This window comes from Necator americanus, chromosome II, assembly GCF_031761385.1.
Source record: "Necator americanus strain Aroian chromosome II, whole genome shotgun sequence".
In the NCBI taxonomy this organism is placed as follows: Eukaryota; Metazoa; Nematoda; class Chromadorea; order Rhabditida; family Ancylostomatidae; genus Necator; species Necator americanus.
Genome location: NC_087372.1, coordinates 11850087 through 12105601, shown reverse-complemented (window position 1 = coordinate 12105601; position 255515 = coordinate 11850087). Strand labels below are relative to the sequence as shown.

At 40.5% G+C, this 255515-nt stretch overlaps 28 protein-coding genes across 42 annotated transcripts; 18 read left to right on the top strand and 10 right to left on the bottom strand.

Moving 5' to 3' along the window:
• Nucleotides 1-1434: 1434 nt before the first annotated feature.
• RB195_017604 (uncharacterized protein) lies at nt 1435-2043 on the top strand (the record flags this gene model as incomplete). The annotated part of the gene is made up of 1 exon (XM_013440553.2): nt 1435-2043. One exon carries the CDS (start codon nt 1435-1437, stop codon nt 2041-2043), a length of 609 nt encoding a protein of 202 aa, XP_013296007.2.
• An 11944-nt stretch (nt 2044-13987) lies between these two features.
• On the bottom strand, nt 13988-14320 carry RB195_017603 (uncharacterized protein; the record flags this gene model as incomplete). The annotated part of the gene is made up of 1 exon (XM_064184669.1): nt 13988-14320. One exon carries the CDS (start codon nt 14318-14320, stop codon nt 13988-13990), a length of 333 nt encoding a protein of 110 aa, XP_064040550.1.
• A 2896-nt stretch (nt 14321-17216) lies between these two features.
• On the top strand, nt 17217-38106 carry RB195_017602 (uncharacterized protein; the record flags this gene model as incomplete). 2 transcript variants are annotated; one of them, XM_064184668.1, is made up of 21 exons in its annotated part: nt 17217-17305; nt 17700-17819; nt 24593-24727; nt 25944-26112; nt 30771-30851; nt 30907-31029; nt 31083-31191; nt 31260-31432; nt 32865-33008; nt 33188-33324; nt 33396-33519; nt 33884-33952; nt 34113-34333; nt 34391-34589; nt 34646-34738; nt 34817-34928; nt 34997-35145; nt 37035-37181; nt 37236-37462; nt 37523-37668; nt 37940-38106. In XM_064184668.1, the coding sequence occupies 21 exons, from the start codon at nt 17217-17219 to the stop codon at nt 38104-38106; spliced, it is 2934 nt and encodes a 977-aa protein (XP_064040548.1). The 2 variants fall into 2 exon arrangements, with proteins under 2 accessions (XP_064040548.1, XP_064040549.1); XM_064184667.1 differs by lacking the exon at nt 17217-17305 and having other exon boundaries at nt 17740-17819.
• Nucleotides 38107-40405: 2299 nt separating this feature from the next.
• Nucleotides 40406-49701, bottom strand: RB195_017600 (uncharacterized protein; the record flags this gene model as incomplete). The annotated part of the gene is made up of 4 exons (XM_064184665.1): nt 40406-40526; nt 41245-41302; nt 45064-45158; nt 49694-49701. The coding sequence occupies 4 exons, from the start codon at nt 49699-49701 to the stop codon at nt 40406-40408; spliced, it is 282 nt and encodes a 93-aa protein (XP_064040546.1).
• RB195_017601 (uncharacterized protein) lies at nt 40998-45315 on the bottom strand (the record flags this gene model as incomplete). Its single annotated transcript, XM_064184666.1, has 4 exons — nt 40998-41078; nt 41245-41302; nt 45064-45158; nt 45241-45315. The coding sequence occupies 4 exons, from the start codon at nt 45313-45315 to the stop codon at nt 40998-41000; spliced, it is 309 nt and encodes a 102-aa protein (XP_064040547.1).
• Nucleotides 46479-50852, top strand: RB195_017599 (uncharacterized protein; the record flags this gene model as incomplete). The annotated part of the gene is made up of 9 exons (XM_013440556.2): nt 46479-46522; nt 46579-46689; nt 49543-49647; nt 49714-49793; nt 49853-50004; nt 50078-50278; nt 50331-50450; nt 50504-50648; nt 50707-50852. The coding sequence occupies 9 exons, from the start codon at nt 46479-46481 to the stop codon at nt 50850-50852; spliced, it is 1104 nt and encodes a 367-aa protein (XP_013296010.2).
• A 5931-nt stretch (nt 50853-56783) lies between these two features.
• On the bottom strand, nt 56784-57167 carry RB195_017598 (uncharacterized protein; the record flags this gene model as incomplete). The annotated part of the gene is made up of 1 exon (XM_064184664.1): nt 56784-57167. One exon carries the CDS (start codon nt 57165-57167, stop codon nt 56784-56786), a length of 384 nt encoding a protein of 127 aa, XP_064040545.1.
• A 5471-nt stretch (nt 57168-62638) lies between these two features.
• On the top strand, nt 62639-71078 carry RB195_017596 (uncharacterized protein; the record flags this gene model as incomplete). 3 transcript variants are annotated; one of them, XM_064184661.1, is made up of 6 exons in its annotated part: nt 62639-62666; nt 62873-63024; nt 63094-63294; nt 63344-63463; nt 63514-63658; nt 63707-63852. In XM_064184661.1, the coding sequence occupies 6 exons, from the start codon at nt 62639-62641 to the stop codon at nt 63850-63852; spliced, it is 792 nt and encodes a 263-aa protein (XP_064040544.1). The 3 variants fall into 3 exon arrangements, with proteins under 3 accessions (XP_064040544.1, XP_064040543.1, XP_064040541.1); XM_064184662.1 differs by lacking the exons at nt 62639-62666; nt 62873-63024 and adding exons at nt 67337-67509; nt 67579-68242 and having other exon boundaries at nt 63148-63294; nt 63707-63819; XM_064184660.1 differs by lacking the exons at nt 62639-62666; nt 62873-63024; nt 63094-63294; ... (1 more) ...; nt 63514-63658; nt 63707-63852 and adding exons at nt 63914-64020; nt 64072-64147; nt 67337-67487; ... (1 more) ...; nt 68910-68974; nt 70951-71078.
• On the top strand, nt 69552-70112 carry RB195_017597 (uncharacterized protein; the record flags this gene model as incomplete). The annotated part of the gene is made up of 2 exons (XM_064184663.1): nt 69552-69665; nt 69777-70112. The coding sequence occupies 2 exons, from the start codon at nt 69552-69554 to the stop codon at nt 70110-70112; spliced, it is 450 nt and encodes a 149-aa protein (XP_064040542.1).
• A 7580-nt stretch (nt 71079-78658) lies between the features above and the next one.
• On the top strand, nt 78659-79957 carry RB195_017595 (uncharacterized protein; the record flags this gene model as incomplete). 2 transcript variants are annotated; one of them, XM_064184659.1, is made up of 6 exons in its annotated part: nt 78659-78759; nt 79059-79128; nt 79193-79393; nt 79443-79562; nt 79618-79762; nt 79812-79957. In XM_064184659.1, the coding sequence occupies 6 exons, from the start codon at nt 78659-78661 to the stop codon at nt 79955-79957; spliced, it is 783 nt and encodes a 260-aa protein (XP_064040540.1). The 2 variants fall into 2 exon arrangements, with proteins under 2 accessions (XP_064040540.1, XP_013304704.2); XM_013449250.2 differs by lacking the exon at nt 78659-78759 and having other exon boundaries at nt 79048-79128.
• A 20895-nt stretch (nt 79958-100852) lies between these two features.
• On the top strand, nt 100853-102986 carry RB195_017594 (uncharacterized protein; the record flags this gene model as incomplete). The annotated part of the gene is made up of 6 exons (XM_064184658.1): nt 100853-100944; nt 101062-101135; nt 102182-102333; nt 102406-102606; nt 102667-102786; nt 102864-102986. The coding sequence occupies 6 exons, from the start codon at nt 100853-100855 to the stop codon at nt 102984-102986; spliced, it is 762 nt and encodes a 253-aa protein (XP_064040539.1).
• A 9389-nt stretch (nt 102987-112375) lies between these two features.
• RB195_017593 (uncharacterized protein) lies at nt 112376-112732 on the top strand (the record flags this gene model as incomplete). The annotated part of the gene is made up of 1 exon (XM_064184657.1): nt 112376-112732. One exon carries the CDS (start codon nt 112376-112378, stop codon nt 112730-112732), a length of 357 nt encoding a protein of 118 aa, XP_064040538.1.
• An 18-nt stretch (nt 112733-112750) lies between these two features.
• RB195_017592 (uncharacterized protein) lies at nt 112751-113134 on the top strand (the record flags this gene model as incomplete). Its single annotated transcript, XM_064184656.1, has 1 exon — nt 112751-113134. One exon carries the CDS (start codon nt 112751-112753, stop codon nt 113132-113134), a length of 384 nt encoding a protein of 127 aa, XP_064040537.1.
• A 23-nt stretch (nt 113135-113157) lies between these two features.
• Nucleotides 113158-114206, top strand: RB195_017591 (uncharacterized protein; the record flags this gene model as incomplete). Its single annotated transcript, XM_064184655.1, has 2 exons — nt 113158-113227; nt 113293-114206. 2 exons carry the CDS (start codon nt 113158-113160, stop codon nt 114204-114206), a joined length of 984 nt encoding a protein of 327 aa, XP_064040535.1.
• RB195_017590 (uncharacterized protein) lies at nt 113463-114206 on the top strand (the record flags this gene model as incomplete). Its single annotated transcript, XM_064184654.1, has 1 exon — nt 113463-114206. One exon carries the CDS (start codon nt 113463-113465, stop codon nt 114204-114206), a length of 744 nt encoding a protein of 247 aa, XP_064040536.1.
• Nucleotides 114207-114249: 43 nt separating this feature from the next.
• RB195_017589 (uncharacterized protein) lies at nt 114250-114609 on the top strand (the record flags this gene model as incomplete). The annotated part of the gene is made up of 1 exon (XM_064184653.1): nt 114250-114609. The coding sequence occupies one exon, from the start codon at nt 114250-114252 to the stop codon at nt 114607-114609; it is 360 nt and encodes a 119-aa protein (XP_064040534.1).
• Nucleotides 114610-114755: 146 nt separating this feature from the next.
• Nucleotides 114756-119747, top strand: RB195_017588 (uncharacterized protein; the record flags this gene model as incomplete). Of its 2 annotated transcripts, none has more annotated exons than XM_064184652.1 (7): nt 114756-115132; nt 117268-117289; nt 117497-117575; nt 118053-118178; nt 119167-119355; nt 119404-119525; nt 119610-119747. In XM_064184652.1, the coding sequence occupies 7 exons, from the start codon at nt 114756-114758 to the stop codon at nt 119745-119747; spliced, it is 1053 nt and encodes a 350-aa protein (XP_064040532.1). The 2 variants fall into 2 exon arrangements, with proteins under 2 accessions (XP_064040532.1, XP_064040533.1); XM_064184651.1 differs by lacking the exon at nt 117268-117289 and adding an exon at nt 116431-116657 and having other exon boundaries at nt 115012-115150.
• A 2213-nt stretch (nt 119748-121960) lies between these two features.
• RB195_017587 (uncharacterized protein) lies at nt 121961-132701 on the bottom strand (the record flags this gene model as incomplete). The annotated part of the gene is made up of 17 exons (XM_064184650.1): nt 121961-122042; nt 122145-122278; nt 122326-122495; nt 122548-122741; nt 122995-123091; nt 125293-125364; nt 125470-125605; nt 125715-125831; nt 126556-126711; nt 126765-126866; nt 127071-127157; nt 127218-127311; nt 127389-127510; nt 129323-129405; nt 130662-130739; nt 131237-131368; nt 132587-132701. The coding sequence occupies 17 exons, from the start codon at nt 132699-132701 to the stop codon at nt 121961-121963; spliced, it is 1971 nt and encodes a 656-aa protein (XP_064040531.1).
• Nucleotides 132702-137819: 5118 nt separating this feature from the next.
• On the bottom strand, nt 137820-160560 carry RB195_017586 (uncharacterized protein; the record flags this gene model as incomplete). 3 transcript variants are annotated; one of them, XM_064184649.1, is made up of 25 exons in its annotated part: nt 137820-137920; nt 138075-138169; nt 138236-138324; nt 138408-138494; nt 138619-138678; nt 138731-138904; nt 138960-139085; nt 139854-139976; nt 141079-141217; nt 141869-141982; nt 142087-142187; nt 142270-142356; nt 142424-142498; nt 142774-142819; nt 143012-143091; nt 143146-143275; nt 143329-143481; nt 144442-144527; nt 145063-145263; nt 153402-153572; nt 154570-154612; nt 155852-155925; nt 156920-157092; nt 157162-157263; nt 160524-160560. In XM_064184649.1, the coding sequence occupies 25 exons, from the start codon at nt 160558-160560 to the stop codon at nt 137820-137822; spliced, it is 2667 nt and encodes an 888-aa protein (XP_064040528.1). The 3 variants fall into 3 exon arrangements, with proteins under 3 accessions (XP_064040528.1, XP_064040530.1, XP_064040529.1); XM_064184648.1 differs by lacking the exons at nt 142774-142819; nt 153402-153572; nt 154570-154612; ... (2 more) ...; nt 157162-157263; nt 160524-160560 and having other exon boundaries at nt 142987-143091; XM_064184647.1 differs by lacking the exons at nt 137820-137920; nt 138075-138169; nt 138236-138324; ... (15 more) ...; nt 145063-145263; nt 153402-153572 and having other exon boundaries at nt 154432-154612.
• A 1931-nt stretch (nt 160561-162491) lies between these two features.
• On the top strand, nt 162492-167034 carry RB195_017585 (uncharacterized protein; the record flags this gene model as incomplete). Its single annotated transcript, XM_064184646.1, has 16 exons — nt 162492-162510; nt 162594-162692; nt 162763-162884; nt 163721-163807; nt 163892-164026; nt 164804-164899; nt 164960-165067; nt 165166-165298; nt 165454-165541; nt 165636-165729; nt 165802-165891; nt 165949-166071; nt 166127-166292; nt 166597-166692; nt 166749-166913; nt 166985-167034. The coding sequence occupies 16 exons, from the start codon at nt 162492-162494 to the stop codon at nt 167032-167034; spliced, it is 1671 nt and encodes a 556-aa protein (XP_064040527.1).
• A 2452-nt stretch (nt 167035-169486) lies between these two features.
• Nucleotides 169487-174681, top strand: RB195_017584 (uncharacterized protein; the record flags this gene model as incomplete). 2 transcript variants are annotated; one of them, XM_064184644.1, is made up of 14 exons in its annotated part: nt 169487-169558; nt 169673-169747; nt 169800-169880; nt 170147-170282; nt 170366-170461; nt 170520-170587; nt 171777-171896; nt 171960-172091; nt 173022-173091; nt 173150-173281; nt 174022-174173; nt 174227-174325; nt 174381-174499; nt 174564-174681. In XM_064184644.1, 14 exons carry the CDS (start codon nt 169487-169489, stop codon nt 174679-174681), a joined length of 1470 nt encoding a protein of 489 aa, XP_064040526.1. The 2 variants fall into 2 exon arrangements, with proteins under 2 accessions (XP_064040526.1, XP_064040525.1); XM_064184645.1 differs by lacking the exons at nt 171777-171896; nt 171960-172091.
• A 361-nt stretch (nt 174682-175042) lies between these two features.
• On the bottom strand, nt 175043-177528 carry RB195_017583 (uncharacterized protein; the record flags this gene model as incomplete). 2 transcript variants are annotated; one of them, XM_013443060.2, is made up of 5 exons in its annotated part: nt 175043-175477; nt 175548-175614; nt 175679-175815; nt 177233-177347; nt 177446-177528. In XM_013443060.2, 5 exons carry the CDS (start codon nt 177526-177528, stop codon nt 175043-175045), a joined length of 837 nt encoding a protein of 278 aa, XP_013298514.2. The 2 variants fall into 2 exon arrangements, with proteins under 2 accessions (XP_013298514.2, XP_064040524.1); XM_064184643.1 differs by having other exon boundaries at nt 177446-177519.
• A 4952-nt stretch (nt 177529-182480) lies between these two features.
• RB195_017582 (uncharacterized protein) lies at nt 182481-183966 on the top strand (the record flags this gene model as incomplete). The annotated part of the gene is made up of 3 exons (XM_064184642.1): nt 182481-182634; nt 183647-183730; nt 183812-183966. 3 exons carry the CDS (start codon nt 182481-182483, stop codon nt 183964-183966), a joined length of 393 nt encoding a protein of 130 aa, XP_064040523.1.
• On the bottom strand, nt 183559-190198 carry RB195_017581 (uncharacterized protein; the record flags this gene model as incomplete). Of its 3 annotated transcripts, XM_064184641.1 has the most annotated exons (15): nt 183559-183720; nt 183796-183907; nt 184568-184671; nt 184727-184792; nt 184876-184977; nt 185423-185560; nt 185625-185745; nt 185840-186006; nt 187896-187958; nt 188065-188154; nt 188900-189037; nt 189096-189130; nt 189189-189194; nt 189998-190017; nt 190077-190198. In XM_064184641.1, 15 exons carry the CDS (start codon nt 190196-190198, stop codon nt 183559-183561), a joined length of 1446 nt encoding a protein of 481 aa, XP_064040520.1. The 3 variants fall into 3 exon arrangements, with proteins under 3 accessions (XP_064040520.1, XP_064040521.1, XP_064040522.1); XM_064184640.1 differs by lacking the exons at nt 183559-183720; nt 183796-183907 and having other exon boundaries at nt 184528-184671; XM_064184639.1 differs by lacking the exons at nt 183559-183720; nt 183796-183907; nt 189998-190017; nt 190077-190198 and having other exon boundaries at nt 184528-184671; nt 189096-189191.
• A 2200-nt stretch (nt 190199-192398) lies between these two features.
• Nucleotides 192399-204156, top strand: RB195_017580 (uncharacterized protein; the record flags this gene model as incomplete). Of its 2 annotated transcripts, none has more annotated exons than XM_064184637.1 (12): nt 192399-192473; nt 195337-195461; nt 195686-195779; nt 195846-195914; nt 196002-196101; nt 197051-197178; nt 197476-197571; nt 197621-197766; nt 198353-198446; nt 201396-201509; nt 203626-203705; nt 204063-204156. In XM_064184637.1, 12 exons carry the CDS (start codon nt 192399-192401, stop codon nt 204154-204156), a joined length of 1215 nt encoding a protein of 404 aa, XP_064040518.1. The 2 variants fall into 2 exon arrangements, with proteins under 2 accessions (XP_064040518.1, XP_064040519.1); XM_064184638.1 differs by lacking the exons at nt 192399-192473; nt 198353-198446 and adding exons at nt 194909-194950; nt 200133-200220.
• Nucleotides 204157-205725: 1569 nt separating this feature from the next.
• Nucleotides 205726-221923, bottom strand: RB195_017579 (uncharacterized protein; the record flags this gene model as incomplete). Of its 2 annotated transcripts, XM_064184635.1 has the most annotated exons (21): nt 205726-205763; nt 205833-205884; nt 205977-206087; nt 206562-206715; nt 206799-206881; nt 206935-207088; nt 207683-207772; nt 207927-208062; nt 208127-208281; nt 208340-208434; nt 209329-209480; nt 209564-209634; nt 212075-212131; nt 214697-214776; nt 216749-216877; nt 216934-216985; nt 217602-217732; nt 217801-217972; nt 219809-219920; nt 220259-220556; nt 221837-221923. In XM_064184635.1, 21 exons carry the CDS (start codon nt 221921-221923, stop codon nt 205726-205728), a joined length of 2409 nt encoding a protein of 802 aa, XP_064040516.1. The 2 variants fall into 2 exon arrangements, with proteins under 2 accessions (XP_064040516.1, XP_064040517.1); XM_064184636.1 differs by lacking the exons at nt 216934-216985; nt 217602-217732 and adding an exon at nt 214114-214383.
• An 8904-nt stretch (nt 221924-230827) lies between these two features.
• On the top strand, nt 230828-231520 carry RB195_017578 (uncharacterized protein; the record flags this gene model as incomplete). 2 transcript variants are annotated; one of them, XM_064184633.1, is made up of 4 exons in its annotated part: nt 230828-230839; nt 230908-231017; nt 231187-231268; nt 231371-231520. In XM_064184633.1, the coding sequence occupies 4 exons, from the start codon at nt 230828-230830 to the stop codon at nt 231518-231520; spliced, it is 354 nt and encodes a 117-aa protein (XP_064040514.1). The 2 variants fall into 2 exon arrangements, with proteins under 2 accessions (XP_064040514.1, XP_064040515.1); XM_064184634.1 differs by lacking the exons at nt 230828-230839; nt 230908-231017 and having other exon boundaries at nt 231233-231301.
• A 3837-nt stretch (nt 231521-235357) lies between these two features.
• Nucleotides 235358-252615, bottom strand: RB195_017577 (uncharacterized protein; the record flags this gene model as incomplete). Its single annotated transcript, XM_064184632.1, has 10 exons — nt 235358-235513; nt 235575-235735; nt 236895-237009; nt 237078-237203; nt 237296-237339; nt 245411-245527; nt 248271-248418; nt 248477-248573; nt 252398-252457; nt 252515-252615. The coding sequence occupies 10 exons, from the start codon at nt 252613-252615 to the stop codon at nt 235358-235360; spliced, it is 1125 nt and encodes a 374-aa protein (XP_064040513.1).
• Between the last annotated feature and the right edge of the window lie 2900 nt (nt 252616-255515).

Sequence of the window (255515 nt, the reverse complement as noted above, 5' to 3'; positions counted from 1 at the left end):
CCGAAATGCCTGTTCACAAAAAATTAGGACGTGCATGGTGGCAGAACAACAGCATCTCCGGTTGACCTGTAATTGAGTTGCTCGGAAACAGCGAACTTGCACAAAAAGACCACAGAAAAAGGATCGCCAAATAAAATCGCGATCCCCTTTTTGTAGTCTTTTTATGCAAGTTATCTTGTGGAAATGATTTCCCTGACGTCGTGTGGATTTATGGCTGTGAGTAGTGTTCCAGCATTTCAAATTCCAGGATTTGCTGAGGAAATTGCGCACTTTTACAGCTGCAGCGATACTTGTAATCTATGTAGTTTTCCCTTCACTTGAGGATTGAGAGATCACAACCTCTAAAATTTCACCGATCATAGTCTTCTACCAGAATTGGAAATATTTCATCGGTTAGTATTTGCCACTGATGTTCATCTTGCATGTGTGCGCTCACCCACAATGCGTTTAGCAAATCTCAAGTACCTACCATCCACACAAGAGCAGACATAATGTCAACAACCACTCGACCCGTAGAACGTAACCCATTTGTATTTAACTTTGTATTGGGTTGAACATCTTTAAACAATTCCATGTAAAATTGAAGTTCGAGCTACCGTTCACTAAAGAAAACAAAACTGTTGGCAACACTTTCGTGTGACTTTGCCGGTTTGGTAGCCATATGTTGGGCATTCTTGGATTCGCGAAGTGTTCTGTTTGGCGAGCAGCTGGACGGTAGTCAGACAATTAACGTCAATCTCTACATGAACCGGCTTCAGAAGCTGGGCCGACGCAGGGCGCCCACAGCGCCTCGAGGCGGCAGTGCTGCATGAAAACGCGAGACCTCACACGGCAAAGGTGACGCGGCAATTTCTGGAGGGCCAGCTCCCCACCCTCCAAAGAACCTCAACTTTGCCCCATCCGATAATCACGCATTCCCGGCTCTGAAGCCTGTGCGAAGAAGCTTACAAAGGCCGTGATAACCTCAAAAACGTACTGAACGACTCCTTCATCGCGGCCCTTCATCTTCTAGGTGACGATTGAGATTTCCTCTTACGTGACTAGATGTTGTTGATAATGATAGTGATTGTACTGTTTATCTTTGAATTGTTCTAATAAGATTTAAAAAAAAATATTTCCTCTTCAAAGGTGGTATAAATGCAAAGGTCCATTATGTTTGCAAAAGAAAAGAGGCACGAAAGGAGTAATTCAATATCCGCTTCTCTTGTTGACGAAAGTTCAGCTCTGATATTTTTCTCTTTTTGTTCTCCACTGTTCTCGTACTGATAACTTCCGATGTCGAAAGAGAATATCGGAGCAACTCTATACCTCTGCTTTTTCCATGTAGCATGCATTTGTTCCTGTTCCAACGATTACACTCAATCCTCTACTAACTAGACACCGGCTGGTCATCATCTTTGTTGTACTGCTAATATCACCATCCGTACAACGACAATGGCGTCAACGATGAAAGACTGCCAAATGCTCATTGATGTCTACAGAGGGATTATTAATTATCTGCTCAGTTTTTGCATTGACGAAACAACTTACGCAATATCGGGTTTTGAAAGTGTCAGAATCGCAAGAAATGTGGATGACGCCCGTAAATGCTTGATGCTTACGGATGACCAGCTCAGAGGTGTAATGTTGGCGCTACATGATGGCATGGAGAAAGGTCTCAGAAAAGGAACTCCTCCTGGTATTGGCCTTAAAATGCTTCCATCGTACGTACGTGCTATCCCGAATGGCACAGAATACGGAGATTTCTTAGTGTTAGATCTTGGAGGAACAAATTTCCGTGTGCTTCTTATCCGGCTCAGAGGAACTGAGGCCGAATTGTGTGGTAAAATCTGCAACATTCCAAGTGCTATCCAAAGAGGAACAGGTGAAGCGCTCTTCGATCACATAGCTCATTGTATTCTTTTGTTCACCGAGGAACAGTTTGGCGACAAAAAGAAGAAGCTTCCATTGGGATTCACTTTTTCATTTTCAACTCAAATTAAAGGTCTTACAAAAGGAAAATTAATACATCTATACCTCCGCCCTCAATCTTTTGGCATTTGACTGTTTCACCTAAAAATCACCATTCGCGATTGTGACGCTCTTTTTACATAGGGTAATGCTGAGGACAAAAAAAAGACTTTAAAAAAAGAAAAAAAGAAGAAAAAGAAAAAAGAAAAAAAGAAGAAGAAAAATCTAAGGCAGTGATTTGTTCGGGGAGTTATTCGAGTTTTTGACATTCAGTTACGTAAGACTGATTAATCTTGACAGTACATACTACAATAAATAGAGATTGTCTCTAATTTTAGTCTCGGACATTTATTTTGTTGTTGTAATAGAATGTCGCAGTAATTTTCCACAATATTCTAAACGACTTAAACGTAAACGTGATTTTATCGAAAATAAAAGCTAAATACAATAATAAAGCGAGAACTACTAGTCCGTTAGCACTGTTCATGATTTTCGGAACACATAGATATCCGAAGAATGGAAGCGATGGAAACTGATTTTTGTGCTAGTTGCTCCTGCATAGTATTTATATATACATTTTCATATTTTTATATACATATATTTTCAAAATATCTTTTTTACACATTTATGATTATATATTCTTATTTCATTTATAGCAGTCATGCTCTTGCTGAGGTCTTCCAAAAAGAGAAAGCACCCAGATGAACGCTCTTCTTTCTTTTTCGAGAATCCGTATCTTTCATAATCCCATTAATTTCTTCTTCCAGTTTCAGAAATAGAACAGTGGAGTTTTTACCGCGCCAACCATTAACAGGTGTTCCTGTGGGAGACACTGGGTGCTAGCCTGAAAAGGTTGATATTCAAAAACATTTCCTAGAGGCTACACAGAATTCAAGTTAAATGTTGAATGACGATTTCAACATCGAAGCGGAGGGAGTTAGCGGAAGAGAACCTGTGAAATCAGTTTTCAAACACCGGAAGCGAAGGGTTTTTATATTTTTATTTTCATGAAATATAATTGAATATATGACGTGGTACTCTCAACAAGGCGCCATAGAGAGCCGATGCAGGTATTCGAAGCTCGTAGTTCCGTTTAAGTACAACATCTTATAAGTTTTTTTTTCTGAAATTTGAAAAAGCTGAAATCTTTGCTAAGAAACATCCGAAGCACGGTAAAATATCCAAAAAAAAAATCTTGACAAAAAACTGATCCCTGAACAACATCGATTGAAGCACTGATGCAATCAAGCTCAGAATTTTGGTGAAACTCATCTTCACTTAGCAACCTAAAATATTTTTTCACATGTGTTATTTGAGCTAGAATAGGCTAAGTAGAAATGCTGTGTTTTAAAGTTGTTTACTGAGATATCTCTAAAAGTCCCATCAATTTCCGCATTCTTCAAGAGCAATACATTTTGCCGCTGTATTTGTTGTTGTGTTCTCAAACTGTCAAAAACTGCTTGAGATTTTCCAGATTAAAGTGAATAAAGTGTCTGACGTTGATCAAACCTCTTGGGGAGCGCCAACATGTTCATTTCGATTCAGAATCGTTTGAGATCTAGCCTCTACAACGACTTGCGGGGGTTAGCCGATGTATCAAGCCAGTTTTTATCATCCCAGTCTGTTACTAATTTGTCGACCTCGAAGAAATAAAAAGCCTGGTTGGTTCTAGGTCTGTTCCGAACCATCGATTGATCGTACGGCCACAGCGGAACCTCTTACCGACTCCGCTACATCAGTTTGTCGGTCAGAATTGCCAGATTCCTGACATTAAATGAGTTGATTATAGTTGCTTCACCATTATTTACGTTTTTGAACCACTGCATGATAGAATGACCAGAAAATTTTTGCTTTTATGTTCGAGTGGGTTTTATGTTTTAATAAGAAGACGAAATTTTATCGATCAGTGTATTTCCAAAGGCATTTCATCATTTTTTAGGTTTAACTTTGGTGAATACGATGAAAATTCGCAGAAACTTTTTCACGAACGGAGAACTGACATCTTTGGAAAGCGGAATTTCGAGCATAGCAGAAAGATGACAAAAATGTAGTCGAACAAAATAAGCAACATGTTGTTGGTTTTTCTTTCCTTTTTTTTCGAAAATTGCACTTTTTATGTGTCATTTTTTTATATGTGCAAAAATTAATGCAGTGAAGATTTTTTAATCTATTTACCTATAAATGTAGTGGGACTTTTTGGGAAGCTCTGTAAAATGAGGTAGCAAGACATTTCCTCCGCCATACTTGCATAAATCGGCTTCCTCATCGTGCGAGTGTGAGTTTGACGTAGGTTCAGCGGGACATCACCACCACAACAGGCCGAACACAATGCGGTTTCGCTTGTTTGGCCTCACTTGTATTGTCTCTCCTCGCTCGATGGTTAATTGCTCTAGCTCAGCGCTCCCACCACTAATCGTAGCCTGCAATTTCCATTCGCACCTTCTTACGCCAAAATTGTTATAACGATCCTTCAATGCTCTTCCAACACTTTACCAACATTTGAGTCCTAAAATCTTTCCTGAAGGAAATTTCATCGTAATAAATGAAATCCTCAGTCGGCCACGATGTTCAGTCTTTCTTTAATGCGGCGTTAGAATTACCGTAACAATGTAGGTGTGGCTGAGTGCTGTGAAATCGTCGGCATGCCAGGGAATAAATGTGTGTAAACAGTATGAATGCGTAACTACTGTATACCTGCGTATAGTGCTGCGTAATGACTCTGACATGGTGTTACGTACCTTATGAATACCAAAGGTTATTATGTCGTCGTAACGTTACGTGTACGTTGTTCTGCGTTGTCATCTGCGAATTCTTTCTGTCATTGGTTGTACGCGTGTGGTTTTTTGTGATCCGGTACCAATTTCTATGTTAACTTGGCTATGAATTCTACGTTATAAATTTACACTTTTATTATAATTAATTTCATCTATTTCATGAATATTATACGTTGTATGGGACAGCCGCTGAGTGGTTCCACTGTGTCTGCACGATCGATCGATGGTTCGGATCCGCCCTGGTGCCAACCAAGACTTTTATCCCTCCAGGTGCGTTAAATTGGTACCAACTTGTCTATGAGGATAAAAACACTGACTTGATACATCGGCTAACCCCGTCCACCTACCACGTTCGTGGACCTCAAGCGATTCTGAATTGAAGTGAACGTGCTGGTGCGCATCCCAAACGCAGTGATTAGCATCAGACACTTTGTCCTTTATCTTTATACGTCATAAATGTATAAATATATTTCTAGTTGTAGATTATACGCGCGCCCGAAGGCTTGGTTTAAACAGAACAATCCCATGTAGTGTAAAGGGCTCAAAAATAGAGAGATATCCCGAAGAACTAGAAAAATTTCATTCGTTCTTTTGCGCTGTCGAAAGGAAAAGCAAAGGAATACGTATCTGTGATGGCATTATCAGCATGTGAACTACTTAGAGGTATCACCCTACGAATCTGAGGTGGTGCAGATTTCAGGTGGAGTATTCTTATAAGGGATAGTAGGTTATGGATAGGAGGGTGATTACGTCCATTTCTTCCTAATTGCCGTAAAAAACGGCTCGGAAGATGCCAAGGCTGGCGCGCTCCAGACGAACTCCCCGTAGAAAATAGTGCGCCAAAACGCCTGAAGCCGTGCCCTCCGGGCCGTTTTTTAAGGCAATTAGGAAGAAATGGACGGAATCACCCTCCTCTCTATAACCTACTATCCTTTATAAGAATACTCCACCTGAAATCTGCACCACCTCAGATTCGTGGGGTGATGCCTTTAAAGTACCACTGAACTGATGATGTCTCGATTACTTCAAAAAAAAAAGAGAGAAAAAGATAGGGATGGGGGTGTAGATCGCGACTATGTGTGCTATCACGTTCAATTCCCTCTAATTGTCCCGAGATGCAGAAACCTGAACATCGTCAGATTTTCGTAGTGAACTGCTTTTAACTATCTCAACTTTGCTAAAATACCGTACAGTTCTTCTTTTTATCTGAAGACAAAAATAATGTACAGGTATGTACAGTTGCTTTCCTTAATTGAATGCATGCTACCTGTTTCTCTTCTGTTACTGCAACCAGTTGTAAACCTACACGTTTCAACATTCCAGTCAAGTAAAAGTGAATCCTAATGATTTACTTCTACAGAAACATTTTTAGTTTTTCACTTCATACATTAACTTTGTTTTCCTTTCTTTCTTTGAAACCTAGGAGTGTCACTTTAAAAATTGATGACTTTGTTCAACGAGCGATATAACAATTTGAAGTTTAAACAAAATCTTTTTTGGCGACACCGAAGGAAACAAATCCCATGTCTCTATTTGGATATTATTTTCTTAGTGAAGTAGGGTCCCAGTCGTTAGTGTAGCCAAAGGGAAATGAGACGTTCAGTTCAACGCACAACTAGAATAGCACAATTTTGATTCTCTGAAAAAAAAAATGGAAAAGCGGACGAGAAACATCAGCTTCGAAACGAAATCTGCATAATTTGCTACCAAAACTCTTTTCTAATCATCCATCGTCTGTTGCTTATCACTCACTTCCTTGTTTATAGGAAGAATATCTCCTATTTCCTTTTTTCTTCTGCTTTTCTTCATTTGAGTGTATCTTTTTTTTTTTACAAAAATGGAGGTGATTACGGTGAGATGTGAGTGAAAATTCTGCCCTCTAGTTGAGCTTTTTTTTGCGAGAAAATACCCGCATGACATACAGAGAGGCACCTGATTCCTCCAGCTTTCTTTGCATACCTTAAGACTATGGACATAGACAGGTGGTGTGTCGTTTAAATGTTGTAAAACCATCAGCTATCTGATATTTTTGATTCAAATTTAAATTTGGATCACATCTAATCCAAATTTGTTATCTTGGGAATACATATATTTTTAAAATCCACTGCTAAAAAAAATCATCGTAAATTTGCAGGAAAAATGAAAAATCCGATGAATTTAAAAGATATCAGAAGCGTCTAGAGTGTTCTCTGCACGTATGGTCGTTTTTTTATTGATTTTTACGTGGGAATGATCATATTTGAGTTGAGTGCTTTTCCCAGAATTTGTTTCCTTGTTTGTATTTTGCTACCAGCATAGATTAATTTTTAGACTAATTTTCTAATATTCAACCATATAATAATCTATTTTTTCTGTTATTCTACTGTATTAGACTACTACTGTTCTACGAAACAAATTTCTCTTCAGTTAGAATCATTCGCTTTATGATAGGAATTTTGCACACATGAGAGGAGGCGGTCAAAATCGATGTGAAAGAGTTAAGTGTCAATCAGCTGCATTTTACACATGTACGTATCAAGTAACGGAATGGCGGTTGTCATATCCCCAGTGGATCGGCGTCATCTTCAGTTCAACATTCGCGACATCAACGACGATTTGAAGTTCCCCTTATTTTGAAAAGTCCAAATTTCAAATTGCATTGATCTGAGTTCTACTGGTAACTGGTTCCATTTCCAACATTTTATCTCCTCTTTTTTTTGAGCAAACTAGTCTTTTTGGTCTTAGTTAGGAATTTTGCTTTCTGATTACTGTAGGTAACAATCTAACAAATGGCAAAGAATTTCTGTGCATGGACCCACCACGAACTCGTCTAGCTACCATTTCTTTCCTTTCAGCAGTGATGGGGAGTTACTGCGCAATTGCTGTTTTTTTTATTGTTGTTGCAGAAACAATGCTTTATACAGCACTTAGCACTTCGAATTGTCTCTGTAAGCAACTTCGAGAAGATTTTCGCCTGAAAACCCCTGTGAGTGTGTGCGGACTCGGCATTATGTGTGTTCAAAGAAGAGTCGTGGAGTTTCTCGAATTACATTCCGGAGGAAATCCGAGATAAGCGGTCGGTTTTAAAGCTAGCACTTGCGTCGAGACAGCGTCGTTGTGTCGGAGACATTGGTGACTGAGACTTCAGAAAGTTTGTGTCTGCGCTTTCGACGGCCTGCTACCACACAGGCACGATTCTCATCCAATTCAATTACTTTCGTTCTCTTTTATAGTTGCTGGTGCTATCCATAGAGCGTAACAGCCAGGTGAACTGGAACGCGACTGCCCGCTACGCCTCTGTCTAACTCTTCCATGTTTGCCCTATTTCAATTCCGTTATGCACTTCAGAGTCACATTTTAGTACTTAGCAATAGCGAGACGTTGAGCGAACGTGGTAATTATTCCCAGAAGACATGTTCTTTTTTTCAGTAACTTTTCTATGTTTTCATGGGCACAAGGCAACAAATCTTCTGATTTTTTGAGTATTTTGATTCATTCGCACAAGCTCTTTTGATCGTGCCCTACATTTACAGAAATATGTGAGTGTCAAAAATGCTGTACTCTAGGAAAGTAGTTCCTAGTTGGGTTAACTTGAGCTAAAAGTCATCATTTCAAAAAAGTTTAATTTCATATCAAATCGCTTCAAAACTTAATATTTCTCGCGTTTCATATTATTTCTACTTCATACCGTTAAAGAAAACAAACGAAATTATTATACTATTTAAACGGGCATTCTAGAACACATCTTCCTCATTCCAGTCCTCTCTGCGAATGAGGAGTCAAAAATTGAAAAAAGATAATTGCTAAGATGTAACTCTATCCTTACTCTGTTACTTGAAACGAATCTGGGACTTTCAGATTCAGTTGTGGATTTGAAGGAAAGCATTTGACTCATTCTAAGAAGTAAATATTTAACAGGCTTAGTTTGTTCTCACCTTGCCGGAAGTTGGCTTAATTTACTTCCTGGAGCTCTTCACTTGAAACATTATGTGATGATGCACTACTAATTTAATAAGAATAAAAATAAAAAGCATCATATGCCATTTACTTTTATTCTTATCATATTATCCTTTTTATTTCATTCTTATTTTCTATCATTTCAGAGTTTCGCTCATATCTGGTTATTTATACTATTATTTACATTATACTATTATTTACGTTACAATCTTTACAGCCAAACACTCGTGGTCAAATTTTATGTACATTTCCTTTTTCGTAGAGTCCTAAATAGAAATCTCCGCCTAGTATATTATATTCTCAAACGAACATGTCTAAATATAGTAATTGTTGCTGTTGCGTTCTCCGAAGGTCCACTGTAGTAATTATATGGGAGTAAGTGGTTTTAGACTTCTTAGAATCTCTCGATTTTCACTCTGATCGAGTGGAGAGAATTGCTGAGAATGTTCAGCGAGCACTCTGTCCTCGCGTGCATCAGTATTTCGTCCCGTCACCTGCGTCGCAGTTCCATGATGTGGCGGTTCGAAATCACTGCTGTCACACCGCATTTCATCCTCGATGAACACGCGTGCATCTTCTCCTTCCATTCCATTTTTTTTTATTACTCACATCCATCTCGTTACGATCAATTCTTTACACGCATCATTTCTTAAAATATTAGGGAAATACTGGGAACGAATGCTACTCTTACCTTAAATTAAAACAGATTAATTTTTTAAATATTCGTGTTATCAAATAATTGATGAAATCAATGTTTATTTAATCATCCTCCTCATCATTGACCCTTTGATAGGTCAACTTCTATCTCTTCTAGATCGATGTCAAGCTAAGATTATTTTTAATTTTGAGGAAAAAAATGAAATTATTCGAATGCCAATACTATAAGGCCCCTAGAGCCCTAACCACCAATGTCTTGGACAATCGAAGGTTCCAGAAGTAATCTCACCTTTGCATTAACACGGTCTGTTCCACTATAGGACTTCTAGAATGAAGGGCCTGTTTCTGATGTACTTTAATTTTACAATATATACAGTATTCATTACAATATTTAGTTTATATAACTTTCAATAACTGAATGCAGTTCTGAACAGCACCTTCTTTCTGGAGAAACAGAACAATCGTTTCCTGCTTAGCTAAACTCGGATATGTAGCAGTGCAGTACCAATACAACCTATTAGATTTCGTATAATATCGTTTTTCTTTAATTTTAAACTCGCGCACCGATACAAAAAGAAAGCAGTGTCTTATGCTTTGTTATTTGAAAAGGTATTTTCCCCGACAAAATAGTGTTTTTATGCAGATTTAATTTTTGTTACTTTTTAGCACAACCTCATATATTATTCATCTTTCTTCTCCTCTTTAGCAGCAATAAATTTTGATAGAATGTCCAGATGAGATGTGTGGTGGATGCAATGCAAACATAACCCTCTTGAAAGCAATTATTTTCCATCGCAGTTTTTTTCATTCATCCGCCTGCTTGTGATATGAACGATGATATTGTCAGGAAGTTTTTTTTTTCATTTCTCGATGATTGATTAATGCTTAATGTAATTTGTAATGCGAAAAATTTTGTTTTCCAGATTAGTCTTTGTCATAAAACAATCATTAGATGTAGCCATCGAAACTCACTGTTAGAATTTTCCGTTTGATTCAATTATTTTTCCTGCACTAAACTAATTCTTTATTTGCTTGTCGGCTCCTAAATTACTGAATAATGTTATAACTTTTCTGGAATTATATAAAAAAATAAAAAATGTCTGTATTCTCCCCTTTTTTCCTTTTCTTTTAAAGCCTAACCATACCAGAATAATTATAAGAATAATAGATATCACACAATTATTCTTTTTAACAGTGGCTCAATAGGAGAGTATTCTGGAAGGATTTCCTATTAGGGAAGGAAGAGCGAAAGGAATGGGAACAAGAAAAGTAGGATTATTTGCCTCAACAGAGACTCGATAAAAATATTCTCTATATAGAAGGGGAACTAACCAATTCTTTGTCTCTGTCGTTCATCACGTCTCTCTCTCATCCATCTATTCACTCACTCTACGTCAAAACTTTTTGCCTCGCCCCAAAAACCAGTCCATTCTGGGGGTTTTACTTTCATTTTTGGGTAACACGAGCCGAAGAGCAACAAATCCTTCCATTATGTTTCAACAAGAACAGTCCAACTGTAATCCAAGAACTGATGCATTTAATGATGCACGGATTTCAAGGGTTTAATTTGGAGCAATGGCTGATTGCGATCACTGCAACAGCGCGTTATATGGTGTGTAGAACTGTTCCAATTAATTGGTCCTACTGAGAATCTGATTGATCATGATCGATTACATCTACAAAAATGCGACATTTGAAAAAAGATTGAAAATTTTTGGAAATGCAAGTGAAGAAAGTGTTCGCAATATTTTTTTTTGCAAGTTGCTTTTCTTTTCCCTCTTTTTTGCCAGAGATTACGTACTTCACATAAAATTACTTGGTTAACGTTTCATCAAAGTGTACGGCAGATCGTAAAATAGTGGACAAGATGAACAAAAGCAAAAAGTAAACATCGCATTCTTCACCGATTTTTTAATTCAAGGAAAAAACTGAAGTAAAGTTAATTGGAGCGACATTGAAACTACCTTCGCAGCTTCGAAACTATCGAAAGTCCTTGAAGAAAAATTAGAAAAATGAAATTAAACTTAACATTAATATATACGCCATAAGTGGCACTGTGTCTCCTCTTACTTTCCGTTCAGGACTCAAAATGTGCAGGTTTCATTTTCAACGTGAGATTTCCTACCGAAATTTCACAGAAAGGTTAAAAATTCCGAGTTTTAAGTGTGAATTTGAAAACGCTGAATGCGAAGGATGCGAGATAACGGTCAGTATTTTCTATATTCGCGTGTAAAATCGATATATCCATGAATTTCCCTAAGAGTCAAGGTTTTGATAGTTTTCTTTCAGTTTCCTGATCTTCCCCTGGTTGGATGGGTTCACCTTTACGCATAAGTTATTATTATTCGGCTTGTGCCGAAAAAATGTAATGTTACTGCACACATAGTCAGAAAGAGTTTTTTCGCTCTAAAATCAACGAAATAAATGCTAAAGCTAACTGCCTCCAGCTTGTTAAATATTTAGGATATTAAAAAACTAATTGTTAGTCTGCGAAATCGTCGCGGAAATGAGATCGTTCTTTTGCGTTCTTGCTGCCCAAATCACGATGTTTGATGTTTCTGTGCATCCGTATCACATTCATACTAGCAAGGAAATTCATGTAGAAAACTGAACTCTGAAAAACTCTTGCATGATTATATAGCCGCCGCTGAAAATTTAAGAGGTCTCATATGCGTCCGTAATCCTAACCAACCAATAAGTTACGAATTCCAATGTATTTGTCTACTTATTTATTTATTTATTTATTTATTGCGCTCAATATGGACCAAACAGGATGTGGCAAGCACAAATACAAAATACAAAGTGATATATATATATATATCTACAAATGTAAACATAATTTAGTAAACAATGTAAATAAAGAACGATGATAAAATACAATACAAAATACATAGTGAAAAGACAGGATAAAGAATGCAACGAGCAGGGATCAGTTCCGTGTACGACCTTCTGGCCTAAGCATTTTAGCATTCCACACACCTATACTTAGAAAAGTAAGTTAGTAATTGTGGATCATTGTACTCTAGAAAAACACTACTTCTATGATTCTGAATTGAATTCGTCGAAGAAGAAAGAATGACTATCCATCGCCAAATATTTTGTTTTTTTAGATAAATAATAAAGTAATAAACAATGTAAATAAAGAATGATGGATTTTGTTCCGATGATGCAGCGATTCTTTAGATCTATAGAACTTATAGTTCAAAAATAACCGATAATGTAGAGCTGATGATTTCTGATGTGTTAAAGGCAGGCAGGCGACTCGACCTTGTTCACTGGAGCGATCCTCACTTTTCAACACACTTCACTGCACTAATCCGTCCGTGCTTCTAATTGACGATGTACACTTCTTAAGAGAGCACGTCGTGTGCACATCGATCGGTAAACACATCATCACCGCCGAATTCACGTTGCTTTGGTAATTGCTTCGGAGCCGGAAGCAGCACTGGAGCAACACTGGCGCATGCATCGACGCTCCTTCATCTACCAAATTCGTGTATTTCTCTCCTTCCGTACGTAAGAATCGATACGCTTCTGTTGTCACTGCTCCACTTTTCATTGTCTCCTCCGCAGCCTTGTACCTAATCAAATCTCGTCCGTGAACGGTGTTCCTCAAGCTCCGACCCTCATACGATGAAGTGTTCCAAATGAGGAGCGCCACTTGTCACGAGAATCTGGCGTTTGCCATGCGATATACAGATGTCTGGAATTTTTCCAGATCGCTGCTAACGGATCAAGATCGGCTTTCCGTATTTTTTTTTTAGAATTAAGGACTATTGATCGAGAGAATAACATTATATGCATGCATTTATATATTTATATGCACCTTTTAACTATTCTTACTCTTCCAACAGTTTCTTTTCCTGCCACAAAGAAAGTCTCTTTCTCTCCCTCTTTTTTTATCAATGTCGAGGAGGACCTCACAAGTGCAATTACATAATGTTTTGATGTGGTCCAGGAAAAATCAACCGAGTAGGTGAATACAGCTGAATTATTATAAATACACGATCTACAGCAATATACTATTGCTATTATTACCACTACGATTTATAGCATTATACTATAGTACTGTGAGACCTACTAAGTATAGGAATTGGTATACTATAGTATATACCCGATAACGCTGGACTGATTTCTTTCTGTTTTTCTGGGAGTCGTGGAAGAATCTGTCCGATGAACTTAAAACTCCTTATCGAAGACAATTTTTGTTCGCAAAGTTCGATTCACTAAGCAGACTTTGGTTTTGCCTCAAAAAAAACTAGTAAAACAGAGAAAAGTTCTCGTTGGAAATATAAAAATTTTGGAGGCTGCTTTTTCCTTCATTTCCAGCAAGAGTTTAGCTCTGTGCTCGCCCACTTTTTTTCTTTTTTACTACGGTAGGCAGGCTCATCGCACAGCTTTTCCGTTTAAACATTTCTAGTGTTTAGCTATTAATTACTAAACATAAGTGCTTCTACCGTGTCTTCGCATCGAAAAAATGTTCCATTTGCTTATGTAGCGAAGCTGCTGCCCGTAGTTTCAGTTTATGCCTACCAGAGGCGAGGGCTTTAAAAGGAAGTTCTTTCGTTTAGGATTAGCCACACTAGTCCTCTTCTGCTTACAAGTTAGCTTAGCCATTTTCATTTTCCTCGTGCTCGCTGTGAAATTTGCACTGCATTTAGAATTTATTACTAATTCGCAAGAACGATTGTTAGTGGATGTGGGATTCCGGGACAATCGCCTGATGATTTCCCCTCGGCGCTTTGTCTCAGTGCCAAGACGCCGCCAGAGCAGAGTGATGGCCAGTGGACAATGGTGGTGGAGAGTTCGCACCGCTCCACACTCAACTCTACAACGGCATTAAGTGCATGTGCTGCTCGAAATCCGTGAGCACGAGCATGATGTGCTGGTGTCTGCGTTCTCTCATCGATCTTGTGCTGCTCGTCAACTCGCGCTCGTTCAGCTCTCGTCACCTCGTCCATTTCTGCCCTCTTTTCAACGCTGCTTCGTCGTGCGCGAATCATAATCACTTACTTGCCTCCTCATGCGCCGTTAGTCATTCTTTCTTCCTCCGCTCTGTCTTCGCTGAATAGAATTTTTTCTGTCGATTTCCTGCAGCACGGGAACTGCAACATTAGGGGAGGCGGAAATGGCAGCTTGGAGAGCTGCAGTGAGTGGTGTTCGTATACACAACGGCAATTTTTTTCGTGAGAGTTTTTTTTTTGAAAATTTCTAGGATGTTCCGTTAACATCGAGCTGTTATCCAACGGAGAATGGAAGTTGCATTTAGTCTCTTCCGAGTTCTTTATTCAATCCTCTCCAAGTTCTTTTCGCTTGAACTCAATAAGTTCCCCAATAATCTGTTGTTGTTCTTCCCTCCTTTTCTTTTTTTTTTTACGAGACAACGTCTCTGTCTAAAATATTTGCACGGAGAGAAATATTGAAAATTTATGTCTAAAAGCGGAGGAATGTTGGAAGGTTTCTGTGTCGATAAAGTGCACCTACGTTGGATTGCCTAATATTTGAGCACCACGAGTGCGAGAGGGAACACGGGAAACAATAACATGTACTCAGTGGCTGGCGTCAAGGCGGTAGGGAAGGGTAGCTCTAAGTTTCGGATTCGTTCGCTTAATTCGCTAATGTAAGGTGTACTGTATTAATATTTCTGCATTGTTCAATAATTTTCTACACACAGAAGACGGAAAATCACTGACATACACGGAAAATCTTGTGAAAAGCACTTCCGGACAATCCCTCTGCTTATTTTTTTCATAGCGACTTCTCTTTTTTCTCCATCACATCCAAGCATTTGCTGATTTACTGATCTATTCATTTATTTATTTATTCATCTTCAATTTTTCCTTTACAATTTGACTGTACAATACTTGCCTAAAAAAAGAAAAAAAACAACAACAATTCACAAAATTACCGTATGCTTTGATATCATTTTAATTCATAGCATTGATATCCATTCTTTTTTTCTCGAATTAGCATCACTTTGTATTCTGTCACATTCGTATTATTTCTCTAATTCCTTGGTATTCTTTCATTTCTTCTTGTCAAAAACTTTTTGTTTGAAAAAAAAGAATTATAAATAGAAATATAAAGGAGCGAGAGAGAATCACGTACTTGTTTTATCCTCACGTAAACAATTATCAGGCTCCCCATGGCTTTCACGTTATTTCTAGCTCGCTCAAAAAAATTAGATTCGTCTGTTTTGATTCCATTAATGCAGTTCTTGCGCACTTTGTAGACACTCACAGAACATCTGAATCTACTTACGAATCAACGTTATCAACGTTGGTGGGATTTCTGAGGAGTTTTTCCTGCTGAGAATAGAATAGGTGAATAGCAGTAGAAAAAGAAAAAAAGCGAATAGTTGAATAATTTTAATGGTGGCCATCTGCAAAAAATATTGAATATTCAATTGATTTCTTTAGAAAAATATCTTTTTTTTAACCGAAACAATTCAGAAGAATGAAATTTTAGAAGCGAATACTTGAGCACCACTAGGTATGTACATATATGTATGTGAATTTATTTGCTGCTAATAGCGTTTTCCAGATCAAATGCAGCATTCGGGGGAATTTTCTATGCAGAGTCATCTTCAATCACTTTTTTTTCTAATGCTTGCCTTTATCTTTGTTTTTATGAAGTACTCTAATATTAATAAAAATTCACAAGTCTCAAAGCAAGAAATGAACACAAATAGTCACAGCCTAGGAACTGAAGCCGAGGAGTACAGCCTAGATGATGAAGATTCCATTACTCTTACAGAGTTAAGAGCTATCTTGTCATTTTTCTTTTTTTCCTCGTTGTCTTCATTGTTCCTTGCTCGTCTGTCTTTCTGCCTTCACCTTTTTTTTTAAATCTCATCGCTACGCAGTCGCAGTCCACCACGCAGTACTAGTTCCATTCCGTCAAACATAGTGGTGTAAAAGTTGAATCCTTGCGGAAACTGAGTCTACTGATGTTACTGAGCATTCTGATCTCAAATTCCACGCAGAGGATCATTTCCTATTTTTGCTGGCCTCCTCGAAACCTTCATGTTGAAAATTTCTGGTGAAGAGAACCCAACATCCAAAATTTCACTGAATTTTGAAGTGAAACGATTCTGAAAGTTCATGTAGGAATGAGACATGAACAAGGTTTTCATTATCGCAAAAAATTTGTACGAAAACGATTTCTTCATTAGTGCAAATTTAATTGTAACGTTGAAGTACAAAGGATTTTTTGAGTGTCATGCATGTATTTTGTATGAGAGCCGAGCTGAGCGCATTTATTATGAATGTAGATTTATTTCAGATACTTTTTTCTGAAGATTTTACCGCTAGCTTTTTCGTGTAGTGCAGAAAAAGTCGATTCAACTCAGAATTTTGAAGTCTATCTCGAATAGCATATGTTTCCACGACTTGACACTAACGTATTTAAATAGGTCTGAGAACACCAAAGAATCTTCTCCGAGCACATCGAGCATTTGTCATCCCCATCCGTATTATTCGTAGTTTTTTACATCCACAAATTCATCAGAGTTTTTTTTTTCTCTGGGGAAGAAAAGTGAATTTTCATTCACAAAGACGTATGCACGTCTATAAAAAATCCATTTGGATGTGGGGTTTTGTTTTGCTACCAAAACTAATTTCGCCCGTATCGATCTCATTTGCTAGTGCACCTATTTCATTATGAATTCAGCGGTTTACGAAGAGTCATCATTTCTCTCTTCCCATTTCCTTCAAGCATCACTCTTCTTTAAACCAATTTTATCCAAGAAAATTTCGAAATAGCTGTACCTATGCAAAGCACTTATACTTTGAAATGCTTGCCTTTGTTAAATAAATTTCTGGGCTGATTTCCATTAACGCATAAAACTAATCTCTAAATTTCCTAGCACTACACATATCCGTCTGGTCGCAGTGCTTAATGTGTTTAAAGGCAGCATACCGCGAATCTGAGGTGGTGTGGATTTCAGATGGAGTATCCGTATACGGTGTCGCAGGTTACGGAGACGGGTGTGGTTCCGCTCATCTCCCCCTGCATCACTGCAAACAGCTGCCTCCAGAATGCTGTTTTGTACGACGCCATCTATTGCAACGCTCCACCCCTTGCGCCGCCTCCGCCCTGCGATTCGTCAAAAATCAATTCGGACTGCCCCGATAGGCAGAAAGGGACGCTACGCGTGCAAGGATGGCGCGCTGCAATGGAAGGCATCGCGCAAAACAGCATTCAGGGACCGGCTGCTTGCAGTGATTCAGGAAGAGATGAGCGGAACCACCCCGGCCTCCATAATCTACGACCCCATATACGGATACTCCACCTGAAATCCGTACCGCCCCAGATTCGTGCTGTGCTGCCTTTGAGTGGAGGCAATGACCTGGAAGAATTTTTGACTTATTTTTTTTTCAGTATCTTGCATAATGGCAACGTAAAACCGGGTAGTGGTGCGATGGCTCCGATGCCGGACGATGACCTCCTCATCGAGCCTGCCAGTGACGAGGATGTCGTCTACGGTGACTACAATTCCACGTACGTTCAGTTGTTTGCGATTCAGAAATCTCATAATCGCTTGAAACGAGACTATGGTTTAATAACGAGGTGTGCCATTATTTATTTATTGTCAGATGAAAGGTACTGCATTGGACCGTTGCTATAGTTATGGGAATATTTTGAAGATTATTTAAATGAGCAACGTTTCATTCTGCATCAGACTAACCAGAGGGATACAACCATGTGCGTATTTTAGGTAAATAAAACGAATAGTTAACCTCTCAGCAGCTACCGCACCCTTCTTCTGCTACTTATTTCACTTTTTCAAGCGCTAGCCGAGAAACACACATTTTCCGACATTTTCATTTTTCTTCAAATCTAAATTGTTTCGAAAATGGAGGCAGTTAAATTTTTTCCTCCCTCTCTCGGTTGAGAGTTAAATGTGTGTCTAGCAAGCCTTACTACTGGGCTTCGAGAAATATGGATCTTTCGCAGTTTTCATACCGAAGAATCGTGAATCTAAATCCAACGATTCTTCACAGAGGAATTCGTACTGTTTTTCTGCAATTCAGATGACTTCTTATTGCCTACATTGCTAACATTTTAAGGATATTTGCACACATGTCCACATGTACAGTACGTGTGTACAGTAGCCACGGTAATTCTTCGTCAGAATCCGCGTTTTTGTTCCCGTTTTCTGGCAAAGAATTACCGTGGCTACGGTACATACGCTAATAAATAGAGGTCTGAGCATTTCTCTGCTTTAACAATAGAATCAAAGCCAAATATGTGCAACTGAATGCCGAACCGCACCTTCTTTCACCGCTTGTTTCCGCCACCCTCTGTCCGGGTCCCAAATAAGTCACATTTAATTACCTCCGTCATTCCTACGTTCTAACATGCTGCTGCTAACTCGAAGAAAAGGAACTTTAGGAGCATTCTAGCATATTTCTGACTGAAAGTGAAATCATACAACTAAACTCAGAACCAGAAGCACTTTTATACAAACGAAGAACGAGAAAGAATGTAAACGCAGGTATCCTATAAATCCACAAAGGTTAAAAAAATATCCAGCTATTTTTATTCACGTTTGGAACGATGGTGGCCTTAGGGGATAATGGTGTTTGTTCAAAAGGTGGATCATTTCGTCACTTCCTACACGATCCATATCAAAATTAGCTTCCATTGAGGCTTCTCAGTAGGGAAGAGAGGCCAATCCACAAACAAGATTTGTAGTAGTATGTAACTGGAAGAGAAGACAGGAATCCGTGAACAAACAATAAACAAGATGGTGGGTAAGGTGGATAACTTTTGTAGGATCTACAATGTGATCACCTAATTAACTTATCGTTCCCGACGTTCCTATCCAGGATAACTTCCTTGGGATACGATCGATGACCTTCGGGCTCACTCTTGTCATGTAATATCTGCGTATCTGAAGTAGACCTATCGTATTTCTTCTGTACGTGTCAGCTACGCAAGCAACGGAGGTGACGGCGCAGCCACTTTTCCACGGAATTCTCCCAGGATCCGTTAGCAATTCTCGGAGAGTAGACATCAACGGATTGGATCAGCGTTCGGATGTCCCTCAGCCCGGCAAAAGTGGTACTAGTACATGTTCGGTTCCAGCTCTCCGTTGACTGCGCGCTATTTCGCTGACCTCGTCCTCTGACCTTTGTGTCCGGTCGTCGCTTATGACTGTCGATCAGCAGACACTTTGCCACGTTATTATTTTACGATCTCGTATTTGTCATCCGAATCATCCGAGATTCATGTACTTTCAAATGTTTTTGATGCAAAGTGCTAGCAGCTATTTGCATAACTGTTCCTCTATCGAATTGTTTACATTAGAGCCCTGTGTGCAATCGATTATGCTGCACAACTTAAACCTACTCGCATTCTTTCACGGATTTTCATTCGTCCATTTATGCCTCATTAGCATTTTAGTACTTTAGGAGCAGTAGGCCTTCATAGAGAAAGCATCGAAATGAAAAACGAAATGTTCGGCGTTTTCTTTTTTGATTTGGGGATACCCTATCTTATCTACCAGACCTGAAATAATTCTCCAATGACACATTTTATTACTACTGACCTTGTTTTTTAAGGACCCTTAGAATCGTTTATGGTTGAAAGGACACGACTATTGATGCCTTATAACTTCCGTTAGACCTGTAACTTCATCCTTATTACTTGTTGTTTCTAACAGATGCAAAATTCTTCAAAAGCGAAAGGACTGAAGCCGTCTTATTTTAGCAGAGAACACTACATCTCTTAAATATATTGATTTATTTATGCACATTATATTTGTATTTATACCTTTATATATTCCCCTAAGAATAGATGCAGGTCGGTAAAACCGCGGTAAAAAGTGTGAAATTTGGCGAAGAACAAGGAATTTCGCCTATTATTCCAAGTATTTTTTCTATTCTTATTACCTCTATTACTTATTTTTCCTGAATGTTGTAAGCCACAAACGTTTCAAGCCCAATATTATTTATAAAAATATCAAATAGGGCTCAATTATGAACTGTTATATTATAAAATGTCATATTATATTTATACTCCAAAAATTTGTTAGTTGCTAAAATTTGACCTTATCAATCCCAGCCTCATTTCCTTTGGGGCTTGTCTACGTTGTTTTGTGAGGAGAGAATTTGCTGGACGCATAAGTTGCTAAATGTTTTCTCATATGAGTATTAGGTTCTATTTTTTTCTACTGTTATATTTTTTTTTGTTAATAATTGATTGCAGTCAAGCTTTTATCCATTTTCCGTGAGATTTCCGGTGGCTCTTCATCACTTTCACAGCGGTTTTGCAAAAAAAAATGAAATAAAAGAAAGAAAGTGGGCACTGCTGTACGTGTTGGCCGGTATTCATAAAAATGCTTCAGGCATGAGGGGAAATATGAATGAAAGATCGTGCACCCGAGCCTTGAAGCGGTTATGCGAAGATTTTGAAGTCTTCAGTTTTTCTTTCTAAAAGATAAATATAGGTGTACCTAGGAAGTTTCAGTGATTCCCAGAGGTTCCTTGGTAACGAATGAACACCATTTACTAGGATCAAGATAGTGAAAATGTCTTAGCATAACATGAAATTGAAAAAGTTATCCGATTTATTGTTATTTCTAGCCACTTGGCAGTTTGGAAAAACTTATTAAGTCAGCTTTGCGAGAGATGTTCCATAAAAAGAACTTAAAAGTTATTGGTACAGATTTTCACGGCTTAGACATTGACGAATCAATGTTCAATCGTTCGAAAGCAACTCGTTTGCCGCGGCGCAGGAAACCTTCCCTTTTTGACGCTCATCCACATCTTTCCTCTTCTATCCCTCTTTTCCTACAATCATACCCCAATCGAGCTAAACAAAAAATAAAATGTAGAACTAAAAACAAAGTAATGACTTCTTTTCTGAAGTTTTTTTTCCTTCATTCTGTAGTAACTTGCATTCAGAATTGTTTGAACTTTACAAACGCGGGCCTAACCCACACCAGTGATTAGTGGAGGTTAGCTGATGAATCAAGAAAGTGCTGCTATCCTACTGGACAATTCTGGTACCAATTTTTCGATCCCGGAGGGAGTGGAACGTTTGGCTGGCACTGGGGAAGTTTCGAACCATCTATCGATCGTGTAGTCGCAGTGGAATCTCTAACTGGCTGCGCTACACCCACCCTCATATGCTTATTTGTTTCATTTTTTATTAGAGCTCATTTTCTGGTTAGCACCTATCCTCGGTTAGCTACTAGTGGAGGATTATGACCAAGTCAAGATACAGTCTCTTCCTAATCCTTCGGTAACCACTTGTACCTTGGAGACCACAACAAGTAGCTGTAATCAGCCGCAGCCTCCACATCAGAATTAGTTGTCCACAACTCTACAATTATGGGTTTCCATTATATTTGCTCCACTGAAGCCGAGATCCCGAGGCATAGTCATTTTCCCTCTATTTTGACTCCGTGCACAGTACTCTTAATATCAGCTACAAGTTCTCATATCATCCTTAATAAATTATGTATTGTATTGTTCATTTATTCATTTTTTTAAGTTTATTGCGCTGAATGATTGGCGGAAAAGGTGTGGCAAGGACGGATAGAAAACAAATACAGTAAACAGATAATGTAAAGCCAGAAAAAAGACTACAGCGAGCAGGGATCATTTCCGTGTACGAAATTTATTTTGAAGACAGAAATAAATAAATGAGATGAAGTATGTTATATTGTGTATTAGTCAATAATTGATCGGATTACCGTAGATTTATTCGATGAAGTGGTTCCTCGTTAAACACGAGCCAAATCCGACGACGTGGCTGATTGTGTGGCTGAGCTCAGTGGCGCGGAGCCCATCCACTCGCGTGTTTGTCCACCACCGTGTTATCTTCAATAACAATCATCCGCGCTGTCCGACTACCGCATTCATTTAAAATGAGAACTCCAACTCCTGCCCAGCCCCCATAATTTTCCCCGAATACAATTTCAATACGATTACTTTTTATCTTAATTGGATCGCTGTTTCATTGCGTGGATAACATCGCACTCTCTTCTTTTTCTCCCCGATCAGAATCACGCAGAGAATTGGAGTACAACTCCGTCTGCTCAGTTCTTTTCTATTTTCCTTCATTTTCAATTTCTTCTATCGGATTCCAACTAAAAAATCCGACTTCTAATGCTCCAAAAAAGTTAGAAATGTGTGTGTTGTTTCGTTAGCCGGTTCTAATCATTTGTCACGCCATATTCTATGAAAGTTTCTGTACGGGATTTCACAGAATCAGGAAAGTTTCATTCGAAATCTCTCTTAACATTATTAACTAGTAATTTGTAACCGTGTTTTGAACAATAACGATAATCCAAGATATCTCTTAATGTAGAAAAACGAGAACTTATCTGATGGCACTTGTTTTTGTCAGAACTTCTAGTCCTATGAGTCGACTTTTCTGCGCGAGAAAAAAAAAACGTCACGTCTCACGACGGGCGAGAAAAAAGAGCAGAACTGTGGTGGAGTTTCCTAATAACTCTTTTACAAGGAATTTAATGAAAATATTGAAGGATCGTCCGGGATTTCTTCGCACTTCTTTCAAGGATTTTCATCGTTATGATTAGTGTCTTATGGCTGCAGGATCCGTTCTTCATCTTACCTTTTTTCTATCTGCTTCCCACATCTGTCATTTTCCTGTCGCTTTTTTTCATTCTCCTTCAGAAGTTTGGACTGCAAGTTTTCTTTCCTTTGCTCAGAGTGAAAGCCTAATCCTTGTCAATCTTGGTTCTTTGCTGCTCGTTCGTCCTCTCCACCACCACCACCACCACCCATGTGCGCACACCTGCTGGAAGTCAGTTGCTTTGGACGGCCATCAATCCTGGCAGCATTTCGCTACAATTTATTGACTGCCCCTAATTTCCCGTGGCCTTCTATGACCAATTTTTAGCATGTACATCAACTAATTTGAGGAGCTGGTTACACTTTATTGAATTACTGACTCTGACCCATAATTTGGTGTTTTCTTTTGGCCATCTGCTGGGATAGAGCGCTCAGCCCGTATCTCGTAATCTGCGGGTCAAGAGCGCATCAAATGCAGCCAGTCGAGAGGAGATTTACCCAGTTGTTCGCTTTCGTTCTGATTAATATTCGGTTATTCTTCTTATTTTGTTCCGTATTCTGACGGAAATATAATTTTTGACGCTTCAGTATATAGCAGTCGAGGCGCACCATTCTCTACGAAATGCAAATTACGTTTCCGTCGTGGGAGACGGAGTCCTCTAGCCTTAATCAAGCGGTTGAGGATGATGTGGTAGCGGCAAGAGATGCCCATCCATCCTCCGCTTGTCACATTTACTCCTGCGTGCCAATTGTTCTGACATATGCACTCCAATATCGAATCTCCGCCCAATCGCCATTTCTCACTCATTAATGTTTTTCACACCGACCGAATCCAGTTCCCGAAGACATTGATCATAGAGCAACAAGCTTTCGTTTGCGCCTTTGGTCATTCTTTCGGTGCCTGCGTACTCCTCTCGAATCCGAGTCTCACCACCTCTGGCACTGACCCCGTGTGCGCTGTCAATTTGTAGTGAGTACTTCGACGAAGCATTAGCGTGACCGATGTGCTCGTACTGGTGGTTCTAGCACACTAGAACTCATTAGACGATTGGTTAGTCTACTATTTACTATAAATTACAAGTTATTATATAATGTATAACATTACTTTGTAGTATATATTTACTATATTATTATTCTATCGGCTTTACCATTTTTGGTTACTCGCTTTGACATTGAAATGATTCGTTTTCTTTCAGTATTAAAAAATAAATTGAATTAGAACTATTATTAAAAACTATTATTATTTGCTACATTCCCTCACGTTCCATTTTACTACAAACTCATTCTAATTTTTAAGATATTTTATTTTCTTCTTTCCAACCCATTTCGCTTTTCATTTTCCAGATTTTATAATTTCTAAATGTACTGCTTTCCTCTTCAAATCCATTCATAGGTACGAGTCGTATTTGGGATTATCCGACTGCGTTTCTCTTCGAGTCTTGGTTTTTCCTATCAAAACTTGAACTTGAAAACCTTTTTCTAAGTTTTATCCAAAACTTTCCCATTGGCGAGTCCCTTCCCTTTCCCTTTCCCTCTTTCGAGTTTCTTAGCTTTTGAGATGGTTTGTTGAAGGTGGAATACCCTTCTGATAGATCTCCTACTGTACATTCTTACTTTATATTCGACGAAATGGAGAAATCCATCCTTCTTAAGTAACTCCAAGTTATTCTTTAACCTTTATGTGAACTAGGGCATAAAATATGTCGAAATTCCTTCTTCTTTCAGGATGGATGGGGCATCATCCTCCGGTCCACGGCCCTATATTCGCCTCACTTCGCAGCTGAAAAATGCTACACGACCTTCTGGAGGAGAGGTGCGATTCAGATGTGAAGCTATTGGAACGCCACCGCTTTCTTTCACGTAAGTTCTCCACGGCTTCACTTTCTTCTTTAACGTCGTTTATTCATAGTTAAATCAGTGCGGAAAATGCAAGCTGTGCATAATTTCTGACCGTAAATTTGTTTCAAATCTGACAGCAAGTAATCTCCAAAGTAGAACTAGAAATATTACGATGCATTAATAATTTATATTTGTCGTACAGAAAGGGCGGATCCAATTGTGCAGTCGAATCCTATGATTATCATATCAGGATGGGTACTAGCGGTATCCGAATCAGTATGGCTACGTTCCCGATGAACCCTGTAAGAGTTCGATTTTTGAGGGTTTTGAAGTTGTCAGCAAAACAGCACACAAATCCATCGATCCACATCATAAGAAAAACTTAGATGAGTTGTAGCAGTGTTCTTTTTCATGACAATTTCATGATGGTGTGAAGGAAAAAAGCAAAGTCCATGAGGATAAATTTCTGAAGATTACGTAGCGGTGCCAGTGGTGGGTACGCAGGAATTTTCCTGTGGACTCCGTGATAGGTTGGTTCCACCAAAGCTTCGTGAGGGTCGAATAAGATTTCTACTATCTCTCACTGACGGTAACAAATTACATGAAAAATAAATAATAAATAAAAACAGTAACAGTAACATTCATCCCGAATATGCGTAGTTATTGTCCGAGGACCTGAAGACGCTGCAGAGAGGACCACAGAGCTCAATGGAACTAGTTCCGTATCGCTTCCTGGATCGGAACTTTCGAGCTACTGCTTCAGCTTCCTTTAGCGCATTTATCCACCTAGACGGTTACTGTGCCGAAATGACGGCGAATATTTGTTATTCCTAGTGAGTACCGTTTCCATGATCTAGAAGAGAAGCCATACACGACCACTTCTCCATAAAGTTCCATTTCCATAAAACCATGGTAGATGTCCTCGAATTCAACAAAGCTTTTCGGTACAGCGGCGCACGGTGCAGGCCCAGAACGGTCTCTATTAACGTCTCCATTCACAGCCATAACATCCAATACCTCTCTATTCTTCTGCATTCAAATTCGTATGCAAAGTAAGCGATAAAATGCCCCGTTCACCATATTGGGAATGAGGTCATTTCGGCTTTATTCACCACACCAAAGGCGTCCTTGATGCGATAAAAGACAAAAAAATTAGCACTTATTCGTTCACAAATTCTTTTCATCATCCTTTTTACTTTATTAGTGACAATTCTAATATATCTCTGATATTCTTTAGGTGGTTAAAAAACCATGCACCTATAGAGAAATCACGGCGAGTAAAAGTACGGAATCGTGAGAATTCGTCTCGACTGGTGATCACCGAGTTGGACGTGCTGGATTCCGGCTACTATCAATGCATTGCGTCAAATTCCGCAGCTTCAGTCAACACTACCAGCGTTCTTCGAGTGAGTTCAGTTCTTGGCTTTCGCCTTCGTCGCCTCCTATTGTACATCAACTCTAAGTATTCGCTTCTCGCTACCTGCAGTCAATTCTAACTGGCTAGGTCGAAATTTCGCTTTTTTTTTCCTATTTAGTATATTTTCTACTCTAACCATGGCTCGGTAGTCGTAGTCGTTTGTCCAGAATTGCGTAATGTGCCATCGTGTCCTCTCATCGTGTCGTTCTATGCATGACTCATCCGCTGCCTCATTATCCATTTCCTCTGGCAGCGTCCGGACACGCTTTTCATTCACTTTGCGGTCGTCGGTCCGATTCTGGCACTCGGTCCATGTAGTGTCTCCACCCTCCGAAGCGAGAACAGAGATACGCCCATCTCCGAAATTTACACTCCACTGTATCTGCCGCACCGCTTTGCTCTTCTTATCTTGGTGCAAAAGACCATACGAAAAGAGCCATAGGTTTTTTTTCCGCATAGGAACTGACACGAGAAGATTGCTCAGCGCCTAAATGACCGCCAGGCAAGCGACAAAGGTGATTTATCATAGTTGGCGCGCTCCGACCCGCCCTCAGTCTCAGATCAGCAGATAGCAGTCTCCCCTCAACAAACGTGCCCCGCATTCGCTATGCTGTTTCAATTTCAGTCACGAAACTACTCGTTTCTACTCTCTTATCAGAAATTTGGTTTTCGTTGAATTTGAAGTATTTGAAAAGTTTTTGGAATTTGATGTTACATCCTAGCCGTCCTTTCCCCATCGTATTCTTCTCTGGATCGTATAGTTGGAGCTTGAGACTGCAGCATTCAATGCTAAAAGTCTGCAAGTCTGCCAATGTGTGTGTGTGTGGAATATTCATGAATCCTTTCGAGTAGAATCATCGAGACCCAGATCTGTTCTTCGAATGCTAATCTGAAACCTTCGCGTCTCTTAGTATCACTGTAGTTTTTTTTTTCTAGGATCTAAACTCGCTAAAACTTTTCCATAGCTTGGCACTCATCAGGTGACAAGAGTGCAGTTTAGTGAAAAAAGGAATTATGAGAAAAAAGAGGACAGGATCATTTTTTTTTTGTCGGTAGTGTTCTTGCTATTTCTTCCAGAGGAACCATATTTGAGTCTGAGTGATGAAAAAAGTAAAATGAGAAAAATCTAAACCTTCTTTCCAATCCTTAATTGTCCTTCTGCCTATTTTCAACCGTACAACATTCAACGAACATCACGATTAAGCGTCTTTATGGTTTTATCTCCGCGTCGGGTCCTGGAAACCTTTCGTTCGCTGCTTGATATATTCGCATATAACCCTTATCACAGCTGCTACTGTTCGTCCAATTTTATTTTATTTATGTACTTATCCACAACGTGTTCACTCTCATAGTACTGTATCCTTTCGATGAATCCAGACATGGTTCGATTCGGTTTGCTTTTATTGGGTTGCTTGATGCGTTTTACAAGGGGTCATCTTCGTCCTAGGCCACCCCATCTGGGACTGCTGGCTATTGCTCGTCGTACACTCCTGGATCCGTCGTCATTTGACTAATTGTTTCTCGAAGCGCTCTCGATTCGCACCTATTTCTTTCTACTCTGCTCTTTCTGCTCTCTCTTCATAACGAAATTTTGGTTAATTTTCTGGAAGCAACTATTTAGAAGTTAGTTTTCCAGGAAGGAAAAAAAAACATTCTAAGCATTCTCTGAGTCCGATTCTTTGCCTTCAGTTTTCTCTCAGGTTTTCTCTCCTTTTTGTTGCAGCTATGCGAAATTGGTAATATTTCCACTCTCTTCATCTGCCTAATCCTTTTCCAAGTTTTCGTCCTCTCTTAACCTTCAGAAAAAAAAACTCGTAGGGGGATCGTTAGCGTCATCGAAGTGATGTCGTAGCGTACGTCCATAGCTTACGTACTACATGTTAGACTGTAGTTCATAGAACCACTACCAGCTAAAAACCACTACCTAAATATCGTATCCCACAAAATTTAAATATCACTGGGGACATCGCGAAGAGTTTTTCTTAGCGCTGGACCACCATCAGCGACGTAAAGAAGATGCGACATTCATCGATCAATGAACGGACGGACGGACGGACGGACGGACGGACACTCACGTGGACTGCGCGAGTGGTACTGCGTCGCTACAGTGTTTCTACCATCTGTGTGGAGTTTTTCGTTCGAATCCGTGGAGCATCGATGTTCTTTCGAACCAGTTAAAAAAATCGGCTCATTGTTTTTTCATACCAAAAGTATGTCCGCTCTACTCCCGGAAGAATCTAGTTCGAAGATAGGTTGACCATAACCATAACTGTATTCCTGACCTAGTCGTGGAAAGTTCCTGTTAGTGATCTTTTGAACGTGACAAATTCCCTCTTTGTGATTCTCACCCCTTCGATATTCTGTAGCCGTCGAGTCGCTTCTTCTTCTCTCGCTTGCGCCCATACGGTTCGTAGGTGCGGATGGGGTCATCAGCAGATGGTTGCCTGCTGTTCGCGTCTCTCATCCATCCACTCGTCCCTCTCGATCTCATTCATCTTCCAACCTACTCCTTGGCTCACCCAATCCTCATTTGTATGCTATCATGTGCTCGGATTTATGAATTGCGTCGTCTTTCAAATTCAAATTTATTGCACCCGCTTTTCTCTTTTGTGCTGATGTTCTGCGCCACCGACTCTGTTTTTTGACTACTTTGTTTATTTCAGCTTGGGTTAAGCTCACTTACCTAACTAATCACAATCTTATATTAGTAATAGGACGTACTACTAGTATCATCACGTAAAATTTTAATACATATTGCTTGTGTACTGCTAATAAAAGCCAAATTTTCGATCTCGACTTGAAAAATGGAAATTGATTTTCATCCAGTATTTGCATTAAACACCACCTTTATTTCGTAAAGCTGGTATCGGAAATTTTTAACTCGAGATGACAGTTGGAAATGAGAGTGATCACATCACTTACTGAGAGTGGAAAATGTTAAAGTTATTTTGTTTTAATTTAAAGATGAAGCGACATCACATTCCACTATACCGACACACTTTTTTTGCTACGAATTCATTGAAAATTCAATTCTTCAAATTCATTCTTTCTAAAAGGCGCCACAATACCCTCTCGTTTAAATCTTTTGCGTAGTTTACTCTTGTTTATTAATACTTCACTCTTCGATATATATGCATATATAAAGCTAATTATATGTTGTTTGAAAGTATCTACTTATGTGGGGTACGAAATAATCGAATTCTGGAGTTTTTTATCCTGTGTTTTCCAGAAAAAGAAAATCTGTGATTAGTAGAATTTTAATAGTAGCAAGACTTAATAGTAATGCGGTTTTTTGTTAGTGTTGTAGGCAAAATTATTTACTTCTCTGTGAAGCTATAGCGATGATTCATCCGTTTCTCATCGTTGCCGATGGATGCTACTTCTTTCCTGGGAATGGCCGTATGCAAATCAATCATAGAGGAGGGTCTTTGGTGCACGCCACTGAATCGCAACGTCACATTTGGTCCCTTTGTGCGTACCCCCTACAAACTGTATTCGTAATATTTCAGCGGTTTTTTCACGGTTCTACTTCTTTCCAGGATAACTTGAACGGATCTGAATTTTTCTGATCGCATTTTCTGATCGCAATTTTCTTCTTCTTCAAGGATACTGCTGAAAATCACGTAGAAGTAGAAGGAACAGCTGTTATCATGAAACAATTCTTCGATAGCGCTTGTAGTAATTTTCGTGGACCTATTTTTGCTATCTGAATCCATTGACGACAGCGCTTTTTTGCGTATCTGGAGCCAATCGACTTTTACGAACAATATTTGAATAAGGAAGTAGCGATAAAAAGTAATGATGAGTCCATTAAGTACAAAAAACTTCAAGAAATTAGGAAAACACGAAAAACAGCCGTTGAAAGTTGTGCGACACGGTGGTCGGAGCCACGTTGTCGTCCAAGGATTATTGTCCCCAGCTGAGTAAGCATCATGATAACCCACATTTTTTTTTCATATGGAGCAATATTTACCAAATATTTCTAATGTAGGTTTTCATATCTCGGGAAAGCATAACTAGATCTACTTTTTCCTCTAGGAAAAAAAAACAGAATAGAATAACGATTAAAAAATCCTGCAGCCACCCAACGATTCACAAACTACACCGTTTGATAAGAAAACATTTGCGGCCAATATTAGTCAATAATACCAATTTATTATAGTTATTATTGATTGTTATTATTGATCTACTATTATTACTATAAATAGACACAAATCCAAGTTATTGGATGTATTTATTTATACTGAACATACTGAACTCGTCGAATTCTAGGATATTGTGTTTTCAAGAAAAAAAGACGTTGTCTTCGTGCTGAACTTTGTCTCATTTCTTGCCGTTGTTAGTGTAATTATTACCCGATTTCTGGAAAAGTCGGTAGACTGCTTTTCCTCTTTTTTTTTTCTTACAACCCAATGAGTGGAAAATACCTAGGATTTTTTTCTTAAATTTCATGGGAAATTGGAGAAAGTGTTGCTAATTGTGTACGCTGCTTTTCTGTTGACATTTTCCTTCTCGTCATGACCACAACGATTTCCTAAGAAGTTGACTCAAGTTCTTCATACTCACGGTTACCTCCTTTTTGTTTTGTGACACATGACTGCTTTTCAAATTTAGGGATTTTTTTCCTACTCATCGAGAGTATTTCAGGTGAACAATGTGCCTGACTCTGCCGTAAAGGCGCGAAAGGGAGGTAAACCACATTCGTTGGACGAGTACGAAGATTACGAAGTATGTAGCTAACTTATTCCGATCTTTCGTGCGGATCCCCACTTACGTATTCCAGCTGATGGATAGAGGACGTTTGCCGGACGAGGAAGATGCGGATCTATTCCGCGTACCAGACAATGCAGCAGGTCCTGGATACATGCCATCTGGATCGACAGATAGATGGTTAGATGGCACGAAGGTAACCAAACTGACCATGTTTACAGTAACACATGATATTCTTATTCGTTGCAGTATCGTGTTGGAGACTGTATACCGTATCGTGGGGAGGCATGTAGACAGTTCCTTAGCGGTCGAAGTGTGATGATGACCAGTGAGAGTCGTGAGGACATGTATGATATAGGTTGGTGTTTAAGATGTGAATTGTACGAGGTTTATTAATTGGGACATTTTTTAATTTTCTCTTTTTAGATCGTAACCTTCGAGCAGCCATGATGTTCATCAACGGCGCACCGACGATCTCACAACAGTGCAGACAGATCTCGACAAATGTCGCCTGCTTTCATATGTACAAAGTGTGCGATCCAAGATCCGATGGGAAAAGAACGCTTTCCATTTGCAAGAAAGATTGTGAACAGATAGAGGTGAACATAAGTTTGCTCATATCGATGTAAAATAATTTAAATGAAGAGAAACCAAGGATTCTTTCCACGACATCACAAAACTTCGATAACAAACCTCGAGATCAAAATGTGAATTGTATAAAATTTATTAATTGAACATTGGAAATTGCTCTCAGTTTTGGAGCACATCAAATTTTCCGGGTGTCTTCAAATTTTTCAACAGAAACGGAAAGGGGGAGCGACTGGAGTTTAACGCTCGTAAAAGTAAATTGGAGATAAGATAATCGTGTGAAAAAACGTTGTGGAAAACGGTAACAAATGAGTTGGAACATTTGGAGATTCTTCTAGGTACAATGAAACTCGTTTATTCGGATGTATAAAAAATTTAGAAAAAAAAAACTAAAGATTTATGATCTTGAAATTATTTGCATTTGGTTTTTTTTTGGTTTGGCTAGAGATAAGTATGGCCACTTGTTATCCGGTCATAAAGTCCGAGAGAGTATCGAAATTGAAAAAAAAACCGCGAATTACTAATATTTGATGTTAAAAAAGTGTTTCAATCTGCTCTGATTCACTTTGAGTGCACTACATTCGAATCTGTGAAAAATTCACCGATGTCGGCGCTTCTTTTTGTCATTTAATTGATGGGCCATAACACTTTTTTTTTCGGCGACCAATTGTTACGAGAGAAAATTAATGACATATTCATCTCTTCTTTGTACTACTCAGATCCCCTTGAGATCTGTTGATCTGCTCTGTATGATCTATATTTGATTTTTGCTTCGTTGGTTGATCTTCAAACCATTTCTGATCCTTCTCGATCGCATTCCTTCGCAAGTTTAGGAGAAAATTCAGTTTTCGTAACAAACTATGCTTTTATCAAATTTTGTTAATCTTTCTGAATACAGAAATTCGCTGTGAAATTCGGTGAATTCGTTCAAATGATCGACATGAGGATTCTTTTGACAAAAATTAAATTTTAGAAATATCCTTAGCTACTTCTTATATTGGGTAACTCTGCAATTTTCTATTTGTTTTCTGCTTTTCGTTTACAAGTAACGTTTTGACAGCTATTCTTCTCCAATGTAAAAGAAGAACGCTGATCAGTAACCATTGAGTAAATCGACTCATAGCAGATCAAAAATAGATCAAAGTTTGTCGTTAACACCAGAATTTCCTTCAATATTGATAACAGTTGAGAATATAATTAAATCTTGGAAGAAATTCGTGCGGAATTTTGATGAACGGCCTGATTTATCCTATAAATGAATACCCTTTGTTTTTTGTTTCCTTTCTGTGAAGATTCCAAGAGGAATGTGCGTTTCAAGACGGTGTACATTCTTTTTTCACGTGGCACGTGACTGTATCCTCGACACGTGCTGTCCTCTTGGCACTAACTCTTTTCTCTTCTTCATCTTTATTTTTTATTTTCTATCATTCTGATCTCTTTCAGAATCGTCTCTGTCCTTCCGAATTAGCGTTGGCTGCTCAACACGAACTTGTTGGTGACGGTCCAAAAGCTTTGTTCCCGAAGTGTTCAGCGCTTTCCTCGCCATCGAACAATTGCATCGCCGTGCTGGATTCACCAGCTGTTCTTGTACGTTTTTCTGCATCGCTCAATACATTTGAAACTGTTCAATTAAATTGTGAAAAATTGAATCGTGAATTGGAATTGTGGAATCATTGTTTGATGCTTTTAGTATTAACTATTAATTTATTCTACTATTTAGTTTTTTCCCCACCCGCTTATCACATATACCATCGTAACCTCTTCAGATGCCAGTTGAAACGGACATTCCTCGCAATCATCTTACTCACTTCTGCTATGTTGACAGCGGAAAACACTACGAAGGTAGCGCTTCTACCACGGTAACCGGGAAGACCTGCATGAACTGGAATGATGCACCATCGAGGTACATACCTTTCAACCGTTCCGTTATAGCACCATTCTATACTTTTTTTATTTATTATAACTTTCTTTTAGGGATTACAACGTCAACAGATATCCAGAATTGCGCTATGGAAAGAATTATTGCCGAAATCCTGGAGGCAAAAAGACGAAACCATGGTGTTTCTCACAGCCGATGGGACAGGAGGAATACTGTGATGTGAGAATTTGGTTTCATATTATCGTTACATGAAGGATCTGTAGGAATAATTATGCTCATTTATGATTTTTTGTTCAATTGCTGAAGTCTGAAACTCACATCACTTAAGAAGCAAACCTAAAGGTTGCAATAATTTTTGATGATTTACCTATTTTCCCTTCTTATCAAAGATGCCTACACGAAGTTTTTTTTTCTCGAAGAATTGTTAGAATTTTTTTTTGGCTGAAAAAGCCACTCATATGCACAGATTATGTCTCCTTTTTTTGTTGTTGAAAAAATGGCTAATTTTCCATGTTTAATTAAATAGCCAAAAGAGAAAATATTTCTTTTTTTCTCGTTTGTTCTTACTCTATTCTAATTGCAGATTCCACAATGTTCAAGAGATTTATTTCCACACCTTGGGGAAGGAGTTGGTAACACAGAGAATAATAATGTGAGTTGTTCTGAAATTTTCGATTGAATTACCTAATAAACAAATAATAAAAAAAGGATAAAATGATGAACAAAAATAGTAAAATAAATAATAAATAATAGTAGAATACAAAACCTTTTTTTTTCTATTTTTTACAATTTCCTATTACTGCATATCCTAGGCTGGATTAGGCGAGTCGATGACGTCGATGTGGGAGAATCTGGCTCCTCATTGGCAGCTGGCCGTTGTCGGAGGCGGTGTTCTCACGCTGCTGCTGCTTCTGCTGTTGTTCTGCTGTGTTTGCTGTTGTAGAACCCGAAAAAAGTCCTCGAAAAGTCGAGCTGGAGCAACTGCGACTCATTCTCTTTTGCCCACAACGAACCCTCCATCCGTTGTGAACAGGTAGGTAACTGAGGGAACTATCAGAGCGAGTCACAGCATCTTAATCGTACTATTCAGTGCGGCAAACTCTGCGTATTATCAACGGAAGTTGAACGGCACCTCAACTCCTATTGTGAATCGCGCCGGAATAGGTAACGGACCCATGGAAATGGCATCGCTTCTTCCCGCTCATGCTATGCCACCAACATACGGTGATACTTTTCCCGTACCAGCAGAAGAAGAACCATACCATATCCTTGAGATCCCCTCGAATCAGGTACGCTCAACGCTGCGGTGTGGAACCATCAAAAATAATAGCTGAATGACTTTCAGATCAAATTTGGAGATCTTTTGGGTGAGGGTCAGTTTGGCGTTGTGTACAAAGGGTTCTGGTCGGCGGGACTGATCAGCGGCGACCCATTACAGGTAAGCTTGTAAAAATCAATATGTCTCTTGATTTCTGATTCTGAGAAGTTGTTCACTTCTGTAACCTTCTAGTTGCAGGTGGCCATAAAATCAGTGAGACCCGATGCAACGAATGCTGACCGTGCGAGTCTTGAGGAAGAAATCAGAACAGTAGCATCGTTTGATCATCCTCACGTGGTCAGACTGCTAGGTAAATTTCAGTTAAGAAGGTTACTTTCCAAAAAAAAAACAATTGTCAGAGGCTATACTTCCGTTAAGGTGTCTCCTACCTCAGCGGACGTCTGTCAGCTGTATTCGAGTACATGGTGAATGGTGATCTGCATGAGTTCCTTCGAATACGTGCACCTTCGCATCCGGATCACAATCCTGCCGATGACAGCACCGACTTCATGAGTATAGCAACTCAGGTAGGTGTTAATGTGATGGATGAGTTCATAAATCCTTTCCATCATAATATGGAGATTCTTTACTGCATGATCGTTGTCCTCAAAAGAAGTTTCTGGAAAATAATAGGGTGGCAACTAATTTCTGTTACACCTTAGAGAAGTAATCTAGTCTATTACTCTAGGAATTCTATTTCTCTAGGAATTTATTTAGTTGACCTCTTGGCCCAATACTATAGATTATTGGTCTTTCCTATGTACTCCATGTTCCATCACTAACTTTCCGCTTTGATGGATACTTCTGGCGTGTTCTTCCATTTTCTCGCGAAAAGAGTCCCCTTGACCGGAGTCCAGGAAGATCATGTTGTGTTGCTGGTGGAATTTCAAGGAAGTCATTCATTGGGAGCTTTTGCTTTTGCCACCTGCTTCTACCATCAATGCTGAAAAGTACTACGAGCAGCTGGACCAGGTGCCTGCAAAGCTCAGAGGGAAGACGGAGGAAAGTTTTTTTTTCACAGGTTTTCGGATGAAACTGCGCAGTCTTGACTGGACCATCTTTTTCCATCCGCCAAACAATCCGCATATTACATCGTCCGGCTACCACTTGTTTCTATCCCTGGCTCCATCACCTGGAAGAAAGCCATTTCGTTGATAAGGTGCTCAAAGCAGACCTTTAGTCATACTTTGTTCATAAGACCCGGGACCTCTACGAAGATGAAATCTACACACTTTTTGGCAGTTGGCAACATGTTCTCGATACCGAAGGATGAGAAGTTAGTGATTAAAAATTTAATGTGTGAGAATAAACAGTTTGCAAAGGAAATGTTGCAAATGTAACAGAAATAAGTTGCCACCCTACATTGGTTTATGGACCTGCTTGCGCCCACGAACATATCAACGTCCACGAGTGTCTTATACGCCAATATTCGGTCTCTTTCTCCTCTTTCGGAATTCACTGATTTTTCTTTGTTCTTCCCTCCTTAATTGAACGAAGAGCAGTTGGACAGAATCTAATTTGCTGCAACACTGCAGGAATATCTTGTGACAACAGTTTAGGAATTATAAGATAAGCTCTTCGAAAAATGTTGCTGGATTACGGTTCTTCTTTTCCGGCATCTATTAATGCGTTCGCTTTGCACCGTGTCTGTCTAAACTGTTGGAGATGAATGTTGGAAATAATGAAGGTCAGAAAAAGTAAAAGTAAGACCCATTGGCTAACCTCTTAAAGGCATCACCCCACGAATCTGAGGTTGTACGGATTTCAGGTGGAATATTCGTATACGGCATAATAGATTATGGAGAGGGGGCGGGGGTGATTCCGTCCATTTTTCCTAATTGCCGCAAAAAACGGGCTGGAAGATGCGGTGCGTGTTGGTGCGCTCCGATCGAGGTGCGTGCACAAGGCTGGCGCGCCGGAACGCTCGAACCCATATTTTCCGGACTATTTTTTACGGCAATTAGGAAGAAATGGACGGAATCACACATTCTCCTTAATCTACGATCCCGTACACGAATACTCCACCCGAAATTCGTACCACCTCAGATTCGTGGGGTGATGCCTTTAAGTGGCGTACTCCATGATATATATATATATACTATGTGCTTATGGTATATATATATATATATATATATATATATATATATATATATATATATATATATATATATATATATATAAGCGACATAAGACGCTAGGCGTTAGACGGGTTAATAAGCGCTTAAAATTCTCATGTCCTTTTGTTGAATCTCCTACAAATTAAGCTGGACAGTCGCGAAATTTTAGCGACAAGGGTTTAATAGTCCAGGGTTGTTTTGGAGAAAATTTCGCAGTTCCTTTATCATTTTTTGATTATTTCACACTTTTTTATCCCTTATTTTCACTCATTCGTTTAGCTCTGAAGCTCATGTTACAGATTGCTTATGGTATGGAGTATCTTGCTTCCATGTCGTTCGTTCATCGCGATCTGGCTTCGAGGAATTGCCTTGTCGGAGATCAAAGAATAATTAAGATCGCTGACTTTGGACTTATGCGAACTTGCTACGACGGCGACTATTACAAGGTAGAAGGGGCTTTTGTGAGAGTTTATGGAGTTCTCGAAGCGGAGACTTTACAGATGGTGCATCGTACATGGATGCCAGTGCGATGGATGGCAAAAGAGGCGCTCGAACAAGGTCGATTCAGCGAAGCATCGGATGTATGGTCGTTTGGCGTGACACTTTGGGAGATCTGGAGCTACGGTCGTCAGCCGTACGGCTCTGCATCGAATCAGACCGTTATCGAACTCATCGCTAACCGACATCTACTAGAGTGCCCAGCGAACTGTCCCACCAACATTTATGGGTACGTCAGAAGAGTTAGTTGTCCCAGCGTCGAAAGCTCAACGTAAAAATTCTGTTCTAGGTTGATGATCGAGTGTTGGAATGCGAATCCGGAGCGTCGTCCATCTTTCTCGGAGATTCACAGCCGTTTGCAGTCTTGGTCCGTTGTCAGTCCAGCTCACTCCATCTTACAGCACAACCAACGGACGAGTGCTAGCTCCCAAAGTGGTATGTGATCGTGTTTTCCTTAAAAAATCCTTCACTGCCAGAAATTTGTTGGTGCGATGGCTTTTCCTTTATACTAAAACAATATCTGTGTTCTGCTTCTCGGATAACGATTCCATGAAGAAGGAATAGAAATAAATAGGGAAATAAAATAAGAGTTATCTGCAAACACATACTTGAATTTATATGATTAATGTTTTGTATATTTTACACACCTCTATGGCGTATGTTCATCGTTTCTTCCAGCAGGTAATTTTTAGCCTAGTATTTCCAGGGTCTTCTGGAGCAGGAGGACGAGGGCAATCAAACAGGGTGTCGTCGCTTACTCGCACTGCTCCGTACCAACAGCAAGCGGTACGACAACGAAGAACGGAGGATGCGAGTCCGTTGATGAGGAGGGACGCGAACTACGCGTACTCCGATGATGGCGACTCCGACTAGTCGGCGTTTAGTTCAAAAATTGTGCGTGTGTGTGCATAATTGATGTATGAGAGGAGGGAATTGTCGGCTAAATACATGAGTATCCAGGAAATCTCAAAATTTTCGTTCGCCATTACCTTCTCTCTCTCTCCTCGTGCGGGCAATCTCATCTATTGAATTCGATACCACAGGGTTTCCTTTGCATTGACCTCTTTCAACACTTGTACATTGTTACCTTGTTAATTATTCTTTCGATTGTTTTAGTCCTTAAAAGAGCTTCCTCCCCTATGTACTTTGTCATAGACGGTTGTATTTTGATTGGCGACTACTCCTTTTTCGATGAGGAGCGTTGAGCGTAATGTTGTTTCTAATAATGTATGATGAGATATCCATTAAGTTCTATGTTGACCCAATTCTCCATATTTCTTTCATTAGGAGTTCATTTTGAATCGAATACTGCTATATCCGTAATGCAGGGTTAACTTGATGAGCTATGTTCATATTTGGCAATTGCTGTATTTCACTGTGATCTGTCGCTTTTCAAGTGGATTTCTAAGTTAAAACTAATGAAATGGTCATTTATGTATTCGTACTCGTTGTTCGCGCTGCAATTTCAGTAGCACGTGCACAAATGGAAATTTCCATCTTCGTGATGGATCAATGCAATCTCAAAACTTATGCGTTCAGTAGGAAAAATTTTGGGGGTGAAATCCGGGATTGTGCCCTAATTTTCCGTCCAGACCACCACCAAGAGAAAAACGCGACAATTGGGATTCGTGGACAAGATTACTAGCTATTAACGCTCAAAACCATTGGTAATCGCTATCAGTCGTACCTCTAACTAGGACAGAAAAATAGAACATTATAAATTTTAAAATTCAAAAAGTATATTGTAAAAAAACAATGGAACAACTGCAGGAGAAATTCAACTGTGAATGATATTTTTTGAAGAAATCAGAAAGAAGAGCGGAAGAATAGCGAAATTTCGAACATAAGCTCCATAGGTGGCTAACTTGAGAGTTCTTCTAAGAATTTCCACAAGAATTCCAACCGAGAAAATTCCTTTAAAACATTTTCTTCAAGAAATAACTTCAATTTTTCTTCAAGAAATAAGAAATAATTTCAAGAAATGAAGTATCATTCGTTATGTTAACAAGACGTTGATCACTATACTTAAATATACAATAAGCTATGCCCATTAGCCCAATGTTTCTTCTTCGTGTTTCCTCTCTTTCCGTATGTACGGAGAACATAAGAATTGAACTCGTAAGGGATGAGGAGGCGATATTGATACCGTATAGGACGAACAAGCAAAATAATTCAAAATTACGGACCTTCAAAGACACTTCCTATTTAAGCAAGCCATCGCAATACAGTAATCTCCCATACATGTAGTCAGCATTCTTGTAACAACCACTTTAGCAAAGTAGCATTTTACTTGGGTCTAATGAACGAATAACACCAAGATATGGATTTTATGGTATTTTATAGTTCTATTTTATGGTTTTTTTGTTTTACAACATCAATCAGAATTTGGGGCAAAATAATAGGCCATAGCGCGTTGAAACTACGCCATCCAGTCCTACTTGGCAAACAAAACAACGTTGCACCCAGTTAGTGCTTGTATTTAATGTTTTTTGCTCCTTTTAGGCTTTCGCCTTTCAAGTTAAGGGCTTTATTGATGTGCTATGCGGCAGCACTTCGTCAGCATACATCTAGGAATATTTTCCTACATAATTGTCCAGGTTATATAGATGGTACGTTCCGAAAGCAAACACTCTGCTCGGTTCAATTTAGTACAAAGGGTGCCACCGCGAGCTGGGAGCAATCTGAGTAAGCGGTCCAAATTAAACATTTACCTCAACGCGGATCTAGTTGAGCTAGACACAAGCGCATTCTCTTCATCTTTCCCTAAGCTCCAGCCATCAAAGGAGCATCATACAAAATCAGTTGAATACATTCGGCGATGACCATAAATAGATTAAAGGCAGTATACCACTAATCTGAGGTGGTACGGATTTTAGGTGGAGTATCCGTATACGGGGTCGTATATTATGGAAACCGGGGTGGTTTCGCTCATCTCTCCCTGGATCACTGCAAGCAGCCGGCCCCTGAATGCTGTTTTGTACGATGCTTTCTATTGCAGCGCGCCACCCTTGCACGCGTAGCGTCCCATACTGCCTATCGGGTTAGTCCGAATTGATTTTCGACGAATCGCAAGGCGGAGGCGGGGCAAGGGGTGGAGCGTTGCACTAGATGGCGTCGTACAAAGAGCATTCTGGGGGCGGCTGTTTACAGTGATGCAGGGAGAGATGAGTCTTTAAGGGTAGCGCAGTCGGTTACCGGTTCGAATGGGACTGCATGGTTGATGGTTCGAAAAAGTTCTGGTTCCAACCAATGCCTTTTTATTCTCGGTATCGAAAGGTTGGTACCAGACCTGTCTGGAAGAATAAAAACACTGACAGTCTGAAATCTGAAATTATTCTAAGTTAAAGTCGAACGCGTGGCCGCATTCAAATGGGATTGATGGATTCCGTGCACCTCATCCTTTATAGACATATATCAGGTGCCTAGATGGGATTTATCTAGTCGACGATTCTTCCCTGAGACTTACATCTGCAGAGATAAAAACAAATTGCGGAACGACTTTTCTGAACTTAGAGATGTCAGATTCCATTATCTCTGTTCTGATAGGCATCGGATGTCAGAAGATCAAACCATTATTATCTGCTATGTGCTATTTCAACTTCTCGTTCAGCCAATTACTCATAAGAAAGTTGATCACATTATTTACCAATTAACTAGAAGAGAATAGCATGACTTGCACATGAAATAGGATTGTGGAGATTAATAAGAACAAAACCTAATAGATATGATACGCTATTAGTCTCCTGTGGCTCTTCCCTGTTTCGTTAAAATACTTTCGTCGAAGAGAATATCGCATGACAAATGAATTGCAAATTGTAGAGGCCGCGACTTGCTCGATTACATACCTGGCTATGACAATGTTAGCGAAAACAACTTTCACACTCAAATTAACATGTGAATATTTACTGGGATTGCAGCATGAAAAACAAAAAAAAAATTCAAAAAACAGCGGAAATATATTGGTGTACAAAACCTAAGGACAAAAATAACTTTCGCATGATAGTGATATACCTGCATGAAGCTTGGATCACACATAGAAAGAACAGCACCAGTATGGAACAGAAGGTAACTGAAAAAAAAACACCTAATGGAACAACATAAGAGATATTTTTATTCAAAGACATCACGAATCTGAGGTGGTACGGATTTCAGGCGGCGTATTCGCATACGGCATAGAAGATTACGGAGAGGGGGTGATTCCGTCCAGAAGGCGGGCGCGCTCCAATCGAACTCGTTGTGGAAAATAGCGCGCCGGAACACTCGAAGCAGTATCTTCCAGGCCGTTTTTTACGGCAATTAGGAAGAAATGGACGGAACCACCCTTCTCTCCATAATCTACGCTCCCGTATACGAATACTCTACCTGAAATCCGTGTCACCTCAGATTCGTGGGGTGATGCCTTGAAACTGAAGTCACTGCGATTAGATATGATGGCCGCTTTCCTATTAGGTTCCTATTAGGGTGTGTGATTATAAAGGACGACAAAAAAGGCCCTGCAACTTGAACCTTCACTGTTCGTTGATTGACACAATGTCTTTTCCCGTTCGAATTTGTTTCGAAGAAAACTTCGATATGAATTTTTCTGAAAAACAAAACAAAACAAAACATCTTCGTAAAAATTTCTTTCGAAACATCTCGATATTATAGGAGCCGTAGAAGGTATTCAGTAAATGAAGGGTTTTCCAAAGTTTTTCATCTGCAAAAAGTAACCTCGGAACTGCAGAAACCTCATTTTACACCATTTCTTGACCTTTTTCTGATTTTTGCTTCAGAAAATATGCAATAAACACAGCCAAAGCTCTTCTGAGCATATTCATGAGCTTGAATATGTACTCCGATACTCGATGTTTCTGTTTATTTTGCAAACTATGTTATCAGATAGTTATCTGATTTCCGCTCATTTCAGTACATAATTATTCACGTGATTCTGCAGTCCAGGGGTATTTTCGTTGTACATTCCCCACTCCCTTTTATTCCGGAGATCAGGATTATGTCATGTCACGCCCACCATCAATTTTATGTGAAGAATTGCTTCCGATTAGTTCGTGCTGGCGACTGAGACATGTAGATGTGACGTTAAGTTAGAACTCTTCATTCTTTCGTTTCCTCTCTCTAGTTGCAGGACTTAAATAAGTTTCGTAAAATGTTGTAATTGTGGGGTTCAGTTAAAGCTGTGGTCAACTAGGACTTCAAGTTTTTATAAATTATTCGAATTGAATTTAACCTTCATTAAATCCAGTTTTTCCCATGAGCAAAGGAGATCATGCTTCACAATCACATAAAAAAATTTTATTAACTAAGATTTGGCCTTTCTATTTCCTTTCTGTTTCCTTGCCGGTTTTTTTACTTCCTTGCTAAAAGTGCTGGAAAAGCACCCTCTATTCATTCCAGAAAGTTCACTAATTGATCAACTCTCAATTTCTTTCCTGTTTTTCCGTTGCTCGACTGACTCTCAGATTCGATGACAACTAGGGAGTAATTCCACCTTAGAAAAGAGAGAAAGGGAGAGTGTTCTCCGAGTTTCTGGAAGAATAAGTCAACATAATCTCCTAACGGAGCTCACGTACAGACTCAGTTTTTGAGAAGACTCTTTACGTAGGCGGAAAGGAAAGAAGGAAGTTAATAAGGAAGTTATGAGACCATGAGATTAATGCCGTCAGTGCGTTGTCCTGATCAAGTTACTGCCCAATAAAACTAATTGCGAATGAGAACATTTTAACAAGCCTGCAGTATTCGCTCGCCGCATGTCCATTGCGGTCAGACACTTTACAAAAACACCTTAAAGGCAGTGCACCACGAAACTGACGTATTACGGAAACCCCAGGAGACCCACATAGTTCCAGTTGTAGATTACTGAATCCAGCGTGGGCCACTTCGGTTTTCCCTAGTCGTCCTAAAAACGGCGCGTGAGTGCAATTACTTCCTAGTAGGTACGGTAAAACACTTCTCCTTGTGTACGCCGCTTTAGTGCCCTCGAGGGCCTATCCATTGGTTTTACTTGAACAGGCTGGTGAGGACGTACAAATGATCTTCAACCCCTTGCTTGTAGATGCGGCGCGTGTGCAGGGATGGTGCGTTTCACCGTACCTTGTAGGAAAAACACCGTCTTCCACGCCGTTTTTAACGATTGTTAGGAGAACTTGAGCGGTGCCACGCTGAGTTCCGTAATCTACCCTACAAACTCTACAGGATCCCTGGTTTTTCCTTACTTCGCCAATTTCTGATAGGCTACCTTTAACACCGCTTTTTTTAACTTTAGAAGAGGTTTCATAGGGTAAAGCCGGGGCTCCCGCGTCGGAGATCCTCTTTGCGAGAGAAGAAAGGCAAAGCGAGTAGCAGTACTTGCGTGGTTCTGTTGTTTTTGGCTCTTAGGTTTGTAGGCGGATTTTGTAGCTCCACATGCGCCAACGTTTTCTTGCATTCCGTTTTTTGGCATATATTATTCTAAACTTTGATGATTTTGTTATTCAATGAAAAGCATTAGTCTAGGACCTCGACGTTTGAAATTGGAGATTTCCTAAGAGAACAGATTTCAGCTTTTGAATTGAATCTTAAACCAATGAACAATCGTGTCAATACGAACTGGGGCTGTGCTCGAAGCGGCAAGCTGGAGAGTAGCAATTACGATTGGGGAGGGAACCCCTATTAAGATCGTAAATAGCTATAGTTCGAGTAAAGCTGCTCTCACCTCGATCTCAGCCGTTCGTCCCACCGTACACTCCACCTATCACTCCAAATACACATTGTCCGGCTGAATTTGTCGTGGAACATGCAAAAATCAAACTTCTCTTTGGCAAACTTAAAGGCTTAGCGTCTCTGGTAACCTCTAGAGCAATGGACTTTGTTTAGAACTCATTTTAACTCTGTTAAATGCTGAAAGTACTGTCTGTACTGCTATTTATCACTTTTGTTCGAAGTTCTCGCATGCGAAGCGGTTTAATATTTGTCATTTGTTAATATGTGTCACTGTATTTTGCATCCTTGTTCGGTACCTCCACGCCATGCCACTGCTAGAGCATCCTCTTCTAAGTTCATTTTCATTTTTCCACTTTATTTTATAATCGTGTACCATCAACAAAATTTTAAACTCTGCGATTTGTTCCGAAGTTTTAAATGTGAAAGCGCAAAAAAACTTCACTAACGATACAGTTGTCCGATCCGCATTTCCCGCGGAAAACAAAGATATAGAGCTTGGTTTTTAACTGTTCCTGGGGTCAACGCACTTCACTTGAAATCAGAATCGTATATTCGTATATGAACGCGTATGACGTATGAGACTTATGCAATAACCATTACGAGAGGGAGGGAGGGAGGGAGGGAGAGAGAGAGGGGAGTCGGGGAGATGGATGAAGTGTTAAGCGGGTCCAGGTCGGTGTCTTTACCTTCACAGAGAAGCCCCGTACCAATTACCTTATCTTGTCGATTCCAAACTGATTATAGGCCTGTTTTCCCCAGAAAGGTTTCGAACCACCGATTTTGCCGCAGCGGAACTTCTTGCCACTGTGTTGCACAGGTTGTATTTTTTGAATAACTGAATAAAAGTAAGAACGTAGATAGAATATTCTAATATAGTAGTGCAATATTTTATACGCGCATCGATGACTTTGAAGGCTACGGTCTTCTCATAGAATTAAAAAAAACTGTTGACACGGAAAAATGCAGTCACATTATATTCTTTGTAGGTATATTAAAAGCTTATCTTTTGTTCTTCGCCTTTCTGAAAAATATTTACTTGCAGCTGGTATTCCTAAAGTGATCGGAAGCAGACCAGCAGCCGCCTGGTAATTATAGCGAGAAATGTAGAAAAAGTAAGTCATAAATGTAACGTACCTATCACAAGCACATAAGATTTTTTCTTCGTAGCTGACAACATTGTCTTGAATTGCAGCTGCTGTCTTGGGAAACGAAATAACTTTATTTGTCTGCTAAAACAAATAGTTTCTACAACCACATCTGGAAAGAAAAATTGGTGGTCGATTATATTATTGTACTACATAATTCGCTAACTATTAGATGGTCCACGAAAAACAATGGAATCGCATCGATGTTCTCACCTCTCGCCTCACCTCTCCTCACACTCATAATTCCTTGGCAATTTCTAATTCAGCGCTTCTTAGATCTTTTAAAACTACACTTCAAGCGTTCTCATCCTCAATTAATTTTGTTTGACACTAATCTGATCCAGGCAACTACTACGTACTCATGTCATTAGTCTCATGGTCTCATCACTTCCTCGTCTGTCCGCCTGCGTGAGGAGTCATTTCAAAACCTGAGTCTCCACTGAGCTCCTTCAGGAGAATATGTTATTATTTTATTTTTCTGGATATGTTATTATTGTATTTTTCTGGAATTTGTAATCCACAACATCTTGCTTTCTTTACTAGCTGAACGTAGTCCATGTTGTTGTCAAATCCAAGACCCAGTAGCCCAGGTGAAAAATGGAAAGCAAATCGAAAAATGGTTAATCAATCAATTGCTCACATCGTGTTGTGAATTTTACTCAACATTTCTTAGTCCGATCAAAATGACCTGAAGCCTGGTGGAAATCCGTAAGCGGCTGCACTGTGAGTGGCGCGCTCGAACCAGCGGTCCCAATCGTCTCAGCTAATCTCTACAGTTCAACTACAGCAATTGAAGGTCCCATCTCGACCACAACTGAACGCATGCAACTCATGCGCAACTTCACCATAGATTCAGTTTCTATTGTCTCAATGTGGTTGCTCAGAACAGTTAGGAAAGAAACTGGCTGTTTAGTCAATCAAGAAAAGAATCAGTACTTGATTTAGTATCTTTGTTAGCTTTCCATTTACTCCTTAGTATCCAATTCTAATATGTTTTATGTCTGATGAATCTGCAATCTTTTTCTCCTTGTTAAACTGCAGAGATAATTGGGAGAGTACACGTTTCTCCTTCCTTCCTTCAAACAGTCATTCGATAGAGCATATATCTTAGGATCTTAGGATCCTTAGGATCTCTAATTTAAAGGATAAGAGACGGCTTGGAGGTCCAGACTTCCATTTAATGTGGAATTCCAGAGAAATGATACTAAAACTACAAAATAATGTATCATGCAACTTCCGATAAAGTCATTGTAAACATCTGCTATGCCAGTTGAAGCAAGGACTGTTTCTGAATTGTGGATTATGCGTAAATAACATGCGGAGAAGCTTATCAAGTGAACGAAATGCCTCCATCATTTTTGGTTACGCTTATTTGTACTCGTACGTAGCTAGCGGCTTCCTTTTATGACAAATCAGTGCAGTCTGTCTTTGGTCGGCCTCTCGCAGTGGTAACATTGTTTTTCAGGAATAGATACTAACGTGAAAAAGCAAGTGTTCTTTATAGGTACTTGGACTATACCAACTTTCAAAAGTGTCTCTGTATATACTGTGTCAGAAATTCACAGATTAACACAGAATGCACCAGTTCTTTGGTATTTATAAAAATTATGGTTAGGTATGTGGAAAATATTGAGCACTCTGTTGTGAACAGTCAATAACCACCAAAACCGCAGAGCCGCCAAACCGCGCACGCGCGGCTCTGAACTCTGCGGGCAACCTAACTGTAACGTTTTCACTGACCCTGTAGTGGAAATAAACCAATGTCATTAATGTCGATAATTGCCTGGATACACTTTCTTGGACGCGGATATCAGCAATTGAATATTGCCGCAGTTTTCGTCGCATTCTGCAAGCCTTAAGTGATAGAAGCAGAGTGAAAGCGCAAAGATTGATGAAATGGATTGTTGTGGAAAAATATCGCCTATGCGTGACCATGATCAGCGTCGTCGATCACCCTTAAAGGCATCACCCCACGAATCTGAGGTGGTGCGGATTTCAGGTGGAGTATTCGTATACGGGATAGTAGATTATGGAGAGTGGTTGTCGGTTTTCTAAGCGGGGCAAGCTGAGGAAGTTGATGGCAGCCTTCATGTTATAGAAGTGGAAAAAACACGTAACTTCACAGCGTTTTTCCGTACCCCTACAAAACTTCTCCTTACTTGAAAGAAGCAGTTTTGTTAGCGAAAAAAAACTGGAATTTCTCTTCCAGACACCACCACGCATCAGGCAGGCTGTTCTCGCTGTCCCGAAACCGTCTCTCATCACATTTAGGCAATTCTTCCAATGTTTTCCTGCCATACTTATGTGCAACGTTACATTTGAAAACAAATAGAGAGCAGTGCGCATCCGCACAATACTAAATTTAACTTTCTTTTTGAGTCTTCGTGGCGGTTGGTATCAGCTTTTTTTAAAGAATAAAGCAACCATTTTAACATGTCGATTTTTATATTGGTGCTTGCTGCTCATGTTTGGTGATCTACAAATGTTTCATTATACTTGTGACGAAATATAGCAGATTTTTCATCAAAGGATAGTCTAGAAAGGATTGAGTTTTTCATCATTCTTGGTACAAAAGCTTATCCTGGGGCCACAATTGCCACGCGCTACATCCATTAAATCTTTATTGGATGCCATAGAAGAACGATAGAAGTCACTTATCCACAGAACACTTTATTATACATTTATCATTACTTATTTATTAGTTATGTATTATCCATTTGGATAAATCGTATTGTTCATGAACTCTCCGCTGTAAACTTGCTTTTTTGGTACGTTGCCGGGTGAGATGGTGTATAGATAGCAGGGTTACAAACGCAATATGAGGAAATAGCTCTTAGAAGGCTCCTTCAGTGGCAGCTGGCACTCTTTCATTCTTAAAAGCATCACCCAACGAATCTGGAGTGGTACGGATTTCCGGTGGAGTATTTGTATACGGGGTCGTAGATTACGGGAGGGGGGTGATTCCGTTCATTTCTTCCTGATTGCCGTAGAAAACGGGCTTTCGAGCGTTCCGGCGCACTATTTTCTAAAAGGAGTTCGATTGGAGCGCGCCAGCCTTGTGCGGCGCCGCATCTTCCGGGCCGTTTTTAACGACCACTAGGAAGAAATGGACGGAGTCACCCCTCTCTCTCCATAATCTACTATCCCGTATACGAATACTCCACCTAAAATCCGCACCACCTCAGATTCCTGATATGCTGCCTTTAAGGCATAAGTTCTGACCAATTCTTTACTACACAAAAGGAGATCGCGCTGCGCCTGGGATGTCTGTGCGAACGACGATGATACCAATGATACCCACCTCCGTGCATGCATAGTAAAGGAGTGAGTGGAGTGTAGAGAATAGATATTACCGTGTATATGTGTGTTTGATTGGTTCACTTCTTTATTTACATACCTGATCCATTTATCTGTACACTAGTCTTCGAAGCTAACTTAAGGCAGTTTCGTCGGATTGTTATGGCAGCATATTGGTGGTAAAGAGTGTTGAAAGAATGCATGGATACTGAGCTATCTAAGAGCTATTCCATGCTTTTATTTTTTTATGTGAAACTTGTTCAAAAGGATCTCATTTGTTGCGCGATGCGCAAAACAACGTTTTCAATCGCTAGTAGATGACTCCGGGAGTACTAATAGTCCATCGCGCAAAAATCGATACTAGATCCGTCAACGGCGCGGTAGAAGACAGTATGGAACGTTTTTGACCGGCCTACACACTCGGCAGTGAATGTGTGTTCAACCGCGTGAGCGCTACGCGTTTCTGACTAGCAAATGGCAGAGGAGAGAGCAAATATAAATATGTGCCGCATTCACACATTTGAGCAAATTCGACACTGACTATATGCAGTCGGTTCCAAACGACATGAAACAGTACAGTTGCGTAAGCGTCCTCAAAGCGGTGCGAAGAGGCATAGCGGTTAGGATCGAGTGAGAACCTCTGCTAGTGCAGCCGCTTACGCAACTGCGCCGTGCTTCATGTCGCTTTGACTATACTATGTCTCTTTTTCCGGGACTCTAAATCGTCTCAAATTATTTTCCAAAAACAGTTTGAGTGTGAGTTTCCACTGAATGCTATTTCCTGTTTCCTCTATATCATAGAGGTTTTCATGATATGATATGCAATGCTTACTGGATCGCTTCATTCACTCATTTCATCCTATACAAAATTTCTATCCAAGAGCGTACGCCAGCACAGTTTTTCTTGTACTAAATCACGAAATACGAATTTATGGCAACATTGCTCTCAAAAGTTAGTGAATAAACTGTTTCTTCTTCCGGATTTAATTTTACAAACAAGTGATGACCCTGCATAGTTGGCACTGTAGCAGAAAGAACACTTACCTGCTCAGAACGACAACACTGTTGGTCGGTTTGATCTCATTTCTCTCATTTAACCTTCACTTCTTTTTCTAATGTGTAATTTTTACTTACACTTCTTACGTGCTAATTTACCTTAATCTCTTTACAGACGTATGGAAAGCAATCTGTCATTTCTCATCACAAATATCGTAATTTTGGTACTTCAGTTTAGTGGCATCATCCTCAATGGTTTTATTCTTTTCATGTTCATCAGGTGAGTTTTTGAAAGCATAAGTAAACTTGACGCGGATTCAACGCACCTATTCATCCTTTCGTTCAGGTCGAAAAGTTTGCGTCGAAATAATGCGGTCCAGTTGCTCTTCTTTCTGACAATCACCGATTTCTTGCATGCTTTGACGAGTTCGTAATTCTTTACCTACGAAGGAAAAATGTGCTACAACTGAATAAATGTTTTTCAGCTCTTCCGTATATAAGTTACATGACAGCACTTTGGCATCCTTTTCGAATAAATCTCAACGCATACTTCGTTATGATTTCTAGTACACCATTAGTGATTCAACTAAAAGTTAACCTAACACTGACTATAGCGATTGCAACGGAGAGAACATTAGTTGGTTGCATTCACTTTCTCTGTTATCTGTGTCCTAGCTTATTTACTCGTTTCAGCTAGAACTTTTATTTAGGCCTTATTTCATCCACTACTGTATCGCAAAGTTTCGTCTGCTACGTATTCGTTAACGTCGCTACTAATTGGAATTGCTTTTGCTTGTAACGATTTATTTCTGGAATTTCTTCTTTCACCGATTGTGGCACATCGTAACTGCGCAGCAATTGGTTGTTTTGTCAGCGATGATTTTCGGTTCTACTGGGGTACAAGCAATATGGTGAGCATGTAGGCGGAATTTTTGTTGCGGTGGAGTAACGACTTCAGTTCAGATTATGGGTTTATTCGTCATTGTACTGACAATGATGGTGTTGTTCAAGCTGCGCTCCATTCAGAATAACTCAAAAGACACAGGTTCCACCGTAGGTAAGGGAACCAGCAAACTCAGTCAGGTATGCATTTCCTAAACTCTCGCAGTACCATCGAAAAAAATAATTTTCTACAGGCCAACCGCACCTCCCTCGGGATCCTCCTCACGTCACTTCTCTTCGTTACACTACCGAGTGTAGGCGTTGGATTCGTTGAAATGATCGGTTTCTCCATTTTCAAAACTGTTGGTCCTTTCTATATAGTTGGACTTTTATGTGCAGGTGTGTCTCAGTGATATAGAGCGAAACTGGGTAAGCAATATTACAATGTTCTACTCAGGAGCCTGCAACAGCATAGTCTATGTTGTTCTTAATCGCGATATGCGAAGACTGGCCAAGAATTGCCTCACCGGGAGAGGAGCTTCCTTGGTTTCACCATCGACAAGGGTCGAAGTAACCAATTTCCGTTCTACTGCGATTATATGATCAGGCCTTTTATGTTTTTAACTCTGCTTTCGAAAATTACTAAATAAACTGTTTCTTCTTACTAAGTTTTGCTATAATAGGTTGCCACTAATTGCTTTCATCTTAAAGGATAAAGTTTCTGGCGTTAATCAATCCGCTTGGGATGCGCCGCCACGTTCACTTCAATTCAGAATCGTTTGAGGTTTACGAAAGTGTAATTGGCCTATGCAATGACTTGCGATACCAATTTATCGACCCCGGAGGGATGAAAGGCTTGGTAAGCACTAGGGTGGATTCGAACCTCCGATCGATTGTGCAGGAAGTGGAACCTCTAACCGCTACACTACAGCCACCTCGCTTTCATCTTATGTGAATAAAGAACCATGAGTAACAGTAATAAATGTCTTTCACAAGACTGATTTTCTTCATTAGATTACGTAACAAAAACGGAATTGAGTTGTGTGGACGAAGATAGGTTAGCTAACACCTAATGGAATAGAATTTGATTTGGATCACAGGAATACTTAGTAGAATTTGAAATTTCCTTTTTCCAGCTGGAGAATTTCAGACTTTATCAAAATTTCATTGTTCTCATAAACTTATGCTGTTCATTCAGATGAGTTCATTCCATCTTTTCAGACGGCGAGACAATCAAGTTTGATCTATAAATTTGTGTTGGTGAAGTTGTGTGGTCGTTTGCATGGTGGTTCAGTGTCGGTAAAGGGTTTACTTTGCAGTAATCGCCTTCATTCTGCAGAAGTGTTTGTACGTTGTTATGTTGTACATAGTTGTTTAAAGGCATCATCCCACGAATCTGAGGTGGTGCAGATTTCAGGTGGAGTATTCGTATACGTGATGGGAGACTATGGAGAGGGGGGTGATTCCGTCCATTTCTTCTTAATTGCCGTAAAAAACAGAAGACGCGGCGCCGCACAAGGCTGGCGCGCTCCAGTCGAACTCCCTGTAGGAAATAGTGCGCCAGAACGCCTGAAGCCGTATTTGCCGTAGCCGTCCGGACCGTTTTTTACGAAGGAAGAAATGGACGGAATCACCGTCCATTAAATTTTATTATATTATATTATTATATATTATATATATTATATTATTTATTATTATATATTATTATATATTATATATATTATATTATATATATATTATATAACAAGGCAGTGATTGTTACCTAAACCTAATGCAAGAGGCATTTAAAACACCCGCACAGCCATGTATCTATGCGTTAAGAGAACAAGAAAAGAGTTATAGAGAAAAAAACGCATAATTACACAGTATATACCTAAGCGTTAAGAGAGTAAGAAAAGCTTACAAAGAATAAAAACGCACCAACATAACATAACATTCACAACCGTATATCTAAGAGTTAAGAGAGCAAATGGAAGAATTGCATTGGCTTCCGAAGCTGCGCACCCTCTCCTGCTCCTACAGAAGGGCCTTTCTTCATGCAGAGTACACGTTTTCTTTGACGGAAGAGTAGACAGCACTAAATGTCGTGAGGATTCGGACAAATTCAGCAATACAAAATGTCGTGAAGAGATCGTTAGGTAATGCCGAATGTTGCGACGCTACTCCAGCGATACCAAATGTTATGAAGAGATCGTTAGATAATACTGAATGTTATGAAGAATTGAAGAATGTACTGCAGCGATAATTCAATTTCTGAATTACTGAATCCTGAGTCTATTGCTACAATATATTTACATTTATTTTAGCTATTATTGTTTTTATTTTTACACTTATTTTAACGGCTTGTTTTTTTCATTTTCCGTCTCATTTCCCGACCAAAAAAAAAATCAACAGCATGAGTGAATTAACGCCATGAAATGGTGTACCTCCGCAACGGCATGGTCGTGACCTTGGACTTCGAATTCAATGGACAATGTGCGCCCAAGCCAATAGTTTAGACACTCTGTCTGACGAAAGCATGACTCGTCAGTTTTCTTTCTTTTTCAATCATCGCCGATTTAAAGATAACAAAAAAAAAACAAAAAAAAACCACAAAAACTTAACTGAGCTACAATCGAAGATTCTGATGTTTGCAAAAAGGCAATGCTTATCTGTAGTTCTTAAGATAGGTGACTATTTGCAGAACATTCGATTCTTGTGGATTTTCAAAAAGAGTGCGTTGTTATGCAAAGTTTCTGTGAAATTTTCTTGAACGTCATTGTATTGGCCATATACGGGGTGCAGAAGTATGAGCACGCATCTTTTTTGTAGATTTCCAAGCCAAGATTTAGCTTCGGATGTACCTGATTTAGATAGTGCTTACTATACTCGGTTATTATGTTTGTTTTGTCTTATTTGTTCAGAAAGCTCCCGTTTTAGGGTCAACCAATAAATGAAGGTTTGTCCTGATCGAGAAGCGATCGCTTCCTTGGGGGCAAGTGAACCGAAGTCAACAGCAATTGCAACTCGGTTCAATACTCCGTTTTAGAGTTTTAGAGTGTTCTGAAGATTATTAAAGGCCCACGAATTTGGGGTGGTGCAGATTTCAGGTGGAGAGTTCCTATACGGGGTTCTAAGTTATGGAGAGGAGGGCGATTCCGTCCATATCTTCCTAATTGCCGTAAAAAAACACCCAGAAAGGTGCGGCGCATGTGCAAGGCTGGCGCGCTAAAATGGAACTCCTTGTAGAAAATAGCGCGCTGGAACCCTCGAAGTCGTATCTTCCGGGCCGTTTTTTACAATTAGAAAGAAATGGACGGAATCACCCTTCTCTCCTTAATCTAGGACTCCGTATAGGCTTAACCCATCTGAAACGTGCACCACCCCAGATTTGCGGGGTGATGCCTTTAAACAATGAAAGGAATATAGGAACGTTGCTTTCAAACCAAAATCAGGCCAAACAAGAACTGAGAGCACTAGAAGAGTGCGCAGATGGTTAAAAAAGGAAAGATGATATCAGCAAAGTGGCTCAGGAGCTGTGCAGGTTTCGAAAATCTTCTTGAATGATGGTCGCTAACGAACTGAGATTCATACGCCGTCGATTGCTCAATGAACAAAATCTCAGCGATAGCCCAACGAAGAATCCGAAGGATGAATGCAAAGAACTCCTTGATTTTTCCAAGGTACGCCACAACAAAGATGTTGGGATGAAAATGAAAAGGTTTTCACCATTACATTGGCTAATAATAATGCAACGTTGCTACAAGGAGACCTTTTCCAATAAGATTTTCCAGAAAGAATTCCAAGATTGCTGATATGCCGTAATTGATTACGACCGACAAAAATTTCACAATGAAGGCTCAAGCCTACTAAGATGAGATTCTCGACAAGAACGTTTAGCCTTGGGTGCGAAGCCATCAGAATTTGACATTCGAATAGGTCTCCTGCACAGTCAAAACGGCGGTTCGATATTTGGAGACGGAAATCGGGTAATACCTCACCAAAGATCAATGCGTCGCAAACATCTCAACCCACTAGACTCTTCCAATCGAAGACGGATGGAAAAACAGTTAAGAAGCAAGAACATGACTAATTTGAATCAAATGACGAAGGAATTCGAGAAAATTTAGCACAATCTCGACTCGGCATACCTTCGGCGCACTGCTGAATCTGGATGGAGCGTATTCACAAATGTATCAAAGTAATGGAGGTCATTTTGAGAAGTTTCTTTAAAAGTTGTTTGCTATTATATATTATGGATTAAATAAGCTTTTATTCGAATTCCTGCTTCTACGAAGAAAATTTAGTCTCAATTCTTGCGGCTGTTCTTCTTCACCAACCTGTAGATAATTCGTCGGTGTGAGTAATGCAGTAGAAGCTGGGTTACGATTGCATATTTTTGGTGAGCAGGAAATTTAGATGTTCTTTAATTATTCTTCTTTACCTTTACCTTTGCATACTATAGATTCAGTTCGTTGAATTGCTCTCTAGCTAGGTTCTTCTGGCTAGAGAGCTGTGGCGTACAATCAAAGAATAAAAATGAGATAATCACAAAACATACGAATAAATATATTTAAATACCTATTCTCTGCACTCCACTGACTCATCTGCTCAACATACAATGAGGACAAGCATAAGTGCACTAATTCATGCGCCTGATGAACACCGGACTGAATCGAATTCAAGACAACGGAGAACCGTACAGAAGTGCAAAGGCACAAAATGGACACAGAAAAGTTCTCACACGGACCAAGTCACTGGAATGCGATGTAACCGACACTGGATATATTCAACCGGGTGGGTATGATATACAAATTCAATGAGGTAAGGAGAAAAGAGTCGTGCGCTGCAGCGTGCCACTCTGGCCTGACTGGAGATGTGCACCGCTCGCTAAGTGTGGACACCGACTCTCACTGTCGGCAGCAGATCTTTCCAGCACATTGCTGGTGTGCTTAAACAATTGGGATGCCCGGTAAGACAAAAAAGCGAATAGGAAAGTGCGTTTTCAAATTTTTGACTACAAAACTGACTGCAATATGAAAAATGCTTCCAATTACCATTGAAGGCTACTTGATGCAGCCAGAGTTCGACTAGCGCGCAGCATCCGCAATCAGATCTTCTTATTTGCTCAGTTTTATGAGACTTTCTGAACTGCTTCAAAAAAAATATTTGTCGACCTAGCAAAGTTGAATCAAATCGAGAGCATAATAACTGTCAAAACGTCGAAATGTAGCCTTCAAAGAAACTGGATTGAACGACGGTGAGACTGGAAAAAAGTTGGACGAAAATTCTTTCCTAGTCAACAGCTTTGTTAGTCATGAGACAATATGGATTTTATTTCAATATGAGGTCACTAAGTCCTCTGCTTCACACCATTTCCTTAAAGAACAATAATAACTAGAAGAATAGGTAAGAGGGGAGCGCGAGAGCTAAGAAAAGAGGGAAATTGTTAATGACTAAGACATAAAATTAGAAGCTGCGTTATCTTTTTATTTACCCCTCGAGAACGGTAATTTCAAAAAAAAAAAATCTCGCTGCAGATTCGAAATCGATGAAGACGCTTCTTTCTTATGTGTATAGAACCAATCGTTATCAAAAGTTGGATAAAGTACAAAAGTTTTTCTCCAGACTGTCTTTTGAAGATGCGTTGCCGCTCCGGGTTCCCCTCAAACAGTTCCTTCTCATGAAAGTCGAGAAAACGCTTTGAATAAAAGGAGTTCAAAATATAGACGAGCGGTCAAGTATCTAATGTATAATTAGTATAATGGATTTTCGTATCCTGTGAATGGAAATGAAGCAAAAGGCAAATAAGTATAGAATTTTTCGGTCATTCAATCTGCATCATTCCTATCCCTGACGAACTCTTTTGAAAAATCTATAAAGCCTTCTTTTGCGAACTTTATCAATTTAGTTCCTGCTGAAGTTATGTTCAGCCCAAACTCAAATATATTATTGAAAAACAAACTATTCAAACTTGAGTATTCAAATTTGAATGTTCATAGTGTTATAGATATCAGCGAAAAATAACTTTTCACTGCTTCAGAGATCGAATTCTACCATTCCTCTATTTCAACTGTTTTTTTTTCTTCTTCTTCTTCTCTATAAACGTTCTTTACTCTCTCCTAGCGGTGGTTTTGTAGGCACTCAACGATAGCAGAAGTTGGTGAGACATCCCGCTTAGTGCTACCGTCATGCTCGTGCAGGGTCCCTGAAAAACTGGCTATCTTCATACTGGATTAAGCCTAGTACCACTGTACTACTATAACGTTCTGGAAGAAAAGAAAGGAGGAAAAGAAGCAATGGGAAAAGATTTCTCGAGATTGGTGGTTATCTGCACCAGGAGAACCTATTTACTCATTGTTCGAATGTGCTAGAAGGTCAAGTTTGTTTTCTAAAGCTTAGGCGAAACTATTAGGTTGAGTCGAAAGTTCTCGGACAAATTGACAATGTTTTCATTTACTTTGCAATTTTCAAACGATAACTGTAAATCATTTGAAGCATGCCCCATTGGCATCGATGGTCTTCTTCCAACCTCTAGGCAGATCGTAGATGCCTTTACTCCAGAACGCCGGGGACTGTTCCTTGAAGAACTGCTCGAGTGCCTTTTGATGTCGTCGCGGGTTTGGAAGTCTTGACCATCCAGATGATGTTGGAGATAGAAAAAAGGTGGTAATCCGAGGAAGCGAGATCTGGGGAATACGGTGGGTGTGGTGAAATGGTCCAGAAGAACTTATTCAGTTCAGCCTTGGTCATTTTTCCAATGTGTGACTGAGTGTTATCGTGCTGGAAGTAGACTTCGCGTTGCTGCGGGCGTGCATTTTCGAGATTTGTCTTCAAATTCCTCAGTTGCTCAACGTAGACGTCGGCGGTCACTGTACATCCCTGAGCGAGCAGCTCCCAGTATTCGACGCCGTGTACGCTCCACCAGATGCAGAGCATAACCTTTTTGGCGTGTACATCGAGTTTAGGGACGTCTTCCGCATCCGTATCTTAGTCAACCCACTGGGCACACCGGTGAATCTTAGAATAGGAAATCCACTTCTCATCCCCGGTGGCTAAGTACTCAAGCCAGGTGTGGGTGCGCTTGAGCGTGAGGAGAGAAAGTGCCGTATCAGCGCGGCAGTCCATTTCATACTGCGTCAGAGCATGTGGTACCCATCGACCTAGTTTTCACACCTTGCCGATTGACTTCAATCCGCGAACAACTGTGGTTTGACTCACCCCAAGAGCGACTGCCAGTTTGCGAGTGGTTTGATACGGGTCGGCGTCCTCCTGTCTCCGCAGCAAGTCCAAATACAATTTCATCGGGCGTCCCGGTCTTCATCTTCGATGGAATAGTCGCCCGACGCGAGCTTCGTGTGCCACTTGTAGACTGTACTTCTAGCGTGGCGTGTAAACTTCCTTCAAACGTCCATCGATATCCGCGGGTTCTTGGCCAGATAGATGGAGAAAGATTACGACGTTGCGGAGGTGGAGTGACGACGGCTTGAAATCGCACGGCATGGTGGCAGGAAAGAAAAAAGCTCAGTGTAATTGTTAACTTACACTTTAAAGAGAATTTTATACTCTATCAAACGGTAGCTAACAAATCCATTTTTGTCAGCTCTTTGCTGAGTGATGATCTCCAGAAGTCATCACTACCACTTTGTCCGAGAACTTTCGACTCAACCTAAAATAATTAGCTCCGTTCAAGTTCTTCTGAGTGAGGATGTATAAAAGTAAGTAAATACATAAATACCACTGTTCAGAAAAGACTGTTGTCTGTCTCTTCCTATTCTTGTAATCTTCAAGAGAAGCACAAAGAATTTTCAAACTTTTCTGCTGCAGTATCGAATTAGACCCGACCAATTTTCCTAAAAGTTTTCTCAAGCAAAATCCAACATTTTTTTTTGCCTGCCGATTTCCCGGAATCAATTTCTAGATCAGATTACAAATCTCGCTTATTCATTACCAATTGCAAATTATTTCATATACGAGTTGAGCTCTTATCGAATTTTTTTTAAAAACAGCTTCCAAGATTCAAGAATAGTTAAAAAGAAATTGGCACTGTGTTTTTGCTTGGATCTAGAGTTCCACTAAATTTCAAATTGTTGCTATGCTTTCCTTGCTCATTAGAGGTCAAATTTCAGTAGTGTTATTCCACGGTTACCATTCAGAGCGCTGAGCGAAGAAAAATTCCTAAGGAGGTTTTAGGAGTAGTATTTTCGGATCAGGGAACAAAATTAACTTATTATCATTGAGGGAAGAGATCACAGAAGTTGTAAGCACATGGGAACTGCTTACGACTTCATCGTTAAATGAAATAACAGTAGATATAAACCGGACCCATTTCATCTGTCCCCTTCCGGTGAATCGGTTACTGGAACACCATATAGTCCACGCTTGCGCTCTCGAGGAGCCTGAGCTCTGTTAAACTTTAGTTCAACTGACATAAAGCGGATAAAGGATCGCATGGTATGCGCGAGCACGTTCACTTCAATTCTGAATTGTTTGAGGTTTACGAACGTGTAACCTACACAGTGACTTGTAGGGGATAGCCTAAGTGCAAAGTCAGTCTTATTATTCTCTCTAACAAGACTGGTACTTATCTATCAATCCAGAGGGATGAAAGGCTTGGTTTGCACTACGGCGGATTCGAACCTGCGATCGATTGTGCAGACAGCGGAGCCTCCTGCTGAGGGTGCTACACCCACCCCATTGAAATAACTAACAATATATGGCGAACTGCTTCCGTTTCCGTTTTTCACCTTTCCAAGTGAATATACTAGTTTTTGAAAGTAATGAAGGGCAGTCGGTAAAAGGTTTAGCTGTGAATGCACTACCGATGGTTCGAGAACGTCCTAGTGGAGGCCGAGCAGTCTATGCCTACTGTGCACGACTATAATCACGATCGACCACTTGAAGGCTCACCCCACGAATCTGAGGTGGTGCAGATTTCAGGTGGAATATTCTTATAAGGGATAGTAGATTATGGAGAGGGGTGTAGTTCCGTTTAATTTTCTCTAATTGCCATAAAAAACTGCCCGGAAGACACGGCGCCGCACAGGGCTGGCACGCTCTAATCGAACTCCTTGTAGAAAATAGCGCGCCGGAACGCTCGAAGCCGTATTTTCCGGCCCATCTTCTACGGTAATTAGGAAGAAATGAACGAAATCACCCCCCCCCCCTCCTCCTCCTCCTCGTAATCTACGACCCCGTATACAAATAGATCACCGGAAATTCGTACCACTCCAGATTCGTGATGCCTTTAAAAACGAAAGACTGCCAGCTGCCTCTGAAAGAGCCTTCTAAGAGCTATTTCCTCATATTGCGTTTGTAACCCTGCCATCTATACACCATCTCACCTGGCAACGTACCAAAAAAGCAAGTTTACAGCGGAGAGTTCATGAACAATACGATTTATCCAAATGGATAATACATAACTAATAAATAAGTAATAATAAATACATAATATAGTGTTCTGTGAATAAGTGACTTGTATCGTTCTTCCATTGGCATCCAATAAAGATTTAATGGATATAGCGCGTGGCAGTTGTAGCCCAGGATAAGCTTTTGCACCAAGAATGATCCATAACTCAGTCCTTTCTATTCAGGACTATCCTTTGAGGAAAAATCTGCCATATTCCAATTTCACAAGTATAATGAAGCACTTGTGGATCACCAAACATGAGCAGCAAGCACCAATATAATAATCGACATGTTAAAATGGTTGCTTTATTCTTTAAAAAAAGCTGATACCAACCGCCACGAAGACTCAAAAAGAAAGTTAAATTTAGTATTCTGCGGATGCGCACTGCTCTCTATTTGTTTTCAAATGTAACGTTGTACATAAGTATGGCAGGAAAACATTGAAAGAATTGCCTAAATGTGATGAGAGACGGTTTCGGGACAGCGAAAACAGCCTGCCTGATGCGTGGTGGTGTCTGGAAGAGAAATTTCAGTTTTTTTTCGCTAACAAAACAGTTTCTTTCAAGTAAAGGGAAGTTTTGTAGGGGTACGAAAACACGCTGTAATGTTACGGAATTACGTTTCTTCCACTTCCATGACTTGAAGGCTGCCATCAACTTTCTCTGCTTGTCCCGTTTGGAAAACCGACACCTAGTATGCTCCAGACCTTTACGATTCTTGAATCTACGGGTGGCATTACTTGTTTCTTCTGCAATATTTATGAATCGCGCTCTAAATCTCATCTACCAGGAAAAGAATTAAACACAGAAAATTTCCATAAGCTGATCCCAAATATGATTACGAACCATACCACATGATTTATGATCAGTTCCGTTTTTGAAAATAGAAAACAATAAATTCATTCAAGAATATCGCTTAGTTACAATTATGCTGTCGTGTAGCTAACTGGATCAGCGTAGTAATTGCTTCCCAGAGTTAAAGCTGTCATTATAGCACTAGAGAGATATTCACCCAAAGTTTTCCATAAGACATCTGTACTCTTTTCTTGTTCGCAATTGTATTATAGCCCATGTTTTTCTTGTTTATCTTCGAGAAACTCGAGAAATGGAAGTGAAATAGAACTTTTTTTTGTGGAAATTCTTCTAGAAACAGAAAGCTGGGTTCTGTCACTGCCCGCTACTCCTACTCAGAGTAGATCCGGGGCACGACAATACATTCCTATGTGGTCCTTGTTTCTTGGGTACAATATAAAACAAGTCAACTGAAGATGTTTCAAATTCTTCCCTCTAGTAGGTATTTGCTCAAATTCGCCAAATACGTGCAAAAAAAACCCACGGAGTCATTTAAAAGCACATCTCAATCATTAAAACCGCAAGTGTTCCTTCGTCAGAGTAAAACGTGCATCTTCCTCAGATAAGATGACAAACACTGCATTCGACCGATTCATAGTAAAGGAGGAAATTAGAATCTAGTTGATTGTAATAGTTATTGTTTTGCCACAATCGATTTACTCAAAATTCATTAGCTTCGTCATAGAGGTTCGTTTAAATTAACATATTTTTCTCTTTTCTTCTATCATAGAACTTCTATTTAATGCCAGATGATGTGTATTATCAGAATGGAAAATTTGCGGCCCTTTCAGAAATGATATTTGAAACCGTCAGACACCCATTTATCGCTGGAGTCGTACTGTTCAACCTGGTTCTTTGATTCGTTGTTTCAGTGTTGTTGGCCTTTTGAAAGAAGCAGTTTCGAAGTTCGTACAAGATGCACGGTAAATAAATCAGCCATATACAGTCCGCACAAAACGTACCGTAAGATGACTACGCCACTCTTCCTCGATGAATGCGTGCGATGAGTTCTCTCGGACCTACTTTTTTACTTTCTGCAGTTTTTCATTATGTGTTTCGTATAATAGTGCATGGATAGGATAAAGTAGCTCCACTTAAAGGCATCACCCCACGAATTTGAGGTGGTGCGGGATTCAGGTGGGTTATGTCTATAAGCAGTCGTAGATTATGGAGAGGAGGGTGATCCCGTCCATTTCTTAGTAATTGCCGTAAAAAACGGCCCGGAAAATACGATGTCGAGCGTTCCGGTGCGCTATTTTCTACAGCGAGTTCGATTGGAGCGCGCCAGCCTTGTGCCCGCGCCGCATCTTCTGGGCCATTTTTTACGGCAATTAGGATTTAATGTACGGAATCGTCCTCCACTCCATAATCTACGATCCCGTATAAGAATACTCCACCTGAAATCCGTACCCCCTCAGACTCGTTGGGTGATACCTTTAAATGGCCGGTCTTCGTTGAATATGCGGGTCCCTGCATCTTTTCCAGTCGTTCTTATCCCTTTTATAGTCATCTATTTATTTCTTCAAAATTTGTTAATGATGTTGGCGAGGTCCTTAACCTGTGTCTACCTGCGCTCTCAGCCTATATGTGCAGCGAATACATCACCTCAGTTCGTTGGCGGCCTCAAAAAGGTGTTTAGCCGCACTTCGGATCCACTGTAGCGTTCGTATATTCCATCTATCGTCGATTCTTCTCATAATGTGACTGGCTCATCTATGGTTTGAAAACTGAAGGAGGAATGCAGATAGATGCCAAGTTTTCCTTGCATTGAAGTTCTTGTTCTAGTTGTTGAAGTTCAATTTCTTGTACTGTTTATCCAATCTCTAAAAACCTGAACTGTATACGCTATCACAGCTTGTTCTCTTCCGGAAATATTCATGAGGCGGTACATAGTAACTGATTGAACAAGCACTACGCTCAATTCTATAGTTACATCGAAAGTCATCTTATTTATTGTTTGCTAATAGGAATGGTGATTCTGCAGGATGAAATGCAGATGACTGAAGAAAGTGAATGAGAAATCACCTTATTAGAATGGACACAAGCTTGCGTTAACCGACTTCTTTTAGCTGAGAACTATGTCAAATAACGTGACGACGCTTATCACGGATATCGTGCTCTTGGTGCTTCAATTTAGTGTCATCGTTCTCAATGGATTCATTGTCTTCATATTCATCAAGTGAGTTCTTTTTAGCATAAACAACCTTAATCCAGATTCGAAGCGCTTGTTCATCTCTTTGTTTGTTTTAGAGTGAGGAGTTTGCGTCAGAACAACGCACTTCGGTTGCTGTTCTTCTTGGTCACCACCGATTTTTTACATGCCTTGACCAGTTCGCTTTTTTTAGACCAGACAAAGTGTTTTATCAGTGGAAAAGCGTTTTTCAGCCCTGCCGTATACAATCTATATGACAGCAGACTGGAATCCTCTTCAAATTAATCTTAACCCACACTTCGTTATGATTTCTAGCACACCATTAGTGATTCAACTGAAAATCAATCTAACACTGACCATAACAATTGCAGCGGAAAGAGCACTGGTAGGTCAAAGTCACCTTTTCCGTCCTCCATCCTCTAGCTTGTGCCTCCCAATGAGAGTCTATTCTCAGGCCTTATTTTATCCACTTTTGTACCGGAAATTTTTGCTTGCTGCATATTCGATTATGTCACTTTTAATTGGAATTGCGTTCGCATGTAACGATCTACTTCTGGAATTTCTTCTCTCACCTATTGTGGAACATCGCAACTGCGCAGCAATTGGTTGTTTCGTCAGTGATAGTTTCCGCTTCTATTGGGGAACAAGCAATATGGTTGGTCAAACTAAATTTCTGCGACAATGAGATAGTAACATTTGTTCAGATTTTGGGTTTATTCGTTATTGTACTGACGTTCATGGTGCTGTTCAAACTGCGCTCTATCCAGAATAACTCAAGAAAAATGGGTCCCGGTCTGGGTAACGATAAGAGCAAGTTCAACCAGGTAGCAGCCAGTTCATCCATCGTCGTCATTGAAAACATACTTATCTACAGGCCACCCGCATCTCTCTGGTGATCCTTCTCACATCACTCAGCTTCGTTACACTCCCGAGCGTTGCAGTTGGATTCTTTGAAATGGTTGGCTTCTCCATTTTCAAAATTGTCGGTCCATTTTACATAACAGGACTTCTATGTGCAGGTGTGTTTCATTAAAATGAAGCGATGGGTATGGTACTATTCTATTCAGGAGTCTGCAACAGCATAGTTTGTGTAGCATTAAATCGCGAAATCCGAAGTCTAGCCAAGGGTTGCCTTGTGGGAAAAGGAGTTTCTCTGGGCTTACCGTCGACACGAATCGAAGTAACCGCGTTTCGTTCTACTGCAAATAGATGATCGGGAGTTACACAGCAATTTTACTTTCAAAGGTTTTCTTTCAAAGGGCTTTCAGTAATGCATGTTCTCCGACTTTCTTTTCGTTACAGTACGCAAGAGAAACAAAGCTGAGCTTGTCTCGTATGAAAATGGGTTTAAACGAGATGGAGAAAAAAGTGAATTGAATAGGTTAATATGTAGTAGAATTTGAAATTCCCCTTTTTCTGTGAGAGAATTCAGGATTTTCTCAGAACTTTGTCTTTTTAAGCAGTTTATGTTGTTCGTTCTGTTTAATTTTGTCTCGTTAAATGAAGAGGTTTTTAAATTTGTTCCACTTTCGGAGCTACTGAATTCTAAATCTATTGGTATTACTTTACTATTATATTTCATTTGACTCAGAATTCGCAAACAGATGGAATCGAAAGGAGACAAGTATCTAATATGTATAATCTGTAGCCTAAAATGGTGTCAGTGAGCAACTAAAAAATAAAACCGATTTACTGAACTCCGTGAACTGGTGAACTTCCACAGCGGCGTGGGCGCAACATTCACAACGGCGTCGAACCACAATTAGTGAAGAGGGCTCATCGAAGCCACTACCAGGATTTTTCACTTTTCAATGCAGTCAAGATGATTTCGAAACTCAGCAGATTACCGATTATTTAGTGGAAGCGGAACTCGTCAATTCCCTTCACTAATCGGCTATTTTAGGACACACCTTAACAGTCAGACAGGAGGTAGACTGGTGAAAGGCAACGAAAGACCCCGTAATCTTGCTCTGATTTTGACCATATATTTGATAATCCAGAGCTTATCAATTAATACATAATTGCTTGAAAAAACGCAGAGTTCGCAGAGCTTGCTTTCTTTGCACAGCTATCTGTTATCCATTCATCGATCTTCACGAATCTATGCCAGATCACATTGCGACAGATATCCTCACGAATCATGACGTGTCCTGCCCGTCGGCGCCGACTTCTCCTTGCGAAAAGAGAAAAGAAGTCTTTCCATTAAAGAGGGGCTCGTAACTGGCAGACAACGGTAATTGTCGTTGTTGTTCCGGTCTTCTCATCCAAAGTTTTAATCCTATTGATCGTAGTATCAGTTGTTCTCCCTTGTTCCTCGTTCTGTTTTGGTGTACCTTTACTTGTCCCTACCGCGACAAAGGTTGCTCAGTGGTTTCTCTTCTAGTTTCATGATTAGAAAGCAGGAAAGTATAAGTAACACATTGAAATGAGCGCTTAGTATACAGTCCAGAGACTAATTGGACCCTTGGAGTGAGATTTGCTGGATATATTCCTGGGTGGGACCTGGAAAAGAAACCTGACATAGTAATGAAAGGGCACATTTATGTGGACCTTATGGGAAATTGGTGTGATACGACGACATTAGTAAATGGATACAACGTGCTTTGGTGAAATAACGGAAACGAGAGTACACATGTTAAGAAAATTCTGCAGTGAACAACAGAGACAAATGTCCGTTAATAACGAATCAACCATTGTCACTTGCACTGCTCTCCGAGCTATATATAGTGGTAGAGCACGAATAGGTCACATACTCTAGAGTCCATGGTGATCTTACGCCTTTACTGTATTCTGCACGATTTCGAAGTAGATCCTTCTGTCCAATGTAACTTTACACAAGTAAAAATTATCTCAAAAAGATGCTCCAGGGAAAAGAATAAAATGCATATATTTTTACACATCTCATAATTTAACACATTTCATGCTCTAAATCTTCTAAATAAACTAGCAGTGCATAAGTATGTGTTTGTCATGATGCCATTTAGCGGATTAGCTTTCAGCTTTCACCTGCGGCAGCTATAATAACAGCAACTTTATGCGCTTATTACTTTGCATACTTTTTTTGAACTCCTTTCTGCATTTAACCTTGTCAAAATTTTACATAGATATAATGTTTATATAGAGCGGATGTCAAATATTTCAATACTTGCTTCTAGGTTTCATACAGTTTTATATAATAAAACTTTGTAGAGTTCTTAAAACTTTTTTCAACAGCGTTTTATCGCTTCATTTCTATCTATTCTCTTCATAAAATCAGTATGACAGTTTAGGTGTATTAGTGGCGAACAGAGACCTTTGTATCTTCGAGATATACCTTTAGGTACCTTTAGGTGCAGTGTGTGTCTGCGAGACATTATTCGAGCCTCGTTAATCGTTGAATGCCAGTTTTACCCAGCTAGATAAGCAAAAAGAAACCCTTAGAAAGCGAAAAAAATTAGAGAACATAGCACAACACCGATCAGTGGGACATTTTTTGAAACATCTCTTGCATTCCCAGGGATGGATGAGTTTTTCCCACCTAACAAGTCGAGACAGGATAATTTCATTTTCACTCGCATTTCTAAATGACATATTACTTAAACAAATCTATTCCATTCTTTCTTTCTTTTATGTTAACTTACAAGCACACTTTATGTAGACCTTCAAACAACACCTAATACCAGGTACTTTCCTTTCCGTTCGATTTTAAAAGCGCATCATAAGAGCTGTAGGCGCGGCGAAAAAAAAATCGTCGTAAGAGCGGCAGACGCGGAGAAATGGGTGGAGAGGTTGGCGTGGACGAGGAATCAGAAGACGTAGCACGAGAGGAGCAATCAGGCTACTGTAGCGACATATCAGGAAACGCGCGGTACAATTAATGGCGCTCATTAGCCTCCTGGATACACATCATACGGGTATCTCTTGACCGTTCCCCAAACCAAACCACAATAGAGGATTTCAATGTTGGCAGAAAGGTAATTTTCGTTTATAGGCCTTAAATTTGGTAAATATCTGCGGAACATTTAATTTTTCTGCACCTTTAAGGAGAAGAACGATGTAACACAAGAATTCTGCTGGAGCTTTTTTAACACCACTGTATTCAACATATGTGTAATTCCTCGGTACAAGCGAAGGATTACGATTGCAGGTGCGACTGGAGCAGAAAATTTGAACATTCTCTAAGTGTTTTTCTTTGGCTTGGAATATTCTGGGAACAGTTGAACTGCAGTTTTCTGGACCGATGGCTCTGGCATAAAATAAAAGAATAAAGACGAGAAAAATCCCAAATATGCTGAAATGGCTAATGTCTGCCCTTCATTCTCTTATCTACCGAACATACATACATATAGAGGAAAAGTATTGTTGCGAATACATATGATGAACATCTACTTGATTGTTTGCGTTAAGAACAGTCAGATGTATGAAGACTCAAAGTGAACGCAGACAGAATCTTCACACAAAAGTAAATTAATGGAGCCAACACTGAATGCCTCCACAACGGTTTACCGCCTCATAGTGGCGTGGAGGTGACACTGGACGTCAAAGTGCGATGCACAGCGGAGGTTCATCCTCCGCCAGGGTCTCCCAAGCTGAGAAGGAGTTCGACATATCCGACATTCCAACTTCTCGGAATCGGAAGCCTAGCTAAGAGTAAACCACTGCTAAGATTCACCACCGTCTTGGCAAAATGTCGCAAGGTGGTTCCCTGATCCATATAGGTTGGGCGACGACCTCTGGTGAAAGCTAAGCTCGCCGTGGCATGGCTGCTTAGTTTGGGGAAAAGTCTTCTTGCCACTCCAGCATATTCACTGCCTCAGTACCCTGCACACTGGGCCCTGCCGTCTCAGACGTCGGACGGTATGGCGACCGGTGAGAGGCGATCAAGTCTCAGGTTGCTCAGGACGTCATTGATTCTGGACCAAGGCGACACGCGCACGACTCGCCATTGAGACTGTCTCAGACTGTGTACTTACAACGCGAGAACAGTTTCCACAGACGCTGACCTGCATGCCCTTTTCGGAGCTGCAGAGCGTATCAAATTTCACGTGATTGCTCTGCAGGAGACCAAGTGCAGAAGGAGCGACGTACAACAGGTGAATGACGGTACACTCGTCATTCGTGGAGAGAAGGTTCCGTCGCGAAATGTAGGCGGTGTTGGTTTTGTTGTGCACCCATCTGTCGTCCATCTTGTCTATTCTCACGAGATCCTGTCACCTCGTCTGGCCATTCTTCTAGGGAAGACCACAGAAGAGGAATACAGGATTGGAAGATTCGGACTAGGAGACCGGAATGAAAATGACAATCGTATCGCCGGGCTGCTGTCCGCCGCTTGCCTCTTTCATGGGAACTCTCTTTTCATGAAAAAAAATTATCGTCGATGGACATGGGAATCGCCCAATGGCGCGACTCGTGCAGAGATCTACCACATACTCACCAACCGAAGGTGGTGTCTACTTGACGTCTCAGTAGTACCATCCTTTTGTAGTGGTTCTGATCACCGTCTCCTTCGTGCGAAAATACGACTTAGCCACACGATGGAAAAAAACATCTGCTATCGGCAACGAAGGACAAAAGTAGTCGTCTACGACTACTTGCGTACTCGAGGACTCCTCATCCCAAGGTGACTGGCACATCGAGGAGGACCCAAACGTGGACTACGAGATACTGCTCAGAGGACTACGAGCCTGTGCTGAGCGTGCCTCGATGCGCACGTCAAAATTGGATTGAATTTCGAAGTCCACCAAGGAATTGTTGGAAAGAAGAAGGGCTTTGAGGCTTGATCCGAATGCATCGCACATTGAGCGGTTAGTAGCAAACACTAGCTGCAGAAAAGCGTTGCAGGAGGTTCCTTTGAAATACAGGAGGAAGAAGATTCTGGAAGCAGCACAAAGAAGAACGAGTCTAAAGAAGAGTCGCAGGGATCTCCGCGAATATAATATTCCGCTAGCAGCCTTGCTAAGCGAAGATGGGACTCGCACGTTTTCTCGTCGTGAGATGCAAATCATAACGGAGAGGTTCGAACCTTTTCCGCTCATCAACTCCTGTGTCAAGCCCGATCATCCTCACTAGTGAAGCTCCCCCACTGATTCTCCCTTCGGAAGTACGAGTACCTATCAAGAGCATGAAACCTGGCACATAGAAAGAAAGGACCCCAGACCAGTGGAAGTCCTCGCGAACCGTTCCTATCCATAAGAAAGGTGGCCGAGAGGACCTTCGGAACTACCGTTCGATATGCTTGCTGAGAGTGTTATACAAAGTATTCACCATGATCATCCTCACGCGCATATCTAGGACGCTGGATTCCGCCAAGAATCAGCTGCTTGGACCACATCCAGACCGTGTCGAGGGTCATAGAGGTTTGCCGGAAATACCGCCTGCCCCTTGTTCCAACCTTTGTCGACTATGAGAAAGCCTTTGACAGCGTAGAAACGAATGCAATACTGTCAGCGCTGGTCGATCAAGGTGCGAACGCCTCGTATGTGAGGGCATTAGCCAACTGCTACGATCGATGCACGACTAAGATGCAGCTTTTCCACCGCACCCTCACCATACTCATTGGAAAGGGGGTTCGACAAGGCGATACTATATCGCCGAAGCTGTTCACCGCTGCATTGCAATGGATAATGAAATCGCTATCCTGGGAAGAAAGGAGCATACATGTTGATGGAAGATTTCTCTCGAACCTTCGTTTTGCGGACGACATCGTTCTCTTTTCGAGCAGTACCAATGAAGCAGAAACGATGCTCAACGAATTAAACGAAGCAGGGAAGAGAATATGACTGCGAATAAACAGAAAGAAGACGCATTTCATGAAGAACGCCTACTGCGAGGACGGAGGAGTACGAACTGAAACTTCGTCAAACGTATCCTTCGGACGTTCTATGAACATGGAAAAGACTTGAAGGAAGAACTGAATAGACGAATGAGAGCAGCATGGGCAGCATTCGCAGCCGTCAGGGAAGCTACGGACCAACTGACGGACCAAGATCTTCGTGCCCATCTGTTCGACTCGACAGTCCTTCCAGCGCTCTGTTACGCAGCGGAGACGTGGGCAGATACCGCTGCAACGTCTAGGAAGTTACTTACTACCCACAGAGCCCTTGAGGGATGTCTTCTAAAGTTGAACCGGCGCACACAACACCTAGCCGGTCTTTGCAGCTCCGACTTAAGAGGAATGAGAAGAGTCTTCGCGACCCAGCGGAATACGTATCGAAAGCAAAACATAGAAGGGCCGGTCACATCATGAGAAGAATCGACGATAGATGGACTAAAAGAACGCTAGAGTGGATCCCAAGAGATGCTAAACGCCCTCGAGGGAGACCGCCAACGAGATGGGGTGACGTGTTCGCTACACGGGTGGACCAGCTGAGAGCTCAGCTGGATACGGCTCAAGGACCTCGCCAACATCACTCACGAAACTTGAGAACATCTTGGATGACAATGGCGAGGGAACGAAGCGAGTGGAAGAGAAGTTGGGGCCCGCACGTCCAGTGAAGACGGTGAAGTAAGTAACACTGAATACGTTTAAAGTCAGCATACCACGAATCTGTGGTGGTACGGATTTCAGGTGGAGTATCCGTATACGGGGTCGTAGATTATGGAGACCAGGGTGGTTCCGCTCATCTCTCCCTGAATCACTGCAAGCAGCCGGCCCCTGTACGCTTTTTTGTGCGATGCCTTCTATTGCAGCGCGCCACCCTTGCACGTCCCTTTCTGCCTATCGGAGCAGTCCGAATTGGTTTTCGACGAATCGCAGGACGGAGGTGGGGCAAGGGGTGGAGCGTTGCAATAGATGGCGTCGTACAAAACGGCATTCTGGAAGCGGCCGTTTACAATGATGCAGGGAGAGATGAACGAAACTACCACGGTCTCCATAATCTACGACATAATCGTGTACGGATACTCCACCTGAAACCCGCACCACCTCAGATTCGTGGCGTGGTATGCTGCCTTTAACCAGGTAGGTACGATATGCAAATCCGGTGAGACAGGGAAAAGAGCGTGTGTCACACAAGTGAATTGTTCGCTGCAGCATACCAGTCGCTCTCACTTTGCTGACAGTGTACCCCGGTTGTTGTGTGTGGTCCAACACATTGTTGGTGTGCTGGGACAACTGGAATGCGAAGTAAGTTCAAAAAGCGAGAACGGAGGTGCGTTTTTTAAATCATTAGCAAGAAAACTGACTGCAAGATGAAAAGTGGTTCTAGTTGCCGTTGAAGGCTACTTGATGTAGTATACGACCAACGTGCAACATCTGCAATTACATCTACTTATTTTCTTAGTTTTGTGCAACCTTTTGAAATGTTTTTTTTCTAAATTTTTGTCTTTTCAGGAAAGCGAGTGATAAGGAGCGCCAATAATCGTCGAAAGGCCAAGTTGAAGCCCGCGAATAAACGAGGGCGATATTGCGAAGAAAATACACCAAAATCCTGCGTAGCTGACAATTTTGGGCTTGCATGAGTATTTTAGGAGTAGGGCGCGAAGGCAGTCAATCTCATTTAGGTAGCAGATCACACAAGTTGCTGCTCGTGTGTTGTCTGCTTATGTATAATACATATCCGGAGGTTTAGATTCGTTCCCTTTCATTAAAACTCTATCTCCTTCATTTGAATCGAGTTGCTGAAACGGGGTTCAGTCCACACATGTGTCCTCGAAAGAGAGGTGGAGTTCTATTCAAACCTTAGTTCAGTTAATGGATAAAGGATAAAGTCACTGTCGCATCAACCCACTTGGGATGCGTCAACGCGTTTTACTGGTATTCGTAATCGTTGAGATTTTGGGGCACATATTGGCATCGATCCCATCGGGGCAACGATCCTAGAGGGATGAAGGGCTTGGTTTGCGCTAGCGGGATTTCGAACCATCGACCGTGTGGCTACGACGGACCTCTAACCGACTGCGCCACATACCCCTCAGTTTAATTGAAGTTAAAATATAGAACTAACAGATGCTACTTCTGCTTCTGCCTTCACCCTATACTAGTGAGTATACTAGTGTTAGCGGATGTAGCGCAGCCGGGAAGAGGTTCAACTGTGACTGCACGGTTGATGGTTCGAAACTCTCCTGGTGAAAATGAAACCTTTCATACACTACTTTACTTTTTTCATACTTGAACTTTACGCATCGGCTGTCCCTCGAAAGTTATTGTACAATCTACACACACGTTCATAAATGGCGAATGACTTTGAATCGAAGTCGAAAACGTAGAGTCACCTCGAATTGATTGATCAACGCAGTACACTCTATTCAGTACACGACAATACTGGAATGATCAGAAGAAATGGCCTAGCCTTTGGAGAAAGTGTATTCAGAAAGTTGGTGTTTCTGATAACTTTACCTATTTTAATTTTCAATTCAATCAAACCGTGAACATTCTTTGACTCCAACAATTACAGTTTTCTATTCCATAGTTACTACTCTGAAGCCAGTTCTAGAAAAGGGAAAATTTGCAGAACTGAGGTGTTTGTCATGTGTTAGAAAGCTGACAGGTGCTGAAGGTGTATGAAAATGACGGGAGAGACAAATTTGTGTATTTGACGTGAGAAAATAATGTGTTTCCAAAAAATAACAATTAAAACCACAACGTTGTCGGCAGTAAGTAGTTCCTTCAAGAAAGAAACTCAGTATTGAACTGTCAGCAGCCTCGAACGTATGCGTGTCTTTTAATTGTCTTGAAAACCAAAAAACCAAAACTGAAAAAAAGAACTCAAAGACTGAACAAAGTTGGGCACCAAAACGTCCTTGACTTATCGCTAACCTTCTCTGGCATTTTATAAGCGTATCTTCAGCGCACAGTTATTCGTAAACCGTCCACTAATCTGTGCCCGTTATTGTAATAATTGTCTTTGCAGGAAGTTTTCGAAGTTGAAATAGAATCATTTATAAAGGTCTCGTCTTCTCGAACCGATTGGTCCCTATGTGTAACAATGAGAATTGGGATCTGTCAAGGTATGGGGGAACGACCAATGTGCGTGTTTTGTGTAGAAGAAGCGTTTTTTGTAGATCTTGTTTAGCTTGGTTCGGTAACTGTATAACACCAAAAAACGCGCGACGCCAGCTACACATCCTGAGGTAGCAGCTCATCCAGGTGAAACCGCTGTACAGTCATTAAATCTGCTAATTTTAGGCACATGACATCGAAGTAATGGTTTTCATCTACATTAATCTCAGATAGCATTACGTACCAAGCTATTCCACACGATCTATGACCAGCTCTAGCTATGAAAGCAGAAAACAATAAATTCATTCGAATATGTCTCCTTAATGTAATCATGCTGTCGTCTGTCATGCAAATAACTGAATTGGCGGAGTAATTGTTTCCCAGAGTTAAGATTGGTATTATGGTACTAGAGAGACATTCATCTGAACTTTTCCGTAAAACATCTGTAATCTTTTTTTTTTGTTTCCAGTTGTATCGTAGCTTATCCAACTATTGATATGTGGAATAGAAATTCTTTGCTATCACTGATCTTGCTCGTCCTCGTCTTTTAACGAAATTCCGTAAACGGAGACCTTAGCGGCCTTTCCATCGAGAAGGCGCACAGATTTCCGCAGATGATCAAGCTGAGGAAATTCCTTGCTAGTTCCTTTTCTACTTTCTTTCAGTTTTCTCTCTCTTTTATTTGGATAAAAGTTGACCTACTTTAGTTGAGAAATGTACAATGTATATTTCCACCTTGGAGCATGTGTACAAGGGTTCTAATGTCATGCAAAGACATGCAGCATTCCGGTTTTGCTTTTCTGGAAGAACATACATTCCTATGTGTGACAGGTTCATCAGGCACAACCAAGAGCAAGCCAATTAATTAATTATCTTGCGAGTTCCTTAGTCGACTAGGTATCAACTTCAACAAATGTTATTGATACAGTGAGTGAACCGTGAATTATGGAATCATCAGGCGAAAAGTGCAGCAAAAAAAAACTGACAGAACCATTTGAAACTTCATCTCAACCATCGGAACCGTAGTCGTTGCTTCGTCACGAGGTAAACCTGTGCACTTTCGTCAGTTTTGATGACAAACACAGCAATCGATGGAATCAGAGCAAAGCAGGAAATTAGAGTCCTGTTGATAGTAATAGTCTGCTGAGATTCAATTTGAAAAAAAGCAACAGTTGTGGTTTTGCCATGTTCGGTTAACTCTACATTAGGCTCACAGAGGTTCGTTAAAATTGCCAAATTTCTCTTGTTCTAAAAAGTGGTGTAACAGTGTAACGCTAGGTGTTATGTGTTATCACAACGGATGGTTTGCTGCTTTGTCAGAAACGTTCATTTAAATCGTCAAACACTTCTGTAATAGCTGGAGTCACAATGTTCAACCCACTCTCTTGATTCGTTGTTTTAGTGGTGTTGTTCTTGTGAAGGAGGTTTCGATGTCCGTACAAGATCCACAGTAAGTCAACCACATACAATTAGCAGAAATAGTGTCGTAACACAATGACACGATGTGCCCTCAGTGAAAGCGTGCACTGACTTCTCTCTGCAGTCTGCAAGAAGTTTCCCTGACTTTTTTCTCTCTGGACTTACAGCTTTTCATTATTTTTCCGTATAAAAGTGCGGGAATAGGGTCACGTCTCTGTAGAGAATTCTTTTTCAACGAGTTTTAGCGTGTTTTCTCCAGTTGCATCTAAGATCCTACTTTGGAGAAATTTAACTCCTATCCTTACACACGATCTTTACTCATAACCCTAATACGTAGGAAACAGTTTTAGTTCGTTCAGAAGTTTGTTCTGGATCGAGGGCAACTCCTTAATGACTTCAGTTTGAAGGGATTGGATTGTTGCCCCACTTTTTCAGCAACTGTGCCTAGTTATTTTTCCTTTAAGAAGGGTCTTGGGATTTTACTATGATTCAGATTAAGAAAAGCACTGATCATTTCACAGGTTACTTTAAAATTACACAAAGAAAAAATTAGACAGAAGTTGAATCCCTATGAGCAATGATCTTGACGGCATCCTAAGAGTAAAACAAACAACAAAGATAATGGAAAAGGATGTTGTTAAGACTATGTTATTCTATTTATCCACTATAATACGGAAACAGGAAAAACTGCTAAAAGGAAAAAGAGAGGAGACCGGCCGGAAGAGTATACTTCTCCGCTGTAGAGAACTCTATGCACGCTCTCACCATAGACGCTCAGCGTCGTCATAGTGCATCACGTTCCCTACTGCATCCCTACTTCGCCAGTATATACTTGTTCCTAAAGATGCCCGTGCTGATAATTCGGGGTCAGTGGAGTGTGTAGTGGATGAACTAATGAAATGGCGTCGGTGACATACATGTTTGGTTTCTATGAAGATATATTCCATCATTCACGTCGTAAAGTTGTGGATCTGTTTGTATCCTAGGTAGCTTTATGCTACGGAACTTCCTGCAATTGTTCTTGCATCTTTGCAACGGGGCCGCATATATGAGTCTGACTGCTACCTGCACGTGGTGGCCCTGCTTTAACTAAACGCAATCAGGCGTTCGAGTGTACACATTAGGAACGTACGAGCTACATAACCTGCACTGTTATATGGCGAAAACTTCCCATACATTGCAAAAAGATGTTGTCGTCCAGCAAACCGCCAAAGCGCATAATCTGAAAAGTCAACTGCCTGAAGAGAGCATGGAATCTTTGGCAACAACCATTCGTTTCGTCACGCTGAACTGCCGAAAACTATCGAGTGAAACTCCAACAAGCCGCTCTATCCAGACTTCTGCGATATCTCCGTGTGCCTTTTGCTGCACTGCAGGAAATACACATGAGAGATCAACATAGAAAATTACACCATATATTGCGGCGATGCTGATGAGAATAAAGTAAGTGGCTGCGCGATAGCTGTGAGGAACGATTACAAGAGCCTGGTGGAAGAATTTGGCTCAACGTCGTCTAGATGCACCTTTCTACGACTGCGGGATCGCAGAGGACGTATACTCTGGATCATAAGTGTTCACGCACCTACGGAAACCGCTGAGGATAACAGTAAGGACGCTTTCTATGATGAACTCAATGCGTTGATGTCTAAAATAGCAAGCCAGTAGGTGGTCATTGTCGGAATCGACGCAAATGCGAAGATGGGACTGGAACAGCAATCCGATGTGCCAGGAAAATGGTATTATCCGGCGTAGCGCACGCTGGACAACTTGTCGACTTGTGCGAACAGACGGGCTTCACCATCGCTTCCACGTTTAGGAGGAATCATCGACGCCATAATCTCACGTGGCAGTGGTCAACCCTTTTAACGCCTGAAGAGCAGCGCAAGCGGAAGATGAGGACTCTTAAGCTCCAGCCGTGAATGATGGAATATATCTTCATAGAAACCAAACATGTATGTCACCGACGCCATTTCATTAGTTCATCCACTACACACTCCACTGACCCCGAATTATCAGCACGGGCATCTTTAGGAACAAGTATACGGCGAAGTAGGGATGCAAAGTAGGGAACGTGATGCACTATGACGACGCTGAGCGTCTATGGTGAGAGCGTGCATAGAGTTCTCTACACGGAGAAGTATACTCTTCCGGGCCGGTCTGTCTCCTCTCTTTTCCCTTTTAGCAGTTTTTCCTGTTTCCGTATTATAGTGGATAAATAGAATAACATAGTCTTAACAACATCCTTTTCCATTATCTTTGTTGTTTGTTTTACTCTTAGGATGCCGTCAAGATCATTGCTCATAGGGATTCAACTTCTGTCTAATTTTTTTGGTGTAATTTTAAAGTAACCTGTAAAATGATCAGTGCTTTTCTTAATCTGAATCATAGTAAAATCCCGAGACCCTTCTTAAAGGAAAAATAACTAGGCACAGTTGCTGAAAAAGTGGGGCAACAATCCAATCCCTTCAAACTGAAGTCATTAAGGAGTTGCCCTCGATCCAGAACAAACTTCTGAACGAACTAAAACTGTTTCCTACGTATTAGGGTTATGAGTAAAGATCGTGTGTAAGGATAGGAGTTAAATTTCTTCAAAGTAGGATCTTAGATGCAACTGGAGAAAACACGCTAAAACTCGTTGAAAAAGAATTCTCTACAGAGACGTGACCCTATTCCCGCACTTTTATACGGAAAAATAATGAAAAGCTGTAAGTCCAGAGAGAAAAAAGTCAGGGAAACTTCTTGCAGACTGCAGAGAGAAGTCAGTGCACGCCTTCACTGAGGGCACATCGTGTCATTGTGTTACGACACTATTTCTGCTAATTGTATGTGGTTGACTTACTGTGGATCTTGTACGGACATCGAAACCTCCTCCAGAGGGAAAGGACTGACTTAACGAGCGTTTGAATGAGCAAAATAATTGTATTTGCTGAGAATTCATGACCAGTTGGAAAGACAGGACTGCGAGCAATTCCAAAATGAACATCTTGTGCCTTAGTTTGCTCAAAATCTAACCGGAACCTATGCCTTCGCTGCATTATAGAAGGATCCGTACAAGCCGTTTCAGAATGAAACAGTGTGATGAAGACCAGGCTTTGATGACGATGATGCATTTGGCATTTGGCTGTTCTGTAGTTACTTCCAAACTTGTCCTATTTATTCTTTGCTAACAAAAATGGCGACTCTGTAGAATTAGTACTGGAGAAGAAGTATGAGGACGTACTGGGGAACGGTCAAGAGGCACCCGTATGATGTGCCACCGCGTATCCAGGAGGCTAATGAGCGTCGTTAATTGCACCGCGCGTCTCCTGATACCGTCATAATCGCCTGATTGCTCCTCTTGTGCTACGTCTTCTGACGCCCCGCCCACGCCACCCTCCCCACCAATTTCGCCGCGTCTGCCGCTCTTACGACGATTTTTTTCGTCGCGTCTGCAGCTCCTATGATGCGCCTTTAAAATCGAAAGGAAAGGAAAGTACCTGGTATTAGATGTTGTTTGAAGGTCTACATAAAGTGTGCTTGTAAGTTAACATAAAAGAAAGAAAGAATGGAATAGATTTGTTTAAGTAATATGTCATTTAGAAATGCGAGTGAAAATGAAATTATCCTGTTTCGACTTGTTAGGTGGGAAAAACTCATCCATCCCTGGGAATGCAAGAGATGTTTCAAAAAATGTCCCACTGATCGGTGTTGTGCTATGTTCTCTAATTTTTTTTCGCTTTCTAAGGGTTTCTTTTTGCTTATCTAGCTGGGTAAAACTGGCATTCAACGATTAACGAGGCTCGAATAATGTCTCGCAGACACACACTGCACCTAAAGGTACCTAAAGGTATATCTCGAAGATACAAAGGTCTCTGTTCGCCACTAATACACCTAAGCTGCCATATTGATTTTATGCAGAGAATAGTTAGAAATGAAGCGATAAAACGCTGTTGAAAGAAGTTTTAAGAACCATACAAAGTTTTATCATATAAAACTGTATAAAACGTACAAGCAAGTATTGAAATATTTGACATGCGCTCTATGTAAACATATCTATGTAAAATTTTGAAAAAAGTAAAATGCAGAAAGGAGTTCAGAGAAAGTATGCAAAGCACTAAGCGCATAAAGTTGCTGTTATTATAGCCGCCGCAGTTGAAAGTTGAACACGAGTTAGTTGAATAGCATCGTGACAAACACACGCTTATGCACTGCTGGTTTATATAGAAGACTTAGGGCTTGGAATGTGTTAAATTATGAGATGTGTGAAAATATATGCATGTTATTCTTTTCTCTGGAGCATCTTTTTGAGATAATTTTTTTACTTACATTAGAGTACAGTGTAAAGTAAAGTAGAGTAGTGTAGGGTGTGAAGTTACATTAGATAGAATGATCTACTTCTTTTTTTATTCCCAATAATGTGCGCTTAGCTATGTCCGTACATCAGAATTCGCTTCGGCAATTCGTTTTTCACTCCCCCCGCCTCCCCTCAAAATTCGCACTATCCACCGCCTCGTCGCGGCGTTGATTAGAGAGCAATAGGGAGGCGGGGTGTAGGTGATCATGGAAGCCGGTCGTGGAAGATGTATAGTTTCACGGGTACTTCTTGTTCCGCAGCTGGACTTACTTGTTGTTACTAGCTGGACTTACTTACTTGTTTAAATCGGACACAATCGACCTCTAGTTTTCTTTTTAGCTGCAACCTATGACGAGTAACCTGACGTTCCTTATCACTGATATCGTACTTCTGGCACTCCAATTTAGTGTCATCATTCTTAATGGATTCATTCTCTTCATATTTCTTAGGTAAGTTTTAATTTTACTCTCTGGATTAAAAAAATCCAGAAACTTATTGCGGATACAAAAGGCTCGTTCATTTCTTCGTTTAGAGTGAAGGACTTGCGTCAGAATAACGCACTTCGGTTGCTGTTGTTCTTGGCCATCGCCGACTTTTTACATGCCTTGACCAGTTCGCTTTTTTCAATCGGACAAAATGTTTTATCAGTGGACAAACGTTTTTCAGGCCTACCATATACAATCTATATGACAGCAGTCTGGAATCCTCTTCAAATAAATCTAAACCCACACTTCGTTATGATTTCTAGCACACCATTAGTGATTCAACTGAAAATCAATCTAACACTGACCATAACAATTGCAGCGGAAAGAGCACTGGTAGGTCTCCTCCGCCCACCGTCCTCTAACTTGTTTGCCCTTCCCACTGAGACCCTATTCTCAGGCCTTATTTTATCCACTTTTGTACCGGAAATTCTTGTCTGCTGCATATTCGTTTACGTCACTACTAATTGGAGTTGTTTTCGCTTGCAACGATCTACTTTTGGAATTCCTTCTCTCACCAATAGTGGAACGTCCCAACTGCGCAACAATTGGTTGCTTTGTCAGCGATGAGTTCCGCTTGTACTGGGGGACAAGCAATATGGTGTGTGAAGATAAATTTCTGCGATAATGAGGTAGTAACATTTGTTCAGATTATGGGTTTGTTTGTCGTTATACTAACATTCCTGGTGTTGTTCAAGCTTCGAGCCATCCAGAATAGCTCGAAAAAGATGGGTGCCGGCGTGGGTAGAGATAAGAGCAGGTTCAATCAGGTACGAGTCAGCTCATCTATCGCTGTCCCATCGGAGACATACTTTTTTTTTACAGGGCAACCTTATCTCTGTGGGGATCCTCCTTACATCATTGCTCTTCGTTATACTACCAAGCGTGTGCGTTGGATTCGTTGAAATGATCGGCCTCTCTATTTTCAGAAATGTCGGCCCTTTTTATATAGCTGGGCTCCTGTCTGCAGGTGAGTGCCTGTGAAATAGAGCGAATCAGTGTTATACTGTTCCCTTCAGGAGCCTGCAACACCGTAATTTTTGCTGTATTTAATCGGGACATGCGAAGATTGGCCAAAGACTGCCTCGCGGGAAAAGGAGTTCCTTCGCGCTTGCCATCAACAAGGATAGAAGTAGCTGCTTCTCGTTCTATTGCGAATAGATAGTCGGGGTTTACACTGTAACTTTGTTTTCAAGAGATCGCGAATAAAATGTTTGCTCTCAAAAAAAAGTCTGCTGCAAGGATCGGTTGCCCCTAATTTTCTTCCATCGTATGTGAATGAATAGCTACGGCTTAAGTATTACATCTTCTCCACGTCTTTTTCTTCTCGTTACAGCACGCAAGAAAAACGGAGTTGAGATTGCTTCGTATGACAACAAGTTAGTTCAAGAGTGGTACAGTAGAAGTTGAAATGGATGTCCAGATTGCTCAGTAGAATTTGAAGTCTCCTTTTTCCAGTGAAGGAGTTTTGAATTATTATTATTAGAATTTTATCTTTCTGAGCAACCTATGGTTTCTGTTCAGTTTAATCCATTCTGTCTTCTGGAATGATTATTTGTTTTTTTTTCCTTCTAGTGTTCTGTTCTTTTCCTGCAACGAAATTATAGAAGCACTTTCTAGTATGGACTTTTTCTTTCCACTCTTATAAAATACATCCAGTTCGGTTACAATGGCGGCGAAATCTGCAAGTAGCAAAGCAGTTACAGTAATAGAATAATAAATCAGACAGCTTTAACCGTGCTGTAAGATTAAAGGATAAAGGATAAAGTTTCCAGCGTTAAGCAATCCGCTTCGGATGCGCCCCCACGTTCACTTCAATTCAGAATCGTTTGAGGCTTACGAACGTGTAACTAGCCTGTACAATGACTTTCGGTGGCTCGCCGAAGCGTCAAGTCAGTGTTGTTATCCTCCCAGACCAGTCTAGTAATAACTTATCGATCCCGTAGGGATGAAAGGCACTAGGGCGGATTCGAAGCACCGATCGATCGTGCAGGAAGAGGAACCTCTAGCCGCTACACTACACCCGCCCCGCTGTAAGATTATTTGCAACGAAAACGCAGAATAACTCCTACAAATACAGCAGAATCGGCAGGAACCGTTCCAACAATCATACGGATGTAAAAGTTCCCCCGCATCGTTTTAAATTCGTGTTTTCGTTTTTGTACTCGCAAATCATTTTCCGAACCCTACCTAAATTGGAGAGGGAGGAAAGGTCTATGCCGAACTTAGAGAGAGAGAGAGTAAATCAGTAAACCAAGCAAGCAATCTTTTCACTGGAGTACAAGAGAAGTGGACTTTTTTGTAGTCTGTTCAATTGAACCAAATGCTGTCGTCCTAGTTATTTCGTAACGGCAATGCGAGAGCAACAAAGACTTGCCTCGGCGCCTCTTTGGTCGGCTTTCGTGTACAATCAGGTCTATGTTGGAACTATAGAGAGTGTGTTTATCGCTTCGCAAGACGAGACCATACCAGAGAAGACGAGTTCCACCCATTTTCTGGGCTAAGAGATACACACCTAGTCCCTGCCGAATGCATTAGTTGCGGATGTGATGGTCGAGGCGAGTGACACTAATCATTCATTCCAGCATCTTCATTTCCATCACTTCGGAACGAGTTTCCGGTCCATTTCTTTAGTTGCTGAGCGGGACTCGGCGCCACAGAGTGCTACGGGTCAGATGACTTGAGACGGTCAGCTATTTTCCTGTCAAAAGCGCATCGATGGTTGCTCGCCACATCAGCCCTGCAGAGTTTGCACCAGCGACAATCTAAGGTGTAAGGCTGCCATTGGAAGCAGTCGTCGAGGCAGGATATTAGGTGAAGTTAAAAGTTCTGAGTTTTTTTTTGCTTTATTTGGACGTTGGAAGTAACATAGCTAGGACTAACCGATTTACATGAAATATGCGCCGTTTTGTTCGATAACATTTGCCCATTTTGATAGTGATTTCATATTTCTGCGATTGAATGGGTCCTTATTGTCAAAAAAGTTGACCACCCCATTTCTGCAACTTCTCTTGAGCCCAAATCAAGAAAATTTTGCAGGTAGTTGAAGAAGTGATAGGCGCGGTGCTGGGTCCGGATTATGCGGTGGGTGCGGCAGAACAACCAATCCAAGCTCTCGGAGTTTCTGACGCGTCGTTAAGGATGTGTGCGGCCTGGCGTTATCTTGATGGAACACAACACCTTTACTATTAGCCAATTCTATCCGCCTTTAGGCGATCGCCGGCTTCAATCCGGTCATTTGTTGACAGTAGAGTAGAATTGAGTGTTTTGCCAAATGGGAGGAGTCCGTAATGGATGATTCCTCTGTGCTTGTCCTCACATACTTCACGAACATCTTTACGTTATGTGACTCAAGAGATCTGGAATCCACTAGGATGTCAGGAAGAGTCAGTGATGATGTCAGTGCTGCACATCGGAAAAGTCATAGCATAGTATATGATATAATGATTGTAATGATGACATTAAACTTGAAGCGTAGATAAATGGAAGTAAGTAACGCCTAAAAATCTCCCAAATTCCTCTGTGGAAATAATTTTGCTTACTCGACACAAATATTTACCTCAAAGGCATCTAGGAATTAGGAATAGATGAACGGGATCACCCACAATCTACGGCCCCGTATAAGAACTACCCACTTGAAATCCGTACCACCCCAGATTCGTGGTATGCTCCCTTTAAGATCAAATCATTTTCACTTGACTTTCATAAATATTAATTTGATTTTGCGGCAAAATCTTTCTGTATTCTAAGCACAGAACTAATTTTCTGTTCATATTTGTGCAAAAAGTGCTGCCTCTTATCTCTTGCAAACGTAGAGTCGCGAAAGGAAAAAGCTTGAGATGGGACTATAAATTGCGGGATCCGGGTTGGTTCGCTCACTCCTTCTTAATCGTCGTAAAAAAAACAACGTAGAAACAGCCGTTTTTGCGACGATTTCAGTCAACGCGCAACCCTTGTGCACGCCAAATGCGAGCGGTCAAACATGCACGTGATGCCTTATACAGGAAGATCAGCTGCAGGACTTCTTCTCTATAAAGTCCTTTGAAGAAAAATGCGATGAGTTGAGTTTGAGTTCCTCCGAGAAGAGAAACTACTGGGCAACTTCTTGGGCAAGTAGGGTTACTACTGGGGCCCGTTCGAGCAAATTGACGCGTAGCGGAAGCACAGGTGATACGGGTGAGTTTTTTTCGTGCTACTGACACGAACCTGCACATTCAAGTGCAGCTACGTAAGAACCGCAGACAACTTCGCAAAAAATGAAACCATTTATTTCAACGAATTTATACATACAGCGGTGTGACGAAGAAAAATGATATGAGAAAGATCCCAGCAAAGCAAGATAAAAAGGTAGCAGAACGCGATGGTCTATCGCAGCGCTATATTTGAGACAGTGCCTAAAGGCATCACCCCACGAATCTGAGGTGGTGCGGATTTCAGGTGGAGTATCCGTGTACGGGATAGTAGATTATGGAGAGGGGTGTGGTTCCGTCCATTTCTACCTAATTGCCGTAAAAAACGGCCCGGAAGATACGGCGCCGCAGAGGGTTGGTGCGCTCCAATCGAACTCATTGTGGAAAATAGTGCGCCGGAACGGTCGAAGGTCGGTCATCTTCCGGGCCGTTTTCTACGGCAATTAGGAAGAAATGAACGGAATACCCCCTCTCCATAATCTGCAACCCCGTATACGAGTACTCCACCGGGAATCCGTACCACTCCAGATTCGTGGGGTGATGTCTTTAAGATACCGCGGCAAACATGGATCTATATTCGCAGTTCGATTACTTCTAGATAGTGAACATACTTCACTTCTACTATACTGATCAACATTGCGCAGATGTAACGGTTCAGAGTCGTAGCACTTTAAATTGTAGATGACTTACACCGTATTTAGCCATAATCCATAAAAAAAAAACAGCTCTTTTTTATGTATGAACAACAACGGAACTCTAACGAAATTTACAGGTTAATTGTTTTCCTCATGCCGTTCACAAACTACACAATTAATGTGATCACTTTCCGTTTAATTCACTTCTTACTATGGCATTGTTGATCGTATGGAAAGCTTAATTTAATTCTTGTTAGCACACAAGCAGCTTCTCAGCCACATCGCATTTTGCATAATTCCTTCTTTTCTACAAGCGAGAAGCAATATTGACGTTTTGAGAACATTGTCTGATTAACATTACAGTATAGCATGCTGAAGTCTTTTTTTTCTCAAGGTCTCATCGATGTATGTAGCCACATCCTGTACAGGTAACGCTTAGCTCCAACTAGTAGCTAAGGGACTGATTTGTGTGAATGATCTTCATTTCTACACTATTGCCTCAAGTTAGCTGCCTTCTGTTGTCTTCTGCCTTTTCCTTACATACTTTACAAACATCTTTACATTTTGTGACTCAAGAGATCTGGAATTCGCTAGGATATCAGAAAGAGTCAGCGATGATGTCAGTACTGTACATCGGAAAAGTCACAGCATAATGCCAAAATCAAACTTGAAGCGTAAATGAATGGAACTAAGTTAAAATTAAAAGTAATTAGAAACTAACTAACTAAGCAAAATTAATATTCATTTAGTTTTGGGTGAAAGTCTTTTTGTATTCTAAGCACAGAACTAATTTTTTGTTTTTTTTAAATGCAAAAAGTGCTTTCTCCTATTTCCTGAAAACGTAGAGTCGCGAACAAGAAAAGCTTGAGATGGGATTAAAGATTGCGGGATTCGGATCGATTCACTCACCTCTCCTTAATCGTCGTAAAAAAAATAACGTCGTAGAAACAGGTGTTTTTTTGCGACGATTTCAGTTGCAAACGCGCCACCCTTGTGCACGCGCCGCTTCCAAATGTGAGCGGTCGAATACTGGTGGTGTCTTCTCGCCGGCCTCTTCACCCGAAGCCAATGAACAAGGTGTTGGGGCGATCGGAACGTGCACATAGAAGAGGGTTCTGACGGATCTAGCACGGACTAGGACGGTCTCAACGCCGTTTTTATACGACGATTGTGGAGAGATGAGCGAAACCAGGCCGTGTTCTACACCACGTCAGATTGAGGATATTCTGCCTTTAAAGGCAGCGAGTCACGAAATTGAGTGAAATAGTGTTGAAACCTGATAGAGAACATAGAGCCAGAGGTGCAGAACACGGATATGAGTGCGGCTCCGTTCAATTTCTTCTAATCTTAAATAAAACAGCTTAGGAAACGACGTTTGTCCTGCAAATGAGAACGCTCTACCCATGTGCACGCTCCGCATACCCGAGCAAGCGGTCCAGAATCAATAAGGTCTAATCAGCAGCCTGCACAGGTGAATGAATAATGAATGGTCAATGAATAGACTGCTGAGGGAACTGGCGCTTTAACGTACCTTGTACGAACAAGCGTAGTCCTCTTGTAGATTTGGAGGAAATGAGTGAAGCCACGCAAATACTCGGAATCTAAATCCGGAACTCTATAATTGTACGAAAACTCCAACATGGTCAGCTTCATGATATGCTGTTTTTGATCCATTTTCATGGTTTTGCCGCGCACACTGTTCCATTCGACAATGGAGTCAGGAGCGGCAACACTGAGCGCCATTTGCGAGCCTCTTCGACAAGCGACGAAAGTGCTTCCATCCTTCAAACACGTCCCTTTTCGCAAACCTCAAGCTGCCTTGTTGCATGTAATGTTCGAAATATTGAATGTAGTGACGAAAAATGCTATGAAAGTGGTCCTACTGTGATTCAGAAGCACGAGACTAGAAGAAGCTTGTGGATGAGCTGGAGGGACTTCGTTCATCCTGATTAGAAAACAGGTACTTTTCAGAAAGGAAAGGAAGTAAGCAACAACAGCTATGATGGAAACCCGATATAAATCAAATGAGCCCCACTCAGAAGTGGAAACAGAAACCGTTGAAACTTCTAGCTGGAGTTGTATATATGTCGTCATTTTCTGCACATCATTCGTCAGAATGAATAAAAAGTTGAAAAAGTGCTGCATTTTTATGTCAGTTCTTCTCTGAGCTTTGTTATAAATTCATCAATATATGAGGAGGACAAACTGCACAACCAATTTAAATATACATTCAAAGCAGAACGCGTGAGGATTTCTCACTTTCTGTAGCTTTCAACCCATCACACAATTCCAATGAAAGGGCAATGTTCCTGAATAGAACTAAAATTTTCTCAAAATTATAGTGAGCTCTGCTGTTTCTTGTTTCTGTTTTCTGTTTTGTGTCTCATCTACGGGTGTTTTCATATAAATAAATAAGTAAACCTTGGAAATCATGCATATTTCACGAATTACTACTCGAGAAACAGAAACCGACTTAGTCTGAAATGCTTTAGTAGCAGAACAAGCAGCAATCAATCTTTTTTTTTCCTTGAAAGAAGATGCATAATTGCAACGAAAAGGACGTTGTTAATTTGGAAGTTGTGCCGTCTGGCTTCAAAATTCTCGCACTAACCAGCAGCAACGTCGGATTGCTACCGTAGAATCGTCTTGACCAAATATTGCTAGGAATATTCTTCTGGTGGAATCACTTATTATTATAGTACTATACTATCATACTGTACTATGTACTATTCTGCTTATTGTAAAGGATAAAGGATAAAGCACCTGCTGCTAATCAACCCGCTTGAGATGTGCCCACACATGCACTTCAATTCAGGATCGCTTGAGGTTTACGAACGTGTAAGTGGTCTATGCAATCATTTGCGGAGCTACCTGATGTATCAGGTCAGTGCTTTTGTCCTTCCAGACAAGGCAAAGTCCCAATTTATCGACACCAGATTGATTGATTCAACCTTTGGTTGGCTCTTTCGAACAATGTGTCGATCGTGCAGTCACTGCAGAACCACTTGCCGCCACATCACCCCATAGTTAGTATGTGGGATCAAATCTTCTGCTCGCAATTGAGATCAAGATTTCAAAATGACACCATATTCTGTTGTCGAGAAATGGTGGTCAATCCGTGTTCAGTGACACACCAACGGAAAATGGATTAGAGCTTTAGATTAGATAAGACGCTGCAATATTTCTGTACTTGAAAATTATTCATCTCACCACATATTTCGACATCACCGTTCACGTTCGTAAAAGAGATTTCATTGGTTTGTTTTCGACAAAAAAAGGAACACACTGAATAACTAAAACGAATAAAAAAGCCCCCTAAATTCATCAGACAACGTTTGATCGCGTGTTCTTTTGATCAGTGCTTGATGAGTTAATTACTACTAGTCCTAAATATGATTTTCTGTAATTAAATGATTCATTGAAGACTATTAACGGCCAGTTAGTAGCTATGAGGGAGACGTGCCTATTAAATGCTTACAACGCCACATATAGTATGAATTTGGGCGTGGCTTAGCTGGAAAGCGAAAATAGGGGAATAACAACGAAAATTCAGTCCGCAATCCATGTGCTGCAAAACCCTTCTTCTTTCTATGTGTTCACGAATCTGTGCTCCTATTTTATTACAATTAGGGAGGGCTTCGAGGCAAATTTTCTATGCTTTCTTCTCTCCGATAGTAGAAACGGTTCACAGCGCACACTTCGGATATATCAGGCTAAAACAGGCCAAACACTCACAATAATTCAGTGATCCGGTGGATCAGGTGCTCAAAGTGGTTCATTTTACCCAACGATGCAATTCCTTAGACAGCTAGAATCGACTAAATTAAAACGTGTAAAGTGGATCTCACAACTTAGCTGTTACATCGACTGATTCATCACTACCCAACGTTCAACTATAAGTTAATCACGTTTTATTTCTTCACCCATCAGGAAGTAAACAGTTGCTTTCGAAGTAAACTTATCAATCTTCAGCTGCTGATCTATATAATTACTAACACTTGCAAACGATGTACATCGAAGCCCTTCTCAATATTGCAGAAAAATATTTAACCTAGAAAATTCTTATGCCTGCTGTGTTGAAGCTTTTTTGAAACCTTTTGATGTGAGAAATAGAGTTTGGGAACCATCATCACGAGAACAGCAGTTCATAGTAGCAGATCATCGAGAGCATCTGTCCACAACACCTTTCTTTAGTCAAAAAATTCTCGTTGGCTCTAATGTCGCTCTGCCGGGAGCAGAAATGTTTGAACAAGAAGTTACTACTCACAGACCCGTTGAAAATCACGGCAAGCAATCAAGCTAGCATCAGATTGCCTCGCTCAGATCAGATCAACAACTTACTCTGATCATTACCAGTCTACCTCTTGACTTATGCGGAACAATCAGATGCGCTCAATGAAAAACGACTAACCTTACTTATGCGCAACAAACTGACCCTGTGATTCTACCGACAAGTGTTGTATGAGCGAGTATTACGATTTATAAGAGGACTAAAGAGAATGCGTAATAGAGTCGCTAATGACGATTGAGCGTGGGCGAAAAACCTAGACGTCCTGTAATGGTAGTAGAGAAATAACGAAGAAATAACAAAGGCGATCATCTCCAGGGATACGCAAAACCCAGTGCTTTGCTGAGAGGATCCAGTGAACCGTACCTATTCATGTCTCTCATCTGCCACAAATATATATACTCAAATATAGGTACACAGTTCTTCTTGTCTGTTCATAAATTGTGTGACTAGAATATCTGAGGTGGGGTCGTGAGGAACACAAAGCCAGGTAAATACAATCCAAACTCAGAACAGAAATTTTTGTAAGCGAGTAGTAGTAGAAGGCATTGTAAGCATCCGATCAGTGTTTTCGTTTCTATCCAAATTTTTTCTTCTCCATCGGAATGATCGTTTATATTCATTCTGCGAGGATTCGACGATTACGGAGAGATGAGCGGAACCACCCCAAATCCTGCAATCTAAAACCCCATCTCTGGCTTTCCTGCGGATTCCCTCACCACGTCAGATTATGTATGAGTATGCGGACTTTAAATCAAAGTGTTTAGAGCTCGCTGACCTTTTTGGTGGAATGATTCAGTGTTTTTTTTAGGAGAACAACGCGTTTTTGAAGAGGTAAAAGTAAAAAGGGAGCGGGTGTGGCGCAGTCGGTTAGAGGTCCGTTGTAGCCACACGGTCGAGGGTTGGAATCGGCCCTAGTGCTCACCAGCCTTTCATCCCTATGGGGTCGATAAATTGGTACCAGACTTGTCTGGGAGGACAAAAATACTGACTGGACACATCGGCTGGCCCCCGCAAGTCATTGTATAGGCCAACACGCGTTCCAAAAACCTCAACGATTACGAATTTCAGTAAAACGCGTTGGCGCATCCCTAGTGGATTGGTACGCCAGTGACTTTATCCTTAATCCTTTTTCAAAGAAAAAAGAAAGAGGTCTAACTATTGGTTCAGCGGTGTAACAGTTACGGTTTTTATAAGCTGTGCGGTAAAGAGAAATGGCAATACTAAGAGAGTGGCTGTTTTTGGTAATGAGAAAATATCAGCTAGTTTTTTCCCCCTCTGAAAAAAATCATTTATTTAACCGTTTACTCATTTATTATTTTTTTTTTATTATCACAATGAGAAATAACAAAACACATGCATTTATGAGCAATGTTGCGATAATTAGGAAAGCAAGGGTAGCTTTACCACCTCAATCCTCAGCGGCGTCATTCTGCTATTCAGTAGCTTTGGAACGTAACGATGCTCCGCCATAGCCGTTAGAGTAACATGTGTAGTTTCACCTTCATAAAAAAAAGTGACTCATTAGAACAATAACCAAATCGGATAGCAACTGACTACAATGATGGGACTCTTAAAACAGTATGGTCTGGCGTATCAATGAAAATGAGATGTGCTAACTCTTCTGACTGCAATTCGTAATCGTTTGAGATTTATGAGCGTGAAGAGCACTAGATCGAGCAGAGCGACTTCCAGGTTGCACTTTACTCACTTTACTCTTTCATGTATTGTATTTTGTGTATTTCAGAATTGGGATGGTTTCAGAATGAGTGAATGAGACATTAATGAGGTTCTTTGAAGATCAGAAGGGCAAAGGATAAGGGATAGTGTACGGCGGTAATCACTCCGGTTGAGATGCGCCACCGCGTTCACTTCAACTCAGAATCGCTTGGGGTTCACGAGTGCGTGTCTAGCCTACACATTGACTTCCTGGGCCAGTCGACGTATCAAGTAAATGTTTTCATCCTCCCATACAAGTCGGGAATCTGTTTATCGGCTCCAGAAGGGTGAAAGGCTTGCTTGGCGCCATGGCGGTTCCGAACCATCGATCGATCGTACAGTAACAGTCGAAACTCTTAGCGACTACGCTACATCCCCCGTCCTAGAGTGTAATATTGTGGATGTATATCACTAACCCTATTTTGGGCAGCTTCATCCAGCCTCCGTAACTATGAATAATTATTCATTTTACGTAATGTGGGTGTGGTTGTCGCGAAAATGGAGCCGTCATACACTGCTTCACACTCCTTCGCAACGAGGCACATGTCACGTGCCCTAAGCGAAGTTGTGTTACTTTATGAAAAACTACGCCTTCTACGATTTCTAATCAACGGACGTGATAAGAGGAGGAACTGATACTCTGCCTCCCACCTCTCTGTCTTCTGCGAAAAAACATTTTTCAAGTGAACAATGCAGACCGTCTTCTTCCGATTAAGCGAGTCTTGAGCTCAGTTTTTCCTGGATCACTACATCCATCTTTGGCTGCAAATTGAACCACCTTATACTTCATTGCAGCACAAGATATGTTAAGCCTTGAAATTCCGCTATAACTCTCTACATTTTGAGATTTTAGGTTTTGATAACATTACAGAAACGACGTAACACTCGTGCTTTTAAAATGTACAATGCAAATGGAAAATTTTCTAAAATTTTATTTTTTCTTTTTTTTCTAAAATGGTACTAGCACTTCATAGCAACTCCAACGAATTGAATTAAAAGATAATTCTTTCAGAAATTCTAAAACATGAACGATAGTCGATTAATGGTCACTTATTGAGTATTTTAGAGTATATTTCTTTTTTTTTTCAAGTGTTCGTTCCATTACGGTCGCTTTAATGACTGTCTCCTCGAGAATTTTTTGACCAGACGACGTCGCCAGATTTAATGCTTCAATGGACAGTAATGATGTCGAATCTTCACAAGAAATCCAAAATTTACCAGGATGAATTCGTAGCTGAAGAGCTTTCATTCTGAATTTATAAACCGATGTTTATTGGCCTAATATATAATCACCGCTTACTGTATTCACATATCGGTGTTTTTTTCTCATTAGTACGAAATTTAATGTTCTGGTTTTTTTTTATTGTCAACGGAAAACAATTATTGTTTTCCAAAAAATAATAACTTATGTTTTACTTTAAAAAAATTAGATGCTTGTGTTTCTCTATCCACCATGAGAACTGTGGATATTCGTACAAGCACAGCCTCAAATATATATATATATATATATATATATATATATATATATATATCCTCTACGCACTGTGTTTTAGGCACTGTCTCCGATATAGCGTTGCGATAGTTGCTAAAGCTTTGCTGTTTGCTTTGATGAAATGAATTTCGTCTTTAATGAACGACTTTTTCCTCTTGTTGTTGCCACAAATGCGCAAATAGGAGAGCTCAAGCCAATAATTACAAAAAAAGGCTTTCCAATAAAGAATATATATATATATATATATATATGTATACAAATATTCCCTCCAACATAAAAATGCATATGTACAACTTCACGTCTTTGGTTTTATGATTTGAGAACTGTGACGAATTTTATTCTGAACAATGCTGAGTTCCAAGCTGTTAGGTAGGATGGGTTTAAACACATCAACATAGACCTATCTCATTGTTTTTTTTTTCTGCTGATCACTACCGAAGTTTTCCAATTGTTGACCTATTACTCCGTACTGCAAAATGAGTAGAGCACATAGATAGGGATCAAACGAAAGCATCTAAAGAAATGAACAGTGCAAGGAATAATGAAGTGCTTGGATCAAAAAATGTTTTCATCGGAGAACACGACAGTATAAAACATCGTATATTTTTTATTATTTTATTTTTGAAATAAAGTAACCACATTTTTTACTTCCACTTTGAACTGTTAGTGAAGCTGCTGGACCATAGTGAAGTCGGAAAATTGTAAAGTCAACGAAAAGAAGTTGGAAAACTCAAAGTCTCAAAATATTCGCGATATTCATGGAATTTCTTCAACTTCAAATACAGCTATTTTTACATGTGACCATCACACAATTTCTTGCAATTATAGCTTGCAAACAGATGCAGATGCCGACTTTCGAGCACTTTCTAATCATTCACTCTGAAGATGCATTTAAAAGTAACTAATGATAAAGTGGCTTGCGCTAATCAATCCGCTTGTTATCTGCCACCATCTTCATTTCAATTCAAAATCGTTTGAAGTTTACGAATGTGCGTAGCCTACATAATGACTTGAGAGGCGAGCCGACGGGCCAAGTTGACAAGCAAATCTGGGAGGGTAAAAACATACTTATTCATCCCAGAGGGATGAAAGGCTTGGTTGGCACTGGGACGGCCTCTAACCATCGGCCCATTGTGCAGTCACTGTGTTAATCATGTAAATTTTTCATTTTCATTTCTGTGTCATTTCTGTGTTAATCATGTAAATTAAGCCCGATCAACGCAAATCTAGAGCGAATCTCGCACCTCACAGATGTCTATGTGTTCGGAAAGCAGTGAATGAAATTGGTGTAAAGACCAAGGCTGCAAAATTTGTTTGTTTTTCTATTTTGATTTGATTTAGCTCAAGAACTCAACTACCTCTTAAACTTGCACGCGACTCGCAATCTCCTGGGCAACTTGTGCATTCGGAAATAGGATGAGTTATCATTTAAAAGGAAATCAAATGCACATGAACATAGAGCCATGGGATTTATGGAACAGGGATGCTTGCAAATTAGCTCTCAGCTCGTTGTATTCACGCATCGCTGCTCTTTCGGCTCACATTGCCTAACCGTCGCTTCTTCCCATTATAACGTTTGGTGAGATGAGATGCCAGGAAACAACTGGCACCTTTCTCTACTATGCGATTTAACTATGAGATTTATGAATAATTCGGTCATGTCAGGGATCCTGAGGTGTCAAGTAAGCCAGGATCTCCCCAAGTTCTTCTTCAAGCGCACAGGGCAAATTCCGAATCCTTCATAACGTCTTATCCAGCGCATCAGAAAATTTCTACAAGTGCTCATTCGCTGAAAAAAAAACTGAAGCCCAACTCTCATTTTGTGCGTTGAGTGGAAAAAACTTCTTTTTCCATTTTATTGAGTGAGTGTGTCGTTTTCCTCTATTGATGTTTATATTTATTTCTCAGAGGAGTTTTCTAGACGACATTTCCATATCCCTCTACACTCATATATTTCCAGAGCACAAAACATGCCTCACCGTTGCTCACCGTTTCTTCCAAATTATTTCCCCAAAAATGAGCATTTATTCAGAAGCACTACACAGACAATTTTCGCTATAATCTCCATCTTACCCAAATTTGTATGATATGTAGGACCAATCTAGGAGAGGTGTAGAATAATGCTTAAAAAGTTAAAAAGTAAAACTAACACAGTTAAACAACACAAAAAAATAACAGCAGATTTTAGGAAGATAACTTTTGGCTATTAAGTTCTATTAGCGCAGAGGGCTGAATACAAATTCATGCGAATCGAAACTTTTAACTGAGTGATTCGAAGAATGTTACTCTCACACTTTTTTGAATAGTTCCGAAATAGCTTCTTCTGTTGAACTCGCGTAATTTTTAACCATTAAAAAATGATAAAATCTCAAAGACTGCCATTAATAATGTTGAAATTAATCCGTGTTTTTATCTGAAATGAACATGTTCTCTTTGTGTCTCGTGGTCAGAGAGATATGACTGCTCAAAGTAACGAACCTCATCAAAAAAAAAATCGTTGTTAGTTTTTAAGGTGCGGTTGAAAGGTGGACAGACGAAAAATTCTCTTTTTTTCGCAGGGGAAGAAAGCCACTACAATTCTGAGAATTGGCCGAATTTCTACACCCACTCTCCTCACAGCGGGTGTAGTGTAGCGGTTAGAGGTTCCGCTTCCTGCACGAGGTTCCAATCCGCCCTTGTGCTCTCCAAGCCTTGCATCCCTTCGGGGTCGATAAATTGGTACCAGACTCGTCTGGGAGGATAAAAACACTGACCTGACGCATCGGCTAGCCCCCGCAAGTCATTGTATAGGCCAGTTACACGTTCGTAAACCTCAAACGGTTCTGAATTGAAGTGAACGTGGGGGCGCATCCCGAAGGAATCGATTAACGCTAGAAACCTTATCTTTTATCCATTATGCTTTACTCTCTTCACAGAGAAAATATCCAAAAAAGTACCCTAGCAAGTAGTTTGACGTGAAGCGAATTAATGCCGCGGAGCAAGCAACAAAAAACAGCAACAAAAAGTTTAATGGGGTGTAGAGATAATGCACCGGGTGTGCACTGAGTCTGCAGTATTTTTTGTAAGCTATTTAGCAGACATCACCCAACTATTTTTGAATTTTTGCTGGATGTTTGTTGGATATGCCAGCTGCTTCCTCTTTCCCACCGCTAAATGTCGTCTATTTCTTTCTTCGAGTGTTCTTTGATGTGGCAAATTTTTCCAGTGTAGACATCTTTTAACAGTGTCGGCTCTCGTATGACCACCCAAATTAGGAGCGTCTATCAAGGCCAACAGAGGTAAGCAGAAAAAATGCCAAATACAAAGACAATGATATTCTACTGAGTATCTCTAATTGAGCCATGCCATAGAACGCAAAAACACGCTAAGGAGTAGTTAAACAAGATAGCTGGAGCATTTTTTGGAGCTCTTCTCACTTTTTAGAGCACATGTTCTGACATAATTGCTGGATTCAAACACTATTCATTACAGATGTGTGGGTATTTTTTAGATACATATAATCACGAGAAATGTAGTGGAACGGCTTTAATTAGCAATTTAGCCTAGCTTCGAAGATTTCATTACAGTTTTCATTTCTAGTTGTATGAGAATGAATTTCTAGGGTTCTCCAATTATTTGTAAAATTCAAACGATGCGTTTAAACGAAAACAATATTCATTCGACATAGCCTGGAATTTAATATTAATATAAAAGGCGTTCTTAGACTTATGGTAATTACACTTTATATTTTGCCTCTATGTGTAGTTGTTCAATGAAAGTTCGAAATAAAATTAACGACAGATGAAAGTGTTAAGAATACTGTTGCCTACGTTTTAGTCTGGAATAAGAACATCCACCTCTTCCGACTAATTCGTGGACCAAGCATCCTCTTGATGAGAATTGTTCTTAAGCTTCGCTCTTAATTCATCTTCATTAATCTTAATTAATTAATTAATCTTCATCAGTCTCAAATCTCCTAAGAGTTTTCACACTAAAAATCAGAAAATCACCACTTTGGAACAGGAAATCTTTGATTTCTTAAACACACACGACGTGTCCATAATCAGTATCACATGTCACTACCATCAATATTGGAAAAAATTTCAATACTCATCATCATCTCGATGTTAAAGAAATTAAAAAAATCATCGGGCTCGAGTACATATTTAGAATCTCAGAATCTCAAAGAATTTCTCTAGGACACTACCTAGTGAACTTATTGGAGGGGCTGACTGCGACGTCATTATACTTTTTGCAGAGCAGGGCATATTTGTAATCAAGTATGTGTTCATGAAGTGATTACTTCATAAAGTATAAGTAGATTCACTCGAACTAAATTTTCCTTATAACGTTCCTTGTTCTTCCTTCTCCTTGACCTTTCCTACATCATTTTTTTCCCTACCATAGCACTAGGGTGGTTGTAGGGTGCGAGAAAAGTTAACTAATTCTCCAAGTGCATAGCAAGAGTCTCCATTGGACACCTACGTGCTCAACGAAGATTCCAGCTGCGTACATAAAAAATCTTAAAAGTTTGGAGTTAAAATAAAGTCAGGTCTTTGAATAAAACTTGCATTTCCTCAAGAAACTACGAAGGCTATAAATCAATTCATGTCATTCAATCCAATAGGTTCTCAAGGAAAGAAATGAGATGATATTCCTGATATATTGCTGCAGGTAAGAGTTAATGTACTAGTTACTCCTACACAAATAATTAAATAATTTACACCCTTATGTACTGCTCAGAAAGCACTTATTGAGATACGCAATCGGTTCACTCTATGTGGCATCCTATTAAATAAATCTTTACCCTATAAATAATCTGAATGGATCGACGTTTCTCTGTCCTCTACAGTATTGCATACTGTAGCCACGGTTATTTTTTTACTGACGCACTGAAATAATTTCACTTTTGTCGTGGTAGCTTATTTCCGCAATAAACCTTAAACGGAAACTTTCATCGGAAATGTGAACATTGCTACATCAAATTTTCTAAAAATCCGAGTTACAGGAGAGACGGATGTTCTTCTCTTTGCGACCTACAAAACATTTAACGCGATTATGGGAACTCTGATGTGTTTCTAAAAGATGCCGTGATCCATCCCATTGTGGAGTGCAGTTTTAATCGTTGGGAACAAACTGTGGAATCCACAGTGATGCCTAAGCGGATATGTTACTTTGTGCTGTCACAGACGTGGTTTCGCTAAAGAGCTTTGCTCTTATGTGTTGGGAAAAAGCAGGTTCGCAGATATCGAACAGAAATTCTCAAAATTCTTTCCACTGCGTAACATATCAAATTCAGGATACCGAACTGATACTTGAATAAATCAAGGCCTTATTTAGCAGAGACATCAATTTGTTCAATGAGAAAATAGTATTGAAGGAAAAAAAACCTGACAAGGTGGATTTTATTACTCGTAAAGTTGTTATTTGTCGCAGTAGTTGCAGTTGCTCTTGGCACTTATGATTTTATATAACTACTCTGCACTTATGCTCACTAACTTATGCGGTTTTATTTCTGTTGGTTAATGTTATTGGTGTAAAAAGTTCTCTCTGACTAAGTTAAAGTGCTTCTGATGTTTCAGATTTCTGGTTATTCAGAAGGTCTTTCTAATTTAATTCTAACTCTTATTCAGGTGTAACCTTTAGAAACTGCATCTCAATTCCCACCTGCAAGTGGAGACGGCCACTTCACTCGCTCTAATCCTTCTTTTCCTGTTTTAGTCTTTTTAAAGCATTGGTTCAGAAATTACCTTGATGTCGTTTGTGGTTTTCAGGAGCTCATTAGTGTGATTTTCTATGTATGGCAACAACACAGGATCCTTACCAGACATCAGAAGTTCTCCATCTTTCACGACAAAGGTTGAGTTGATGCCTCTTTGACTACTGGACTTGTAGATAATTTGAATATTGCTTAATTGAGCATGTGACTGAAACATCATCCACCCACTTGGTTAGTTAGTTCAGTTAGCTAGCTTCAAGTTATTTCCTCATAGCTCGTATTGTCAACTCTTAACACTGCAGGTGCAGTTGATAAGACGTTCAGTACCGACTGCACAGTTGACTTCGAATTCTCTCTAAGCCAGCCGTACCCTTTATTTTTTTTCGTAATTTTATAGACTAGACATTTTCAATAGTCCAAGGGAATTTTGGAGAGAAGTCGAACCGTTTGACGCATCCCAAGCGGATTGATTGACGGCAGATACATTCCCGTGCGGATCAAGCGAGGTGATGGGCGAGGAACAAAACGTGAAATTCGGTAGCTGACAGAAGCGAGGAAACGCCAAGTAGCAGAAGAAGCAACTTACTGAAATCATTTTGAAATATTGTATTATTTAAACCTTTATTCTATTTTATTTTTATTTTAAAATCTATAAAATATCTTTGAATGCTGATTAAAGCACATAATACGGCAAAAATGAAAAGTCAGGTGCAGAGGTCAATCACAGAGCAACTACTGAAAAAGCGAAAAAATCTACATTTTGTTTTGACGGTTTGATAATTGAACGCCCCAGGTTCCTGAGTCAAATTCTTGCAAAAGAGTTAGAGATTTGAAACCACTTCCAAGAGATGAAGAATTCAAATCTACGTAGTTTTCAACAGTTCAAAAGTGGATTTAATAGAATTTAATAGGTAAAAAAAGCTCAGATTCTGTGCACATTGTAAAGTCAGGAAGATTGCAAATAATTTCGTGATAAAGAGGCAAAGAGAAATATTTCAGATAGATTTCTAGAAAAAAGGCAAGCTCTTCAAAACAGTCACATTTTCCTACATCTCAGTTTTTTTTAAAAATTCAAATGGGGAAAACGGTGAAGCCCTGGACTAATATAACATTTGATAGGGAAAACCCTCAACTATAACATACTTGAAGAGGATTTGCTTAGCATCAAGTTAATTCGAGATATTGTACTTTATCCAAGATCATACACTTTTCAGTGACTATCTTTTGCAAATATCTTTATTCTGACAAGTTTTCCCATTTTAGGAAATGGGACGGCGTTGAGAGAAAATCACCCACATTTTCCTTCATAAAGATTAACAAAACCTCCATATGCAGAATTTCTACTTTCCGGACCCTCTGGTTATCCAAAAATTTGAATGTCCACCAAATGTCTGAGAATTTTAAGTTTTTCGCTATCTAAGTTTTCAAAAACTCGCAGAACAAAACGGCTTGACTACACACTACTGCACACGAATACTGTTTTTTGTAAGGAAAACCTTTCCTCCAGCCCTAACAATGTGCACATAATCTGAGCTTCTTTGACTATTCAGTTCTGCTTGATCTACGTTCAAACTGCTGAGAACCATGTGTAACTAAACGTTTCATCTTTTAGGAGTAGTTTCAAGTATCTGCCTCTTTTGCGAAAATTTGGTTAAAGATATCACCCCTCCCCCCTAATCTGAGGTGGTACGGATTTCAGGTGGAGTACTCGTATACGGGATCGTAGATTATGGAGAGAAAGGTGATTCCGTCCATTCCTTCCTAATTACCGTAAAAAACGCCCCGGAAGATACAGCTTCGAGCGATCCGGCGCGCTATTTTCTACAACGAGTTCGATTGGAGCGCGCCAGCCTTGTGCACGCGCCTCATCTTTCGTGCCGTTTTTACGGCAACTAGGAAGAAATGGACGGGATCACCCCCCTCTCTATAATCTACTATCCCGTTTAAGAATACTCCACTTGAAATCCGTACCACCTCAGGATTCGTGGGATGATGCCTTTAAGTGGGGTGTTGAACCTTAGTGATCCCATTGTAACATTGTCACGTTGTACATCTTTAGAACAAGACGTTGATGCATCCATGTTACTGTCTTTCGGACTAAACTTAATGTAGTACTTTGTAATGTACGTAACCACTTGATATTATTTGATGTAATATTTTGTGGTAAATTGGTAAAGGGTAAATTGTGTATCTAAATAAGTATCCACAACAGTATAAGGGTTGTAAATTATTTTTACATTTCATAATAACCATGTTTCTTAACTCTTACTAACACTAATAAATCGGAAATATCATCCCTATTATTAGCTTCAAAATATACTTGACCAAAATAAATACTTATTTGTAGCTTTTGTAGTTTCTCAAGGAAGTGCGAGTTTAATTTAAGCTGATGTAATTTGATCCGCACACGTCGAGAATCTACAGCCTTGCATTTGTATGTCTTCTTTTCTCTATTTTCCGAAGTCCTCTTCTTACTTTAGCAGCAGGTGTAACCCAACAATATGATTACAGAAGAATGCAAATGTAAGTAGCTTCTTCGCTGCTATATACCGTTGTCAGGGAATGAATTTTCATATGGAGCGCATTCTCGAAAAAAGAGATTTACCTCATCGCACTATTCCTTCTGCGAAAACTAATCTTTTAATCAGTTTGAAAAAAAAGCGACGGTAACTTCAGTGGACACATTGTTTTTTGCACAAGTCCGTAGTCAAAGTACTGTAATCAGAGTCAAGGATTCTCCCATTTGGGGATCATAAAAGGAACAGGTCGCATGGGAGAGGTCGAAAGAGTGTGTTCGGTGGGCAGTGGTGAATGGAGGAGAGCATGATAACCAGGACAAAATATTACGTGGTATTAAATAACTAAACACATTACAAAATATTACATCAAATAATATCAAGTGGTTACGTACATTACAAAGTACTACATTAAGTCTAGTCCGAAAGACAGTAACATGAATGCATCAACGTCTTGTTCTAAAGATGTACAACGTGACAATGTTACAATGGGATCACTAAGGTTCAACACCCCACTTAAAGGCATCATCCCACGAATCCTGAGGTGGTACGAATTTCAAGTGGAGTATTCTTAAACGGGATAGTAGATTATGGAGAGGGGGGTGATCCCGTCCATTTCTTCCTAATTGTCTGAGAAGGGCATGCAGGTATCTGTGGATACTGTTCCCTCGTTGTGAGTACCCAGTCTGAAGCAGTCTCTATGGTAAGTCGTGCATGCCTCACCCTGGTCCAGAATTAAAGACATCTTGAGCAATGTGAGATTTGACCGCTTTTCACCGATCGCCATACCGACGTCTGTAACGCCAGGGCTCAGTGTGCAGGGTACTAAGACAGTCAGAGTACTGTAGCAGCAGATAGACCCTCCCCCATACTAAGCAGCCCTGCCATGGCAGGCTTAGCTTTCACCGCAGGCCATCACCCATATTTATGTGTATGTATGTATGTATGTATGTATGTATGTATGTATTTATGTATGTATGTATGTATGTATGTATGTAAGTATGCATGTATGAATGTATGTAAAAGCAAGGCAGGTCCTAATATTAAGGGACACATTTGAATTTTGATTCTTCTACAGATCCCTCACAAGGAATTTGGAACTCATTTTACTTTTTTGTTGTCCTTTTCGCTTGATGGAGTATTTAAAGTTTAAAAAAAGGATAAAGTTTCTGGCGTTAATCAATCCGCTTGGGATGCGCCCCCACGTTCACTTCAATTTAGAATCGTTTGAGGTTTACGAACGTGAATCTGGCCCATACAATGACTTGCGGTGGCTAGCCGATGTGTCAAGTCAGTGCTTTTATCCTCCCAGACAAGTCTGGTACCAATTTATCGACCCCGGAGGGATGAAAGGCTTGGTGAGCACTAGGGCGGATTCGAACTTCCGATCGATCGTGCAGGAAGCGGAACCTCTAACCGCTACACTACACCCGCCCCTATGGAGTATTTAACGTCCAAACATTATACTCGTATCTTATTTGTATTTATTCCATAAAAAATTTGTCCATTCTTTTTTTTCAGAATGGATTTCTTCCTAACGATGGACTTTACTGCTCTTTTTCTGGAAATCCTAGCCATTGTTCTCAACGGCATTGTACTACTGGGATTTTTTCAGTACGTTCAGATAAGAGTAATAATAGTACTTCAATATTTACTAAAAGTTTTATTTTGTGCATCAAAATAGTTTACATTATTGAAGTGCATAAATGGATTCTCATTGTGTTGGTTTAGCACGAAGAGAGATAGCGCTTCACTCCGACTCCTCAGCTACCTCACATTGACGGATTTTCTTCACGCTGTCACAAGTAAGCTAAGTAGTAAGTAAGGTCCTAGTTAGCGCTGAATGAATTGCTTGAGCAAATGCAAACAGCTAGATTCCCAAAAATAATAGCTACTAAGAGCTACTGTGACTTAATCCAGCTTACTTTCCGAAAAGTGAAGTTTATCAGGGAGGTATTCGAACTGCAGCAGACCTTCTCAAATCTATGTCGCCAGTTGAGGTAACGAATCTTCCAAGATTCTTGATGACGCGTAGTGCGTTGAGAATGCTGCCTTGGTGCGAATTTATATTCATATTTATATATTCACTCTATCATGGAATCGGAGGTACTGCCTGCACTTCTACGATGATGATCTAGCACAATTGAATCGGGAAACTTAAACTATTCGGTAGTTATGAAAAGTATGCCATGACTCAAAGGACGCTCCTATAGCTAGACATGTAATTTCCGGCCAGATATTGCAACAGAATTTAGGAACCTTTTCAAATTCTAGAAACAAAACATCACTCTACTCACCTTCTTGAAAAAACAACTCGCTATAACAAAGAATTTTATGCATAAGTAGATATAGTGGCTCTTGTGTAAAAATGTCTGTGATCTACGCGTAAAAACCCCTACATTTTGCAGCGTCGTTTAAAGTGTCCATAAAAAAACCCTTTTTGGTCACATTCTAAGGACACCTGCAAAACCCTGTACTGCTTGAAAGCGGAAGTTCCCGATCGAAGTGCTGAAAAAAGATCTGAAGACAATTGAAACTCATAGCACGTTAGGTCCCGCAGGATATGGAACGACTACAAATAGGTTGATGCTTGTTAAAGGCAGGATTCAGGGAAACTCTCGATTTTGGACTTTCTCCAGTAGTAGATAAAGCTTCGGACTTTTTATCGGCAAATGTCATGACAAAAATGCGAAGTACTATATATATCCACGAATCAGTGGAATCAGTATGTGTATATATGTATATGTATATGTATATGTATACGTATATGTATATGTATATGTATATGTACACGTATATGTATGTTTATTGAATGAAATGAATGCGGATCCCGAACATTGCTCTTTTTTAGTGGTGTTTCACACCATATATCTTATTCATATGTGGAATCCTTCTGAAATTCGAATGAATCCTTACATTGTTATGCTGACCAGCACACCATTAACCTTACAACTAAAGATCAATCTCACGTTGACCGTTGCCATCGCACTAGACAGAACGTTGGTGAGTCCACTTTTACAGTTCTAGTAAATACTTGATATTGCAGAGGGTGCAGTTACATCAAAATATTTTTAGGCTCTCTGTGTACCAGTTCGGTACAGGATGATCTCACCATCATTATTCGCCACTAGCGCCATCTTTCTAGCAGTCTTGTGTGGTATTTCAGATATAATTGTCGAATTTACGCTCTCTCCCATCTCTCCAAAACCAAACTGTGCAGCTGTCGGTTGCTTTGTCAGCATAGCTTTTCGTAACTACTGGGGAACATCTAACATGGTATGGTTGTCGTGCTTATCACTCTCTAGTCGTTGTTCATACTATGAGTCGTGGTTGCAGGTGTTAGGACTAGCTGTAATTTTGCTAACAACATTTCTACTAATAAAATTACGCCAAGTTGAAGCACGATCGAGACAATGGAGAGCTATTCAGAAATTCGAGGGCACAAAATTCACACAGGTAGGAGGAGATGCGGCTTGAACGACTCATCTCATCGAAACATAGCGTAGTAGTTGTCGATTGTGTTCATCTTTTAGGGAATCCAATTTGGAAAAGTTAAACAGAAATTGGAGGACGCATCTAATATTACTAAGGTCGAATCTAACAGTTCACGCAGCGGCAGACACGTCGCTCATCCGACAGAGCACCTCGGCGTTTAATAGTTGGGCTCCAGTCACCTAAAACTCGGTGTAGTTGTGTGAGCAGCTGCATTCGAAACGGCGCGGTGGGACCAGTAATTGCCGCCGACAGCACTATGTCCTAGACGTTGTGACTCGACTATATACAACACCCCACGTCCAACCGGAAAAGCAAATAAATCAAACAGAAAAAGACCATTAAAAACCAAATACTACAAAGAAAACGGGCAAAGCAAGCCCCGTAATACACACCCCGCAACCCCATGGGAACCCACGGAACACCCAGAAGGAAGGGCAAGGATGCTATTCAAATAACAAAATTTCTATAAACCGAACAGGAGGCTATTAGACATTTGGACCCCAAACATATGGCAAATTCCATCTCTCAGAAAACGAAAGTGCCACGAAACTAATAAAAGCCAACTCCGCAAAACCCGAAATTTCAGGAACAACTGACCAACAATAGTTTATATATAAGTTCTAGGTTCAAAACGTCTAGTTTTCCAGGCCAACTCAACATACCTATTCGTTATTGGTCCAATTAGCAGCGTCAACGGCAGAGTGAACGCTCGTCTCGCGATAGACCTCAGAACCTCTCCTCGAAAGTGAATAGGCAACATGGAGACAGCGGTCATGGTTTCGAGACCAAATGGAGAAAATTTCGTTTGTTCACAAACAGAAATTCACCCTGAATTCTTCAGACCCAAATAGCTAGTTCTTCACAAAGAGACGCTCTTCAAAGATGTAATCACTTCATTAAATACTCAAAATTAACACACTCCGCCCACTTATAGACAGGCACATCATAGCGGAATGGTGTCGCGGCCCAGGCACAGGCATCCACACCTCGAAGGTGACCCGTCGGCGTCACAGAAACAAAGTTGAACAAAGACCAGGACAGAACCAAAGTGTCTTATTTTAAAAACAGCAGCGATAATAATCGCCAGGAAAAAAACACAAACAAACTAAAAAAAAAAAAAAAAAAAAAAAAGAAGTACGAATAGACGAAAACACCAAAACCAAACAGAAATCAGATTCCCCAAAACGTCTAATGTACATGTTTCTTTTTTTCAGGAGGTTTGTTTTGTTTGTTTGTATTTCTTTCCGAAAGCTTGTGAAATTGGAGAAGCTGTATGGTTCCGTTGACTGAGAACTCTTTAGAATTGTTGGCACTGTTCATTTATGTTCAAACATTATTGTCTCTCTGTGACGCCGAATCGCCAGAGGAGTCACCTATCGAAGGTGTGAGATGCCTGTAGACCGTGCCTGGGCCGCGATAACCATTCCAGCTATAGAATATCGCCTGCCCTATAAGAGGGCGGAGTCAGTGCTGAAATTTTGAAGTATGTAAATGAAAGTGAATTCAACATCATTCGAAAGAGCGTCTCTTTGTGAAAAGAACTAGCTATTTGAGGTACTGAAAGAATTCACAGAGGCTGCAAAAATTTCTGTTTTGTGAAAACAAACGAAATTTTCTCCAATTTGGTCACTCGAAAACCATGACCAGCTGTCATCCAATGTTAGCACCTAATTCACTTCTCGCAAAGGAAGAAGAGTTCTAAGCAGGTACCTAATCGCGAGACAGAAGCGTTCATTCTAAGCTGTTGACAGCTGTTCAAAAATTGGACCAAATAACGAAATAGAGTAATTTTGAAAGTTTGACACTGGAAAAAACTAGACATTTTCAATGCTAGAAGATTACAATATGAACTTGTCACGTACAAGTTGTTTGCTAAAAAATTTCCGAGGAGATTTTTCACAGCTTTGAAAGCATGGCGCTTTATTAATCTTCGATAGAGCACTTTCGTGAATTTCTGAGGAGAATGGAAATTTCGAAGCAACATATGATGTGGGGTACCAAAATGCTCTAAATAACCTCCTGATTACGGATGTAATAAACATTTTGTTCAACTTCGAGAAATAAGCGGAAATCCTATGAACACCCCTTCCTTCCATGGAGATGTATCCGCGGGATATTCCAATGGAAAGATTGCGGAGGTGTGAAAGTAATTAACGGGGCTTGAGGAAACTTTGCCCGTTTTCAGACCACACATTTGTCAAAAGTAAATTCTCGAAGTATATTTGAAATCAGTCATTTTTTTTTTTTTTTATTTTTTTTTAATTTTTTTTTTTTTTATTTTTTAAAATTTCCAGGGTTTTGGGGGGTTTTATCCTTTGGGGGGGGGTTTTTGGGACACAAGTTAGTAGCGGTGTTGTACGTTTGTTTCACTGTAGATTTTCAAAACAACAAAACAATTTTCAAAGCAGTTGTGACAAGTCCAACCCCTCGAATGCCGGTATGTCCGGTTTGCGTTCTCTCCACCCTCTCGCTCATCATAAGGATACCAATGCACCAAATCCAGATTGTAGCAATAAGCGCCTTCAGTTCAGTTGTTTCAACTCCTCCGTTACATCACACAGTAGAATCAAAGCCATCTGAAGCTTGGTGCAATTGCGCAAGTGCTAGCGGTTGAGATCGAATGGAGACAATCTCTATTCATCTCTGCACTTGAAGTGGAGTTAGCGAGGGTCCCACCCCGATAGTAATCACTGCCTCTACGTCGCCGCTTTGATCGCCGGCGCTCGCGCAACTAGGCTTCATTTTTGCGTGTCCAGAGCTCCTTCCAAATAGGAGCATCGTGCAATGGTGGACAGGACCCGGTCAAGACTGTCTGGATCCGGAGAGGCTTGGGATGCACTAGGCACCACATATCGGCCTAGCCCCTCCGAGCCCATGCACCGCTTCGATTCCCTCTTAGAGGGTCTCGGGGCTTCCCTTTTGTCATTTCCCACGCACAATCCCGCTCCTCAAGATGTATAAAAGTACATTGTGAGACACGATCGATCATATAAGTGTTTTATCTCAAAAACAAGTGGTATTGTGGCAATAATGGCGTATATGTATACGCAAAAGTGGAAGACATAATTGTACAGTGGGATTAGTCAGATGTTCAAGTGGTCGTGGCTCTCGGCGTGGTTATGTGGTTAGCGGCCTGATGGATCGCCCCGTTGAATACGGCCAGCCAAGAATAAAGTGTTATGTTTGAGCGATTTTAAGAACGCACACTAATTTTGAATACGACAATATATTCAAAATACAAACGGAAGGAGCGAAAAGTTGCATGCAGAAGTGATAATGAAAGAACCGGGCTCAGAGCATTGGGAGCTGGTCTTTAACTTCGCTGGCTGGCGCGCGAATGCTAGCGTAGCGTTGCGATTTTCCCGTCGTCGCGCCGATTGGGAATGTAGTGTGTAGGACACGAAAATGTCGTTTTGACCTGATAATAGCTACTGTAGTAAGCATAGTAAGTGCAGTATGATATGACGAGTTTATTGCGTCAATAACGGATGAGAATAACTTTTGTAACCCTGCGCAATCACGTGCCAAAAAATATTCCAATTCAACTTATGACTAGAGTAAGGCAGACTTTTAAGGCAGAAAAGGGCAGATGCTCCGAAGTTCCCCCTGAATCCCTTCATCCCCTAACGGACTCGGATTTGATTTGAATTTTTTATTTGGCGATCCGGAAAATCCGCAATTTCACAACGAAGGACACGGACAAACGTTTTGGGTTAGCAACAAGTTGATATATTGATCTTGTTTATGTCTTGTGGTCATGAAACCGGTCCCCGAACAACGAGAGACGTCGTAGGGTTACCGGTGAACAACGAGGTGTGAGAACTAAAAAGCACAAACAATTAAATACTGAGCAATAAAATTAGCGCCGAAGCAAGTCATTCCCATATTCTTGGTTAACTCACAAAAGCTCGAAAGAAATCATTCCATTTTGAGAAAAGAGTTCACACTGCCTCTTTCTCATCAAAGGGGGAGTTTTTTTTTTTTTTTTTTTTTTTTATTTTTTTTTTTTTTTTTTTAAAAAAAAAAAAGGAGAGAAGAGAAAAAAAACCTCTTTCCAAATGTTTTTTGTTTTTGTGTTTTTTTTCCGAATCTTTGGTTGAGAGATTGAATATCTAGGTTGGTATGTGTATCGTTTTATAAAATTTTACTAGTAGATGTTTCCATCATCCATATAAGCAAACAAATCAAGCACTTCATCGCAGAAATTTTTTTTTCAGGCGAATCGGTCTTCTAAGTGCGTCCTATTATGTTCTTTGGTTTGTCTCACAATTCCAAGTGTACTGGTAGGCGGTGGAGAACTGCTCAATCTTCCCTTGTTTGAGTATCTAGGGCCCTTCTACCTAGTAGGTCTTCTTTGTGCAAGTAAGCCCTTTTACATCATTTCTGTGGAATTATGAAATAGTTAACGATTTGGGTCAATTTAGGTTGTCTCAACAGCGTTTCTCACATAATCTTCAATAAGGAAGTGCGAACAAACCTTAAAACGTTCATCGCCGAAGTGCGATCTAATGGCTGGAGACATATTGGCCGGAAAAAAATCGATACTGCTGTGAAGACCATAACTAACCTATCACAAATGCCCAACGATATCACTCCTCGAACGAAGTAAACTTCTTTCCGCCAGCAATTGCTTCTACTTCTTTCTATGTTTGTTCTTTAGCTTGCGAGAATATTCTGTTGGGCCTCTGACAGTGGAAAATTCTCACAATTTAGTTTTTAAGTATACAGAAAACACGGAATATACCATCCAGATCCAGAAGCAAAATGGATCAAAAAAGTCGTTCTGATCACCTTACACTTCTTACATCAGCTAGAGTAACGAAGTTGGAGCACGTAATATCGTAAATAACAAAATCACAGGGCAATGCAATTTTGACAATTTTATGAAGGTGAGGCCATTTTGCATTCTTTTCGTTTCAAAACTCGTAATGAGGAAGGGTTGCACCGTCAAGTAAAATACTCAGTTTGGTGACTCTTCCCCATATAACTTCTGTTCTTTCTTGCTTCTTGTTCATGTTCTTGCTGTGTTACCTTTTCATGACATAAGGTAAACACTAGTTAATATGTTGTTTTTTGAGTATGCAAAGTGTCTAAATGTTTTCTGTAGGCGCTGTTGGAGAGGTTTGAATGGGTAAATCAATTATGGCTTTGACGGTTCCGAGAATCTAACGGAGACGATGACCAGTTCAAACAAATCGGTGAAAACCGTCATATTTCTAAGAAATAGGATGTATAAGACTTGATCATACATTTTGTAGTTCCACATCCTCTGTCAACCGTATTCAGTAAACAGCTGTGAGATCTGGGGTATGGAATTGTATTATACAGTGCAATTTCATAACATATTGGTTTCTCCTTTTGTACCAAATGATTAAAATAGTAAATAAATAAAGTGTGATTACCACAATAGGTGTTGGTTCCCACAAATGTGAGGATTTGTTCTCTGCAACAACTATTTCACAAGCAATGTGAACACCTGATGGCCTGAATGATACCATTTGTATGAGAAAAATTACATTAATAAACAGTTTTGGCTAAATTTCCATGTGAAAATACGAATGTGATTAAATTTTCATGTGAAAATACGAACAATACATCTTATACATGAGATCATCGCTTTCAACATATTTATGAAATATTTCCTTCCATTCAGAAATACGCAATGAAAGAAACCCTTTCAAGCACTCTGCGCAAACTGCACACACTCTGCAACTCTCCAAAGGAGAACCACACACGCCTTGGAAAAAAAATCAAACCGAAAAAAATTAAGGATTTCCGAAAAAAAGAACATTGCCATTAGTGCTAAGCGAGTTTAGAGCTGCAACGTTTCTTACATTTGTGTACATTTTTTAATACAATCAAAAAACTTTTCTTTTCTATCCTTACCGCAATCTACCCACTTATTGCAACTTCTGACTAAGACAAAAAAGAACCCCTTCGATTATTGACTTATCGATCTGCTCTGATTCCAGAATGTAGTATCCTTCAAAATCGCACAAATCTCCCCTCCTGAGAATGCAGTGGGAAAATTGGAGTGGGATAGATAAAATGGGATTGAAAACTAATTGCCACAGCGTGCGAAATCTTCGTTTCGCTGACCTCATCGTCTTTGTGATAGCAAAAAATTACGAGGAAGGATGTTGATGTTCTATCGTGTGAAAGAATCTGTTCAATAAAGAAAAGTTGATGCCTAAAAAGAACAGTCAAGTGACTCTCCACCCATACACAGCGAGGTCAATATATCCGAAAGCTCCAGCTGAATGTCGTTTAATTTTGAAGTGAATGATGAATGGCTTGAAACTAGACTTGATTGAAGGGAACGGCTTGAGAATCATAAAGAATTTAGGCAATGAGGCAGATTAAGAACATCTGGCGTTTTGTTCACTCCTTTCAAACTGCCTTCCTTTCTTTGACCACTGCTCTTTTCACAAGAAAAAGAAAAAGAATAAGGGGCCTACGCCATGGAACAGTTCATAAAAAAAGTGGTGGTAGAAGTACTGAGTTCCACGTAAGTAAAGGGACGATTGGTCGTCTTCTACGCCCGAAGGTTATGGACCGTGACATACTTGCCAAGGAAAGTGAAGAAAATTTCAATAGGATAGAATTATTGGGACCAAAGGTGTAAAGATTTTATAATCGTCGATTTAGCCTCAATCAATAGACGGAGTAAGGAACAGAAACATTAATGTGAACGGGTTAGAAAGAGGAATTCTTCTCTGATGTTCTTCAGTGAGGAGTGGGAGGAAAGCTACGTATTTATAGCACACTAGGACTCAATATATGTGGGCCTGGTAGACAGAAATCAGGAAGGTCACACTAGACAGGCAAGATACAAGCATCTTAGGAAAGTTCTTGAAATTTTTAATTGTTTACCTGGGGGTTTTATCACCCTAATTAGACAAACCGAAACGGCGATTTAGTGGAATGTGTTTATTATGCAGTAGGCAGAGAATGTGAGCGACGTAATGAGTGGGCAGAGCGTTGTCTGCCGCATTCTTGGGCGGTACAAGTCGCTATGCCACGAAAATAACCACAACAGCGAACGGTACTTTATACCACGCCCCTTATCTATCATCGGGGTCGATGATGCTGCCACGGGCGACAACAACACAAAGTAATAAATTAAAATAAGTCAAAAGTAACTAGCGTATCAATCCACTTGGGATGCGCCAACGCGTTTTACTGGAATTCGTAATCGTTGAGGTTTTGGAACGCGTCTTGGCCTACACAATGACTTGCGGGGACCAGCAGATGGTAAAGTCAGTGTTTTTATCCTCCCAGACAAGTCTGGTACCAATTTATCGACCCCGGAAGGATGAAGGGCTTAGTGAGCTCTAGGGCGGATTCGAACCCTCGACTGTGTGGCTACAACGGACCTCTAGCCGACTGCGCCACACCCGCCCTTTTAAGTAATAAACTACGACAACAAATTCTAGTTTGACAAATATTTTCCTTCGTGCGGCTCGACTGCTGCGGAGTTTGTGAAGTGGCGTGGGTGGTGGGTTGACATTGAGTTGATAGTGGCTTCTCGATAGTGAATTGCTGATGGTGGTTTGAGAGTTCGGCTTGGTGCAGGTGCGTTGATGACGGCTGGTGGCTTATTGATGACGATGACGATTGGCGTTGAGATAGTGCTTACTTCTTGTATGAACTCTTTGTGCGCGGCTGCTCTAGCTCGTGATAATAGTCTAATCCTACTAAAATATGTGGGGTTTGGTGTTGTCCTCTGAGTTTCGTGTTTGTTAGACAAACATTGTTCTCTTTGAGAAATTCGATGTCAACTGAACTTAGGTTGACGCTTGGAAAACCACTTGTTATCAAAGGTTTAGTCCGGATTTTCATGTTGATCACTTCACCGAAGGCTGTACCAATTCTCATATGTACTACGTGACTTTTGAAGCGCTCAGTATGTCCACCTATTCCGGACATTGTGCAGATTTCAGTTGTTTCTCGAGGTAGACCAAAACGTTCGGCTAGTGATTCTTCAATCACCGTTTTCTGTGCTCCAGAATCAAAGAAAAGGAGCACTTTCTCAAATTCTTTCTTATTGCAATTCCAAATGTTCCCTTCAATCCTCATTAGTACTAACTGTGATGCGTTATTTATTGATTCTATATCTGAAGATAATTTCTCAGCACCCGCGTGAGTATTATTCGACTTTTCTTCCGTCGTTATGATTTGCCGGATTTTTCCGGTCGCGATTCGGTGCGTATATCGTCGCGTGTTCTTGGGTTATTCTCATCATTTATATTCCTTTGACTTGAATCCCATGCTGGTACCTGATTTTTCTGCTGCTTTGTTTCTTTCCAGCATTTCCAACATCTGTTATCACCTTTTATTACTTTGCGCAGACTGCTTTGGTCAGTTACTGTTCTGCACAACATTCGTGGATGATGACCCTTGTGGCAAAATAAGCACCACTCATTAGCTAAAGGTCTCTGGCTGATGTATTTCTCCTTTGAAGTAAGCACTTTATTGTTTGTTGAGTGACCCAATCTGTTTTCGATATAACCTTTTGCGGCAACATCTTTCTTTATCTGCGCCAGAAGGTCCTCGATTGTTTGCTGCTCGAGTGCTTGGCCAGATATCAGAACAGGTTTTATGATGTCCTGTGAGAATTTTGTCGTACATCATATCCTGCCGATATTTGATTGACCAAGACTTTAATTTGATCGGAAACAGCTTAACAATTATCTGCTAAGTTGTTAGCTGGTCTCGTATTAACCAGTTTTTGCACTATTTTAGACCTGTTTGTGGTTTTATTGCAGTATGTTTCCTACAATGTTTTTATGATCCAGTTGTAGTTTTCTGGGATCAGTTTTATGTCTTTTATGGCAGTCTGAGCTCTCCTTCTCAAGCTTTCTTTGAGTAGCGGTATTTTTTCCATGACATTTAACTCTTTGCTTTTATGAACTAGTGTCCCGAAAATCGCCCAGTATTCGGCGAACTCTTCAGCATCTCCGCGAAATTTCGGTAGAGATGTTTGGGGAGGTTTTGTCGATAGATAACGGAAATGTTCTGTTTGATTCTGTACCGAGTCGACTGAATTTGGCAACCCTGATTGTATAGTCCACGGATCTCCCTCACTAGAGGGATCACAGCCGGTTAGTCGCGAGGCTACGTGGCGCGTCCCCGGCTGGCGGATAGGGGGTTAATCGCGGACCAAAAGCGACCTTGTGCTTGCCCAGAGACGCAGGTGGATTCAGGAGATGGACTCCCTGTTTCTGCTGAGCCAGGACTGACTCATGACATCCTTGTATCCTGTCGGTCCGGCCAAAGCCTGCAATCAAGTGACTGGGAGGTGCAAGGGAGGCGGTTTGGAGTCGCCTCCAACAAATAAGCTCCACACGTCCAGTCCGGAAGAACGAAAGTTCTCCCAGCAACTCATGGGACTAGAGGCTTGCAACCTGCCCATGGGTTTTGAAACTTTTACGCAAGACACAATAATAGAAAAAAGTTTCCTGATTCCGGAGGAAAGCCTGGTACGGTAACGCCACATAGGACTAGGTTGCAGGAGTCATGTAGGCTACCAAAACGGAAAAGGACTAGGATGGCGATCTGTACTTATAACGCACGTACGCTTGCATTGGAAGCGGCCATCGAAGATCTGATGATGCAAGCCAAGAAGATCAAGTACGACGTTATCGGACTGACCGAGACGAGACGACGTCACCCTCTCAACGCCGTATATGAGACTGGAGAAGAACTGTTCTTAGGAACATGCGACAGTAGAGGTGTTGGTGGAGTTGGCGTCCTCGTCAAAACGAGTATGGCAAAGAACATCGACTCTTTCAAACAACTTACGACCCGAATCAGGCGTCTGCGGATGAGAAGATGTAGTCCAACACCAGCTTTGACTATCTTCGTCGCTTACGCTACGAAGGCGCTATCAAGCTACGAAGAATAAGAAGTCGACACTTTCTATATGGACCTGGAGGGGTTCTACCGAGAAGATCATGCTTTCTACAAGGTCAAAATTGGCGATTCCAACGTTAAAGTTGGCCCAATAAGGACGCCTGAGGAACTTCACATCGGGACCCACGGCCTACAATGGAATGACCAGGGAGAGAGGCTCGCCGAGTTCATCATGACGACTAAGACCATCCATGGGGACTCGCAATTTCAGAAGCCCTCTTCTTTACGCTGGACGTGGGAGTCACCCGGTGGAGGGTACCGTAATGAAATAGACCACATCATCGTCAATAAAAGGTTTTGCCTGACGGACGTCGCTGTTGTACCAAAGTTCTATACGGATCGCACCACCGCCTCCTCCGAGGAAGATTTGATCTGGGATTCTTCGCTACGCTAGTCGGCTTTTGGGAAGATTCCGCAATGGACAACATCGACGAGGAATATGACCGGCTTGTTGAACACCTTCACGACTGCGCAAAGAAGGCTGAGAGTTTTAAAACCACCAAAAGAGGCGCCTGTCTCTTGAAACTCTTGAGCTGATACGCCTGCGTGGAGCAGCACGAGCAGCAGGGAACCAAGAACTCACGTTCGAGCTCGCAAGGCTCTGCAGAGAGGCGATAAAGGAAGACCTTAAAGAGAGAAGAGCAGAAGTGCTGGCTGAAGCTGCAGAGGCGGGGAAAAGCATCCGCTATGCCCGTCGAGACTTCGCCAGTCGCAAGACGAGGATGACTGCTCTCCAGAACCCAAAGGGAATAGCCATTGCATCGAGAAGGGGGATGGAGAAAATCATCTACGACTTCTACTCTGATCTCTTCGACAGCCATGTCCACTTGCCTCCTCACCATCTGAGGGAAGGCGGACAAGTCATTCCAGAGGTTCTCCCGTCCGAAATACGACATGCTATCATGTCGGTAAAAAATCGTACGGCATCCGCTCCCGACAGAATAAGACCAGAACACCTGAAGAGCCTTCCGCCAGTACTCATCAACACCCTGGCGAGGCTCTTTACACGTTATCTGTCGGAATGCAGGGTTCCTAAACAGTGGAAGATCAGCAAGACCGTGTTGTTGTATAAAAAGGGAGATCCACATGACATCGGCAACTATCGTCCAATCTGCCTACTGTCCGTCATCTACAAGCTCTTTACAAAAGCGATCCTTAATAGGATTGAAAAAGTCTTGAAGGACAGCCATGCGAGCAAGCAGGGTTTCGAAAAGGATTCAGCACGATTGACCACTGTTTCGAAACTTATCAAGGTATCACGAGAGTACAAGATGCCGCTTTGTCTCACCTTCATCGCCCTAAAGAAGGCCTTCGACTCAGTTGAGACGGAAGCGGTCGTGGAAGCCATGGACAACCAAGGAGTCCCTACTCAGTATATAAAGGTACTTCGAGAGTTGTACAGTAACTTCACGACCGGAATTTCGTCATTCTACAAGAACATCATCATTGACATTAAGAGGGGGTGATACAATTTCACCTAAAATATTCACAGCCACCCTCGAGAACGCAATGCGAAAGTTGGAATGGGACAACATGGGAGTGAAGGTTGATGGTCGGCAGCTACACCATTTGCGCTTTGCTGATGACATCGTACTGATAACACCTAGCATCAGCCTGGCGGAACGAATGCTGACCGAATTCGACGAAACATGTGGATGCATCGGTCTTCAGCTGAATCTACAAAAGACGATGTTCATGCGGAACGGATGGGTCTCGGATGTCCCATTCACGCTCAACGGAACGAACATATCCCAGTGCACCAGCTACGTTCATCTCCGTCGGGAATTGAACATGATGAACGACCTGACCTCAGAGCTGGACAGGAGGAGACGAGGGGCTTGGGGAGCGTATAAGAGCATCGGGATATAGTAAAGAGGACCAAGAACACCCGGCTCGGGGTTCACCTCTTCAACACCACCGTACTTCCTGCTCTGATCTATGCTTCGGAAACGTGGGCATTTTGCAAGCAGGGAGAAAACGCAGTAAGCATTATTGAAGGCGCAATTGAGAGAGTGATGCTAGGAGTATCCCGTTTCACGCAAGTGAGGGACGGGATTCGAAGTTCTCTCCTACGTCAACGATCGAAGATTAGAGACGCCGCCGTGTTTGCCAAGGAAAGTAAAATAAGGTGGGCCGGACACGTGATGCGCTTTAATGACAACCGTTGGACCAGAGCCGTGAGCGACTGGGTTCCCCGCGATATTAAGCGCACTACAGGAAGACCGCCGACCCGATGGTCAGATTTCTTAACGAAGTCCTTCAAAGAAAAATATGATGCTCTTCGTTTCCCACTCGAAAGAAGGAACCACTGGGATACTCTGGCACGCGATCGGGACAAATGGAAGAATTACTGGCGCCCGCTCGACCAGTTCGAAGATCAACGGGAGTCAAGGTGATCAAGGTGATCAAGGTGATTGTGAAGTGCTCGGTTCACTCTCATTATGGTTGCTATTTTGTTCACCATCGTCATTTTGTGTGATTTAGGTTTCTACTTCATCTGAATTTTGGTTTTCGCCCCTTGTACAGCGGGTAGTGTACCCGAGTTTTAAACTCATTCTGTCTAAAATGCAACTGCTTTCGTCTAATCGTGCAGCTAACATGAATATGAGGTCACTTGCCTCTGCTATAGCTATTAGCAATTGAGATTCATATTCAATGTGCTCCATTTCGAGCATTAAGTCTTTCTTCTCAGATTTATTTTTACAGTTTTTGTACTCGTCCCTTATTTCATTGTACAATTTTTGCAGATTTTCTCTGCCTTCTCTAATCTCTAATATGATACCGCTCTTTAGGAGGGTAATTGCTGACCTACATTTTTCGTACCTCTCTTCGTCTACGGTAGGAAATCTGCAAAGCCTTTGCTGTGAACTCCTTATATCTGGAGATTAAATTTTCAAGCGTTAATGCGCTCATAACAATTGGTGTCTTGTGGAAATGAAGAGCCATTTTTTGGCAAGTTCTTTCCAAAATTTACTCAGCTGTGATTAGTCAGAGATTTAGCTCCAGGTACGTTGTGTACGGGAGAAAATTACTCACAACTGACGTGGGTTACTCTGATTTATTTCAGAGATTTAGCTCCAGTTAATTTGTACGGGAGCGTCCCCAAAAACGGGATGAATCAATCAGACCTAGGGGTTTTATCACCCTAATTGAACAGACCGAAACGGTGGTTCAGTGAGATGTGTTTATTATACAGCAGGCAGAGAATGTGAGTGAAGTAATGAGTGGGCAGAGTGTTGTCTGCCGCACTCTTGGACGGTACAAGTCGTTATGCAACGAAAATAACCACAACAGCGAACGGTGCTTTATACGCTACGCCCCTTATTTATCATCGGGGTCGATGATAATGACTATTACTGATAAACTCTTAAAAGTAACATCATGCTATACAACAACGGGCTTGTTCTCTCATGTGTTTGTGTTTGTGAAAACGTTGGCATTGTGCCCAAAAAGAATATATTAGGTTGTTCGGATATAAACGAGACTTTCGAAACTTTACGAATTTCGAACAGCAATTTGGACAGTTTTGGTTCCATTTTGTTCCTGGCGTTTTCCTGTATATTTTACTTTCTTTTTTGTCTATTTTTGATTTCTGTAATATTTTTTTTATTTCATAAAAATTTTTTGTTCCTTAAAAATAAAAATTTATTTATTTATTTACTTATTTATTTTATTTTTATTTTATTGAAGATGTGATTTCGCGAAGTCAATGCTACAAATGGTTTCAACGCTTTGAAAATGGAAATGAGAGCTTAGAAGACGAAGAACACCGACGTCGTCCTCAAGTGGTAGACGACGAATTACTGAGGAAGGCGATCGAGTCTGACCCGACACAAACTACAAGAAAACTTGCCCTAGAGTTCGGATGTTCGAATTCGACAATTGACGAGCATGCATGCAATCGAGAAGACAAATCGGTGCGGCAAATGGGTTCCTCATAAGTTGAGTGATGAAAGTAAAGCTGTCCGTAAATCGAAAAAAAAATCGAAGAGTTGGGCTGGAAAGTTTTGCCGCATCCGCCGTATAGTCCGGACTTTGCTCCTTCGGACTACCATCTATTTCGATCGATGCATCACGGATTGTCGGAGAAAAAGTTCAACAATATCGACGAAGTCTGATCTTGGGTCGCATCATACTTCGACTCCCCCAAATTCTTTGGGGACGGCATCCACAACCTGCATGGTCGATGGCGAAGCGTTGTTGATAGTTGTGGAGAATATTGTTTGGAATAAAGACTTGTTATAAAGAATTTTGTGATGTTTGAAAGTTTGAGTCGAAAGTCTCGTTTACATCCGAACAACCTAATATATACGATAGAATATTTTCTTCAGTTCTGTTTTGCTTTTTCCATGAAGGAAAGGAATTAGAAGTATTCCTCTTTTATCTCGTGCACATTTTGAATATAATTGAAAACATTACCACAAAAAGTCTTACGAAATTGTCTCGTACCAATTATTTTTTGCAGAACAGATTTCACACTGTCATTTGGTTAGTATTTGACGGAAGACGCTTCTCTTAGTCTTGTAGATTGTACTACTTAAAACCAGAGGTAGCTTTTCTAAAAATTTCCTTCGAGTCAGCTTTTATGAACTTTTGAAAATAGGTTGTTCGGAGAAGTGTTTCTGTTTTACGACAATCTCTGAATAACAGCCGCCCAGAGCGTAGAAAAACTGCATACAAAGTAAAACGTAGAAAAACAGTAGTCCCTATTGTTAGAAAGTTTTTATTTTGAAAAATTACTAATATCTGTACTAAGGGAGAAGAGGACCCACTGGCGCAGCTCTTGCACGCTTTCGGAACAACTCGAGCAAATCGAACAACAAAGGGAAAAGAAGGTGAGACAAGTGAATAATATGTTAGGAAGACACTTGCAACACAACCTTTACAAACATAAAGTACATTATTTTAACGGCATCTATGGTAGAAGTATTAGCAAAGAAGCACTAGTTTTAATCCCTTAATAATTTAAGAGAAATGTAACGATCACGCCGCCCTAAGGCTGCAAAGCAAACCGTAAAACAGATAGTTGGCCCGAATTTACACTAAGAAGTCGGATTGTCCTTCAAGAGACCGCGCGACTACTTGCAAGTGTGCTGCCGCCGGTGTTGTTTTTATCAATGCCGACATGTGATGATAAGGTCACCCTGCGATAGTTGCCTTGTCCAGGTTTGTTGATCGATCCACCACAGCAGGACCTGAGTCAACGCCTGAATTTCCTCTCTATTTTTTCTTGCATTTGAGTTCCTACCTGTTCAATGAAAATGGTTAAATGTTGCTATGATTTTCATCCTGAATTGTTGAAAAAAATTCAGAAGACCATCTCTCAATAATGTGTGAGAAAGAGATCACAGCGAAGGATCGCGCAGTTCTCAACCATATTTTGAACCCGTTAATGCCGATGGAAGTAGCGGACATTGACGGCGGATCTGGGCTTGAAGGTGGTAAAGAAGCTTTTTGTAAACTACACTTCAATGCTTTCAAACCAAATCATTTGAAACCTTTCACGAACTTTCCTAAAAATGCAGCATTGCAAAAATGAAAGTAAAAAGTTAATGAAGAGTTTGTAGAATGTGTATTAAAGGGAAACCTCCTCGAATCAGTTTGTCTTTTTTTCCAAAGTCTTTTGATCTATGTATTTATTTGGTCAATTTAAATCAGTATGACTTTTCTCCAGCATCTGCTATTTATATTAGATAAGCTTTTTAGAGAGGACATCAGAGCAAATCCATATTATATCCATAGAATCTCATATTTCTACGGATGGCATGCAATGAAAATTGAGCTACACTAGAATTTGTATTTATCTTTTTTCACATTGTTTTTAACTTTCAATTTGAAAGTCAACACCCGAAAATAATAGCTATTGCTTTCCTCGAAGAAGTCATGTTCTGTAATCACGTTCTTTGGAACTGTAAAATATGTGTAGACTTTTCCTTTGTGATTATCAGTAGTGTACATTACATATGTACACTCAGTCTCGCCAGATGTACTATGAATAAAGACGTCTTCAAGAGTTCCTCTTAACTCAAGCCAAATTTGTAACGTTGTAAGAACCAACTGAGGTAAATTTGGCGGGTAGTGAGAGCTGGATTGAGACTTTACATTACATGAATTATTACAAATCATCATAGCCGTGAAATTCTCAGAAATTATTCAAGTGATTCTTAGATGATTTCCATGCAAGGATGGTCATCAGGATTTTTTTTTTTTGTTATGGTCAGATGCATACTTTTTCCAAATTATATTTGCGGCAAACAATCTTATCGAGAGGAAGAACCTATGTGAAATTTAATTTGTGACAATTAATGTATTAAACAAACAGATGAAAAAAAAAGATTAACCCAGCGATGCAATAACATCACATACAAATTTAGTAGGAGATTAAATTTTTTTTATTTCGTATTTCAACTACTGCTCCAAGTTAAGACGTTCCAATCACTGCTACTGGCATCGAAGAATCGCGAAACTTGGAGAAGGAGGGAGTTCGCCTCGCTGAAACCGGTCAGCTGGACGCAGCAATCCGAAAATTCTCTGAAGCAATAGAAAAATGTCCGATGAATCCTTCAGCATACAACAACAAAGCACAAGCGTTACGGTTAGCAGGGAAGCCAGAAGGTAGGGTCGTTTCTGTTTGGTGACTTTGATTGTAGTCTAGTTCTACAGAAGCGCTCACCGATTTGGAACAAGCCATAATTATCAGTAAGGGCACTGGAAAAAGTGCTTGCCAAGCTTTCGTGCAGCGTGCAATGATCCATAGGCTTCGCGGAGAGGACGACCTTGCCAGGGTAAATAGTGTTAACGTTTTTATGATCTTAGTGGGACTTGGAGCAAACGTCACAACAAATTAAAAACCTCTTTCTTCTAAACAGGCAGACTTCCAAAAAGCCGCAGATTTTGGATCGTCCTTCGCAAAAATACAAATGGTGGCTCTGAACCCGTACGCTGCGATGTGCAATAAGATGCTGAGTGAAGTGTTCAACAATCTCAAGGAAGGAAAATCTGAATGATGATTTGCTGGAATGTTTCTGATTTGACAAATTAATTTTGAGAATGATAGGCATAATAAATATTTTTCCATTTGAATAGAAGATAAACGTTCAAAAAAAGTCTAACGACGGCAGATCGCCTACTGTAGTTGTAATTTGGGAAAAAATGTAGTTGACTAAACTAACCTGAAATCCGTACCACCTCAGATTCGAGGGGTGATGCGTTCAAGATTTCATTGGATGTTATGACGTATTGAAAACATTGAGAATAGCTCTACCAAAAAAGTATGTGCTCTGCTTCGATTTTCTTCTTCCATCTCTTTCCTCTGTACTTACGTATAGTTTGAAGACATATTATTACCTGAGTTCAATTTGTACCAGATGTGTACCAGATAGACAGTGGTGAAGGTCCTTGAATCTGCAGCGCCCCGCAGAATTTGGTCCTTTTATTCTTTTCTTCAACTGCAATACGCTACCTTGAATGTTCGAATTTCAAAAAATCTCGTCAGCAGATAACAGCGTGATATCTTCGTGAAAGTACTAACAACTATTATCATTTTAATTCGTGGTATCGTAGACTATCTGGATCTTTTGAACGGGTTTTGGTGAGAAGCAGGTTATTATAGGCTAAGTTTAATCAGGCCATAAAAAGGAAAAATCCTACGGAATTGTTACTTGACTGAGAAAACAGAGGTGTCCTTCTATTCAAAATTTGCCTCTTTTTTTGCACGGAAATGCTCTGACCTTCAACACTCCGAAACTGACTTTGATTTTTTTACTGCACGTCAGATGGGATTTATGAGTCCTTTGTTCAGAAAAGAATACTATTTTCGAGAACGTTTAACATATAATTGAGGATATCATGAAATAAACTAATGTACACTCCAAGGTTCTTTGCCATAAAAGAGAAAATCTTTCCTATTTACAAACATTGCCTATCATCTCTAACATTCCATGAATCCTGTCCTCTTCTACTCTCTCATTTACATTGTTCTTTGTCATACCGAAATATGGATTGGTGTAGTGAGTTAAAGAACACACTAGTAAGTTTTGTTGGTTCTTCTGGAAATCTACTACGGAATCCGGAACAAATGTGCATTTGCACGTCACAAAACATTACGATGATGAAGATTGCGGATGACTTTGGGACCACACAGATACGAGTGGTGAGAACATTTCGTGGTTTCAGAAATACAAGCTGTTCTGAAAAACTTATCCATCGCTTGTATAGTACTGTGAAGAAACGACTTCCTCACTTTATCAGAGAAGCTAAACATACTTCAGCAGTACTTACAACTTTGAAGACTGTAGTATTTTACTGTTAAAGGCATCACCCCACGAATCTGGGGTGGTATTGGTTTCAGGCAGGTAATGCCTATACGGGGTCGTAGATTGGGGGAAGAGGGTGATTCCGTTCATCTGTCCCTGTATCAATGTAAACGGACGACCCCGGAACTGTTTCTTACGACAGCTTCTGTTGCAGTGCGCAACTGCTGCGCCCCGCCCAATTCGTCGAATCCCCTTGGGACGAATCGCAGACGGAACGGGGCGCAAACGTTGAGATTCTGCATGATTTCCCTCTTTGGCTCCGGCACTTCGTATTGATCAGTGGTTCGAGTTCCTGCACTTTTAGCAACACTCGGTTTGAAAAACAACCTGTTCAGTAACGGTATGTATGTAAGAATAAGTCGATGAATTTCCTAGCAGGATTATACCTATCACAGGCACGCAAAACACGATGCGGACTAATAGGAGACCTGTGTGCATTTCAGAATTAAGAGCAGCACATCACGAAACTGAACTAGTTGGAAAACGTGTGAGAATATAGAGTTCGGGGTGTAGATTACGAATATGAGCGTAGCTCCACTTCGCTAATCCCCTAAATCTGCAATGCCTAACCTATCGAGGTCCAAAATTACAAAATTGCACCAAAATGCTGTAAAATGCGTTGTGGTACAAACTCGTAATTGTTATATTTAACACTAAAATGTCAATTGGTTCTTTTATCCTTATTCAGTAGTGCATCGAACAAATTAGTGGGTTCAGGTCGCTGATAAATTACAGGACTCCACTAGGAAAGTTACATTCTAAGAACGAACGACCAACTTAATTTCCAGTTTTATTAAAATGTTGAGGTTATCACGATATGAATAATAGGAGATAAAAACCCGTAGCAAGCAATAAGATGAATCTTTGACTGAGCAGGAAACAAAATCCTTCTCGTGACGCCAATATTACACAGAATGTTCTGCAACTTTTGGCCGTTTCAGAAAACGAAGAAGAGCGATGATTGCATCCGGTTTTACACCAGGAATTCTGAAAAGTGAAGGGAGGCATTTTCATAATAATCAAAACTCAAATCTTTTAAACCATAACTTTTTCGATTTGAGCACTATGTGAACAGTTTCAACCTCTTACCTGGACGCTGCAGCTAAATTTACTGGACGGGCACGGTCCAATTTTTCTCGGCATTCAACGCTGAGTCCTTGCAAGCTTCCGTAGTCTATATTTTCCGGAATTAGACTGTTTGATTCGCGGTCAATTTCATCCATCTGAACAACACTTTTTGGACAAGAAAGATGCATATTTAACAGCTCACTTTTGTCTTCATCCTCTTTTTTGCTCCTTCATAACTAGCCTCAAATTTTACACGATTTTCCAAACGTAGTTCGTCTCCGAGCATACATTTGGGCAGTCGCTCAGGGAATGCTTCCTTCAGCACATTAAGTGGAACGTCATGGCGATACATAATTTCGTACGCAGATAGAACTAAACTGTCATACTCTTCTTAAAAAAAATTAATGAATGAAAACAAGAATACCTTTTGTGAGCTTCTTAGTTTGAAGAGTGGGTATAATGGTAGACCATTTCGTAAGACTCATCCTGATTTCTTTCAACGTCTTCGTCGTACTCTCGACAGCATTCTTCTCTATCAGAAAACGAGACCAACGGAAATCACTAACCGCACCCCAATGCCGTCCTATCTCCGTCAAACGTATATCAGCATTATCAGGTCTGAATGTTAACGATACTGCAGAGCATCCATCTATTAATCAATTAATCTAAGCTGAGTGTAAATTGAAACTAAAGGTATAGAACAAATCCAAAACCTAGAATGCAGTTAAACACTAACTCAAAAAAAAGAGAAAACTTTCTCTTGATTTGATCTATGATTATTTACTTAAAGTTGTTCTCAAGATCAATAAAAATGGTGCTGAGAACAACTTGAAAGGACAAAGTCTCAAGCCACACATAATCTACAACTCGCCTGAGATGCAGCCGATGTTCAGCTCTCGAAGTGAACATTCGATATGGTTCATTTGTACCCAGGCTTGTCAAATCATCGATCAAAACACCAATATATCCTAAACACCTATCAACATGCACGTAAAAAAATGCGGTTTAGAAACATTGAGAAATAGCCTAGAAGAGTTCGGATGTAGTAGTGAAGGCAGTACCACAAAGAGATATTGCGATGGAGAGAAACAGAAACAGGAACAGGTACAATAATGTGAAAAATAACAAAATAAAATAATGGCAAGAAAACTCAAACTAAGATGCAAATCTTGAGCTGGAGAAAACATCAGAAAACATCCCTTTAGAGTGATAATCACAATTCACAACAGCTCCAAATTGTAGCAGTATTTGCAACCCCTTATTTGATCCACACCCAATCGAACAAATGAGGATGGTTATGGCAGGAGGAGCGACAATCGCGAACTGCAGCGATAGTGGTGCAAGCAAAGGCTCCTCTCAATCCAGGCCGCTAGCTCCACCGTACCGCTTCGAGTGCAGTCGTTTACATAACTGCAGCGAGCTTCATGTCGCTTTGAACCAACTATATCTCGGTGTTATGCATCAAATCCTTGATGAAGGCGTGCAACGGAGTCTCTCAACAGAGCGCTACAAGCTTCTCGAGGCTTCTTTCTTCTTATTCTCCACAGTCCATCTTTTTATGTATGATTGTTTTGCGAGTAGGATTACGTGATGCAAAAGAAGCTTTTATCAATTTGTTTGGTCCCTTTTTGTTTGTTCACCTTTCAGTTTGTAGAGAATTTAATTTCTGTCCCATTGTTTTGTATAAGTGTGCACAATTAGAATCCACCATAGCCGAAATTCCAAAAAAAAAAAAAAAACATTTTTCACTAGTTTAAAGGCAGCGTGTCACGAAATTGAACCAGCGTAAAAACCTGAGACTTCGGGGTATAGATTACGAATATGGGCGTGCCTACGCTCAATACCCCCAATCGATCAGAAAAACGAGGGAACAACCTTTTTTTCCTATGAAGTACGTTAGAAGGCGCCCCTTGCACACACTCCGATCCTCTCGGCAACCTAGTCGCTGGTTTTACCTAGGAAAGCTGCTAAGGAGATCTCATCGTCTTTTGACCATTCGCACGTGTACAAAGCTGGCGTGTTCTAACGTATTCCGTTACAAATAAGGCCGTTTCTTACGGCGTTTTTTTTTTTCAGGGCGAATTGGAGAAATTGCGTGAAGTTCCGTTATTTGTAATCTACACTACAAACTATGTTTTTTAAATCACGTTTCCTTACTATGTCAATTTCGTGATACGCTGCTTCTAAATAATTGCTGCTGATGCTAGGGCAGCATTCCACAGATATCGATTTGCAGAAATTGAATTTCAGCAGTAGTTTTCCTTAACTCTGTATAGTTAGTGCTATTCTGAAATGGATTTTGATATTTCACTACGCCTGCGGTTTCAAAGAAACGCTAATCGTGCACAGCTACAGAAAGAAATGGGAAGAAATCTAACTCCCAAAAAGATGACATTGCAGATGCAGCTTAACAGCAAAACAAACAGTAAAATTCGCCCTATACGCACATCTTCACAAAGGACGCGATGCGTCACAATGATACAACACGTTTCTGAATAATGTAACCTACATCCTTACTGCAGACACTCAAGGGAAGATGTCTGTGTTGCTGCACGAAAAAAAAAGTCTTTCTTGGAAAGGATGACGAATTCCTTAAGATGTCTTACAGATGTCGCAAAACTGCGCAGACGTCATTTCGATCTATAGAAAGGACTGGTCAGCTGTAATTTGAGTTTTATTCGCAATATAATGATAGATAAACATTAGTGTTAATCTACGCTGTGAACGGAAAGTTGTGGTGGGGTTACATAATTTGTGCACCTCTTCTGTTTTCATAATAGCGAACAAAATACAGCGCATTAAATGTTACTTGACTTTTTTTAATTTTTCAAATTGAAGAGACGCGGACTACTTCACGTCGAAAATCATGTTTTCAAACTGTGCTCAAATGTATAACACTTTTCATAGTTTTTGCATGGCATAATTTTAGCAATGATTTTAGTAAAATTGAAAGAATTCTTTCCCGAAGGGCTGCTGTTATTGTGCCTGTTATGACTTCTTATTTATTAAGGAAGCAACTTATTCTTAAATAACATTTCTTTCAAAATATTTGCCAATCCGGTCCACTTTCACTGTGTATAGCGCAAAAAAAACAGTCTTAAAGTATTAAAAATGAAAGCAACCTGAACATTAGCAAACGAAGATACGATACTAGTGAGGATAATCGTACCTTGAGAGCGACGAATCACCATTCCTTCTTCGTTGCGTGCCGAAGCAGCAGCATTTATGCCAGCAACAACACCTTTAAAGCGATTGTACAGAACGTTTTTGTAACAAATTTTGCATGCAAAGACTTTGACAAGAAATTCACACCATACGTCACCATATTTGAACGACTATAGTTCACCTTGAGCAGCCGCTTCTTCGTATCCAGTCGTCCCATTAATTTGCCCGGCGAGAAAGAGTCCTTTCACCTTCTTGGTTTCAAGAGTGGGATGTAACTGTTTTGGATCGACAAAGTCGTACTGTACGCCATATCCAGGCTGCGCAATTTCGACCGAAAACAGAACGATATATATTCAAACAAATCAAGCAATCAGGAAGACAAATCAAGAAATACCCACTCATGGTTTCCAACGTTATTTTACCAACCTTGTGTAAGCCTTTGATAGCTCTCATTACTTTCAGCTGGATTTCTGGAGGAAACGTCATTGACATCCCTTGAGGATAAATCAGCTCCGAATCAAGACCCTCGTGCTCCAGGAATACCTGAATAGAATAACAGCTTTAACTAAGTATGCGAGCGTGGAATACTAGTACAAATTCTTAGTTCCTACTTCCTACTAGATTAGTATTTAGTAAAGTCAATAGTGTCCTCAATAACGCAGGTACATGAAAGCTCCAAATAAGACTATTATCGAGTGTACGATAGCTTACTACTGAATGTTCGCTTTTTTCATTTTCTCTTTCGCAGCAAAAACATGTGCTAGAGAACGAATACAAGCAGAAAGGACGCCAGATGATCTGAATCCTCTTTCCTGAACATCATAATGTCGAGTGCTTCAGTTTGAGAAATTTTGCATGCATTCATATGGTGCACAACAAAAATTCAGCGAAAAGGAATATCGAAAAGTTGGATTTGAGACGAAATGGAGACAAATCTACTAAATAGCGGGACGTCATCATATGTGGATGGGTGCAAAGTGAACCCGAATGGATCAGGATAACCGAACATGCATTTCGCTCTCTTAATCAGCCCATTTTTATCTGCATAATTAGGAAATTGGAAAAACTGCTAGAAAGCGCTGCACTCGTGGCTACAAACTTTGCTGTTAGCCTTGCTACTGCGCTACCAGCTATTAGAAGGGGAGTAGTAAGCGATAAGAGATGTTGTGCATAGGTATATAATGAAAAAACAACATATCCTTCTGATTCATTATACTCTCTTTACAACTAAGAACTGCAGGAGGATATAATCCAATGAAGAACTAACACGATGATGGAGATTACGGAAGCGTATCACTTTCGATTCTAATGATGGACAATAACGAGGTCCGCTTGCTTCTGCCTTTATGTGTTCATTATCAGCTAAGTTTTCTTCAACAATATCTCTCACATCGTCATTTGTGTACCCTAGATAGGTGGGGAGCTGAAATAGACAAGTTCAGATGGCAGACATCGAAATTTGCGGCATAAACTGACCTGTTCATTCGGTGGCAGCCATACCTGATCAGTCATAAATGAAAATGGAATCGGGTCCGGATCAGGAGCGCGAACATCGAAATGAGAAAAATCGATTGAATTCTGAATAAAAATGCTGCGAAGGCAACCCACAAACAGGCACCAGTACTTATGTTTGCCTGTAGGGCCACAACGAACTCTCGATTGGAGTAGAGCAGAGAGTAGATGGAGCACGTCTCAAACATAACCACGTAATGTGTTGTCGAAGTTGCGGTCAATAGGGCAAAGATAAGTACCAGTGACTATACCTAGTAGTATTTAGTGAACCTTCAACAACCGCGGTGGAGTTCCGGTACGAAGACGACCGAGACGAAATCCCAACTCACGGAAGGATTTCGATAAACCGATAGCGCTCTTAAAAGAGGCAGTCAAAAACGTTCAAAATGACCTCGTAAAACTATGCAGTGAAACAACTTTTTCCCCGATCCTTCCAGCAAACCATCTTTGCTTCCCCAGGAAGATCTCTCCTCCTAAGAACGTCCCAGTTGCGATGACAATTGCTTTTGCCCTAAAAACAGTGGCCAGTACTAAAGCGATCATTTTCATCATCACTTAACACAAAATTACTGGTCATATAATGCCTACCTAAGCTTTGTACCATTCTCCAACACAACACCTGATACTCGCATCTTATTACCGCTATCTTCTGTAGCGAGAGCCTGTACGTTACCCTCAACTACGTCGAGATTTGGTGTAGAAAAAATCTCCTAGAAATGAACACATAACATACAACAGCACACGAACATAATCCAGTTGTTATAAGGAGGTAGATAAAATAAAGAAAAGCTGGCAGTTGCAGAAAACGTTCCTCGCATAATACAATGATGAAGTAACTTAAGGAAGGACATGTATACTGAAGAGCGCGTCTCTCCTTTCTATTGGTGAGAGGGTGTCCATGGGACGATGTCTGGCAAGTATGACTGTTTTTTTGTGAATGCCGAATGAGCGATTTCGACAAGGGAACGGGGAAATCAGCTTTTTTCACATTGCAACCACTGGAACCGAAATTAAGTAATGGGACCGGATTTATATAGCAGTTTAACGAAGTATCTATTAGTGCTTCTCTCTTCTTCTGCATCCCCGTTAGGGACAGAGAAGTGAGATTTCCTGTCCGAAAATCCCGATGGTGAGGAACACGATAATATCATTGGTTTTTAAGCTAGACCAAAAATGAAGGAATTCGTTGTACTGAGTTTAGAGAAAACACGTTCTCTGCAACTGTTGTCAAGCCAAATTGAGAACTTTTTTTTAGCAGATACCTGACAAAAAAGCACAAGGAACCGAAATTATTTTGCTTAATTTCAAGGTCGGAAAATGTTCAGAATGAGGCTCTCAAGAGATCTCTTCACGGTGAGTTTAGTAAGGAATCATTCGAAATTACTCATTGAAAAGTTATCCATAGAGAAATGCAAATATTTATTATAAAGTAGAATATCTATGAGAACTTTGAAGTCGAAGCTAAAAATGTAGCAATAACCTTGTTGTTCAGCTTTTCCTTCAAAATACAGCCCACAACTGAAATATAATTTGTATTGAGTTCTCGGTCAAGAGTAGAAACATTCTGCTGGTATCTCTTCGTCACTTCTCTATTTTGACGTAAGATAAATATATTAGTGCTAGCGAAATAGATTAATACCAGTGTGGTAAGATATTCTCACCACTGGATCTCCTCGAGTTTACTGGTCACGAAACTTTAATTAAGAGCAACGAAGATTTTGAAGCCATGCTCCAGATAAATATTGAGAGTTAACTAATGAAATCTCAAAGGCTCTTCTGACATGTTACTTAAACTTAAGGCAGCTCAACCAGTGGTTTTCACGTTGACTGCGGAGAGGAATAATACTGAGAGGAGGCGTCCTTGATTCTCGACATCTGTTTAATGTACAGAACTATAACTAGAACTCGCAGTAGGCACTGAAATGAAGCAAGAAACAAGAATGCCACCTGTGTTGAGTGCATAGAACAAAAGAAAACAACGAGCAACCCCAATTTTACTCGAGTTTACTCGAGTTTCCCGCATCCTCATGATGAGCAACTTTTTCAAAGTTCAAAGCAAAAGTTCCGAATCCAGAAGACATTCAAAACGTTGAGTTAGTGAGGATCCATTTTCAACAAAGTGCAAAGTATTAGTTGTATCGTATCGTAGTAGGTGAGTCACTGATTGTAATAAAAATACTCTGGTCGAGTAATAGTGGTAGTAGCAAGCACTTTTAGTATCAAAGATTTTATGTTCCCTTCAGGTATTTGACCTACCAGGGTATATGCTACGGTGATTTGCTGAACAGCAACACCTTTTAGCAGTTTCTGAGGTGTTTGGAAAACCTGCACCACATAACAGTGAAAGTCGTGTAGTTCGTACGCTCTCGCCACTCCGATGTCTGATTGCGTTTAGCAGAAGCAGAGCCACCACGTGACAATCAGACTTCTACAAGTGACCCCAAAAACAAGCATTACCTACACCCAAACCACACCAAGAAAAAAACCACATTTACATTTACGTGATGAAAATTGTGCAATACCTTTTGCATGTGAGCCTTGTACAGTTTTCGGTCAATTTGCGCTCGAAGTCCAAGAACAGCGGGACCTTGACCAGAATTTAAAGCTGAAACAAGGAAAACGTTCTGATTAAAGGCAACACGGAAATGACGATGCTGAAATCTCCCCATAAAAGACAATATTAGGAGTGTAGATTACGAGCATAAGCGTGCTAACCTTCAGTTATCCCCAACCGTCACCAGGAACCGCCTACCTTCACGGATTTTCCCACCTTGTGCTCGTAATCTACACTCCTAATATTGTCTTTTCCCACCAGATAGCTTAGAATGCTAATTCTGTACACGCTCCGGCTTCCTCAGGAGCGTAACCATTGGCTTTACTACCAAAATGGGCGGCTTGGAAATCACTGATTATTGTCCGCTCGCTCGCAGACATTATTCATGTACGGGGAGGTGCGTTAAACGATGCCTCGTCGGAAAATTCGTACGGGAGAGCCGTTCCTCACATCCCTTTTGTCAGGACAAATACTGGAGAATTGAGCCTGAATGAGTAGCGGACAATCTACATTCCTAACCCATCTTTTCCTGGAGAGACCCCAACATCGTGGTATGCTGCATATAAACTCTACGATTAATAAACAGAAAGCTATTTGGTGCAAAAGAATGATAAAATAAACAGTAACAAAACAGAAAAAAGTCAAAATAAGGTACAGGCTGCTTTATAGACAGAGAAACACCGTTTTTAGGAGAAGACTCAAAGTGAACAGTTATCGTACTGTTTTATCAGTAATGTTCTACTAGAATGCCGCAAACGAAAACAAAATTGAAGTATTCAGATTGCTGGGTAAGCTTTTATAATGCTTTCTAATCTGACATTTCGACACTTACGTCCTCTTCGAAGGCTTGCAAATGCCGATATAATCGCAATTTGGACCAATTATCACATTTCTCTCCCGCTATTCCGGTGATATTAACTCGAGTTTACTAGACATAATTCTCCAAATGGGGGCAAGCGCAACCAACCTTCAGTTCCACCGTTTTGTGGTCGGGCGGATTATCCGCGCCGACTTTGAAAATCACTACGATTGCGTGAAGGAGAAATATGTTGTGGTCCAAATTGCAAATACAGAAAGCTTCTAGAGAAAACGTGTGTTGGAATGTCAGGCTACAAAGCAAAATAAAAGTTCCAACTAGCAAACTGTGACATACAGCATAATTCAACTCTATTCTTTACAAAGAGTGCCCAGGCTCAACGACAAAAGAATATGGAAATTAAAAACAAAATAATGCACACAATGCTTTGCTTCAGTAAGAAAAAACAAAAGGAAAAACACAAAAAGGCAAAGATAGGTGAATCAAATACCTTGGTACGTTATAGCCGATTTGTCGCAAATTCGCCCACAAACGCCATCTAGAGCATCAACTTCCCGAATTAAATGACCTATGTGGAAAACCAATTAGTGAGTGATATCCTTCTCAAAACGACTTGAACCTAATGCAATTGCGTAAGCGAATCGGCGCGTTGGAAGCAGTGGTTGCGGTCGAGGCTGGACCACCGCTAGCTCCACTCAGAATTCAGAAATAAATCTCATCTCTAGCGATGATCCCACCTCGATGGGAACAGCTGGCTCCATCGCACCTCTTCGAATGACTACTTAAAGTCTAGAGCAGTAACTGATGCAACTGCAATGGACTTCAGGTGGTTTTGATGCGATCACATCCCAGGGGAACTGCCGCACACTTCTCAGTCATTAGCGAATTTTTTAATAGGTAGGAAGTGTCGGAGCTATAACATCTATAACCTCATTTAAGCATATATAAAACTGGTAGACCAACCGCCTGTGATTCACCGCTGTCGCATACGGCAGTTCATAATAGCGGTACCCGAAGACTGTTGTAAGCACTGAGATGCAAAACGCTAACATAATCATAATCTACCTTTTCCAATGCCACCAAAACTTGGATTGCAACTCATCTCTCCAATAGTATTCCTGTTATGGGTGAGCAGTACAGTACTGCTCCCACATCTAGCAGCTGCTGCGGCACTTTCACAACCAGCATGACCTCCTCCTGTAACATACTGCCACGTCAAACCTCATAGTAATGACATTTAACATCTGACATTCGCAATCAAGCAAAACCCGCAGTAACCATAAGTTATGCGGAAGAGTGAAAGTAAGAAAACTGCAATGGCGAGAACTCCAGAAATTGCGACTAGCTCTTGACAAGAAGATATTATTGGGTTGAGACATAAATAGTGAGCTTTCTTCTTGAAACCCAAGAATTCATGGAGAAATAAAAAGCGCTGCGAGACAACACTTCTTAAAGAAATCCTCGCTCTACGCGACAATAAAGTTCTTTCTTTCTTAGTCTCATTTATTCTCTCTTTCAGACCACCAACATAGTGTCATGTGAACAATTCGGAGTATCTTCCATAAGGCCGCTTCTGAATTTAGTTGAGATTACAAAGCCGTTGAAACTATTCGCGAAAACGATGGTGTATGGAGGGCATCGATTGATACCACAAAAACCTAAGAAAGAGGAAAACTTGAGGGAAAAAAATGAAATGAAAACGAAAGGATGGAAAAGACCGAGAGGAAGCATCAAAAGAAAGACAAAAAAGAACAATGGGAGGAAGTCATCGAAAACGATGCGAAGAACAACAACTGACAATGTGCAATTGACCTGTTACTGATCTTTTGATTAAAAAAAATGGATACAAAACGAATTCTTCTTTTAACCACGAAAATGGTGATCATGAGCGGTGTGTGATCCGTCTTTAAGGGAAAATTCCTTTTTGGAGTGCAAAGACCGCCTGGATTGGGCACTTTGAAGAACTGCTCCTTTCCCATACATAGGATCTCAGCTTCAGCGACCGTACCGATCGCCCGTGTCCAAATTTAAAAAAAATGTTTTCAAAAATACTACGTTTTGTCCATTTGACACTCTATTTTCAGAGTCCGTAAAAAGAAGAATCAACAGAATTACAAAATCAATACAGTACTATCGCATAAAGCGAGAAACTCTGTGTCAAATATTATGTAAAACCAAATACTGTAACTGTAAATAATATGTAAAACTCTAAGACAACAATATTTTATGCACATTTTCACGTGAAAGAACTCTCACGACTTACTTGCCAACCCAATAAAACAATGAGTTTCCCAGAAGAACTAAGATATTCACTGGAGTGCCACTCTCATAACTTCTACAGTAGTTTGTAAATAAACCTACGAATTACCGAATGCAGAGGCAGATTAATAACTTGGAAATTCAAAAAAGGCGTACCTATAATGATGACATCCACATCGACGTGTGAAGATATACGTCGCGCAAAACATCTCCACTTTTTCTGGGACAAAATCCGAAGTGTTCGATTGAACTGAACCGATATGAAGCCCATCTACAACACAACCAATCGGAAAAGTCTTCGGGTTGACCGCATCCCGAACTTCCGGCTGCCGTCGTCCTTTCCGCGCTCAGCCCGCAAATACGCAGTCAACCAGCGGGCGTTAACGACCGGCCCGCAGGATGACACTAATGCTGACGGCTACTGGAACTTAAGAACTAGAGGGAAACAAAGGTGAATTCACTCTTTTCTGATGATTTCGAATATATTTGAAACAAACCGATATCCCCATAAAAAATAAAGGAAGGAAATCGAGAAAGTGAATCCAGAAGTTCTTGTCTGCACCTATTCCTTCCCAGGATAGAAACTGAGATCGCAAAGTGGATTTAGAGGTGTATATTTGCCCTCCCCAAAAGACGAAGAAAACCTTGTAATCGAACTCTCTCCAAATATTCCACCTCCTATAATCAAAGCAAGCCTGAGATTCGCGGCCCTCTTTCTCTGGAGTACAACCATCGCTTGGAGAATCGGAGCGTGTTTTTGGATTGAAATATTCCTAACCTATGTAAATCGGGAATTTTAGAATTATGAACGAAGTGGAGCACGGTACCAGAAATAAGGAAAATAGGTGCCACGTACAGCAGAGGCAAATTCAAACGATAAACTAATAACATCAAACCTAATTATTGAGAGAGCTCTCAAAAGGCAAGAAAGATTCCTCTCCGGCTTAAAACACCAGAGGAGGAGTTATTGGTTCAAGGAACCTCTTAGTCGAGAAACTTGTAGTGTTTTCCTCCTAAAACTCCCTTTTGGAGCACAACTCATTTTTTCCCGGAATTATTTACCACAACTATATGAAAATGGATATCCAAAATTTTGCAGACCGCCTGGACACTGTCTTCGGGAAGCAATGTGTCTTTGGTAGTGTACAAAATTCCTACATTTTCTGAGGATCAAGAAGAAAAAAGTCTCGCGAACTTTCTTGAACAATGCGCGAGAAGCAGTATCAGGGGATTAACGGACACAGAATGGATCGCCTTCTACTATTTTATCTACATGGACTGGAGAAGGCTTGTTGTTGTTTCGATTTTAGAACAGTTTTCGTACAGTTTATCACCTTTATTTAGCTTGAAAAAAATTAGCATAGATAGCAAAATGGACAGACTCATTCATCTATGCAATTTTCTAATGGGATAAGAAAACACATTTTAGACGCATATCCAAATTGTGAGCATGGAGAAGGATGCGGTTTCTTAAAAAGAATGATATTTACTGGTTTCCTTCTGCCAGCAATCAAACAGAAACTTAGAGCAAAAGGTTAAACAAATAATCGCAACGTACTTGCGTATTTTTTATCATTTTAAGGTCTCTTCCGACTCATTGTGATGGTGCAAGGTCGAAAAAATCTCGGGAACAGTTAAAGGAGTTCCGAACAACCTACCTTTGTGATTTGGGCCCTCGTGGCTTTGACCTCATAAACAGCGTAACAACTGCAAGTCGCCCACTGAGTGAACATTTCCTCTGTTTAGAGAGTTGTTCGACTTATCACTGCTTGTAGAATGAATTAGTGACACTGACAAGTAACACACTTAAAGATGTTCCTTCTTCCAGACAACGCAAATGGCACGCGTTCAGATGCAGACAAATTCGCAAATGTGAAAAAAGTGATGTAAAGACTTTGCGTCAAATGGACAACAAATAGGCAATCTTTGATCTTTCTCAAGCGCTGCAGCCTTATTCCACCGCTTGATTTATTCCCAGATTCTATGACACATCACACATTACAACCCTTTGATCGAAAAGTGCTCTATTTTCATGGAAAAACGAGCAGAAACAAAGTTTTTTGGAGCGAAAAATAGATAGAAAAGTCATCACCTTCCGAAGAACACTCAGTTGCATTTAACAGCTCTATTAGAAGAACAATCCAGCGGTAAAAATTGAGGCAAAAACAACACTAACAACCACTATCAGCATCGGACATCGTTGATGAGTATTGCGCAGTGGCAGTGCGCGCTGAAACCCTGCAATCCCATTCTGGTTCAATTCCCATCGCTTGCATTCATGTGTACTCACTATTCCGCAATGGATTCAGTGAGAATGTGCTGGATGCTAGATCAACCCTGAGCCTTCCTGAGTGGCCACTGCTTACCTAACCAGTGCTACGCCATGGTGTTTCAGATACATCGAGGAAACTCGTTTTGGCATTCATATAAGATCGCGTGCGTCAAGTGGTTGCGTAGTGGTCTACTCTCGAACTTTTAATTACTCCCACTTGTCTTGACCTTCACCAACGCTTCTCCTGTCTCTGCTTTTTCACATTCTGTGTGACTTGAACTTGTTCAACAAATATCATTTCGTTTCAGCATCAACCATTCACACGCAGCTATTTTAATTATTTAACTTGTCCTAATCTTTTGAACGTTTTTTTTTTAAAGCACCTACCTATATTTCTAACATTTGGTAACTTGGAACCATTTTATTTCGATGTCCATGGAGTTCCTTCTGTAGGTTTTTTTAAACTCTTTAGCTAATCTTCCTCTTATTTGCCTGCTGGTGTGATCGATTGTGTTCTCGATATTTGCTTGGTAGGTCAGATATAGATAGAATCACATGCTAATTCTGGTACTAAGACAAAAACGGCAGAATGTACTCAAGCAATAGAACTGACCTACGTTGAAATGTCGGCAAGAGACCTATCAGCGTATCAGATACAAAGATCTTGGTGTAAGCAAGATCTTGGCGGTAACCTTTCAGACTGGACAAGGGAAGGACAAAGCGAACGATGTTTCGCTTGCGTTAAACGTAAGCTGTCGCTCGGTTGACCTTTATCGGATGGGCAAACCTAATCCTTCTCGTGCACGTCCATCAAAAGTCGCTTTTCCTTCACAGTTTTATTGGCGTCGAGCACATGGTAATGCGTCCCCACTTCTTGATGCTGGTTTTCCTAATGTTTATTTTCGCAGTAGTGTGACATCCGATGAAAGCAAATGAGAGCATGAACTAAGCCGAGAGGTATGCGAGCTTAATAGAGGGAAAGGTCAGCGGAAGTGTATCGTCTGCTCTGGCAACCTATAGTGCGTCTCTGACATTAAGCGAAGCACAGCGGGAAACGCCCTTACGGTTTTCAGAATATGACAAATGACAACTTCCTTTTCGTCGCACTGACGAGAATCTCACGAAACTCAGAAAGAAATGAGAGTCACTTTAAACCCGAGCGGTGTTCTCTATGAACCTGGACGCATCATTTACTCATTGTCTTTATAGTCTTAGGGAGAGAGAATAATTGAAACAGATTACGAGAGATAAGAATAAGAGAATCTATAAGATCCATAAATCGACACCAGACATGTCTGTTAGAATAAAAACGTCACATTCCCATCGTATTCACATTGTATCTGGATATACCTTCACAGGCTGAATATCATGCTATCTAATAACGCGCTCAGTACGTGTGTGTATCTGTGTGTGTTTGTCTGTGTGTCACAAAAATACTCCAAAATGATGCAAAACTCTGCACCGGTGGGTGTCGGACCATCGCAATGCACCTATTAGGCGAGCACTCTACCTTCCCACCATTGTCCAGAGATACGTTTTTATGTATGTTGGATTTGATAGGTCAAGTTAGTTTCTGTCATACGTTAGTGAGGGTAAATAATCTTTTATACACAAAACAGAATGTACACTTCCAAATTTGCGAATTATCATGTAGCGGGCTTATTCTGTCACGTGTGTGCATTTGTGTGTGTGTCAGTCATCACGAAATTCCAACAAGAGAGGAAGACGGGCATGGATTTTTCGCGCGGGAGCCCCAACGCGGTTATATTGGGAGAAACGGGTCCCACTGCGTCGGATTGGTGCGCGGGAGAACCAACGGTAGAATGGGTTTCTATGACTCATTCGCGTATCTATTTCCAAACATATTTCCCTGATGCTGTTAACATCCTTTCTTCAAAAAGTGGAAACACACATACATACGGCTGCTTAGGTACAATACTAGATGACACACGTTCACGTGATCTGACGTAGAGTTTTATCTTCATCACTACGATGATGGCATCCACGTCATTTCATGTTAGTACATCATTCTGTGCTAACAATTGAGAGTGGAGGAAACTCATACTTCAAATAATGCTTCCAAATTGTGGAGATTTCAAAGAAACATAGATGTAAAGTTAATTTTCATTACTCTCCAAATATAGTACCGACGCATTTGGGAAGAAAATAATGAAATCTCTCATCTGTGCCTAAAGTTTTGAGGAAAAAAAAACAATTGAAAAAAAAACATTAATAGAAGGGGAAAAATCATAATTTTACAAAGAAGTCGGTTCTGTTATTTCTTATTAACCGGTGAAGGCGAGCGAAGCGAACACTACAAAAGTCTAAAGTCCGCCTCCCCTCCGATGTTCAGACTGGTACTTTCATAAACCTCAAGCAATTCTGAATCCAAGTTGAACGAATCCCAAACGGATTGTTTGATGCCAGCCGCTTCAGTCTTTGTATGAGAGATTATAACAAACAACTTATGAATTATACCTTTTCGATGTGCCCTACTTTCTGAAAGTACATAACTATTCGCAGAAATTTCTGAAATGACGAAGATGTCCAAAATGGAATAAAACCCAACTCTGGATCCACTTCTTTGCATCTCTCTTTCCACAAAAGTTCAACACTATTATTATTGTTTATTTAACACAAATTAAGGCACAGATTGTCCCGTTAAAAGACTAACAATTCATAGTTGGGTTCAAGTGTGGGAATAAAAACATCAATTATTAGACACACCGATAGAACCACAAGAACCCATATATGTAAATCAAGAGTTATTGTAAAGCTTCCAACGTTTTTTTGGTGTAGATAGGCATTAAAAAAGAGTTGATATTGTAGATTAATTAAGAATAATGATGGCAGAAAAGCGGGGTGGCAGGATAGGCTGCGAATATTTACGTACAAATATGGTAAATAGAAGTGAAGCAGATCACTCTGGCCTGCATTCCAAACCAAAAGCGACAGAATATACTTCGACAGTCAATTTTTGACCCTTATTAGTTGTCAGACGCTTGCGGCTAGAACTATCATAACATTATAAATATGTCATCTCACTACAACCTTAGAAAAGAAAGAAAACTCTAGGAAGGCACTATTAGTTTGGTTGCTGGCTTTGAACACTGAAAACTAAGGATTAACAAATGAGACTAGAATATATCTTGTTCCTTTCGTAGTTGGAAGTCCTTCATGAAGATGGGTGAGTCTGCCAGGAAACATCATAGCATAGCCTAAAATAAGTTTGCAAAGTTCACAAATAATAATAAAAATAAATAAATAAAATAATAATATAAATAACAGTAACAGAGTAATGACAAGGTATTAAGTAGGAAAGCAATAATAAAGTTTATACAAATCAAAATACTTAAAAATTCTCATCCTTACCGACTTGGTCTGCTGGTACAGTACAATTGTATCGTGTATAACGTACACCTCCACCTTCGTAGTCGACTCCTCTTTTATTCAAAGCAATGTCGACGCTGAATATGAGAGAAAAAAATAAAAGAGAATAGAAATGAACTATCGCCTCAAACACTAATGAATACCTAAAAGTGCTGGCGTCGTGATGAGGACGCAGTGACGGTTGTTCATCTGGGCGATATCGAACCACAAACATCATGTTTGCCTCAACCGGCTAAAAAATTGGTGTAATTCTCTACAAAACAGGCACAAATGCTAATCAGTGGAAAGAGGGAAAGAGAGAACCAACAAACTTACTCTGTGATAGTATCCTGTGAAGACCTTTTCTTGTAATGGTCTAACGTATTCATCTAAGAAGAACAACCAATGCCTTTCATAACCGACCTATAATCCGGAATATTCATAACGTTATACTAGAACAGCGGTGGAACAAACTAAAAGAAACACAAACTAAAAGTTCAACAGCGTCACAATATGCGTCTTCAAGCCAAAAACGAAAGAAACAGACCTGATTCATGTGAATGTCCCTGGTGGGTACGTTCTCGTATCCTCCGGCAAGGCGCTCGTCCTAAACTTGAAAATTATCCGCACCGTATAGTGTCAGTGTTGTAATCTTTTACCTTATTGGAACCATCGCTCCATTTTCCAAAATGCTCCATTTCTTCAATCAACTCTTTGCTGAACCTCTCCGATACCAATGGGTAATCGTACACATCCGGACAAGCTTGTTCAACCTCATATCCTTCCTCAAGCTGCTTGTTGTAATCGGGATGTAAATAACGGCCTTCCCAAAGCTAAAAAAAGCGACATATTACGTGTTATATTTGAAGGTTAGGAATGTATCGTTACCTCGCGATTCTCGAAAATTTCCCACAGTTCTGGGTGTAGCTTCCCTTCGTGCACAACCTCGGCGAAATCTTCACTAACAATGAGGAAACCGAAGTAGTGCTCGTTGTCAACGTACATAAAGTGACCCTGAGCAGTGTTAATTTTCATGGATACCCGTTGCTAATTCCAAATGCCAAGCGTGCCAAGTGATAGCCGATAATCTCGTGGATTACTTCGCCATAAATTTGTCCGGGGGTACGTGCGATTTTAGACAGTGATATGGTTTGACAATTTACTGTCTTTGGTATGATATCTCCTTCGTTATGATATGGATATGGTACCTTTCCCTGATAATATAGCGGCTGTTCGAGCTTTTTTGGTACTTCAGTTCTGGTGTTCTTCCTATGCGCCATAATCGGGACAGCGCTTTAATTCCCTCTGCCATTTTCCATTGTGACTGTTATCACCTCAATTCGTCGTCACCTATCGCTGATGGTATTGCAAGCTGCAACAATTCTGTAAGCGCTATACACAAGGGAGCTGGATTTTACTTTTTGATTTCGACGATTTCAAAGGAATTGGAGAAAGAGGAAGAAGAAACGCGAAAGAGGGTCTGAGAAGCTGCCACCACTTATTGCAAAAGTTAATAGTCATCTTGAAGTTGATCAACTTGATTTGTACTGCGAAAATACTTATCGAAATACTTATCGGGCAACGTACGACTTGGACAAGCATGTCCATGTTCTTGCGACAACGATCATCAAAGCTCAATAAAGCTCAATATCTGTGCAGGAAATAATATGAATCCACTGCAAATTGTCGCGGACTGCCTGTGACTGTAAGAACTAACAAGGCTGGAGGAAAATTGAACTATGAGAGATCGGCGTAAGAGTTCTACTGTAAAGAAAAACTCACATGATCTCTAGCCCATTTGCAGAATGACATATCAGCGTCAATACGTTTGTCATAGAAATACGGTGTTTTCATCTCTTTCATTTTCTCCTTGTTAATGAGAATAGCTGCTGTAATGAACGGTACCTAAAAATGCACCGTAATAAAAACTCCGGATATTTTCAATTCAGAATGGCTTCTTGTGATATGTATGAGGCACACGCAATGGCTTGGGAAAAAAAATCCGATGCATCAAGTCAGTTCTCATCCTCAAAGACGCCAATCTAACCAAAAAGGATGAAAGGCCTAGCTGGATATCTATAAAGAGCGACACATAGATTTTTGATCATGCCTTGGTTCAGCAGTCAGCGATGAGTGCAGCATGTAGAGATTCACTGTCACTGCTTCATAAATAGCCGACTCTGCCTATGCACCGTAGATCATACGTAATATCTAGACAAAATTCGCACCTTCCTCTCTTTTAGTAGATCACTACACAAAATCACACAAAATATCATGCATTATTAAGCACATTGCTTTCACTTTACTCAGTAAATTCGACAACACACTATTCTTCCTCACATATCCTCTTATAAATGTGTAGTTTTCTGCGTCTCTACGGCCAGAAGAAAATTTAAAGGCATCACACCACGAATATGGAATGGTACGGATTTCAGATGGAGTATTCGTATACGGGATAGTAGATTATTGAAAGAAGAGTGATTCCGTTCATTTCCTCCTAATTGCCGTAGAAAACGGCTCGGAAGTTACGGCTTCGAGCGTTCCGGCGCACTATTTTCTACAACGAATTCGATTGGAGCCTTGTGCACGCGCCGCATCTTCCATTCTATTTTTTTACGGCAATTAGGAAGAAATTGACGGAATCACCACCTCTCCATAATCTACGATCCCGTGTACGAATACTCCACCTGAAATCCGTACCACCTCAGATTCGTGGGATGATGCCTTTAAGGCGGTTGTCTGAGTCTCCGTGAATGACTGGAGAGTGGATTCGTCGAGGCATGTTTGAATCTCGCCCGACAAAGGATACGCAATGTTTCGGAGGTATTATTGTTTCGCGGGAAAATCTACGGATGCCTTTTTATTGTTCCTCGGCTTCAGTCAATGCGCTTTTGAAAGATCTGCCGTGCCATCGCAGTGGGATCTCTTACACCGCTCTTCTCCTGCATCAATGCATAATAAAACAAAAAAAAAATGTATTTTGAAGGCGAAATTCAGCGAAACTCACATTCCAAATTCCGATCCTTTTTCGTTGAACAATAGCAAGATAATCTTCACTTCGTAAGTAGTAGCCGTTCGCAGCGATTGCACCCCAGAAGTTAGTAAACATCTTATTTGGTTGACCAAGCAGTGGAGCAACGATACCTCTGAAGGTTGACTGAGATTGAGTTGAATATTAACACATTATAGGAAAGAAGGTAATTATGCCAAAAAAGTATAGGCATTAGATATCAGCAGTAACCGACAAGAATTTATTTTCGTAAATCACCACGAGACTCCTTTTTTTAATTTCTTCGAGTTAGCTCCCTTCTATCAATGGAAAAGCGATGAAGCAGTTATTTGTAAAGAAAAGAATTGGATAAAATAAAAAAAAACATTTTTCTGATATGTTTCATAAGCAAGATTCTGAATTCAGAACAAAGATGGAATGCTGAGTAAATCCAAACGAAAGAAATTTTAATATGATGGACTCATACAGAAAGGCTCTTAAAGTGATTTTTTTACATTAGAATCCAAGATGAACAGTTCTTTTGAGCGATAGGATTGAACACCCGCTCCATGCGAACCTGTAGACGAAAGTTTATGAAATCCCTTCCTGTCCTGGATCGGTTAAGTTACCCAAATTGAGAATACACTTCGTTTTTATGTTTTTTATTTTTGAATTTGCCTCGGCTGCACCGACAATTTTAAACTTTTTATAGTATAGAGTAGTAGATTCTATAGTGGTGCCAACAAAAACGGTTGCAGCGGGTGCCTTGTGAACAAAAACCTGCTCTGCATAGAGAAAGAAGGCTTACAGATCATGATTGACCGAAGCTTCTACCAGGAGCTGAAGAGTCTTCATATCGGTGAGCAGTGCATCTCCATCCAAGTTGAAGAGAAAGTCGGCGTCAAATCGCGAAGCAAAAGTTCTAGAACACCACATCTTGGACACTAACTCAGAATGAGAAGAAAGTACTTCTTGAGGTTTTTCTCTTTGTTGCCTCCAATGTTTCAAAATACAAAAATTCTATACAAGGCTTCCTGTCTTGCTTCACGCTCGCCAATTTCAGAGACGCCATTGATAACCTTCTTAGAGTAATACTGAGAGCCGTACTTGGACAAGAAATCCATCACCTTAACAGCAAACAACAGTTAGTGATACTGCAACAGCATTTTGCTGGTATGAACAGAAGCGTTCAACAGGAAGAAAACTTACGGTTTTGATTGAGAAACGCTGCGAACTGTAGATGTAGAGCAGCATTTTTTTCTTTGGGTAGTCCAAACGAGCTACTGCCTCGAGCATCTGCACATGATTAAGAGTGGCGGTGACGAACATGCACGCCACAATGTTGTCGAAAATTTTAACGAACCTCTTCAATAAATGGAATTGGCTTAGAGATGAATATTGACACTGCCACCAAAGGAAAGTCCGCCGGGTCTTTGGTCTAAAAACTGATAAGGTCTTAAAAGTCATGGAAGAACTCAACTGATTTCAGGAAAGTGAGATGTCGAATACTACAGGGGGAATTAATGGCACGAATCAAGCCACATACTATAAACCTCCTAGGGGTCTTTCAAAATCAAGATCCCCGCGGATTTCCCATACCATCACGTTTAAAAAATACATAGAATCCCCAGAATACCTCACCAGAAGTGTAGTTTGTAATTTCGTGTAGTTGTCTTCTCAATTCCCTAAAATTTGCTGACAAAATATCCGTACCGTAAAATCAACATTCGGTTTCTTTCCGCAAAATGAACATCCGCTACTGGAAGACCATCGGCCAGACACGTAATTTGCGAGGTAGTTCAGATGCAGCTTGCTTGGTCCGTTACCGTGGAGGATCGCAGGATGCGTGTTGTATGCCGCATTGTACGCCAAAAACGCAAAATTTCAATGTTAACGACACAAGGAAAAACAGAAATATATCCCTACAAGGGCGTTCCCATTATCATCAAACTGTAATTCAACGTCATCAGTTACTCCATTAAGATTTTGGAATATACGAGACATCGTGTCGAGACCAATTTTTAGCTCTTTCTGAAAAATATAGTTCATCTATTGTCAATCAACTCAAAGAAAGAATTTGCTCACTCTCAATTCCGGATCCAAATAGATCATTGTGTAATACAATTGGTCATCATCGTCATCCGCTACTTCCTTGAGACTGATCATCTTGTAAAACTCTTTCGCATAACCGAGGAAAAGTCCCGAATTAAGGTATCTGAAAATTATTTTGCATGCGGCCGTAAGAAGGGCAAGTCACGGACATCAGACCTTTTTCCAAATTCCACCACCGGATATTCCGGAGCGAGTGACTCATCTGGCCAACAAAATGGTTCCGCACCAAACAGTACTCGCTTATCGTCGAAATGCGTGTCGAACCGCTCCAGAATTGTCAATGGGCCAGCGGTGAATACTACATCGTACCTGAAGCAGTATACGTTACGCCCTGGTGGTGCTGCTCACAACTGATTGGCTGAAGTGTTTTTGTTGTCAAAACTTGACGAGAAGTGGGGGAGTGAATAAAATTTGGTAGAACAAAATAAAAATAATAAAAGCTATTAGAAGAGGCAGAAATAGGAAGGGTAATAGTGCCAATAAAAATCGTTAATATTTCGATTTTTCAAGACGAGGTAGCCCATCTATTTGTTTGCTCGAGTGCGGTAAACACAAAACATTAAAGATTTGAACAACATTAGGAAGGCTGATCATGGACAATATCCACCAGTGTAATATCCTCATCCTTATAAAATTCAGAATTCAAAGCTAAAGCTTGTTTAGAAGCCTTCGGTTACGGTAGCGAGGTAAATCAAACCCATTGAGTACGTATATTTCGCAAAAAGAAAGAATTCATGCAGTTTATAATTCCAGCAGCGTCATGTATTCGTTTAAGACGTCTTCTAATATTTGAAGGATTTCAGCATGAAGGATTTAAAGGATTTATATGATTCCAGTATATAAGGGAAGGTGAGAGTGTTGGGATATGCCTCCGATTAGATAGCGTTATGAATGCAGGCCACGGATGTGAACGCTATCACTCCCTATTCCCCCTACATAGTTATCAGAAAAACGGCGTGGAAAACGGCTTCCTCTAATAAAGATTCGGTACGTTGTTGGGTGCTTCGCAGGTGGACTCGTTACCGTGCCGTTTTTCTAAATATTTAGGGGAATTGAGCGTGATCGCATCATCATGATCTGTAGCCTATCCTTAACTATCCTAGCTATTCATGAAGAAATCCGAACATCTTCAATTTCATGCTTGCTTTCTGCGCTTTTTCGGCAAGCAAATTGAACAAGTAACTTGACAGTGTTTTGAAGTAGCGTCATCGTCAAACTAGGCTTGAATTTTCGAATAACATATCATGATTATTATCATATGAAACTCACGCATCAACAAACAAAATAATCAAATCGTCTCGATCCTTGTATGCTTTCAACTCTTCACGTAAAATCCGAATCTTCTGTCCACCACCCTAAACGCGTCCAAAATAGAATGGGCGATAGTAGTGCTATTTTAAACGCAACAAAAAAACAAACAACAAACAAAACAGCCACGAAACTGACGATGTTGGGGTGAGACAATACATTTGACAATACATTGAATTCTAAATTACGGGTATGAGCGCGACCATAAACCTAACGCCTTTTCCCACGCCGTTTTCTAGGACGATTAAGGGCTTACTTCGCTTAGTCGTCTTGCAAAACGTCGTGGGGAACGGTCTTAGCTCTTATGAGTACGTGAAAGTACGTTGGAATACGCTGCCTCTGTGCACGTGCCGCGTTCACGAACGGACTGTCGAAAATCCCGGGAACTGGAGCGTGTACATGGGTGGCGCGTTCGAACGTAACCTTGTAGGAACAAAAGCGGTTCACACGCTGTTTTTCAGGGTGATCAATGTGAATTAAGTGTGGCCACACTTATACCCGCCATCCAGAAACTGGATTCTATATTGTCCCATAGCGACCGCAACGTCGTCAATTTCGTGATATGCTGCATTTAGCGAATACCTGAGTGACTCTTGTATCTCCTCCTTTCCATTCCTGACCCATGCCTAGTACTTGCACCTTAAAGTTGAATACCTCGGCTGATTTTAGAAGTCGTCGTAACCCATCCGTATCCTCAGTGGCTACGGTAACAACTAGTAGTTCGGGCTCAGAACGGCATACTACTAGTACTGGTAGTAGAAATACTGCCAGTAAGAGCAGCATCTAAATAAAAAATGTTTTAGATTCTTGCTTTCATATCTAAAACGAAAATACGTTTCTTCTTCTCTTTTAATAAGTGATGAGCTAAAACGATGCAACAATACATGCGAAGAAAGTAAAATCGGTAGGTTTTTTTTAGTGGATCTCAATTTTTTGTGTGTGTTTTTTGAAGTGCTCTCCAATCAAGTCACTAGTAAAATATTCCATGATAGATACCTAGTGCCATGATTATACATTTCAGAACAAGTTCAAGGTCCTAATAACCATGAAATCCCCCTTTCTAAAACCGAAACCCCTTCAAAGCCAAAATCCCTCCAAAACCAACGTAAGAATAAACCCTTCCGCAACATCTTCCTTTCTTCTCAACCTTTACATTTAAGGGTCACATCAATCCAGTCTCGATGGAATAGCCCTAAAACTACAGGATGGAATTGATAGGAAGAACCTCCAGCAGCCTGCTAATTGTATATTTTTTATTTGGAGCTGGTGCCGAAAATAATTTTTGATGGACACACTTCAAGAATTTTGAGAATTCTCATGATCACTTTAACAATGAAATAATTTTAATATATATTAGATATATAGTTGGGTCAAAACGACATGAAGCACAGGCAGCTGCGTAAGCGGGTGCGCTCGACACGGTGCGGTGGAGCGTAGCGGTTAGGATCGTGTACGTACCCTCGCTACCGCCACTCGTCTTTACAGTTCGCGATGGTCCCACCTCGACTCCAACCGCTGTCTCCACCGCACCGCTTCGAGCGCAGCCGCTTACACAACTGTCCGCGCTTCATGACGTTTTGACCCGACTATAAATACCTAAGAAAAGCGATTAGAAAAAATTAAAAACAGACCGAAGGAACTGGAAAGAAAATGTTTTTTTCTAAAACGTATTTCATGAAGCGATGAAAAGACAATTCAGGAACACCGCTAGAATTAGTCGTACCAGTTACAGTAGTACAGGCGAGGACAATGTTCCACATTTCTAGCGTTAATTTTCAGCGAAAATTCAGGAACGACATCTGTAGTAAACCCTCCGTAGTGACGAACTCATTTTCTTGTCAAGATCCCCACCTCCTACGAATTCCTTGTTTGACTGCCTCCGTAAATGGCGACAAATTCCCTAAACGTAGCGTTCGAGAACGTTCAGGAAGGAATGTTTGATGTTGAGTTTTCTCCAGCAGTTGATAGGGTTAGGGGCATAGTTTCGACTGCGGCATACAGTTGAGTACTCAACCTGATGCTTTCGATCCATCCATGTTCGGGTGGAGTGTTTCGTGTTTTCGCTATGATTCTTCGGAACAACGCAATTAACCTTATCTATTACTGGAAAGAACCTAGCACCCGAAAATTTTCCCAACGGCTGCCAATTTAGGGGTTCAGAGATCCGCAAAAGTAAGGAGCTAATTATGTAAGTTGCACACCAACCATAGCCCTTTATTTACATTATGGAGACAATGTGATACGCAAAAATAACGCGTCCAGAAATACTTGGAGAACACCGGACAGCTCTAACATGACTCATTTCTGTCTGTTTGAGTTTCCTGAGATTCCCGTCACAGTGACGATTAAGTGTAGTCGGGTCAAAACGACATGAAATGTGGTGCACTTGCGTACGCGTTCAAAACGGCGCGGTGGAGGTAGCAGTTGGGAACGAGGGAGGACCATCGCGAACTGCAGCGATGGTGGTGCCAGCAAAGATTCCACCACGCTCCTAGCCGCTAGGGTCCAGCGAGGCCCTTGAGAGAAGCCGCATACGCCATTGCACACGTGCTTCATTTCGCTTTGAGTCTACTATACTTGTCATTTGTCGTATTGTCAAAAACCATAACCCTGTGGCGTTGTTTATACTGCCCATACTTAATCGTCTACGTCAAAAGTAAACAAACCGCACTGATCCCTACTCAGATCAAAAAAGAAAAAGGAAGCAAAGTAAGAACACTCGGTGAAATTATGCAGATCAAACAAGGACAAACCGCAAATAAATCCGAACAAATGCGGAAGGACTTAAAGATGGATTTACGTATTTTTTTAGAAAATTGTGTTTAAGTTGATTGTGTTAGCACCGGAGGAATGCAAATGTATACGACATTTGTATGTAATTATATACTCGGGCTTAAAAAGAAGCCAATAAAACTCAAGATTTCGAGGAGCTAAAGGCTGAAGAATAAAGGACAGAGTGGACACGGGCTGATCCGCTTGGGATGTGCAAATTCCGACATCAATTCAGAATCGTTTGAGGTTTGTGAACGCCTGTGCAGCATCCACAATGACTTACGATGGTCCAGCCGATAGATCACATCTGTGCTTTTATCCTCCCAGACAAGTTTTTTTTTACCAAATAACTGATATTCGAGAGATAGAAATACTCTGTTCGCCTGGGGCAGGCCACAGTGGGCTTCTTCCGGACTGCGCTGCACCCGCCCCAACGTGACAGTCAGAATGGTAAATGCCGGAACGTCTGTTACGATGTCGAGCATAATTCTTCTGAGAATGATCGATTAGAGAGTATCAAATAGAGAAGTATCAACTGTAATAATGGCCTATTAACTTAATTAACAAAGAATGTAATCGCAAAATATGGCATCAAATAAATGGATAAAAGATCCATCAAGTTCTCTTTAGTCGGTTGCTGTCAGTTTTTTTTTTCGATGTAGTGCTATTCTTGACATACAACATAAATCTATGCCCTTAGCAGGAGATGCAAGGTAATTGAGGCGCATAAAAACTACCCTAACCGCAACTAACGCATAAAAGCATAAAAACAATGAAATATGGGGAAATTCGAGTGAAAAACCGAGAATTCTCACATTCAGAACCGAGGAAAGGTCAGGAGACAAGTTTTGAATCAACAGGAATTATGTGCTTAAAATATCTTGTTTTTGAAGTTGTTTTTGAAGTTTGAAAATGAATACAGACTACATTCGATAGTTGTAAAATACGTAAGAGGACGGAGAGACAGCATCCATCAAAAGAAACTGTCATGAAGTTAAAAAAAAGGCAATTTCTCCCGAAGTACACTTCGCTAGAAATTGCTCTTGACAATAATCAATAGAAAAACAGCTATCTCAGTCAATATTACTACCTACCTTCAAATAATCGCTCTTTGATGTTGCCTTAAAAAGTAAAATTTTAAATTGGAGCTAATGCCAAAAGATTTAGAAGTGAAATCGTTGATGCTTCGTTCGTAGATCCAGGCCAAAAGAAGAATGAGATTCACAACAAAATCGTTTAGATCCACAACAACATAAGGTCTATCATGCTTTTCAAATGTCAGAGCGCTGGAGTGTCCAGAACGGTATCCTTCTTTATGTGGTCAGTGTTAGCTTATATCAATTTATCCAGTTTCTTGATTGAGGTATATATTCCATGGAACTGACTAACTTCTCTTCCAATTAATTAATTTAAGATTCAATTTATTATTATTACTATTATATCTATCTATCTATCACATAATGAAGGATACCGTTCAAGATTTATTTGCTCATTGGAACCTAGCTGATGTTCTTAAGATAAACAAACAAGTGAACTTGATCCAAAATTTTGTAGTAAGACAGAAAGTATGCGAGTTCTCACGGGTCATTTGGCCACAGGCTATAATTTACCTTATAGCTGTTGTCCAACACTACTTAATCTATTGGCTCAAGCGTGGATTATTCGAAATAAAGGAAAGGCGAAACAAACATGGATGAGGAGTATGAAAAAGGGAATTCATGTAAAATTAGGGTTTTGAGGATGAAGTTTGAGATTGATTTTGCAAACTGCTAATTTTTCAGAATAGGCGATGTTTGAATTGAAGAAAAAAATGGTCCTCAATCCTACATACAGGATACAGCAGGCACTGGCAGAAAATAATAGTTAGGTACGAGATACTCTGAAATCTGAATCTCTTCTGAACGTTAGTACTATGTACCGTGTTGTCTAGAGGCGTTTGTTTCGAACGGAATGACTCATTCGCGCACTCGCTACGTCGTTTGTATAGTTCAAATATTGTAGGGATTCTAGATGAAAAACGTGTAAAATGAGGATAATATCGAGGGGAATAAGTTGTGGTGGCCCAGGTCACCGGGCGAAGACGTATGTGGGACACAACTGCTGGCAAATCAATGCCTGGTGGTCAGCAAAAGCAGCTGGCCGGAGAAAGAGTGCAACGGGTGCCGTTGAGAACGACGACCTCAGATTCGCGTCCCTCCCCTAAGAGTGAGAGAGAAAGCGGAATGACATATGCTAAAAAGTCTGCTGCCGGTTGCACGTGTTACCTGAAGCACTGCCCTCGCATTTCGTTGAAGAAGTTTCAAAATATGGAGAGATGGGAAATCCGTAATGTCTGATTCCAATCGCAATTCTTGGGTAACGTCGTTCTACGCAGAGCCATACGTAAAAGCAGTGAGTCATGAAGTGCAGCGCCGAGATGTCATCTCCCGTGCACACCAATAGCTCGCCCGTTTTACGAATTGCCATTGACAGTTCCGACGTTTCATTGACTTTGTTGAAGGCCGTTCCTGCCACGGCACACATGGATCTCTCAAGTCACTTTGGTAAACGCAAAAAAAAACAGGAGACAATACTAGAAGTTCCCACTAACATAAGTTTTAAAAGTATTTGTAATTAGAATAATATCCTCAGATTGTAAATATGATATGAATCTTCGAGATCTTCAGTTTTAGAAGCGTCACTTTGTAGTGGGAAGAAAATCCCTGAATTGGTTCGATTTTTATGAAATCTAGACGTAGACGTTTTCATTAAATTCCACTTTCATCTGCACTTCAAATAAGAAAGAAATCAAAGCGAACATAAAAACGCTTTCATTGGCTAATTTCCAGTTCTTTTTGCTTAGTATATAACTGTATGTTTCAGCTTAAGGTAGTATTTTTTCATGGACAACACAATGTTTCGTAGAGTTCAATGGGAATGAATATTTTAGACGATCACGGGAGGTGAATACATAGGTGCTCAGAATGAGAAATGAGATCGATATGAGATTGTTTAGTGGTGCGGCAGTTCGGATCGGAACACATCTGCTGGACAGCAGAAGCTTACTACAACTCACTACCGCTACAAAACATCAGAGATCGACTCGACACTAACAGAGATCGCTTTTCAGCCGCCAGAAATAGAAGAACATCCTTCGCAAGAGTTCTGTTATTTGTTCGAAAGTTATTAACAGGTTGAGAAATTTGATAGAATTGAGTTCCTGACCATCTTGTGAATAAAACAACCATGTGAGATAAGTCTTCATTCCAGGAAAATCTATTCTTCACTTTGTTCTTCTTTTCTTGATTTTCTTCCATTTCTTCCATTTTTGTTCAATCCTTGTTTCAAATTTCCAAATTCCCTCTTACGAGTCGCTTTTTTCGGCCACGACTGACTCACCTCCAGCACGGCTTTGGCAGTGTCTAATGCATTACGTGAGTACACATAGATTACAACAGGCGCAGCTATTTTGAAGGAAAAAAATTGGCGGTGGTGCAAAAGGATGGTATTTCCAATCGACAAATCAAGGGTGCACGGGAATATAAAGCTAATTTTTAACTACACTAACACACAGAGTCTGCATCTTGACGTTAAAAATCCCTTCCATTTTGTAAGCCGTTTTTTTCAAACGTGTTTCCGCAAGACATTGCATGGTAGTGCTTGCTAGGTACTCCTCTGTATTTTCTCTCTCTCTCTCTCTCTCTCTCTCTCTCTCTCGCTCCCTCCCCGAGGGCGGATGGGCTGTATTTTTATTCTGATACTTGCAACTACATACTACTTTCCTGCTCATGGAGGAGCGAACACTACTTTTAGGATGAATTAGTGGGCCGAGAAAGGACCCGGCAACCAACGGAGCAACTTCATCATCACAGGACAAAACAGTGAAAATTAAGGAAATTAAACCTTCCTTCAGTAGTTTCAGCTCCGAATTTGCGAAGTAGAGAAAAGAGCAGTATCACTCTGCAACCCAAAAACAAATAGAATGCATTTTAAAACAAATATTCGCAACAAAAATCATTAAGTACAGGGAAGTTCTAGTTTATATCCGTGAGAACGAACCAGAATACACGATTCCTAGACACAAAAAACGAGTCCACATCCGTAAATGTTGGAGGAATCATTTGTATGAAACGAGTTTGACCAACAACGCAGTTATCAGCAGACCGATTAAATGCACACCTTCTTGGACACAACTACTTACGACGTAATGCACCACAAATCAGTTGGCATGCATATAAAGTGCAAGGGATAAAGTGTCTGGCGTTAATCAGTCCGCTTAGGATGCGCCGGATGTTCACTTCAATTCAGATTCGTTTGAGGTTCACGAACGTGTAACTGACCTCTACAATGACTTCCGGGGGCTAGCCGATGTGTTAAATCAGTGTTTTTATCCTCCCAGACAACTCTGGTACCAGCTTATCGACCCCGAAGGGATGAAAGGCTTGGTGAGCATTAGGGCGGATTCGAACTTCCGATCGATCATGCAACCACCGCAGAACCTCTTGCCGACTGCCCTTCACCCGTCCCACGCATGCGTACATTTGGATGTAACTTGTGTTCTCTTAGTGCTTCTTTCTGAAGCTACTCTTCAGAGGTATTATTGTCTCCTGCATTTTCCCTACCCCTATCATATAATATCTTCACCACCTTAAAAGGTAAAATGAAGTAAATAAACAATAACAAGTAGTAAAGATAAAATAAAAGTATTTTTTAAAAGTTCGCTAGCATCACAGCTCCTATTTCTATCCTCTCCTGAACTAAATCCTTTCAAAAATAGGAACACCCTATTCCAAATCCTTTTAAGCTTCTATACGCCATTTTGCTACTCTTTGGTCCAATTATCTTTTTTTTTTAGCAACATTTCGAGACAGAAAGGTGAACCGCACTGAAATCACTGTAAGGAACACACAAACAGAGAGGAGAAGATGGAAAATAACGCCTTTTGAGGAAAAAGAAAAAATAACCCCTTTGAGGAAAAAATTAAGGAAATATAAAAATGGAGACACCGGAAATCTAGAGAACACCTCATAAAGAAAAACTAGTCCCTAACAGGTGGTTGGTGTTCAAATGAAGGTTAAGTGGGACAAGTTCTATCGTAGCCGTTGAGTGCCAATTGACGTCAGTTCGTTAACCATAATATATAATAGTAAACGAACATATATATATATATATATATATATATATATATATATATATATAATATGCGATAATATGAACAGGTATTAGGGATGTTTTAATGTTGTTTTTCGACGAACTCGAAAAGAAAGTGCTTTTTAATATACTAGGATACGCAACAAATATATTCGCTAACATATCACGTTGTATCCAATTGTTAAATGCAGGAGAAACATTATTATTCGATTTTTCACACCTATTAATTTCTTAATGACCTTAATTTTAAAGGCTTAGTTTCTAAGTGGAGCTCACGGAAAACATAAATGTTTTGACAGTTTTCCCGGAGAATAGGCAGAACATAATGGATAGGAAGATTTTTTGCGTCATAGCGTAGCCGACACGATATCCTGTCATTAGTTTGAGGTAAACTCATGACCAACAGCTCAATGGAATCACAATCGTCACTCCTCTCAGGTCTTTTGATCCATATATATCCCCTTCTTCTGTTCGAAGATGTTTCTGCTTTTCCACAAGTCGTCACGTGCAAGCTGCAACTGACACGTGCCAGCGTCCACGAACTCCGCCGATTCTTCCTCTCTTTTCAGTTTTTTTTATTTAGTTCCGGCTCTTGACCTTTTTTGTGTACATCTACTCTTCAGAGGACGAACTCTAAGCAATGAAGTATTGTTCTGACCAGCATAAAAATTCTTGAAAATGAACATGTCAATGAAAGCAGTGTTCTTGGAGATTTGCAATGTTGTTTAAAAAGGGGTAGATAGGACCAGGAATGTAATACACGACTTTGAGTGCGGCAACACCTAATCCCCCCTAATTATCCAGAAAAACGGCGTGAGAAACGTCCTTGTAGCAATGGGCGGACTATCATTGAGCTATAGTGGAGTAAAAACGACATGAAGCACGGACATTTGCGCAAACGGCTACGCTCGAAGCGGGACGGTAGAATGTAGCGGTTGGGATCGTGTAAAGATCCTCAATCCAGTTCTCTGCAGCTCGTCATGCTCCCAGCTCGATTTCAACCGCTGTCCCCACCGCACCGCTTCGAGCGCAGCCGCTTGCGCAACTCTCCGCGCTTCATGTCGTTCCGACCCGACTATACCTGCACTCTTGCCGTCGCTCGCTGGCAAACATAGCGTGAGCGTCTGCGCTCCTGGATTTAGTGCCTCATAGCGGATTCGATGCGACGAGCCCGACTTCTTCTGTTTTGTCTGAGCGTAAGCACATAATTGTGAACTACAGCTCTAACCATATCTATTCATGTGTTCTTTTTTTTCAACTTCAACTTCTTCTGGTATCTGCTTTCCAATTCAAAGTTGATGCATTTGACTGGTACACATCTCTTATGTTTCGGTGTACAATGGACAGCTTACTAACAACTTCTGCAAAAAAAGCCCGTATTTTGTGTTATCAACACCCAATTGAGAGATAGGTCAAACAGACAGTCTCAATCACATTGAGCGCTACGACGGCATTCCCCAGCAAGACGTATTGTTTCAAATTTGGCACTCGAAAGCAGCCATTTTGTATTCAGGGTCCTACACAGCTCGGTAGACAACAAAACATTTCATGAACTACAAAAACCTCAATTAACGTAATTTATCAAGGTGAACAGATTGGTGGGTCAAAACGACGTGAAGCACGATGCAGTTACGTAAGCGGCTGCAGTCGAAGTGGCGCCGTGGAGATGGTTGGAATCGACGTGGAACCATTGCGAACTGTAGTGATGGATGATAGTGCCAGCGAAGATCCCATTCTCTTCAAACCGCCACGCTCCATCGCCCCGCTTCGGGCACAGCCGAAGCTAAGCAACTACGTAGTGCTTCATTTCCTTTTGACCCCACGATACCTCAATGGAACACTTTGAAGGGTTTCTTTCTCAAGGAAATCCCACTTCCACTCTGTCTAAGAATGTGTTAGTGTGTTACTTTAATTGGAACTTAGTTTATTTTCACGCTCCATAATTTCCATTATAAACTTACATAATAGAGTGCATAGTAGAACAATACAGCTAATGACATCACAATTGCAATCAGCAGTGGAATAGCTCAACAGAAAAAAAACCATGCCTTATTTTTGAAAGAACCACCAACAGCAAAAACAACAAATCCATAGCACAATCATTACGTAGGAGGCAGTGATACGAATAAAAGTGAAAATATAAGTGAGCTGGTCACAATAGTTATTGGTGCCAATGTCGTGCACTACTTTGTTATAAACGCTGTATGTCCAGTAACTACCAAGAATCAACCTGAACAAGAACTACTACAGTTTTGTCAGAAGCGCTGAACGCTGACGAAATTCCCAAAGCGGTTGGGCCCGAAGTGAGGCTTTCACGGGGAAAATTGTAGTTAGGGTGGGAGAGGGAGGGGCACTCAGTGGCGCCCTTATTTCCCAAGGCTCTAACCTATTTTTTTTCTTATTAGCTTTGGTTTGCATGTCAAAGATCCTCTAGGACTAATGTTTAGGCCCTAGGGCTCCGATTGATTTGATTATTTATTTTAAGAAATAAGGGCGCCACTGAGTGTCCCCCCCCCCCCCTCTCCCACAACTACAACTATCCCGGCTTTAACTGGGTCCAGAAGGACTTCAGCTATGAGTAAAGGTCCCATCATGCCATTTCGAGCGCAACTGCCTACGTTTCTGCAACAGGCTTCAGCCTTGTATAACCCAATTGTATATGACAAAAGTTGGGTGATCTTATACACAACGTATCACGAAATTGACAATGTTGTGATCTCTCCGCGAATAATGGAATAGGGATGTAATCCACGCGAGCATGTGCGTGACCACATTCAATTCTTCTTTGTAATTCAAAAAAAAATGCGTGTGAAATAACCTTGTGATGCCGTCTCCCCAAAGGTGCAACTCTTTACGGATGATTGGAGGACTATAATCCCGGAACGCAACTGCGATTGTTCAAGTAGGGCGACTTTCGGACCGCGGACGATGAACGGAGACGGATTTCCTTGCGTTTTGTTGCGTTAAATGTTCCATCGTCGCGAAGACGAGATGTTTCACGCGTCTTCTGCTGAATGGAGGAATAAAGGCATCACCACACAAATGGTGGTACGGATTTCAGGTGGAGTATTCGTACATCGTGGATTATGGAGAGAAAGATGATTCCGTCCATTTCACCAAAAATCCCGTAAAAAAAAACGGTCCGGAAGACACAGCTTAGAGCGTTCCGACGCGCTATTTTCCACAAGGAGTTCGATTGGAGCGCGCCAGCCTTGTGCACGCGCGCATCTTCCGGGCCGTTTTTTACGGCAATTGGGAAGAAATGGACGGAATCACGAATGGATAATCTGCGATCCCGTATACGAATACTCCGCCTGAAATCCGTACCACCTCAGATTCGTGGGGTGATGCCTTTAAGCGTGATTACTCTCATATTCGTGAACAACGCCCTTACCACAATTTATTTATGGAGAGATCTCAACATCGTCAATTTTCGTAATACTCTCCAATAATGTGAGCAATTACTTACCAAACTAACCAAAACACACTGAACGCAGCCTCCCATGTTGCTCTAAAGGCATATAGCGTACCCATCTTGTTGATCTGAAGTTTAAAAAAGATTTATTGGAAGAAATCAGCTTCACAATAACAGCGCCTATAAAATATAATCTACACTGGATATTGCATGGAAACTCTCTCCTTTCCTCTTTTCATCTCCATCTTCCTCTGAAGGGGCCCTCTGAGCGCTCACTGCTATTATGAGGCTCGACGCCGACGTTAGTAGCGGATAAACATGAGTGCGACAGCGACCGATCCACAATGCGACAGCGACCGATCGTCGCCATCTGATCCGGCCAAGCGAGAAAACCGCGTTGGATGTGTACATGAGAGGGAGTGTATTTGCGGCGAATTATGAAGGAAGAGGTTTAGTTCCAAATTTCCACAAAATCCAGCTACCCTTGGTTCCAGAATTCCACATTTAAAGGGAGCATAACGATTTATGGCTCTGTGTAGGGCAGTGTAAGGTGCAGAGTGTAGATTACGGGTATGAGCGTGGCCGCATTCAATCCTCCCCGATGGTCCTAAAAAACAACGCGGCAAAATGGGGTTTGGTTCTTACAAGGTACGCAAAAACTTTTCACCCATTGGGCGCAGGAGGTTCCAGTTTACCTCGCTCTCTTCCGTCCTTTTCCTGAGAGGAAACGGCCCCACATATCAGAGATGTTCCCTGTATCCCTGAAACCTCATAGCGTTCTTAAGATCTGGAGCCTCATGTTTAAATTCAGTTTGGAAACGCCGACTTCCTAAACTGCACGACAATCACAGTTCGAGCTTCACATAACTCAAACTGCTTTCTTTTTTTTTTGTTTTCGTCAGTTGTTGTAAGCATACGCGTACAAATGTTAGTGGTGTTGCGAAATAAAACTTGGGACTTTTCTCCAGATTATACAGTAGTAAAAGTGTCATCGTACTTGAATTTAATGGCAGAGGTCCATGCACGACAACGTCCGGGTAAAAACGGAAAACACTTCAAATGAGTTTCCTTTCTACGGACAGAACATTTTCTTACAGCGTTCTTAATGCCATAAAACCTTACCTTCACTGAAAGAATTGTTGCGACAATATACCGCAAGCAGCTAGTGCCCCCAGAAACTACTAGCCATATAGGGATTTTCTTATTCACTGGGCAATCGTTCATATTCACCAATCCAATGAAAATTTCGAAAATAGAAACGAGAATTAAAACTGTTATAACAGCAGTCAGGACAACTGAAATATTGCTATATTCTAAATGTAGAATTGAAATCTCTTGCACAGTGTGCAGCAGCAGAGACTTACGGTTTTTGGCAATTTCATTAGCTATTTCTTTAACGAGCAAGGATCGTTCTCGTGCAGAGTCTGCGTCACGAATTGAAGCTAATAGATCTATCAATTTTTTTTCTGGAAAAAGTTGCATTTCTATTACACCACTGGAAGCAAGCTTAAGCAAGTTCCATCCGTCGTAATGAACAGCGTTTCGAGGTCGTCCGTTTACACTGTTACAGGGAGAGATGAATGAAACCACCCTCTTCCCCACAATCTACGACCCCGTATAGGCATTACCTGCCTGAAACCCCCAGATTGGTGGAGTGATACCTTTAAGTGGACGGAGCAGCTCTTTTTAACCCAGTGACTCCCCCAAACCACTTGTTTGTGACACTCAATTTACCAGATTTTTCGAAGCTACAGTTATGGTTTAAAAAAAAGAGGGAACCATTGAGCATATCAGGAACATTCTTCCACAAGCAAATGCTGTCAAGGGCAGAATTTGCAGTAAGGAACAGTAGCTCATTGAGAGTTGTCCACTGCTGTTCCGTTTTGTGCAAGGAGCACCAATAGCATAATATTTTTGAAGGGCGTTGTGAAAAAAATCCAACCAACACGTCTTGAGGTGTGTTCGATACGGCATGATGCTCAGTTGCTCAGTGCTCTTGTGGAACGATTTTCATTAAAATGCATCATGCGCTCCATCCACATAACGTTACTTTCCTTGGCATCTGTGGCAAATCCTCTGATTTTCAACCATTGACGTAGACATGAACTTCGGATTTCCTCTTTCACTCACGCAAAGCGGAATATACCCAGCATCTTTCTATTCATATTCACCTTTTAAATTGAGCGTTTTATGACGTTCAGTACATTTTTTTCCTGTCTGCAAAGTCTCTGAAGCTTAAGTCAAAGCATGAAGAACGGTACTGTTGAATACATGAACATTTATTAGCAATATATTCGGACATATGAAACCCATTTGCTTTCCCACGAAAATAGTCTTGTTTGGGTACAGTTGAAGATCAGTCTTTCGGCACGTTCTGCCTAATTAGACCACCATTCGTTTCGAAAGCTTGACGCTTGTTGGTATCAGAACGATGTCATCATCGCAACTAGGACGGTGCCACCACCATTAAGTTTTATTCCATCCCCGCATTACCTTTCCAAGAGTGGCACCAAAACCTTTTCGGACCTCTCTCCTCGCGTCGATTGTAAATAACTGTACAATGAAGTGTGTGTGTGTGTGTGTGTGTATGTATGTATGTATGTATGTATGTATGTATGTATGTATGTATGTATGTATGTATGTATGTATGTATGTATGTATGTATGTATGTATGTATGTATGTATGTATGTATGTATGTATGTATGTATGTATGTATGTATGTATGTATGTATGTATGTATGTATGTATGTATGTATGTATGTATGTATGTATGTATGTATGTATGTATGTATGTATGTATGTATGTATGTATGTATGTATGTATGTATGTATGTATGTGTGTATGTATGTATGTATGTATGTATGTATGTATGTATGTATGTATGTATGTATGTATGTATGTATGTATGTATGTATGTATGTATGTATGTATGTATGTATGTATGTATGTATGTATGTATGTGTGTGTGTATGTATGTGTGTATGTATGTATGTATGTTTTTTTTTTTTTTTTTTTTTTTTTTTTTTTTTTTTTTTTTTTTTTTTTTTTTTTTTTTTTTTTTTTTTTTTTTTTTTTTTTTTTTTTTTTTTTTTTTTTTTTTTTTTTTTTTTTTTTTTTTTTTTTTTTTGTGTGTGTGTGTGTGTGTGTGTGTGTGTGTGTGTGTGTGTGTGTGTGTGTGTGTGTGTGTGTGTGTGTGTGTGTGTGTGTGTGTGTGTGTGTGTGTGTGTGTGTGTGTGTGTGTGTGTGTGTGTGTGTGTGTGTGTGTGTGTGTGTGTGTGTGTGTGTGTGTGTTGATTAGGTACGGATTGTAGTTGGAACAAAACAAGCAGATGAAGCGATATGTACCGCTGTCATATGGATCCATCTTCTTATACAACACCGAACAGAAACAAGAACATCGCTAGGGATGAATATTAGCTAATGATTCTTCAGGTGTCTAGATTTGATCCTATCGAACCGATAAAAATGCTATTCTTCATCGATATAACGTTGGAATTTGGAAAATAGGTCTGGAATGGCATGTCAGTCTTCCATCAGATGGTGAGAAGGCAGGTGGACGAGGGTTTTAAAGAAATAGGAGTAAATGTTGTGCAAGACTTTCTCCACTTTTCTTCTTAAACTTGTGGTTGTCCCAAATTTACTTTATGATTGGCGACTTCCGACGGGTGCAGCAAATGCTCTTTCGAGCCCCTACAGTTTCACCCTATACTGCTGTTCTTCTCTCCTTGTGGTTTCATTGTTTCCTGCACAGCCGTGCGAAAGCAAATCAGCGGTTGCTTGCAGTCTGGTCTTCTCCACACACTGACGTATTCTGCACGTGGTTCGAGAATTTTCGAAGACAGGCATCTCTTGGTGGTCTTAGAACTCTCGATTGCTCAGAGACAGTGATGGACTTAGAAGTCTTGATTCCGATGTTTTCACGAAAACCAGTTAACGAAGTAGAGTTCCCAACGAATGCTGGTTCTGAGAGTGGCTTCGCTTTCTAAACTTTGTCACTTTCTCTCCTTTCCCTTGTTTAGAATTTTAAGACAGCAGGAACATTCGTCCTTTCACTGACTTTCCCTTTTGTTGTCTACTTCATTCACCGTACTCTCCATCGGGGAACACCCATTTCAGTGTAGAGAGCCGAGCATTTGAAATTGCGAGTTTCTATGGGTGAAACCCAAAAGTCTCTCTTCTGTCTCCACTGTGGTCGTAGATCATAGCGAGAAGTTTCCCAAGTGTTTTTTCCCGGCCAATCTTGACGTTGAAATCATCAATACTAACGTTGTAGAAGAGTTCTCTGTAGAACTTTTCTAGTTTTCCCTCTTTACAAGCCTACAGCTCGTAGCGGAAAGGAGGAGCTATTTGTTTCAGGCGATTTACAAACCGCCTCCTTTGCGAATTCCAGCCACTAGACCGCAGTGTTTTGCTTCAAATGATGTGGAAAATACTCGGATAGTACGAAACAGTCCAGGCACAACAGAAACGAGGAGTCCGTCATTTGAATCCTCTTGCATCTTGCGGGAGCAGGAGCTCACTTTTAGTCCGCACCTACATCGCTATCCAGAACCTGTGGACGCTAACCGTAGCCTTGAAACAGACCTGCGGATACGTCTACTGGAGGAGGTTCTTAGAATAATGAATATACTAGAGCACTCTGAACTAATAAGAGCATTGCTTGTTTTTATTCGAAGTCGGAGGAAACATTGGAAAGAAATTTCATCATTCCTATGGGAGCGCACCTCCTTTTCGTTCATGTCCAGCAACTTCATCGGACATTTTTTGGTTGTCACCATGCAGCAATGATCTACTTGGAAAATGAGCTCCAAATTATACCAATCTATTTGATACCTGTGGTCGATCATGTGTTGATCATCACTCGTTAAACAACAAGATCATTCTAATTTCGGTATTTTTCAGTCGTGCCAGAAGTTTAAATGCTTCTAAAGAAAAAGTTCTTCCTACTCATACATAATCTTATTTTTATGATCTTATGAAATGAAACTGCATAGGGAGAATCAAGGCACACTGCTTCTTGTGTAATGTGTTTCTCCTGCACGTTCTTTATAAGCGATCATCAGCTGCGACACGCCACCTCCAGGGTCCTGCAATACAAAAGCTGTTTGTATGATCATGTCGAAAATTCTTGATCTCTATGTTTCAATAGGCTGTTGGACGAATCCTTCGTGGATATCTTCGTCGCGTGACACTAACTTGAAGGCATCACTCCACGAATCTGAGGTGGTACGGTTTTCAGGTGGATTATTCGTATGCGGGATTGTAGGATATGGAGAAGGGGGTGATTCCGTCCATTTCTTCCTAATTGCCGTAAAAAAAATGGCTCGGAAGATGCGGTGCGTGCACAAGGCTGGCGCGCTCCAATCGAACTCGCTGTAGAAAATAGCGCGTCGGAACGCTCGAAACCGTATCTTTTACGGCAATTAGGAGGGAACGGACGGAATCATCCCTTTCTCCACAATCTACGACCCCTATACGAATACTCCACCTAAAATCCGTACCACCTCAGATTCGTGGGGTGATGTCTTTAACGAAGCAACTCTTTACGCCTGTTACCTAATCATATCTATAGATATCTTATCTGTCTTCACATAATACCATTTTCGTTTTGTTCTCATATGACATTACTAATGTTTGCACCATTCCAAAGAAGGTATTAAGATAAATAAATAACTAAATAAATAAATAAATAAATAAATAAATAAATATATATATATACATATGAGGTGGATTTAGCGCATTGGTAAGAAATTTTTGCTGAGAATGGACGATCGATGGTTTGAAATCGATCCGGGTGTTTTCATTGTTGTCTGGGAGGATAAAAAACACCGAATTAACTGATACTGCAAGTAAGTCATTGTATAAGCCGTAAGTGTCCATAAACCTCTAAGAAGTCTGCACCGAAGTTGAACACATTGGTGCATCCCAAAGGGGCTCAGCAACGCCAGACACTTCATCCTATTGGAATTATTAAGAAGAAGAATCTAAGAATTATTAGTTCAGAACTTTATCTGAACATTTGAAAACGTATTTTATGAACCCGCAATTTCGTAGATGTAACTTTAACATGTTACAATTTAAAAGTTGTATATTGTGAAGCAAGCGTACATTAATTTGTACAGGAATACCGTGTCCGTACGATGTTTCCCCAATATATAGTGATTCATGTTCTTTCGAATACTTCAATGTTCGAAGCAAGTAAAAGGAAGCGAAAACCTAAGTAACAAAAAAGTTTAATGAGCCAGAAATCTGACAACACCAAGTTTTGGATTTCTGGGAACTTGTGACTGCACATTTGCTACTAAATCCAGTCCATAAAGTATCTGCTCCAATTTGAAGACCAATGCTCAGGCGTACTGTAACGTCGTACGTCTGTAATGCACCCTTATGTAAAACACGCCTAAATAAGCGGTGAACTTTGCTTGCTTTTATTTCCGCTGATTGTTTCTGTATGATTGTTGTTCGTTCATGTTTGTAGATCTGTTAAAAGAAAAGATTAGATGATTTGTTTGTGTTCATCCCTTTCCTAGCCTTTGTGTACTCAGCACGCCACGGTATTTCGAAGTTTTCCCGTGAGTTATAGACAAGTGAAGTCATACGTAATGGGATGTAGGCAGTTCCATATTTAGAGGATGTGTCACATATACTTATTTTTTCCGTTAAGGTAACCCGCCGAAGTTCGCAGGAGAATAATGGCGAAATATTGTCTGAGTGAGTCGTTATGTTTGGTTATGTTTTTTGTTTCTCTCTATGTTTCTTGAAAGTCTTGTTTCTTCAAAGTAATCTGCATTAAGAGAAAGCCAGCAAACGACAGAGCTGTGCAAAGCGGTATAAGATTGAAAAGAAGGTTAAGGCCCACAACAAGAAGGTGAAAAAGGAAGCTAAAAAACTTGGTAAGTTGATGGCGCGGTTGTGTTGTGTATTCCCGTCATTTGCTTTCTCTTGTCAATAGATCACATTAAGGTCGGAAAAAGAAGGCCGAGAAGGTTATCACAGTTCCGAAGGCTTGTCCTTTTAAGGACGAAATACTCAACGAGGCAGAGAAAGCGCGAGAGCGCATTAAAGCTCAAATGGAAGCAAAGAAGGTACTATCGGATTATTTTTCGCGTTTCCAAATTGGCGTGTAATTTTATCAAGAAGAATTTCATGTTTTGTTTTTAAATTGCTATTGAAGTGATTCTGTTTTTCTGTTGTGGTTTTATCCATCATTTTTCCCTTGAAAATATCTAACAAAAGTCCAGTCAGGAGTGACTTGTGGTGCCACTGCGTAAGCGGCTGCGCTCGCACTGAAACTCTTGCCACTCAAACTGCGGAGCTGAGAGAGGGCTCCATTGCGCTTATCCTCGCGTAACCACTTACGCTTTCACCATAATTCAGGAAATTATTAGACTCGAAAACGCAAGAAATATGTACCGTCGACATCGGCGATCTCTTGCTGAGGTCCCAGGTAACGCGCTTATCCCGCAAAGTTGTTTTCAAGTTGAAGTGTATTCTCCATTACTGTCTCTGTAAAAGGAGATTAGTGTTTAAAAAATGAACTTTTGAAACGCCGATCAAATCTGTCTACCTCGGGCAAGATTTTCCTTCAAGTGTATGTGTTTATGAATGCTGTTGTAATGTATCTTAAGTTCGTCTGCTGTTCCACGCATGGTTACATTTAGATTTGTTTTGACTGGCTGATCAGCCCTTAGAAAAGGTTTTCGCGGTAGAAGTTGCTACTAAGAAATCACTAAACAAAAAGTTGCATCCGTTACAGTACCTTTTCCAAATACGTCCCATAAGGATTAGTTAACGCCATTTCATCCTTTTGACTTGAATTTATGTATTAGATTTGACATATCGTTCCAATGTTGTATCACTCGTAAAAACTCTGTTTTCGGGAGCTATTGTTTTGGTGACCATTTGGGAAGTTTTTTTTCAGGAAGCTGCAAAACAAGCGAGAGTAGAAAAACGAAAGGACACCTTGCCGACAGATCTCCATGCATTATCAGCGAAAGCAGCTAAGGAGGTGATATATTTACCCTTTGCACTACATTCCTCAACTTTAATCTTATCGAAGTAAATACTACACCATAATTATTGTCCTTTTGAGGGGGAAGAGTTTGAAACGCAGCAGGAATTGAAGAATTCAGCTGTGAAAGATTTCAATCCGCTGTGTGATCGGTCCATCAAAGCTTATGCGAGTGAAGTGAGGAAAATGATTGAAACAGCCGATATTATTATACAGGTGAGTTCATAGAAATTATCTGTTTGGAAGGGTTTTCATTTATTTAGAATTATTGTTTAAAATAAATGAATACTATTCTCAATAAATAATTTCTGATTAATAATTGAAATCTCTCTTGACGTTGTATAAGAAAGGTTGCACTAGGCATGTTATTTCTCACCAAAAAAAGAATAATAATAGTATTGTGTCGAATTATGCTGCACAGAAATAAAGGAACATATAGTTTTGAATCAACAGTACTCACTATCTCTGCGCTAGCCCTCAAAAGCATTACCCCACGAATCTGAGGTTGTACGGATTTCAGATGGAGTATTCTTATATGGGATCGTAGATTATGGAGAGAAAGGTGATCCCATCCATTTCTTCTTAAATGCCGTAAAAAACGACCCGGAAGATACGGCTTCGGGCGTTCAGGTGCGCTATTTTCTGAAAAGGGTTCGATTGGAGCGCGCCAACCTTGTGCACGCGCCGCATCATCCGGACCGTTTTTTACGTCAATTAGGAAGAAATGGGCGGAATCACCCCCTCTCCATAATCTACGATCCCGTATACGAATACTCCACCTGAAATCCGTACCACCCCGAATGCGTGGGTTGATGCCTTCAATGCATTCAGAAAATATTTAGGTAATGTGTAAGTGTCTTAGAGGTATGCCAGCTTTCATAACCATTTCCACCCTGAACCAATCCGTTTTCATAGAGGATAACAAGGAAATCGCTCGATTTCCAAGATTTGCTGTTCGAAGAAGGAAAAAATAACTCAAGAAAGAGTTTTTAGGTTCTAGATGCACGGGATCCTTTGGGAAGTAGGAGTGCTTCAGTCGAGCAGCAGGTGCTGAATAATGGAAAACGACTTGTTCTGTTGCTCAACAAGGTATTCTCGGAGGCCAGCTATTTAATTCACCCACTCTCACTAACATGTCCTTTCATGAAGATCGATCTCGTTCCGAGGGAAAATGTTGTGAAATGGCTCGCATATTTAAGAACACAACTACCTACTGTTGCATTCAAGGCTAGCACTCAAGAGCAAAATACCAATATCGTGAGTTATTTTCTCTTATATTCGACATCCAAGGTTGTTCATCTCAGTGTAGTTATTAGAATTTCTATCTAATCATTTCCAACATTTTTTTCATTCAGAGTCGCTTCAATAGCTCGAATTTGAACAATTCTTCTTCTTCTAAGTGTATTGGTGCCGATATCATTATGAAACTTTTGGGGAATTATTGTCGTAATAAAGATATCAAGACTAGCATTCGAGTTGGGGTTGTTGGTGAGTGTTTGGGAGAATTAGGATTTTGCTAGATGAACGATGCTACAACGGTGAACTTTTGTTTTTTATTTTAACAGCCATCGGCTGCTTATTTCTGATTTCTGAGGTTCAAAGATATCAATAATTAAAGGCCATTTAGAAATGGTGTTTTTCAGGGTTTCCTAACGTTGGTAAAAGCAGTGTTATAAATAGTTTGAAGCGAAGACGTGCCTGTAATGTTGGGGCGATGCCTGGTATAACAAAGTTGGTTACTTTTCTTACATTTTTCATTTTTTTATTTTTAGATTTTTCATTTTTATCAAGTTGGTTTTGCCCAGAACTGTGTTTACATTTTCAGGGAAATTCAAGAAATCGAGCTTGACAAACATATCCGTCTTATAGATTCCCCTGGTGTTGTGCTACTAAGTGCAAATGACCTCGACCCTGTTGAGGTGACTTTTTTTGCCCCACATTTTTTTATTTTGTGATTGGTGTGTATTAGCAATTACTACTGCGTATAATAGGTAGCATTGAAAAACGCGGTTCGGGTTGACTCGCTGATAGATCCCGTTGCCCCTGTTTATGCGATTCTGCGTAGGTGCTCAAAGGAAACGGTACTTGCATGCAATTCGTATAACATCAACATACTAGTACGAACGATGCTCTTTTAGTTAATGTTGCATTACTCAATACCAGAATTCAATTCTACGGACCAATTTCTTGCTTTGCTTGCTCGCAAGCTTGGAAGACTCAAAAAAGGTGCAAGGCCGGATATGAATGCTGCTGCTAAACACGCAAGTGTTCCATATTTACCTCACGCTAGTTATGTTCCTGATATAGATCTTATAGGTGTTAAATGACTGGAATAGCGGTCGCTTGAGATACTATACGCAACCTCCGGAGGATTTATCCACTTCCACCAAAGAAACTTGCGTATCTGCTGAAATCGTCAGTCAATTCAGCAAAGAGTTTGACATCGAAGCGATCGATGAAGATCTGAAGCAGTTGGTTGAGGGTCAGTTCCACATTTTCTCATGTCAAAATCATTACTGTTTCTTCCCTAAGAAATGCGTACAAGTAGTGCAAGTACGTACTGGTGCTGTAATGACTGTTCTATTTATTGTACAATAATCAGTGCCCGTTGCTACATTATGTTTTCTTTACATTCTTGAAAGAACATCTCTCAATTGCATACATATCTTGAGGATCCGTTATCGTTTTTAATAGTTAACCTGTACTTTGAAATATGAAGATGTGAGAGAAGTAAGAAAAAGAAATAGAAATAATTCCCCCGAAATCTGTCCTCTCCTTTACTTCAGGCCTACCTATGGAAACAGATGGCACTTTTGTTCCTTACAATTCATCAAATGAGGACGAAGATGATAAAGAAGGAGGAATGGATGTAGATGGCAGCGGTAGTGTTTCTTCTAAGGAACATCAGCATGCCTCAACTATGCTTTCTTTTTTCCAGCAGCAGTAGTAGTAAGCAGCGGACGAACCAAGAAATTAGACCGAGATCATGAAGACGATAATTCAATTCCTCTGCCTACCAGCTTAGTGATCGATGGAAATGTGCAGTTAAATCGCGTAATGAAAAAAGCTATCAAGAAGAAAAAACGTGCTGCGAGGAAACAAGGTAGGTGTGATAATACTTACCATTGAAACTGTGTGTTGTCAAATCTGATATGTATTTTCTTAAAATTCCAGAACAACGTGCAGACAAACTTGCTGATGCGATGGATACAACTGCTCTCTGAAGCTGCGTTCCCGTTGTTTTTGTTGTTATTTGCGTTATCGTTGAAATTGTTTCAAATCTATCTTCGTTAAACGCTTGTAAAGATTTACTGTTACTGTTGCTATGAAGATTTGTTATTCGTGATAAACTTTTAAGGTGGGTATATGTCACATTAGGTGCTTTCCAGATCGGTGGTGGACAGATTATAGTTGTTTCTTCGAACATTGTCTAGATTCTCTGAGTTTCTATTATAGACATTTTACGAAGAATGAGTAATTTCTTGAACACTTTAGAGGTCTGAGAGATCTTAGTTTCTGATACTTCATCGGATTAAAACAGGAAATTGCAGTATTGAACGGACTATGTAATGCAATATAAGGAAGTTTTTATGGACTGGTAGTCTCTTCCACTGGATGTTATGGGTAAAAAGCTGAAGCTCGGTGCAGTTTCGAATGGGATTTGCAAATTACCCTTTAAATATTTATATGGATACATCTGACATCTCTTTAATCAGTTACAAAAAGAGAAAAGAAATGGCAATAGCAGTCTCCATAGGTTCCTCTGTGTTTTGGACTTAAATGTTCTGCTTTAAGAATGTGATAGTAACGCATTCTTTTAGAGAAGGTCACCTATGGACTTACACTTACGTGTCACGTTTCATTGTGTTTCCAGTAGATGTCGGCATCTGTGGTGGGCTCTCCAGGCCCGCCTTTGTAATGAAGCCAGTGCTTGCAGTTGCAGTGCTTGCAGTTATAGTCGGGTTAAAACGAAATGAAGCACGTACGCAATTGCGTACGCGGCTTCTCTTGAGGGGCTTAGGTGGAGCGTAGCGGCTAGGAGCGTGGCGGAACCCTTGCTGGCGCCACCCATCGCTGCCGTTTGTGACGGTCTCACCTCGGTTCCAACTGCTGCCTCCATCGCGTCGTTTCGCACGCGTACGCAAATGCACCGCAACTACACTCACGATTCATGTCGTTTTGACCCGACTGTATCTGCGAAAGTTTGAGAAAAGCGCCTTCGCTTTGACAGAACTGTATTCTAGCGGCTGTAGCGGTTAGAGGTTCCGCTTCTGCACGATGATCGGAGGTTCGAAACTGCCTTAGTGCTCACCAAGCTCACCAAGACTCCCTACGGGGTCGATAAATTGGCTGGGAGGATAAAAACACTGACTTGACACATCGGCTGGCCACCGCAAGTCATTGTATAGGCCAGATACACGTTCGTAAACCTCAAAACGATTCTAAATTGAAGTGAACGTGGGGGCGCATCCCAAGCGGATTGATTAACGCCAGAAACTTTAACCTTTATCCCTTAGCTATGAGGCACACCAAAGGTACTGTTCCTGCCACATTCGATTTTTGAAGCTTTTCCATACCCGGTAAGATAATACCAAAACTTCGAAAATCGAGGAAACCTAAAATTTATGTGCCTCCTAAGCGAAAGTTTGGAAATTTGTTGAAAGCTGAGCACTTCATTCAACTTCGACGAGTAAGGTATGGATAGAAAATCAATGCAAACATTTACACACGAGAAAGTGGGAAAAGAGCAGGTGGTAAACACAAAACGTATAAAGATTGGAAATTACACTCGTTTAAAGAGCGTGGATGAAGTTAGTGACTTCTCGACTGAGTTTCTCGTGTGTAACTGTTTGTACTAATTCGCACTAATTCTAAATAGTGAGACTAGTTGCATAGAATCAGCAGTTAGCAGTTTCTAGAGCACTTAGTACTCAGAATTTGTATTTTAAGACGTTTGGGACCATATTGCCATCACATGATCGTTCTGATACAAAACTTTATTAAAGAGAACTGCAAGAACGTTAGGAGGTAAAGTTGAGAACGGAGTTCACAAGTGATGGGCAGCATCTAAGAAAGCAATTTCTCTGGGCTGATGACACTTTCACTGTTCGTACAGATCCCAACATCGTTTATTAGTCGTTCCTCTCATTCGCTATCGCCACCCAGGATTTCGTGAATGACGCTAGCAAGGTTTGAGTCGTATCCCGCTGCTGAACTCTCAGTTGGGCCATCCTTGTAGCAAAGATACCAGCCTGTCTTGATAGCAGTCTCCCGCGAGGAAATTTAGCATCTCTAGAGATCCACTTCGACGTTCTGAAGGACGTAAGGTGGGGAGATATCTAACGTTAAATTTTTAGACCGCGTTCGTTACTGGTAGTAAGGTTTTGTGAAGTTTTTGAGCATCTGGAGTCACAATGTAAGGGTGCTATGCAAAATAACGGCTCTCTCGAGTATAGATGCTGTAAAGGTTTGTTCAAATTTGTCGCCGCTACATCATTTTTCGCCTCCTATATTCGTATAGTGGATAAAGAGCATCGATCAATCAATTATTCTTTTAATTGGAAACCTGGCCGTATATTGCCAACGACCGTCGAAAAGCTTGGCCGAAGCAAATAACAGCAACTGGTGAGCATAAAAGCAAGATCGCAGCGATGTCGATGCGCCACCACAACGACGATGTGGTCTTGGATTCTACTGCTGGTCTTCTCATACGCAACCCTAGCTGTTGACGATGAAGCTATTCAGAAGGTGATGAGTTTTCGACTCCTGACTAAGTCAGAATATTTCTGATATTTCTAATAAATTTTAAATAAATATTTAATAGATAAATAATAAAAATTTTTCTAATATAATATTCTTCAGGCTACTGCAATACTTGTGAGCAATTCGACTGACTCCAATGGGACTGCAGGACCAGATGAGGACTATATAAAGAAGGTAGTCGTTGGCCACACTTATAACATATAATTAATTAATGATTTTGGTTTAGATCGCTGCTAGCCTGGAGTTATTTAACATTAAGAAATCACAGTTGAGCAGACAAGGTACACAGAGCAAACCTTTTGATGAGGTGAGTCCAGTCAGATGAATAGATAAAGATTTTACTTGAAAGAATTTAAAGACGGTGATGTTAATTTAATTTAATGTTAATTTAATTTAAAGATTTACAGACAATACTGTATACTGGGAGATAAGGTTGAGATGTACCCTTTCCAAGAATTTCTTAAGAATTCACTCAGAATTCTGTACTTGTTTTCGAGTAAATTCAGCTATTGAATAACATTAATTTTAACGTGTGATTACTCCGGAAGTTATCCTCTGAAGTCGAGTTTCCAGAAAGGCTACCGTACTGCTGTTGGCCCTCGTGACACTAACCGTACTGCCCCTCCTGAAGCCAGCGAGCATCTCAAAGCAGTTGCTTTAGAAGGCGATATGATCCTCAGCCCTACTCAAATTAACAATATGCTAACTGGTGGGTCACGTACGTAAATTTGTGAGGAAAGCACCGTGTGCAGGAGGTCAACAGTGAGATATACGGGTGGATTTCTTTTTTAGGGACACCGAGCAGAAAGCGAAGACAGAGTCAAACAGATCCACGATCGATGTGGGACCCAAATACACCTATTCCCTACTATATCGACCCTTCGCTCTGTAAAACCTCCAGTCGCTTTATCTCTGTCCGTCAACTCGTAATTTTCGTCATTTACAGATAATACTGTCGGCCTGATAAACCAAGCTATCAAGTTCTGGACGGATAACACGTGTCTTTCTTTCACGGTAAGATACGTCTTTTGTTGCACAAATGTTCTTGTGATGGTTCTCTACAGTAACCCAGTAGTTAATTCTCCAACGAAAAATCACCATCATTCTCTCAGATCTTGCTTTTTTTAAAGTTGACCCTTGTTGGAAATACAAGCAGGGAACAAAAAGTCAGCGATTGGGAGTTCATCATCATTGTCTTAGTTGTAGTCGGGTAAAAACAACATGGAGGCTAACGGTGGGCCCATCACGAACTGCAGCGGTGCGGGCCACTAGCAAAGGTCCATTTCCAATCTCAACCGCTACGCTCTCGCGCAACGTTTTTTGCGCCGCCGCTTCTGTAAGTGCACCGCGCATCATGTCATTTTGATCGGACTACATTTATTATTCATACGAAATTTTGTTAGTTTTATTGCAAGTTCTGTGATTTAATACTGGATACTGGATTTGGAATTCTCTGGATTTGTGAGGAGAGGAATAAATGAGCGTAATTCTTCTCGTTCTCTTAGGTGCCACTAGCGCCATTTACCCGTGCACAGATCTAAGCATAAAAAAATTCCGCGAAACGTTGTCGTTAAAAGCAGCGCCTATGCTAAAAGATTTGTATGTAGATTTGAAAAGCAAGGATATTCTACGTGTACTTAAAACGATGCTGCATAGAAAATAGTTCAATTTCTGGAAGATCTGTTGAGAAATGGCCTGAATGTCTTTTTCCTCTGTATGAGTCTCCGTGTCACGACGTATACTAATGAGAGCCTAAGGTGCTTGCATGTCACTCAACCTATCCGTCCTCTGGATTTTGCTATTTAGAGAGACTAAAGTAGGATGTTGATTAAAGAGGACGAGTCCATGTTTTTGGAGGAATTGCTTGCGTACCCCACGTAAACGAAGAGTATGTAAACTCGTAACTCGTCACCAATAACTGACACAATGGCGAAATTCTTAAATCTCATTCTTAAAACTCTTTTGTTACGTCCAGGATTCTTATTACTGATGGTTAAACTGCAATAGATCATTTTTGAGAGTGGTTAGAAGTCTGAGGTGACGATACTGGTTTGATAATAACCTTTCGAGCTCATGTTTTCACAATTGTTAGTACATTTTGTTCAGACCAAAAAAAAATCAAATAATAAAAATTCGAAACCCAAAAAATTAAGAAATGCATCGATATTTCCTAGGTCAAAGTATGATGTTTATCAATTTTTAGCCGAATTCTAATGCTTTCAATCGTCTTCGAATTTACAAAGGAAATGGATGCTGGTCGTATGTTGGGAAGCAATATTCGTGGGCTAGCCAGGATGTATCAATTGGAGAAGGATGCAACAACGTATCTTTCATTTTCACCCGATAATTGTAAGATTTCCTCAACAATGCTGTAGAAATGATTCAGCTTGGAACAGTTTGTCATGAAATCGCTCATGCTCTCGGATTCTACCATACTCAATCACGATCCGACAGAGACAGCTACATATACATCAATTATGGAAATGTCGATGGATCCTTGCAGTACAATTTCCAGAAGGTAGCGTTGATCCTCAACAAACGAGCGCATCTGGTTCCACTTTAGCCGAAGTGACTGTTTATATTGTAAACGCTTCGTCATCTGCGCTGTATGCCCCAAAGCGCTAAACATCACTGCAGTATCGGATTGATGATCACATGAATCCCATGCGGATTACAGTAATTAAGTACTAATGGTAGCACTTGAGAATTTTCTATGTAAGGTTTTCTCTAGGGTTCGAGACCTACTTTCCAAGAATGGTATTGAAAACGTGTCTTGCAAGTCCACAAAGTCCTAAATTTACACAACGATGCAACTCTACACCTATAATATTAATGAAATCCGATGATGTGAAGTGGATGTCATCGCTCGTACGTATTTAAGTACTTTCTTTATCGGGTAATTTCACCTGTGACTCATATAACGCCGTTTCACTTCCTCGATACTATGGGAGTGAAGAGTAACTTCATTGGGTAAAATGATGTTCCAATCCTGGATTTGTGGAAGGTGATTCGCATTTCTACTGCTGTCTTTTTTTTCGTGTTTTGCTTTTCGACAACCGTAAACTACGCCCCAGACTGTACCTACACGACGAAAAATTTCAAAATTTTCGGAAATTTCTTCATCGAACGCTGCCTTTAACAGACACAACCGAGTACCATGAACGTGTCAGTGACTTGGAGACAGGTGTACAATTCATAGAAAACCGTTAAAAAAACTGTTCACCTATTACTTAAATTTTAAAAGAAATTTGAAGAGATAAATTTATAAGATGACTTGTGTACATCTCCTAAAGCTCCTCATAGCTTCAATTTGTGATCTCACGAGGAAGTAAAGAAAGAGAGTTTACGGAATCCAATATAAGATCTTAGTCTGAAGATTTCATTCCGTGTTCTAATGATTATTCACAGAAACGATTTGAAATTTTTGAAATATTCCTGTAATTTCTAGCTCAGTACATCAGCTGAAAAGCATTATGGAATGGCTTACGACTACGGGAGTGTCATGCAGTACAATCCATGTGAGTCCCATAAGCATATTGTCTATTCTTATCCTTAGGAGGAGTAATTACACTTCAGACGCATTTGCCATCAACTACAACATTCCCACCTCTGTGGCTCGTGATGTTAATTACCAAAATATGATGGGACAGAGAGATGGGCCAGCGTTTTCCGATGTGAAGCAGATGAACCTACTTTACAATTGCGCTGGTGAGGTTCACAAATAATTTAGGTTGCCCACGTTATGCGTCCTAAACAGAAAAAGCTTATTTCTCTTAGCAATTAGTAAAAAAAAATTAAGTATTTTTACTTCAAGAACTTGGTTCTGAAGAGACTGGCTTGTTTTTGTATAAAATTGTGCCTCATTCATTGCAGGCCCCATATTCTTGTTTTATTCACAGCGCAAAGATTTGATGAAAGTCTTGTGAATAGTTCGCAATTAAAATTGCATTCTTTGCAATAGGTAGGTGGGATCCACGATCCACCCAGTGCAGCCTTTGCCCAAGAATTAAAGCCTCTAAAAAGGAAAATCCGTTTACCAACAAAACAACGAAACAACTTACAGCCATGGATTTTGACGAAATTAGACAATGTAAAGTGGATTAGAATTGAAATTATCCATCAAGGGAAAATGGGAAATTCTTACACTCTTACGACTAATGAAATCCACTTTACGAACTTCTATCCACTCATATGAGTTTAAAGAATTGCCTCTTTGGAAGAAGAGGCCTGCCGTGCTCCTGATTTCAGCATTAGTAGATTGTGTTTCGCGTCTGTTTCTCGCAAAATCTCGAGCCATACCCACTACTGGAGGGAACCCTCAAACGAAAAACGTTTTCCAGAACGTTGGCTTGAAGTGCAGAGAAATGTTTCGTTCTGGATCTCTTATCTATTATGGCGACTTAAGTCCCACAATCTATTAAACAGAAAATTAACAGTGAATTTTTAAGCAAGATGCCGCTCGAGACCGCCATGTCAGAATAACGGTATCGTCAACTCTAGAACGTGTACTACTTGCATCTGTCCTCGAGCATTTGCTGGAAACTACTGTAATTCGCTTAGACAAGGCACCGGATCAGCATGCAACGGACAAGTCATACAGGTGACAAGAATTATTTCTACAACTAGAACCTTACCATCTACTCAGGAGTTCAGGCAACCTCTTCGTCATTCGCCTCTTTCACAGCGACGGTTGGCAATGGAATGAGCTACCAATACAGCACCACCCCTTCGGAGTGTTTCTGGACTATAAGTGTAGGAGAACCTCCCGAATAACTTCCGTTGCAAACTGTAAACTCTTTCACTTAAGGCTCCTGCTGGACGACGTATACAGTTCCAAATCAAGAGTCTTGACACTAATTGCATGGAAGGTTGCAATTGGTCAGGATTCGAAGTGAATACTGGAAACCTTGACCTCGCTGGAATGTTGTAAGTAAACCACACATAACAGTCATAACTGAAATGGTTTCTGCCATTCTTCTATTCTTTTCAGAGTGTGCTGTTCTTCGATCTCCAGCACTATGTTCACCTCCCTAGGGAACATGATTACTATTAGAGGAGTATCGCGATACAACAACGCAAACATGGGAATCAGCTACCGCGTGGTTTAGTCTGGTTGTCGAAGCATTAGGCCACAATGGGGAATTAATTTATCATTGATTGGGATTCTGGACTCTAGAAATAGTACTGTAAATCTTACAATGCTTTATATTTTTTCATTGTTTATATGTATGAAATAAATAAGTGCTTCCGAACACTGTTTGAAGGACAATGGATATGCGTCAATTAGTACTCGAAACATAAAGATAAAAATTGCGACAATGGTACTACCAGTATTATTCCAACAAAAAAAATAATGCTAGACGTTAAGAATAAACAAAATACAAAACATTAATCAACTATGGTGATATTCTTAGTTTAATGGCAATGCAAGCAAGACAGAGCAAGAGCTGGCAAAGCCTTCGTATGAGATCAAAGTGCTGTAAGTTGTGCGGTGCTCTCAGCACCCGAGTTATCACTCATTTCAACTGGTGCAAGAGGTTCAGGAATGTAAGCAGGAGGGACGACAGCCATAGGACTGGCATTAACGGGAATTTGATTATAGATTGAGCTGAAGGTCTGATCATAAATCGAAGGGGGAATCTTGTAAATGTCTTTTACCATCGCTTCCGCACAGAACGCATCCGCTTTCTGCACGGCAGCACCATGAATAAGCGGTAGTGAGTCAATAGGTGCTAGTCCTAGATGAGCGAGGTAATTTGTGTAATCAGGCAACGAGGTCGGCTTTAAAAGAGTTGATAGAGTCTGGTGATTTTGTATAACCGGAGAATGAATGGGATGCAGTTGAGGTGGTGGCGTCGGTGTAGCGTTAGTAGACGGCGAAGGCGATAGCAGCGATGATGACTGCTGAAAAACCACAACTTTTCACTAGTTTTCGGTGGAAATTTCAAGACAATGATAGGGATATTTTGCTTACAGAAATATCCAGTGATGGTTCTTCTTTTACAGATACGTTCAACGATTCCGCTGGACTTCTATGAGGACTAAAATTCCAATTTCATTTTAAAAAAGGGACAATTCGTCTAATTACCGGAAATTATTAGCTACCTGTCCGACTTCTTTTCTCTCTTGTCTTTCGCCCTTCTGTTCTGAAACCACGTCTTCACCTGCGCTTCTGAAAGTCCCAAAGACTCGGCCAGCTGCGCTCGCTTATCGCGTATCATATAGTGCTCAGAAAGATATTCCTGAAATAATCGAGTATTTTCTAGACACTTATAAGGAAAGTACATTCGTTTTTACTCGCTTCAATTTTAATTCCACAAAGCAAGAGAGGGGCCCCGCCTGAGGCGTTAATCTGGCGATCTATTGCACGTATTCATGGAATAAACATTTCCGCGATACTGATTATTGCGCTGAGCGTCATTGCAAAAGCAATTAGCGCGTGCCACCCGAGCGAATGCCCGCTCGAGAATGACAAGCACTGCTCGCACATCACTTGATGCAGGCAGAAGTTCGAAAACGAACTAGTCTCAAACTGGAACAGCACTTAGCAGCCTTCTCTGGCGAAAAGGAAAAACGAAATCGCCAATCAACGAGACAATTCTCGCAGCTTGGCCGCTTCCCTTCTGACCACGGAAACCGATAACCCAATTGTCGGTACTTGTGATAAAATCACTTCCTTCTCGGTCCTTCATAACAGAATTTGATAGTACATCTTTCGTTTCCCTTTTTCCTGGAGAAGACATTTGCATAACTTCAAGTTCCTTTTACTACACTGCAGTCATCTCCAGCGCTGTTGCGGTGACAGATCAGAGTAGATTTTGTCAATGATTTAAGGGAAAGAGTAGAAAAGGGAAAAGATTAGGGAAATTAGGTGTTCAAATTAATGAGTAGGTCATTGCAATGATTTAGCCTTAATACATCTTATAAAGTCTAAGATTAGAAAATCACGGTAAAGATGTGATCATTCATGAAGTAATTCAAATGGTAATATTCTTCGTCTAATGTGCGATTTTGGCGACCACATTTGCTGATAATTCCCAGACAAAACCGTTACGGATCACATACTATATTGGGAACCGGCAGATGGATGCTCAAGAGACGGCCGTAACCCTACGCCACTAATCCATTCCCTTCATCGACAGATGTCGCTCGCATGCATTCGCACACGTCAATCAATTCCCACATCTTCACATACATTTATTGAGTGCTCAAGATCATGGATTAGTGAGGATCATGCTGAGCGATTCGATGGGTTTGTTGGGAATGTGCTGAATTCATACGTGAATTTCTCCTTTACTCCACAATCAGTGAGTGGACGTATGACTCACAGAGCTTTGTAAATTCCCGACATCATCGTAGAAATAAGGCATAAGTTGACATAGGAAGGGCATTCATATCCAGTTACTCTCCGCCCACGTGGAATCTGCTTGCTTGTTAATATTGCAAAATTCCCTTTAATACCTCAGCACATGATGTAAATGGTTAGTGATTGAGCGTTCTAGGAAGGTTCGGGTCCAAATAAAAGCATAATTTGAGGTCGAAGCACAACAAAGCCAATTACGCGCCGGTTGTCGTAAAAACGGGAGGAAACGAACGAGCGGAACGACGTGTAGAGATGTTGAAGTGAATAGCAGAATAAAGATCAGAGAAATTGCTAACCCTCTCCAAAATTGTCGCCTGATGCTGGGTGAAAGTCGTTCGCTTCCGCCGTGTTTTGTTCGCGCCATGCTCTCCAGGACTCGACGCTTCAGGTTCCGGATCAGAATACAACTTTCTGGAGATGATCTATCATTAGCGGAAATGTGAAGAACTGCGCGAAAATTCAAAAAAAACATAGGTAATCTCTAGGAGGAATAGAACTAAGCAGCTTGCCTTAAGGGCACGTCCGGTACTGAAACAAGGTCAGGACGGTAGTAGGGTCTAAACGCCGACCCGGCACTTGCCATAGAAATCATCGATATTCTGCAAATAAATGAGGTTCAGAGAACAAATGAAAGAGTCAAGAAGGTACAGATACGAAGAATATATACGGACGAGACATTTTAACGAGAAATGCCCTCATCGCAGTGTTAATCGATCAAGAAACAACATCGGATTGCAGCCTAATAGGGTAATAGACGGGAGAACCATTGCATTTATGGAAGGCCTCCTCACCCCTCCGCTCCGCCCATCATGCAGCGATATTGCGCGCTCGCCAGCAGCACTCCAGCTATAACGATAATGACTCAAAGTGTTAGTGAGGGTGTAATTATAGACGGGGACTAAGCAACCGCTGTACTGTAATGCCTCGGGACAAATCCCCAGAACCAGGCGAGGCGCAATAGGTCACATATCGATGAGGTGCTGGTGCTCGGGCACCGATCCACCGTTATCGATCTCAGCTATATTTCAGCTGATAGGTTTGGATTGGAGAAGGTCGAGATATTTCGAGGCAAACGTTGATCTTTTACTCAGCTCAGCTGGTTGCTCCTTCTGATTAAAAATAGAAAATTTCTTTTGTTTACATAACAGATATGTAATATTAGAGTTCAAACCAGCTGTAATCATAGTAATCGAATTAGTGGCTCGGAACAGGTTGACACTTCCACTAATTGCTTTTTACTTAACTCCCCACCTGACTTGATTATCTACGTCGATAAACAATCTGAAGTAACGTCGATTAGCACAATACCTCAGACTTCAACACATAATTATTTTACACCTAGAATAAACATCACATGATGTCTCCATTTTTAGTTACTACTTTTTGAGGAGGTGTACAACAAGAAACGAGACAAAAAAAATTGACAGAAGATCTTTGTGACATTTTATGGTATCTAAGATTGAGGAAAGTTCCCAAATTTCCTTTCCTCACACGAATTTTTTGAATATCAATGAATACTAGGATTTCAAAGAGAGAAAATAAATAATGTTATAAAGTGAAAGAAATAATGAATGATACATAATAAATGATGTTTTTACGCAACTTAATATGAACAGATACGCATTTGATTAACACTAGGCAGCTGATTTGTTACGCTGAAGTTGAGCGAGAGATTGTTGCAACTGAGGTTTAATTCCTCACTTTTAATTTACAAATTGATTTCATTTCCATAATATCCTTCACTGAAATGTAAAGCAAAAAAGCGGAGGAGTAGCATATCTGACACTGCATGCTATCCACGTTTCGGAAAGGTATTGATGACGAGGAAGCTCCAAAAAAAGAACGTGTGTAATGCTAATCCAGCATAAATGCCGCAGATGCTTTCTCAAATTCGGACTGGCTAAGTTTCATCTGATTTATTTCGACAAAAAAGAACGACATTATTTTCCGGTATCAGCCCAACTATGGGTTCGAGTAACAATTCGTTTCTTTCTCCCTTGTTCTTCTAATTTCTTCGTCAAGCTGTTATTTATTTGTTTATTTGTTTGTGCGCATACACAAGTGATGGACTATGAGAGCGAACCATATTTTGTTGGATTTTTATTTCGTTATGTTTGAAACAAAACAAAACCAAAAAAGTGCCCCACTTGATTTCTTGGCAATTACCCTTGCGCTTTCTTTAGGAATTCTCGGTTAATTTTTTACAGACTAACGATAAAATCTGGGCGTAACCGGGCCACCTTGAAGCACCATCAATATCCTCATTATCCTTCTTTGCCAGGAGCTCTCTGAGATCAAAGTATGTCTCTTTTGGCGGTTTCCTTGCAGCAAACGTGAACCTACAGAGGTTTCATGTTTACGTTATTATATGTGCATATCTGTCATCATAAATGACAACAAATACTTTCTCGAGGCGTTGCGTTTTATGAATGAAATGAGTAGAAGGGATATTTTTTCGTGCCCACTAAGCTTTGCAAGTGCAGTGCCTATTTTTAAATCCCGCATCTCTTTTTTCGTCATCATATTTTTGGAATTTTTATAACATTCTGCTCTCAAAAGTGAGGAGATTAGAATCCATTTTTATGTGCTCTGGTTCTCTTACAGTAAATAATGTCCTTCAATTCTTCAGAGTGTGCTGTAGAAGAACACGCAGATCGCTGGGAAGGTGCGGAGTCCGGTAGCAGGAAACACTCGATGGAGATCATTAGGAACAAGAATGAGCAACAAAACAAGTATAATATGATACTTCCGACATGAGCAACCGTATACGTACGCCAGATTGTGTAAATACACAGAACATCCAGGATTCATGATTGCATAAACATAACAACTGTTTCGAAGGCAGAAATAGCCGCCACACATCTGTAAGAGTACAGAGAGCTCCTTTTCTTCAGTGTATTTCCAATAATATTTCACTCAATAACGTGGTAACGGTGCCAAAACGGATACGGTCCGATACTTTAGAAGTAGTTTAAAATAGTTGTTGTTGTGTATTTTGTGAAAAAAGGAAAAAAAAACGACTGTTGGAAATGAAAAGAGATCATGTGAAGCTTATACACATGTATAAATAGTGAAGAATGCCGGACGCTATCATTAACGGGACACGAAATTGAAATTATGGAAACGTGATGGAAAGAATAGGGTTCGGGGTGTAGATTACGAGCATGAATGCACCCCCGCTCAATTCCCCCTAATCTTCGTTTAAAAAGAAACGGTGTTTATTACCATGAGATGCGTGAGAACGCGTGAAAAACTACGATTGTGCATGCGACGCGTCCACATGCGAGCTGTCGGAGATCAATGAAATCAAGCAGCCCATCAATCAAGCAGCCCATCCAAGTGAAACCAATGAACAGGCTGCTGGTGGGAGCGGAACGCGCACGTGAAGTAGCGTTCTAACGTACAACGTAGGAACTAGAGTGGTTCCCATGCCGTATTTTAAAACGATTAGGGAGAGCTAAGCGGAACCAGCCCAAATCTCGCAATATACAACTTCATTTCAAGCTTTTTCCGCGGGATCCCCCACCAGATTTGTGGTATGCTGCCTTTAACCGCCAAACTAACTTCTTACATTCATACATGTGCTAAAATGAAAGCGTGGTTCAATGATGAAACTGCCTAACGAAGCAACTTTTTGCATGTGCGCAAATGGTCTTTTTTCCTGGATTTATAGGGATGCTTTGTGTTACCATTGCGATATTTATTAGCAACACCTGGCTCTCTACCTGATACCCTACAATATGCAACAAATCCGTAAGGGAAGCTTCGCTAAAATTTTCCGGGAAGATATCCTGTATGCATACCTGTTTTCCGAAAAAAAAAAGTGGAGATGATCGAGTGATTTTCTTACTGTCATTGAGATGCAATTCATTGTGCAATGCTTGTTCTCTGCTCAGAAGGCTGTTAGATACCTATCAGGTATCTAACAGCTAACAGGTATCTAGGAATTTTCTATATCTCGGATGTGAACACAATGTCGAAAATTACTCAGAATGCAGCTCCTAGTAATTTTGAGAATGTTTTTGTGGGCTACTGTAGGACAAATTGTCGAAAAGGAGAAAAAAGGATAAGATATCAGATACTGAAAAATCCACTTTTTCTCTGTTACTCAACAAATGCTCTGTTGTAAAGTGCGTTATTCAGAACCTTTATCAGTGTTACGTATAACGTTTCTTAGTTGTCGTGGAAATTCTGGCGTGGAAAACATGAATTACAAAAAATTGTTCACGGATACTTCACATCTTGCAAACAAAGCCGTCTGATTATGTAAGAACGAGATTGTCGATTGGTCTGAGGGGAGTGTTTCAGGAACGAAGAAAAAGAAGAAAAGCGAATCCTTGCGTTCGTCTCTCTTTAAAAGCATTTGAAACTGAATTCTTGCTAAATTATTAGAATTGGGCGGGTGTGGCGCAGTCGGTTAGAGGTCCGTTGTAGCCACACGGTCGAGGGTTCGAAACCGCACTAGCGCAAACCAAGCCTTTCATTCCCTCCGGAGTCGATAAATTGGTACCGAACTTGTCCGGGAGGATAAAACACTGACTTGGTCATCGGCTGGCCCCCGCAAGTCATTGTATAGGCCAACACGCGTTCCAAAACCTCAACGATTACGAATTCCAGTAAAACGCGTTGGCGCATCCCAAGTGGATTGATACGACAGTGGCTCTATCTTTTTTATTAGAATTGAATTGTAGGAACCAACATCTGCTCAAGACATATGACTATCAGCACAAATTTTAGAATCGCAGCGTGGAGCGCAGCAACCACAGACGAATAGTGGAGCAACTGGAATTTCCCTTTGATTCATTCTGCTGAATTTAGAATTATTAGACCTCTGTCGTTGGATTAAACTCAATATTTCCTTTATTCCTCTATTGATGCTTGTTTTCTTCAATTACTCTTCTCGAAAATGTGGACTTTTCAAACGTTACCGTGACGGTAAGAATTTCTGCTGCAAAATCCAAGTGCACAACTTTTCAATAGCTCTCATTTAGATTTTCAAAGTATGTTCTCTTGTTTATCAGAGTTCTAAGTGAAGGAGTAGAGCCAAATTTAGGAAAAGTCAGAAAATAACCTGTCCGAAGAAACTCTTGAGATATCTCTGCCGCATCTCAGTCGGGATTTCTTTTTTGCGATGTTTCAAACGAAGTAAACTCTGGACGAAGTTGATCTTTTAATTTACATGATATGCCTGCAGAATTGTGTAATTAAGTTAGTTTTCAAGTTCACGTAACGTATTAATTTTTATATTTTCTTCTTCTCACGAGAAAGGTAATGAAGTTACAGCTGATTAAAAACGATCTGAAATACGGTGGAGCGGCATAAGCGATTGCGCCCGAAGCGGCGAGGTGAAACCGGTGGTCGCGATTAAGGTGGAACCTCCATTTTCATGCGAACTGCATACTTGAGACTTGCGTCAGGCTTCAAGTCGTTTTGACTCAACTGCAACAAAACTCTCCTCAATCTTAACCGCTACGCTCCATCGCGCCGCTCCGAGCGCAGACGTTTACGCAACTGCACCTGGCTTTGGATCGTTTTGACCCGAGTATGATACTGAAGGAAGGAGATAGACATGGCTATGCAGGTTTAGACGATTTCTTAATGTGGAGAACCATGGGGAATCTACTGTTGTTCTCTGTGCCTATCCCGAAGTTATCGGATATCGAGAAAATGCCGTACTCACAGAAAGGATATTTTTTCGGTGATGTTTTCCTCATCCCCCGAAGAATCTGCTGAAGTACAACGCTATCCTCTTATCATGCAGTGTTTCTATGGTCGTTTCAATCAATTATGTCGGTAAGTCCCCGCGGGAAATACTGGGTGTTTTCCTTTGCATGTTCTTAAGTTCCCTTTGGGAGAATATTCGGAAAAACGACAGATTTTTTAACCTCTAAATCTCCTTTGTTGTTAGTTTTATCACTTTTTTTAAATATAATACTCTGATCTAAGACCGTCGTTCGGAGATTTTTTTGACGCCCGTTTTTTCCACTTGTGTTCATACTTGCAAGTATCACATCGAAAACGCGGAACACTGCCGAGAAGCCGAGGAATCACAGGTACCAGGAGCATACGTGGAATCAGTTCACCCAACGAAGCATCTCCGAATGAAAATGTGGATGAAATGTGAATAGCGGTGAAATCAACCAGGAAAGCAACTCTAAACCCGATCGAGTAATAGAATCCACTTCTATTATTATTCGACTCCTTACACCAGTAGGATTGACGATTTCAATTCGTCAATCCTACTGGTGTAAGGAGTCGCATCGTTAGGTGAAAGGATACTTCCATATATTTTTAACGAGGTCATTTCTAATTAAATTTATCGTTAGTTGACTGCTTATTGCAAAGGACTGTCTAAGATTTTGGCTCGTAGGAATCGAATTTGTGCCACATTTTTCGTCTACTTCCGTCATATGATTGCGACCACTCAACAGTCGTAATCATAACAAAATTTGTATTTGTGCAATGCTTTATGTTTACACAACACATTCGAGGCCGACTACAGGAATGTCTTCGTGTGCACCATTGGACGACATAAATGTGGAAGCTTCGTTATAGGCTTTGGTAGAATAGCATTACGTAACATTGTGTTTTTCTAACCTTTTTATTCGTATTCGATATAACCTCATTTCCTTTCTTCTCTATCTACCGCATCATTTTTGGTCGCCGCTTTTGTGCTCGCCAAAATTCTTGCTATCCATGTTTGACCACAGACCACCAAATAGATTTTCTTGGACAGGCGAAAGAAAACGGGATTCCGAAGCATACGTACAACAAGCCACATAGACTACAATGTGGTGAGTTTTTGGCGCTAATGAATGAGCTTCCTATACAAGTCAGTTCAACACGGCCTGAAGCTCACCGCAGTTGTATTCCAGGTGGCATCTTCACCACCTTCAAGCGGACTGGTGAAGAGCAGGAGGTCCACTGCCCCGCTTCGAGCGCAACTGGTCACGCTATTGCACCGAATGTCGCTGGGTTTGAACCGACCTTACCTATGGTTAGCGAAAAGAGACACATTAGCCGTAATTAACAACGACAATGCATTCGTGTTTGTACACTTGGAACACCACAACGGACATTTATTTCACGCAATAATGATCCACTATCGCTATACCAAATACTGTTGTAGTACTCGAACACCTTTCTAGGTGAAAATTTATTACAAGGATACTCTTCGTTCACTTTGTGCTGTAACCACCGGAGGACCACTTCCCTTTTTAAACAAAAGTTTACTAGCAATATGCTTATTAATACAGAGTTTGAAACGAATCTTCATTTGCTTACTCGCGTTTTCAAAATAGTGCGCATTCATTTAAATCTACACCACTGAACGCATATTTCACAAGAAACGGCTAATGTACAGAAGAGTAGTTCACAGAGGTGCATAGAGCAAATGGTACTGAGTTATTACCACAACTTAACACAAGAACCATTAAACATTATAAAACTAAATGCAAATTTAAAAGGCAAAACATAGAATAGAAAACTATCAAAGAAATATTTGTGGGGTGATAAGTTTGGAGATTACATCTATGTCAGAGTCATAGCTTGATACAGCAACACTTAAGGTATTTGAAAAGTGTGATCAGATCTAAGATTTGAGCGAAGAAAAGTCTACAGGACCACCGGACATCAGTGTATTTGTAGGTGCTTTTAAGGTGCTTTCATCTCCTCTACGAGAATCCATGTCAAAGTGACCCAGTAACGATGCCATGGCATCTGTTTCGGGTCGTACCTGTGAATTAGATTCATCCATTAAAAACAAATGACTAATCAACTAATCAACAAACTTGGATCTCCTCAATTTCCCGCACACTACGTAGAACAGATTGACAACGGTTTTCCTGTTCCTCTTCCTAAACAACAGACTAATAGGCCACAAAAAAAGCAACAACAAAGATTCTGTTCATGTAAGTAATTCATAAGATAATAAACGAACCTTCTTAATTTCGTCAGAACTGTGGCTGCAGAAGGAAGTGTTCACAGAATCAGAGGGCTCTTCCCCAGCCCAGTCGTACAGACTGCGTTTCCAGCTTTTCATCTAAAATGATATGACGTAGTCTTTAGTACGATTATGACACTTTCGCCAGAAAGTATAACGGTGGTATTTATAAAAGAAGAGAGAGAGATGCGACGGAAAGAAGAACAAATGAAGGTAACTTGTTGTTGTTGTTTGATTTTCGAGCCTTACAAACAAATAAGCAGTTGAGCAACTTGAACAGAATCTGGTCGGATAGGAAAGAAGCTGTGAAATGTGTAGCGCTACAAAAATGGCTGTTTTTATGACTGACACCAAATCTCTTAACAGAAAGCTCCTATTTAACACGTAGATAGCTAACAATAGACTTCTAAAAAAACAATTAGTGCGTGAAATTTGAGTCGCTATTCGTTTTAAAATGATATAAAAGTTTTGCGCAATGAGTCTGCTATACTAGCACGGGATGCCAAGCTTTAAGCAAAGCAAAGAGGAGGAAGAAGAAAAATACCTGTGCGTCCCAAGACCTACGGCTGAAGTTGATATGCTTATTAGGCGTTCGTGGATGTATTCCTTTAACACGAAGGTGGCGAGGTATTTCTTCCAGATAACGGGCATAAACAGGCTTTTCTTTGGCGCGTTCGATTTCCTATTCATGAGGCAATTCCTTCTCGGTACAAAAAGATTTAATGATCATCTCAATAAAAGCAAACCTTTGTACGTCGGTCAAGGGTAGCTTGATCTTTACACCATCCCAAAGTCGGATCTTCCCAAAAGTCTTTGGGAGTAAACTCTTTTAGCTGGTTGCTCTTCGGACTATCAGTGAAAAGACGCCTAAGTTAAAAAAAAAATAAACGTATTAAACATATGTATTCATTGTTAGTTAACAAGTATCTTGCATATTCAGAACAATCAACAACAGACACACCTGCTCCTGAAAGGACTCCTGGTGGGCGTTTCAGTTTTTAAATTCTTCCGGGCGGGGCGTCCACTAGACGTGGATCCTGTAGGAGGAATCCGTTTGATAGGGGAACAACCTTCACAATCCTCATTCAGAGTGATAGAGGATGCAGCACTCAAGTGACGCTTGCGTGACTGAAAATTTACGCTTTTACAAGAGTTAAGTTTTCATCTTAGAGGCTTCCGGACGATAATACATGAGAAGCTCCGCCCATTAAAATTCTCAACATTAATTCAAAAAAGACTGGATTTTTTCATACGGACACAAACTTCCTTCAGACACTGAAAAGGAATATCAAACCAAGACCTAATCAATTGAAGCATAAGAAAACAGTAAAGAACTAAACCACTTTAGCTACATCTTTCCATTAGAAATAGGACGTAATTGACTTCGTTACATAAAACTACACTTCGTTAGATAAAATTAATTCGTCCAGAGGGACCGGACAGATACTGTATTTTCTACAAGATTAGATTCGGGCTGCTCTTAAAAACCATCGCTTTGCGCTGAAGCCTAACTACAGTCGGGTCAATATGACCTGCCATGGGATGCGTATCGTTAGGAACTCACACCTGCTGCGACAACTGATCCTTAGAGGAAGAGGCTGGCAGGGTGTGATCGGTAATTGCGGTAAGCAACAGTTAATAACATCAGCAGACCATTGCGCTGCTCCTACCTTATGCTCCATCCATTTAATAGCAGCGCAGTAATAGCGAAGATCGTCGTAGAAATGGCGTGGGAACCACTTTGACTATTACGAGGTACGATAGAAAGCTCCGGTATGCACATGCTCCGGTCTCCTTAGCAGCCTATTCATTGGTTTCACTTGAATAAGCTGAGAAGAAATAACTTATCTACGACCGATCGCATTTGGATGCGTTGCAACTGAAATCGTCTTTGAAAAAAATGCCGCCTTCCACGCCGTTTATTATGACGAGCAGGGAGAGATGATCTCCTGATCCCTCAATCTACAACCCCATTTTCCCGCGGATTCCTTCACCACGACAGATTCCTGGTATGCTGACTTCAATTCTTAGTTTGTTTTTGGTTAAAAATAAAATCAATAAGTTACTATCTATTCTCCACTGTTTTTTCCTGCTACTGATTCCCTAATCGGGCGCGAAAAATGCCTAAAGGGGAAACGATATCTGCCATAGGCGTATCTTAGAGACACAAATCCAGTTGCTAGATAAATGGCAATTAGTAGGTAATTGAAAGAATAAAACATTACGAGAATTGAACGTTAAATGATGACTACTTACTACTGACTACTTCTATTGACACAATTTGCTAACATTGAAAGAAATTCTCTCAAAATGTGAAAACCACAGGGCAAAACCCTCACTTTAGATCGTAGTTTTCGTGAGGTGAGTGGATAACGTCGCACTTTTTGTTCTATTGAGAAGATAATCATCCTGGGATTTATTTCCTAATACTATTTCTTGAAATATTCCGGCACCTCTTTTCCATTTTTCACTAACCCCACTTTTCAAAATTTTTTACTTTTTTTTACTTCCTCAAAAGCAAATTTTGCCATGCCATTACATTTGAAACTCCACATAGGACTTCAAAGGGATGGGCGAAGCTCAATGTTCATAGCGGGTCTCGGATATGCGTGTTCATTTCTACTGACAGCCTCAGTACAGCTGTTTTCAGAGATTCGGCTGCACCTAATCGGCTGTGCGTTCCTGACGTCCGTCCTCCTCCTGACATGTAGTGGGATTGCGTAAATAATTTGTTCGCGGTTGACTTTATTATGTTATATTATTATTATTACATTACTACTACTATGCAATTGTAATATGAGTCGTCTTGATCAGATCGTACAACCATAGGGAAGCCACCAACGAAATTCCTCTCAGATACTGACTTTACTTGGAATACAAAAGGATGTGGTTAATCTTGTCCATTGAACACTACAATAAGAATCTGTGACATAAAGTGAGCTTGAGTACTGGTAGTAAGATGTTAATCAAGCTAAATGTTAATATTAAAACCACGGACATAGAAAATAGAACCAGACCTCTTGTGTTCGAGTTGAAGCTACCTCTATTCTCGTTCTGCTTTCGATCCGCACCGATTCGATCTGAACAGAACATCCTAGTTCTCAAAATAAACGATCAGAAATAACAATCACAGAACATTTCTGAAGGACTAGAGGAAAGTAATGATACGAACATATAAACACTAACCTTGTCTTTTACTCTTTCTGAGCGTCGACTGCTGGTCATTATCTCCTCAGTAAGTTCAAGGGAACGAACAAACTTTGGCTTGGAATTCACCTAAGATAGAAAGACATTTTATGAATATTAGTATTTCGAAAAGCATAAACCAACTTTAGAACCATCTTCGTATTATGATTCCATCTAAATCATTGCAAACCCTATGCTTTGTACTTGGAGTGCGCACTTTTTTTAGAGCTACATTTCAAAGATTAAAGGTTCTCGAGAGATATCATAAACATGAAATTATTGTGAAAAGAAGAGAAAAGCTATACTCTAGCCAAAAAGACCTGAAGTTTGGTGCGCCTTCAAAAGTGGCTACGCTCGAAGCGACGCACCAGAATCAACAGTTGTGATCGAGGTGGTACCAATGCTGATTAAACTCGGACTGCGGAGCTAGCTATGGATCCAACTCGATACTCTCTTCCTTGGGCCACTCTGAGCGCAGTATACAAATGCGTCTGCTTTTGGTCGTTTTGACCCGACTAAAACACTGAAGGTAGAAGATCATGGCTATGCAGGTCTAGGTGATAGTATTATGGTTAGAAATTAAACGTAATGTTGTGGAAATGTAAGTCGATTTTGTAGATTTCGCAGAGGTTTCGTGGGTGTGCACCGAACTCCGAACAGCATTTTATATTTGACATAAAGCAAGTGTAAGTTCCACATAACTCAGCATTTATGCGGAAAACTTTCGAATTATAGTTGTAACAAAACTTTAGAGTTGGCTATAAATGACGGCCGCCCTTCAAGGAGTAACAGGAAAATGCTTGTTTCTTGTGCGTCGCTTCGAAAAATCACTAACCTTTTTTGGAACTGCAGCTTTTCTATTACGACGTGCCTCACTCTTCGAAAGACTCTCCATAATGCTTCCGTTCAAACTCTCATCATTTGCGGTGATTTCAGCCCAAGAGGAGTTGAGTGGAGAAAATTCAGCTTCGTTCTATAAAAAAAGGAATAAGAACATCCAATTGCTTGTGTATGTACGTAGAATAACTAACAAAGATGGAGGAAATTGAAGTGACACTTTTCTTCACTGGCGATGCCCATGCTTTCTTGCGAGGAGATGTGCGAGTCTTCCTAGGGGAGGGAACCATGTCCTGTGAATGAATCGATTGAATTCTTACATAGATTGTGCAGGAAAAGTAAGAGGAGTATCCAGAAATTCATCCAAGCTATGCAGAACCTTCAAGAAATCGTCATCAAAAGAGTGTTTCGTATGTACAACATCCTCAAAATCTACCAACATCAGAACCATACAACTTCACTAATCCAAGAGTTCAGTTGTTTAGTGCATTTTAACATTTAAAATCAATAACCTTCAGCACAGTGAGAATATGTTTGATTCTTGACCATATCTATAACTGATATAACTTTTACTACTGGCGTCACAGCGTTAAAGCAACCTAACTTTACGTCAGTAACGCCTAATACAGCTTTTGAAGCAGCTTTACGCTGTAGTGCTCATGTTCGAAAAACAAAGACTTAGTAACGACGATGCTCGACGGTCTTTGAATCTTGGCATGTTGAATACGTAGCTTTGATTGATTTCCTTGAGCTGTAGGCGATAAGGCGAAACGTTATCTGTTAGCTGATGTAGTACCAATCAATACCAATCTTGGCTACAGCTCAAACAAATCAATTAAATACTCAGTAACGGTTCTAACGGATGGGGTTCTTTCCAATTTTAATGTATGCGGAGTGTAGTTTAGAAGCTAATATAAATCAACTTGCTAATTCTAAGTCAAAAACTGAAGAAAACTGGACATGCTCAGCACATCATAATAGGGCACTAGTGCAGAACACCTAATGGATTAATGTTTACATTCGCATGTGTATATAAAGTAGCAAGATGTCTTAGACTTGACAAAAATCTACAGCATTTACCGCAAGAACAACTCACTTGTGGTCAATTGATGGGGCCTAAACGACAGCGAATAATAGCTAGAGGTCAAAGAACTCGCAGGAATATTGGCGCCCACCAACTTGTTGAAACTAGGCCAAATGTGTCTACAACGTGTGGAAGCGACGCCGTAATCGAACACACAAATCTCCCGCGCAAATGAGTGAACGAGGCTTCGATTGGAGCACCGTATCGCAGCATCCTCGAAGTGGTGAATTTACGGCTGTGTTTAGACGGACGATCGATGTCAGCTTTTTAAATTGATTCGTTTGAGCTGTAGCCAAGATTAGTGTTGCTCTTTTCCTACTAACAGCTAATGTTCCGGTGTTATTGCCTTTGTCGGAGCCTGGGAAATCAAAGCGGTCAATGATTTATCCTCTCAACCGCCTCATCACCCTACAGAAAGCTTTCACACGGACAGCCAAACTCAAAGAACAACACATATGTTTACCCCATTTGGTAGATCTGGTAACGATCGATTTTGGGGTTCTTTCCACTGTTAGGTAGAAAGAGGACAATGCAGTTGAGGAGAAAGTCAACCACGCTCTTATTTCTGGAAGCTTTCTCTTACTTTTTTCTCTTAGTATCTTTAGCTTTAATGTCGTAGATCCTCTAAGACTAGTGCTTAGATTTTAAGACCCCCACGGATTCAGTTATTTGCTTCCAGGAATAAGAGCGTGGCTGAGTGCTCCCCTCCCCCAAATACCTGGTAGAAGCACGATGCTTATTTAGCAACTATCACACTAGGAATGCGAAGCGTTGGCAACAAAATTAGGCATTAGACGAGATTACTTCGTTACCTATTAGTTTGTATTTATTATTTTTTGAGTCTTGCGAACCACGTCCCAAGTCTTATTACTGGGAGGTCCACAGCATCAAGAACTTTTCTGGGCACTATTTTCAAGGTATTCATTTTTGGCTGTTACGAATATGTTCCCAATTTTGTTAAATAGAGTACGGGACGGTGTTTTTAATTATTGCAGCAAAAATGCAAAATATATTTGGGTCAAAATGACTTGAAGCTCAGTGCAGTTGCACAGGGTGCGATGCTGGAGGCGGTGCGTTAGAGCTAGCGATCACGATCGAGGTGGGACTTTCGTTAGCTACACTCACTTCTGCATTCGGACTGCGGCATGCGAGGGTTCCACCCCGATCGTAACCGCAATTTCCAGCACGCAGTTTCGTGCGCAGTCGTTTTCTCGAAACTGCACCAGCCTTCACGTCTTTTTAGCCCGACTCTACGGCCTACAAATCCCTGAGCTAGATTATTTAGGAGATGGTGATCAGCTTGCTCTTCGCTTCGAAACAAAATCCATATAATCTGAATGGGTAATATTTGCCTTTGTGGGTTTATTTTTGTGTCGGCATATCAGGATATCGTTGTGGGCTAGGTCCGGCAGATCAAATCCGCAGAGACCTTGACAGCCTATAAACTCTCCACTCGTAGCACTACTGAGATCCTTAGCGGCTATCCAGAACGAAATGGTGTTTCCAATTCACATTTCCGTCTATTTTCATCGCCGAAACTGCAGAATATATCGAGATTTTCTATGGTGGATTTTACAAGTCGCACGACTATCAAGCGAAAACGCGCAACTATTTCCCCCGATCCAAAAAATAAAGGAATCTAGGACACCTGAAGCATTCAGAACCATCTTCTGTGAAAACACGTTTGCCAAAATGATTGATCACTGCCATTAAATACCTTTTCATTTAATAGCTACTCAAGTTGCTCTAGTATACTCCTTTTTCTACGTGAAAAGGGGCAAAAGATTCTAGAAATCAAGCAATCGTATGCCCTAGCAGGTGATTATATTGGGCCATTAAATGTTGAAGTTAGATCAGAACGATCCCACTCAATAACTACCGTGGTAGTAGAAAATGGGTCCCTTTACCAATAACCATTTTGTTAACCCAAACGAAAATGTTTCTTAGTACTTGACTCCTAAATCTCCATCATATCGGATAACTTTTTACGAAAAAAATTCTTATAAAATAAGCATATCACGAAATTGACGATGTTTGGGTCTCTGTGGGAGAGCAGAGAGGATCGGGTTGTAGATCACTAGTATGAGCGTGGTCACGGTCAATTACTGTCATGACCGTCCTGAAAACGGCGCGGGAAACGATTTTAGTTCCTGCGAGGCACGTTAGAAAGGGCCACCTTTATGCACGCGCAGCGTTCACGGGCGAGCGGTCGAGAATCAATGGGGTGTCCTAAGAGGCATATTCACGTAAAGCCAATGAATAAAATCTCATTATTTCAGAGACGTGGAGCAAGTTCCTCTTCTAACAAGCGACCAAAATAAGCACTGGATTGATATCTGTTTTAGCTTACAGTTTTGGTTCCTCTTCTCCTGTTGTTCATTATGACGCTAGCTAGCTAAAATTCTGCCTTGATATGCTCCTTTTCAATTCGCCCTACAGTTGGTCCTTATTCTCTCCTGTTGGTGGAAAGCCGTTCAAGGATAGCAAAGTTGGTGAGCCCTTGTGCTTGAGGTTCCCCCGCCCGTTCACCCAGGGTCCCTGACGGATTCCTCCGTTCGAGGGTAAGTTGGTCACCCAAACCCTGGTATCCGTTTATCTACCGTAGCGTTCTGGGTCTGGGAAAAGAATCTAGCGTGAGGATTTCTCACCTTCTGTAGCAGGAGAATGACCCGCCAACCCACCACTCCTCATGTTTTAAAGGGCCAGCCTTGTTGTGTAGAATTCAGGCGAAATTCTAGTGAACTCTCTCCCATCTTGTTCTTTTTCCTGTTTTATGGCACACCTGCAGGTGTTTCAATAAATAAATAAATAAATAAATAAGCTGTTGCAGAGGTAGGACCGTGGGCCAATGGCTTGTTCTAATGTACCCAATAGGAACCAGAATGGTTCCGTTTTTCGGAGTGATTCCAGGATTAGGGGAAATCGACCACGACCATGCTCATATTCGTAAACCACAATACGAGCTCCATACTGTCCACAGAGATCTCAACATCGGTAGTTTCGTTATACGCTTCATTTAAAGGCCTATACATCCGGTGCTTCCAGTTCTGAGCAGTTCTACCGTGGTTTAATCTGGTATGTTTTGAAACATTTTGTAGTCTTCTGTGCTCTACCCGGCAGCTCATTCATTCTAATCTCTACTCACTGTAGCAGTTACAGGCAAAACTATTTTTTGAGAAAATGATTTAAAAAAGAGATTTTTCCTCAAATCCACCACAGTGGAAAACCGATCTGGGGTCTAGTTTTGAAGTTAAGACTTCAAATTTGAAGTGCTAAGTACAGGCACAGTACGGTATTTGACACCTTTAAGCACCGTTTCTTCTAGATGCACCACAGTTAAAGGCAGCATACCACGAATCTGAGGTGGTGCGGATTTCAGGTGGATCCCTATACGGGGTCGTAGATTACGGAGAGGGGAGTAGTTCCGCTCATCTCTTCCTGCATCACTACAAACAGCCGCCTCCAGAATGCTGTTTTGTACGACGCCATCTATTGCAACGCTCCACCCCTTGCGCCGCCTCCGCCCTGCGATTCGTCGAAAATCAATTCGAACTGCCCCGATAGGCAGTAAGTGATTCTGGAGGAGGCTGATTGCAGTGATTCAGGGAGAGATCAGCGGAACCACCCCGTCTCCCTAATCTACGACCCCGTATAGGGATCCACCTGAAATCCGCACTACCTCAGATTCCTGGTATGCTGCCCTTAATCTCAGCTACGGTCTTACTCTTTCGATTGAATGCAAAGTGCAAGTATTGCTGGAAGTGCTCTGTTTTTTTTTCAGCCAACCTGAGACCCCAATTAAATGATACGAAAGAGTAAGAGCCCACAGAATTAAATAATTTCAACACTGTTGTGTATTTGGAGCGAGATATTCTCTACTGCAATACGTTACCTAGTATAAATCACTTTTTTAAACGAAGCATCTTGTTTTTAGTTTTTGAAAGAAAAGGCGTACAACTTATTTCCGATTTTCGTAAATGGATAAAGTTGTGAAAATTAAAACACACTCATCTTGGACAGCCTAGTACTGTTGATAATGATGAGTGAGCGAAAGACTGCGATCAGCAATGCTGGAATAAGTATTTTAAAGGTTTTTTTTTTATCTAGAAAATTCGATTGGGACTTCTTCCCAAATGAGACTGTTGCAGGTCGAAATTCACAGTGGAAATCATACGAAAAAAAACTGAGAATAAAAATGAATAGTTCCGTCGACGAAAATACGACAGCCGGTACTTTTGTGTACAGAACCATGTTCGGTAGCGTTGTAATCATTGTAATTAGCATAATACCCGGCACGTGTGGTGTTGAGATGTGTCGGGAAGGATCGTATTGTTGATCCCATGGCATCGACTCTATTTTGTTCTGCTGTATTCTGTCTATTTCTTGTATGTAGCTTTTGCGTAAGTGTTATTCTTATTATTTAGTTAGCATTGAACAAATGTGTTACTTCTAAAGTTGTGATGAAAATAGATATATTAGAAAGAAGTACAAATAGGCTACATTGTACAACCAATAACATGGTGAAGATTTAATGAAGAAACCATGATTTAACATTTTTCAATGATATCTTTAGCTCTTCGAGTGACTGATTTTCCGCTGACGTCACACAATTTGTTTGTTTACAACAATAAATATTGCAACGCTTTATTAGTGTAAGGTGTGAGAGCTATCCCCCCTTCTGATTTTCCTTCATTAAATGCACTGCCAAAGGAAAACAAATACAACGATCAAGTAGAGAATTATTATTACATGGTTAAGTAAATTGTAAAGTAAACAAATTGTCTGGCGTAATCCACTTGCGATGCGCCATCACGTTCACTTCAATTCAGAATCGTTTGAGGTTCACGAACGTGTAACTAACATATACAGTACATTGCGGGGCTTCCCGGTGTGTCAAGTCTGTGTTTTTATCGTCCCAGGCAAATGTGGTACCAATTTGTCGACCACGTAGGAATGAAAAACTTGGTGAGCATTAGGGCCGATTCGAACCTCCGATCGATCGTGCAGACGGCGGAACCTCTTACCGACTGCGCTACACCCGCCCCATAACATAATCACGTTCACTTCAATCGATGATGATAACATATTTAACATCTTACCGACGTTAAATATACTAGTATATGCAGTCAATATAAAAGATGTAGTTGCTTCTATGCACTAATATAAGCCATTACTTTACTGTCTTACAAGTTTTGCAGAATTTTCTCGTCAATTTCCTAATGTACAATTCATTCTTCATCCATTTTTGTTTATTTCTAATTCATTTATCTTTAAAATGTTGTACACCGGGTTATTGATTACATACATTGGTGTCAGTGGAAATGATGTGGTATCAAACTGAATTTTCTTAGGATTACGTTCATTTGGATGACAACTATCTCTATCATAAAGACGGCACGGATTTCGATAGAAATACAGAGCAGAAAACTGGACAAAGTGCAGAGGACGACGACAACGATGATGACGATCCGCTGGGGTAAATGTGCAATTTTTATCCATGCTAATCATTCCAAGCTGACCGCAGAATCATGGAGAACTGAGGCAATAATTCGATTCTTTTGTCTCTAACTCGCTTTTATTTGAAAAGTTGCATAGGAATCAAAGTTGGGTCCCATTTTCAGTGCTCGATATATTATTATATCTTTATTTTATCTATTACTCATTAGGTTCATTTTATTGTTTATTTTATTCTTGTTTTAGTGCGAAGAAAGACGTAGTGAACGTACACATTTCAAGCGCTTTTTCTAACAAACAAAGCTTCTCTTGCCCTCTGGCGAAGCCTTTGCTGCATACTGTTAGTGGGGATTTTGCAACTTATCCTATTCTTAATATTTTTCCTTAAATACAATCGTATTCTCAGGGAGGAACTTTGGCCGATCTTTCACCGGAAGACATCGATATTGTTGCAGCTATGGGCGATGCACTTCCTGTAAGATAAACTTTCTGTAGCTTTAATTATTGTTTAATTATTTAATTAGTTATTAATTATTAATATTACTGAGTTCTTAGTTTTTAGGCAGGTAGAGGCCTGTGGGAAGTAGTTGACGTGGAGTTCCGTGGGGCTTCATTTCCAATTGGCGGCGATGCAAACATTGATGGACTGATTACATTTCCAAGTACGTTTCTTCGCCTTATGTCTGACAACAAGAGGGAATAACGGCAAAGTAAAAATTGAAAAGTAAAAAATCATCCAGAAAAATGTTCATCTGTCCAATAGGTTCCTACTGTTCCTGCTAGGAAAGCAAGCAAGAACGCTGTTTCACTGGCCAAGGTCTGCAACCCACAATTCTGACCACAGAATAGTGACTACGACCTATGACAACATATTCTGGAGTTTAGTCTACAAAATTGTGTAAAAAGTGCCTGGCGTTAATCAAACTTGGGGTGCACCCCCCCACGTTCACTTCAATTCTGAATCTTTTGAGGTTCACGAACGTGTAACTGGCCTCTACAATGACCTGCGTTGGCTAGCCGAAGTGTCAAGTCAGTGTTTTTATCCTCCCAGACAAGTCTGGTACTAACTTATCGACCGCAGATGGATGAAAGGCTTGGTGAGCACTAGGGTGGATTCGAACCATCGATCGATCGTGCAGGAAACGGAACCTCTAACCGCTACAGTGCACACGCCCCAGCATACAAAAATCATGATAAAATCGCAACTCTTATCTTCGATTCCACAAATCAGCGAATTTAACCTCGAGCACTCAGAGTCGTCAGTACACACCCCTCTGGCAAAAAATTGTCTGGCAAAATGACCTACGCTTACTCACAAAATGAAGTATATTCCGCAATAGGCGTTTAAATGCGCTTTCATTTCACGGAAGCCTTACCTGAATTGCTCCAACTTACTTCTTCCTCGGCAAAAAAAAACTTTCCAGAACACTCTGAAAGGCAAACAATCGTGTTCCTTACCGAGTGGACATATTAGGTAGATAAAAGCTACATAAAAAAGCGTAAGTTCGAAATCCCTTCAAAACACTACGCTTGTTGGGGACTTGTTAGTCCACAACTGTTTTAGTAAGTTGTTTTCAATTCCCGCAAAAAATTAGATTTCGGCCATTTAAGATATTTTACTGGAGTTCAATGAACGCTTGGAAGGGATTTCTCATGGAATGGGACGACGAGATCGGATGCCAGACTATCAGTTGAACGTTGCGCAGTCTGAGACTGAGACCGAGGATTTGCCGGAACAGGTGCTGTCGTGCAGTATGAACGCTATTCCTGCGATCTTAGGGTCGAGAATTAACGGACACTTATATTTTAACATTATAGTACTTGATAGAAAATGGAATAGTGTTCAATCTTATGAGTCGGTTTTCTCGTGGCTTAAAAAAAAACACGAAATGTTTGTAAAAATAAAGGGAAGAATTCAATGAAATTCTGTTAACCACCGATGCGCTGCTGCGATATCTCAACGGTGTGGGATGCGGCAAGGAGATTTAGAGGGTACTGTGTACTTCGACCAACCTTGAAAACAAGTTTCCCTCCAGGCTGTCGAGTTGGTGCGTCGCCTGCATTCGCTGATGTCTTTGCACGAACTCCGGCGGAAATGGACGCTTGTAACAATTGCCACTGGGACTGAAGAGGTGCGGATTCTCACTCGTTAGCCAAAATTGCAGACTGAAAATCTTCTAGTTCTGCAACCGATGCGACACGCCTAGCCATTCTTCAATTCGTCGAGCGCTTGGGATCCTTCGCAAAGGCATACCGAAGGCGTTTGTCGTGCTTCTAGGACCAGTGCACGTTGCTTCTTCATATAAATTGGATATGAATATATTGGGGTAGGGAACTTTTCACTCATCTCATTTCACCCTCATTGACTCTATAAGGTGCACTTTACATTCTGGATTCGAAGGATAGGATGATGTTCATTATGGATAAAAACACTTCATAGGAAGAAAATGGTCGCCACCATTGACATATTGTAGGGTCAAAACGACATGAAGCACGGTGCAGTTGCGTACATGGCTTCTCTCAACGCGTCTGGAGTGTACTGGAACCTTTGCTGGCGCCACCCATCGCTGCAGTTTGCGATGGTCCCACCTCAGTTCCAACTGCTACCTCTATCGCGCCGTTTCGAGCGCGTACGCAAATGCAACGTGCTTCATGTCGTTTTGGCCCAACTATATGTGCCTGTTCTGGCAACTTTTGCCCCCTTTACAGTATGGATCATAAGTCACGAGGGGCTCTGAATATTTAAGAACTTCTTTATCTGATATAATACTTCAATGGTTTTTTTTAAAAGGATTTGCTGTCGACATTAGAGAGATTTGACATGTTATCCATTCACTGAGACAAAGCCATTGAGCTTAATTTTTAAATTATCAATTAACTATGAACACAAAATTAGCGTATCATGGATTTCAGAGTGCTGAAGTCACCTTTGAAATCAACTATTTGTCGTTTGGTTCAAAGGCATCACCCCTGGGGTGATGCATGTTTCACGTTGGTGCCTATACGGGTTCGTAGATTATAGAGAGGAGGGTGATTCCATTCATTTCTTCCTAATTGCCGTAGAAAACTGCCCGGAATATACAGCTTCGCGGGTTCCGGGGCGCTACTTTCCTCAACGAGTTCAATTGGACCGCGCCAACCTTGTGCACGTGCCGCATCTCCGGGCAATTAGGAAGAAATGGACGGAATCACCCTCCTCCCCATAATCTACGACCCCGCATAGGCATAGCCCACCGGAAACCCGCACCACCCCACCCCAGATTCGTGGGGTGATGGCTTTAACGTTCTGGACGACAGGATGCTTTAGTTCCTGCTCATGTAGACACATTCTGTTAGAAGAGCTGAAAAGTTCTGCGATTGTGCAAGAGTATCGAAGGAGAGCCAGCAACATCGACGCGCCACCGACTTCTTTTCACGGGGTTATCTCAAGAAGATGATGTACAAAAACAGGCCACGTACCATTATGGATCATACATGCAAGACAAGAACACCATCCGAGCAAAAATAATAGGTCTATGGTTGTGACTCTGACAGAAAGCATGAAATATTTTTTATAATGCAAATATGTCGATACTGCCATATACAATGTGACAAAAATGAGAATTAAAAAATCAATGAAATTCTGTCTGTGAATGAGCTTATCTCTTACTCTCCATATTTGTTGTATGCAGAATTACATTAAAAAAATCAAGAAACGAAAAATTGTTTTGGTATTTAGAAGTGGTCATGACTTAAGGGCGATCTTGTATTTAGGTCCCTTGAACACCGTAGAAGCTTCATTTGTGGTAACTTGACATATCTATATAAGTAATCTTCGATTTTCTATTTATTAAAAAATAAGTGAAGTTTTTGTTTCACGCTGATTTCAAGATGTTAAGTATGACTTTTTCAAGGTCTTTCTTTAGGTTTCAAAAAGACATTGGTTTCTAATGTATTCAAAGTGTGGAGGCCACCTTTCCCGTCTATATAATGCTATTAAAACATTTTTTTTCCTAAACGACGCTACAATGGTGTACATCTTAAAAGATTGATAACAGTGGATTTAAGCAAATCTAGAAGTAGCGTATCATGAAATTTTGAATCTGGTGTGAACAACAGACATAGATTACGAGTATGAGCGTGGCCACGCTGAAATTCCCTAATTGTCTCAAAAAACGGCGTGAAAAGCAGCCTTATTTCTTATGAGGTACTTTAGAGCACGCAAGCTTTGAACACGCGCTGCGTCCACGAGCGAGCGGTCGGGAATCGATGAGATCTCTTCTGCAGGGTCAAGTGTTCAAGTAAAACCAATGAATAGACAGTTGATGAAACCGGAAAGTGTACAAGTGTGCGGCGTTCTGATGTATATCATAGGAGTAAATGCCGTTTCTCCTGCCGTTTTTAGGCTGATTAGGAAAAGTTGGGCGGGGCCTCTCTTATACTCACAATCTATACTTCGAACTCTATTATTGCTCAGGGAGGGACCAGAGCATTAAAGTGCGATAAGCGACACAATAAAAACATTTCTGAAACGCTGCTTTAGTTGTTTTTGAGAAAGATTGCGATTGCGATTTTAATGCATTTCCAGTGAGCGAATACGGGGAAAATGAGGTTACAGTATCGCAGCATCCTTAAGCGATAGGCCCTGCTTCTTTAAAAAGATGATTATGGAGAAGTTGCATCACAACATAGGTTTTGGAGGAATCTATTTCAGACCGCGGTGTCCATGTTTGAGTTCCATATCGAAGAAGAAATATAGATCAATAGTTCTTGCATGGCGAGAGGTGTTTGTTCAAGTACAGGTTTGTGGCTAAAAAGTTTTTCTTTCTGATACGTTAAAGGCATCACCCCACGAATCTGAGGTGGTACGGATTTCAGGTGGAGTATTCGTATACGGGATGGGAGACTATGGAGAGGGGGTGATTCCGTCAACTTCTTCCTAATTGCCGTAAAAAACTGCCCGGAAGATGCGGCGCCGCACAAGGCTGGCGCGCTCCAGTCGAACTCCTTGTAGGAAATAGTGCGACGCTCGAAGCCGTATCTTCTGGGCCGTTTTTACGGCAATTAGGAAGAAATGGGTGCAACCACCCCCCTCTCCATAGTCTCCCATCTCGTATACGAATACTCCACCTGAAATCCGTACCACCTCAGATTCGTGGAGTGATGCCTTTAAAGATATGTATGATAAAAGAGATAGAAAGAGATTAATGAAAAAGAAGGAGGGCGTATACCTGCAAAAAGTCGTGCTCATTATTCTTTGGTATTTCCGAGACTCCATTGTGGATTTGATGCACGTTTTTGTAGAATGAATTCAACAATCTCAACCACACAACATTCGGCGTATTGGCTATTGCCCGACTTCCTATACATTCTAGGGAACCGGATTCACTTTTAGTTCCAGAAAGACCGCTACTAAACAGGTATGAACTCGGAAATTTCGTTAAAAAAATAACTAGTGGATGAAAACTAGAGCAAGAAAGGATGGTATGTAAAGGGAGAGGCTGAAAAAGTAATTTTAAGACTTTTTTATTGTAGAAAGGGACACTCCTATGCAGCCAAATGGCTATGGAATCGACTCATGGCCGGTCCAACCTTCAATTTCTCAAACATGGTTTTCTCTGAGGATTCTTTCTACTGTCCTTCCGTTGTGAGGACGAGGTTTTCATATGTCATACGTAGTTCCACATATTCTATGAAAAATAAGATGGATTTACCAAATAGTGTTAACAAAAATATTCAGAAATTCCATCGTGTTATCGTGTTTCCTTTCCTTCTTTGTGTTTCTGAGAAATCTTAGTGTCACTGATCTTTTAAAGCTTTTTTTCTCTAAATCTCCACTCAAAATACCTTAAATTTCACTATTTCGTCTTATCAAGGGGATTGGTTTATTGAAGGTAATGAAAATATCCACACTACACAATCTTGGTATTTGCTTATTTGGTACTATTTTTCACTTATTCTATTGTGTTATTTAAAGGGATGCCCGTACTTTCGCACTGTGCAGAATATGGAGCATTGTACAGTACTGTTAGAATCCGAATATCAACGAAATCACGCCACGACAGTCAGACCTGTTAACGGAACAGTTAAGGTAATGGTCTGTACTTTCCTGCGATTTTGTGGCTAACGCAAGGGATTGCAATAATTTAAAACAATACAGTAATTTTACCAGCACTGTTGTGAGGAGTATGAGTAGTTGACAAAGGAGTTATCAAAACCAGTGAAAAATAACTTTGAAGTTTTTTCTACTACTCGATTACCGCGGTGACGTATATAAAACAATTATAGATCTACGGATTGTTGTCGATTTTTGGTGGTTCAGGAAAGAAACGCAAGCATAACTCTCAAAACATCCCTCTATTTTTTTATTTTATTTGTTAAAATTAGTATTACTTATTATTTTATTTCATATTTTATTTCAATGCGCTGTATTACTTATGTGTGTTACTATCATTCGAGAGAAAGCATTCTCAAGGCGAAAATCTGTTCTGTTGCAGCATTTTCTCAAAAATATGTGAGGAAGCAATTCAAATAGTGAGAAACACATCCCCTCGCTACGCAAACACAACTTGGCTTTTTTTTGAGGTAGTTTAAGTTTCCGCTGTCTCTAATTTCACAACCGCTGAGCAGAAGTTTCGCGTTCTACACTACACTTCTGCTCAGCGGTTTCAATACGGGATGGGAGACTATGGAGAGGGGGATGATTCCGTCCATTTCTTCCTAATTGTAGGAATACAAGGCTACCGCATAATGGGCGTTTGAGAGCCTGATTTACTCTCATTTTTTTTCCGCTATGTAGGATTAAATAATATTTGTCGACCATTTCCTCGTCTTTCTCTACTTAATATTGATCCGTTCATAGTTCGAAGCCAATGGAATCCTCTTTTAAAATGTTTTCACTGCCTGTCAACTGGGCGGATTGCAACTGTTTGTGCCGACTATCACAGTTGCAACGTTCACGTATTATCTTCTTCAACTGGTAGAACCTCTTCTGGTTCAGCTGTAAGGGCTAGGAGGTAGAATCAAGTCAAAATGATGTGAAACTCGGTGCAGCTACGCAAGCATCTGCGCTCAAAGCGGCGCTATGAAGCGTAGCGGTTAGGACAGGAAGGGGACCCTCGCTAGTACCATTCACCGCTGCTGTTCGCAACGGCCCCTCCTCGATCTAAACCGCTTGCTTCTGCGTGCTTGCGCACCAAATTTCATTTCAATTTCAGTTTCGAGTCGTTCAGTTTCATTTCGTTTTGACCAGTTTCATATCTCTTACAATTTAGAAGCACGGGCGCTACAACAGTGGCCCTTTAGCTGACAGCCAAGTGCAACCGCACTCTACCGTGGTACTAACACACTAGCATCAGACGAGGGAACTCGTCCGTCCAGGAGGAGTGTGATCTAGTCACTTCGCAACCCGGAAGCCGTAGTACTTCATTCTCGCTAGCCGCTGCTCCTCGAAAATCACAACTTGAAGGCACCCGAGACGTAATCTTCTGAATTGTTCGAGGTTTTATCCGCTCCTTGTGCCCATCTTGAATGACAAAAGGTGGTAGAATGTCATATCTAAAGGAACGACTCTTAGAGGCATCACCCCACGAATCTGAGGTAGTACGGATTTCAGGTGGAGTATACGGGAGACTATGGAGAGGGGGATGATTCCGTCCATTTCTTCCTAATTGCCGTAAAAAACGGCCCAGAAAATACGGCTTCAAGCGTTCTGGCGCACTATTTTCTGCAAGGAGTTCGGCTGGAGCGCGCCAGCCTTGTGCTGCTCCGCATCTTCCGGGCCGTTTTTTACGGCAATTAGGAAGAAATGGACGGATCACCCTCCTCTCCGTAATCTACTATCCCTTATAAGAATACTCCACCTGCAATGTGCACCACCTCAGATTCGTGGGTTGATGCCTTTAAGGACCCTCGGACGAAATGAGGTCGCACAGTCAGTCTTTACAATCTTCACAAATACGAAATAATCTTCACAGTTTGTTAACGCGCGTTTTTTGTTGTTGTTTAGATTAGAAACCGTGTATTACTCTTTGAAAAATCAACTTCTTTTTTCTTTGCCTGTTCTTGTTTTGCCAATTACCGTAAAGTGATTTATTTGCTCTAACATTTCGTTAAATACTCGATTCATTTGCATCTGCTGAAGATGCTCTTGATGCAGAGAAAAACTTGTAGCAGTGTTATGTAGGCTAAAGTCTTTTTGTTTTCAGATTCCACACCGTGTAGTGGTTCGTAACAACTTGGTGGAAATTATCGCTCTTGTTGTGTTTCTCTGCATGATATCTGTCAGGTAAGGAATTATTGTGTGGTTGTCATTTATGGTTTACAGACAAGATATGATAGGAGCCTCCTTTTTTTGAAATGGTTTGAATTATACCAAAAAAAATAATGTGTCTTGTCTAAGAGTTGAGCTAAAATCTTTCATTTTTGCTAGTTTCCTTTGCTAAAATTTCATTCCTTAGCATATGCTCCTTATTCCTTCCATGAAATCTTGGGTAATTCCCTTATATCTATTTTCATCGCACCTCCACAAAAGTGAGAAAACTCGTAAGTCCTTTGACGCAATGCCTGACGGATGAGTCTTGATGAGCTAATAACGTTGTATGGATTTGCGAGATTGGTTTCACAATGACAATGCGATTTTCAGCGTTCTCGGCACCATCTTTTACTGTCACGGTCGAAAAGCAACTATTGGGAGGTTCGAGGTTGTTCCGGAGGAGAGCAGTAACGTCACTCGATAGATTTGTTTTCATTCACTTAATAAAAGCAACTAATTTGTGCTATAGCAATGCACATTCGTTCTAAATTAATGTAATGTCTGAATATTAGGTGCGGAGCTCCTCAATTTTATCCAACTATTAGGTTCGTTACTTAATTTTTTCTACACTCGGATAACCTTTACAATTTCGTAAGTTTCCTAATCACACACTGATGATGCTCCGTTGATGTATTCACCGTGATTGTCTGTCATCCATCGTCTATCATAGCGGATTTTTCTTGGAAGATTAAAATGCGGTAGGAGCAAAAGTTGGAGAGTTGATGTTCAAAGAAAATCTCAACAGCAAATTTCAGGTCAGTGAATGAATAAGAAGGTTTTCGCCTCGAACGGTTAAAGATTCAGAAAAAGTGATAGTCTGATGAGGGGAGGTCTGGGGAGTGGGATGAATAGGGAACCGCTCCCTAACATAGCGCCTCAAGTAGGCGGCGAGTGGTCGAAGCGGGCCGGGTTTTCGCAGAGGAGTTGAACAGCGGCAAATTTCGGTCGCTTTTCTCAACTTGCAGGGCTTTGGCGTCGTCCTTCTGGTTGCCTGAGAGGGAGAAGTTTCACACGTCGAAGTGGCGGAACCAAATTTCTGAGAATTCACAGGACAAGATCACTAGGAGTGACGTCGATCCATTTGCATTACACCGATGGCGCAACAGAGACGCGACGCCCTTATTTATCTTTGGCAAGGAAGTTTTTCCGCCCTTGCTGATTCTAGCTTTTCCCTGATCCTCCAGGGAGAAAGTACATCTGCTTTCAAACCAAATTTTAAAAAGTGTTGAAAAAAATGTGGGGGGAAATGTAGTTGGAGGGAGGGAGGGGGGGGGGGGGGGGGGGGGGGGGGAGGGGGATACTCAGGTGTGTCCTTATTTTTTTAGCTTAGTTTTTTCTCTTAGTAACTTTAGCTTACATGTCACAAATCTTCTTAGACTATCGCTTAGGCTTTAGGGCCCGGTTGACTTAATTATTTACTTTGAGAAATAACGGCGCCACTACTGGTTTCACTTTCTTTTTCATTTTTCTCCAACTAATCATCATTTTTCGGTAGTTCATTTCGGTGATCCTGTCAATAATTTGCTTCTAAGTCCAAAATGTAAGGATTGTGATGGTGTGTCTTATTCAGTTAAGCAAGATGTGTAAGATTTGCTCATTGTGAACGGGGAATATTAGATTCCAACTGAAGGGCGACTAATCCTGCTGTGTTGCTCAGCCAGTGATCACTGCAGTATGGTAAACTCCTGGATGTCTTAGTTGTCTCTCCCCCTATTTTTTTTTTCGTATTCTTGTTTTATTAACGTAACAATGGTTGAGAACTTTTATCACAGATGATTCGTTATCATATAAATGGAGAACGTCTACTTCAAAGTTTCAAACATTACAAACTATAAGACAAGACAGCACAAAAATGAGATCCATATAGATTGCCATTGTTGCTCTGATGCACATGTGAATTTCCACGCACATAATTATTTACAGTGAAAAATTCAAAAAAAAAGATCAGCATGAGATCAAAGGTATAGAGAACAAAATGAGATCGGTTGAGAATTCAGATCAACATGGACTTGTTGCCAATTTCGAGCATTTCTGAAGCGCACATGAATAAATATTAGGGGAATCCGAACAAGTACGCATTATAGTCGAAAAGTTACTTACCGGATCCCATTGAGGGTACCTGTGTTCGCTCAACAGAACGATGCAAAGAAAACTGAAAAAAAACTCCGAATAAATTTTTCTATTCAATTTATTCAACAAAAAATGCAAGATGATAAAAGATGTCTGTAGCAATCTAACACTCACCTTCTGATCGTACATGTGCTCTGATGGCCGACTATGGATGATATACTGTTGACTGAGGGACATCTGAGGGAGGGGTGGAAGGGCGTCATCAAACAACGGATAATCTGTGGGCTAAAAATAAGTAATGTTATGAAAAGTAGTCACTTTAACAAGAGATTCTCTTAAATTATGTTTTTTGAAGTGGAATTACAAGAAGCAACGTAAAGTTAACGTAAGAATTGAAGCACTATTGATCGATCGTGCAACGCATACTTAGAAGTGTTTGTGATTGAAAATTAATCACCACATAGTTTGCTAACAAGCTGGAAAATCCTAAGAAAAGTTCTAGTTGCTTCTTAGGAAAGGCGTAGTCTGATATCGATCTCTTTATTATCTTTTTATTCACATTCACCAGTGGTGCATCAGAAAAAAAGAAGAAAAGAAGAAACACGATTTGTCTGAGCCAGAACTTTTTAAAGAAATCGGAACCCAAATTATTGTCAGTGGAAATTGGCGCAGTCGTCCTTTATGACATGGTCCGCATATGCAGTGCTCAGGACAAAGAGTAATTTTTGTGTAATAATTAATAATACCAGAAAAACCTACTTGACTAATCACGGTGATCATCGCTCTGTTAGCTGCTTTGGCGATGCGAGACTCAACCAGGTAAACCATGTACTCGTCGGTGAGCAATCGAATGAGGTGGAAAGATCCAAAGGATCCGGCTGATCGCAATGTCAGGTCGCGGATCAGCATAGAGCTAAAAGTTTTCTTCAGTACTTTTATGTGTTTCGTTCCATTAGGAAAAAAAAAAGAGAAAATTCCCCTTTATTATAAACTTACGTGTAGCAGCTCCAGTTGAGCAGGAACTGTTTTCCAACCTCAGAAATCACTTGCACCGGCTTGTCATGATACTTAGCTAGGATCTAAGAGAAAAAACCCTTGCCAACGTCTCCAACACTCGAACATGTATCCTTACCTGATCAACAATGCTCTCAAGCCATTCTGCCCATTCTTCCATCGGTGCCATTTTCTGCAGATTATCTTTGAATGCGTTATGGATGTGATGAACCATGAGCGAGTCGCATCCGCTTACCCAACCGGCCTGTTCCTGCACCTGTTGCATGTCCACTCTGCAACAGATTCGTGCAGCATCTGCTTTTCATTAATTTCATGCAGGACAGCTTGGGTATAGAGAACATCGTCTCTATTTTTAGACGCAGTGGGCTTATTTTCCCTCAAAGAATGTTTTTCATCCTTTAACCTTCAAATATTTATGAGAATTTCGGCGTTTTGTAAAGGTACGTTGAGAAAATCCTTCTTTTGGAAGGAAAGTGCACGGATGCCGCACCGTTTTTTCTCCATTCAATCCGTTTTGTACTTTATAATATAAGAATAAAATTTAAGTGCAAAGGTTTGAGGTCACTCCAAGAAATCGGCGAAAGTCGCACGTGGCTACTACGAGGAAAGGAAGAATCTCTCATATTTGGCTTGTAAGTTTTTAAAGGAAAGTAATTTGAAGAAGGAAAAAGAACTTGGAGCCGCTCTTTAATTTCTCTTCTCACAATTATTCCTTGAGACTATGGATATACGTATGAATCTCAGCCTACTTTCATGGGAAAGCAATAGATGATTTATTGAAGGAGGTTCCAGCAAAGAAGTACGTCGTATACGCCGGAATAGGTCCGTACTCGTTTCCCCTCATGTATGGAGGTGTATGGACATACCTAATATAGTCGTTATACATAGCGGTAACTTGATCAGGTTTTTGCAGTACTGCACGAGCAGCTTGCGCGAGATGATTGAGTGAAGTGTACCTGAAAATTATCCGTCACGTGCTTACTACATACAGTTGTGTTCACAGTAAATACACCCGTACTATGCACTGTATTCATATATACATATGAGTAGGACAAGTAAATCACAGACGCAATGTTCTACGAATGCAAAATAATCGAAGTATTTCAGTACCTTCTCAATCCTTGTGCCATATACTTAACAGCTTGAATCTTCTTCTTTTGCATGATCTCAGGAGCTCCTTGCATTGCCTTCTTCAGATAATGTTCGACGTTTTTTGCAAAATTCCGGCACGACTGAGTCAGGAACGCTGGAAAATACGTACACGCAATGATTCAATGAGATTTCATTGACGAAAAGATGAGGAATCTTACGAGACATGCTGCTCATAAGCACATCCGGTACCAAGACGTCAACGAGAGTTTGATAGAAAGCCAAATCCAGTGAAACGACCCAGTGTTGGATTTGTGGAAGAGTGCATAGAGAGAAGAGCTGTTGTTGTGAGAGTCGAGCTTGACCCAGTGCTTTGCTGAAATTTCAACAATGAAAACTCTCTTTCTAGGTTTTTTTGCCACCAGAATACTTACTCTTCATCTTCGAGATCGTCTTCGGGTTGCCAAAATGTTGTCCAATACTCTTCAATTTGTTCAAATTGCAGTTGTTTTACACAGTACAGCACTTCCTAAAAAGTTAAAATATTCGTTTCCAAAAGCTATAATAAATTTTTGTAAGAGTATTTCAGATTCTGAGAAAACACACTAAAAAGGATTTCCCATCGTAGTGAACTCACATATGCAGAGAATAACGAAAAAACATGCTATCTCGAAGTATTGTATGTTTAGATTGGAATGAAATTCTTGTAACTTTAGGGGATAGGAATCTTTCTTCTGAAACTTGTGATTTCTAGAGTCCCTAAATAATTTTATTGTGCATCTTAGGAAAAATGATTGAGGGAAAGCAGTACGCCGTAGTGTGTTCGCCACTATTACAGTATTCAAGGAGCTCAAAAATTCCAAAAGTTTCTTTATGCTTCCTTCCAGCCCTTATTTTCACTTTACCTATTCCGAAGGCTTCTGCAGTCCCAGTATGGGATGGATCTGTTCCTGCCACTAGCGGATTTTTCGCACAGAAATACGTGCGATCAGAGATTTTTGCAGATATAGTGTTATATTTCAAGGTTCAGAAGATTTCTTCTATATTCCACAGTTTTAATAACATAGGACCAGATGATATCAGTAACGAACAAACTAATTTTTTTTTTTTAAAAATCCATTGCATAGTATTTTAGAACGGTTGGAAATGGAATGAACAAGTTTGGAAAGGTGCTTTGATTCATTGAATTTGATTAAAAATTGAAATTTGACTTTGACTTATTATTATTTTCTGAACATATTCATGTATTTTCATCTGAAAATCTAGTTGATAGCGATTGGGTATTCGTAATGGATGGTTGATAGAAACTTGAAAAAGGGCTGATTTAGAAACCAGAATTTTTTCCTGTAATTTTTCAACTTTTACCATTTCTACCGTTGTTTGCAACCGTTACATAGAAAAAGAATATAAAATAACGACTTACAGAACAATTATGGTTGTATGCGTTCACGAACAGCACAACATGAGAGAGTTCGAGCCCAAGTTTCGGTAATGCCTCAATAAGACCGTCAGTTTGTGGAGTTTGAATGAACGGTACTTCTCCATTCCCAAGTGAGAGCCTATCTGTGTCGGACACTGAATAGAAGAGAAAATTTCAGGAATCGTCCAGAATACAAAGAAAAACTCTCTCAGATCTCGTACTAAATCCCGAAACACACCTTCGTTTCGTGAATGTCCATTCGCAGCTGACGGAGGTGGAGCATTCGGTGATTGTCGTGGAGCCGGACTGCTATAAAACATCTAGTATTTTATAATGGAAGAGTTGCGATGAAAATATAGCCCATTATTTTCACTAGTTAATATTTACTTCTCACTACTTTTTCTCTCCTTTGAAAGTCTTTGAACTTCTATTCTAATTCTTTGAAAGTTTAGTACAAGCAGAAGGGAATGAAGTAATACGTTATTAAATTGAAGAAATGAGTCAATATTCGTACTCAAGCCAAAAATGCACACTAGTAGGATATTAATATTACTAGAATAGAATGTTGCTTAACGAGTCATATATCACATTACTTGAAAAAGTTTTTTTCTCCAGTGTTTCTTATACTCTATTTCTGTACTCCATCTATTTCTATTAGGAAAAATAACCTTTTTTAAAGCAACTGCCGCTCTCTGCTGTGCATCGCTTCAAAAATGCAGGTGTTCCGGGTGTCTTTCAGCATTCCAAAGAAAAGGTGAAAACCTCTGTAGGTTCATATTGAGTAAAATCAAATTTGATTCAGATTCGAAGTTATGAAAGTGTGGGGAGGCAGGGGCAGCAAAAGTCATTGACTCATAGTTAATTTGTCATTCAGTGAAATTAAGTTTATGGTAGAAAATCTTCTCCTTTTCAATGATAAGCAAATTTGTCCTCTGTTCCCAGCAGTTCGCTCATTATTAGCCAGGTACTGTAGTATGGTCTTTATCAGCACCGATGTTACCATCTGTGGTGTTTATGCAATGTAGGTGGTCGTAATGCATATTCATTACTTGTTCTCGCAAAAGTTTCAGTTAAGTCGTATATAGAGTGATCCACATGAAGTGTGTCGAGCTGTTTAAAATCCAAGAATGCGGCGACAATCCTTGGGACAAAGAAAACGGTAATGACATTGACTGGGCCTTGCAGCAAGATTGGGCGGCAGCACATGGCGCAAGAGAACACTAGAGTGGTGTGAGATCGATCTTCCGAATTTCTGGACGAAGGTGTTTATCCGCAAACTCGCCCGATCTCGATTCTTTGGATTTTGCTGTCTGGTCAATTCCAATAGAAAAAAGCCTACTCTCTTAAGCACAAGTCAGTGAATTCGCTGAAAAGAGCCTTAGAGAATGCACGAGGTATGAGGAATGATCGTCCGCATCCTCAAAAATTTCCAGAAGTGATTGGATGCTTGTATTGAACTAAAAGTGGTCAATTTGTATGTGATGTGTGAGAAGTTACGCAGAATTTTGTAACTACTGAATGAAAAATTTCTTATTTAGATTAATTGAAGCAAAGTTTTGAGTACTTTTTCTTGCATCACACTGCATGTAGACCACCTTGTGCTTGAGTCTTCGATATATTCATTTTCCGGAACTGTTCTTGAGGACTACTGGAAATCTTAAGTCATTGTTGTCCCTCATTCGTCAAAAATCAATCAAGCTTCATCGAAAAATAGCTCCACAAACAAATGTACCTCCATAGAACTCTTGATGTTACTCATATCAGAAGTGGCGGATATGTTTGGACCTCACTTCTCAAGTTCTCAGAGACCGGTTTATTTTTTGAATTCACTTCCGTTGATGACTTTTTAAGTTCTTGTAAATGGGAGAGATGTTCGCATTTGGAGATTAATTAACTTTAAATTATTTTTTTGGAACTAAATTTATTTCCTGGATTACTTAACTTTGAATTTTTAATTTTTTTTGCCGATTTTGAACCGTTGTGAACAATTACCTCAAACGTTTTTTTTCGCTTTCTCATGTTGAGTGCAATCTATTGATTGGAGCCCTATGTTGACAGCGAACAATGGTTTTTCGTTTATTTCTTTTTTGACTGTTTAGAAAATAAAAGATGAAGGAAAAATAAAGACTAAATGTCTTGTTTGTAGATATTAACCTGTAACACATCTATCAGTACAAAACTTGGAGGATCTACTTGGACTCTACCCCTATCTGAATCTTCAGAAGTATCCCGTGTAGCCAGGGAATTCACTCACTTGATAATACCTTAGTAAAAAGGATGCTATCTCAGTAGAGAGGAACTTTAGATCGCTGCAAAACGAGCGAAAACACTAATCTGGAGTGGTACGGGTTTTTAGCCTTGTAATGCCTGCACGGGGTCGCGGATTGTGGGGAAGAGGGTGATTCCGCCCATCTCTCCTTATATCAATGTAAACGGGCGACGTCCTCTATTGCAGAGCGCCACCCTTGCGCTTCACGCCTACGATTCGTCCGAATGGGTTTTCCACGAATCGCAGGCGGGGCGCAAGCGTTGCGCATTGCAACAGAAGCGGTCATAAGAAGTAGTTCCAGGGTCGTCCATTTCTCCTGATATAGGGAGAAGCGGGCGGAATCACACTCTTCTCCACAATATAAGACCCGTATAGGCATTACTCATCTGAAACCCGTACCACCCCAGATTCGTGAGGTGATGCCTTTAACCACTAAAATCTCACACTTTTAACGGACTTATTACTGAAAATGGTGCTCACCTGCTTGCTGGTCTACTGCTTTGCATCGACATTGCTGTGTTCGGACGTTTTAGCGCGCTAAAATAGGAAGTATTGTAGTATTGAAGAAAATTTGCAAACAATCATTTGACCTTTTATTGATTGATCTTTTATTTATTAGAATTTTTTTTCGGGTGAAACATTATTATAAATTCCAGTATCGAGAAAAAATGGTCATTGTCGCTTTCTTTCTCTGTTACAGACCGATTATGAAGTAATGAAAAAAATTACAGCTCAGCTATTGGGTCAGTCATTTCATCTCCACCAATTCAATCCTATGAAATAATAAGTAGAAACCTTTAAGAGAGCTCAGTTACAAAAACTCGGAAACTCTGCGGATAATCGTTCAATTTAAGGAGTCTATTTCTGTAATTGCAAATTTAGCCTCAAATCATATCCTGATAGGAAGGCCTAGATGGTTAATCATATCCACAGAAGAACCGCCGTGAAATGTGGAGAAATGGACCGACAACTACGAATGGTATCCCACCTTTAGGAAAAAACAGCAAATTTTCAAACAAATTGAATCACCTGAATAGAAAGAAAAATTCCTAATATCATTTAGGAGTTTTCCCCAGAATGGCTTAGAATTGTGAAATAATTAACAGAAGGAAATGATATAGATTGTAAAAAACAGAAATAACTAGCCTTAAAAAAACTTTAGCCATTCACAATTGTGGAATACAATGAAACAGCTACAGTGTAAGTTAATAATTAATCGTGTAGCCGATTCCACCTGTGTTTGCGACGAGACAAACGCAGGAAGTGGCAGATTTTCCTTGCCGAAGTACCAGTTCTGATTTCTCGGGATTTACATATTTTTGTAAATGTTTGCAGATTTGCGTTTCGTAATCTTGGTCTGTAGAAATTAAAAATTAGAAATTAGAAATAAAGGGAAAAGATGAGGTTGGGCTTCTAGACGAAAGGTAGACTATCGTGCTGGAGAAAAATTTCGAAGAAAATCAAAAACTTCAAAACATTTGAAACATTAAAAACATTGGAATTTTCGGGAGAGAAGTGTGAGATAACAGTAACATGCATTGGGGGAGTTTTGCACATTCATGCGCAGCCCTCTGATCTACGCTTTTTAACCTGTCATTGTCCATTTATCATATTCGGATGCTAGTAGATACTAGCTTTTGGACGGGAGCAGAAGGATACCTTTTTGATCTTTTTTCGGTATCTTTTATAACTTTACTGAAGACAGGGAAAATTCAATCAAATACTTTAATGGCTCCATCCAAGTAGTTGAACCTATTCCTATTTCGCTGCTGAAGCGCTATTTCCATGTGAGAACTTTCTTTTCAAAATTACAAGAGTAAGTTTTTTTTTATATACATTTTGCCAGGTAGCTAATGAACAGTGGGCAAACTTTTTCGGACAAAGTCTCATACTGATCTCATTTGATTCAGGGAAAGATAATTTATGATTGTGGAACGCACATAATTTGCACTCTTCCCGGAAGAGGAAATTTAAATATGAATAATATAATAATATAATAATATAATATGAATATGAAGAAATGTCCAACATTTCTTCATATGTACCCATTCAGTATACACAAAATACGTGAACGAAGCAATACCTAAATGATGTTGAAAAACAGCAAAAGAATGCTATGTTCTCTTTCAGTAAATACTGCTAAGCATTTCTGAACTTTCGTTCCAAAAAGTGTTTCTTTAAAGGCTGTGAAGCACAAGAAGTCAACATCGTCTTGAAAATATTCTCTGTGATATCTATGGCAATTAACTCTACCTTTAGAGAAAAAATTTCAAATAAGAGTGGTTTTAAGAGCACTTTAAAATTAAATTTGCCTGTTATTACTTTTTTTTAGCTAATATTTGTAATCATTTGCTTACTTTTCACGTAGGTCTGATGGAAAGGTCTGCAAATTTAGCAGCGAATAACGGAAACACTTCAGGATTCCTTCATAAATATAATTAATGGGTGGTTTTTTACAATCTGAAAAAAGACTTAATATGAAAGAAATCTGTGCTGGCCTTCTGCTCATCGGTGCTGACGCCTCATGTGGTGAGTATCGTTCTGGAACGTGTGCTTGCATAAGTGGTGAGTCGGCCTTGATACGTATGCCATAGTAATGGTATTTAGAGTTTCCGCGGGTTCCAAGGCGTCTGGTCCTCAAACCGTTGAACACCGAGCGTATAAGTTTTCCAAATGAGGCTGCATTCACGGCATCTAACTTGTGTTCGTGGCAATGCCTTAAATGTTTGGTTAGGATATAAGTTAGCTTGTCACCACTCAGATCACCACAAGCTCTCTCAACGTAGGCCCTGTAACGTCAACGTGTAACGATGTTGGACGTTAGATGTTTCGCTCTTTTTTTTTCAGAGTGCGTGCAATTCAGGAATGCTAAACATTTCGAAATTCCCGAGAAAACCCCTCATAAGCAGTTCAACGTTCCCGTCCAGTGAATAGTGGAAAGCATACTCGGTTACCCATAGCAACGCATTGCCAGCTACCATAACCATATGTAGTCTCGTCTAAGACGCATTCTGACACTCAAACTCTCGGCGGCGTCAAGTCAAATGCACAGAAAAAAGAACGTTCGTCCCAAGTAGACTAGACTAGTACGAGAGAACGAACTTCTTGTAATGGTCGTAGAGTGCACATCGAGGCAAAGAAGTCCCGTCAGCAGTTTCGTAGTTGTCCAGCAACCATTGGATCTGGAAAAATAAACAAATTTTCTTTGTTTACACAAATTAACTACAGTTTCTTCAACTAAGAAAGGACACAGTGTTTTTGAATTGAATAATTTCGTGTTGCACCCAAATATTATAGATAAAAAATATTTCCTCAGCCCTCAGAAGAAATTTAGGGACAATTCTGATATTAGTGTCACTCATAGACCTCTGGGCCATTGTATCGTAGCTTGTGTCACTGCTTTTTTCGCTGCGGTGAAAGCGAGTGTACTTACATGGAGGCGCGTCTCCGGCGTCAGTTCAATGCGCACAAACTCATCAGTTGTCATTGAGGATCAGGCGCAATGAACTCATTTCCAATCTCGGCTTCCTGAGATAAATGGTCTAGAAGGTTGTCTACAAAAACTTATGGCGACGAGATGACAGAAGAAGTTGGACAAAGTACTCCTAGAAGAGATTTCGGAAGAGAACACGCATACGAGGTATGGTGTGGACGAGTGCAGAAGGATTCTTGCAGAGATGGGTGAGAGGAGCAAAGTTATCGTTGTCGAATGTGGGCGAGCGAAAGTAGCCGATTCGGGCCAGTTGCCAAGACGACGTTGGCCCTCCACCGGAAGCTCCAAAATCATTTGCAGTCGAGGCGAACAACAATCATCGCGCAATGTCTTTGATTGCACGTGTAACGAAATAGTGCTCACGGGAACCTCTAACATTTAAATCTCGCATTGAGGATCAAAAAAAGCTACTGCCACATTACGCTGAAGTTAGTGACAACGGCGAATCATTGCGACAGTGATCGCCTTTTTGGTAGGTATTGGTAGCGTGCAAGGAAGAAAGGTGTTCCGGATTCTTCGGAGTCGAAAATGAGCTGTTAAGGCTAGAGGTGCCGCACTACATAGATCGAACTCTTGCAATGGTGTTCACCAATGATTGTGATCATTTTCAGCTCAGTTATCTTGTTATACGAGAACACCTCACTGAGTTGCAGTTCTCTTCCACTCACTGGTATACTCAACGCAATGAACATTCATAGGATGTTTTGAATTCCTTTTTTGCAGATTTTCAAGCCGACATAAAAAAGAGAATGTCAACAGAAACATGTGAATATTCGGTACTAATCTATTTAGAGTATAATCTATTTAGAATTTGTTTTATTTAAAACTTATTCTATTTACAATGGGAATAATCCTACGCCCTATGCTAACCCTACATCTTCTCTAGAACCGGAGACTAATAAGAACTCCGTGATATATTTTTTGCACCTGCAAACAGCCACTTCCTGTAAGTGCCGCAACCGATTGAAATTAACGGACGTGAAGTTTGTATTTTAAGATGCTGATAATTATTGTATTACATGAAAATTCCAGGTGGTCCTCGCTTGGAATGTTCGTTCTTCGTAGCTCCCTCAACGCAGTAGATGTGGCGTAATTCGCAGCCGTCTGCCAGTTTGCATAATCGATAATGGCACCAACCAATGGCGGGCGCAGCCAGATTACGGTCATTCCTTGGTCCTTTCGACCGTTGTGAATGCATCATTTCCAGACATAGTGTTTTCATAAATTTCAAGTATACCGGTTGCCCGTGCTCGTATTGAGGCCGGATGTCATAAACATGAAACAGGTGCGTTGCCATATTCGGCGGTTTTTTTGGACGGGAGCCAAGGCAGCAATTACTACGGACACATATCGCACCTGTTGCATCTTCATTATGAAATGTTACATCGTGTAACAGCAGCCAGCATTGATCGAGCGTGTTGCGAGCTCGATGCAGTACAGTTATTCGTTTGAGCGACGCAGTTTTGATCCCCTTTAGTTGAGCCAATGAGGCATGCGAACGCATCTGCGCGGCATGGGTCACAAAATGCCAGGTGAGCGGCTTAATCTGTCGGTTTGTGGCCCGCAATTTGGTCGGCATAGTAAAACTACGGACTAATTATCTCCACAGTGTTTGCCGCTTCTGGGACCATCATGACGTGAAAGAATAGCTAAGAACTTACAGTAGCTGGAGATGCTCTCGTGGCAGCTCCAAGTCCGGTCGAGTTATCATCTTCCACAGATACAGGCGACTGTGATCCGTGGCCATGGATCATGTAGGACTGACTCGGAGAGTGCAAATTTCCGGAATACTATATCAAAATTGAATTCAGTTACAGTATTTGATTTTAAAAAAAGAAGGGTATACCTGATAGTAGTTGTTGTACTGATTGTTATCCGTGTAGACATAGGTAGTAGTGCTGAAAAGGACCATAGTGTGAACGGCACAGGGACTTTGAGAGCGAGTTTGCGTTCTGGGCGGGTAATGACGAAGGAGTCAATGGGTCCAGCATGGGACACCTGGCCCGACTACATCAATTAGACCTTAGCAGAAGATTCATCTTTAAGATACGACACGACGGGTGGATTAACCAAAGAGGGGTTAATGAGTCAATGAACACCTTACGTGAGCAGAGCAAGAGGGTTACGTTTGCCAAATTGATCCTTTTTCAAAGAGTACTGCAAAATAGATCAATATCTTCCAGATATGATAAGATAAGTTTCCTACGTCCTACCATGTGTTTTTTGAAACTGTCAGATGTTAAAACATAATTTTCTTGGACCAAAATGTCGAAGTGATGATTGGGCGCTATCCAACTGCGCCATAAAACAACTCTCTGATTGGAATCAGCATAGAAATTGGAATGGAGAATTTGTAGCGGACGAGGCAAAACCTCAACTTCTGTGTTCCGTAATGAAGAGTGTAAGTACCACTATAAAACAAATCAAACCGAATATGACCGAAATACAATGTAAGCTCGTAGATTGTTTCATGAATCCACAATTAATCTCTCTCCATTACGGGCAAATTCTGACTTAGGAGCTATTTGCCCAGAGTATGTACAGTAGGAGTCACCGCATAGAACTGAGTCGTGAGCCAAGTAAATCATACGAGGCGCGGAGGCGCTATTGATGTCGCGCATACCAAAAAGTATGTTAAAGAAGAGCTGAAGGGAGGGTGAAAAGACGGAGTGGATCAGGACTATATGCTGAGTTGGGAGAGGTGGAAACTCACTAAAGAGATCGCCTTGGAGACACGCATAGCCCCGTTGGCCAGACGACCGTCGTCGCCAAGTAATCGGTCCCATAGAAACACACCTCTTCCTGTTCCAAATATCTCCTCTCTCTCTGCTTGCCTTTGGCAAGACAGTCGGCTATTCATTTCCCGACCTTCTTTGTTCACTTCGCTAAACAACTCTTTCATTTTCTCATCCGCGTTCACTGTTCGTGCGTCGTCGTCGCCTGACGTCGCCGTTGCCGCTTACGCCCGGTCAAGTGAATGCGAAATGACAAATGTCAGCTAGACGGATCCGTCAGTTTGAAACCCCGTTTATTGCTTATTCGTACCCAACTTGACCTTACTAATCGTTTAAAAGTAGAGAGAATTGAATTTTTAAGCTTGGTAATTCTTTTAGAATGTGATAGTGTGGAACTGACGAATAGGAGGGGAAATATCAAACTAAGAGCATGGCTAGAGAGCTACTTTTTGTAGCATGCTAGTATATGGCGACTACCTTAGCGTAAGAGATCTTCATGACTTTTCCTAACCTTTGTAGGAGGGCGCCTTAAACATGCGGATATTGTTGATATCTTCATCCTCGAAAATATCTACTTGGCTAAACTTTCGATTGGCGCAGATGTTTGTCGACGTTTGGTTTATCCAGAAGTGTAAGTAATGGTGCTAGTCGATGACAGCTTGCTCTCGTCCTTGGCAACACTACCAAGGCAACCCCCGATCATTACGCGGCCGTATCTTTTCCTCACGCTCCCGACTGCCAGACCTCTAAGATGCTTAGGACTTCGCGCCCATCACTCAGCGTCCCATGATTCATCGAAGAGAGACCGCTAAGCTGATCTTATGATCACAATATTTGGATATTGAACTGAGATCCGTGGCCTTTCCAACAGAACCAAGTGCTTCGAAATCAAAGATATACATTTTAAAAAGACAAAAAAGACAAGATGTCACCATCTAACGTTTCTTGAGTTTAAGGATTAAATTTGTGGTGAAAACGAGTTATAGCGTTCTCCAGCTAACTTCGACAAGGTAGGAAAACACACGTAGTGTCGACTGATATCACTATGAAAGGAACAACATCATAGAGCGTAGTTTCCTAACACTAATTATTAATTTCGGTTGAATTCTGGTTAGTTAGGATCCCTATTCAACTTCACCGGAGTATTATTACTCTGTTCGAGGAAAGTTCACACGAACTGATTGAGGCAAATATTCGTAAATCAAAGTAGCGCGGAAAAGTCGTATCATTTCATATCCTACAGTATGATATGTGCATAGATTTGTTTTACCCATAACTTAACTCTTCTTCTTAACTTCCCGACAAGTTAACGCTGCTTGAGTTGAATTCCAGAAATCATAGCTGATGACAAAATCCTTTTTTTAAAAATAAATATTCACCTTTGCTTCTGAAGAAGTGACTGGCTCTGTTGAGAATTGAAAGATATCTCAGAGCAAAATCGGAGGTCTTATTTCACAGTTTCAATTGGAATGAACGAACAGGGAGTGTATCGTTATACTTTAACCACTTTAGTTGCTTTCAATTGGAAACGAACCATAGGTGATGCAGTTAAATTCATTAGGCAATCGTTTAGCTGTTGCAATACTGTCAAAAAAATCTTTCTTCCAGCAGAAGCACTATCATTCTTGAAAGAAACTCTAATTATTTTGCAATATTGCAGTTTAGAACATTACAAATAATTTCAAGACTTTCGTTTAAAGTGTCTCCACCACTACTAAACCAATGGCGCATTAGTGCCCCATAAATTCTCGCGTAAAATCGCTAAGCCGTTCTGACAAAATTTCGCTGCAAATTGCGTGTTGAAATGAAGAAAATTTTACTTTTTTTTCAGCATATTACGGATATTTCGGGGATAGTTCCTGATTCTTCTGGAGAATAAAATGCTGCAGCTTGCGACTTTATTTAACAGCCATATTAATGTTTACAGCAGTTTGATTCGTGCAGAATCGGTTATGCTTATCCAATGAGAATTGGCCAAGAACTTACGTGTTGTTGTTTATGTGAGAAGATAATGGATATTCCATCCCAAATTCGGTAACGTAATGTGGTGCAGGTGCAGCGTATGCAGACGATTCCAGAAGTTCAGTTGGTTCCGAACCTAAAACATTTTTAGTCTCGAATAGCAATTTGATCAAGTTGAAAATTTGTACTTTTTGGTGCAATTCATCAGTTTTATTGACTCTCAAAAGAGCGAATGGTTTTGGAGAGCGTTAGGGGTTTTTTGAGTGCTTTTAGAGAATGGAAGAGAGACATTCTGGGATAATAAAACCTAGGATATCAATACAACTTTCATAAGCTAAATGACCGGGATTAAGATGAGGAAGCATGTTTCTCGGAAATAAAAGCTGATGGCAGCAGCTGGGGACGGGATGCTAATCGGATCGTGCTGTCCCTACTGCAGGAGGTTTTCCTTTCCAAAACTTCATCTTCGCTTACATAGGTGCGGATACGGCATACCAACGATGGCGTTGTAGCTGAGAATAGTGGACGGGAACATCAGCAGGACATGTAGCCGAATCTGAGCTTGTGGTAGGGTGCTTAGTGTAGTTCGGCGAAGGACGGACAGAGCGTTTACCCATGTTTTATGTATTCGTTCTTTTGTTGCCGCCAATGGAACAACTATCGCGACTTGAGGTTGCATTGGTGATGAGACGGACTCATAAAGTGCGGCAGCTACAGTGGGGAGACCTTTGGGGCTTGAATATGGTTGTGAAGGTTTTCCAGACATACTTTCCTTGAGGGAGAAAAGAGTTGAAATGACATTGAGAATAGGAAACAAAGGTTGAACTACGTTGAGCTGGGGAAGATGCTCTTACCTATCGTTCCTGCGGAAGGAAGCCTCATTTTATGGTCAGATCGAGAATGCAGATAGATGGATGTGAAAGAGAGGGTTAAGCAGAGACGCGGATAGGAGGTGGAGCGTGCTAATCACCACAACCCTGCGGACCAGCCTAATTTGTACCTGAGGTCAGCTGGGGACACACTGACAACAATGTTTCGTTCATTTGAGAACGTTAGCAGCACCATGTACATGAATCAGCAGCAGTTTTGGTGATGAGATGTAGCCTTTTAGTTTCGGAATAAAAAAGCAACCTGTTTGCGTGTTATGTAGTAGAGCATTGTACAGGTCCATTGCAACAAAGGTCGAGGAAGACGAGGCGAATCCAAAAGCAAGAGGCTTGAGGGCGGATCAATGCATCTTCTCGAAAACGGCCAGCATTTCTCTAATATGTGCTCCCGAATATTTCAAATCGTTTGGTATACGGTGGCGCCATCGCAAAAAACAGAAGCGCCACGTCTCGCAGTAGGCATTTACCTAGCCGAAGGAGGAGACACCGCACGAAACATCCTCGGCGTTTGTCGTATCGGTAGAGGATTGAGGGATTTGTGCTAGATGCCACTTAAAATGAAGTGCTATGGGATGTAGACGGATGCTTAAGTGCTTAACACCCTCTCTTCCAGCGACTGATGTATGACGTTGTTACCTGTGTGTTTTTATATTATCCTACTCTCAAATTTAAGATTATTTCTGGTGTTACAGGAGTTCTAGAGATTTCGTTTGGTGCTGCTTACTTATCCAGGTGCATACGCTGTTTTCAAGTAATGCTATAGATGTTCCGAAACCTGTCATGGGTTACAAATTAATTTTTTTATGGCACATTCTTGTGACTAGTATTGCAATCGATTTTGAAGCTCTACAACTCAGCAAAAAGAGGAGTGAGAGGAATGATATAATTCAGTGAACTGTAGAATCGTAAATCGTATCTTTTCTCTAGCCCTCTGCTTAAAATACTTGATAATACTTGAAGTACAAATAGTCACTGTCAAACGTAATTTTTCTGCGAAAATTTCTTTTAAGAGGCTGAAATCTGAAGTTTAATTAGTGTAAATTAAACAAAATCACTTACATTCGCCTCCAGACGCTGGTCGCTCATTTTTGGAGAGCAATAGTTTCTGAAAAGCGTTTGTGAGCAACCATAAGTTATCCAGTTATGGGTCTCTATGATTGCCAACCTTAGGCACTGGACGTTGAATATGTTCGTCGTCGAGAAGAATATCCTCCGGTTCCATTGCGTTTTCTCCACCAAGGAGTTTGCGCATCAAACTTTCACAACCACGCTGAAAATACTACGATCATCCGGTGACTCCCTGCCGAGTTCTTTTTGCTGAAGAAGATGGTGGAGATGGAGATGTTGTGAGTTTACGAGTTGTTGATGGATCTCAAATCGGCTGTTCGTGCATCTGCGAAGACTTCAGCATGTACGAGATTATTCGAGCACCTGAGCTCAACTTCTCAAATGATCTCGTTGTTGCAAAGCATTGGTCAGCACCAAGGCAATTATGGATCGTTTCACTTGAGTGAGGTTTGACAGCTGCTGGACACCTTTAGGAAGTATTGGAAATACTGAACAATTACATTTTCTAATCTGGATGTGCCGCTAGGAAGTTGGAATACTTCAGTTTTACGAGAAAAAACATCGAGAGATAAGAAATTTTTTGAGTCATTGTTTTTTTCCGAGTTGGATGGCCTAGTTGGACGAAGATGCACAGAGTTAGAGAATGTACTTTTCGTTTTTTTTAAAGTTTTGTTCCTCCTTTTTCTTCTGTATTATTTTTATTCAGCAGCCGTTAGCAATCCGTCAAAAAAAGAAGAATGGTTGAGTTACTCACCATTACGAATCAGTTACGTATAAAATTGATATTGAGGTTTTTCGAATCAATACTAATGTTATTGTGTTGTTATACATAAAGAAATTTAATTAAGAAGCAGGTAACCGATAATGCATGCAGAAATGTTATTGATGAATGAAGAAGTGGAGCAATACTTACACCTATGTCTACTTCTTATAAATAATTAATTCTTATAAAATTCTTTTGGTTCTTACGAGTGAAGACATTGCTTTGCTCTTGGAGTAAATTTTAAAACGGAGAAAATTGATTGAAAGTAAAGCAGAACACCATCAGCATCCAGAAATTTCTCACTTCTCTTTTTCAACTTATCCTGACTAAATCGAGAACAAGTTTGGAATTTTTTTCTCCTAAAATGAATTTGCTTGGATCTTAATATTAGAGTTATATGACAAAGAGATAAAAATGGAAAGGTACTGACTGCAATTCAAAAAATTCATGTTCATGACAATTAACATATAGTTGAAAACAAAGTCTTTTGATCTTGCATGGCGGCTTTTTTTAAACTGAAACTCTTTAGAGTGGGAGCAAAAATGTGTTGTAAGGAAGCATAACATAGACATTAGTTTTTCCTCATTCAACTTTGAAGCTAAAAGTTGTCAACACGTGAGTCCAATGTACATGGCTTTACTAAGGATGTAAAACGCTAAGGCTACTGCAGGAAGCCATCGCAACGATTACGTCAGAAGGTCTTTTTTAAACGTTTTTTTCACACTCAGAGGAGTTTCTGGTGCATCCGATGAAAAGTCAGAACAGATAACGAAGGTTGGTTAGTGAAAAATTACAAAGAACGCATAAGTGGACACCTAGGGGCATGCTGTTCAACACATGCAGAGAGATCGCAGAGCTAAGCACTTCCGGAATTGGCAAGCTTCCAAGGTATTGAACCAGGTTTGGCGACAAGCCAATGCCGTCTATGCTGCACATATGGCGTCGTTATGACAACGAGGTGATGAGGTGATAAGATATCATGTCGGTAGCGGAGAGTTGTAGACGATAAACAGAGGATTAGTTAAGGAATCGAACGAGAATGAGAGAATGTAGAAGAACAACGGGGAGACTGCAGCATGTTCTTGAAGACTGACAACTCTTGGTCAAGGAAGAAAATTTTCTAACGAATGGTCAGAAATTCTGATGATCTCTTAGATTATTGAGGCTCTTAAAGTTATGATCGTGATTATTTGTAGAGGTTTGAGAGCTGAGGTGGGCTGTTTGTCGCTGAGCCCCGTCTGGGAATTCTTCTTAAATGAGTAGTGAACACAGCCACAATGTTAAAAGATGATTGTTCACATGTGGAAACGTTGATAAGAAGGAAATATTTGAAAATTTTCTGAGTTCTGCTGTCGTGCGTATTGGAGGTCTAAACTCAATGAAGGCATCTAAATACACGCCCCTTAACAATAGGAAACACCTCACTAGGTAGGTGTTCAAGCTTACGCTCAATCAAACAACAGATGAGGGTGATTTTCTTTAACCATCCAACAATGAAAGAGAAATTTTATTGAGGAAACTCCTATGAGCATGATAAACGAATAACTGATCCGAACAAATTTGATTCTGATGAATCCTGGTGATCTGCCTATGTATCGTATTCGCCTGAGCCAACCTAAATGATATACAGTGTTACCAGAATGGTTGAAATGTCAAGTGAAAAACGTAACGTCGTCATTTATGCCAGACCCATTTCCTCTTCTTCTGGCTATCCGCAACTTTTGAATGTTCAAATGACCAACTTCAATCGTACCGGAGGAAGTTTTTCAAAATGCGAACATCAAGAATTTTCACCTAGATTCTGAGCTAAACCGATGATGAGGATGACAACACAGAGTCGCTGTTCAGATAAAAGAGGAATTGTTCAATTCTTTCTAACGAAGTGAACTCTAGAACCAGCATTTCTGAAGACATGTTTCGTTGGTGCACAAAACACGAACGGAACCTTTGGCATTTACAGCAACTGGAATAATTTGTGTTACTAGTGAAAGTTTAATTTTTGATCAATAACATGAGCACCTTTCATGTCAAAATGACCACTGCCGGAGATGGTTAAGAAGTTCCAACGACTTTTCAGACAGCATCATCGGAGCTGCTGCAGTGAGCGGCTATGAACTTGATTTTAGAAGAAAGCCACGATGAGCTCAGCTCAGGTTTCAATGACGGAACTCCTACAAGATCTCGTTTTTGTCGGAAAATAAATCAGTTATTTCAGGAACAATCGCATAAAATATTGATCAACAATCAACGAGGAACAGAAAATTTTGGAAATAGAGAAAAAAAATGAACTTCTTCACGATGACATTGAGAAAAGCTTTATTGTTGTCACACATTTGGAATGGAGTGCAAATGCCTTTAAGAACAATATGTAAAATTCAGAAAAACTGTTATCAAAAAATTAACACCTAATGTGATTTGATAAGCTGTTTAAGAATGGCGTTGTTGGCAAAATTTGTTGGGTTGTAATCTCGACGTGTAAATTATTTCATCTGAGAATTTTGTGAGCTTGATACGAAAGATTAACATGGGTCAGATACCTGAGCCGTATCCAGATGAACTCTCAGCTGGACCATCCGTGCTGCGAACATATTTGTGCATTTCGTTGACGATCTTCCAGAAGAGCATTGTTCAACTTTTACGATTCGCTCTGATATTCTTTCACTCTGTCTTTCGCTGATTTTCACAATGTGATCGCTCCATCCTCGTGTCAGTCCGCTGGGTAGTGAGGTGGAAAGTAGTTCTTAAATGGGAATCAGGGTCAGCGTGCGTCGAGAATTTCTCAACAGGGGTTCGCAAGAGGGATGTCGAAATGCTTGTCAGCAGAGGAAAAAAAATGAAGAGAGCAAGAAGAAAATGACGAGGGGATAGCCGATTTCAAATAAGCTCGCTCATATAAAGAGGTGCAAAAAGTAAGTAGATAGCGTGAAATTTTCTTGAAGATATTTCTGGTATAATTTGATACCTTTTGGTCCGATACTAGCTTAGAAAATTACTAAATAAATGAAGGACATCCAGATTATGATAAATGCGAGGCGTTATGAGTACGAAGGGAAGTAAAAGAGAAATTGGAAGAAGAAAAGGAATGAAAAATATGCCATGCATTGTAAACGATGCTTTGCGGCCTTGCTTTTAGGTGAGTTGTCTTTGAAAAATTTTCACCAAGAAAATGGAAATTTATTGAGTATGAGAGAAGAAACCAAAGAGTTACTATCCGGCACCTATAATTGGCTGAAGCTGATTGAGGCCGATACTTTACAACGCTCTATGGCGAAACGTGTCATTTTTGCGACTGTCAGGGATTAATCCCTGACAAAATTGGGAATTTTACACTTAGCGACTTACAATTTTACACTTCTACAAAAGCTCATAGGAAACAGCTGTCATCGGACAGTGACTAATTTATCATTATTTCCTGAAACAGCAATTTCGATGCTGTTACTGAGCGAAAAAGGCATCTACAGGCGCACTTAGGGATACAATTTGTACAAAGTAAGCTTCACGAAATTCTGATTATCGACTTTCAAAGTGAATTTCATGCAACAAAGCTGGCTGCGATTTGTGGAAAGAGATTTCTTCTATATTTTCACAAAGTTTGTTGCTTCTTGCTTCTTTTTTTTTGGAACCTAGTTGAAAAAATTTCTAATTTTGCCTCATGTTTTCGAGTTTTCTCAACTAGCTGTTAAGGGAACTGTAACACCTACAAAGACAAAAATTAGCAGTCAAGGGTTTTCCTTGATACTCTATCAAAATTTGACATCGAATTTTTCAAATGCGCTACCGTGGTCTCGCAACTGGAAAAAATGCGGAATCTCAGATTTTTGGCAATGCGTCAAAATGTATGTCTTCAAAAAGGTCCAATAACTCACCTCGTTGTTTATACCGACCAATTCGGTTTGAACGATTTTGCAGAGGAGGATTTTTGATTCCAAAATCCGCTTTCAGTTTCTTTCAAGTAGTTTTTATTCCCTCAAAAGTGAGTTGAGAAAAAGTTGGAAAAATTGCTAAATTCCTCAATTTTTCTCAGGTAGCTTTCAGAAAAAAAAAACCAGAGAGTTCTTGAAAAGGATATTTAGACCTTTTTGCAGCGCAAATCTTCCTTTACAGAAAGCTGCCACGCTTGTCTTCCTCCGCTAGTCCGTTGTTCATATTTATTCCAAGCTACTAAAATCCGACCAGTTCAAAAAAAAAACTGCCGGTGAAACTTTCTTCTCAGTAATTTTTTTCGGTTTTGCAAAAATCAAGATTCTGGCGGGGATCGAACTATTTATCCGTAGCCGATGTCGATGAGTGAAATTGTGTGCAGGAAGTAGAAAATATTGAAAAAATCCTTTTTAGGTTTTAAAACGTGTTCTCCGTCGTTTCCAGCTGTTTGCTCCATTTTGCAAAAATAAGGGTTCGTGCGGAAATCAAACTCTTAACCGTTTATAATCACTGTCACAAGAATAATTGTCGTCGAATAAACGTTGAGAGCTTACTCATCTTTCTAATTTATACGTGCACATTTGCGCTGACCTACTTCTGGTCCTTACAGTGAGTTATCAGTGATGTATATACAATATTGAATTACATATTTTTATTTTACTTGCAACGCTTATTGCCGATCGCGATTAATAACCATTATAGCACTATTTATTAATATTTGCTATATTCTTTGATTTATTTGTTGAGCGTCCATTTCTTTTCTTTAATTCTCTTTACCATAACTAATTTCTCATTGCTATATGAACGGCTATAGTAGAAAGAATGAGAAAGAAGGGGTTGTTTTGTTAAGGGTCTTTTATGGAGTGGACCGTTATCAGGGAGATTTTATCGCAACTACATGCCTGACCCTGACGGCAACTGCGAAAAACCCAGCTAGGTTCTGTATGCAACAATTAGTCCTTAGAAGCCCTTTTTAAGTGTAGGTGACAGCAAACATCTTGGATGTACGAGCAGTGTCTGCTCACTTTCATCAACGTAGCATAGCGCTGAAAAAACCGCAGTGTCCAGCAGATGAGCACGATGTTCTTGGTTCCTCAGCTGAGCACTGACTTCGCGACAGGTGCGAGGGGTGCCAAAGCTGCTGTCATTCTTCTATTCAGATTTTTTCTGTTCGTTTATCATAATCCGGAGTCGTCCGAAGCACACGATGTAGTCTTCATTGTTTGGTATGTTGCACTCTTCCGTCCTTGCGGCACTCGTTGAGTTCTGTTTCCCCAACGTCTCCTACTTCACTGGCACTTCTTAGAAACGAACGTCCGAGAAACGAAGATTTTGAGAATGTTCCATCAACGCTCTTCTTTATTCTTACCAAACCAGAGCCAGTGTATCACGACCAAAGCGGATATATTGATGGATAGATAGACGTAAACAGCTAACGTCTTCTTCTCGTCTATCCGTAGGTGCTGACGACACTAGATACGCTTCTACATGATGAATGCTTTTTCAAGATCGATGGTCAGGCGCGGGCGATATTCGCGGCGAACCGCAATGATCTCGGAAGCGTTCTGACCGTAGCTAAAGCCCAGACGGAATCCAGCCTGTTCTTGAAGGTGGAACTCACACAGCATTCTCAATTTTGGCAGGAGAATGACGTTGGTAAACACCTCGTATAATATGCTCTGCTATTTATGACTTCTTATGACAGAGAATGCACAAACCCCTTCTTCGTTCAACAAGAGTGTAAGCAAAATTCTTAAAAGTTTGTTCTTCTCTGCGCTGCCTTGAAAACTTTATTCATTCTAGTGCAAGGCCTTTTTTTTAGTGCTGAGGTTAACCACAAACAATCTTCTGTGTGACGCACAAAGCTTAAAGGCAGCATACCACGAATCTGGGGTGGTACGAATTTCAGGTTGAGTATCCGTACACGGGGTCGTAGATTGCGGAGACCGGGGTGGTTCCGCTCATCTCTCCCTGAATCACTGCAAACAGCCGGCCCCTGAATGCTATTTTGTACGATGCCTCCTATTGCAGCGCGCCACCCTGCACGCGTAGCGTCTCTTTCTGCCTATCGGGGCAGTCCGAATTGATTTTCGACGAATCGCAGGGCGGAGGCGGCGCAAGGTGTGGAGCGTTGCAAAAGTACAATACAGCATCCTAAGGCGGGTGTTTGCAATGATGCAGGGAGAGATGAGCGGAACCACCCCGTCTCCATAATCTACGACCTCCATACGAATACTCCACCTGAAATCCGCACCACCCCAGATTCGTAGTATGCTGCCCTTAAAGCCTTCTTTCTTTAAACAATTCGTTACTGGCTTTTGAAATACGGTACTGGTTTGAAATGCCAGGGTTCAAGGCACTCTCAGCATTACAATCCTTTGAGAAGCAAGTCTTCGTCTACATTTTGCCTTTCTCGTCATTGTCACTGTCAGATAGGGACAGGGAATTTTTGAGAATACAGTTATCGTAATTATTTTCCTTCTTCCTTTATTTTAGGAAACAAATGCATATTCTGTGGCCGAATCGTATTTCCGATCGATAGGAGACAATGATCAGAGCCGTTGTCGGTGCTACTAAGAGTTCAAGCATATACCATCTCCAATTGATGAGTATGAGGTTGATCTCTACATAGACCGAGAAGTTGTGCATTCTCTTGTCCATTTTCTTTGATTAAAATAGAATGGCTATGAAAGATGGGCTTGCCAGACATTTGGACGGCTAAAGGGATGCAGATCAGCTTTTTTTCGCACTATATCCTGATATCAATTTTACGATTCTAATTGCGGAATTCCGTTGCTTCTCTTTAGTTTTAGTTGAGCTCTCCAAACATTTACAAAAAAACTTCCTATCTGGTTTCATGGGCGGGTGCAGTGTAGCGGTTAGAGGTTCCGCTTCCTGCACGATCGATCGGAGGTTTGAATCGCCCCAGTACTCACCAAGCCTTTCATCCCTCCGGAGTCAATAAATTGGTACCAGACTTGTCTGGGAGGATAAAAACGCTGACTTGACACATCGGCTACCCACCGCAAGTCATTGTACACGCCAGTTACACGTTCGTAAAATCTCAAACGATTCTAAGTTAAAGTAAACGTGGGGGCGCATCTCAATCGGATTGATTAACGCCAGAAACTTTATCCTTAACTTTATCCTTTTATTTGGTTTCATCAGTTGCCAATGTCATTAAGTAGAAGTAGATTATTCGTGGAGATCAACCAGTTGTTATTTCTCCTCACTGTCTCTTGATCCCAATCTTCCGACTGTTCAATGCAAAATCTCTACTGACAGAATTTTGTGAGGATCAACGAGACGGACAAGAGATTGGCTCCCAGATGGTATGAATCTTTTTTGCGTGAATAATGCTTACTTTCGCTCAACTGTCGCCCCGTCTGCTGATCATCTCGGCTTCGGGAAGAACATGTTGGTCAGCGTCTGAAGACATTGTTCTAGTATTGTATATTCGCAAAGTTCGGAAAACTTCCATTTTGCCCCGTACTCTTGTCTATTCAAATCAGAGAAGAAGTCGAAGAAATCAAAAATCTATTAAGCAGCATGTGGTTAGATCAGCTTTCGCAACGCCTTTCGACGTTGCGCTCAGACCGGATGGAGCGACGCACTGGAATTTGTGCTGGAGAATACATGTTACCTGTTTTTAAACAAGCTTCTCACAACATTTTTCGCCACATTACATTGACAGCCTACATAGATTAGGAAACCATTTTGTAGAATGAGACAAGACAATAGAAAATCTTGACCGTTCAGTTTTGGGTAGGGTTCCAATATCTGAATCCAAATTTCGCTGTTTGGTATCCAGGCACATCTCGACGCCACAGTAATCCGGTAGAAAACCGTTGAAACTTAATTATAATTTAAAACAGATTGCTCTATCAACAACAATATACCAATGCTTTTCTAATATTCTTGTACTACGAACGCCAACTTGCACACTGAGAGCTCAAACAAACCTAGCTCATTTTCATTATCCCAAATATTTCTCTACGGTTCAAAGACTGTACGCAGAGACGAATTCCGTTTTACATAAAGTTATGCAGTTTAGCTGTTTGACAGGACCACCATTATTTACGAAAGGGAGTCAGCTGAAGTTTGAAGAGAAGGGTTTGCTGAAAAGGAAAATGAATATCAAGGAAACTTACAATGTCGCCTCTTCAATGTGACCTCTTAAAGAACCACGATCTAATTGGAGGGGAATGATACTAGAAAAAATAAGTCTTTTCTTGCTCTGTCAACCACTTATGCATTCGCTTTTTTCGCTTCTTCATCCATCTTGCCCCGACAGCTAAACACAGGCTTAACGCTACTTCGTCATTTGTGATTCGATGATCTCCCGGTGCAATATACGATATGTGCAAATGATTTTCAAGTAGACTCTCCCTTAGATTTTCAAGAATGAGGGCAGAAGTGGGTTGACTATCGACTTCTTCGTTTGAGTAATTTTTCAATGTGTTAATTTTTGTGAAGGTTTCCAGACAGAAATAATCGGATCCAGAGAGGCTCGTGCTGGATTGGCCACCACATGGCGGTGTAGCTTCTCCGAATCTCTGCGAACTTGCGATCTAGGTCCCGTCCCTCTGGCTCGGTTCGGTCTTCGAGAGTCTGGACTGCCCCCAATCCCCATGCCCCAACCCTATCTCCAAGTGGTCAATTGAAGTGGACCAATATTTTCGGTAAGACACGATCAATGATGAGTGCATCCATTTCCTTAATACATCAACATAGTGGTTAACAACATACTACATACAATACAGGCAGATTGAATGCAGTCTACAGCAGGCCACTTCACAGTGGTCTCAGATGGATTGTGGCGCTCGTCTTGAGATGCAGTTGAAGGTTCGCGGTTTGGGCCCCGCTGAATGTCACCCGGTGGATATTGTGGGATGAATGGGGTTTAGGGCGTACGCACGAATACGAAATACTGCAGTGCAATTTTAGACGCAGGACGAGAACGCATGCCAAACGGTAACGAAACAGACTGGACCCAGCACGCTGGAAACCCGCCCTTATTGCCCAGCTGGAGCTCAAGAAGCACTTGCGGCGATTTTCTCGCGATGGAACGTTGGCTGGGAAAGTATGCGAAGATAGGCCATATGTGGAATTTTTGAAAGGCCAAACGGTCGACAGATCATCACCTACGAGTCAGCTGGCGGCTCACACTTTCTTAAAACTATCATGCAGAACGGCAGCTATATGCTCGTGAGCAAAAGTATTGTCCGATCATGACGAAGTTGACTATGATAGAAGAGGAACGGTGTTCTACTAACTTGCTTGACATAGCTGATTTACATTAGAGGACGTTCACTGACTGCAACGTGACTCATGACGAAGTGTAGGACAACGGCTCGATGCAGGTGAAGTTAATGGTTCAGTTCAACAACTGAAACATAAGGGTTGATAAGGGTTGACAGAACTACCTAGAAGGGTCAAGCTGAGGGCGTGAAGGAGCATTTTGTATTCCTCCGTGGTTTCTAAAGGAGGGAAGGGGGTCGTACAACTGGTGTAGTGGAACATGATGATAGCAATTATGGATGACAGTGAGTGACCCTGTGATAATAGGGCAAGATGAAGTGTAATTGCTCAACTTATATGGAAAGATGGTGTATAAATGCTATGAGACGGTATGTCATATGCGGTGAAGTGGTATAAGCGGTTAATAATTAGATGATGTGAATTGCGCTCAATTCCTATAGTAGTATTTGGCCTCATAATTAATCTGAGATAGGGCAACAATTTGATCGAAGAGTAGTTGAAAGTCGTTGTCACGTCCTACCTTGACAGGAGGCTTAAACAACTGTGGCAACCTGCAAATCACATACAGCGGTCTATATAATTGGTATAACGTTGACAATAATAAGTGTAATAGTCATCGTTGCGTAGGAAACAGATGGATTGTTCTCATGGTCGTGCGGCTACTGACGCGAAGACGAGAAGCGGTGATATTCGGTAGCGGATGCATCTGGTCTATGTGGTGACTTTTGATGTTGATGGTGGTCGGATGGATGACTAGTCATGGGTTTTATGAGGTTCGAGCGATTGACGTACTGAGATGGATAGATAAAGTGGAGATGGTTTCCAACGCGGATAATGAAGGCTATGGCTGGGAAGCAGTTGATGTGGTATGTGGCATGGTAGCGGATGCTGTGGATATGGTTTGAGTAAGAATAGATGATATAAAAGTATGAGGTGTCCACTCAGTTTTCTTTGGTTTTTCTCTGTGAGTGGAACTACTGCGCGAAGAAACAGCGTGATGGCATTCAGACGTTGGTGCAAAATATTAAATTCGTCGTATGCTGCGATGCGGTGGCCACCTGAAGTAAATGTTTAAGGAAGGGAATCGATATGTAGAATTTTTGGAGATGATCCACAAAGGAGTCCTCATCAGGAGTGATCTTAATGGTGCGGTTATATTCTGGTCGATGATGCACGGCGGGTGTGGATGTTCGTTTATGCCGTGGTTAGCCGCTCTATCGCGTCGATGATTTCCATGATGGACTGCCATGTCTCTGGCTTTCAACAATCTCCACAACGATCCTGTTTAGTGCGGAATTGTAGCTTCGTCAACAATCTCGTAGACACGCATATTTCGTAGAGTGGTATAAAAATCATCGAGGATGCACCACCACGCAGATGTCGCATGTAACTAGATGGTTGAGACTGAAGGTGTGGTCGAAATGGATGGAATGTGATAGGGTTTCTACTAGTACTAGGCGCAAATCACAGCTTCGCTCTACACGCAGGTTATATTGTTGTCCCTATTGGCCTATGTGGTAGGTATCCAAGATTTCGAAATTGCCTTAAGCATATGGCTGACAAGCTTCGACAGGGTGAAGAGTGACGGTGATAGGTGGAGAGATGTCTTCGGATGGCGATTCATCTTGTGGTAAGTGGTACGACTGAGTCAAATGTTAAGATAGCCCTGATCGGAACGATGGACATGGATCTGCAGTGGCCGCCGCTGGTGTGATGCAAGACAAAAGGGCGTGCGTCCATGTTGGCAAAGATAACTTACAGATTAACGTTCATACGGGCAGAAGATAGGTCACGAACCTTCTGAGGTGTTTTGAGGAAGCATCAAGCATGCATGTGATAGTTGGAGGAGGTTCCGCTGAGAAATTCGAGCCCAGGCGCATACGCTAGTTCTGAGAGATGCTTACAATAAGCGGACAGCGCACGATGATAGGGGAAAAGTGCCTCACGGATTTTGGGCTGAGGTTGCAAACCTTCCTGAGTGGTAACATGGACCTTATTTATTGGAGGGGACTCCTAATCAGCTCACTTGCACCTTAGTGATCGATTCAAAGTGAATTAGTTGCGGGCATTTGACCTCATCGACGTTGGGATACAAAGGTATTACAAATCGATTGTGGGACTGCAGAAACGGCATTCTCTGGATCCATCTGTGTCTCAGGACAGGTACAAAACTGCCTTTGGTCCGCCGTTTAGCCACTATCTGCCACCACTCTACGTGCCACTTAGCCTTGCGACTAGCCTCTCTCTACTGATCGTGGAATAGAATAACTCGCAAGGGCGAGCAATGTGACACTTACCGTTTTACCCATTGAATTTAGTGATTGACATAAAGATAAAGGATAATGTCTCTGGCCATCCTTTAGGGATAGGGCAACGCGTTTTGCTGCAGTTCGTAATCGATGAGGTTTTGAAACGCGTTACTATACAATGACTTGTGGGCTGGCGATGTATCAAGTCAGTGTTTTCATCCTCCCAGACGGGCCTTGTACCAATTCAACTACTTCGGAGGGATGAAAGGCTAGGTTGGCAATAGGACTATTTTGAAGCATCGACCGTGCGGCCACAGTGGACCTCTCACCGACTGCGCTACACCCGCGCAATACATGAGTAATAGAGATGGATATGTCAAAAAGATCGACTTAGATTATTTTCTTTTTTGTGCTAATGGTATGTACATTAAAATTTAATTATGTGCACTGCGTCCCTCTCTTCTGTAGGAAAAGATCACTATTCGCGATGGTACAATTCGCGCCATTTCTTTTCCACAAGCTTGCATTACCAAGCACATCACGATTTCTTGATTTTTTTTTTGAAATTTTAAAAGATATTCGTTCCATTTTTTTTAGTTTTGTCATACATTTCATGATCTTTCAGAGGCTTCATTATTAATCCAGGCAATTCAGAGGAAGTCAGACAGGGAACGTCTAGGATTATGTAATAATTCAGAAGCTCAGAGTTGGAGATGGTGACAGCACTTTCAGTTTGGAATACTTCTTATCGATATTAAACTTCTAGCTTTCACATGTTTTCAAAGTTAGCAACAACCGTTCTAGTCCAATACCAGTCAAGCCTATTTCTTCCTTTGTCAGGGACAAATCGTTATGTTTAGCAGCTGTTCTTGTTTTGGGGGTAAAAAGCAGCGCAGCGCGAAATTGACGACGTAGGCACACGCACATAGTTACGGACCACACCCGAACCTCTATCAATTTGTAGAGAGATTCGAACACTATAAATTTTGTGAGTTGATGCTGCCACTAACTCTTCCGTTGGTCAGTGAAGAAACAAAGTTAAGTCAAGTTACAATCTAAATCACTGGTAAATGAGGACAGCACAACAAATGGGAAGATCAACGTCGATACTCGATCATCACGTCAATAAGTGTTTCTTCAATAATTTGTAAAAACACATTCAATCACTTCTCGACGTCCAGTTCATCTCTAGAATAATTCTTTAATATAATATCAAACAAACAATAAATTTTTATTTCACTGACGCTTTTATTGCCATTTACATAATAATAATCTATTGGAAAACGTATTTATTATCAGATTGGTTGTGGTTTCCTTTACAGCTTCCTAGTGCCTTTTTCTAACCGGTATTAAATTGGTGTTTCGATCGATGAGATCATTCATACAAGAAGTTGTAGTAGAATCGTAGACGAATCATAGCTTGCTACCATCGTGGAGTTAACCGATGCCACAGTGCTAACGGTGTTTCTGGATGATCAATTACTTCTTTCCAATGGCGAGCGCCGCTCTCGCTTCCCAATGGGCCGATAATCGTATGCCCAATTTCGTCGTTGCTTGACAGCAGGTCATAGTCCATCACCTGTAGCAAAAAAAAAAACTGAGAAATGAGGCTCTCAATGAATTAAAATGAATTGCTCTACCGTCACGACAAGGTTCACGTCCTTATCGAGAATTTCTTTAGGCGGTACGGTAAACGCAAACGATTCATTGAAGAGCGGAGCCAAGGTTTGCGGTTTCACCGTAGTTTTCCGCTTTTCCAGCTTGTTCCCTTGTTGCACTAACCACAGCTTCACGTACGGATCTATGGATTTGTTCATTATGAGTGAGATAGGACAAACAACTATGAAAACGACAGAAAATAAATTGATTGGTCGCTTTCTGGTCGCCCGTCGGACTATGAAAGAAGATGTATGAAAAAGCTTGTCGTTTTAATCACGTGGTAATCCTTCAGACTAAAAAAAGTATCGGGTCTTTGCTTATCTTTTTTCGCACTTTTGATTTTTTCGTATTCTATTTTTCGCAGGGTATTCTCTTCTGAGAGCTGGTGATGATAATCGGACAATCAACGCCATACCTACATAGAGCAATTCCAAAAGCTGACCGATGCAGCGCGCGAAAAAATCTCAAAACGAAGTCGAGGTCGCGCAATTGCACGACAGTGTGAGACCTCACACGGCAACAGTGACGCGATGATTTCTGGATGGCTCGCACCAGGCCCAACCTCCCTACAGCCCTAACCTTACCCCATTGAACTGTCAGCTTTTTCGGGCCCAGAATCAGCGTCTGCGTGAAAAAAGAATTTTTAAGGGCCTCGATGACCTCAAAAACGTATTCAACGACTTTTTAGCTAACGACAATTATCTCTGTGAGGAGTGCATTGAGACCTTGTCCATTAAGTGGCTACATGCTGTTGATAACGATGGCAATTACATTATTGGCCCCTTGCTTTGTCCTTATAAAATAAAATTTTTAAGTTTTTTCCGAGGGTTTTGATTCGATTCGCTTCGTTTCAGTGATTTTCCTACTAGTGTCTGGCAAAAAATCTTTTCTAAAAGATTGATTCTTGAACTGCTACAAAATTATCATTGACTACCGATCAGAATGTGTACAAATCCACTCACAGTAACTGGAGAATAAATCCTTTTTTAAATTCGATGTAAACGTGTCTAGGAGACTTTTACACTAGGACATTTAAGCTTAGGAAGCATTGCAACATATCCATAATTAATCCTCAAACTTTGTTTCCCCAACTTTTAGGCTCTCGCGCAACCTCGCTAGCAATATAACTTGCTTGTTTCTATTTCGTTGCTTTAAATTACTTGATAATCTAGAATTTCTCATTTTTCTACTAGATCGTAGTCTTGTTTCTGTAAACAGCGCCGCAATCGTGACTTGCTGAAATTTCTGAGCTGCACTTTCATATTTTTCCAGTACATAATTGTTATTGAAAAAAAAATCACCAGAACTGCCCAGTTTATCTTTGGCTTTTAGATCCCTTGCCTTGATCACACTGACAGTAATCTTGTTGACTTCTGGTAAGTAACAGAGTGACAACATTAATTCCCCGCATTGCTCCTAAATATCACAAGTCAGAATCAATACTTGTATTTTCCAATTTTTTTTTGTCTTCGTTCTCGCCATACCCTTGAAATTGTCGGCCTTTGTAAATGCTTCCAGTAAACTGGGCTGTTCTCGAATTTCACACTTTTCATTGGAAGAAGAATTTCTCCAATAGGATCGTCCGAGGTAAATCGATCATAATCCATGACCTGGAATAAAGATCAAGCACCTAATTACGTACTGAAACTGTCTTCGTTAAGGTAATGTTAATTACAGGATAAACGGTTCATCTAAGGATTACCTGCATCACAAGCGTCATATCGTGTAGTTTTTTCATCGAATGCCCTGGAAATATATAAAGAGTAATGTATATGAAGTTTAATAACGCGAATAGTTTCTATTTCAAATTTAATTAAGATTTTTAAAATAACTAATCTAGGGTATGGGATATTTATGTCCTGATACTTAACGCACGATATTCTCACTAATTATACAGGGTTTCTACTTACTAGCAATGGAGAAAATAAGCGTTAGAAACAAATTGGATAGATGGCAAAATTGAAAGGTTTTTCTACAAAAAAAAAGAAAAAAAAGAGCAGATCTGTTTCTTTTGTCTTCTGAAGGGCAACCGTTGGACGCCGTTTTAGGTCGCTGTGACAGTTCCGCGTTGTAGCACAACCTAAGCGGAATTGTACCACCACGTCTTAATATCTTGCAACGGAAACACGTAAGATGACATCCGAACATTTCAATCTCTCCTAGGAAAACGTCATTCTTCCAGTGTGCTCCTAGATACTGTAATTTCTTCTCTGTTGTCTTTCATCCGAGAAAAGTCATAGAGTGAGAACTCAATGCACATAACTTTGGGCACTGGTTTCGACAAAAAAAAGAAGAAGAATGTAAGAATAGTGCACATAATGAAAATAGTAAGACTTATTCCTTCTCTTGAACCCACTTCTAATATCCTTTTCAACCATAGTTGATATAGACAATGACTAACATGAGAGAGTAGTAGTAGTAGTGGATGGAGCAAGGATATGGGGTTTGGAAGACGAGGGAAACTGAGCATTTGGTAAGTCCGCTATTAGGTGATTTCACAGTGATATGCATCCCCTAAGGATTTCCAAGCCCTATTTGAAAACCCGAAGTAATACGCTAAAGCAGAAAACTTGTCCACTGCCTTTTTTTTGCAGCAGATTACAGATATTGAATCAATAATGAAGTTTTAAGGAAGGTGTAGCGCAGTCGAGTTGCGACTGTGACTGCACAATCGATCAATGGTTCAAAACCATTCTTGCACCAACCGAGGCTTTCGTACCTCTGAGGTTGATAAATTGTTACCAGTCTCGTCCGAGCGGATAAAAACACTGACTTGATACATCGGCTGCCCCGGAAATCAGCGTAATGCCCAACTCGCGCTCATGAAACCTCAACGATTGCAACTTTGCAGTCAAACGCATTAGCGCATTCGAAGTAGATTGATGCGCCAGAAATTTTATTCTCTCAATCTTCCCTTAGGAAAAGGTACTGTTGAAATAAGATTGGCAGCCAAATGAAGTTGAGCGACTCCTTTGTCAGAACGCAAATCCAATCAATATTCGATTTGCGATGAGCGAATTTGCTCTTAACGACAATTTTCCACATAAAGTTATCACAACTTATTTTCCACAAGTTGCTTGACACAGATACCATTCCATAAGCGGAGCATGTGTCAAGCAGTCATATTCATCAGTATTATCAATGTTTTGAGTCCGAAATAGGAGGAGAGAGAAAAGCGAGAACGTACAAGATTCAATTTACAAGACGTAAGTTCACTAGACAAGGGTAAGGTAGGGTTGACTTAGAGGGAGCAGCAAACATCTCTGGTGGAAGCTGTGAAAATTGCTGTGAAATTTTCGTGCAAATGTAATGGCTTAATTATTTCAGTAGTTTCATGTTATTAATTGAAAGAGAAGATATGTTGTTTAGAGTTAGCATTCTTTAATACAACTTTTATGTAAACAAAATGGACGAAGAAGAAAAGAACAACTAGCAGTGGGAAAGTTTCATATGTACACAAACCGTTGCAACGAGACTAAAATACAGGAGAAAAATGGAATTTTCACTTCAGCGGAACTTTTTTGAATTAATCATTATTTTTGGATTATAGAACCGCTTCAGAACGGAGAACAAAAGTAAGCTCAATAAATAAATAGAAGCAAAAGAGACAGTTCTTAACTGTGGAAAATCCCAATAGAGGTAATTTGGATGAAGACGTGGGTAGAATTATAGGTGCAATAAACTACAGGAGTGCTCAATTAAATTTCTGGCTTCGAAAATAGAAAACAACATCTAAGAGTAGCAGCTTGTAGTCCGGAAATAAACCATGTATTTACAATACTCTCTATTTTTATTTTATTGTAAATTCTTCTACCTCGAACGAGATCCCACATAAAATCCCACCTTCGTTAAGGATTCCTTCTAGATTTCTGGCCGGTACGTAAAAACAGTGCCTTCAACTTAACTTACTCGCCCTCGTAGGTAGCGGTGACACCGTTCCTCTTGCCGGATACCGGTCAGGTGAAACAAGCCCTCTCCGCTCGCTTAAAGACAACGATCTAGATTTTGTGCAGCTTTTCTTCTTGACTGGAATTTCTAGGAATCCGTGCATTGTATGCACTGCAGCAAGGCGGTCCATTTTTCTAAAGCTGAACTGTGAAAGAGACATGCATATCGACAGAGAGGTGAAAATGATCGTTGGACAGCAAATACTAGAGACTATTTTAGTCCAGTAAAAAAAAAACTTAGGAGTGAGATATATAAATAAAGGTGTCGAAAAACTGAAGACCTCGAGGTCTCTAACATTCACAATTCCAGACGGCATACGAATCCGATGCAATCATGCGTTTTTGTGGTAATTGAGCGGAATTAGTTGTTCAAAGGCCAAAGAATTGCTGCGAGTAAAGGTGGTAGCAATGAGGCATGGCGAATCCAAATGAAACTTTCACGAACGAAAGCAGATAATGTTATGTTGGCACAACAATTCTCGATGTAACCGCTGAAACCGAATGAACTACAGCAAATCCGCGAGAGAAAGTTTTTGGTGGAGAAAAAAACGTATTCGTCCGCAGCCATGTTCCGTTCCACTTGATTGGCTTCATAGAAAGCTGCGCCGGAAAACTTTTTTTCTCGGATGTCATCTAAGTACACACATATTAGAATGATAAACTAGGGCAATTTCGGTGTTATCTGATGACCAAACGGACGTGGAATGGTGCTCCTGGGTTCATGATTTAGTGCAGGAGCAGATCGGTGAAACACATAGAAAAACATTGATTTGTTAGAAATGCACCGTGTCCACGATTTATGGTAATGTACATTTGGAAAAATGTTCGGATTAACCGCAAGTGCGTGTTCAGTGGGGAAAACCTCATGCAAAACCTATAGGTTGAATTTGCTGTGAATGAATTCTTTTGTGGTCCTCCGCGGAGGTTTTTTTTTCCTCTTGAGCAGCGAGGAGAGAGAATATGAGGGCGGGGAAACATAGAATGAAAAGAGCGTTGTTCTTTAAAAATACAACATGCTTGCAGAAGCCGGCATGACTTTCAAATGGGCCACTTAACTGCAATGTTTATTTCATTGCGCTGATGTCTTTCAAGACTTCCCTCCATATCATTCGACTCATCGCATGCTTAACTCCCATTCCTCATTGTGACACATTTAGAATATGGAAGTATTAGACCATTACTTCAATGAATCATGGATTTTGCAAAAGATTATTTTTCGAAAACGCCATTTCATTGACGGCTTCAAAAAGTCGAATAAGATTCAAGATTATCACGATGAGTTCTTTGTAATTAGTACTGTAGTGCTGAGCGCATAATGGAAAGCCTTCACCTCTGTGGTACTTCTTCTGTCTTCTCACTTTATATGCTTGTTTTTTTCTTTGATTTGATGCATATTAATATGCCGAGTCGCTTCCAATACGTACTTAGCTATTCAAAATTCCCCTCACCTAAATAAACAGCTACCGAAATACTGGTGAAGTCTACATATCTCTAAGTAAGGAAGAGAAGAATTAGGAAGTTGCAAAAGAAATGAAGGTTCCTGTTCTATTAGCTTCAACACTATTTTATAGCAATAAAGTAGGAATTTTATACGAAGTTTCATGCATTGTTGAGAAGCTTAATTTATGCCCTTTCTAAAAATATACACAAAAATTAAATTCAATTAGATTTCTCCAAAACAATTTGATTTTTATTTTCACAATTTTCGTCAAATCTACTGTTACGAGTTCAAGTTTGGTCGAACCGCCGCTCAAACCTTATAGAAGCGAGAAGGGTTTTATCCATAATTTCAGAAAAGTCACCTCATTTTAACTTTTGATTAAGAAAGAGTTTTCAATTTGTATGCAAGTTCATCCCGTTTTGCTCTCCTTCAAATTGTATTCAAACTCAAATTGCACTGTATTTAAATTTATAGTCGTGGAACATTTATCTCTAAAGTGATCCATTGCGAGGTACTCTGAAGAAGCATGAACTGAAAAACAAGGAGAGCCGTGCATGGGAGTATCTTGACTTCAATGCTCTCATAAAATGGAGGCTGTCACCGTCAGGATATCTTCTGACAGATTCCTACTTAATTGTATCACTTACTGATGCATATTGAACCTTTCGGCAAGTGCTTCGATTAATTGGGTCCCAGTGCATAGCTTTACCGATGAAGGTGTGTAGTAGGTTAGAGAATGTTTTAGAGAATGGGGATTTTGTAGCAATAAAATTCAAGAGTACTGCGTGCCTGAGTCTCCTACGTATCAATAGGAGCAGGGCGGCTGCTGCATCGCGAGAGCAGAAATGATGCAGAAGATGGCTTGTTTACAAAGAAATGGCTAGTATGCAACGATGAGAAGATCCAATTTACACGACGAAAGTTTCCTATTCTACGATTTGCTGCCTTCACGTTCTCAAAAGACGTGAACAATGCCTCCTTAGCTTTGTTCATTTTTGCTTTTGTTTTTCTTTCGATGCAAATACAATAGAAATGTTGTTAGTTTCGAAAAAGTTTAGTCTCACTCATATTTTGCTAACTTTACATTATTATGAGAAAGAAGACGTTCCACCTAAGACCAGTGTGAAACTCTAAACGCTAGAAAGTAAGAAAAAATCAGTACCTTTGCATCTTGAAAATATTTTGGTTCTCATCAACATAAAAAAAAAGTTGCTAAGCACTGACTTCCCGGCTTCAAAATCTGTGAGCAAAGGAGCTCCGTAAGTAAAATCAGGAAGTTTTATATGTAGGTGAAAACTTCGACTTCAACTATGTACAGAAGGGGAATATATATAAATTTTCTGTTGGCGCAAATCTTCTTAAGAACCTCAGATATTTCTTTTACATCTGATCTACATCCGTCTTGTGTGCAACTTCAGAACGTGAAATACTTAACTTTGGAAGCAGATACACATACAAAACCTCACACACCAACGTTCCTTCGCTTACTTTGTTAATACTATGCGGGATGAGTCTCTAGAGGAAAAAGAAGGTTGTATGTATCTCACACAGCGTAATTGCTGCTGCTGTGGTTAATTCAGATCTGCTTTGAATATGCTGACAACGATCTTCTTCAACAGAAATTTCAGTTTATACTCGGAAATTGCGAATTTGTGTTGGTCAGACACAGAACGCTCATGCCCCCTAAGAGTATTTTTAGTATATAGCGTGGTCCACATAAATCATGACAGTCCATGGAAAATCCAAAGATGCGGTGAGTCGTTGAGCGAAAGGAACTGATGAAGACAATGACTGGATCTTCCTGGGAAATGTTTCGTCGGTGCAAAGAAGACACTTGCCAACCTTCCGGATTTCTGGACGAAGGTGTTTGGCCGTGAAATTCCCCCCGATTTCAATCTTTTGATTTTGCTCTCTGGTCGATTCTACAGCAAAAAGTCTGTCCTTTTAAGCATGAGTCACTGGATTCGCTAAAAGGAGCTCTCGATGAGGCATGGGGAACTGATCGCGTGCATCCTCAAAAATTCCCGGAAGAAATTGGATGCTTCTATTGAGGCTAAAGACGGTCATTCTGTATGTAACGTGTGAGAACTCACGTAGAATTTTATGACTATTGAAACCAAAAAAAAATCTTATTTGGATTAATCGGTACAAAGTCATGAGTAGTTTTTTGCGTCACATTTCATAAGGACTGCCCTGCGTTCTCTTCATTTTACAATCTTTTCTAAGATATAGCGGTGTCAAAAACAGGTGGATGATCACGCACTCCGACAAAAGGCTCTTTATCCTCAAGGTTCGGATTGCCACCGTGCATACCGCTTGCATACGTTATGCAGTATGGTGCCCAGATTAGAACTGCCACAGCACCTCCTTACAAAACTAATACTTTCCATGATTTTTCAGCGTAAATGACGGATGTTGAGGCCTCTTGTTTGAAGTCCCATCACCCGTCCGCCTAGGGGCGCTGACAGACTCGCCCGTTTCGTGTTAATGTCAATGTGTTCTGTTGATCACCAGAAACGCTAGTAACCATTGTTCTACTGTAGCGTTCTAAGCTTGGGGAATGGACTATGCTTGAGGATTTCTCACCTTCTGAAGCGGAAGAATGACCTGTCGACCCACTACGCAGCACGCAAAAGAGGGCCAACTTTGCTGTTTGAAATTTGAAGGCATCACCCCACGAATCTGAGGTGGTACGGATTTCAGGTGGAGTATTTTTGTACGGGATGGTAGATTATGAAGAGGGGGGTGATTCCGTCCATTTCTTCCTAATTGCCGTAACAAAACGGTCTGGAATATGCGGTGCGTACACAAGGCTGGCGCGCTCCAGTCGAACGCTTTGTAGAAAATAGCGCGCCGGATCGCTCGAAGCCGTATCTTCCGGGCCGTTTTTTTACGGCAATTAGGAAAAAGTGGACGGAATCACCCCCTCCCCTTAATCTACGATCCCGTATACGAATACTCCACCGGAATTCAGTACCACTCCAGATTCGTGGGCTGATGCCTTTAAACAAAATCCTAGCAAATTCTGTTCTTCCCTCTTTTTGTTTTTGTTGTTGTTTTATGGCACACTATAAGTGTTTTTGAGCAAATAAATAAATATCATAGTAATTAGTGGGTGGGAGCGCTGATCTAGGAAACACAACACTACGGACGGGTTCCAGCTCATTTCTGAATGTCACCTCTTTCCTAAGAAGATGAAGATCAAATAACATTCGAATGACATATTTCTTCTAAAATCTGATCGAGGGCTCTTGTCTCTTGATGAGAAAGTCTATGAGGGCTTCTGAAACTCAAGTTGACAGAGTCTGCGCAAAGCTAACGACGACAGTTTAGTGTGCATGTAGGTCACAGCGGAAGGTCTCCTAGAAAATGAAAAGGATACGGCCGAGAGCTTATATTAAACAAAAGCTGGAATTATCCTCAAACTACTAAACGATAATATAGAGATAAACGGAAATATGTGGGAAACACTTAAGGTATGATTACAGATTACTGTTCAGAAGATACCGTACTCGTTCTACAGAAGATAAAATTACGGGTCAGATCTAAGCCAACAACACATAGCTTGATTAACAACACAGAAAACTTTCTGGATTTAAATGCATGTGCGATATTTCAGCAACATCTATTTTGCATTTGCACGATTTATTCACAAACGCGTTTTACTGGAGTTCGTAATCGTTGTGGTTTCGGAACGCATGTGAAGCCAATACAGTAACTTGCGGGGCTAGCCGATGATCAAATCAGTATTTGTATCATCCCAGACAAGTGTGGTACCAATTTATAGACCCCGAAGGAATGGAAGGCCTACTTTACACTAAGTTTGTTTCGAACTGTCGACCGTGCGGCTCTAGCGGACCTCTAGCCGAGTTCTCCACACCAGCCCACCATTAAATACAAGCAAATATAAATTTTGTTCAGAAGGATGTCCAAAGTGTTTTGCAATGCGGTAGTGAATCAAGCGGAAGTGGTCCTGGTGAAAGGCAATGCCGATGTTGGATAAATGCGACGTTGTTACTCTATAAATCCCCAAAAATAATGAGCGTAAAGATATTTTCCTAGGTATTGAAGAATCAGTCAAAAACTGTGTAATCCCTTTTGTTCTTGCACTGCAGCGCTACCAAAGAATAAAATTTATTACAAATTGGTCAATTTTGAGATCAATTTTGAGCACGCTTCGCGTGCTAAATCTCAATTTGGAATCCCGTAACTGTCACGAGCAAATCGTTCAAGTTTTGTGAACGTGGATTTGATCTAATATGTTGCGGAGTAGTGCCTTTTCAAGTCAGTGTCCTTATTCCTTCAGACTGATACCAGTTTGTCGACCCTCATCAATGGGACGATTGATTGGTCAGGAACAGTTTCGAATAAGTGACTTCTTTACACCCGGCTTTGTAGTACATTTATAGAAAAAAAGAAAGGAAAAAACCTGGAAAAGAGAGAGTTTGGTGGAACTTCGGATTGAGATTTCTTCGATGCACTTTGGTCCGTTCACTTTTTGATGGTTCCTCCAACAGGAAAACTCGTACGTATGGATCCGAGCTGCCTGTAAATAGAAAATACTACCAATGGGTTACGGAATGAGTTTCTGTGTTTGTTTTGTTTTGAGGTTATCGTTTACAATTACACCCCACGACGGCTGTTCCGTACTATTGGAGAGAGAAGTGGAAGCTGCTATAAACAATCGTATTAATGTGTTTTAAGCCGATCAACCGAAAAAGTAATGACATTCTCGAAAACATTCATTAAAAACAACGCTGTGTTGCGCTCTTAGACGTTTCTGCGTCGCTGAACCCTCATTACGCTTTCCGATCAAAAGTTGTCTTTTCCGTTTATAGGAAAGAGTGAGAAAAGATCAGCGCTGTTCAAGTTCCCACATTTTTCATAAGATTATCTCCGCAACATATTGGAGGTCCCCTTAGAAGCAGTATGGTTGACTAAAAAATGAAGCAAAAAAGGAACGGGAAAGGTTGAACGAATCGCCAGTAAAAGCCACTGGACGAATTTCCTTCGAATATTTTTGATTTGAAAAGACGTCTACCATAAACCTCCTGCTGAGTAGCAGAAAATGATAAAAATAAGGTTTTTTCCAGGGAAATCTCTCGAAGATACTCAACTTCATTAGTAAAGCCTGTCAGGTAAGTTTCATTTCAGTAAATGTAATGGGAAAAAAATTCCAAAACATTCGTCCAAAATAACTGCAATCTACCTAATTTCTTCATTTGCTACAATTTTAGAACACTTTGGTACTAATTGTATAGCAGCTGTATAATGACAGTACTATCGACTACTGTAGTTTGAAACTGCAGAACAACATTCGTTCATTTTCGTACAATTCATTAGTATAGTAGTTACTTTTGCACACCAAACTCTTTCAATTGTAATACCACACTCATAAATTTAAAGGCATCACCCCACGAATCTGAGGTGGTACGGATTTCAGGTGGAGTATTCGTATACGGGATGGGAGACTACGGAGGGAGGGGTGATTCCGTCCACTTCTTCCTAATTGCCGTAAAAAAACGACCCGGAAGATACGGCTTCATTCGTTTTGGCGCACCATTTTGTACAAGAGGTTCGATTGGAGCGCGCCAGTCTTGTGCTGCGCCGCATCTTCCGGGCCGTTTTTTTACGGCAATTAGCAAGAAATGGACGGAATCACCTCACTCTCCGTAGTCTCCCATCCCGTATACGAATACTCCACCTGAAATCTGCACCACCTCAGATTCGTGGTATGCTGCCTTTAACTTAGATTAATGGCATCACACCAGTAATCTGAGGTGGTGCGGATTTTAGGTGGAGTATTGGTGTACGGGATAGTAGATTATGCAGGCAAGGGTGATTTCATCCATTCCTTCCTAATTGCCGTAAAAACGGCCCGGAAGGCATTCCTGCGCGCTATTTTCTACAACGAGTTCGATTGTAGCGCGCCAGTCTTGCGCACACGCCACATCTTTCGGGCCGTTTCTACGCCAATTAGGAAGAAATGGACGGAATCACCCCCTCTCCATAGTCTTCCATCCCGTATACGAATACTCCACCTGAAATCCGTACCACCACAGATTCCTGAGGTGATGCCTTTAATATGAAATAAATCCTATTGCTAAGATATGAGTCATATATGAGTCGATATAAGTTACAATAAATTTTACGTTTGCGTTATTCCATCATAAAATCAGATGTGTATTAATTGAAGGGATTAAATAAAATTTTTATCGCAGTCGTTACTTCAATAATAAATGAAAACTGACTCGTGGATCAAAGCATACGATTCACATCGTTAAACACACAATACCGTCTCAGAATGTGACTTAGAAGTAACCATGTCGAGCTGTATTCTTAGCCTTAGTATACTGTAAAAAAAGCCTTAATATCAAATTTATACTAATGCTATTCTACATATTTTGTTCATTACATTATATTTTATATGTTTATATATTTATAAATTTTGTAAAGGAGAGCGAACTTTCCGAAAAGATCTTGTTATTATTAAGAGTGAACGGTGAAGCGAGGAATCAACCATTCCGGAACGTACAAACATTTTCTACCTCAATTGAGGATAGTGAAAGTCTATAAATGCACATGCAGCCTCTGCAATGGTTTGTGGTGACCAACAATCAAATTTTACAGGACAGTGTTTTTAAAAAACTAAAAAAATTTTATCCACGTTATATCACTTTATGCACTTCGATGTATCAAAAACCTCGCTGGCTCTGGATTGTGTCGACCTGCTGAGTCGTTACCAAACAGTACTGCACTCAAATCCGCCAAAAGTTCACCTATGTTTTTTTTGCTATTTTGCTCTTTTTTTTGGTCCCATTCCAACTGGTTTTTTGAAAGATGGATTGCGCTCACATTTTTAGAAAAAACGCATCCCGACTATCCGTTCAGAAACAACTCCAACACTTGGTTTGTCTTACGTAGATGATTGTGCATTTCTGGATAGGGTTGCCCACTTTCCCAGAAGTTATAATTTCTTCTTATTTATAATTTTCGTCCGTGTATCTGTAGAAACCAATCTTTCTTGACGACATTTAACATTTTGTAAAAATCGTTCTTTATGAATAGCCAGTATATTTGCAAAATTTCAAATCTTTTCACGAGGTTTGCTACTTCCGCAGACGTACGGTAAATACGCATAGTGTAAAACATAGACTATCAAACCGTTATTGCTTACCTAGTAGTAAGTAGCAAACACAAACAAGCTTTTAGTGTATACTACTGTAAAATTCATTCGAAGCTTCCTCCATTGGTCTAGAAAGCGGCACGGACCGGCACATTCAGCTTACCTGTAATGTCCTTCACAGGAAGGTCGACGGCTTCCAGAAGATGGACATGCAGAGTGCTGATCTCTTTCTCAAAAGCGATAGAGAAGTTCAGCTTGCCTCGATATTCCGCCACGCACTCGGGTTTCAGAGAGTCAATGATCTGCTGAGACTGGAAATCAACAGGAATCATCATCAACACAGAAGAAGAAGCAAGCAATTCTTCTTACCGAACTTTTCCATGGTGATAGCTTCTGTTTCAGAGATTGAGGCTGCACAGGTCGAGGATTCGTGTCGAAAATTAGCTGCGGAGCGAGCATGTGTGGGCTAAAGAGTTACGTTGAACGTTTGATTTCCTAATCAGCTGTTGATATCAAATATCACATGTTAACGTTACAATTCCACATTGTCACAATGTGTTCTTATGTTTTTGATTTCTTTCCTTCACCAAAGTTATTTTCGTAATCATTCATTATTTATACATTACATTAAAGAGAAAGAATCTCTTGTTTCCTACCGCTTCGAGCTAATTTTTCTTCACCTCTCTAACTTTCTCATGTATATTAAGCTGAAAATAATTTTTTTCCTGATTATTGATTATTTACGATCTCATTATCCTTGTCTACATAGCATAGGGTTGTTCTTATCCACAACATTGATCAAAGTCGATAAAAAAAAACTGAATTTTTAGTAAATCAGTCTCCAACCATGTCCAGCCAGTAAGCCAGTCGTTTCTACAAAATCAAACCCCTTATAAATAAAGTTCGTCGTTAGTTACTTCACAAGTGACATCAACATCAACACTCGGGACTTAGAGTTAACATTTTATCTACTTCTGAAACCAAAAAACGCCAATCGGAAAAGAAGCAACGATATTTTTCTAGTGATAACTATTTTGATCCGGAAATCTTAAATTCCATGCGTTACAGAAACCGCGAAGAAGAAACGTAGCACTTAATTTGCTATGTGTTAAAGTTCCTGGTAGCCATTAAAAATCTGATAAGTTTTATAAAACTGTTTCTAAAGTGCCTGAGACTTTAAAAATAGACTAATATCCTGTTAGGTGATTTTGAATAGGTAGATCCAACAATCATGACTATATAATAACGGGCTTACTCTGTCACGTGCGTGCGTGCGTGCGTGCGTGCGTGTGTGTGTGTGTGTGTGTGTGTGTGTGTGTGTGTGTGTGTGTGTGTGTGTGTGTGTGTGTGTGCGTGTGCGTGTGTGTGTGTGTGTGTGTGTGTGTGTGTGTGTGTGTGTGTGTGTGTGTGTGTGTGTGTGTGTGTGTGTGTGTGTGTGTGTGTGTGTGTGTGTGTGTGTGTGTGTGTGTGTGTGTGTGTGTGTGTGTGTGTGTGTGTGTGTGTGTGTGTGTGTGTGTGTGTGTGTGTGTGTGTGTGTGTGTGTGTGTGTGTGTGTGTGTGTGTGTGTGTGACTCACGAAATTCAAAAAAGGGGGTGCGACGGGTCCACCGACGACGGGTTGGTGCGCTGGCGCCAGATACTTATAGAAGCGGGTGCAACGGGCCCACCGGCGTCGGACTGGCGCTCCCGCGCCAGATACCGATAGAAGTGGGTGCGCCGGGTCCACCGGCGTCGGACTGGCGCTCCCGCGCCAGATACCGATAGAAGTGGGTGCGCCGGGTCCACCGATGTCGGGTTGGTGCGCCGGCGCCAGATACCGATAGAAAGGGGTGCGACAGGTCCACCGGCGCCAGATACTCATGGAAGGGGTGCGACGGGTCCAACTGCGTCGGATTGATGTGCCGGCGCCAGATACTGGACGACCACTGACCACTGGGCGCTTGCTTTACACCCCTATGACTCCTCCACGTGTCCATTTCCTTCTTTGTTCGCCTCAAGTTTGTAGCATGCCGTTCTCAGAAAGTGGAAACACGCATGAAACGGTTGCTTAAACAGAAGCAAGATGTTTATGTGATCTGACGTGGAACGTTATCTTTATCTGCAGGATGATGTTTTTCACGTCATTTTATGTTAGAACATCATTCTGTGGCAACTATCAGGGGAAATTAGGAGGAATACCCATACTTTGAGTAATGCTTTCAAATTGTATCTATATTATTCTGGCATCGAAGGAGTGTTTGTAGCTGATGGTCGAATATTCTCCAAATGTAGAATTGACGCGTTTAGAAGGAAAACTCCGTAATCTTTAATCCGTAATTTATAATATAAACCAGAGAAGGAAAGCGTTGTTAAAAAAAACATAAATCTAATTTTACAGAAAACACCATTACTATCAACTTTCATTGATCAGTGGAGGGGAGCGAAGCTAAAACCGCCGAAAGTCTGAAGTCCGGCTTTAGCCGGACATTCAGACTGGTATCTAATAAGGTTGAAACTAATCAAACTCATGTTCAGTTCCTGAGCTTGTTCGGTTTCAAGAGGGTTGCAGTGCACAACTCTTGCGTAAATAGAAATATCTTCATTTATTTTTTTGCTCTGTTTTTCTACTTTAGTTTTGTTATTTTAAAATATTTTCAATCATTTTGAGTGCGCAAGCCCGTCTCACTCTCCATCTCTTAGAAAAAAATGACCGCTACAGAGAGAGAAAGGGATGCATGTGCGAGAATGGTTGATGCAGAACATGGACACACATCTGAGTTTTCCAATTGTTCATATCTTGGAGGCTTCTGAACCTATGTGATTTTGACGAATCAATTGATTTTTGTTCAATTCGCGTAGTTTAGGCAAATAATTTCCTCTACTTCACTTGTGAACTTCTACCTAAGAAGAAAGACATTGAATCAAAAGTATTCTGCACGTTTTCGTGACAGCTTTTGATCCGCAGGCCCTACCTTCCAATCATAAGAGCTTCACGTTCTAAAGAGTACCTGCAGTTTAAAGTATTGGAGTGGTGGCAGTTACCTATTTTTTCTTGCTGTCAGCTAGAAAAAAAATCAGGAACAAAAAAATACTAGCGCCACTATTAAAAATACTTCAGGCCCTGCTGAGAGCGCACAATTGAGTTATTTTTGGACTTGAACGTTTTTGGACATTTTTAGACACTTCAAGACGTAAAACCCCGAAAACCTTTAACTCATTTTTCTGTGTAATTTCAAGATGTTCAGACTGAGTTGTTACTGGGAAATCGCATGCAGAATTTTACTAAAACACTGCCTTATAAATGTTGTATATGATAAATAATAAATGATGGTCAGATGATGTTCAGTGGAACAAATCAACTTCTTCCTAGTGGTCCCATCTGATTCTCTACAACAGCTAAGTAGTTATTTTAACCGACCCCCTACTTTTACTGCCATGAAGTGTTACGATGGCCATAAATTTCTTTTTCTTTTTTGTTTTTGCTGTTTGTTGCATTTTTTAAAGCTTCAACTATGTTTTCCTGAATAGCGTTTTGGTTTCATTCGTTTTCTTCCCAAATGGTTCCTAATTATTAGTGATTTTTTTCTAACGTGGGCATTGGATAAATCCTTAGTTTCTTTTACCTCGAAAACTGTTCACAAGATTCACAGTGCTGAGTGTTTTGTTGACAAGAGAGACTTATCTAGAAACATTATTGTAAGCACAGTCTTCCCTTAGGAGTTTTTTGACGACTGCTTAAAAACCACTTCTTTACAGGGTGTGTCCATAAAATGTACGTAAGGAGGGCAAAGAGCAAGGGAGCATCTACCTCAGGTTTTGTCTAAAATTCGTAACTGATCAGGGAGATGTTCAGCCTTTTGGATAAATAAATAGAACGATATAAGTAAACAAATAGACTACACCGAGACCAACTATAGAAATTTGTGAACACAACCGATCAAAAGTTAAAGAAAAAAACTGTAGAATTCAGACATGGACATTTCAAAATTATTATTTTTTCTCGTTCATTCGATATCTCTATATCTTTTGGAGTTTCATATAAGCACTTTCAAGTTGATAAACACATTTGGCGTACGTTGCTGCTGAAAGCACGCTTTCCCAAAAAAAACAAAAACAAAAATAATAGTAAATGATAAAGTACCAAAATATAATGGATAATAAATAAAAATAAAATTACAATAACGTAACAACAAATAAAAATAGTGACAAAAAGAGTTTAATATTGTGGAAGTTCGGAAACTTTGTTCGTTCACATTTAAAAGTGGTGAGAGCATCTCTGGATTTCAGGAAACCCTGAGCAAACTCCCTCACCTGAACAGCTTTGCCTGTTGCTCGCAGTCTAATTGGTCCAGGTCGACCGGCTTGCGAGATCTGCAAGAATTTTTGTCATAGAACTCTGGATTTGTGGAGTTTAACGACCGTACTCACTTGTAGAAGACAGCAGCTACCATTACTACAGCTGACAGCATTGCGGCCAACACGATGTACACCGAGTAGAGAGGAACGGTGATGTTTGTGGTGTGAGCCATGTTTGAATGCGGCCAACCTCTAACGAAACAAATTGTGGTATGTCCTTGAGCGATGAGAAACGTGAACCAACGAACGAGAAAGTGTTAATGTGCGGAAGAAAAGCTGCATTAAAGGCATCATTCCACGAATCTGAGGTGGTACGGATTTCCGGTGGAGTCTTCGTATACGGGATCGTAGATTATGGAGAGGAGGGTGATTCCGTCCATTTCTTACTAATTGCCGTAAAAAACGGCCCGAAAGATACGGCTTCGAGCGTTCTGGCGCACTATTTTCTACAAGGAGTTCGACTGGAGCGCGCCAGTCTTGTGCGGCGCCGCATCTTCCAGGCCGTTTTTTAAGGCAATTAGGAAGAAATAGACGGAATCACCCTCCTCTCCACAATATACTATCCCTTATAAGGATAAATCACCTGAAATCTGCACCACCTCAGATTCTTGGGGTGATGCCTTTAAACCGTACACATACAAGATGAACAACGGAAATATGACTAGTCATAAGCGGGTTATCTCACTATCCTGAAAAGATAGTTCCAGGATTCAATTAAGATATTGAAGCTGTCGTACAATCCTGCTTCCCCAATCTGCAGATAAGCCAGAGGTATTATTCAAAAAGTGTGAACAACACCATCACCACTTCCTCAGAATCGTAAACAAAAACTAGAGCGATTTTGTATATTTCTAGTAACTGAATGCTGCCACAAATAATTTGTTTGTATAATATATAAGAGGAAATAATGACTAACACAGAATGCAACATTAAAAAAGTAATTTTGTTTAGAGAACGACTCTTAAATCTCCTTAAACTGTTCCAGCTCTTGGCGTTCTCAAATCTAACTTTTCCAAAGTTTTTTTGGGTGCAAGAAATTCCGAATTTGTGCTTGTTTGGCTTAAATGGAAAAGATGTTGCTCTGGAGAACTTTTCCTTTTTTACTTAGCTTTATGCAACAATGTTGCGACAAGTTCAAAATCATGAATTAGGTCAAGGAGGAGTTTTTGCTTACGTTGTATGCAAATTTTAAAAAAGTAGAACAGTGAAAAAAGACGTTTGTCGTGCATTCTTTAATTGAATTGCATTCCTTAATTCATTCCTGAAAGTTGTCAGCGGTCAGGTGAGAAGTGCTAGAATTACTCCACGCGATGAACTCTGTATGGGTCCCGCCTCAACATTTTTTTGATTTATTACTGCTTTGAATATGTAACGACTTATTCAGTAAATTTTCTCATTACATAACCTAGAAATTAACTCATTATCAATTAAACATCCAGTTTTCAGACTTGAATTTTCGAAATTATGTGTATACATTCCGAAGATCAGGAACCGTGGAAATAAAGCTCTATTCTCGTTGCTTCATATTACAGAATAGACATACAGGAGAAATTTAGAATACCATGGAGAAGATGTGAGGAAAGGTGGTTGAAACTCCGCACTCTTGCAAGCACTTTTTAATCACTCGAAACCGAATGAGGAGAATGGAATCGGTGTTGAACTCTTCACGTTGACTCCAGTACTGTGATTCCAAATTCTTCGTAGTGTAGCCTTTTCTTCTTCTGGGTGTGGAAGTCGTTGAGAGCGTAGTAACGACCTTTTGCCGGGTGTCATGAATGAAATATGTGGAGATGTTACGAGGAGTCTAGAAGAAAAGTGACGGAGCGCACTTGTACTACTTCGTCGTACTTCTTCCACTTTCACATGCTTTGTAGCAAATGAGAAAAGTGATAAGAAGTGCTGGTATGCAGCAAATGTAGAAATTTCCAGAGATATCAGTTATGGTCTACAACGAAGAGATTCTTCAAAAAAAACATCCAGTAAGTGAAAATCCAAAGACCATCTCCTTTTGTCCCCGCACTGAGAGTTGCGAGAAATTGCGTACAGTGTGACAATTTGTAAGCGGCCAAAATACGTTTCAGACATAGAAGATCAATCCCTTCAGAATTTCGGGGTTCAACGATTGCATTGGACTCATCTTTAATAGGGGGACATTGCTTGTAAACGCTGCTTCACTGACAAAATCTCTAACATCGAGAACGATCGTGTATTTTTTTTTTTGAGAAAAAGATGTCTGACCGTTTCAAAATGAAAGTATACGTATAGTAGAATCTCTGACATAGGTCCCAAATGCTGACTTAGGACCAAAAAAGCAAAGCTACCTTTCGAAAATATGGATCGCTGGAATCGTTTCGATTGGAACTAGAACCTACCGCGGCGATAAAGATGCTACTAGGACTCACCATCAGGAGTGGATGAAGCGTTGCTAAGATAACCAAATCACGAGGACCTATTTCCGAATGGTACGGGCATGTGGCTTGCGATGAGAAAAACGCTGCACGTAAGACTACGATGCACTCTGACATGCAACCAACCAGAATCCGCCCTGACCAAGCACATCGTGACATCTTATCGCTGCGATGTGCGGTCAGGGAGGATTTTGGTTAGTTGCATGTCAAAGTGCATCGTAGTCTTAGGTGCGGTGTTTTTCTCATCACAAACGTAATGCCCGAACCATTCGAAAACAGGTCTCTCATGACTCGGTTTCTGTGTTAGCAACGCTTAAAGGCATCACTCCACGAATCTGAGGTGGTACGGATTTCAGGTGGAGTATTCGTAAAAGAGATCGTAGATTATGGGGAGAAGAGGGATTCCGTCCATTTCTTCCTAATTGCCGTAAAAAACAGCCCGGAAGATACGGCTTCGAGCGTTCAGATGCGCTATTTTCTACAGCGAGTCCGATTGGAGCGCGTCAGCCTTGTGCACGCGTCTATTCATGATGATGGGTCCCAAGTAGCATATCAAGATGACACCCACCAACATTAAAAATCGATTAACAGAAGGAGCATATGAAGAACAAAAGGGAAAACCACGGCAGAGAGGTACTGAAGAAGGCAAAATAATCGATCACACA